Here is a 288,358-nt window from a genome sequence, read left to right as displayed (position 1 = left end):
AAAACAAATGGTGACAAGGCATATGAGCTGCATAAATATTATTTTCATAGGATACAACTGACGAAATAATTTGCCAATATACGTCATATTTTGAATTTTGAAAAAGGAAGTCCAGGAACTTGTGGCAGCGTTGCTGTTTATGTTATACGCTAGAAATGTACAATGTCTTTCATTAACGTCATGGTACATCGACCAGGTGTCTCTATTCTTCATGTACGAAATTGCTGAGGAGGACGAGTTTTCATTATACGTGAAGAAGCAGTGATCAAGAGGCTGTCATTTGCCTCAAAACGTTAAACTTCAAAGGCTGAGTAAAATCTGTTATTACTGAGGACGAAAAGGTGGTCGTTAGGCTTTCTGTTACCTCAGAATGATCAAGTCGAAAGTTTTAAATCATGCTAACCGTTTATCTATGAATTGAAAGCTAAACACAAATGCAGATGTAACTTTTCTTCAGGCAATTAGACTTTATATGCTTATTCTTTTTACTGAAGGATTCGTATCAGGGGAAAACATGTTCTTTCAGCTTTCTTCTGAACCTCAGGACATTTATTTCATCGTTTTGACTCACTACATGTGATATGTGTATTTCTTCTTGAAAAACATCGCCTAAACACAAAGGAATTCTCAAATAATTTAAAGAGAGAATAAAAATAAATATTGAACGCATGTACTGATATTGGCCAGTTACTGAGTCGAATTAATTAAACAAAACCGTGTTGACATTTTAATTCGGATACATTTACATACTTGCAAGTTTTAAAAATAAACATATATATTATCTTTTTATACGCCCCTCCATGTTGTTAAATTTAGCGATTCCGAACTTTAAAAACTAAGCGTCGTAAAGTTTAAAAAAAAATCTTAAATTTTATATTACGTTTTCTTAGTATTGAAATATTTAATATATTGAAATGGAGGGGGGGGACAATTTGTTTGTCTGGTTCTACTACCTGTTAATTTTAAATCGTGGTTATACATGCAACAAATCTGATACTTTATGTCAGTCAGATTTTAGTCATTGATGTTGACAGGTAAAAACAGATTTTGATAAGGTTGGTTATGCTGGCGTAATATTTTGTTATAGTGCATCGATAATTATATGGTAATGGGACCTTGTATAATGATATAGTGTATATATAATTATATGTTAAGGTGACATTATTTGTTATAATAAATAGATTTTTATATATTAAGCTGATACATTTTGCAACAGTGAATAGATCATAATATGTTAAGATGACAGTATTTTGTTACAGTGTATAGATTTTATATGTTAATATGACACCGCATTTTGTTACAGTGTATAGATTATGATATGTTAAGATGACACCGTATTTTGTTACAGTGTATATGTTATACGTTAAGATGACAGTATTTTGTTACAGTGTATAGATTATATGTTAATATGACACCGTATTTTGTTACAGTGTATAGATTATGATATGTTAAAATGACACAGTATTTTGTTACAGTGTATAGATTATGATATGTTAAAATGACACCGTATTTTCTTACAGTCTATAGATTATGATATTTTAAGATGACACCGTATTTTGTTAGTGTATAGATTATGATATGTTAAGATGACAAAGTATCTTTTTACAGTCTATAGATTATGATATGTTAAGATGACACAGTATTTTGTTACAGTGTAAAGATTATGATATGTTAAGATAATACAGTATGTTATTGCAATGCATAGATTATGATATGTTAAGATGACACAGCATGTTGTTCAGTGTATAGATTATGATATGTGACATAGTATATTTAAATATATTGTTATGACAGTGGTCTGAAATCATGTAACAGAAAAGTGAGAAAACCAGCAAGTTTTGTAATATTAAACAAATAATGCAATTCCATAGAATGCAAAGCGAAAATTTAACAAGAATTTACAGAATTGTAAATCAAATCCAAAATAGTAATAAAAAGTGTAGTCTATTCCGAATGAATTACAGCAGTGTACCGAATGAATTTCAGTACTGAATGTACTGATGTGCCAGTAGTCTCAAATGTTTTAATTTGCCAACAGTCTTGCTCATAATGATGTAATCCAAAATGGGTTCTCAATAATTCTAAATAGTTGTTGGCTTGACTTTGCTTGCGAAGATTTAGGAAGGCGGATGTCCACGTCTATTGCACGCGCTCTGGTGGCTGACGAGCCCACTATGTCACAGGCAATGGAGAGCAGAGTTATCCCACGGTAGTTTGAGCAGTCAGAGTTTCCCTTCTCGTTTTTATACAAGGTGATGATGATTGCATCTCGGAGGTCTTTTGGAAGATTCCCTCGCTCCTAGCACCAAACGATGAACTCATGGAGTTTGGTGTGTAATGCTGGGCTTCCACTCTTTCATATCTCTGGTGTGATACCATCTTTTTTCTGCAGCCTTGCCAGTCTTCAGATGTTTGTTTAATGGATTTTGTAGCCTCTTGTAGTGTGGGTGCCTCATCGAGTTCCATCTTTGGTGGCTGTTGTGGGATGCGATCAATAGCTGCCTCCTGGACTGTAGGCTAGTGCTGAAGAGGGTGTGGACGTGCTTTGGATAGATTCCATGTCAATGCGTAGCTCTTGGCCATCTGCACTCCATAGGGGGCTCTGGATATGGAAGGAAGGACCATGCACTGCTTTCAACGCTTCATAGAACCCCTTGTAGTCACCAGTGTCAGCGTACAGCTAGGTTCTTTCTGCAAGTTTTGTCCACCATTCATTTTGTATGTCTAAGAGCCTGCACTGGAGAGAGCTGCAGATAAGTGGAAAGGCTGCTTTCTTCTGTGGACAGGATGGTTGGGCGAGATGGGCTTGGGTCGCTGATCTCTTGGATTTCTTGGTTGTTTTCATCAAACCAGTCTTTGTTTTTCGTAGTTGTGAATCCAATGATTTCTTCTAAGATTTGCAGAATGGCAGCCTTGATGTGATTCCACATCTCTTCCGGAAGTAGATCTGGAGGATAATTAGGTTCTTCAAGTCTAGACTGAAGGCTCTATTGAAATTCTGCCTTGAGGTCTGCACACGAAAGGTTCTTGATCTGGAGCTTCCTTATCGGGGTACCTCCTTGTTGTCTGGGCCTAGGCTTGAGGTGGAAGTCGAGCTTGCATCGGACAAAACGATGATATGTGTGGCACTCTGCACTGGGCATCACTCTGGTATGAAGGACGTCTTTTAAGTCCCTCTGGCGTACTATGATGTAATCAATTAGGTTTCAGTGTTTTGATCTACGATGCATCCAGGTCATTTACAGGATGTCTTTCTGCTGTAATATGGTGCTTGTGATGGTGAGCAGTAATTCTGCGCAAAATTCAAGAAGCAGGCGCCTATTGTTATTGCAGCCACCCACGTTATGTTTCCCAAGAACGGTTTTCCAGGCTTCTGAGTCTCGGCCCACTCCGGCATTGAAATCTCCGAGGATGGTTATTTTGTTGCTCTCTGAGACGCTCTTTAGAAGTCTGCGCATAGCAGCGAAGAATTTATCCTTTTAAGAAGGATCTGCCTGGAGTGTTGGAGCATATACACTGAAGAGTGTGGCGTGTTGTTGGTTCCCTAACGGGAGATCCATGGACATGATGCGGTCGGTGTGACCAGTGGGAAGGTTTGTTAACTTGATGGCGATTGAGTCCTTTGACCATGAAACCGACTCCTGAAAGTCGTTTTTCAGTCTTTGGTTTTCCTGACCAGTAGAGGGTGTATCAAGCATCGAGTTCTCTCGGACTTTCCTCCTCTGAAATGCGGACTTCGCTAAGTGCAGCAATGTCAACACCAAGGCGAGAGAGTTCGTGTGCGATTAAGGCAGAACGTCATTCTGGTCTATTGGTGTCGATTGAGTCTCGCATTGTTCTGATGTTCCAACAAGCCAGCTTTAGTCTTTCCCCCGATGTGAGGCAGGTGTGGAATGCCTTTTTTTCTGTCATGTGTCGACCGCGTGGAACGATGATCGTTGGCTGCGATAGACCAACTACGGGTGTGAAAGGAGACGAGCTTTGGTTAGGCCACCTTTTCTAAGTCCCTCTCCATGCGGAGCAAGCAGTGCTGCCCCAAGATAAAGCTGTTTGATTACTCAGGATGCAGCCGGGTGACGGTATCGTCTCCGGATCAACACCAGACGATCAAAAGCCTGAGTCGCCTGCATGTAGGATTGGGACTGCGGCTTCCAGTGACATCTTTCACCTGCCGTTTTCGCCCCTTGATAGAGTCGAACGTAAACAGTAGACAGTTCCTTCATGCCTGCGTAATGGAGCTTTTAGATGGAGTGCAGTCTGCGTAAACTGTCCCCACCCCTTAAACCTGGGATTCATCTGCCATTGCCCAGCAAACCAGGACGGTGACAGCGAGGTCCACAGGCAGTAGGATTTATATCGGAGTTTCCCACTCCTAGGCAGAAGGCCAACCATGGCTGAAGAGATCTGCCGTCCCTGCTATTTCGAACCATAGTTGGTCAGCCACAGCCGCGAGTCACTAATACATATGGTGCGCCCTGGTCCTGAACACTTGGCCGTTGATCTGTAGAGACCTTCCGCCCTACCCGGTGACTTCCCTGTAGAAGTTCATATGCCTAGTGATGCAGTGTTAACATAACACCCTCAACGTCGTTTGGCTCACCAGCTGAAGCGGTTACCGGGGTATGCCGGGAATAATTCCTTCTTGGAGGCAGACGTGAGAGATTTGTGAGATGGGTGAGGACCAGTGCGTCCGTCCACTCAGAGAATTCAGCTGCCAGACAACAAAGGTACTACCTCTATCCAGAGCTCCCTATACTCCAAAATTCTAAAATAGTAGTTTAATCCTAAATCAATGAGTACTCTGTAATTCCAATGAATAGTTTAAACAAATGAATCCTCTCAAATGACCACAACCAAAATCGATTCAACCAAGACTGATGTTAAGACATGAATTTCTATTTACTTCTCCCATACATTAAAAAAGTGAGACACAATAGTAGAATTGGGGATGGAGATCATTTTCCCATTAAATTCGTAAGAATATCCCTTCTAGAACGTCCCATGGTCAAAAGGCCACATAAACATTTTTTTTTACCTCTGATTAAAAATAATCTTAATATCTAATAAAAAAAATCACATACATGAATCAGCTATGTAATATTTTGCTTATAAAAACGCCATTAGTAAGGTAGGCCAAATTCCTAACCTCACTTTTGGATAAACGTAAATCACGCAATACATGTTTAATATACATATATATTCATGGGCAAAAGCCAACATAAAATAGAAATTAAATATGTATGAGAATACACTTTACCAACAAGATATTTCGGATAATTCCTTCAATAGATCGATTTAAATTCGAAACATTTTTAAGTTTACTTTAAGATAGGTTCTTAATAACGTAGATTTTGCTATAAATTATAATGTAACATGTAAAGACATTGATAAATATCATTCTTATAAAATAAATGTCAGTTTATTATCTGGATGTCTGGAAATTTGACATACAATAGTGCCTGAAGATTTTAGAATCCGGGAAAATATAGAGCTGTTATCGAAGGCAACCAGTAATAAGCAGTCTGGAATAATAACACTCTTATCAATTGACTGTACTTGTTTAAAAAAAGTTGTTTCGCCATAACTATATGCTATAAAAGAAATAATCTGATTCCAGGTGATAAATACAAAATAGAAAGACAGACGTTTTGAAAATTAGCTGTGATTATGTTTAGCTATTCTTCCAACCAGGTTTCCACTTAGCGTTTAAACTTTATCTTATCCGCTGGTACTGAGTGTTAACGTCAGTCTCAAAGCGCCCTGTAAGATTACTATACCAGTCAGTGACAACGTCGATCTCAAAGCGTAAGCTAAGAGTATTGTCCTGATTAACAGCAAAGCTGATTTCAGCAAACGCGACGCTTTAATAGCATATACTAACTGGATAGAAATATTGCTAACTCAAAGACAGTGATGTTACAACTTAAGGCTAATATATTGACCACTAAATTATTTGAATTTTCAAATTTGAGTATTCCCTCTAACTCTGTCAAAATTCACCTAACTGTCAAAAAGTGGTTTGATTCTCACGAAAATATAATCAAAAGCGAAAAGGACCTAAAACATAAAGTTACTAGCAATCATGTTAATCCAAAACATTGCATAACATGCGAAAATCAGGAAAAAAGTAAATTACATGATACAGTATGATGATAAGATAATTGTATGCGTATCTTTCATATGACAAGACAAAAGATCCAAAACAATTTTGGAAAATTATAAAATAAATTTTGTATTACACAAAGTATTCCAATTATACCGCGATTAAAAGTTACATAATGTTTAGTTTGCATTTTTAATTATAACCATTAGATGAATATTTTACTTCCATTCAACTAACGATGACAGTAATACTCACTCCAAAGGGAGTTACAGATAATATCACATCTATTTTTATAAATAGGACACGATGACGTTAAGTCACAGGATATTTCAAGGTCTCAGCCTGTAAAGTGTCGAGTCTTGAATTATATTGAACCTTAAAGTTGAATGTATTGAGCATTAAAATTGTATCATATTTAAGCCAGAAAAGTCCATGTGAAGGGTCACTTCGACCTTTCTTCTTTTTCCCCCATGTCAGTGTTAAAACTTGAAAGGCTAGAATTTGTGACTCAGTGAGATTGAACAGGGCATTGCTACGGTGTCCTGAGAAAGTAAACATTTGAGCTACCTACCATAACTGCTTGATAGGAACCCATGCCAAATTACCATTTTTCAAAGTAAAATTGGTATGCCCCATACTTCACAGAGTCTGTTATCTGAAATCTGAAGCAAGAAATGATTATCTTGGGAAAAATTTAGGAACCGCTGCTAACGATTAGCAAGAGTAAATTAAAGCGTACACTTTGAAAATAATGTGAATTTAAAGTGACTACCTAAGTCTAAACACTTTATTGTTAAAATTCCTGAGAAGAGAAGTTTGACCTCAAGGACACCTAAAATGAATAGTGCTTTCCTCGTTAAACAGGGAAAGTTGACCTGGTGGCAGTCTTGTACGAAAATATAGGGTTTAGAGCTAGGACGCACAATTTCTGAATATGAACAGCATTAAGGTACGAAATTTTAATTTCCCACGTAATTTTCTATTTTTTTTTTTTTTTTTATTGTTTGTTTTATGCAAATGTGTTGATATGACAAGGATTCATATTATGTATCGGTTATTCAATTTCATCGAAATCTGTTAATGCTGGAGTTTTTATGCAATTTATCTCTTTAATTTTACAGTTACTAGTTCATTGATAGTACTGACGATTGCATGCTATCCAAGTTTTCGTATGTGTAAGATTTCATAGGGTTGTATGAAATAATTTCCTTTGTCTGTTATGACGATACTGATTATCGTGAGTTAACGATAATCGCATATTTATATCTGATTTCGTAATGTTTAAATAATCTTCTAAGTTAGGGATTGCTGTGAGCAAGAATTTTGTGAATTTTATGCAATAGTAATCGAATATGTCGTAGCGTAGGTAAAAAGATACGGTAACGTTAGATATACCGCCAACGTGTTAATTATGGCCAGTCGCTGTGAAGCGAGGGTTATGTTCTATCGGATTAGTTCAGAATTTAATCAGTGTGGATAGCTAGTATGCTTCTGAGCAACGTAAATGAGGTAAATTATGTACGTGTAGAAAGTGGTACATATAGAGATTATGGGGTAATTTTGTCCTTTAAGGAACAGCTTTCTGGAGAGAGACATGACAGTCCGAAGACGGAAATCAGAAAAAGGAGTGACATAATTTAGGTTGAATCGGAATTGCCGCTATTATTTTGTTTTGATTAAATTTGTTATTTTTCTTGTCTAATGGGTCTTGTTTTGCATTATTTCCTTCCAATATTCTCGCTCAGTTCTCTGTTGAAATTCTATTTTTTCACTCCCACCGGGTTTTAATGTTGAGGGAGGTCATCCTCTAGATAACGCCAGCCAAATTCAATTAACCATCCCTCTTACTAAGAGGGAACGTTACACAACCAAACAATAGAAGTACCATTATATGTCATTTGAATCTATCGTTGAAGGAAACAATTCTCCAGATAGGAGGAAACTGGTGCATATTCATCCCTTTCTTAATAAAAGCGATTTAGATAAATTTTCATTATAAACATGTGTCTTTACTCAGCTGTTTCGGTACATTTTATGAAGCATGCATTTTTATATACGTGCATAATGATTTTCATGAAACATGTATCAGCCAGGATTCCATGTTACTCCACTGATTCTCGACTATTTATAGTATGTGTAAATCAATGGAATAATGCCATCATTCTTGGACTGTATTTTATGATTGATCAAAAGCTTTATATCCGGTCTGACTTATATTTAAACTTGACCAATATCATGTTTCAAATAATGTGCTAAAATGGACTGAAAACTGTGCAAATGCTGCAATGGTCGATATTCCAGGATATTATATTGACGGGAACTATTATAATTTCTGGTGGACCTGTTATATATATTTAATTTAAATTGTTTGTCTGTTAGTTTTAAACATTTTTTTTTATTTCGTTAGATATTATTGCAATGTAACATTCTTTGCTGGACTTGACCTTGTCCAAAATGGAGTTCATTTCTGTTTGACCTGATTGACTTTTCTAATCCTTTTTTTTATTTCATTTATGCAAGCAACTAAAAATAGCTTCATTGTACTCTATGCGTATGAGCTCATTAACCAAATTATTATTCAGGTAAACAAGAAGTGGTCAATATGATCAGGGTCAGGGTTTATGGAGATTTCCATATGAATTTAATGGGTTATTGTGTTGTAAATAAACAAGGCTCATTAAGATCATTCTAGAATGTTATTTTCCATTAAGCAATGGTTGTTTTTAGAAAATGCTAATGTGACCTGAGGTCAAGCAGAGAACTATATTATCTTACGACTGTAAGGATTTTGTGAGGCGTGCTTTAGCATCTGGCACCTTAGGTTGTATTATGTTGTGACCAGTTGGGCTGAATTTTATTTTCTTCAAATTATTGAATTCAAGTGATTATTTTCTCTAGAAATACAAAAGTGATCTGATAAAAGTCTTGGATAAAGATATTCATTGAAATTTATGCTGAATTCAAACCTGAAATTATTAGGAATTGTCTTTTTAATTCTTGGATTAATTTTGCATTTAAATTCGCAATACTGTAAGTTCGTTTTTCTCATTTTTCACTTTGTATTCTAGGAAAATAATTTTTTTATTGAATTTTACAAAGTTTGTTGTCTTCACTCTTTTCTGTTGCTTATTTTAAGAGCATAGACTCGTAACATACCACAAGGTTCCATTTTTGGTCCGCTCTTGTTTGTAATCTATGTAAATGATATTACCGATGCCATGACTTCTCTCATCCGTCTCTTTGAATATGATTAACATGCTGCATTATGTAGGAATAGGATCCCCAATGCCTCATGTTTTACTGCGCTTTAAAAAGTGTTTATGCCCAAATATGAAATCAGGAAATTACCAAGTTTACGTGATCGAGACTTAACATTTTCCGCACCAGATTGCATCCTAACGTAATCACATTAAAAGCTGATCTTCATTGTGTTCCAACTGCTGAAAACCTTTATGCTTTTGTGGTGGCATAGAAAGCACCCTACAATTCCACATATTATATGCAAAAAATATCACCAATACACGGTATGCTAAATTTAATGATCGGCTGGATCAGAAACAAATGACGTTAAACCTCCAGATCCAAACTCGTTGCACGCTATCCATCTAACCTTTACATGCGGGAGAGAGTGCGTCATTCGAATCTTTAAAATCATCTGTGATGGACTTAATTTAGAGTAACAATTTTAAGGACAATTTGGGAATCGAAAATATATATTGAATAATAAATAAACTAATTTGATAGATAGATAGATAGATAGATAGATAGATAGATAGACAGATAGATAGACAGATAGATCATTCGAATTCATTTGTTTTCATAAGCTTAACTATTTCCTGATATAAAAGTGGTGAAATATCATTGCAGATTCTATTTTTATCTTATTATCCCCAGGTTATTTAACAAACAAACTTGTTGGGGATATTATGATACCCAGTCGCTTTGTCAATCTATCCACCATTAATTTATAAAAAAATAGACATAATTCGGCATAAATGTAGTCATCAGTTTTGCGTTTATCTTTTCATTTTGTATCCAGTTAGGTCGACACATTCTAACATCACAAAGTTTCTTCATTATGAGCATATTGTTTCTTGTGTTCATCAAGACTTAATTCATGGACATTTATTTATGCTTGTTCGAATTTTCAAAAAGAAAACAAATTATTACATGACCATACGAGTCGGGTATTGAAATATAAGTTCTTATTGCATGTCTTCCACATGATTGTCAGATACATTTTCCTATTGCATATTTTCCACATGCTTGTCAGATACATTTTCCTATTGCATGTCTTCCACATGCTTGTCAGATACATTTTCCTATTGCATATCTTCCACATGCTTGTCAGATACAGTTTCCTATTGCATGTCTTCCACATGCTTGTCAGATAAATTTTCCTATTGCATGTCTTCCACATGACTGTCAGATACATTTTCCTATTGCATATCTTCCACATGCTTGTCAAATAAATTTTCCTATTGCATATTTTCCACATGCTTGTCAGATACATTTTCCTATTGCATGTCTTCCACATGCTTGTCAGATACATTTTCCTATTGCATATCTTCCACATGCTTGTCAGATACAGTTTCCTATTGCATGTCTTCCACATGCTTGTCAGATAAATTTTCCTATTGCATGTCTTCCACATGCTTGTCAGATACATTTTCATATTGCATGTCTTCCACATGCTTGACAGATACATTTTCCTATTGCATATCTTCCACATGCTTGTCAGAAACATTTTCCTATTGCATGTCTTCCCACATGCTTGTCGGATACATTTTTCTATTGCATGTCTTCCACATGCTTGTCATACACATTTTCCTATTGCATGTCTTCCACATGCTTGACAGATACATTTTCATATTGTATGTTTTTCCACATGCTTGATATATACATTTCTTGATTATCACATGAATTTTAGCGGAAAATGTGAAAACGTTTCGACAGAGTTTGGTACTTAGTCTAAAATCTGCAAAAACTTGGACACGAATAGACAGATATTTATATTAACTCAGTCTAAAATATGCAAGAACTTGTACACGTTTAGACATATGCTGACATTAACTTAGTTTAAAATATACAAGAACGTGTACTCGTTGAGACAGATGCTGACAGTTAGAAAGAGACAACGCCTAAGTAATGAGACACAATCTTACCAACCGACAATTGTAAATATAATACTGACACGAAAAATAGTTTTAATGTATGCCTCAAAATTTCCTGAGGAATGTTACTGTATACTGATGAATATTTATGAATAACTCATTAGTTTAAACTTTCTTCCTTTACTTTTAATTTCATAGATTTCAGCCACCTCGTGGAGCGTTGATGCATAATCTATCTTAAAATCGTGATGGAATTTAGTCACATTTGGTCTTGCATAATCTATGTTGAAATGGTGATGGAATTTAGTCACATTTGGTCTTACATAATCTATGTTGAAATCGTGATGGAATTTAGTCACATTTGGTCTTGCATAATCTATGTCGAAATCGTGATGGAATTTAGTCACATTTGGTTTTGCATAATCTATGTTGAAATCGTGATGGAATTTAGTCACATTTGGTCTTGCATAATCTATGTTGAAATCGTGATGGAATTTAGTCATATTTGGTCTTGCATAATCTGAAGAAAATGCATCTACCGCATTTGCTTTTCCTTTAATAGTCCATAAAGCAAAGAAACATCAAACTTACTCTAACGTTCTTGAATGCTCTATGTTTTATAACAACTCATTGACATATACACGACAACAATATTGCAAATACGTTAATCCATTTAAAATGAATGAGTATGCAGCAAAGTCTCACAAAAAGCGAAATGAAATTTTCAACATTATGTTTAAAGACTGCACTATTAAGCATAAAAGGCCTTTGTCAATATGTGACATCTCAAATATTTCAAATAAACTGCGTTTATTGCAACTGTCTAACCTCAAAAAGTGCATGAAATTATTTAGCCGGTTTTGCAGACATGCTCTATGTCGTTGTAGGATCGAACATCTTGGAAAGTGCAGCTTTCATCCCTGGCTACATTTTAAATGTTTCCAACAACGTTTGATCTTACAAAGAGCTTTGATTTCGTGGACAGATTATAACCGACTAAATTACCATTCCCAGCAATGGTATCAAAAGCCACATAATATTAACTAACAACTTATTACATTACCCAATTTAAAAAGTGTAAACTGAAAGGCAATCTTAAAATGCTTTCGCCAGCTTCCACACTGCACCATCTGTGCCTCAAACCCTTTCTTCCGTGTTGTTGGTTCTAAGTGAATCTGCACCTCACTTGCGAAAGCGATCGTGTTTTCTATTTTAAAGTTATCTCCTGCATCCCTAGGGAGTCCAATGTCTGCTTTCACTCTGATCTCATGAATCCTTTAATGGGTTGTTGACTTGAAATGGGCGGAAATGAACATATTTAGGTTCCCCTGTAGACGGAGAAATGTTTTTTTTTTTTTATCGTGGGCTGTGTTCATGTAAATACGTAACACGCTGTATCATATATTATAGTTTAAATTTAATATCGTCCACAACCTTGGGACTAGAAATGGCTTTATACACAGAATCTGATTATACTTAAAGCATAAATTTGAAAATTATTTTAGCAACATATACACAGATACGTATTAAAATTCCATTTCTCGAGTAGCAAACCGTTAATAGTTCATATCTAATTGGAGTATCTCTAATCATCATGACGAAATATATAAATATGCCGATGTACATTGTAGAGAATAACTTGAAATCTAAGTCATCATAAGTATTTATTCAGAATAGTATTGTTATAAACCGGAAAATATATCCATGTTATAAATAAATGTATATACATGAAAATATACCAATGTTATAAATAAATGTATATACATACAAATATACCAATCTTATAAATGAATGTATATACATGAAAATATACCAATGGTATAAATAAATGCAAAATTATGATGCATATACATGTTTGATACAAACCGGAATATATACCAATGTTATAAACAAATGCAAACACATCATGAATATAGACAGTAGTGTATGCTGTGCGTAAATTCAAAATGGCATATTATACTGATGATCAAGACAATATTATGCACGTGCATTTGTTTATTGAAAAACTTCAATCAATCCATTGGTATAAATGCTATCATTATACAACAATTTAACCAGTAACTATCCACAAGTATTCAAATTTGCATGTTAAAAGCATTTCTCAGTACAAAAACATTACTTGATGAATACACACGTTATGTTTTTATAAATGTCTGTTTTCTGTATTTTTAGTGTTTAAAGCTGGAGGAAAGTTTATTCTCAATATCCCTGATGTAACAGGAAAGTTTATTCTATATTCACTGACATCACGGGAAAGTTTAGTCTCAATATACTTGATATTACAAGAAAATATATTCTCAATATCCTTGATATAACAGGAAATTTGGAGTCTCTGTATCCTTGACATCACAGGAAACTTTATTGTCTATATTCTTGACATCACATGAAAGTTTAGTCTCTATATCCTTTATGTGACAGGAAACTTAAGTTTCTATATTCATGACATCACAGGAAATTTTCGACTCTATATCATTGATATCACAGGCAAGTTTAGTCTTTATATCCTTGATATCATAGGAAACTTTATTCTCTGTTCATTGATATCACAGGAAAGTTTAGTCTGCATATCACTGATATCGTAGAAAAATTTATTCTCTCTTCATTGATATAACAGGAAACTTTAGTCTCTGTACCCTTGATATGACAGGAAACATTAGTCTCTATATCCTTGATCACATGAAATTTAAGTCTCTATATCGTTGATATAACAGGAAACTTTAATCTCTATATCCTTGACATCACAGGACACTTTAGTCTCTATATCCTTGACATCACAGAAAATTTTAATCTCTATATCCTTGACATCACAGGAAACTTTAGTCTATATATCACTGACATCACAGGAAACTTTAGTCTATATATCCTTGATATGACAGGAAAATGTAGTCTCTATATCATTGCAATCACAGGAAATTTTAGTTTCTATGTCATTGACATCACAGGACACTTTAGTCTCTATATCCTTGACATCACAGGACACTTTAGTCTCTATATCCTTGACATCACAGGAAACTTTAGTCTCTATATCATTGACATCACAGGAAACTTTAGTCTATATATCCTTAATATGACAGGAAAATGTAGTCTCTATATAATTGCAATCACAGGAAATTTTTGTTTCTATATCATTGATATACAGGAAAAGTTAGTCTCTATATCATGGATATCACAGGAAACTTTAGTCTCTGTATCATTGATATCACATGAAACTTTAGTCTCTATTATCACTGATATCACGGGAAACTTTAGTCTCAATGTCGTTGATATGACAGGAAACTTTAGTCTCTATATCACTGAAATCACAGGAAATTTTAGTCTCTATATCACTGATATAACAAGAAATTGTATTCTCTATATCATGGATATCACAGGAAGGTTTAGTCTTAGTATTATTGATATCAAGGGAAATCAAGGCTTAACATCCTTGATATCACGGGAAATTTTAGTCTCTATATCCCATATATCACATGAAAATTAAGGCTCAGTACTTGATATCACAGGACAGTCAAGACTCAATATCTACATATCACACGAGTTTCCACACACACACACACACACACACACACACACACACACACACACATATATATATATATATATATATATATATATATATATATATATATATATATATATATATATATATATATATATATATATATATATATATATATATATATATATATATATATATATATATATATACTTAGATCAGTATTGCCTTCACTAACTGATAATAATACCTCTCTCTCTCATCCGGGGACTTCCCATCATTTTTCAAAACTGCCATTGTAAAGCCTCTGCTGAAGAGAACAACACTAGACCATAACAATTTAAGGAACTACCGCCCAGTTTCTAATCTCCCATTCATATCAAAAATCTTAGAAAAGGTTGTTCTATCCCAGCTTGTATCTCATCTGAATTAAAACAGTCTTTTTAGCAATGTACAATCTGCATATCGCCCTTTCCACAGTACTGAAACGACTCTTCTAACGTAATTATAACATTCTCTCTGCTTTGGATAGCGGAACGATTACAGTCCTCACCCTCCTTGATTTGTCTGCAGCATTTGACACAATAGACCATGATATATTACTTCACCGTCTCCAGCATGTATTTGGCATTCATGATACAGCCTTACTGTGGTTCAAGTCCTACTTGGTCAACAGGATACAAATTGTGTCTGCAAATGGAATACACTCCAGCCCAGTTAATCTATGTTGTGGTGTTCCACAGGGGTCTGTTCTTTGGACCTATTCTCTTCATTCTATACACTCAGCCGCTTTCAAGTGTCATAGATCATCATCCAGTGTCTCACCAATTGTACGCTGATGACACCCAAATATACAAATCTAGCCATCCAACTGACCTGATGCTACCATCCAAGGTGTAGAGAGGTGCATTTCTGATGTGAAATCATGGATGACATGTAACAAACTGCAGATGAATGATGATAAAACTGAGGCCATTCTGATCACAGCACAAAGACTTTCTCATCCTTTACCTCAAACAATAAATATCAGCAACAACAACATTGAATTCACACAATCAGTACGAAACCTAGGTGTTACTCTGGACAGTACTCTCACAATGCACCAACATGTCATGAACATATGCAAGGCTGCATATCTTCAGCTGAGACGCATCAGCTCAATTCGCAAATATCTTTCAGTTGATGCCACTAAAACACTTGTGTGTTCATTAGTACTTTCAAGACTGGACTATTGTAACTCAATTCTGTCTGGTTCATCTTAATATCTACTCCAAAAACTTCAGAAAGTTCAAAACATAGCTGCTCGGATCATACTTAGAGTACCACGATCAGAGCACACCTCCCCTCTGCTCTGTACCCTACAATGGCTATCCATTCGATCCAGAATACATACATACAGGCTATTTCTGAAACCACTTGTTACCGACAGAGTTGATTTCATATTAAAAATGTTCCTTAAAAATTCATTATCCTCCACTTCAAAAACTATGCTCTGTCTCAAAAAATGCATTGGATTTATATTTGGAAGTGCCGTTAACGTCGACCATATCCAAATCGAGAGTTTGCGCAGATAGAAGTAGGGATGGTTTGAAATTTGTAAGGTTAGAAGGGATTTAATTAGTTAGAGCTGAACTGTGATTTTGCAGAGCAATTTTTTTAAGGTCTCGTGGTGGGGAACGATTCACAATTAATTGCTTCCTGACCAACGTTTGAAATCTGGTGAGTATTGATACATAAATGCTAGAATCTGTGATATATGTAAACAAATAGGTCCTATAAACTGTCGATTGCAATTCTCACCAATGAATGCCTTAAAATTTATTTAAAACATTTAATCGCTTGAAGAGAGACAAGAAATGTTTATCTTTATCGTTCTCCTAGTTGACTGATTTGTGGATCAACCAAAATCAATCTCAGAGCAAAGGTTCCTATCACATCGAATTTGAATGGGTTTTCCAATAACAATAGACTAGTCAGTGTGATAATAATGTGTCTTTGTTCAATGATCTGAGACTATGATATGTTAGTCCTCTTGTCCAACCACAACAGATGCATTGTGATCTGTTAGTCCTCTTGTCCAACCACAACAGATGCATTGTAATCTGTTAGTTATCTTGTCCAACCACAACAGATGCATTGTGATCTGTTAGTCCTTTTGTCCAACCACAACAGATGCATTGTAATCTGTTAGTCCTCTTGTCCAACCACAACAGATGCATTGTAATCTGTTAGTTATCTTGTCCAACCACAACAGATGCATTGTGATCTGTTAGTCCTCTTGTCCAACCACAACAGATGCATTGTGATCTGTTAGTCCTCTTGTCCAACCACAACAGATGCATTGTAATCTTTTAGTTATCTTGTCCAACCACAACAGATGCATTGTGATCTGTTAGTCCTCTTGTCCAACCACAACAGATGCATTGTAATCTGTTAGTTATCTTGTCCAACCACAACAGATGCATTGTGATCTGTTAGTCCTCTTGTCCAACCACAGCAGATGCATTGTGATCTGTTAGTTATCTTGTCCAACCACAACAGATGCATTGTGATCTGTTAGTCCTCTTGTCCAACCACAACAGATGCATTGTGATATGTTAGTCCTCTTGTCCAACCACAACAGATGTATTGTGATCTGTTAGTCCTCTTGTCCAACCAGGTTACAATCACATCGAATTTGAATGGGTTTTCCAGTATCAATAGACTAGTCAGTGTGATAATAATGTGTCTTTGTTCAATGATCTGAGACTATGATATGTTAGTCCTCTTGTCCAACCACAGCAGATGCATTGTGATTTGTTAGTCCTCTTGTCCAACCACAACAGATGTATTGAGATATGTTAGTCCTGTTGTCCAACCACAACAGATGCATTGTGATCTGTTAGTCCTCTTGTCCAACCACAACAGATGCATTGAGATATGTTAGTCCTGTTGTCCAACCACAAGAGATGCATTGTGATCTGTTAGTCCTCTTGTCCAACCACAACAGATGCATTGAGATATGTTAGTCTTCTTGTCCAACCACAACAGATGCATTGGCTAATTAACAGAGCAAACTATAGCTTCGAATCTGCCTGAAGAGAAAATGACATTTAAAGACACGGCCCATTATTTTCTATATATCTTAATACCATATAATTATCTGGGCATAAATGATAATTAGATGGAATATTTTCTGCACCACAAGACCACACGAGTGCTGACCGGGAATATCTGTATCAGGAATGTCAATCTTCTTGTTGATACGCTTATAAATACGAAATTATCATCTGGAATATCAATATATTAAGATGATTCGGAACGTACAACTCCTTATTGATAAGCCGGGAAAAGATGAAATTAGTATCATCATTGAATGAACTCTGACATTTTATCTGTTCAAAATATAAATACAGTTTCCAAATCCCGGGAGCTGCCCTAAAAGATTATAATCGGGAAATAGTGCATTACCTTGTTTAGGATCATTTGTAAATACATGTAATGTTTTGAGTAACTATAAACACTATTTTATTCAGAATGACTATTTAAAACTAAGATCAATATCACAAAAAACTGGTTCTATATGCAAGGTTATAAAATATGTGCCTAGTGTTTATACGGGACAGTCATATATTAAACCCTTGATCTATTATTTATAAATATATTGATAATAATTAATAATCGGAACTGTGTATGTGTAATCGTAACATCGTCTCATATCCAAACCGTATTTCATATTTTATTTACTTCAATATCTCTTCCGAAATAATCATTTATTTTAAAAGAGCTTTGCTTTGTTTTTTTCCTAAACATTTATTATGCAATTGTGTATTTGAAGTTATATCAATCAAAGAACTGTTGCCTGATAATGGCACATCCGTTAAATAATATATCGGTTTGCGCACATTAAAGATTTCTCTGTTTGATGTTGATTCATTAAAAGTGAATTCAAAATATCAAAAACGAGCTTGAAATCTGATTAACTTTTTCACATATGTTAATTATAAGGGAATGATCTCCTCGTGTTTTCTTAAAACCGTCTTTTTCTAACAATACTGCAAAAGTAAGATAAATAAGATGAGCTGCAAATAAGTTTGGATTTATGGCACACGTCACACTGCATCGACAATAAGATTGATTTATGACACAATTCATGTCACTCTGCATCAACAATACGTTTGGATTTATGACACAATTCGTGTCACTCTACACCGACAATACGATTGGCTTTATGACACAATTCGTGTCACTCTGCATCGACTATAAGTTTGGATTTATGATACAATTCATGTCACTCTGCATCGACAATAAGATTGGATTTGTGACACAATTCATGTCACTCTGCATCGACAATAAGATTGGATTTATGACACATGTCACTCTACACCGACAATACGACTGGCTTTATGACACAATTCATGTCACTCTGCATCGACTATAAGTTTGGATTTATGATACAATTCATGTCACTCTGTATCAACAATAATATTTGATTTATGGCACAATTCATGTCACTGCATCGACAATAAGATTGGATTATGACGCAATTCATGTCACTCTGCATCGACAATAAGATTGGATTATGACACACTTCATGTCACTATGCATCGACGATAAGTTTGGATTTGTGACACAGTTCATATGACTCTGCATCTACAATAACATTCGTATGCTACTGATTCGTATATTCACCATCCATTGTGAGTTAAATATTAAATAATGGCCACCAATGGAAATAAAAAGTACTCGTATTCAATGCTGAATATTGCGACATGCATCAATGCTCATTTTTAACCATTTTAGTTTGGACTTCCTGATGATTTCATAATTAAAGTATCGGAGTAAATTAAATTAAATCTGCAGGATTATAACGATATTTACGTATATGGTGGCGGCTGGAAATTTAATTCATATAAAGCCATGAACTGTGTCATTGATTTGAGTCTAGGACCAGACGTTGTCCGCATCCTTACATAAATACGAAAGGGTTTACCTAAACTACACTTTTAATGTCGACATACAACCCTCCCATTGTAGCGTGAGGAGAGTATTATTACACGCTTAATGTACGTCAACCCTCCCATTGAAACGTGAGAAGAATATTAGTATACACTTGCTATACGTCAACCCTCCCATTGAAGGGTGAGGACGTTATTATTACACACTGATTGTATGTCAACCCTCCCATTTTAAGGGTGAGGGGAGTATTATTAAACACTTATTGTAAATTCCGTTTAGTTTTCATTTATTGTATGAACAAGATGATGATGTTTTGAAATAGCTTTGAATAAAATGATGCTCTGGATAGTATTCCTATTTGATTACTCTGTATAGATAGTATTCCTATTTGATTACTCTCTTGGATAGTATTCCTATTTGATTACTCTCTATTGATAGTATTCCTATTTGATTACTCTGTGTGGATAGTTTTCCTATTTGACTACTCTGTATGGATAGTATTCCTATTTGATTACTTTGTATGGATAGCATTCCTATTTGATTAATCTGTATGGATACTATTCCTATTTGATTACTCTGTATGGATAGTATTCTTATTTAATTACTCTGTATGGATAGTATTCCTATTTGATTACTCTGTATGGATAGTATTCCTATTTGATTACTCTGTATGGATAGTATTCCTATTTGATTAGTCTGTATGGATAGCATTCCTATTTAATTACTCTGTATGGATAGTATTCCTATTTGATTACTCTCTATGGATAGTATTTATATTTGATTACTCTGTATGGATAGTATTCCTATTTGATTACTCTCTATTGATAGTATTCCTATTTGATTACTCTGTGTGGATAGTTTTCCTATTTGACTACTCTGTATGGATAGTATTCCTATTTGATTACTTTGTATGGATAGCATTCCTATTTGATTAATCTGTATGGATACTATTCCTATTTGATTACTCTGTATGGATAGTATTCTTATTTAATTACTCTGCATGGATAGTATTCCTATTTGATTACTCTGTATGGATAGTATTCCTATTTAATTACTCTGCATGGGTAGTATTCCTATTTGATTACTCTGTATGGATAGTATTCCTATTTGATTAGTCTGTATGGATAGCATTCCTATTTGATTAATCTGTATGGATACTATTCCTATTTGATTACTCTGTATGGATAGTATTCTTATTTAATTACTCTGCATGGATAGTATTCCTATTTGATTACTCTGTATGGATAGTATTCCTATTTGATTACTCTGTATGGATAGTATTCCTATTTAATTACTCTGTATGGATAGTATTCCTATTTGATTACTCTGTATGGATAGTATTCCTATTTGATTAGTCTGTATGGATAGCATTCCTATTTGATTAATCTGTATGGATACTATTCCTATTTGATTACTCTGTATGGATAGTATTCTTATTTAATTACTCTGCATGGATAGTATTCCTATTTGATTACTCTGTATGGATAGTATTCCTATTTGATTACTCTCTATGGATAGTATTCCTATTTGATTACTCTGTGTGGATAGTTTTCCTATTTGACTACTCTGTATGGATAGTATTCCTATTTGATTACTTTGTATGGATAGCATTCCTATTTGATTAATCTGTATGGATACTATTCCTATTTGATTACTCTGTATGGATACTATTCCTATTTGATTACTCTGTATGGATAGTATTCCTATTTGACTACTCTGTATGGATAGTATTCCTATTTGATTAGTCTGTATGGATAGTATTCCTTTTTGATTACTCTGTAACTAATCACGCAACCGTCACATTTACTCTGTAAATAATCACGCAACCGTCACATCTATATAACATATCGTTTTACATCAAAGAACGTAAAAATAATATGTGAACTGAATTTTCCCCAAACGTATAAAATCATGGGTACGCAGATCAAACACGTTTCACAAGAGGGATTAGTGAGTGAAAATATCATAAACCTGAAAGTGTCTAGAACCCTGCCAATTAAGATGTTCTTTGGTTTCCCAATATTATACAATATAATTAATATGCATATCTTCTACTTTTAAAACATATCTTGAACTGCGTTTAATATTGCAAATAAAAAATTCATTATTAATTTTCTCTCTTTTAAAATTATTATTAACTTTGGTCAAATAGGAGATGAGAGTGGATCTTTCTGCATTCTAAAATGTTATGTTTCTCTTTGTCTCTCTTTCCTAATGGTTCATGAAATTGTAGCTTCATTACTTACCATATTTTCATTTTTGTCATCCAGATTTTACTCTTGATCATCCAAACTTGCAACTTTATCACACTGATAGCTACACTATTACATGGCAATAAAATGATGCGTGAAGTTATTTTCCATTAAAGGTATATATATGTCCAATGTCAGCCTGTATAATCAGCTTAAACAGATGTAAAGTGTTTTGCTGCAAACATAAAACAGGAAGAAATTTACCAAGTATCAGAAGAAGGACGCCTTTTATCACGCGGTAGCTGTAATACACCTCGAGGCTTAACACATATACAGGTTCGTGTTAAGTCGAGGTGAAAATGGGAGACGGGCAAATTTCAATCAGCGGCGAAGTGTTTTCGCTGAACAGTTAGTTTACATCATGCGGGCGCCTTTCGGCGGTGACTTGACAAGGTGTGCATGAAATGTTATAGTATTATCAAATTACACGTAAATGAGGGACTTGTGTCACTGTTATTTGGCGGTCCGAGTCAGAGATATAGCTTAACCATGCGGGAAAAGAAGGACTTTTTAAAATTATTCCACTCTGGTTCATGGGTTAATTCTGTTATTGCTAGATATATACCGTTTACACAGATTCTTAAATGGACAGCGCAATTGTAATTGGCTCCAGCAGATAAACTTCCGTGACTTGTGGAATAGAACTTACACAATTTTTAATATATAATGTTTACTTACTGCAAAAATAAATCTAGTTCACACGTAACTCAAAAATATACCTGATTTGTTTTCTTCTGTTTAACAATACACTCTATATCCACATGTAATCCGTGCGTTCATTGTTCAAAAGCCATCGGTATAAGATCTGTAACTAGTTCTTGCAGCGACTTAGAAGACCAATAAGTCATGCTGTCGTTTGCATTCTCGTTGCTCTAATCATTAATGTTTTTATTTTTCCCGTGAGCAAAGGAAGGAATGGACTCTGACCGATGTAATTTCATTTCTGGCATCATTGATTTTATTGTGTCTGCACTGAGTCTTTATGGAGAACTGCTTTGCGTGCTTTCTTTGTTTTTGATAATCAGTTTATTTTAAATTTATGTTGAAGAAGATATTATTTTTCAGTACCATGTCATTAATCATATAATCAAATGCACCATTTCAAGAACTTTGTGCACGGGATCGTGTAGCTTTGAAACATATGTCGAAGAAAAGACGCAATTTTTGTACGCTTAAAAATTAAAACAAAACCAGTACCATCAAAGACGCTGGGAATGTTTCCTCATTCTTTTAAAATTATTCAGAGAAGATAATTTTATTACGTATACATTTATACCCATGCACAATATAGTTGTGTAGCATTGACAAGAAAGGAGTTCCATTGCAGCTAATCAAGATGGTTTGCTTACTGAATCAAATTTTGCCACAAAAACCTACAAAAAATCCTCAGTCGGAATAGAAGATTTAAGGATTGCATTATTGCATCAATTTAGCAGCTGTCAAAATGGTTTACTTCGAAAATACTAGTATTCTCTCTCCATCGTCGCAAACGTGAATTTTCATATACATTTTCACCGCACTTTGTGGTGATGTTAATGTGGTTGCTGGCTCAAGTATCTAGATAAGTGCGGGTCTCGCCACTAACTACTCCGGCTGCCTCAGATGTTTGCCGCAGTGTCGATTTTTAAGACAAGTCCGATTTCCGGGACAGATTACCGTCCATTAAATTAACATTTCCAATCATGGAATACAGGACCGCATAACATTAATTACCAGTCTATTACATTATCGAAACAAAAAACGAGATGAATTCAGGAAGCGATTTAGCCAGCTTCCCGACTGTACCATCTGTGCATCGAATCCTTTTATTCCATGATTTTGGCTCTGTGTGAAGCTGCATTTGCTCTTGCCGAAGCAACCGTACATTGTATTTTATTGAAACAAAGTTATACCCTCTATCCCTTGGGAGTGCTTTCTCTGCTTTAATTCTGATCTCATGAATGTTTAATGGGTTGTACATTTGAAGTTGGCATAAATATTTAGGTTCCAATGTATTTGAATTTTTTCCATCAACGTGTCCAAAGGTAATTCCGTCTTTGAAATGTTTAATTAATTTGTAAAGCCCTTTTGCGCTATCGTGCCCATTTTAGTGGTATTTAAAGATGAAAATAGCTTCACTAATTCATAACAGAATCATCTGATCTGTTCTTATAAGATTTTTTGTTTAACCACTAAGTTAAAATTCAAGAAAATAAAATCTTTAAGATATTTTCTGAAACTTAACGTTAAAAATGTTCTTAAGAAGAAGAAAAAAGATTATAACGACGACGATTAAGATGATAACCAAGAAGAAGAAAAAGAAGAACATGCTGATGATAATGATTATTATAGTCTAACTCATTCCAAAAGCAGCAGAGAGGGTGAACAGACCAAATTACCCGAGCAAAACCCTTGTGTTAGACCAAAAAAATCCGTGCTCGTTCATATAGGTCATACCACGTCTACGATTATTGTTTGTCCCAAACAAGATTGTAGACGAACCCTCTCTGCTGCTATTCATGTTGCAAAAGAAATTTTTACCACCATATCAAGTTTGATGAATATTTCTCAACGCGTTCTCCTCATCTGTTTCATCTTTATTTGTTCTATGTTTCAAGTAATATTCAAGTTCTGATGGTGGTTTTGGATTTATGTTCTTTCTTTTTCTGTAATAGTTCATCAAACTTCTGTATCGATCTCCACCGCAATTTTTACAAATCTGATATAATCCTCTAACGCCGTTGTTACATCCAACACAACTTCGTGAACTAGCATGAGGATTTTTCTTTAAAATATAATTATGTTTTTTACAATATTCTCCACGACACCTTTTGTTGCATTTATCTGTTGTTCCTTGAATTAACCACGCACAGTTGTTCATTATATTAATGATATCTGTTTAATTAAATTTATTAATTTATCCAAATATTTTATCAAGACCCACACGATATCTTGTTCTAGGATCATGTAAATTTATTGTTATAAATCCATGCGGAGTAGCTTGCGCTCGTGAAAAGAAATTTCTGAATTTAATTATATCCATGTCACCGCTGCACCAAGTTTGATGAATATTTCGCAGCGTGTGTGTGTCTACGCCATTAAACACAACTAAAATATTACAATTGTCCCTGATTACTTTTGGCATTTGCGTATATCGTTGAGTAACATAGATAACATCTGTATTTTTATGCCTGCCGCGAGAAAATATCCTGGCTGGATTTGATTGTTTATCCAGCATCACATCATCATACACAACTAAATTATTAATAAATCCGTCTAAAAAATCAACGGACGGTGCTTCATCAATATCTGTTATAAACTCTATAGCATCATTATCTTCGTCCAGTAATCTTGCATTTTCGTTAAAATCTTTTAATACTTCATAACATCGTTGATCATCAACGGATGGTGCTACTAAATATAATTTATCCCATTTCAACCATCTCATTATCAGATTAAGTAATAACTGCGTCTTACCCGATCCAGATGGTCCTATGATAATCATTCTGATGGAATTCGGTAGCGCAGGATGATGCTTAACAGGTTCTCGCTGCCGAGTTGCTGAGAAATCAATTATATCCATATATATTATAACATGACTTTATATTGTTTACGCTGTAGAGTTAAAACTCCGACTACTGATTTAGCTACAGTTATAACAAAAAATAAAAAAATAGCGTATGGTGGAAAATGTTCTGTATGCGGTAGAAAGAAATTTTCGTTTTTACCTAATAAGCGCGGTGGTGATGTTGCTAATTTGATGTCAAAGTTTCCGGGTACTCCATGGGCTAAATACCCAGGAGAAAAACATCTACCAGGATATAGTTATTGCGGTCCTGGTACTCGACTCGATATCAGGCTCGATAATCAGGATCAACCAAAACCAGGCGAGGAACCAGTAAACGCTATTGATCGAGCTTGTCATATTCATGATGTAGCTTATAAAAGTAAAAATCTACAGGATAGGCATATTGCAGATGTGAAATTAATTCACGCGTTAAATTCCATAAAAAATAAAAATATCAGAGAATCATTAGCTAGTTGGTTAGTAAGATCTGCAATGAAAAGTAAATTAGCGTTTGGGGCTGGTAATTAATAATGGAATTAATTTATTATTCACCAAAAGGATATTGGAGAGGCAAAGCGGCAATTGGTAAACTCGCTGATGCAGCAGCGGTTAAACATTCTACTGCTAGCGCGTGGTTATCCAAACAGGCAATATGGCAAATTTATCTACCACCACCGAAACGAATTCAGTACGCGTATTTCGATGTTAGTGTTCCTAATGAAGTTCATCAAGCAGATATTCTGTTTTTACCACATGATACTGTGCGTGGAAAAACGTACAAGTACGCGTAAACTGTAGTTGATGTTGCAAGTAGATATAAAGAGGCAGAGCCGCTATCAACGGAAACATCATCTGAAGTAGCCGATGCGTTTGAACGAATTTATCAACGAGGTGGTGGACCACAAGGTGGTCTGCGATGGCCACAGCTGCTACAGGTTGATCCTGGTAAGGAATTTCTTGGTCCAGTATCATCGTTGATGAAACGACATAATACCAAAATACGACGAGGTCATACTGCAATTCACCGTGATCAGGCAATTCTTGAGCGATTTAATCGAACACTTGCTGAGCGGTTATTTGGATATCAATATGCTAAGGAATTTATTCAAGATAAAAGATCTCGTGAATGGGTTGCAAGATTACCAAGCGTGAGAGCTGCATTAAATAGCGAGATTTACACGAGGAACCAACATGAAACCCATTAGCGCAGTCACAAAAAAAAAATATACCAACACAACGAAAAGGTACTGAAAAACAAAAAATATTGGGTGATGTTACAGTTAGATATTTATATGAACCGGGTGAACTTGAAGGTGGTAGCGCGAGAGCGACTGATCCTATTTGGAGTGTTACCACACACAAAATATCCACCGTGACAAGATCGCCAGGTAGACCTGCTTTCTACAGATTAGATTCGGCTGCTCCTCAACGTGGATTTGTACGTGAGCAACTACAAATAATTCCCACGGATACACAACTACCACCGCGATCACTTAACTAGCACTAGCGCCTCTACGTCGACTACACTCAAGACAGGTCAACATGGTATTTTCTCGTGTATGACCGCGACTATTATCTTTTCTGTCTACGGTAAATTGTCTTGAATCATTACTCGAATACCGCCATAACATTATACAATTGCAACTTGCGCAATGATTATTCTGCTGATGTTTTAACTCAATAATAAATTCAACATCAAGATCAAAGTCGCGTTTATTTTTTTAATCAGATTGTTTGTATCCGATTAATTTTTTCTTAATATATCATCAATGACGTTGAATTTATTAGCGATTTCAGGAATTATAATTCTACGTAATTGAGATATATTTCTCACCCTCGATACCGCTAAATAGACTAAATTTGACCACTCGATGTGATCGTCTACAATCCAGACTCGTGTGTCAGAAATAGTTAATCCCTGAGACGAGTGGATCGTCATCGCGTATCCCAACACCCATGGAGATTTGTGAGCGTGTAATGCATTTTCGACCACACTGATATCAACAGCGACAATATCATTTAATACGAGATTTTGATTCTCAATCTGTCCTGGAATATCAACATTAATATTCTGTTTTCGTGTATCTGATGGTCTGTAACATAACGGTACGGGTAATTCTGAATATTTTTCTTTATGCAGCTGAAATAACTGCTGTTGTAAATCGTCTCTGACTATTTTTCTGCTTGCTACTGTCAAATCGTTGGGTCTCCATAAATTCAAAAAATCACTCATTGAGGTCTCTGAGGTTACTCCACGTATTATTTCACACTGAATTTTGTTTGATTGTAATCTGATTAATTTTTTTTAAATTCCTTTAAATTTGCATCGAGAACTCTATGATCATCGTCTATTTCTTCGTAATAATCGACGAAATTTTTTAACCAATCATGTGGAGATGGTCCAACAAAAGGCGGCGGTTGACCATGATCGCCACACACCACCACAGCGGTATTTTTCGTCAGCAACCAATCAAGAAACATTTTTAATGTATCCAATGACACCGTACATATCTCGTCCCAAATAATTATTTTAGGTATATATTTTTCTCCCATTCGTTCAGGAGTCCATGTATCCCCGCGCCACCGAAAGAAACTATGATACGTGCACGATTGTACTTGCCGTTGTTTCATCTCCCGTGCAAGTCTATGTGTGGGTGTCAGCACGATCATATCTGAATTTCTAAAAACATTAATCGCTCGAGTCGTCTTGCCGCATCCACCAGGTCCATTGAGATATAATGTCTTATATCTAGTTATTGGATCACTCAACGATGGCGCTTTCGACATTTCTGATATTTTATTACACTTACGATAAAAATGTCTCATCGGAACATCTGCTGATTCTGTATAATTGTGTAATATTTCCTTTTTTATTCTCCACGAACTCCATCGTTCATCATTACTTGTAAATTTCATAACAGACTCTAAATATTTACTCGAAATATAAAACGAATCTGTTGCGACTCTGACTGCGGTCTCAGGAAATCTATTAATCATCGATAATAAATTTATGGAAACATAAGCCAACATGGAAGATCTTAGATGAGTATACTGTGGGGAGATATCATTTATGTAACTAACGATCGTACCCAATTTTGTTCCGTCGGATAAATAAACACTTTCTCGATTTACAAATATATTCCTCGCTGTTGTATCAGCAATTATAAAATCGTACTCGGCATCATCTAAAATTAATCGTGTGTGATGTCTTTTATGATCATATGCACCACCCTGAGTAAATTTACCTATAATTTTTCTACCGAGATCTTTTGCGGTTTTGAGTTTAATCTCGAGAATTTTAGGAGCTTCTTTGATAATATCATCTTCGGAAACATCAGGACATTTTTCCTTAAACTCGCTAATAACTTCATCAACACTGATAGAATCTGGCATGTGCAACCAAACTTCGGTCTGCGCGTGATATGATATAATTCCCTCACTAACCACCAACGATGTCAGTATCGCACAATCTAGCATATATCGTAATAAAACTATAGGCGCCGAACGTTTTTCACAAAACTGTCTGCCAAAATAAACATAACAAATCTTGTGAAGATTTTCCTTAAGCTCGAATGATTCAACACAAGCGAATCCAGTCAGATCAAAATCAGGTAATGGTCCATTAATTGCCACTCGCGTCATCTCGTTTGTAGGGTGACCGAATCTTTTAAAGTAAACAGAACAATCTCCGTATCCTAGAAAACTTCCTGGATAACATGCAACCATATCAACCGAAATAACATCGTTGTAATTATACTTGGTATTCCACAATCCGCCATGTCCGTATTCGACGCAACTTGCGCGTACATCCTCGAGTAAATCAAATCGTGTTGGTTTCCATGAATTTCTTTCTCTAGCGAAATGAGCCGCAACAGATGGAACGGTAAAGCAATTAGTTAGTAATTTGTCAGTATTTTCCGTGGAGTGCAAGCACTCTAAAAACTTATCCGCGAGATTTTTCATCTCGTCATGGAGAGATTCTGTTCGATATATTTCACCGTTTGGTCTAACAAACTGATCAAATCCACCTTCCTCATTACTCTTAAATAACCATACCGATACAGGATCGTTTTTACTTATTTCGTTGATAAAATCAAACATATCTGCGGGGTAAAATCTAATAGTTCGATCACGTGGAAATATTGTTACTGCGCTGATCCATGCGTACGCGTTATGATCAATAATATTTATTGAAGCTCCTTTCGATTTATATTTTGATTCGTACAGTACTTCTCCCGTTATTGTCGCTACGATTATTGGAAATTTTAATATTTTTCCTAACTCAGCAACATCTTTTATTGTAGCACCGGTATCCTTAACTGAATCAGCCCACGAGTTTATTTTTTTACGTCTTAAATCAGTTAATCCATTTCCACGCATCGCGTTTGTAAAGTGTTCTATTACTCGCTCGGCTACACAATTTAACCTTGAAAATTTCATGGGTGTCAGTTTATCAACGTTGGGTTTTTTTATTTATCTCATAGATTCCATAAATAACCGCTGTTACAGGATACGCTCTCTCATAATACGGTTTGTCAATACCCGTCAATAGACCCGGTCTGGAATTTTTACTTAATATGGCAATTTTATTATTGCCAAGGACAGGATCATATTTGTCACGGATAATCCAACTACCTGTTTCTGTTAATACAATAAATTTTACTCTGAAGAAATATTTTTGATTGCCCTCATACTCAGCGATGTAGTTAATGATAGTTGCCGCTCGCTTGTCATTCATTGTGGCGTCCTTGACAGTATTGCGTATGATCTTGAACGTTGACCATGTATGAGATGCACCATCCGTGTAAAATTCTTTCTTGGCGTCGTGAATTTTATTGATCAAACTTTTATTTTTCGGATCAACCAAATCTCGTACTGGCAAGTCTGGAGATAATCTGTCGAGGTTGAATTTATATTTAACAGGCCTAGTTTGGGATAATCTCTCAAACTCATTCATATAATTAAAACAAATATTTAAATAAAGAAAATTATATATATACAATGTCTCAATGCAAATGGTTGATGATCGGCTCAGTAAATCGATGCAACAAATCCTGCAGAAAGGAATTTTGTTGGATGCACTTACAAAGTATGCGACGAGGAAGTCTAGGACCAATACCGTGTCTGCGATGTGGTATTGGAGTGCGAGGAAAAACAGAATTATGTGGAAAGTGCGGTGGAAAACGGTTTAGAGAACTTAAAAGATATTATGACAAAAAAATTAATAATAGTGAAAACGCTATAAAATCCGTGGAGGATTATATATCAAGATTTCAGACAAACAATGATTTAAACAAATAATATTATTATAATGGAGCAGAATATATTTGTCCCACATCCTCTCATCAAGAATTACGAATCAGATCGTAATGGCATGATCAGACACTGTAGGTTGAGGAGACCAGTTGGTCATGTCATTAATTCTGGTTATCTAGCGTTCACATATGAGGGAGGAAAGAAAAGCTATCTCTGTCATAGATTTGTGCATGAATGTCATAATGGGATGATCAATGACGGTCTTGTTATTGATCATGTTGACGGGGATCCTCAAAACAATAATTTATCCAACCTTCGTGTTGTCACACAAAGCGTGAACTCTGCACGTGGTAATAGTGGAAGATGTAAAACAATCGGAAAGAGGGCGGTAAATTCCACAAACACAGAAACTGGCGAAGTAATTATATTTCGTTCGATGCATTCAGCTGCGAAATACTTTGATATTCACTCATATTCAGTGCAAAAAGTAGCAGAAAATATAACCAGATCTGCTTTATCCAAAAAATATAAGCAGAAAATCACCTTCCAGTACTGTTAACTATCATCACCACCTCGAATTATATTTATTTTTTTGGGGGGGTCAGAAATTGTCATTATTATACTACTTATTTTTTGACTCACGAAAGGGAGGTAATTTATGGTCTTAATCAGACACAACATCCAAGGTCTGTGATGTCTGGTGGAGCAAGTTGAACACACATAGACACAGACAGGTTATTCTCCTTACTGACCATAATGGTTTGTTTTGTTTTCTTGGGTTTGACAGCATCTTTAACACATAACTGGCTATATTATGCTGAGGAAATGGAAGCTATCTGCCTTTCTCAAGGTCATCATTACATCTAACCTACAGAAAACCGACATGTATATTCCAGCCTAGTGAGTGCAGAATCCAGCGTCTAGTCTGTATCGTGTGGCAATGTACTGACTCATAGGTCCACGATAGTGTTTGGAATTAAAAATCAGTGCATTTTCCTTGTTCAGTGCAGAAATATAATACGAGATTGTATATGTATGTGTGATTATTTATTTATCGAGTAAACTCCCTTTGACCAGTCTAGGAATTAGATGATCTAGACCGGATGTTCTGTCATACATGGCGTGGTATAGTAAATAGGAAATTCCTTAATTTAGCTTTGTTTGGTGAAAATATATCATATAAACGTATTTCTTGAATTCAGAATTGTATTATTCGAAATTAGTTCCTTTTCAATGATTATTAGCTATATATTAACTTCCGAAGCATACGTTTGTAACAAGATTTGGTAGCTCAATCGGTATCGTATTGGACTGTGACGCTCGCGGTCCAGGATCGAATCCCCATGGCTGACAACATGTCGGTGATTTGCGCATAATTGCGATTTTTATAATAATTGGTGGCTCCGCCAGATCCCCCCGCTCAGCAAAACTCAACCACGTATCACCCACGGGCTTGATTATTGTGGGTGGGATTTTCTGAGCGTATATGTTTGTGCCGTCCTTTATTCAATTATTCATTGTATATATTTCATTTCATACTTAATGAACTTGCTAAAAAAACTCGTTTCATAATATATGTTTGTAATGTCCTTCATTCATTGTACATACCCATTTCATCGTACATACCCATTTCATTGTGCATACCCATTTCATTGATACTTAATGAACTTGCTAAAAAACTCGTTTCATAATATATGTTTGTGCCGTCATTCATTCATTGTATATATCCATTTCATTGTATATATCCATTTCATTGTATATATCCATTTCATTGTACATATCCATTTCATTGTACCTCTTCACCAAACACACCCTCTTGGGCCTCTAGACCGTTGTTTGACGGGTTAGGGGCTCTCATAGCGAGGTAGTGTTTCGTGTACCTGTACCTTGAACTCGCTAATGACTCGATAGGGGGTTCAGGGATAATTTTTTTTTTATTTTAAAGATTTACATATTATATAATGAACCATGAAAATATCAAAGACATTATTTCTGCTATTAAAAAACTAGAAGAAAACGGAATTAATATATCTGATGAACTAAATCCTGAAAAAATAATATCTGATTTTGAAACGTTAAAAGAACTTAAAAATGAAAATAAGTATGTTCTATCATCTCAATATAAGTTCATAAAGCGGATTCAGGCAGCTATGTTTCAGTCACTGGCTATGGTGAACGATGATCAAGTAAATGAATTTATTCCTCTTTCTGTTGCAATAGAAAAGATCAGGTCGGAATCATCCAGCGAATATGAAACAAAAAAAAACAAACAATCAGTACCCGCATAAGATACTTAAGAAAAATTATGTCAGCGGGTAACGACTGAGTAGTAGTATAATTTCCCTCACTGTATATCACATCAGAATTAATTTACATAAAAAATAAAATATTTCAGAATAATAATAAAATATTTTTTGGAAAACTGATTGATTTCTATACTTTTAAGTACCAACCACCCCATCAGAATTAGCAAACTGATTGATTTGTATACTTTTAAGTGGCAATCACCCCATCAGAATTAGCACACTAATTAATTTGTATACTTTTGAGTAGCAACCACCCCATCAGATTGATTCATAAAAAAATAAAATATTTCAGAATAATAATAAAAATATTTCAGAATAATAATACAATATTTTTTTTTTGTAGTATGTTTTGGAAAACTGATTAATTTGTATAATTTTCAGTGCCAATTACCCCATCAGAATTAGCAAACTGATTGATTTGTATAATTTTCAGTACCAATTACCCCATCAGAATTAGCACACTGATTGATTTGTGTAATTTTCAGTACCAACCACCCCATCAGATTGTACAAAAATGATTAATTTATCCCATCAATGATTATATTTAATTATTCTGAAATATTATTTTTTTAAGTTGGTCGAGTGTATAATTTAGAATCTGATCTCTCTACAGATGATCTCGGCGGAGTTCATCTAACTGTTCTCGCTTCCGTATTCATCAATAACTAAATTAACGCTAAATTGCTCTGTGTTTTGAAAACACCGTTCTGATGGCGTTTTTCAAGAGTATAAAAAACAATCATGTGCTGGTACATTATATAACATTTACTGGATTAATTAAGATTTCACATACAGATTTATCACAAGCTCTTCTCCACGCATGTCAATTAAGCGATTAAGGTGGTCTGTGAGCTTAAAATTTATTCGTGTTAACATATTATTGTGACACCGCAGATACACAGGATTAGTTGGTTCTTGCACGATTAAACTTCCAGGGGGAACTTGTGGTGTAAATGTATATAAAATATATCCTTGTTGAGCCTGATTTGATTTTCCCAGGTCTATTTGATAGCTGCCATCGACTACATCACAAACCAGATTGACCACAATCGTGCTGGTTATATTAACGATTCCGGGAGAAACGTGCCTGCCGCCGCCATGTCGATCATTATTATGTCTGAGAACAGTTGGAGGTGGTGTTAGTTTTTTCCATGCCTCGAGTATTTTAGGAAAATATTCATCAATGACATCATTGACAGATTTTCTCCGAGCGTCCGGGTCATAATCGGGAAATTTGAACGTCGGTATATCAGATTCCTTGATTTTATATTTATCAATTAAAAACTTTTTTGGAGCAGGAGATGATTTTAAAATTATGTCTGTAATTTTGTTGTGAGTGCGTTCCATAGCTTCTGCGATATAATTCAGAATTTCTATTTGTTTGATAATTTCCCCTCGTGTCTCGTGAGATGTTATATCGAAAAGATACTCAGTGAGACGTTCACGTAGTTTATTTAGTTGATCTTTATGATCAAGATTGGAAACGTCAATAGTTCTTTCAATTTCGTGTTCATGAATATGGCCAGGGGTTTTATCTTCTGGTAAAGCTGAAAATATGTCACCACCATAACCAATTAAATCATCCAAACTATCATCCCAAGTTCGAGGTCCACGCCACCACCACCAAAGATCTCTCATTATAACTTCGTGACGAGAGCTACTTGTTGACGTAAAATCAGATTTTTTCGGTTCTGGTGGTCCTTCATACACCGGGGGAACATCTGGCCAACCTAGTACGGATCTTATCGTGGATTGATAGATATCAACGGCATAATCAGGAGAATGTATCTCAACCGTCGAGGACAGCGTCGGCTCATGAACGTCAATTGATATTTTTGCTTCTTTTCCGGTTATTGATTTTATTCTACGTTGAAATTCCTCATTGATTTGTTCGATCTCATAACTACCAGTGGGTATTCCAACATCTATCCAGTCAGGAGTACTATCTGGTTTGTTCTTGTTAGCAAATACAAGCAAATTATTTGCTGGTGTACCATTAAATGATTTTGATCTGATATTTGGCCAGCTGTAATATACCCGTAATTGAGCTAATGCTATTGTTTTTACTGGAATTGCAGTAGGAAAGTTAATACTAAATTCAGGATTAGTTGAACTTATCGAGATCATCGTTATCTTTGGCGGAGATGTGTTAGTCACGATCTGCTGGAGCAATTCTGTCATTATTAGTATTTATGTCTTTAATACCGATACCTTCGTCGTATATTTTAGTCATCATTGAAAACTCGACATCAGATATAATTCCATCACTGAGACTCGCTGATAACAACGAAGATAACTTCGAGTATGCGACCGTCGCTGTATGTAATCTTATCATGTAATCGGAAAATTTTTCATTCATGCAAGTACATATTTTTTTTTTTGTGATGATATTAAGCACACCTGCAATCGTTGTTGCTGCTGAAATACAAATAGTTACGGCTGCTGGTGCCATCATTGTCACCGCTGATAATATAACACCGGTTCCAGCAATAACAGCGGATACTGAATAAACAATCACATCAACGATAACTAATCGTCGTCGATATTTTAGTACTTTTACTGTATATTGTTCGACTTGATCTTTTAGCGCCGCCTGCCATTCACGCGCTTGATTGTATCTGTATTGTGCACAGTCCATATATTTTTATGCAGTAACCAATTGAGGTGTTTCAGCTACAAATTCCAAACACCACCAGTAAGATGTTGCGGTTAATTTCTTATCATCTGCTTCCAGGATAAAAATTTCTTCGGTTCCGCTATTTAATATAACAGATACAACCCCGGAAAACCTATCCGTTGAATGACGCCATGGATACGTTGTAAATATCTCAAATCGCGCACCACTGAACACAGACAACCTGTACACGCCAGTGACTGTTGCGGTATATTTGATGGTTTTATTTTTCTGCGACCATGTTGCGAATCCCGATGATACAGTGCATACGATGTTTGTGATATGCCCAGGAGTTATTCCGACTGCAATTTTAGTCAAATTGGTTTTATTAACGATATCAGGAATCCCCGCTACGATGTTTTGCTGTGTTTGTTTGATCGTGTCGATGTTCGTCTTGATATCAGAAAGTTTCATGTCAACGGAGTGCGGAATGCCGAAGAATTCTTCTGTGGTTCTTTGATGGTTTCTGCGAAATCTTCCAAAAGCGCCCACGTGAACGTCATGCTCGACCCGCAACGTGGATAATTTACTATCTACGTTGTCGACGTATTTTTTTGTTGCTGCATCTTCGTCGGATGTTGGATCTCTTAAAACTACTATTTTATTTCCGTTCATGCTGAGTTCACCCGTCATTGTGTCACCGGTATTTTTCACGCGATTAGCAACGCTTCTTGCAATTTCATCTCTGATGGTTGTAAATGATACACTTGAATCTCTGATTCTACCACCGTCAGTAAACACAGGAATATTATCTGTAGCTGCACCAAGTACTCGTCGAACTATATCATTCCATCTAATATTGCTCGTTTTTAGTTTACCATATCGATCTTGAAAAATAACGACCTCATCTGGGTCAACTCCAGCCAGGCTCATGATATCAGCAAGTTCATCTTTAGTCGCATACTTCGACAGATCAACATCGCCGGATTTTCTCTTAACGCGGGAAGATCTTCTTCCGTAAATATCAACCATTATATAAGATCCTTCGGATCCAAGATCTATTTAAAACGCTTTACGCGCAACGAATCGGTTGCTTGTATAATCATGCACAACTTTATGTGGCGGTTTGGATGATTTTGATATAGCGTCGAGTACATTAATTACTTCACGGCTGCATATTGGCGGATCTGTCATTGTTTGTGTGGGTATCGTTGAATACCAAACTTGCGCGTGGAGTGGTGCGACATACTTGATAAATTCAGCAGGTGGAGCTAACCAGTATGAATCAAAATAAACGATTCCACGTGGATCAACCGCGTATGATACCCAATGAGTACCGGGTCCTGAAGTCTAGATTAATAATATCTGTTTCGAGTTTGTTTGGTTGTTTTGGTAATTGATCTCGCATAAAAACACCTCTAAAGGCTTTTATTTTTAATCGTTTAGCAGCATCAAGTAAATCAAAATTTGATGCTGGAACATCTAACGTGGAAGCCTTAGACCGCTTCCCCAGCGAGATCCCGGTAATCTTAGACCGCGTCCCTTTTTGTTCCTATATCGTCCACCAGTTGCTTTCTTTAGAGCCATTCCAGCAGCTGTTCCAACAGCACCTAACGCGGCTGCATTTGCTACGGCTGGAGCGGCAGCAGCTATTAACGCTGGAATATCCGCAAGAAGTGGAAATATACCACCCGTTTTAACCATGTCTTTGATGGCGCTCGGAGAAAGACGTAATTGAACTCCAGTTTTTTATTCTAGGGCTTTATTGAAATGTTTAATCTGATTATTTGTGAACGATAATTTGTTTGGACCACCACCCATCTGATCTCGTTTTAGTGATATTTTAGTTCCGCATTTGCTGGTGGTTTTTGATTGAAGCTTTTTGACCTGACTGGGAGTCAGAGTAACATTAACATGACTATACGACATTTTTATATAAATAATATTTTTCAGAATAATTAAAGATTTTCCACTGGTGCATCAACGACTCTCATTCGACCACTACCACCTTCAAGTAACATAGCTTTATCGCTGAGTATGACCGCGATTGCTCTATAATTAGCACCACCTGTATTCAATGTTGCTTTAAGATGTACATCAACGACAGATTGTTTTGATAGATCAAGATGTTCCAGTGAAAAATAATAAATCGGATACAAAGTTCTGAAATCATATTGTGATATTTGCAATCCAGTATCAACATTTTGATCACGTCCCATGAATGACATTAAACGATGATATGCACGTCCTATACGATTCTGTTCATAATTTAGTTGTATATTTTCTGTTGGTTCTTGTTGTCCGTTTATCCGTAAAGAAATATCTGTGATACCTAGTTTATCAAATATCATATGAGAGTGAACTTGTGAGCCTAATCGATTAGTTTCCTGAAACGCAACTACAATATGTCGCGGTGCAGAAACACCCTGTTGTGATGCTATATGCCATGTAAACTGACCGTTAACGTTAGTTTGCATACTATCTGTACTTGTTGTTAACCATGACAATAAGGATTTACCACCAGTATCCATGAAAGAAATTAATTTTTGTTCTACTGCGATCGTTGGAGTCATTACCGGCATCCACAGTGAAAGTTTAGACAATATTACTTTACCAGCATCACCAAGAGGTCTCCACAGAGCATCGTTATCATCACCTTTTCGCACAAGAACAACCGTGTGTCTAGCTCCAAAAATAACCTTTCTAAAATTTCTACAAAATCCAAAAATATGCGATAGTGGAATTGCACATGAAAATCTTCTATTGTCTCCTATCAACATACTTCTACGTGCTGCAAATCCCAAGTTGAAATTTTCGCTAGAACCATGAACCACTGGGGCCACATCAGCATCAGCGTTATTGGCATAATTTCTTGGTCGTCTTATATTATACGGATCGCTTTCAGGGTTATTGGAGTTATCTTTCACAAACATCATTGTAGGACCTGCTGATCTTGTATAATCATCAGAATATCTTGCTAATCCTATTATTGTTGTAGCAACGTCTACATCTTTCTGAATCGATTCAATATTTGTTCCATCGATCATATAAGTGGCGCTATCAAACAACGCTATAATGCCATTGTTGACAAAACCAACTTTTACTGCACCTCCGTAATTAGTATCATCCTTTTTTATAATTGTACCTTCTACCTCAAGAAAAACCTCAGCGGGTAAAAAGTATCTACTTGTATCATGAACTTGTAGTTCAATTCTTCCACGTTGATCTGGTATTCGTGCCTCATAAGAATAAAACTGATAATCACGTACCGATTCATCTTTAAGGACAGGTGCCTCCATATCAAATGCTTCATCGGATTTACGTTTAAACATTTTATTATAATTATTTTCGTCTAACACGAAAACCGTGTTTGGACACTCCACTTCCTGATAACATGCTTGAAATATTATTTCCTGATTCACTGAGTCTTTGATCTATCAAATTTGATGTTATATTTCTTTCTGCCTCTTCAGATAATTCCGCTAGTTTTTGATTTGCAGCCTGATTTATTATTTTACTTACGTCTGCGGGCATAATTTCAGTACTTGCCAGTTTCACTGGTGGTTGTTGTTTTCGTCGCAATAATCGTGCTAGTCTTTCTTTGATTGCCAAAAAACGCCTTACCAGCAACATTGACAATTGCTCCAGGAGCTTTTTCACGAACAATATCAATAGCTTTCATCGATATTTGTTTTGCAACGGGTGCTGCTTTTGGAGCTATCCTTGTGAATAATCCCCGCACAACATCACCAAGTCCATCTCCGTAAGTAGCTCTGTAGATTGGTAATCGTGAGTTCACCGCTCTGACCTGTACAGGTTTACGATGATTATTATGTATGATCATCTTTTTTAATTTACCATTTATTTAACAACTAGTCATCAACAAGTTCATCGATAAGTTCTCGGTAAACTCCGATATCCATGATACCACCTTGAAATAATCGCCGACAAATATCAGCTGCTTCATTAATTATTTCTGGTGAATTATTTCCGGCAAGTTTTCCTCCTATGAGAACTTCTAACCGTGACACGTCATTGAGGATATTATCAGGACAAATAAAATTATTTCCTTCTGATGTATTCAAGAACCCACTTCCTACAGCGCTTGGAGGATCATCGTCAGGATCTCTTTCTTTACCCAGTGAACGTAATTTCTCCTGTTGTTTAGTTTCTATATCTCTAAATATTTCTTCTTCTTGTTTCCATTTTTCTTCTGCATTTTGCTTCATTTCCTTAGCCATCTGCTTCCTTTTCTCTCTAGATGGTTTCAACATCAATTGCTGTTGTTCTATTTGTTGTAAAGGTGGAGGAAGTTTCTGCTGGGCGAGTTGTTCTTGTTGTTTCAGTCTCTCTCTATAAAGTCTTTTTACTTCTTCATTAATAATTTCATATTTTTGACCTCTAGCTTGTTTTTTGTTGTAATATACGCGATATATATATTTAATAAGATTATCATCATTTACTTTTTCATAATGGGGTTTTAAAATACTAGATTTATTAAATATACTATTTAATATTGGTTCGGGTAATTGTTCTTCTTTAGTATTTCTAATTTCTTCAACAACCCCCTTCCTAAATTTTGCAATCAATTCTAAGTTTTTTTCTACTAGTTCGGGTTCAGGTGCATGTTCTTTTTGCACGTCGGCGACTTCAGTACGAAGTTTTCCAATACTTTCAAGTATTTCCTCACCAACAGGTGGAGGTTGAGCCGCAGCTATTTCCCTGGCTATGCCAGGTGGAAGATCTCGTAAAATCTTCTTTGTCTGTTTAGTTCTTCTTGCTATTTTTTCAGTTTGTTCTGCTGTTTGTTTTGATACCGGAAGAAGATCTTCTTTGATGACAGCTGTAACCTTTTCAGTAGCTGCAGTGACGGGTTTAAACAGTTTTTTAGTTTCTTCTTCGTACTCAACTTGTGCTTCTTGCTGCGCTTGTAGATTTTTTCTAAATGAGTCTCTGACAGGAAGACATTTTTTAATTGCTTCTAATCGTTCTCGTGCCATTCTTGCAGTATGAGATTCTGGATATACCATTATTTTTAATATAACAATTTTTAATTGATTTCAGCAGAGAGGGTGTAAATTTAATTAAACAGATATCATTAATAAATGAACAACTGTACGTGGTTAATTCAAGGAACAACAGATAAATGCAACAAAAGGTGTCGTGGAGAATATTGTAAAAAACATAATTATATTTTAAAGAAAAATCCTCATGCTGGTTCACGAAGTTGTGTTGGATGTAACAACGGCGTTAGAGGATTATATCAGATTTGTAAAAATTGCGGTGGAGATCGATACAGAAGTTTGATGAACTATTACAGAAAAAGAAAGAACATAAATCCAAAACCACCATCAGAACTTGAATATTACTTGAAACATAGAACAAATAAAGATGAAACAGATGAGGAGAACGCGTTGAGAAATATTCATCAAACTTGATATGGTGGTAAAAAATTTTTTTGCAACATGAATAGCAGCAGAGAGGGTTCGTCTACAATCTTGTTTGGGACAAACAATAATCGTAGACGTGGTATGACCTATATGAACGAGCACGGATTTTTTTGGTCTAACACAAGGGTTTTGCTCGGGTAATTTGGTCTGTTCACCCTCTCTGCTGCTCCAAATATGTTAGATTAAAATATAGCAGCATAGATCGTTGTTGTGCTCTTAAAATCAATAACAACAAAGAATGAAGACAACAAGCTTTGTAAAATTTAACAAAAAAAAATTTATTTGCCTAGAATACAAAGTGAAAAGTGAGAAACAAGAACTTACGGTATTGCGAATTAAATCCAAATTATAATCCAAGAATTAAAAATACAAGTCCTAGCAATAAAAAGTCCTGAATGAAACTCAGTTCAAGTCTCAAAGAGATTTAAAATTGAAGGCGATCGCGTATCTATTGCGATCTATGAAGTACTGATGTGTCAACAGTCTCTTGTTGAATCACAAAAATGGCATTCCAGGCTTGAATGCTTTATAAATTCCAATGAATGTCTTCATTGAAGAATTTCGTCAGAGCACTTTGGTATTTCCAGAGAAAAGAATCACTTGAATAATTTTGGAAAAAAAATCATCCCAAACTGGACACAACATAATAGAACTTAAAGTGCCAGATGTTAAAGCACGACAAGTAAAATCCCTACAGTCACAAGATAATATAGTTCTCTGCTTGACCCCAGATCACAAATTAGCATTTTCTAAAAACAACCATTACCTAATGGAAAATAACTTACTAGCATGAATTAATGAGCTTTGTTTACTTACAACACAATAACCTGTTAAATGCACTAAGTTACAAGAAGAAAAATTCAGAAAAACACTTACTGTATTGTGAATAACTCCCAAATAAGTCTAACTTTTTTATCACAAGTCCAAAAGTATTAAATGTTCCGAATGAATTTCAATAGTCTTGGATGTCATGATTTTATCAATAGTCTAGAATGTTCTGATGTGCCAAAAGTTTTGAATGTCTTGGCCTATCACAATGATGCAATCCAAAATGTTACTGAATGAGTTCTCAACAATTCTAAAATAAGGTGCTGGTCTAAAGTCAATGAGCACTTAGTAATTCTAGTCGATAATATAAAATAAATAATTTCACTTGAATTATAGCTGAATGTAACTGTAAATGATTCCACAGACTGATCTTAAAACAGGATATCAATAACTTGTTTACCAAACCACTATTTTTACATATTTCACTTTACCTAAGGCGTAATGGAAAGTTCTGGAAAACCAATCATCTCCAATGAAAATTTCGACTAACTCATACACTTGGTCATGCCTTGAACTCAGATTCCAATAAACATCTTGCTTACCTTTTACCATCATTACAAAACACGTGTATGCACGAACTTCATCGACAACGATTTACGGATAAAATATCAAGCACTCAATAAAAATTAAATGTAAATAACAATGTATGTGTTATGTACATTTCACTTAATTTAATTGCTTGTCTGATGCTTTTATTTTTTAATTTTATTATATTACATGCTATAGTAATGTACTATTGTTTATTGGACTTCATTTACTTTTTATAGAATTAAGTTCAGTTCTGTTTAACCTGACTTTGGAACTTTCATTGGTAAACACCTAATAATAGAAACACTATCTAGTTTCTGACCTTGATTCAGAAGCAGTGACAGTTTTGTTAATTATTTTTTTTTCTTCAAATAATTTTGAATTCAAGTGATTCGTTTCCCTGGAAATGCTAGTGCTCTAAATTAATCCTTGGACAGGGGCATTTATCGATATTTATACAGAATTCAAAACTGGAATAATATTTTCTCTGATTCAACAAGAGAATGTTGCCACTGCAACATACAACAGACGTCATCGTCTTCTATTTTGGATTTCATCGAGATTCGAACTCAGTTTCATTTAGGACTTTTTATTACTAGGACTTCTTTTTTTTAATTCTCGGATTACTTTTGGATTTGATTCGTAAAACCGAAAGTTCTTTTTTTCTCATTTTCACTTGACATTCATGGAAAATAAATTATTTGCTAGATTTTACAAAGCTTGTCGTCTTCACTTCTTTCCTGTTACTTTTTGTAAGAGCATAGACTCGTAACAGTATGTAATTGTCTTTCACCAGAAAGGAATGATGGGAGGGAAGCGGTTATTTGCTAATATTACTCCATAATGTAAAAATAGAATACTTCAAATAAATTTAACTAAACTTAAGACTGACTGCTGAGCATCACAGACTGAAGAAGAGAAAAAACAAAGTCATATGATATACTCAAAGAAAATGCTTGACTTGTCGCTAATTAGGTGACCAACAAAAGTAATAGACTGCGACCCCAGCGATCTCTGCAAAACATATTCAATATGCCTCAAAATGTCTGATAGCAGTATCAACAGCTTTGTCTCCAGCCTTACGCGAGCATCCATAACAAGGGTGAGTGTGTACATCGCATAATTTGAGCGCAAATTTATCTTTTTCGATAAGCTGTTTTTCAGACATGAAAATTTTCCAGACATGCAACTATGTTTGTATATATGTTTTTTGTTCTTGTCTCTTCCTGGCCCACCCGAGTTAGAAATTGTAATTTTAAATCTGATGTTTGTCTCTATTTCCGTTTTCAAAAATATGTTCGAAAAAGAATTACCTTCTAGATCATTTTATTCCATAATGCATTTTGTTTAGCACCAACACTCTACTCTTCCAAAGATTTTATTCTGTAATCTTCCCCTGTTCTTGATGCGTGCATTTTAATTTTATTGACATAGCGATTCGAGATATCTTCTGCATAATCATTTTATCTACTATTTCTGACGCTGGATTAAAATATATTTGACCTATTTTGTATTATTCCTATTGTTTGGTTATTTGTGTTCGTGTGTTTTCATTCCAGTATTGTTTGGTTTTTTGTGTTCACGTTTTTTCATTCCAGTAGGTTTTGGAATTTACCTTGTTCGATAATATTTCACAGCCTTCTATTTTGTTTTTTTTTATAAATCCAAATTGTCTTTAATATGTTCTCTCAGAAGATACTCTATTTATTTTACCATTCTCATTAGAGATCTTAGTCTTTGATTAGCTGTGAGTAAACGAGTATTTATTTTGTAACTTGAAAAAAATGCTACACTTTCGTCTGTGAATTAAATACAATTCTCTAAAGTTTTATATGTACCAATGTAAATGCTAAACTTGCATAATTTTTCTTTGTTCCATATTTAAACAAAGAGATTAATTTCTTCTGTTTTCTTTATTCTTTTTCAACATACTCACTACATACTATTTCTCTAGTTCTACATCCTTTCTTTTCTCAGTTTCCAGTTCTGTTTCTTTCTCTTGATTACTTAAACTTCTTATAAAACTTTAGATGGCATGTGCATGTCTTCTAGCTCGTAGATTGGCATACCATTTTAATTATTTTGTGTTCGCTTTTGTGATAAATGGTGCAGATGTTGAACCATATGCCTCAGTATACACTTCTTCAAGATCAGAATCTTTCTTAATGCTCTTTGATCTACTTTTAGCATGCCACCTTCTTCTGAAAATTCTATATAGTGCAATGGCAGTTAATAGCAAAACCGAACGCAGACAAAATCTTATTGCGATTTCCTTGTAACAGTTTTCTAGTCATTATGTACTTTTACCTTATCCAAATAACCAGAATGAATAAATTTGTCGAGTATTGTTGTAGCCCTGACAAGATTGTGGAATCAAACTAGCTGTCTAAGTCTAAACGAACTAATTGTGAATGTCAATGTTCTTGTAGGGCTGCCGATTCCAATATGTCATCTGGTATCATGTCTTTACTAAGGTTACCAATTCGAATATGTCATCTGGCATCATGTCTCTACTAAGGTTACCAATTTGAATATGTCATCTGGTATCATATCTCTACTAAGGTTACCATCTGAATATGTCATCTGGTATCATGTCTCTACTAAGGTTACCAATTTGAATATGTCATCAGGTATCATGTCTCTACTAAGGTTACCAATTTGAATATGTCATCTGGCATCATGTCTCTACTAAGGTTGCCAGTCTGAATAAGTCATCTGGTATCATGTCTCTACTAAGGTTACCAATATGAATATGTCATCTGGTATCATGTCTCTACTAAGATTACCAATCTGAATATGTCATCTGGTAGCATGTCTCTACTAAGGTTACCAGTTTGAATATGTCATCTGGTATCATGTCTCTACTAAGGTTACCAATTTGAATATGTCATCTGGTATCATGTCTCTACTAAGGTTACCAATCTGAATATGTCATCTGGTATCATGTCTCTACTAAGGTTACCAATTTGAATATGTCATCTGGTATCATGTCTCTACTAAGGTTACCAATTTGAAGGCTTGTTTGCAAGTTAGTATTGGTTCCAATCCAATCATTCGATATTATTTTGCTAATGAATTTGCAAAAGTATATGCTAGTCATTCATCCCGACAGTCTAAAAGTATAAACTATCTGTCCATGTAGTTATTAAAAGGCAGCAGGTGCTAGCTGACAGATACATTTGTTGTTGGTCTAATTGTATTGCTTTGTTCCCACCACGATGGGCAATATAGTACTGTAGTTTTGTCGTTGTCTATTACAGTAAGCTGGATTTGACCATTTTTATCCATAGCAAGTTTTGCAATTAGTTTTCTGTTCTTTAACAAATTCCAGCAAAATCTTGTGTAACATCGAAAATCGTAAAAAGATTGGTATTTTCTTCATTTGTTTCATGATAGTTGGCAATCTGGGCATATGTTGTTTTAACTCTGCATCTGCAACTCTACTTCATATCGTACTATTTAGAGATCATCTATGTTAAAAGTGTTTTTCTATTACTGGCCTTGCAATAAATTGAGTATAGTATTTTGGTCCATTGTATAGAACTATCTTTCTAAGTTTAATATACCATCTCTAGAGATTACGTTCCGAAATGCATTATCCAAATATTGAATTTATCTCTCCGTATAGCTGCTCTTTAACAATTATGTTAATTTTCTCTACTGTATAGTATTCTTTTTAAAACAAAAAGACTTTGCTGTTGGTTTTAGATTGCATTATTTTCAAACCTTAGATAGAATTTATTTTACTTGTGTCTCTTACATGGTTAAATATTTTTTAAGGAAAAACAAAAGACCGCATCTAGTAATATTGGTGTTTGTCTGTTTTGTTTTCTTAATCTCTTTAGAAGAAATTTTCAATTTTGCTCCATTCATTAATAATTGAATTAATTTAAATATAACCGTTCTTGGAATGTAGTCTTTGTCTCAAGCTCGTTAAACACTAAGAGAATTTGATCCATATAATTACCACTATTTTATGACAATTAACCATTCTTTAAATTTTTTGGAAAAGCCCATCTTCTGACTCTTGTTTATTAATCCCCGAGAACAATCAGCTCTAAGGAATTTGGTCTACCTGGCCGTCCTTGGAGACATGGTTCGTTCCTTTCTTACGTGTAATTTTCGGAACGTAACTTCAATTGAATCAACTTCGCACTCGGCGGCCGAAATGTTTGGTGCAGGAAGAACCCGGAAAAGTCGTGGGAAGATCCAGTGACCCACGGGATGCTACTAAAATGCTTTCTAATATACCCACACTGACAAGTATAACGTGTGAGTAATTTGTAAAGGCGATCGCCTTATACCACCGTACACCTACCTCATTATAATCAAACGAGATAAAGAGCTATAATTCATCCCAAGCAGGAATGGAACTCCGCCTCGAGTAACAGTTCTAATGACATAGCTCTCGTGCATCGTTTTTCTAATCCCTTGAGCCATGTGCTTATCCCCTGAGAAAGGAATCAACAAAGTCGAAGGAATAGGCTCGAGCTACACGGGAACCCACTCGCTAGGCAGGCGCAAACTAACACCCAGCTAAATGCACAAACTCAAATGTATTTATATTGTAGACATTTAAGATATGAACTTTCCGACAGGCGATTTAACTCTCTTAAGAATGAGCAAATCTTTAGAGTAGGTTATCAATTCCGGGGACTAATGCAGTCAACAATGGCCATTATTGATAAAGGAATAATTGTAGCGTGTTACTTAAATGACGGTGGAAAGCAGTTTAGTAGTATACTATTAATGAATTGAAAACATCGCTGTGTTCTGTTTAATTGGAATGAGCGTACGATGCATTGCTGACCTTTAAAGTACAGTTTAGGTGAAATATTTAAAACGCGTATTTCATCCTACATGTTTCCTTTTTAACTTTATTTCTGACCAGTATGTATTTATATATATAAATTATCTACGTATCTATCTGAATCATGTTAATTAGAATCTGAAAATCATGAGCATCGTAGTCGCCATCAGTTTTTTTGAAAATCTTAGTTGTCTTTATTTTGAGCCTTTTCTTAAGGAAAACAAAATAAAAAGAAAGAAACAAATATTTGCCAGTGTTTTCCTTAAACCAAAAGCACTGCGGCCACATCAAGGTTGGTAAGTTACGTTTTTAAGTGCCAACTATGGCCAAATATTTACAATATTTACATTGATCTTATGTCTTAGAACAGGATGAAATGTGCAGTAATCTCTAGACCGCAATGTGTGGATTATGCTGTCAGATACTGCAAAGTTCAGTGCTGGCTGATGCCATAATTGTCTAATGACAAGGATTCTCAAGATTACCATGTCTGGGTCACACTGTCAACCACTGCTACACCCAGTGTCTGAATCATGTTCTCGAAAGTGATATTATGTCTAAACTCTGTTGAATGTAATTGCGCTGCTGGGTTAAGCCTTTTCTTTCTTATTTCAGCTTGAACACTAATAGCTAGAACAACTACAACGGCTCGCCATAGCAAATCCCAGAGTTTGTTATTACGGGGTATTAGCTCCATATTTTATCGCTTCCTTTATTACAACCGATGTTTATGCCCTGTGGTGGCAGCCATTATTTGTTGATTTCATTTATCATACGCTTGTACTGTTCCTCAGTGATGGTATAGTCGTGTTGCGATTTGTATATGTGGTCTGACATTGTGTTGGGCTTCGTTTTGACGTAGAATGGAAAGTGGCCTATTGGTAAAATTTCCAGCCACACAATTCAGACCACAACTCGGTGTTGTGATCTAGATGATACTCGCAATGGAGGCAGCAGTAATTGTTGACAGTATGACAATTTCCGTCACACCGATGTCAAGTGTAGTGTCAACACCATCAATCGCGTTTGTACCTTTTGTAGAGTGTGCGTCGTTGTTCAGCCTCTGCCTGTAAGGGGGTGTCAGCCTCGCATTCTTTTCAGGAAAAAAGCTCGTGGGTCTTGAGGTTTTGGGTAGGGTGGCATCAAAATTGCTTTATCAGTAGCGCGATATGAAAGTTAATCGATATAGAGGTGCGGAGGTTAGCTCCCATGATGACGCTCGCCGCTAACCTGTCGCTTGGCATAGTGGTAAGACAGCTGTGATGTCAAAGAAGGAAACAAAACTGTCGTGAACATGCCCACTAAAACATTCACCAGTCAAAAATAGCATGCCCTCTGTTCGCAGAATATGCGATTGATTGGGGGTTTTGGACCCATTACTTCGGTGCTGCATAATTCGAATAGAATTATGGGTTTGTTTTACCGGTGAGAAGAATGATAGTGGGGACTGAATACCCGAAAGGAAAGGTTTTTGTCGATGACGTTTCCCTAAATACCTAGTTATCATTGTAGTAACAATCCAGCCTGTGACCCAGACCCCGCCCCAGAAGGCATTACTTTTGAATGTCGTTATGACGAAACAGTTACAATTATGCCTAGTTGCTCACAGATTGGCATAGGATATACTGGAAAACCCTACTGCTAAATGTCCATCTGAATGCATCCTCGTTCCACCCCAATCTGAACCGGTACTTGTCAGCCCCAAAAAGACCCAGATACTCTCGCACTAATAATTTATATTTCTTGTCGATGTGATACACTTTTGGTCCAATAATCCGCACACAGTTTTAGGATTGGGAGGCGGCATCAATGAGTCCTGCTCCTTACCTATCTCTGGCCGCTCCCCGTGGATTTTTATTTGCTTGCTTTATTTTGATTTTACATTGAGCTATGTAGTACAGTGCGAACTCTAATTGCAAACTCCGTAGGTGATTACAGTGGTTGCTCTACTCATGTACGTTGACTTTGAGAACCTTCAATGGATGTTGTCTTCAGCAGAAAACATAGACGCAAAGCTAGTTGCAAATCTTTTGTGTGCGATTTCAGCGGGAACAGCTAATTACTTCAAAGATAAACAAGGTGGTATGCGTTTGAAAGAAGCTTATAATAATAATAATAATAATAATAATAATAATGAGGACTTTGTATTGCGCCTAATCTTTAGAAGCTCTAAGCGCTTTACAACATTAGACAACACCTATATCATAAAAAACATATATAGCGATATATTATAAAAAACAAACACCATGAAATTAGAAAACATAAAAAAAAACATGCTGAAAATATTTAAGGTAGGAAACATTATTAGGTCTTTAAATTTGTTCTTGCAATCGAAATAAGTGAGTTTTAAGAGCACTCTTGAATGGGATCACTGTGTCTTTGTGTCTAAGTTCAGTTGGCAATTCATTCCACGTTGCTGGGCCCTGGTATGCAAAAGAACGCTGTCCATATGACTTTGTTTTCATAGTGGGAATAATGAGTATACGATTGTCAGAAGAGGAGCGTAAGTATCTTGCTGGTGAATACACATGGGCGAGGTCAGATAGGTATGTTGCACTAGAGTCCGTCAGTGAAACGTAGCACAGAGAACAAATTTTGTGTTTCATTCTGGATCGAATGGATAGCCAGTGTAGGGTACAGAGCAGCGGGGAGGTGTGCTCTGATCGTGGTACTCTAAGTAGGATCCGAGCATCTGTGTTTTGAAGTTTTTGAAGTTTTTGGAGTAGATATTGAGATGATCCAGACAGAATTGAGTTAAAATAGTGTCGTCTTGAAAGTTCTAATGAGCACACAAGTGTTTTAGTGGCATCAACTGAAAGATATTTGCGAATGGAGCTGATGCGTCTCAGCTCAAGATATGCAGCCTTGCATATGTTCATGACATGTTTGTGCAATGTGAGAGTACTGTCCAGAGGAACACCTAGGTTTCGTACTGATTGAGTGAACTTAATGTTGGTGTTGCTGATATTTATTGTTTGAGGTAAAGGATGTGAATGAGAAAGTCTTTGTGTTGTAATCAGAATGACCTCAGTTTTATCATCATTCACCTGCAGCTTGTTACATGTCATCTATGATTTCACATCAGAAATGCACCTCTCTACACCTTAGATGGTAGCATCAGCTTCATTTGGGTGGCTCGATTTGTATATTTGGGTGTCATCAGCGTACAATTGGTGAGACACTGGATGATGATCTATGACACCTGAGAGCGGCTGAGTGTATAGAATGAAGAGAACAGGCGGCACAGCCAAAACCCTTTCTGCATCCCGTCCAACCGCTCCAGCTGATATTTGCCCGTTCTTTTGCTCTGCTGCGATCGTTCTTCGGTGTTGTGATGACCGGGGGCTCGGGATGCGTTGTACCACCACCACATGTGATCTCAAGCACAATTGTACTTATGAGAATCAAGACGATCTTGATGCCCTTAGCAGAAAATGAGGGTTGCAATCGCTCGGTGAGTGTTGTGTTATCATTTATAATTTTGATGATGGTCTCCCGAATAGTGGTAAATTGTTTCCGATGTGCCCTTTCGTAAATCGTTGGCGGCCTCTAGTGGAAAAAAAAATTTCATGTCCAGATCTGCAGTGTTATCTTGTGTCACCTGGTGCTCCATTTCGCATTTCCCTCATTCAGCTTCCCGTTGTACAATTATGCGTTCATCTATCTGAACATGTATATGACACGACAGAAAACGATTGTGCGCCGAGGTAAGTTTAAAACATGTTCTCGAGACCCAATATCGCGCGCATGGATGTGGGGGTGAGCTGTCAGATTCCTTCCGCTTCTTTTTAAATGCGGTGCCCTCGGATCCTTACACAGTTCAAAGCTCGATAACCTCTCATTGTGCTCATTTCGACTAATATCACTTTCGAGCTAATGCGGCTTGTTCTAGCAGTAGCTAACCTATTTAACCCTATTGCTTGAAGAAACTGAAAGCTATATCCTTTATTTTAGGTGGGTACTTTTGTATGTTAGAGAGACCCAGAGTATTCTAAACTGTAGTCTATACAAAGGGGCTGGCGAGACAGCAGCACTGGGCAGAGGTCTTAAAATAATGGCAAAAGAGTCTATCAAGGACACGATGTTGTCGTCGATTGATGTTGGTGCCTTTTAGCAATCCTCTTTTGTCTTAGTCATTGGTGTAAGGTGAATGAAATACAAAACGCTCCACGGTTCAGGTAGACTCATCGAAACTGGGAGCAAGAGGCGTAAAGTTGCAAATTAAAAAGACGGTCCTGGCGACAGTTTTGTTTAACATGTACTTAAACATCATCATGGACGCGAAGCTCAGTATATAAAATGGTCAATTCGCATTGGTCATTGATCAACCAACACAAGCGCAACCTGAACTTAGGTGCTATTCGATCATTAATATCTTTCAAACACACTGCACCATGACCGTCGGTCTAGGCGGTTACGGAAAGTGCGTAACTTTTTGGGAACTGCTGGGTTATACGCCTGAACAAGGTGTACGACAGGTGGCAAAACAGAGAAATCAGTATTTCTGGTCAGTGCTGAGGGTTATGGTCTGGATGATTTGCTATGTGTACTCGTTTAAACGTTCGACGACACTACTAGACCATTGAGTCTTTCTTTCTGTGCAGCATTAGGGAATGATTCTTACTAAACTCGACTATGTCAGCCGTCATGCTGGCATTTCTTTTCATCTCATATGTAAGTACGTGAAAAACAAACAAAATCCTTGCCAGTGTTCTTAAATATTCTAAGGATGAACACTGATGGTAACTGTTGCTCTATCGCTGGTACACTTTTGATGAAATAATTCTGGCATAAACGCAAACAGCCTTTATGTATGCAGTGCTTGCAGCTCACACGGTTTATTCACAAGAATGTCCGTCTTTTGTCTCACAGAAAACCGGTGTAACCTTAGTTGTCTATCATATATCACTTTTCCACAGTAAGTATGGCATTGTGTTAGCCGAGAAGTTTTAATTAGTTACTCTTTGTGTTGAATGATTGAATGTCGACCAGCGGAACACCTTCAGGAATGGTTCCAGCTGACCTCCATACAAAGAAAAGCTCGTCAATGAGGGGTAGATAATTAGGTTACCGAAATGGGCTTTAACGTAGCTTAGGTCCATGTTAACATCCCATTAGCCAGACTTTTAGGTAATAGAGACGACTTTTTTCCTTGTCTTCCGTTCAGTCTAATAGGTCTCTCTGCTACTGTTTAAAGTCCAGGCCAAGATTGTTCTCATGTATTCAATGTGTGCCCAATACAGTGTCATGAATTACTAACACGAGAACCAACATTCTACTCGAAAGTTCAAGGAAACTGTGTTGATAATGATTTTACAAGTGGTGCGCGACCGGTTTACCGCGGTATTTTTTTTCCCGAAGAACATACCTGGAGATTCGATACCAGAGAGATCAAGGCCATGTTGTAATTACATTTCAGATGGGTTGTACATGGTTAATTTTCTAAGTCCGGCAGTATGCATTGTTACCATGTATGAATTATCATCCAATGTTCCAAAGAAGCCTTGCATGGGTAATTAAATGGTTCTATAATATGGGGATCAAAATCTCAAAAGTTAAGGTCACGGGTATCAGTTTGAAACCAACATTCAAGCCATGCCTTTATCAACAGACATAATCCAGTTTCACCGATGTAGATGGTGTATCCTTCAGGAGTCAAATCAAAGATTTAAAGGTCAATGTCCCAGAGTGAGCAATTTTTAGCTTCTTACAGGAAGTGTTGAAAACTTTATAAAATGTCTCTGTTTTCTGTTTTCAAAAATGTCTGTTATCAGATTTGGCACATGCATTAAGACATATCCGAAGCCACCTCTGCAATGGTATGGTCCAATGGTCACATGTCATGATCTGTGGATTAGTTTGATCGTGTGTTGATCAGGCCGCTGCGAACTCGTCACAGGCAAGGCAATATATTTTTGCTTATCTTTGGGAGCGGTTATGTGTGCGAGGAGTTCAAATATCGAATAGTCTATGATATCCACCTTAGAAAGATTATTTACCAGGACTCTTACTAGCAACTTAGATTGTCTGTTTAAGAAATTAGTGCAACAACATTACTATATTTAAAGCTATACAAGCCTTGGTCTTCATGATCGTTAACATAACATTAAAAGTTTCCACATATGTGTATTTTTCCCATAGAAAGTTATTAACCTCTTTACGCATTTTTGGGTCCAGAGAAATCACAAGAGCACGGGATGAAGCAAATAAAGTTTGGCACACACTCGACACAATCACAAGGGACATTGTCTGCGTCTTCCTCAAGTTCAAACCTTGTCTGCAACTTGACCAAAATATCATTATCTACGTAAGAAAGGCTGCTAGTTTTAAGGTACACGTTAAATATAATACAACCTATGGTTATATTATATTTTACGTGTACATTAAAACGCTTTTGATTTCGATATTTCAATACCCTATAGCGTGACCATCTTCACTCTTCGACAGAATATAGCTTCGAATACTGAATGGCAAGACGAACTGAAAGTCAAAAATTTTTAAAGGCACAAAGAACATTAAATCATGCAGTAAGGCAAAATATTGCTTGGTAATTTCCTAAAATTACTGTCGAAGTATTGTTTCACGCAATTTTAATACATGGTCAAAATTGGCACTAATTACTGCATATATGACTTGCATGTGAACGATGTCCTTGTGTGTGTGTGTGTGTGAGAGAGAGAGAGAGAGAGATTTTGATATCATAAATTCACATTAAACTGAACTTGGTTTTTCTCAAGGCATAGCATTCCGATAAACTGTCTTTCAAGATATCTGATTATCGCATCTGAAGCTTCAGATGGTCCCTGGAGTGCCTTGACAGTCTAGAAAGCAAGATTAAAACCATTATCCAGCTTCTTTATCTTTTAAACACTTTTCGTACTTAGTCATCAGTTTTTAGATCAGCCTCACTCTCCCTGAGAATGGATGAAATTAGTTTTATTAAATTCAATTTTCCACAGGCAGTGGTCCCATGGGCCAGTTGTTCCTGTGAAAAATTAATAACGGTTCTCCTGCAATAATTTAGACATGGTCGCATGGTCAATGTTAACTTCTATGGCAAATTATTGCATTTGTTAGAAAATTAAACAATGTCAATTTCCATAAGGGTCGATATTTTGCAATTTGTTCAGAAGAAGGTGTCATGCTTGAGAAATTATCCTGAACACTGCTTATGGAAGTCAATTTAGTACTTGCATAATAAAGAATATATTACTCAAGTCAGTTCTTTTCTAAGTCATGTCACTATGTACATTACACTCGCAGTTAGCATGTACAAAGACTCTAATGAAAACTAAGAAAGAAATTATGTTATGACTCAGTCAGTTATTTTATGACTCTATAAAGCTAACCTCCACAAATAACTATAAAAAAAAACAAATATTTTCTATTATATAGGGAAGACAGTTAGGTCGGCTTGTCGTTCAGATGGTTAATTCAAACTATTTTTTACACTCGAATGTAAAATAGGATCCTTACCCCAAAATCGCAAATGTCAATGCATTTGATTGCCTTCATGAAGTCTACTGTTAACAAATCGATTTAAATATATGTGCTTGTTGATTGCCTTTATGAAGATCGCTGTGAAGAAATCGAGTTGAATACATGTACTTGTATATAACTTTGTTCAAGAAACTAGAACTCTATTGAACGTGTCCTCTGATAATTACTCGTTCACTCGTTATGTACAATAGCTCGCATACACTTAACATTTCCTTTGAAAGCACTAACGTCCAGTGTAAGTTCGGGTTTTGATTATTCAGGATTGCTCTACTTCATTCGTGAATAAGGAATATCCTTTGTAAACACTAAAATCCAGAGTAAGTTCGGACTTTGATGATTCGGGACTGCTCTACTGCATTTGTTGATGAGGACTTAATGTATATTCTTCATCTGATCTCTAGAAAATTAATTAGCTTTCAAAGTTCAGCAAAGTTACAATTCAGTCTTGTCACCGATGCTGAATCACAACATACAAGCGACCAATCCCCCCAAGAAAAGTCCTCTCCCAAAATATTCATCCCAAAAGGTCCTCGAATAATAAGTAAGATTAATATTTCCTGCAAAAATCTCCAATTCATCTTGGTTATACGAAAATGTTAGTGTGGAGTTCAATAGAGACTATCATATTTCTTCTGGAGTTTTATGAATATGCTACAACAAATATATATCCAAAACAATTATTAGAATTCGTAGGCAAAAATAAAGTTGAACATATACATGTCTCTGTGTGTAACCCCTTAGTTTAAACAAACATCACTCCATTTAGACTTTCAACATTTCACGTCTGCACTTCAGGGGAAAAGCTAATCTCCTTTACGTCTGCAATTTAGGGGAAATGCCAATCGTCTCTATGTCTGCAAGTTATTATATCACATTTCCTGTGACAATTCTAATCTCCTTCTTGGTTAAAATAATAAAAATTTTAAAAAAGAAGAAGAAATAAGTGCCGCTGATTCAATCTAAATGAAAAGATTTTTGGGAATCGGAAAATATCACACTGAGTGAAAATCATGAAACCAACGAGAAAAGGCCAATCTCGAGGGAAACGGTAATCACGAAAAGTTTGGATCTGCGAACTACTAGTTATGAGCATAGAGTGGGTAAATACCAGTATAATTCTATCTATTATCTATCTATCTATCTATCTATCTATCTATCTATCTATCCTGTTTGACGCAATAACAATATGTCATATGAATGAAAATCTAGACACGGTTCACGCAAATTCAATTCAAGACTAAAACAAAATTCAAAACCATTCTTCAAAAATCATCTAAGGAACTATAAAACACTAATCTTGTTGTCGAGGGACACATTCATTACGGTTTCATGTTACATAAAGTTTCATGCAAGACATCTAGCATATATTGTCTTCTTGGTTTTCCAGCTGAATCTTCAAATCAACCTAATTTTATGAAACAGCCTGCATGAACTCTACATGGACCAACAACCTGCATCTACTCTACATGGACCAACAATCTGCATCTACTCTACATGGACCAAGAACCTGCATCTACTCTACATGGACCAACAACCTGCATCTACTCTACATGGACCAACAACCTGCATCTACTCTACATGCACCAACATCCTGCATCTGTTCTACATGGACCAACAACCTTCATCTACTCTACATGCACCAACAACCTGCATCTACTCTCCATGGACCAACATCCTGCATCTACTCTCCATGGATCAACAACCTGCATCTACTCTACATGGACCAACATCCTGCATCTACTCTAGATGGACCAACAACCTGCATCTACTCTACATGGACCAACAACCTGCATCTACTCTACACGGACCAACAACCTGCATCTACTCTCCATGGACCAACATCCTGCATCTATTCTACATGGACTAACAACCTGCATCTACTCTCCATTGACCAACAACATGCATGCACTATACATTGACCAACAACCTGCATCTACTCTACATGGACCAACAACCTTCATCTTTTCTACGTGGACCAACATCCTGCATCTACTCTACATGGACCAACATTCTGCATCTATTCTACGTGGACCAACAACTTGCATCTATTATACATTAACCAACAACTGCATCTACTCTACATGGACCAACAACCTTCATCTACTCTACGTAGACCAACATCCTGCATCTATTCTACATGGACCAACATCCTGCATCTATTCTACATGGACCAACAACCTGCATCTGCTCTAGATGGACCAACAACCTGCATCTATTATACATGGACCAACAACATGCATCTACTATACATGGACCAACAAACTGCATCTACTCTACATGGACCAACAACCTGCATCTGCTCTAGATGGACCAACAACCTGCATCTACTCTAGATGGACCAACAACCTGCATCTGCTCTACATGGATCAACATCCTGCATCTACTCTACGTGGAACAACATTCAGGATCTATTCTATATGGACCAACATCCTGCATCCATTCTACATGGACCAACAACCTGCATCTACTCTCCATGGACCAACAACCTTCATCTACTCTACATGGACCAACAACCTTCATCTACTCTACACGGACCATCAACCTGCATCTACCCTACATGGACCAAGATCCTGCATCTACTCTACGTGGACCAAATCCTGCATCTACTCTACATGGACCAACAATCTGCATCTACTCTACATGGACAAACATCCTACATCTACTCTACGTGGACCAAATCCTGCATCTACTCTACATGGACCAACAACCTGCATCTATTCTACATGGACCAACAACCTGCATCTATTCTACATGGACCAACATCCTGCATCTACTCTACATGGACCAACAACCTGCATCTATTCTACATGGACCAACATCCTGCATCTATTCTACATGGACCAACAACCTGCATCTACTCTATATGGACCAACAACCTTCATCTACTCTCCATGGACTAGCAGTCTGCATCTACTCTACGTCGACCAACAACATGCATCTACTATACATGGACCAACAGCCTGCATCTACTCTCCATGGACCAACAGCCTGCATCTACTCTACATGGACGAATAACGTGAGGGGAATATTTCGCTGAATTGTTTAATTAGCAATGAAAATTGTTTTGTAAGTATCCCTAAACTATGTTACTCAGCTACCGAGAAACACGTCAAAATGCCATCAAAAACAAAAATAAGGTCCAACGATAAACAAAAGCCAAACGTCCAATGATAAAGGAAAATGTCAAACGATAACTTATATTTAAGTTTAATTGTGTGATTTGGATTTTTAAACTAGCTTTAACAATTTGTCAGTCATATCGTTACGATCTCTGCATTGTGGCATTTTATAATGATGTCTAGCACTGGGGCATTATGCCGCAGACATGTAGCATCATGTCCCGCCTAGTCACAATATTCTGAAACCACGCCAACCATTCTTAACACTAACCTCTTAATGCTGAGCGATTAGCGAGGCAGCTGTAAGTACCAATTTAATAAGTCTTCGGTATGTATGTGCCGGGGTTCGAACCCACGACCTTCCGCATCCGAGCCGGACGCTCTAGCCACTTGGATCACCGGAACGGTACGAAATTCCATATAAGATTAAACTATTCTTTCTTTTCTTCAACATAAGACAGGTCAACTTGGTGAGAGTGAGGCATACTTTATTTGATTTGAAAACTGCACCATTCTTCACACAAACAGGGGTCTGTTCTTGGACCTCTTCTCTTCATTCTGTACACTCTGCCGCTCTATAGTGTCATAGATCATCATCCAGTGTCTCACCAATTGTACGCTGATGACACCCAAATATGCACATCTAGCCACCCAACTGAAGTTGATGCTACCATCCAAGGTGTAGAGAGGTGCATTTCTGATGTGAAATCATAGATGACATGTAACAAACTGCAGATGAATGATGATAAAACTGAGGCCATTCTGATCACAACACAAAGACTTTCCCATTCACATCCTTTACCTCAAACAATAAATATCAGCAACACCAACATTAAATTCAAACAGTCAGTACGAAACATAGGTGTTACTCTGGACAGTACTCTCACATTGCACCAACATGTCATGCACATATGCAAGGCTGCATATCTTGAGCTGAGACGCATCAGCTCCATTCGCAAATATCTTTCAGTTGATGCCACTAAAACACTTGTGTGTTCACTAGTACTTTCAAGACTGGATTATTGTAACTCAATTCTGTCTGGATCATCTCAATATCTACTCCAGAAACTTCAAAAAGTTCAGAACACAGATGCTTGGATCATACTTAGAGTACCACGATCAGAGCACACCTCCCCGCTGCTCTGTACCCTACACTGGCTATCCATTCGATCCAGAATCAAACACAAAATTTGATCTCTGTGCTATGTTTCACTGACGGACTCGAGTCCAACATACCCATCCGACCTCACCAATGTGTACACACCAGTAAGATACTTACGCTCCTCTTCTGACAATCGTATACTCATTATTCCCACTATGAAAACGAAGTCATATGGACAACATTGTTTTGCATACCAGGGCCCAGCAACGTGGAAGGAATTGCCCACTGAACTTAGACACAAAGACACAGTGATCCCATTCAAGAGTGCTCTTAAAACTCACTTATTTCGACTACAAGAACAAACTTAAAGACCCATTAATGTTTCCTACCTTAAATATTTTCAGTATGTTTTTAAGTTTTCTAATTTCATTTTGTTTGCTTTTTGTAATCACATCATTATATATGTTTCTTATGTTATAGGTATTGTCTAATGCTGTAAATCGCTTAGAGCTTCTAAAGAGTAGGCGCTATGCAAAGTCCTCAGTGATATTTCCACACACTTCTTAAACAATTTTCTACACAGTAATCATTCTAGACAATTCTTACACACATTTCAAACCCTAATATTTTCATACAATTCTTACACACATTTCATACAGAGATATTTCCGAGGCGTGGTGTCAAACTATCGCATAGGTGGAATAGCAGAAATAGATTAATGATCTGACGGATGGTCTGGTGTCAAACTGTCACATAGTTGGCATAGCAGCAACAGATTCATGAATTGACTGAAGCCTGGTGTCGAACTGTCCTATAGGTGGACATAGCAGGAATAGATCAATGAATAAATGAACTGACTGAGGCCTGGTTTCAAGCTGTCACATAGGTGTACATATCAGAAATAGATTAATGCATTGACTGGGGCGTGGTATCAAACTGCCACATAGGTGGACATAACAGGAATATATAAATGAATAATTGAATAGACTGAAGCCTGGTGTCAAACTGTCACACAAGTGTACACAGCAGAAATAGATTAATGAATTGACTGAGGCCTGGTGTCAAACTGTCACATAGGTGTACGTAAAAGAAATAGATTAATGAATTGACTGAGGCGTGGGGTCAAAGTGCCATATAGGTGGATATAACAGGAATAAATTAATGAATTGACTTAGGTCTGATGTCAAACTGTCGCATAGGTGGACATAGCAGGAATAGATTCATGAATTGACTGAGGCCTGGTGTCAAACTGCCACATAGGTGGAATTAGCAAGAATAAATTAATGAAGATACCGAGGCCTGATTTCAAACTGTCGAATAGGTCTAAATAACAGGAATAGATTAATGAATTGACTGAGGCCTGGTGACAAACAGTCGCACAGGTGGACATAGAAGGAATAGATTAATGAATTGACTCAGGCCTGGTGTGAAACAAATAAATGCATGTACAAGTTTAATATAAGAAAATGACAATATACAAATCTGTGACAATATGGCTATTTTCTGACATTCTCTAACACTGCCACACTAGGGTTATAGTGTAATTGACAATCTCAATATAGTTATCTTCTAGTCAAATGTATGGAATTAAGTAAGATTATTCTTTATTATTTCTTGCTTTGCACACAGTGAGATAATTGTTACTAAGACGATAAAATGAGTTCCTTTACATAGGAAAGGCTGAACGATCATTGAAATAACATTTTCTGTTCAGATAATAGGTTGCAAAAATATCCTGTTTCAATAATAGGTTGCAAAAGATATCATAATTTGATCTCATCAAACTGACGCCAATTACACGGGTATGATTTATTCTGGTCTCCGTATAGGCGAATCCTCACTGAAGCCTCGTATGCAGACAGTAGATGATGCAAGAACTCATTGGACAGTAAAACCACTTCACTGATGAACTCGGACAACGTGGCTTTTAACCTGCATAGCTTTCCTAATTTACCTGAATGTTGTCACAGCTCTACCGCAATAACAAGCAAAACACATCGTGCATAGAAATAGGTCTATCGTTGCGTTGGAATCCTTGAGGTTGCGTTTTAATTGACAAGGATGACTCTGTTGAAGTAATAATGAGCAAAGAAACAAAAGATCTCGCAGTTAGGAAACAATGTAAACAACTATATATCTGTGGTAATTGTTTGATAGTGTTTGTTTATTTTTTTTTATATTATTATTATTTCTATAATGATTCCAGTTGGCATTTTGCACAACATATGCGATTCGGTACTGTTCATAAAGAGAAAACCTCAGAATCAAATAATGATAAAATGGTTATAAATCATGAATACGTCCAAACTGCATACCTGCTCAAATAATTCGACACAGCTATGCATTAGATATCTGGGGTGAAATCTACTTGCACCCACTATTCTCGTGCGAGTTTGTTTTGATATAGTCAGTAGTTCATAATGCAATGCATTATCAGTTCCGGAATACGTAGAATTCACATAATGTTTTTTTAATGCTGTAATATAATACTTATGGTAATCTTTTATTTATATTAAAATGACAGATAAGTAATAGAAATATATCAAGTGACATATACACATACATGTCGATATTGGTATAAGCTAACCAAATGGCGTCCTGCTCGTTTTCACGTTCTTATCGTTATATGAGGTCACATATCCTTGCTGGGACTCAAGTTTCGATGAATCATATTAGGATTATTCATCTTGTCAGTACAGAAAAATATATATAGCTCCGGACTTTCGTTTGGCTATTATTGTTTGATGGCTAGCAGTTTCAAACTCTTTAAGTTCTGGAAGCAAGTAGTGGCACGAAAGTACAAGTGTAGTCCCCTCATAAAGCAAACTCATTTTGGTTTTAAATCCTAAAGTCATTCAATAGCATCAGATTTAAAGTGTGCTCCACCCAGTAACCCGTAGCTTTTAGCCATATTTATGAATAAGGGACATTAAACCAACTATCTAGTAACCTATGGGTTTTAGCCATAGTTATGAATAAGAGACATAAAAAGCCTCCATCAAGTAATCCATAATTTTAAGCCGTAGTTATGAATAAGCAACAGTTAAGTCTCTATCCAGTAACCCATGACTTTTAACCGTAGTTATGAATAAGAGACAAAATTCCCCCATCGAGTAAATCATGGCTTTTAGCCGTAGTTATGAATAGGTGATATTGAAATCCCCCACCAAGTAACCCAGACATTTAGCCGTAGTCATCAATAAGTGTCATTGAAGCCCACACGCAATAACACATGGCTTTTAGCCGTATTATTAAAAGGTGATATTTAAGTCCCCACCCAGTAACACATGGCTTTTAACCGTAGTTATCAATAGGTGATATTTTAAGCCCCCATCCAGTAATACATGGCTTTTAGCCGTAGTGATTAATGCGTCCTATTGAAGCCCCCCAAGCAATAACACGTGGCGTTTAGCCGTAGTTGTCAATAGGTAGTATTGAAGTCCCCACCCAGTAACATGAGGCTTTTAGCCGTAGTTATCAATAGGTGATATTGTAGCCACCACCCCCTCCACCCCACCCCCCAAACCCATAAAACATGGCTTTTAGACGTAATTATCAATAGGTGATATTGATTCCCCCACCCGGTAACACGTAGCTTTTAACCGTAGTTATGAATACACGTCATTTTAAAAAAGTCAAGTTTTGTATCATGCTGAGTTTTGCGCTTGCGCCACTGCGTCCTTGTCAGTGCATTTGTCATGCAAAGGTCAGCAGAACTAACTGAAAACGACATAAAAATATTGCGAGAAAGAATACAAATATTGGTTACATGCAAAAATATCAGTTCACTAAACAAAATAAAACCGCTTTTAGAATCTGACGTATTTTATCAAACTTAATCTATTACTCTTAATGTATAGTCGTTGTCACATTTGTTATTTGAATACAAAGCAATTTATTGTATCATGATTTTGTGCAATGTATATCACCTTATTAACTATGTATGAACAAAATGCTACCTCCAGTGGATAGTTTATATACCAATATTAAATATCGATCTTTCCTTATGGTTTTAAAGGGCGCGGATATTCGTATCACGTGAACTTACGCTATCACACTACTAAAACATTTCAGAACTCCGTACTGTGTAAACATATTTCGTACACATCTAGTGTAAATGTATTTTATTTGCATACATATTTAAAGTTTGTATTGCATTGCTGTTAAATAATATTTAGTGATCTGGGTACAATATGGTTTCATTCTTGGTATATAATTCTTCCTTTATTCCTGTATATTTTCATCAGATATAGTTCTGTTTCTTTTTTTATTACGATGCTCCCATTTTATACTTTTTTTTCCATAATTATCGACATCATAACTCTAAACAAGGAAATATTTGACTGATTTCATCCAAATGTCACAAAGTAACTATATCGTGTAGTTTCGTTTTATCAACCATTCCAGCTAGAATAAGCAATAATTTTCGTACCTTTGCTTTCGTTAACACGGGTTTTCGTTCAAGCAGGCTTTCGTTCACTAATTCTTTGATGTTTTATGGAAATGTATGTAGGTACCCGAACTGGATGTATAAATAAACAGACAGATGGATGGATCAAATAAAAATGTAATGAATTAAAGAAATAATTACATTAATTGCTAGATCAGTGAATAAAATAAGTTCAGTTCACCAATCAATGTCATGTTTTATTACGAGCTGAAGACTTATTTATCAACGATTTTAGTTCTGCATTATTTTTGCGTTATTGCCATAAGTATTTTACTGCACAGGAAAATAAATATATAAATAAATAAATGAATACTGTCACTGTCATTATTAATCAATTTCAGTGTGTTTTGCCATTTTCAATATAAACGGGGTAAGGGTGAAAACTTTTGTAGAGATAATTTCGCTGTACATTCTGTCGGGGTCAGACTGACACGTAAAAATTAAGTTTGACGTATGGGTTAGACACGCTTTAATTTATTGACTGCGAGGGATGGAATCTCTTTTGTTTGGTTTATGAACTGAATTTGAATTAGGACTAGCTGGACTAGCGGCAAAAGCTAATTAGTGTGCACTGTTAACGCAAAGTCATTAGTTGTAAAAGTTGTAACAAACCAGGGAAAACGTTTCAGACGTTGGGGGTCATTTGAAATTGGTGTCATAAAATAATATTTTTCGGAATAGTTATTAATTAAGGCGGACTAGAGAGGATTACTTTGACTTCTTTGAGAATTATATAAAATTTTGGTGGTTAAAGTAGTAATCCTAATTGGCTAAACTAATTGAGAGTGTTCCCAGACGGAAATCAGGGTTTGAAAATAATCTCCCTCGCGATATTAGGTAGTCCAAGTTTTTCTGACGAAGGGAAAAGTCCGAGTAAAAGTAATTTCTCTCGTTAAACAAATTGTCCAAGGGACTAGGGGGTCTGGACATTCGTGAGACCCGGAGCCAGAGAAGACGCGGCGGGAATCCTCTGACGAAAGCGAGCGAAGGCTCTAGAAGGCAATGTTTGCCTCAATTACATACAGTGAATTCATTGGTGCAAGTTTGTAATTAATGGTTGAATTTATTCGTTTTAAATTCTCATTTCAATTTTTCCTTCAATTCAGTAATAATCGTGTAAGTTATATGATTCATATACTGTAAGAATGTTATTCAATATTTCGTTATATGAATGAGTTCTGATTCAGTTGTTTTGTATGTAATAGAAATCATGAATCGTGAGATTTCATGCATTTCTTCTGAATAAAAGTATGTGAATATGTAAGTTATCTGTCTTAAATGATTTAAATCAGAATATGCTGATGATTGCCTTTTCTATGTCTGAAAATGGATGTCAATGAATCGATAATTTGCAAAGTAGCAAGGAGCGAAGCTCATTAATTCGTGTATAATTAAGTTGTGAATTCTCTTCAACCGATAATTGAGAATCATGTGCTAACTGGCCTAGTTAAGCTGGTGTGTATTACTCTGCGAAATGACCATAGCTAGTTCTGTTGAGTTTCGATAGACGATATCTGACGCAGGAGAGTGAGAATGTTGGAGTTGGAACCTGACACGATTTTTTTAAATTCGTGTATAATTAAACTGTGAATTCTCTTCAACAGAGAATCGAGGAACATATGCCATCTGGCCTAGTTATGCTGGTGTGTACTACTCTGCGAAATGACCATAGCTAGTTCTGTTGCGTTTCGATAGACGATATCTGACGCAGAAGAGTGAAAATATTGGAGGAAATGAAACCTGACACAGTTTTAAGTTGGATACATATTTTTATTTAAAGGTAAAAGCTCCATACCGGTATTGCTCAGTGGGAAAAAAGCACAGTCTGAAACCAAGAGGTTGACGACCGAAGAGGCTAGATAGAGGGAGAATAATGAAACTACAGAAACGCATACCTATCACCAGCAGTGATTTGAAAAGACCGGAAGCACCAGATGACGCGGTCGTGCCGACAATTTGAGCTCGATCAGTCACTCGATTATATGATGAAAATTGTTCTATCAGTATAACAGAACGGCTAATTGAATTTGATTTTGTAACCCTGTTTCTAAGAGAAGTGAATCATTCACATGTCAGGTTCTATTTTGATATTATTCATGTAATTGATTAAATTGTTAGATTTTACGTACGGGCTCTCGTGTTATTCTATCTCTGCTTTGATCTCTGTTATTTCATCGCTTATTTTCATATTTCATGTTGATGTTTACTCGAACCGGGCAATAACACCATGGTCAATCATTTCCTACATAACGATAACAAAAAACCACAAGGAGATGGGGAGATCAAACATCTCCGCCACCTTCTGACAAACGTTACTATACTACCTATATGTGTGCATTACCACAAAATTGAAAAACATGAAGAAAAAAAGAATCTGCAGATAATGATGAAATGCCACGCGATCCCATTATCCATATGCTCCTTTCTCATACGTGTTATCGAATTAATATATTTATAATTAATATATTTATTTGATACTCCTGTCTTTGATACTGATATATAAACAGCATGAACACAAAATACTTTTTCTTCCCAAAGTTAATTTGTTAACAAAATCGCAAACATTAGCCTATATTCCCAAGACGTTTTGAAAAACCGTATTCTAATAAGTGCATGTTTTCGGTTTTAAATACCAGAGGTTAGTAATAATTACGTCCATAATTATATATTATGTTCAAGTTTATGGCGATATATCACCGAAGTAAAAAAAAAATGATGCAATCGAACGTTTCTATAAATTATTCATTTTTTACTATCACTATTGCTCTTTTCGCCAGTTTTAACCTAATCAGAAATCGAATCTAATTCCAGCGATCATCAAAATGTGGTTGTGATGACCTAATAAACGCGGTATTTAACATTCTTTAATTTCATTCGGTCTCCAGAGAAACGACTGATTTGTTTCGTTTTTGTTGTGAAGATTATACAATCCATACACCATACCAACATTTCCAAACCACCGAATTTTTAAGTTTGATAACAACTACAGCTAAATTCAGCATGTAAAATACCTTAATATTAAAATATTTTTATAGCAGTATCTGTCCTTCTTGATGCCACCTGTATTCTGCGTCATACATACGTGTTTCAGTGGAATATTCATGAGATAGTAGTACACTCCCAAGACAGGCGTTAGAACGAATGCATATTGCTTGCGTGATATGTGGCAGTTAACCGTGAACCATGAACCCATATCAATGTGCCTTTTTTTCTACTTTGTGCCAGGTCTTAATATCTCTTCTAATGAAAGGTCAAATAAACAAGTAATTTTTGTCAAGGTTTAGGCTTTAGGTCTTGAAGAAAAGAGTCTGCCCACACGCGCCATCCTCTCAAGTCACGGGTTACAATCCACAACACTCCTTTAAATTGTGTAGCCGCCTTTACTTAGAATTCTTCATTTTTTATGAACGTGCAAATGCCTCTTTAACCAATAACTGAGCGCATAGTTTTTTATTTTACTCTGAGCCAATCAAAATGTCTATATTTTTTACACAAGTCACTTATTGACTGATAAAACGGGCATTTTCACAAATGTGTTACATTCATTGGCAACTTCGAAGTCAATCCTACGGATCATACCTTGAATGTATGTCAATACTTCCTATTCGAACCACTTTGGCTATTTATGAAATAAGGACTGATCGAGATGTTACGAATGATAGAACTATTTTTCTATTCGTAACACCTCGGTCAATCTTCCAGTTAAATCAAGTGAGTCCTAATAAATTAGAGTTTCATTTTTTGGTAGAGAACTTTCCGGCGAAAATGTACGATTTTTCTGTAAAGTACTGTACCGGGGCAGATCTGACTGGTGTTAAATTGTGTTGTTAATGACGTATTTTTATTGTGGTTAAACAGAGAAAGTAGACTTTAAAAAAGAAATATGTGTGTTTATAGATCGCAAAATAAAGTAATATTTCTTATAGGACTTTGTAACTGACGAGCACTGAATATTTTCGTCGAGGTTGCCGCTATTTTATATTTATTAGAAAAATTACTTTTGGTTTAATCTTGTCATTTCTTCTTAGGTTGTAATCAAGTTACTGTGTTGGTTGTAAATAGATTATCACCAACACACATACACACACAGACACAAGTACGCACATGTACACACACACACACAGTAAAAAGAGGAAACCCCCAGGCTTATGTATTTTTTAGCAATACGAAAACCATTTAATCTTAGAATGTGAAGGCATCAACCATACATTTTGATGATGGTCTAATTGTATTTCGAGTCATTTGGATCTCTTGTGCACCGTGTGAAAGTTGCTTTTATTGCGCCCAGACTTAAAGTCCATTCTGTCTACATCTGATGTTATTTTCATCAACTCTCTAACAACAGGCTATGTTGACATCTGCAACCCTTATTTATGTTATTTGTTGCTCTGTTGCTCTCATTTTGTCATCTGTAACCATCATTTATGTCATCTGTAAACTTCATTTTCTTCTCTGTAACCCTCGTTTCTGTCATCTGTAAACCTCATTTCTGTCATCTGTAGCCATCATTTTGTTTCATTTGTCTGAGTTTTTATTCTGTATCTCTCATTTCCTTGATCTGGTACCATCATTTCGTTCTTTTCTACCCTCATTTCTGTCATTTGTAACCCTTATTATGGTATATGTAACCTCAGTTCTGCAGACTGGTGATTCATTTTAGTTTACAAATGAAGGACAAAAGGAAAATAACAAGAAATGTATTGGTTAATATCGTAATTAAAACAATTGAGAAAACATGCAATAATTTAAAATTTCATTATCCACACGTTGTAGTTTTACCTGCAAATTGACAACTAGGTGTTTTTAGTATTGCAGGTTTGCTTAATATGTCATGACAAATGAAGATTTCCATACATTTTCTTTATGACTGATGAACAGAACTGGCATCGTTTTGCCATTTTTAAACAGAGATGATGCCAGGAAAATATCGCTACAAGATGTATCACGATATGTGGAAAACATATGATAGTAATCCAAGCTGGTACAAAAAAAATATTAAATCAACAACTGGCTTGTCATTTAATTAGAGTAAAACCTTCAGCAGTTTAGCAAATCCTTATTATGCCCTTTATTTGACTTCAATAACAGCATACGCGTGGTTTTTGTATAATATCCATGCTACCCGTGCTTGTGAAGCATGCAGCTTTTGGCATTAGTATTTCCCATTACATTCATAAAGTTAAACTTTTCAGCAAAATATCAATTATAACTCAATAATTTTGCAACGAAAACATTGAAAACGATTTAAAGAAATCCCACACCACTAAAATGTTGGGGTACAAAGTCTTCAACTCCAATAAACTAACTTTGTACAAAGTTGCATTGCAGGTAGTTTTATTTCTGTCCTTATTTCTCTCACATTAAAAGTTCAGGCATAGTTTTCTATCATAATAAAATAAAAGCTATCTAAATATCGCCATGTTTGATGAATGTTTGTGTAACCTTTGTCAAAACTTTAAATTGAAAACATCGTTTCTAATTGGTCTCACAATAGATGGATGATGAAGTGATATTCTGCTTTACATATCTGCCATTTTTTTTATATCAAACGCATTATGTGTTTTACTTTCTTGTTTCAAATAAAATCTTCGTATTTACATGTTTGGTCAGGGCACACATTTTACGAGAAAAAGTGCTAACATTTTCATGACGATTTTGACAGTACTTGCTTCATAAACCTTTCGTGAAAAGAAAGATACAGTATCTTCATTCGAAGAATAACACTTTTTCGTGAATAAAACATCTTATTTTCAAAAGCTTTCTTTGTGAAAAAATCAAAATGTTAACGGCACGAACAGCCATTGATAGAAAAGCAATGAAAACTGCAAGAAATTGAAACAAGTTACGACTTTATTATGTGCCAGGTCGGGGAACCTTTTATCATCTGCAGCAATTACGATTCGCCTCGAGTCCTAATATTTATACAGGTTTGCGTGAAGTTCAAATTAAAGGCAGAAAGGGCGGCTTTAATTAATTATCACAGACCTGTTTACAGAAGATAATTAGTTTACATATGCGGGTGCCTTTCAGCAATTACAATAAGTACATGACAATGCCATCGTGTCTGCAAATTATACTAAAGAAGCGGGGCCATTGCCATTGTCATGTAACGGTTCTGTCTCAGTGATATCGCCTACTTACACGGACATTTAACACTTTTGAAAACTCTTGGGACACACTTATGACAGCTTGTGGTAGTCTATATATGAACTAATATGATCTGTTATTATATGTCTGACAGATGCTGACATAAAAATAAAATATTTACAGAAAGCATGCGATAAATCTCCTGAGAGTGCTTACATAAACTAAATATCCCAATATGTTTACGTTACAGAAAAACTAGTTTTGCATTTAACATTATCTAATCTGTCACACTTAAACTCACATGAAGAAAAAAATTTAACACGTGTACTTTAACACTGTTTCATCTTTCATACATACATTTACATGAAATGCACATTCAATACCTCTTGATAATGTTTCGAAAAACAACATCTAGAGGTGCGAACGAACTTCGATATCTCAATATTAGATAATAACGACGAAGAATGTTATCGATAACTGTTTTCCACTTTCCTGCAGTTGGTACAGCTTACCTGATTAACGACCACCTACGCCCAATTGCTTACGATGATACACCGAGCATTTAATTGTACCCATTCCATGGAGAAAAATTACTGCATTTTTTTTTTAAAAAAAACGCTTTTAATACTGGAAAATGTAAAAGCATAAAACACATCTTGAATAGCCTTTAAAGGTTTACAGAAAATTGATATATTTCTAGGCCAATAATGGACTATCATAGCCTATTTAGATCTACAATGGGGCAATAATAGATTATCAAAAGACTATTTACATCTATAATGGGACAACAATATATTAATTATCAAAAGCCTATTTACATCTACAATGGGACAACAATATATTATCAAAAGCCTATTTACATCTACAATGGGACAATATTAGATTATCATAAGCCTATTTAGATCTATAATGGAATAATAATCGACTATCATAGCCTATTTTGTTTTATTAAAAATAAAATTCTCCTTTGACGAAGAGCTTGCTCAGCCCGAAACGTTTTGAATTTGCGCAAAGGGAAGGTTAGATTTTCTCATTTGGGCCAAATTCCCCATCAATATTGTATCCAGTATGGTTCCTTACGTATGCGTTCTGTGTCAGTATAAGGCACGATCCATATAGAATTAAACACTAACTTTACTAATCTGCCCTTGTAATGTGTCACCGTATTCTTTCTGTTCTACTGGCTTACATCTTTAGCTTCGTTCTCTGCAAGCCCTGAGTAGGCGGGACATATTTAACACGTGACTGGAAAGGGTCTATTATTCTGAGTCCTATTTATAAGGACACGGAGTTTGGGTACAAAAGACAGCCGCCATTTTCCACTTCCTTTTGGAAACTATTGCAAAATCCCGATTTACCACTCATTTTGAAGAATCAGTTTGCTAAATTACTGAATAAACTTTGCACATTCATTGATAAAGTGGACTCTTTCAATGAAAACTGTTGTTTAAGTTACATTTCCTTCGACTATTTTGCTCGAACAATGCCTTTTCAAGAGCAAGTCCACCATCCTTACGGAGGCGCCTGATAGAGCTGTTAGTAAATCGACACTTAACCACAATGGATATCTCGTATTTTGTACAGCTATACTCGATTTTTCCATTAATTTGGATGTCTGAGTTTGATAAGCGTTCTTTAAATTAACTTTCACAGAACATGGAATGAAAACCTTTATCAGATTTAATAGCACACTCTATAATATTAATGCCGAGCTATAAAAAATGTGCTAATCAATAAATTATCTCCCTTATTCCACCACTTAGCCATCTGCGTTATGTAACCTTCTTAGTGTACTGTGCTATTGTTGGAAAAGTTATTATGCACTGTATGTTATTTTAAAAATATATTTTGTCTCTAAATATGTCGTCTTCTAACGTTTATTTTAGGCTGATTAATCTTTTAATTTGCATGTAAATGGTGTAGAAGTTAACATATCCAGGTATTAGTTGATTCGAGACTTCAGCATCGTGTGTGTGTGTGTGTGTGTGTGTGTGTGTGTGCGTGTGTGTGTGGTCAAATACGCCGAGTCAATACTTATAGGTTACTGAATTTGTATGGGGAGATATGAACGAGTTTTTCGAATGGAAATACTGCACGACCTTGGGAGTGCAGTATATCCATCCGACAAAACTAGTTCATATTTTCCCATACAAATGCAGTAACCTTTTTATTATACGCTCATTTTTTTAATTCTACCTAATGCTTAATTATATTAACAAAATACACTACAAGAAACAAAGTATCTGAATGTATGCCGTATTCCGAACTAAATACACAAGCGCAAATTCATCATTACGCAACATTATTACTGCGCACATAACTCAGCCCAATTTGAACTTAGTCGCGCGCTGGACATAACTTTCGAAAGTAAATGGCTTGTCTAGTTAAAATTGAAATGTGGAGTGATATTGTGAATGAATGCGCATTGCAACAATTTTTTCATTTGATCTGGAATGAATAGATTTTAGTTGGGTTTTTTTTCGATTCTATTAAATTTCGTGTTTATGGACTGGATTTATATTTGACAATTCCACATGAAATACATCGGATTGAAGAAGCGAGGGAGAAGCATGTTGACATCTGCAAATGTGTTTCCGTTTCTGTCATTGAATGTTTGAAATCATAATGTGGGAAAAATATGAAGTCTTTCAATTGCAATTATCAAAAAGACGTTATGGAATTTAATGCTTATTTCATTTTGAGAGCAATAAGGAGGATTTAATTGAACTTATATTCGAAATTACAGTACAATTTCGAAATGTGTAATCAAGATTGAGAACCAATGACATGGCTCGTATAATTCGGATTTGCAGAACTAAGAAAGTACATTTTGAGGAAGTTCAGGATGTAAAACTGTAAGTATATGTTTTCCCATTCTTATTACTAGCTAAAGAAGACAGTATATGCCTTGTCACTTGTATGTTATTTGTAAGGACCCTTTCTTGCGTCTGTTGTATAGCTAGCTTAAATCCGAAACATTGTATCAAAAACCTTGTCACTTGTATGTTATTTGTAAGGACCCTTTCTTGCGTCTGTTGTATAGCTAGCCTAAATCCGAAACATTGTATCAAAAAAGTTAAGCGGAATGTGCCAATGCAGCTGATATGTGGCAGTCCACGAAACATCTGCTTTACTTCATTCAGAAACAAATTTAAACAATCACAACGTAAAGCGCTTACTATGTGAGTGTACATGATTTGGTTACAAATCAAAAGTGCTAGCGTCTGCGTCCATTGTTTGTTTACAACAGAAAATAGTTCCCTTATGTACGTGAATGCAATATGTGTATTTGCACGCGAGTTCAATATCGGGTAATATTGCACGATTATGACAATGGAGAAAAAAATGAGCATATAATAAAAGTTGTTACGCGAAGTCAGTAAAAGTTGTTACGCCGAGTCAATACAAGTTGTAACGCGAAATTCTTTTCAGTGTCTTATACCAACTCAGAAATATAATATGTTAAATAGTAAACAAGCTTTTCTAAGAATGACAGCCTCTCGAAAAGCCGATAACAATTAACACGAATTCAAGACAAGACCTTTTCTTCTTATTTTTAAATGCCGACTGTTGTAACCTGATGTTGCTAAGCAAAATGCATAATTTGAAACTACCCGCTGTGGCAACCATATTGGATTGAACACTGACACCATTTTCATATGCAACCAAATAGGTATGGTTCTACGTCTTTTGGTGAAAATCCCGTTTGAATATGACTGTCCATTCCGGATGAGTACGATAGCAAGATTTCGAAGCTCGATGTCTTGTTGACCATATTGGACATCAGATTAGCACATTTTCAGTTAGATCCAGCTAAAGAAGTCTTCTTTGTGAAAACCCCATGTCGAAAGGAGGAATAACAAGAGTTTCAAAATGGCTGCCATTGTGGCCATATTGTAGGTGAGATCCACGCTAATTTAAAATTATAACCAACTAGATCTCAAAAGAAGTGATCTGGCGTAAACTTCATGTCTGTATATCATTCTTTCTAAATGAGTACAGAAAACAAGACTGTCAAGAATGCTGTCATAGTGGCCATAATGGATGTCAGATCAGCACCATACTTTTAGGTCCAACTAGACATCACAAGACGTCTGTTGGTGAAAACCCTAGGTCAATATTACCATCCATCTAGGCTGAGTAACCATGATCACTGTAACAACCATACTGAATATTCTTGAATGCTACAATTGTCAAATTAGTGTCTAGCAGGTCCATGTCGATATGACTTTCCGTTTGGGAGTAGCGGTTACAAGATTTTCAAAATAGCTCTCACGGTGGTCATGTTGGATGTCGGATCGTCACCATTTTCATTTAGGACCACCAAGACAGCTTCAAAAGTCTACTCGTAGAAACCAATTATCGTTATGACTTTTCCACTGAAGGAGTAGCGATAAAAAGACATTCAAGATGGCTGATGTAGTGTCCAACGTTTTTATTTAGGACAAGACTAGTAAAGCAAATAAAAATGTTTAAATTTTCAGTGACCTTGATTATATACGTCCAGACCTTGCACATATATATATATATATATATATATATATATATATATATATATATATATATATATATATATATATATATATATATATATATATATATATATATATATGCGTGTGTGTGTGTGTGTGTGACTCGAATAATATCCTTATGAAAAAGAATTGGCTTAGGAAACAATTTGTAATCTATACGAATCTGATTGCCAAATGACAGACTTTGTCCTTCAAAGCAACATGTTAGTCTCAAAGCCACCCTAATCCTAGACCATTGGAATTGCTAAATTTAAAATTGAGCCTATTAAAGGGTGATATTTCGTAAATGAAACTGTAATTCTATTTAATTGTAAAATCAGGCGTTAGAGTTCTACTTTATTTAAACTTAATATTCAATTTCTCTAAAGTTTCGTTAGAATGCCTTTAATCTAATCATGCGTGTAAAACATACCATTCTCACAAATTAGAATACATCATCTAACGGAATTAATTGCTTTAAACCCAAAATATTACGAATAAGGCTTGCCTTATCTTACTGAACCAAAACAATGAGAAAAACACGAAACAATCTTTATACCTTGTGGCAGTTTATAACTAAAACGAGTCAATTAAAGACACGACGGCTTTACTAATTCTTCAATTAATTAAATAGACAAGAAAGATGACGAATAAAACATCGAAATGAAAGGAATATAATGCATGTACTAATGAAATTAATTTAGCTGATATGAAAGAAAAGCAGAAACGTGCGGAGTATAAAAGTCAGTTGTCTTTGTAACTTTGTTTTACATCTAAAACAGAGTGGATAATTACATCTGAATTCTAATGTAGATAATGTGATGCATGCGATAAAAAAACAGATACTGTATCATTTTAAATGAAAAATGTGCACATTCTGTCCTCATACTTGAAAATGAAAATCTAAAGGTGCCGTACATTAAAACATACGTCTTATATGGCTGATAGTTTAAACTTTCCAGCGAAGAACAGAATGTGAAGTTATTAACAACTTTAAAAATACTTCTTCACAGAAACTAGCATTTGACGTAAATTCAAACTTTATTGAAAGAAACAAATCGAACAGTTCACTCTTAATTGCTGAAATGGCCGTAAAAATATTGACAAAGGTGAACAAAGTGGTACCAATAGGCGCACATTTAACTATACACCAGAGAATGCCGTCAGGAAAAGGGAGTATAACTAAGCATTGAGTCGTGATAATACTTCATGTATTCAGCTTTTAAACATAATATTGGAGAACATTATTAAGAAGTACAAGGGAGGTGGTGTTGATGGTTGGAAATAAGAGGACACAGGAAGTGACAATTTAATACAGATCTAAGGCACTGACCATGTTATTAGAGGTTGGGTGGGAGTCCTCCGATCTTCAGAAAGGGATTTTTTTTTCCTTCTTTCCTAGACAAAGTCAAGCATTTTGTATCAAATATAATCGCATCGCGCATCGAAAGATTATCGTTTCAGTCACATACGATCAACATCAATCACATCTTTACAGGATATGGGGCACAAGTGGTTATTATGTCCATTTACTGCCTTAAACAAGATGTTATCAAGTAAACAGTTTGCAAAGTTGTTTCGTGGTCATACATCCATCTTTTAGAATTATAATTATAATTATCACCCTATCGACCGGTGTACTACAAAACTAGGGTTAACATCTACGTAAATTAATAGGGACGTTTGTTTTTTTAAATCAAATATCTGTCTCCCACCTAAACTCCCACCATGACAACTAACGTTATAATGTGACACTGATACATAAGAGAAACGAAAAAAGGATATATCCAAGTGAATAAATTTTAAAATTATGACGTCCATTTTATGTCGATATGGACACTAATGGAATCACTTAACGTTAAAATGATCATAGATAAGAACAGGATGCAGAAATGTTGTCCTAGTATCTGTGCTTTATATAGAAGTTTGTAGAGCACATATTCCCAATTTAGTCAAAAGTCAACAATATTCGGAACTGTAGAAAAAGTATAAAAAGTACTATGATGACTTGAAAATTTAATGACCCCTTCTGCACATGCATGCAGAACAAATCCTCTGTGTCTATGGTTTTCTAATTGACTATGCTAAGTAGTAGGGTTTTTTTTAAAAGTTTTTAAAAACAATTTTGTAAACAAAGATCCAGTTACAAAGTTTTAAAAAGATGCGGGCAAAATGGAATACCGCTTTAATAACCTGCAAATCTAATAATGCTATATGCAAGTGAATGCAAAGTTGCCTAAGAGATTTCAAATATTCATACGATGTTTCCTTTGTATGTCTCATATGGCTTTTGTTTAATAGTGCCAATCAAAACCAAAATGGACCAAATATCAGATCATATCCACATAAAAAAATATTAGTAAACATTTTAAATTTCATGTTTCTCCCTTAAGTGTTTGTTGCTAAAAATATTTGTATAAACATTGCTAAAAATATCTGTCCAAAACGTTGAAGTCCAAAAAGTTAAACGTTGTGTATACAGATTAAAAATTTAAGAACCTAATTTGATCTTGCTACCCACCAAAGGTATCTAAATACTAAATTTGGTCTGGCTTGTTTCAATTTTGTCTCTGACATCTTGCTTACACGATAAACGAAAACAATGCTCATACGTTCAAGGTCAAAATTGTGTAAAAACTAGTAAAATTAGGTCAGGATCCCCAGAACCTGATCGGGCCCTGGAACGCACTCAAAGTATCGAAATATCCGATTGGTCCTACATAGGGTTTCAATTATCTTGCTTGAGAAGGTCAGTATGAACAAGTTTTTTTTTTTTTAAAAAAAAACGTCCATGTCCAAAAAGTAAAACAAAATATGTAAAGTAGATCGAATGGTCTGAAAATGTAACTACTGCATTTAGATATCGATGCAAACGTGCCTACTCATGTTCACTTGTCTACCTCGAGTGTTTGTTGCTCAATTAAGTACTATGTGAAGTTAAATAATGTGCTAACAAAACTAAAAATGTTAAATGACCTGAAATTCTAATCAGGTCGGATATTAATAGATATCAAATGACGATTTCCTAAATCGCGCTTTTGAAACAGAAAATGTCAGTCTTTAGAAGATATGAAGCACATGTGGTTATTGTATCCACTTACTGTCTTGTCACAGTCCAAAGTGGTTATTGTGTCCACTTACTGTCTTGTCACAGTCCAAAGTGGTTATTGTGTCCACTTACTGTCTTGTCACAGTCCAAAAATGAAAAATGTATTTTCAAAAATTGAAAGATACGGTCACATCACGGGACCTAGTAAAGGAATTTAACTATTCAATTTCGTCTGGCTTGGTTTAATTTACATGATATTGCTTAAAAGGTGTGATTTACAAATGGCATAAAACAACGTTTCCTTCACTTTTTGGGGGGCTTGTTTGTCTTTTTGTTTTTTTGTTTGGAGATGGGGTGGGGTACATTCAGTAACTCTGATATCAACAGGATCTCTTTCCTGACAAAAGATGTCAGAACTGCTTTCCGATACCATTTTAATATTGTTCTTTCATTCATCTTTGTATTGCAAAGCAATTTTTGCGGTACGACCAATATCAATCTTATGATAGGTACAGAGTATATGTCACAATACCCCCGAGTGAAGGTTGGTCGTATAACAAGTTTAATATTGACCGTACCACCAAAATAATATGAACATTCAAACCATATTTTTGAAATTAAGCAATAAAATGATATCCAAAAGAAATTATTATATTTACATGCATGGAAACTGTTCTGCGATCAGGTAATCCGTTATTTGCTTAGAGATGGAGATACGCATCTGCATCATACGGAATCAGAATAGGTGACATTTGTATAGTAGGGTTGATTTTGAATACATTTTTGATCAACATTTTTCACTTATATATTAAAAGTAGGTTGCATAGGGATATATTTGTGAGAGATGGAATTCGAATCAATGCTTCGCAAACGTGGTTTGAAGGCGTGATGTTTCACAGTAAACCTGTTATTAAAAAACACGATTGATGTTGACCATATCGGACGGCCGTTCATAAAACTTATAATCTGTCTGAAGACAGCCGTTCATAAAACTTATAATCTGTGTCTGAAGACGGCCGTTCATAAAACATAATCTGTGTCTGAAGACAGCCGTTCATAAAACATAATCTGTGTCTGAAGACAGCCGTTCATAAAACATAATCTGTGTCTGAAGACAGCCGTTCATAAAACATAATCTGTTTGAAGACAGCCGTTCATAAAACATAATCTATGTCTGAAGACAGCCGTTCATAAAACATAATCTGTGTCTGAAGACAGCCGTTCATAAAACATAATCTGTGTCTGAAGACAGCCGTTCATAAAACATAATCTGTTTGAAGACAGCCGTTCATAAAACATAATCTATGTCTGAAGACAGCCGTTCATAAAACATAATCTGTGTCTGAAGACAGCCGTTCATAAAGCTTATAATATATGGCTGTACATGGAGGATATGGACGGATAAGAAGAGTAAAACATATTTTGTTTATAACAAATGGGCGACAGGAAAAAAACAGACCCTCCCTTCCCCCACAGATGAACTGGTTGGTGCCTTATATGTGAAATGTGCAGATAGTTGCAGTACTGGGGGTGAAGGCAAGGTGATTGTTAGTCCCTCTTCTACGTAGACACAGTTCTTGAGTCAGCAAAATTAATAATGAAGAAATATAGGTATCAAACCCATAAGGAATGGGTCAGCTTCATCATCTACCTATCCTATATGTATTGACTTGTCAAAATAGTCAGATCATACCAGTGCATCAAGGATTTATAATTATACATCCTGGAAACCGGTCAATGATAAAAGCTTAATCCAGGCTATATGCATAACGTAATTCTGAGATGGAAACTTGAATTTAAAAGACTGAAATAGCGGACCTTACGGTCGCACGAGTCTTTACCTAACGGGTCTGGGAAATAAGTAAATGAATACCCGTGACAGCAGCAACTTCAAGTTTTCGGTTTTGCTCTTTACTTCTTTATACATGTGTATGTCATATGCCATCGCTAGACCCCCGAGGTAACCAAGTTACGAATTACATTTGCACAAAGTTCAAGACGACACATCTATAAGTCAGAGGGAAACGTTAACTTTAAAAATTTATTGTAAATACAAACGCTTTCATATATTATATTTTGGGATGATAGTATTTAATATATTCCAATATATTTCGTTATTTTTTTTAGGGGTATGTGGGTGGGAGTGGACCAAGAACCAACAAATGTTTATCATCATATCCATCCTTAAAATTAACAGTCTTTGTTTTCTTCTTCATCATAAATTAGACCCTAGCAAGCATTTTCTATTGGCCCATTGATTCGAGAAGAATGAAACATATAATGGAAAATATTAAAGCAATGGCCTTAGCGAGTGGATTTTGACTGCTGAGGATCCAGATGTAACAAATTATGGTTCGAAATCATCCTTGTGTACGTTCTTTCATTATGTTCTTCACTGCGGTAAATTAAACAATTTATGCGTCTTGTGATCAACGGTATCTTGGAGTTGCTGTAAAACAGAGCGTCACATAATCTGAGTTCAGGGTGAGTTCCGATAACTGAGGTATTACTGTATTTTTAATGTGGTCCCCGAGTTTAAAAAGGAGTCTTTCAAGTTTTAACCATCTCGCTCAAGCTTTAACTGGAAATATACAAGTGAAAGAGTTGCTTGTTCTAATTTTCTCGTACATTTAATGACATCTTTTAGCAAGGACTTCACTTGGCAGGTAACTAGAGTATGCCGATGTTTTATATCACATTTCCGGCAGCTTCTGCCAGTCTTTCTACATCGCAGTAGCGTACATTGTGCCGAGAAACCAATTGGGAACTATTTATTTCCTCATTACTGTAAATTGTGTTAATAAACAATTGGGAAATATTTCTTTCCACATTTTTTTGCTGGTAAAAGATCGACTACGTGCATTTCTTACTTTACAATTTTGCTGAATCAAGGAAAATTTTGCGTTAGCTGAAGCTGAAGCTCCGCGTTAGGCGTAAGGAAACCTAGACAGCAGCCAACACTAATGTGCAACTACAAACACATTAACACAGACATATAAAGCATTATCAAAAGAGTTCAAGTTAGGCTCCAAGGCCGTTAAGCAGTAACAAGAGAGATAGTCATGACATTTGTTTACAAATGACCTCTCGGATAAATGCGAATCGCTTCGCACATCTTATTTGCAAATGCATTTTTATATTTTTAGGCTATTCAAAATAAATGTGAGCAGAGTCTTAACGTGCATCATTTCAAGTTAAATTCCAAATTTTGATAAAATCTGGACTAAAATGTTACACGATACTGGAATGTAAAGTTATTACTCATGTCAATTAAAAACCACTGAAATGTACCATCCTACCAAGGTAAGGTTAATCAGCCTTATTGATCACTGCTCCCACTCGTTAATTGGTTATTTCCCTAAAAATGCATTACACGTGCACGAAGAACCGAGAGGTCAATTTACTTAAATATTTTCAAAATACACTCATTAGTCGCAAAAGCACAATCATAAGAAAGACTGCATACACAAAAGAAACAACTATATAGTCCATATTGCTTCGTCCATACTACATGTATTATAAATATTGGAAAGGATAATTCAGTGGCAACTAAACGTCTATAATGCATGCTCTGTGTTTATAACAAAGTGTTGCATACAAGTACTCTGGTGTTTAATGGATTTTTTTATACAGTATACAGTCCTTTAGAAGTCTCATTATGCAAGGAAATAAAAATACAGACTTTGAGAAATCTCTAATATGACAACTCTAGATCAACCTGTAACACAACTCATCCTAGCTAATTATATATCAAGTTAAATATGGCAGAATCTGTAAAAAAGACTGGTGACTCAATGGTCAGCATGCATGACCCCCCCCCCCCATCTAGTTTTTGCATTCAATCATGCACAGACCAGTTATGGCTGCACTGCAAAAGTCTTTCATGTGAAGAGTAACTATTGATCAATCAACCAAAACAGTGTCACATGACCTTGTGTGCACTTTCTCATAAGAGAAGTATTATAGAATAATATTGCATAGAAACATCAAAATCTGTCTTTGTAGATATTATATCAACATTTGTTACAGAATGTTTACTTGTCCAGACAGAACTGCATTTAACATGTAACTTGAAATTTAAAAGAATTAAAGAGAAAAACTCATAAGAAGTTCCATGATTTTTGTTGTTGTTGGAACAACTCATTGCAGTGAATTGACCTCAGTGTGCATTTGCTGTACATAAGCTTTTATTTAAACAACCTACTTTAAAAGTAATGAAATTTAATCCTGACATGCATAACATGTATGCATTTTCTTTGTGTAAACTTTACAGCATCAATTCATCTACAATTTATATGTTACCAACTGTTCATTGGCTGGAAAGAGGTGTGACTGCCAATACCATGGAATTGAAAGGGGTGTGACTGCCAACTCCATGACCTGGAATGGGGTGTGACTGCCAACAACATGACATGGAAAGGGGTGTGACTGCCAATACCATGGAATTGAATGGGGTGTGACTGCCAACACCATGACCTGGAATGGTGTGTGACTGCCAACATCATGACATGGAAAGGGGTGTGACTGCCAACACCATGGCCTGGAAAGGGCATGATTGGCAACACCATGACCTGGAAAGGGGTGTGACTGCCAACACCATGAATGTTCTCTAAGATACAGTATGATACATATTACATCATTACAAATCCTAGTTTCTGTGAATATACACTGATATCTGGTACCAGAAACAGTGAATGGCTGGCCAGTCACTCAAAAGAGCAATTACTCTGGACATTTCAGAAGTGAAAGCAAAAGTAGTTTGTATCATCTGTGTAAGAAAAGAGAAATTAATTAATTTTTAGTAAGTGTATGATTACTACGGAAAGGTTAGGGGAAGATATGTGTAAAAAATCATCAAGGTACATGAATTTTCAAAAGTAACAAGTTAAAATTGTTAAAATCACAGACTATAATATAGAAAAATAAAAATTTAAAAAGCTCTTGTTGTAAGTATAATATATTGCTACCCTGAGCACTAATGTATTCCTGCTCCATTATTGATAACTCACAACCTTTAGTTATTGTGGCAGTCAATTTTCTACAGTTAAAACAAAACAAAATCGGGAAAGAAAGGGTATATACAATACATACAATAAGTTCAATCTTCTTGACACAACAGAATAATACTTACCATACCAGTATCATACCATGATGCAGCCAAAAGCTGAAATTCTTAATTTGTGTTACAATAAGATAAATTCTTTTGCTTAAAGTTTATCTTCTAATATAAAGAAAGGATATTCTAGAAATTGAAATTGCCATTATTTTCCACAAAAGTTGCCAAAATATTGACTTAAATAATAGATGCAGACACATGAAATTTTCCCAGGAAAATCCCTCTAGGCAAGTATGTATGTATGTATGTATGTATGTTGTATGTATGTATGTATGTATGCATGTATGTACACAAATATTTACACACACAAACAACTTTAACTCAAGAGATCATTAAATGAACAAGCAAAAGAATTAAACAGAATAAAATTTACTTCTAAAATAAGTGAAACTAGAAATGTCCTCACAGTATGAATATTAAAATGCCCATTCCTTGAACAACAAGGTCAGATGATGCTCTCTACCATGGAAATAAATACTTGACATTACATCTTACAGTGGAAAAATACTTCTTGTAATTTCTTGTTTTGTGAAAATTTAAATAACTTTGATGTTATGCATAAAAGTTTTGTCTGTTAACTCATTCCAATGAAATGAAATGTTTTGGTAAAGAGTCCTATCATAGTGTAACGATTTAATGTTGATTATAATCAAAACATTTTCTACAAAGATAAAAGCAATTAACATGACTAAGTTCAAAAGGTTTTTAGGTCGATGGCTATCAAAATCTGCCATTAAATAAAAATATCACAGGCTTCACATTAAAATTGCGGCACAACATTTAATCAATAACAATTTGGATGAGCTTCATGACCGTCAAAATTATTAGTCACAGCAATCCACTGCAAGTCAAAAATGGCCACAAGTTTTTAAGCTGGACAGCTGTGTTAGCCTTTTCAGCTGGTCATCTAGGCGAGGGGACCTGATACTCACGCTGACACCCCCACCCCCAAGCCAAGAACTTTGTACCCTTGACCTTGTACTCTAGCTCATCTGCAAATCCACATTATCGATAACGGCACCAGACACACTGTGAGCAGTATCTACAGTCTTTAATTTATTTTTCTTGGAAATACTTCGATTCAAAAGTTTTTGATTTCGGTCAATGTGTTTTTTTTCCCATGGCGACACAGGATCTTCTGTCTCAGAATACGTTATCTGTCCTTTAAGCAGTGGCTGAACTATCAAAGGATCTTCAAAATTTTGAGACTTTTGATTTTGGGTATTGTCTCTGATAATATTTGGATACCTTGATATTTCAGATGAAGTAGCACCTGTTTCAATATACATCCTTACAAGTCCGGCTGACATTCCTTTCTTATGAGCCAATAACTGTAATCTCTCAAGATCACTTTTGTCTCGCCACGATGATGCACTAGAAAATATGGGTTTTGCACTGGAATGAATTAAACCCTCCACACAGAGTTTTACTGCATTTTCTGACATCATTTCTGGTCTACTTGCAGGTATGCTGACATGTCGTTGGTTCCCAAGTCGGGGTTTATCGATGTTATTTTTCATGGTGGGGGATTGTGGGTTGTGCATACTTGAGTATCGCCTCATGTGGTCTGTCTTGGGCAGTGGGTCACTTACATCAAATGACAGAGGTCCAACTATTGTTTTAGATCGACTGATTTGAAGCTGAAATTTGGAAAAGCAAATAATTTTAGTTCTCTTTTAAATGAAAAATATAAATTTACATCTGCCTGCAGGAAGAAAAGAAAGACCAATGATTACACACTTGATTCTTGTTTCAATCAATGACAATTTTCATAGATTACTTTGAAATGTGAATTAAATGCATTAAAATTTATAAAGACTACATTTAAGATATAAATTTAGCAAAACCTTTTTTATAAAGGTCTCATTATAATCTAAAACTTTAAGTTAACTTGCTTGTTCAACTTTTGAAATCTTGATTAATCTTGAAATTATAACATCCTCATTAAAATTAAATTATTTAAACTGGCACTTTGTAATCAAACTGTACAGCAGGAGAGACAGTATTCTTTGAATTTGATGAGTATGCGTTTATTCCCAAAACCTCAAAAAAGACTTCAAAGTAGAAAAATCCAGTGAAAGCCATTCTTATGCAATCAGAACACTGAAAGTACCATGTATAGTTGACTCAAAGAATATAGCAGTTTCCAAAGCTTTAAGGGAAATCCAAAATATGGTGAAAATGAACCACAAAAGATGTAGTATATTTTTTAAAAAGAAGCCATTTGGAGAACTATTTGCATTCTTTTCTAAATTTCTACTGCATTATAATAGTTCAAACTGAATTTGCCTCTCTGAAAACAAATTACCTAGTCAAAATTACTTTAACTGAAAACATGCAGAATTCATTAAATGCATCACAAGCCAGGGTTGTTGTATGAAGCAGGTGAAATTGGCAGAGCGCCAGCCCAGGAGAGAGAGAGAGACAGACAGACAGACAGACAGAGTGTGTGTGTCTGTGTGCCATTTCATGGACAATATTCTTTCATTCTGTAATATACTTAAACAAATATATAGCTTTTTAATTCAAATACCTATGTCTAGTTATTTTTGCATGACTATTAATACATTAAAGAAAAAAGCAGTTTGCAATGGTTTTCTTTCCAGGGGTGGAGACAACAAAGGCAATGCTTGCCAAGGGCAGAATTTTGTTTATCGCAAACAATTGATGGCTCTGTCAAACGTTACAATCAAAGATTCCAGCACAAATATGCTGTACAATGAATGAATATTATTTCACAACATATCTTAGCAGTTGATATAAGATGATGGTTGTAATAAAATAAAAAGGTATATAAAACAGCTAAATTGAAAAGGTAAAAAACTCAAGTCATGATCAAGGTTTAGATTAAACAAATCTATGGTGTAGAATGAAAATAATGCACAAATCAGGATTAAGAATTTTAAAAGTTACATGTATGTAAATAACTATAAACTAATATGGGATCTGCATCCCACTCAAAATAAAAAGAACGAGAAAAAAAGAGAACCAGCCGAATATAGTAAATATGCCCAATTAACTGTTTCATAGATTCCCAAACTCGGAACAGAATAGATTTTATTTTTATCCTGGCTCCAAGTCAGGTACCACTCTAAGAAAGCAAGTTCTCCAGAAAAATAAGAAAATTAACCCCTTAAAATGTTTTAACTTTGACAGAAAACATTTAAAGGCAGCTCAACCATCAGGCAAGCTGAGATGTGAACTGCCAATATTTTTATCTCAGTGGTTTCTACACTCAATTCTTTTAATAATTTTTTTATTATCTACATACTGAAAACATCATTTTCATATTTTAGGCACACAGCTGAAATTTTCAACATATTTGTGGGAAAACAATTTCAGACCTTTTGGTAATTCCTATGGAAACCCATCTAATTAAAAATGTCTGGTTTTCTAGGAAACCAATGCAGCAGTGAGCCTACTCTTGCAAGCATGCCATGATACTGATAGAACGACAGGAAACGTCAAACTGTGTATATATTTTGGCAGAAAATCAGCAGAGGCTGCACCAGTTTGATCTGGATTTTGTTAATTTGTTCCAGTACAGGTATTTCAGTATAGTTTACCTGATCTTAAATGTGTGTTTAAGGTCATAATGGGCTGATTTTCCATTTTAAAGATAATCTGCAGACAAAATGATATGTTCCATTTTTCTGCAATGAATTTTGAAACACCCAGCCAGGAAGAGAAACTGATCATTCTGTCAGACAACTGGCCAAACATGGGAGTACAATACATGCTCAAACAACTAGATTTAAACTAAAATCTGAGATATATTTTCAGAACAGTTCCCAAAAGGTACATCTTGTCTTCGTGTTGTATTTGCCTAGATCCAATAAAAATAGATCTCAAATTAAATATCTGCGATGTAACCATCACTCGCAAGAAATATGTAGCACAACAATTTTAGCATTGGTGACCATAATACTTTAGGAGGCAAGAAATATACATAGGTGTATCAACTTTAGATGTATGGTAATATTACTTGAAATTTATGATTGAATTCAACAAAATATGTAGATAATATGTGATTATCAGTAACTTGAACAAAAAAACTGGACATTGTTCCCCATGTTAAACAAATGTTTTCTGCTAAAGAGAGACAAGCAAGACAAGAACTATGTACATATCATGGTACGAACTTTAGACGCATGATATTACAGGCATACCATAGTTTCACTTGAATGCATCAAATGATGTGGAAGATTACGTCAATGACATTGCTGCAGTGGAAAAGTGACTACTACATTTCACCATGCTTTATGCATGTCAGACAATAAAACACACTCTTGTAAACAGTCCAAGATTATCATTTTCTCAGATGGAACATCATCTCCAAAAATTAACTGACCTTACATGAATTTTTTTTTATCTGAGTGGATGGAATTTGATACACTTGGCAAGAATGCGTTCTACTATCAGTGGATACTGGCAAATTATGCAGTCAGGTCAAAGTTCACAGTTTAGGAGATATGCACATGTCAAGACGTGTATTACATGTTTAAGACATAATACAACCTCACATCTGTGATTTGTTCTATACGAGATATATCACATGTTAATGACACAATACAACCTCAGCTCTGCAATTTGCTCTATATAAGAGATATATCACATGTTAATGACACAATACAACCTCAGCTCTGCAATTTGCTCTATATAAGAGATATATCACATGTTAATGACACAATACAACCTCAGCTCTGCAATTTGCTCTATATAAGAGCTATATCACATGTTAATGACACAATACAACCTCAGCTCTGCAATTTGCTCTATATAAGAGCTATATCACATGTTAATGACATAACAGAACCTCTCCTTTGTGATTTGTTCTATATGAGGAATTTTATATGAGGAATGTATTGCATATTAACAACATAATACAACCTCACATCTGTGATTTGTTCTATATGAGAGATGTATCATATCTTAAAGCAAAAAACTGCTCACCACAGGACAGGTTTGGCTACTCTATCTGCTCTTTCATTATAATTAATACAAATGTGATTAGGCAGCCAACAGTACTTTTTATCAAGTTAACAATTAAATCATGTCTCTGTATGATCAGGAATATTAACAGGATGTTAATTTTAAGGTTTCCATGGATTTTGGTGTAGAAATGGATTCTGAAAATATGATGTGGTTACTTGATTTAAGTATGACTGTAATGTGTGAAGTAAAAATGGAGGCTTTATCCAGTAACCAGTTTGCCTAATAGTATTTCATGAATTACTTGTTTAATATTATTTTATGAATTCCTTTCCCAATATTTTATGAATTCCTTGCCCAATAACGTTTCATGAATTCCTTGACCAATAATATTTCAAGAATTCGTTGCCCAATATTTTATGAATTCCTTGCCTAAGAGTATTTCATGAACTACTTGTTTACTAATATTTTATGAATTCCTTTCCCAATAATATTTTATGAATTCCTTGCCCAGTAATATTTCATGAATTACTCATTTAATAATATTTCATGAATTCCTTGCCTAACAGTATTTCATGAATTACTGTTTAATAATATTTTTTGAATCCCTTGCCCATTAATATTTCATGAATTTCTTACCTAATAATATTTCATGAATTACTCGTTTAATAATATTTTATGAATTCCTTGCCTAATATTATTTCATGAATTCCTTGCCTAATAGTATTTCATGAATTCCTAATATACAGATTTTTGTATTACTATTATATCAGGTCTGGATTTCAATAGCAGAACTTATGACTGGACTTGTCTAGAATCCACCAGTTCTCTTGGCTAAAATTGATGTTGAAATTTCAGATTGGTGATTTCATGATTCAGTCTTTCTCTTTGTACATATGTTTTCATGCAAATATATACACATTCATGCAAATATATACAGACACATGTGTGTTTATAAGAAAAGGAAAATGATACAAGCTGTAAGCATTCATAAATTTTCATCTCTAAGAAACCTAGTACACAACCGTCATCTTCAATATAAACTGTAGTCAATAACCACACTCTGATTTATGACCTGTGTCATACTCTCATTTGAAAAATTATATTTCTTTTTAAGGTACAAAATATGATTGAATATTTTACTTATAGAATAACTCTTTTCACTTTAATATAATCGACATTTTCCTCTATGAAAAAAGACTGCAAAAAAACAGACTGCAAATTGTAGGGTTCTGTAACTGGTTTACCATGATTTACCATGATATAAAGATGAAAAGTTATAACACTGATCAAAAGTTATACCACTGCTGAAAACATTTATCTCTGAGGAAGCAAACATAATTTGTGCTTATATAATCTCTTGGTGATCGTTAAAGCAAAAGAAAGAAAAGTGTGTGTCATTCAGACTTGATTAAATTAACAATTTTATATAGTTCAAATGGATGAGTGTGCTTCATGTAACAACAAAAAAATCAGTAACACTGTCACGGTATCCTGGCATAGCATTTGGTACAAACAGTGGCATTTTAAACATGTCTGGATATACATTCAACAAATGTGAATATGGGCAGAAAAAAGTCACTATCCTTGTATATGATTATCAATTGTATATCTAAATGAATATATACAGTGTATATTATCTAAATGAATATATACAGTGTATATTATCTAGATAAGTATATACAGTGTACATTATTTAAATGAATATATACCATGTATATTATCTAAATGAATATATACAGTGTATATTATCTACAGTAAAGTAATATATGTATATACAGTGTATATAATCTAAATGAATTATAGTGTATATTATAGGTTGCAAAATATCACCAGACATAACCTTAAATATTTCTTACATATTGCAGTGGCTATTATTTTCTTTTTTATTTCTATAACAACTTTAAAGATTAGAATTTCATTAAATGACTTGATAGCAACTTTTTGGACTAGAAATTCTTTAAATGATTTGATAACAATTTTAAGGACTAAAAATTCTTTGGATGACTTGATTACAACTTTATGGACTAAAAATTCTTTAGCTGACTAGATAAAAATTGTATGTGCTAGAAATTCTTTAGATGACTTGATAACATCTTTAAGGACTAAATTTTTTAGGTGACTTGATGGCAACTTTATGGATGAGAATTTTGTAGATGACTTGATAACAACTTTAAGGACTATAAATTCTTCAGATGACTAGATAACAACTTTATGGACTAGAAACTCTTTAGATGACTTGATAACAACTTTATGGACTAAAAATTCTTTAGATGACTGGGTAATAACTTTATGGACTAGATGACTTAATAACAACTTTATGGACCAGAAATTCTTCCTTTAAATCATATCATTAATGGTTTTAGTTTTAACTGTAACAATTGACCAAATAAACATAAAATTAAATGTTTTCCTCCATGCATTCAAAGATATATGAATTTCAAAAACTGATATCAGAAACTATACTGTCAATAAAAGAAACATCATATTTTCATTTTGAAATAAAGTTAAAAAGACTTAACTAAGGTATGGGACACTTTTAATTTCATTAATTGAACACTTATGACTGTTTTCTACCCATGGAAAGAACCTACCCTCTTTTCTTTCATTTTGCTGACCTGTAATAAAAACTCACTATAAGCTTACAAGTTTTCAACATAAATTGTAAATGCATTTCATTAGGTACTAAAAAAAATAGATACTTGACTGGAATATGGAAACATATTTGTATTAAACAATACTCCAAATATAAAAAGGTCGAGTGATCCAAATAAAATGACTACCTTGTAACTCGATGTTCTATCAAGAATAAAAGTGTATTTTTCTACTTTAAAGAAAATACTGTTAATTATTTTAAATGGTTAATGCTAATAAATTATTGTAAAAAATAAATTAGATACGATTTTTTATAATAAGGGGAAGAAAAAGCAGATGCAGGGACATAATTAAAGGAAAAAATATTAGAAAAGATGATTGGATCATATTGCTTTGTCTCAATAGTCTCTGTTCATATCATTTATAAAACTGCTAAACTTTCTTTTACAAGAACATACATAATTCTGAAAATTTCAACCTACTGTAAGTTTCCTGCACTTGAATAATGTTGATTCCAACATTAATCTGGTATAAGCATGATCATTCTGGTATACGTGTAATCTTTCTGGTAAAAGTGTAATCCTTCTGGCATGCATGTAATCTTTCAGGTATAGGTGAAATAATTCTGCTATAGGTATAATCAATTTGTATAGTTGTGATCATTCTCATAATGGTGTAATCATTCTGGTTTTAAGTGTAATCAGTCTAGAATAGGTGTAATTATTTTGATATAAATGTAATCATCAGGGATAATGTAATGAAATTGAACTCCTTTAAAGGGATATTATAATGAAATTGAACTCCTTTAAAGGGATATTGTAATAAAATTGAACCCGTTTAAAAGGAAACTGTAATGACACTGAACTCTTTTAAAGCAATATTATAATGAAACTGAACTCCCTTAAAGGGATATTATAATGAAATTGAACTCCTTTAAAGGAATATTATAATGAAACTGAACTCCTTTAAAGGGATATTATAATGAAACTGAACTCCTTTAAAGGGATATTATAATGAAATTGAACTCCTTTAAAGAGATAGTGTAATGACACTGAACTCTTTTAAAGGAATATTATAATGAAACTGAACTCCTTTAAAGAGCAATTATATTGAAATTGAACTCCTTTAAAGGGATATTGTAATAAAAGTGAACTCCTTTAATAGGGATATCATACTGAAATTGAACTCCTTTAAAACGATAATGTAATGAATCTGAACTCTTTGCAGGGGATATTGTAATGGCACTGAACTCCATTAAAGCAATATTATAACAAAACTTAGCTCTTTTAAAGGGATATTGTAACAAAACTGAACTCTTTGCAGGGGATACTGTAATGACACTGAACTCTTTTAAATGGATATTGTTCATTATCACAACATCATCTTGTACAATTAAATATTTTTTCTAAATCTGCAAGTTTTTTGTATGTGAACTCAAGGTGCAAACTGATGATGATGCTGATTTTACTGGAACAGTGCTTCCCATGCTGCAGTCAAATGTTCCTTACTGGTCATCTTTATATATATTAAATAGGAAACTTTTTAAAATAAAAATTAGCATCAATGTTGGTCTTTACCAAAGTCTTGTCTAGATAATTAAAACAGTATCTGCCTCAGTATGTTAAATAAAGGAATCACAAGAATTAGCTATAGTGCTTTTTTTGCTTCATTTCATGTTATTCTTGTCACCAATACACAACCTAAAGCTACAGTACAGTACCCATCAAACAAAAATGGTTTTTACATGAATAAATCCAAAATGAAATGATTCATCATCCTGATGTTGGTTTCAAATTCCCTATAAATTTATTTGCAATCATCAGTGTAAAAGAAATAACAATCATATTAATTAAGTCCAAGCGATGATAATCCACTTAAATAAGTAAACATGAGTGACTAACTTTTTTTAGGTTGTTATTACCCAATTTTCAATAACCAGGTCTTCTACCATGAGATTGTATTTGACCAATCAGAAATTATGTTGCTTCTGAAAGTTCATATTTGATTGGCTGATACAGTTTTGGAAACCCAGTATCTGACTCAAGCTACAAGTTGTAATGATTTCCAGGACTGGTCTCTGAACAGAATATGAAACTTCTTTTATGTACAATGACAACAAATGAAGAAAGCAATTTAAAATAACTTTTGTTTTAAAAAACACTTGCAAATATCAGGAGCAATTCTACTTCATAAAATAAAATAAGTCTGCAAAGCCTGGCTCTCCCATGATTACAAAAATTATTTAAAATAAGTCAAAATTCTGGTTATCTGCTTCAAGTGTTCATATAAAGAATAAAGGAAACTTGGATTTCTGTGCTATTTCATTAAAATCTCCACTGAGGGAAATGTGCAAAATTTCCTGATTTTTCCAGCCATGTGCCTAGTCCCAGAAATGTTTCATGGATTACTGTATATACTCATATTTATGCAGAGTCCAATTCCAAACTTTGAAGACGTAGATATGTCATCACATAATGTGCTGGCAGATCTAAGTCAATGCACTTTGATGGGAATAATCAGTAGAACAAACAACATAGACCCTGACCTGGCAGAACATTATGTGACTACAAATCATGGTCTATGATATTTGCAGTTAGTGCTGACTAATACATGAGTATATAGAGTAACCTGGGAACCCCACAAAAAAGGATTTTATGGATTTTAGTTTTTTCCATTACTGAGAATCATCTGAATAACAATATGATGTCCAAACCTATGTATTTTACCAATGTATAAATATATATAAAAAAAACAAGAAATTTTATAATTAATGTTTCACAATGTTATTTCTTTTCCAGAATAAAAACTGCCTTATCAAGAAATACCAGTGTCACTATCAGTATACAAAATTATGTATGATCGGTAACCGGTATTTGCTGTACTTTTGACTACCTTGTTAGCATTCAGACCAGCTATAATATTGTTTCAATTTAAATTTTCCCCTATGCTGACATTGCTTATTGAAAACTTGTTATTCAAATATGCCAAGTCTAAAACATGTGATAAAAATCTATAGTGGAAGTTACATCATCTTATTGTCTGCATAACTGCACATGCTGTCATTTCAACAACTGTAAATGTATAATAACTCTGGTGTAAAATATCATTAGTATAATCATTTCAATAAAGTGGGGTGTTAATTAGATGCAGTATGTACAGTTGCACATGGAATATCCTTGAACTCTTTGCTCATCATTAAGGCCTGATACTGTATATGCTCACTTACTAGTTGGGTCCAACTACAAACTGCACAGACCTAGATCTGCTGGTGCATAATGCACTGGCAGATCTGGGTCTGTGCAGTTTTTAGGAGTAATCAGTAGAACGACCAAGATAGACCCAAATCTACAGGTGCATTATGCTAAGGCAGATCAGGATCTTTGTTGTTTGCAGTTTGACTTGGCTTATAAGTGAGTACATATGGTATATGAAACAGTGAGGAAAGATAGTCCTATGGATGTAGATTATGATAACACTTTTGATATTTTGATCAAGGTGCTTTAGGTGAGTTGAGTGGGGATGGGATGATTTTACATAAATTTAAAATAATACCCGAGTTATATGTCTCTAATGTATGAGAAATGGTACATGTGATTGTCTAAGCAAGTATAAAAAAATGCATTTGACTGGGATCAGTGACTGATGCCCTATCTCTAACCTTAAATATCCTCAAATTATAAACATAGATATACTTACTGGGCATGAAAAGATAAATGTGTGCAGTCAAATGGCATTGATGGTTGGGAGACAGAAGGAATAAATATCTGACAACCTGAAAGATTGCATATGCAATATGTGGAGTAAAAACACCAGAATGAACATAGTTATGGAGAGAGAAAAAAATGTGATTACAACAAATGAATGAGCAAATGAATACTGAGAAAGGTGCCTATGTAATATGAACTACACAATCACCATAAAGAAATAAAAGACAGCATATCCACACATAAACTTTAAAAAAAAAAAAGAAGGGTAGCTCACCTTGTGGGTCTGTTTTTTAATTTTCCATTTCATATATAAATGCTGCATGTACATCACAATACTTTTTCTATAATAAGCCTGGGGGTGGGGGAGTTTTTAAGCAGTAAGGGATTGGCATATCAACAGACAAAAATAATTTTGCAAAAGGGGGGGGCTTATTATTAGACAAATATGGTAACCCATCAAAATAAATTTTATATTGACTCTATTACCCATTAAAAGTACCGTATATGCTCACTTATAAGTGTAGTTCAACTGCAAATGACATAAACCCTGATCAGTCATCACATAATGTGCCAGCAGTTTAAGGTCTATGTTGTTTATTCCACTGATTACTCCTCACAAATTGCATAGTCCTAGATCTACTGGTACATTATGTGATGTCAGATCTGGGTCTGTGTGGTTTGCAGCTTGATTCAACTTATAATCAAGTATATAGGGTAGGACTATCAAATGTTAAAATAACTTCATGATGCATCCATTTCCATTTCTGTAAAATTCCTACTTCCATATCTAATTGATATACTCACTCCAAAGTTGGATTCCATTGGCTTAGGAGGGGGAGGTTTGATCTTTGGAGGATGTTTTGGTACCCTAGGACGAGTGCTGACTTTGTCATCATCCCATTCTAAGGCTGAACTCCAATTATCTCGTGCACTTAATGGATCTGTTAATCGACTTGCCACACGAAAATCAAGACCATGATCACTTTTAAATGATAACTGATTGTCGCTATTTCTAGACTTTAACTTGGGTGGACCGCCATCTTGTCGACTAATCTGTCGAGATGAAAATTTATCTTGCGATCTAATAGGCCCATGTAATCTAGCTTCCTCCATTTCTGCAAAATCAACATGTTTTCTAGTTAATGTCGTATTTTCTCTTGGCAGCGTAAAACTATCAGCTGGAGTCCTGCTGAACTGAACAGTCTCTGAAATCGGTGTGTTGAGTGATACCCGTGATTTCTCAGTGTCCTTTGAAAAAAGCTTTCTCTCTGAACGAGGCTTATATTTAATTTCAGGTACGACTGGTTTATAGTTTTCATGTTTTTCAACCTTGTTTTCCATCTCAGGTTCATGAATCTGGCTCTGTACACTACAGGTTATATCCGTTTCTGAACTTGTAGTAAGTGAACAGGTCATTGGGGATGTGGCTGCATCCACAAAGCGTGAATGGGTTGGAATCTGCACTACTAGAATGGGTTTGTTTTCAAAAGATTTGGCACCATTTGTGTTAATAAGAATTGGTTTGTTTTCAAGAGACTGACCATTGGTTCCTGCAAGACTCTTTGTTGAATCATCAAGTAAAACTGTTGGACTAGGTGAATTAACTGAAAACAAAGAATAATACCAATGTAATAACATGTCAATGTAATAATGTGTCAATATAAAAAACTGACATAAAAGCTTAAAGTTATGATTCTATTTGAAAAATGTATCTTTATTATCTTGAGAACTCCATTGCTTAATATTGCAATCTATTGACTTTTCATATTATTTCTGATGTTTTCTTCTTTCTACATTGTTTTTTTCCATCAGAATTATAAATTTCTGCATTCATTCCACAGATTTTCCTTTTCTTTACTAATGCACTTTAGTACGGCAAACAAAGAAACAAATTTAGTTTCAAGCCATTAAATCCAATCAACAAAACATCCATGTCTGTGACATAATTGCAATGTAAGACATATTCAGTTGAGATAATTATTGCAATGTAAGACATATTCAGTTGAGATAATTATTGCAATGTAAGACATATTCAGTTGAGATAATTATTGCAATGTAAGACATATTCAGTTGAGATAATTATTGCAATATTACATTTTGTCTAACAATATATTTTCCAATCTGATATAAAAGGTCATGATATTACATACATATACAGTTCTAAAACAAACCATTTCACTTTTACTTACATTTACAGCAGGCAAAACATAATGCATGAAAATAAAAAAGATTGAAACTTGTTGAAGCTCATAGTTGGTAAGAGTAATGACTCACTATATAAAAATAAATTCATTTTTTATGCTTCCTAGTTATCTTTGGAGGGTGACTGGAAACAAAATACATAGAAGATCTTTCAAACTTTACTGTAATGTCTTACATTCTCTCCTGATGTCTGGCGTTGGTGCATAAAACTCTGCCAGACTCATTTTGGTTTGCTCCCGACTGGTCATGTTAATTTCTTTCTGTGTAACTGACAACTCTACAAATTCAAACTGAACCTCACTCTTTGCTAAAGAATCCGCCTCCTCTTCTATACTGCCGTGTTTCTGAATAAAAAAAATTCATTACTGCTGGTGTTTAGTATAGTTTGTTCAGCTAAGATTGCAAATAATATTGCCATCTGTAGTGCAGTGAATGCGAATGTCTCGAACTGTAGCTAAAATGACCCAATTCATTTCAGGCATAAATTATTTAAATACCATTTATATCAACATAGAGAAAAACCAATCATTCAATACATGTTCAAATAGGGTGTTATGTATACATTGTAATTCCATGACCAATATGGCATCTATTGATGTATTCATAACTCCATGTCCAATAAGAAATGTATCAATCAAGTGGTGGTGGTCTCTATGTTATATCAATCAAGTAGTGTTGGTCTCTATGTTGTATCAATCAAGTGGTGTTGGGCTGATATACCATCTCACTTGTGTCATGTTTCCACTATGTCATATTCTGATATATCATCTCACTCGTGTCATAATGTTTCCACTATGTCATATTCTAATATACCATCTTACTTGTGTCATGACGTTTCTACTTTGACATGTTCTGATATACCATCTCACTTGTGTCATAATGTTTCCACTAGTCCTATTATCATATACCATCTCACTTGTGTCTCACTTACTGCCTTTAAGCCTTTATATTATACAATGTGTATGGCATGTCTCACTTACTACCTTCAAGCCTGGATATTATACAATGTGTATGGCATATCTCACTTACTGCCTTTAAGCCTGGATATTATACAATGTGTATGGCATATCTCACTTACTGCCTTTAAGCCTTTATATTATACAATGCGTTTGTTGTGTCTCACTTAACTGCATTTAAGCCTGGAAAATATGGAATGTGTTTGTTGTGTCTCACTTACCACCTTTAAGCCTGGATATTATGGAATGTGTTTGTTGTGTCTCACTTTCTGCCTTTAAGCCTGGATATTATGGAATGTGTTTGTTGTGTCTCACTTACCGCCTTTAAGCTTGGATATTATACAATGTGTTTGTTGTGTCTCACTTACTGACTTCAAGCCTGGATATTATACAATGTGTATGGCATGTCTCACTTACTGCCTTTAAGCCTTGATATTATACAATGTGTTTGTTGTGTCTCACTTACTGCCTTTAAGCCTTGATATTATACAATGTGTTTGTTGTATCTCACTTATTGCCTTTAAGCCTGGATATTATACAATATGTCTGTCATGTCAATATATTATACAATGTGTATGGCATGTCTCACTTACTGCCTTTAAGCCTGGATATTACAGAATGTATATGGCATGTCTCACTTACTGCCTTTAAATCTACTAGCATTAAGAAAACATTCAAATTTGGGGTCTTCTTTTATTTAAACTCCTAGGAAAAGCTGACAATATCATGTCTGTCCAATAGGCTCATGATTACTTCTTCATAACAAACATGTATTTAAAAATACAGGACCACAAAAGTGTATCCCAAAATGGAATGAACTAGTCATTTGTATTGGTCTTGTTATGCCTCTGTTATTTTTTAGGGATGAACTAGTCATTTGTATTTGTCTTGCAATAATAATAACAATGATGATAATAATAATAATAATAATAATACTAATAATCATAATAAAACTTTTCTATTTAAAGAGGGTAACTCAATTAGTAACAAAGAATCTCTCTCTGAAACCCTCTAAACAAATAACATGCATAAATCTTCAAAACTGATACATTTACAAACCACTGCCACATATATAAATTAATAACAGAATTCAATGTTACTAACCAGTTTTGTTATGACATCTATGACAAAATAATAGCAGAAAAAACAAAAAGCTAACAATGGGACATGATGTCAACATTCATTAAAGAATAATAAATAACAATAAAATAAAACAATTAATAAGAAAATATTTCACATACATTATTAAGCTTCAGATGTCTCTTTGTTTTCTAAGGAATGTACTAGTCATTCCTATTGGCCTTGGTATGTGTCTTTGTTTTCTATGGAATGTACTAGTCGTTCCTATTGGCCTTGGTTTGCCTCTTTGTTTTCTATGGAATGTACTAGTCATTCCTATTGCCCTTGGTATGCATCTTTGTTTTCTAATTAATGTGCCAGACATTCCTACTGGCCTTGGTTTGCCTCTATATTTTCTATGGAAAGTACTAGTTCTTCCTATTGGTGTTTCTGTGCCTGTTTGTTTTCTACAGAATGTACTAGTCATTCCTATTGATCTTAGCATGCCTCAGTATTTTCTAAGAAGAGTACTAGTCATTCCAATTGGCCTTGGTTTGCCTCTGTATTTTCTATGGAATGCATTAGTCATTCCTATTGGCCTTGGTTTGCACCTTTGATGTCTACAGAATGTACTAGTTATTCCTATTGACCTTACTGTGCCTCTTTGTTTTCTATGGAATGTACTAGTTATTTCTATTGATCTTGGTATACCTCTTTGTTTTCTATGGAATGTACTAGTTATTTCTATTGACCTTACTATGCCTCTTTGTTTTCTATGGAATGTACTAGCCATTTCTATTGGCCTTGGTAAGCCTCTTTGTTTTCTATGGAATGTACTAGTCTTTCTTATTGACCCTAGTATGCTTCAGTGTTTTCTATGGAATGTACTAGCCATTCCTATTGGCCTTGGTTTGCCTGTTTTCTTTTGAATGTACTAGTCATTCCTACTGTCTTTGGTGTGCCTCTTTGTTTTCTAAGGAAAGTACTAGCCATTCCTATTGGCCTTGGTTTGCCTCTGTTTTCTTTTGAATGTACTAGTCATTCCTACTGTCTTTGGTGTGCCTCTTTGTTTTCTAAGGAAAGTACTAGCCATTCCTATAGGCCTTGGTTTGCCTCTGTGTTTTCTATGGACTGTACTAGTCATTCCTATTGGCCTTGGTATGACTCTATGTTTTCTATGGAATGTACTTATTCCTATTGACTTTAGTATGACTCAGTGCTATCTATAGAATGTGCTAGTCATTCCTATTGGCCTTGGTATGCCTGTGTTTAATAAAGAATGTACTAGACATTCCTTTTTACACTGCCATAGTCTCTGTGTTTTAACAGCTTGAACATTTCCTTATAAAGGATGCCCAAAAAATAATGCTGATTCAATGTACCATGTTAAGAATTTCCACACTCAAGAGGAAATAATTTCTCCAATTGTTCCTTACTTACTCCATTTCTATTGTGTTGTTCTCCATTCACACTGTTCTGATTGCACTTTAGGAAAACCTCATCTTCTCCTGGATTTTCATCATTTAATTCCTCTTCATCCTCTAATGAAGACTCGCCAGACTCCTCCCCACTCTTCACAAGGTGTGCTGATACAAGGAGAAGAAACTTACAAGATAAATCAAGAGAAAGGGTACAAGCATACTAAAGGACAATGCTAACTAGTTTTTCATTAAAAAAGTAGATATGGTTTAATATGTATAGATTTAGGATGTGTGAAATATTAAATAAGAAAATCAATCATTGTCATTATTGATAATTCCTACCCACCCCATGTGATCTGATCTTGAAATGTCTAATACCAATGTCTTTGTATTGCAAAGACTGGTGAGGCAAAAATGAGCAATAACTTACACAAGATCTGCACAAGGAAAACTGTATGCAAACTATTAAAGTTCATTACTGAGCATCATTCTCATGAGACATAAGGATATTGATATACTTCCCCACAATAAAATATCTTGCTGATCAGATACAAGGATATTGATATATTTCCCTACAATAAAATATCTTGCTGATCAGACATAAGGATATTGATATACTTCCCCACAATAAAATATCTTGCTGATCAGACACAAGGATATTGATGTATTTCCCTACAATAGAATATCTTGCTGATCAGACAAAGGATATTGATATACTTCCCCACAATAGAATATCTTGCTGATCAGACAAAGGATATTGATATATTTCCTCACAATAGAATATCTTGCTGATCAGACATAAGGATATTGACATACTTCCCCACAATAAAATATTTTGCTGATCAGACACAAGGATATTGATATACTTCCCTACAATAAAATATCTTGCTGATCAGCATAAGGATATTGACATACTTCCCTACAATAAAATATCTTGCTGATCAGACATAAGGATATTGATATACTTCCCCACAATAGAATATCTTGCTGATCAGACAAAGGATATTGATATATTTCCTCACAATAGAATATCTTGCTGATCAGACATAAGGATATTGACATACTTCCCTACAATAAAATATCTTGCTGATCAGACACAAGGATATTGATATACTTCCCCACAATAAAATATCTTGCTGATCAGACACAAGGATGTTGATATATTTCCCACAACAGAATATCTTGCTGATCAGACACAAGGATATTGATACACTTCCCCACAATAGAATATCTTGCTGATCAGACACAAGGATATTGATATACTTCCCCACAATAAAATATCTTGCTGATCAGAAATAAGGATATTAATATATTTCCCTGTAATACAATATATGCAGTACAAAATGTAGATACATTACCACTGCTTCTTGTGCATCTTTTAAAATTAAAGAAATTGTCTATCAATAACCAGGAAACTTGATCATCTTTTAAAATTAAAGAAATTGTCTATCAATAACCAGGAAACTTGATCATCGTTTAAAATTAAAGAAATTGTCTATCAATAACCAGGAAAATTGATCATCTTCACAGAAATACTCCACATTTTGAGTCCTCTGTGGCACACAAAACCATGTAGTAATCCATCTGGATTCTTATATTTAGTTTTAATTGTCTCATTTAAAAATATGAACAAACACTTAACTTATATGTGCTCAGTGGCACATTGGACAGCAAAGCATAATGATTCAAAGCATGACAGTTATTATGGCAGCTTGTAAATAAAACTAGAACCCAAGGGATACTAATAATGGCATCAACGCCAGAATGACTGCACAAAATCCTCCTATTTTTGGAAAAGTCAAGTTGAGAAAGATATATGATGTTTATTTCTTTACCAGCAGATTACATGCTCCAGTTAATATGAAAATGTACACGTGGGGGGGTAAGATCAAGAAAGGTGCCATTTACCTGGAGTTCCACTGAAAGCAGCTGCATGCCAGGATCCACAGAAGATGTGTGACACTGATATTCTCCTTCTGCCCTGATTGATACAATATGGCTTGTAAAACTTGTATGATGTGGGTTTGGAAGGAACTATGACATGGCTGTTCTTACCCCACATAAACAAGTCACCATTTTCTGTCAAGGAAAAATAAGTATAGCTAAGCTATTAAGGAATGTATGATACAACACAGCTGCCATGCTGATAACAAAAAATTTATATAATTTTTAGGACAAGGTTTCTGACAAGTCTTTAATGACAAGTGATTTCAAAAGAAGTGTAAATATGTTCACAACAGCAGTTTGATAGATCATAGAGTAATAATAATATTAATATTAATGTTAATAATCATAGAGTAATAATAATATTAATATTAATGTTAATAATATATGTACATTCACTTAAGTCCAGTGTTTGTACTAACTTACATCTAGTTTTAGTGAGACAACACCAATAACTTTCTCTTGAAGAATATGGAACATAAAACAGCAAATAGGCTCAGACAACAACCAGGGACTCTATGTGATGGTCTGACACCTTAAACACAATAAAACCAGCAGCCATTCTTAATTCTGGTGTAAGTCCAGCAACCATTAGCAATGTGGAACAGGAACAGATCCAAGAAATTGCCTTTTAAGATAGAGCCCCAACAGCAGTGCTTTATTTTTTTTCCAATTCATTTTAAGACTAATTGCAATGAATAACCTTCATTAGAAATCTTTATTTTTACCAGCCATTGTTGGTCTTTTTCCTTGCTTGAATATCAATTTATAACTCAGATTTTGCAAATTCCATCTTCTACAAAGTGGTGCATACAGTCCAAATGATTACAAAGCCTGCTTTCCCTGTTTAGCACAAAATTCTACACAAATCAAATGAATTATGTCAATTCCTTATTATTCTTGTAGTTCCAATTATGTACTGTAAATTTCTTATTGTTCACATGGTTCCAATGGATTTCTTGGTTGCTACAAACCATGAATTAAAACACTCAACTAACAATGATCTTCATGCTGAACCAATAGGAAATCAACACCAACCCATGAATCTAAACATCAACATGATTCTTTGCAAAACCACGAAAACCTCTACCCATAAAAACAAATAAATTCACATTATACACCACTCCCTCGATAACTCGTGCCCAGATAACTCACAAACCCACTTATAATGTGGGGTCAGGTGTGGATCCCATTTTAAAATCCAAAAATACTGAGCCCTATTTGTTGAACTTGAAGAAAATTGCAATCAAAATTGGTAATGGAAATTATGAAATATCGCTTGTTTTATCGTCAAAAATGGTAGATAGGACCTGGAAATTTTAATCAACATTATGAAATATCAACTTTAAAAAGAAGTCATAAAATTTTGTTACAATTTCTTTCTTATTACAGTGTAATTAACGATATTCAATGAAATTTTGATCAATGAAAATGCCACTTATGCCTAGTGGAGGCAGTACTTTAATAAATATATACCAATTAAATATTTATTTTTATTAACTGAAATTTGTCTTGCAGTTCTATCTTCTAGTTCTTATTAAGTGTAATCATCATAAGAGCAATGTGTCCTCTTGCAATTTAATGTAAAACGTGTCAGTCTACCATAACAGCTCTGTCTACGAGCGTTTCTCAGAGAATCAAATTAAGTGCCAACTGTGTTTTGATATCTGACTAGCAGAAGCATTTGTTGTATTGTTGCACTAAATAAAAAGTGGGCCTCCTTTTCTAGTATCACATTAATTAAGTACTTTTGAATCAAATGAGGTGGAATTAACAAAAAAGTTAAAAGGCATACAAATCCTACATGCTTAAGAACCACCGGCCCTGGTCGTATGTCGGGTAACTCATTTCAGTCAATCAATTGAACACCGTTATAAATGTTATTGTGTATGTAATATAATTTAACTACCTTAAATTAACCTACTCAATCCTAAGTGATTAAAGATAGCAAGGCAACCAAGCAAAGTGGGTACTTCATAAAATAAAGAGTTTTGTTTCACAGTTACAGAAAATTGTGGGGAAAACAAGTCTGCACCAAGAGATATCCTCAAGGATGATAAGAAGTTTCAATGTTACTTGCAATGAAATCACTGCATCAACAGCTTACTAAATGAACAATTAAAAAATTGAATTTTGACGTAGATGATGGTCTCACAAAATGTTGCAATTTTTTCAATAAAAAGGAATCTTGTTTGGTAGTGTATCAACAGTTAGTCTGGTTTCCTGTCTGGAAGATCCTTTTGTTGGAAAATACTATCATAACTCTCCTGGAACCAGACTAATCAACAAAACAAAAAGCCATGACATAATACACAAATGTGTTTGCACACCATGTTGGTTGTTGAAACCAGCTGGAATCATGTTATCAATCTTTCAGATCATGTTATCAATCTTTCAGATGTTGGACATTTTAAAAATAAATATAATTTATACAGAATAATGAACAACTTCATCAGAAAAAACACTTTATTGACAATTATTCTTGACATGATTGTAAAATGAGGATTCAGTCATTAAACAGCCCAGTCCTCCCCAACCCCGTGGTTCTATAGATGTCTAGCGGATCTTTTTTAAGTCCCTCAGTAACTTGCACCCTCACTTATAGTGTGGTCTATGGTTTTGGACCCCAATGTGAGCGAGTTATCGAGGGAGAGGTGTATCACTGAAGGTATGTTTGTAAACAAGTTTGTTAACAAGTATATAAATATGTCTGTAAGCAAGTTTGCAAACAAGTGTGTAAACAAGTTGTCAGCAAGTCTGCAAACAAAATTTTAAACAAGTCTGTAAACAACTTTGTAAACAAGTTTTGTAACAAGACTGTAAATAAGTCTGTAAACAAGTCTGTAAATAATTTTGTAAGCATGTCTGTAAACAAATCTTATAAACACGATTGTAAACAAGTCTGAAGACAAGTTGGTAAACAAGTCTGTAAACACATCTGTAAACACATTTGTAAAGAAGTCTATATAAAAGATTGCAGGGCCGACAAGAGGGGGGAAAAACTGTGGATATATCCATAGGGGGCCTGGGCCGAACAACACTTTTTAATTTATGAAAAAAGAAAAATTTTGTCTGAATAAGAACTAGGAGAGGCCCATGTGTTTCTTACCCCAGGGCTCTTGATCACTCTCTATGGCCCTGCAAGTTTGTAAACTATTCTATAAACAAGTTTGTGAACAAGTCTGTTTATATCTCAGGCAATCATGCATTTTTATTTTATTTATGTAACATGTTTTGGCCTGAATTGCATCAATGATAATATATGGTCTATAATCACTTATAAGCTGAGTCCAACTGTAAACTGCACAATCTACACATTTTATTAGGAGTAATCATTAGAATAAACATACAGACCCTGATCTGCCAGCACATTAGTAATCATTGGAATAAACATATAGACCCTGATCTGCCAGCACATTAGTAATCACTGGAATAAACATATAGACCCTGATCTGCCAGCACATTAGTAATCATTGGAATAAACATATAGACCCTGATCTGCCAGCACATTAGTAATCATTGGAATAAACATATAGACCCTGATCTGCCAGCACATTAGTAATCATTAGAATAAACATATAGACCCTGATCTGCCAGCACATTAGTAATCATTGGAATAAACATATAGACCCTGATCTGCCAGCACATTAGTAATCATTAGAATAAACATATAGACCCTGATCTGCCAGCACATTAGTAATCATTAGAATAAAGATATAGACCCTGATCTGTCAGCACATTAGTAATCATTAGAATAACCATATATACCCTGATCTGCCAGCACATTAGTAATCATTGGAATAAACATATATACACTGATCTGCCAGCAAATTAGTAATCATTAAATATAGACCCTGATCTGCCAGCACATTAGTAATCATTAGAATAAACATATAGACCCTGATCTGCCAGCACATTATGCAACAGAAGATCAGGGATGATGTTGTTTGCAGTTGGACTCAACAAATTCTGAGAGTATACACAGTAAACTTCATAGTAAGCCAAAAGTATTGTATATTATAATTTGGATATTTTATATTATACTTTGGAATATTTCATATTATACTTGGGAATATTTCATATTATACTTTGGATATTTTTATTATACTTTGGATATTTCATATTATATTCTAGAATATTTTATATTATTCTCTGGAAATATTTCATATTATCCGCTAGAAATATTGACAAGCAATGAACTAGTGATTTCAATACCATTGATTGCTGAGCTGTAGGCCTCCCCACATGCAACCTTAACTGTACAACCAAACAGTCGGCCATCACATATACGTCGTGGCTTTGATAAGAACAGAATTTTCTCTCCATGACCTAACTGACCATCTGGACCATAGCCCCATGTGTACACACTGCCATTAGCTAATAAAAGAAAAACAAAGATAATGTATAATTATTTATCATTTTAAATTCTCCATCTTTGTTCCAGCTATGTATTAAAAACAACAATTGATCTTAGAGAAAATTAATTATTGAAGTTTCCTTTAAGAAACAAAAAAGGAATTGTGGAATTCAAACAACCAAGCTATTCACATAATTTGGTAACTGTAGATGGTGGAGAACTCAAATCATTGTACAGAAACCATTTTTCTTGTTTTACTCAGTGACCTTCACCTTTCATCTTTTAATGCTGAAATTGATGTTTTTTTAACCACAAGTGCAAGCTAAAGTTATTGTGCAGAACAAAAATATTACATAATGGATGGACAGACTGGGTCATGGGATAAATATTACATGACAGATGGACAGACTGGGTCATGGGATAAATATTACATGACATATTGACAGACATGGTCATAAGATAAATATTACATGACATGGACAGACAGCGTCATAGGATAAAAATATTACATGGCAGATGGACAGACTGGGTCATAGGATAAATATTACATCACAGGGACAGACAGGGTCATAGGATAAAAATATTACATGACAGATGGACAGACATGGTCATAGGATAAATATTACATGATATGGACATACAGGGTCATAGGCTAAAAATATTATGTGGCAGATGGACAGACTGGGTCATAGGATAAATATTTACATGATATGGACAGACAGGGTCATAGGATAAAAATATTACATGACAGATGGACAGACTGGGTCATAGGATAGATATACTCCACTAAAATGGCTGATGTATACAAATCATTGAAGCAAGAAAAGTTGGTCAAGAAAAACAAATTTCATACGAAATACTTCTCTGTATAAAGTTCCATGGCGAAGAGATTAAAAATCTCAAAGACAAATAGCTAAGTAGGTAGAAACTTACTCCAAAACTACATCCTAGTTTTTGAACCTTAGATAACTCTAATGCCCTCAACAAAATTATTCCCTGCAATCACTGTTAACAAGAAAGTACATGTACACAACTTTGTAATAAGATGAAAAGAAAAGGTCATATAATATATAAACAAGAACTAATGCCCTAGAGCATGAACCTAAAACTAGTTCCATTGCAAATATTTTAAGACCCTAAAAGCCTACACAAAGTCTAAATGTGATATATTCTGGTGTAAAACACTGATATACCTACAATTAACAATATTCCTACCAAAGACCACCACCCAGAATGATAAATTGATATCAATATGCCAAACAGAGACAACATACCCAGAATGACAAATGAAAGATATATACACATAAATAACAACTTTCCCCAAACCTTTAACCAACTTGGAACAGGAATACTAACTTTGGACTGGGATGTCAACTTTGGACTGGGATGCCAGCTTGGAACAGGGATGCCAGCTTGGGACAGGGATACTACTGGTATGTCAGCTTTGGACTAGGATGCCAGCTTGGGACAGGGATGCCAACTAGGGACAGGTATGTCAACTTGGGGCAGGGATGCTGACACCTATTCTAGGGTGACTAAATATGCAATCCTTATTCTTTGAAAAGCTGAGAAAAACAATGCCTCCTGCAAACAATATTTAACGAATAAAATGCAATATGGACTTTATCTTTTAAAATTATAATCATGTCACTTTTGATTGTATTGTCAAGTAGCCAGTCAAGTAAAATCGCTGCTATATACTTTCACATTAACTTCAAATGTTTGCATGTGTCTGTCTGGGAAATCAATGCTGTGGTAAAATCACCCTCTGATACATGTAGAGACCACATTATTCACTTCTGCAGGACTTTGCACCCACCTGTCAGGGCCATGCTGTGGTTACTGCCCCCTGCTACAGACACCACATTTTTCCTGTGTGTACTCTGCTGCTGTGGAAACAAAACATCCTGGGTTCTGTTGCCACATGCCTTTCCATACCCCCAAGCAAACACTTCACCACAATCTGCATGGAGACATCATATATTAAAATGTATGTTACCATCTTTTAAGTCAATATCAAACTACAGTCTAGTCTAGATAACTGCCAAATATAAAACTGTAAGATAAATCGACTGTTGGATAAAGGGTTTTATTTTATTTATTTATATAATTGTTTTCGATTCACTTTTTCCATTAATAAAGTGTTACTTTAGCATTGTTCATAACAAGGCAATAAGATAAACAAATGCGGACTGTGTGTGACATTGTATTTTATAATAATATTGTGTGGGTAAGCTGGCATCATTATCTTCCTGCCTTGATATTATGGAGATATTCCTGTCTCTTTTTGTTTTCTCCCTTGACTTCTTAACCTAATTTTTCTATTTAAATAATTTAACCAGAATTGTTAATTTCCAATGGCAATGTAAATACAATTCAAAGTCTGAGAATATGAAGATAGTTATTCAGTTGAAGTCAGTGCAGTTAATCATTTATCATATAATGTCATAAATAATTATGATTGATACCCATCTATATTTTTGTTATTTGAAATGTGTCATATTCTGTGTGTCAACACATCAAAACCAAATAGCCTGGATGCCACTGAAATCACACCACTGCCTATTTACATTGTAATAATTAGTACCATACAATGCCTATTTACATTGTAATAATTAGTACCATACAATGTTGCTCACTTGATCATTAACTTCTGGTTGAATAATTTCACTGTTCTGCTTGGAGTTTACTCATAAAATGTAAAAGAATATTCAAACAAGAAGAGAACTGTTCATAAAATTAACAAGAAATTCACATGCAAATGAGACCTTCTATTGATGAGATAAACAAAACTTCCAAATGAGATCTTTTGTTGATGAGACTATATGAAGTAAATATCCAAATGAGATCTCCTATTGATGAGATTATATAAAGTAAATATCCAAATGAGATCTCCTATTGATGAGACTATATGAAGTAAATATCCAAATGAGATCTCCTATTGATGAGACTATATGAAGTAAATATCCAAAGGAGATTTCCTATTGATGAGACTATTTGATGTAAACTACCAATTATATTTACCAGTGACAGCCAGGGTATGGTTTGCACCAGCTGCTATATGCACAATGACATCACTGAAAGCCTCAAGGAAATAGGGCACAACTGCCTCCTCCTGGTTTCCCCTCCCAATCTGACCATGGCAATTGTTTCTGTTGATACAACAGTAATTCATGGCAAGTTATACAATTATATCAACTTCACATAAATAATGCTTTCATACTGCATCTCTTATGGTTTTATGACTGGAAGGGCTAAAATTGGAGGTGTATCATTCAAAGATGACATATTTTCCTAAATTGGGCACCAAATGGATATATATTAAGTCATAAATCATTAGAGTTTCTATTTGTCCAATGCTGATGCCATAAAAAGCACTTTTCAGTCAAACTGACCCTCTAGAAACATGTCGCCCAATATAGTTCACCTGGCTAATACAACATAACAGTGGGCAATTTCACTAAGCAAGTTAACATGACCCTGTGTAAACAATCTCCCAAACTTTATATCATGTCTGGCAAACATTTTTAAAGATAAATGCATAATTAATATGCATAGTTTCTGCCCATAATTAAACTTGCCCATCAGATGCAAAACAATCTATTTAATTTACACAAATCTCACTTATTATACAACCTACTTAAAACAATGACAATACAAGTTTTTTTACCAACTTGAGTAGCTGGCTCTGGCTAATTATCACACTCAATGGAGTTTGATAAAATCCCTATAGTGGTAAAAACATCAGTCAATCGGATGCATAGACCAATATATAAATATGCCAAGAACTTGATCATAATAAAACTCAGTCAATCAGATGCATAAATCCATACATAAATATGCATAGAGCTTGATCACAATAAGACATATCATAATCTTGACAATATAAGCCTCTTTAAGTTTTATTTAAATACAAGTCAGAAACACCATCTCTCATGTGGTCAGAAGCTCAACTAATCAGATGTGAGTCCTGCATTATTATATGTGGATTTTGTCCATAATTGTTTCAATTTAAAATCATGATGATTTGAGCCTATTTACCAAGTTTAATCCAAACTGGATTGAAAAAATTGTCTCAGAAGGGATCAGTCAGTCAGATGCATTAGTATGTGCGGATCTTGCTCATTGTCAAACTCATGCAAGACCTTGATTGTATAAGCCTATATGTCAAGTTTGATCAAAATTAGATTTGAAATTTGGCATCCAGAGTGTTAACATGTTCTGACAATTAACTGTAAAATTGTGTCATAATTATATGCACAATAATCAATCTCATTCATTATCAAGCTTCTCAACGCACTTGATGATATGGGAATAGATTTCAAATCTGATCAAACTTTCAGATTATTTGATGGTATGAGAACATATTTCAGACTTGATCAAACTTTGATCAGAAACATGGTCTCCAAAATGATACCAAACTCAGCCAATCAGAAACAAGACCACCTCATTAATACACCTCATTAATACATGGGAATCTTGCTCATTGTCTAATTCTTTCTGAGAGCTTGATGTAAGTCCACATTCCAAGTTTGATCAAACCTGATTCAGAAACATGGCCTCCCAGAGTGGCACAACAAGCAAATCTTGATGGATGGATGCAGTGTCATGCCATTCAATCACCCAGGTCAACTAAAATTTCACTGTGATGACTATTTTATTCTGAGCACTATTTAAATCTGCATTTTTTATTGTTGTTAATGGTCAGCTGAACCTTATCTTCCCCAAGATGCCACATCTGTGAAGAACTGCAATCCTAATCAGGTGTAAAGTGCAATAAATTAGCTCTCTGGTAACGCATATGTGTGGAATTAATACACATTTGGCATTCAACATGGTCTTAAAAAAGTCTGTTTTCAATGGCTGAAGTAAAAATAAAATAAGCACTGATTAGTTCTGCCATTAATAAATCACCTGTGAAGGGAAGGTGTTATGTGGATTCATAATGAATGTCATGAAAATTTTAATTCAAAATTTATCTTGTCTCAGAAAAGGCAAAGAAACTTGTGTACTGAGTTGTAGCAGATACATTTAAGCGAACTGCAGCAAAAGTCATTGACTATGCTCTCTTGGCACTAACGATCTTAAAAAATGACCAAAATGCAATCAAAGTTTCAGAAGCCATATCCAAGAAAAAGAACAAATCTAATGATTGAAATTTTGTCTCATCAGCAGATTATAGTTATTATTCTGTATAAAGTCACTGACAACAACCAGTATAATGCATTTTTCTGGTTTTGTTGCTGATACAAGTGACCAAAGAACAAAACATCAACAAATGCACAATCTAGCATTAAATTAAAACAATCATCCCCAAAAAGATACAAAATGGGGATGGGGTAATGAAATTTTAAAAAAAGCAGTAAATGAAGGGTGTATATTCAAGATAAATGAGTAAAAAATCTAGAATAAAAAAATTCCTTTCTGGATCAATTAATAAACAACAAAAATAATATTGAACTGTCAATTTGTTGATGTATTAAATAATAATATTTTATATCCAAAAGCTTTTATTGACTTTTTATCCAGTATATCTGATCTGAGACTGTTCCTCTCTGACCCGCAGTGTTCCCTCTCTGACCCTTTGACAAAAATACAGGTGGTCAAACTCACCCTCTGGAAATATATTCTAGCAGAAGCCATGAGCAATGGTGTAAACAATTGCAAAAGCAAACATCATTTCAGTGCAAGAATAAGATGGAAGTTAAAACTTCACATCAAAATGTAGACTTTTTGGTAAACAAAACAAATGTTATTGATACAATGATTACATGTTGATATTGTATGGCTAACCTTCCCAGGATGGAAAATACCCTCAATCATATGATGAGAATTCATCCTCCCATAGGGGTGACTTTCTAGAAGATTCTTATAGCCTACCCAACAAGCCCACTAGTCATCATCTCTTTTAGGGATGAAGACCATTGATGGGACATCGGTACAGGATGGAAGAAGGTAATCTGACAGTAGTAATAGGTCAGTACTGCATCATTAAATTAAGTTCCCCGCACACACAAAAAATACATTTTAATAATATTTTAATTTCAGCACTATGGTTACCTGTTGATATTGCATACCTTAATTGGTCAGCTTGATTGGAGATTGATATTGCCCCCAAAAACTGAAAAAGAAAGCTAGGAAAATACTGACCCTTACAGTAGGAGTGTCCACTACATTTAGCTGTTATTCACTTGAGACACTTTCTGTACTATGACAATGGGTACTAAGAAAAAAATGCTTCGATGTACCAAGGAACAAAGGTAAAAAAAGATGAGAATGTAGTGTGAAAGATGCAGCGTTCTTAACATTCTCCAAATAAAAATGAGTTAGATAGGCCTATGATGTAGCAATGGCATGATGTAGCAATGGTATGATGTAGCAATGGCACAATGTAGCAATGGCATCATGTAGCAATGGCATGAACCACAGGGGCTTTAGTTTTCATTAACGAAAGCTCCCTCTCAGTAAAGGACTGATATGTTCTCTTGATGGTAATGAATCCATCTTGAAACAGTGGAATCTGAAATATTATGTGAAATTAAAGAGGGAAGGATGCTTCCTACCTTTTCTTCTCCCATTCCATTAGAGACTGCCAAATAGAAATATAAAGCCCTATCAAGGCATAAAAGTCTTGATCATCCCCAACACAGAAAGGCTGAGATGTTGTTTTGATAAAACAAGAGAAACTGAGTCATATTTTGCACACTGAACTGCAGAGAGCCATTAAGTTCTGTGGATAGGGCATGAAACTTGTTCTGAAATCTTGTAGACGCCAAGGAGAGCAGGAAAACCATCTTAGATTCTTGACAGAAGCTTCACCAAAAGGTTTGGGTTGTGGGCATCATGTTAAAAAACATAAGACACATGAGAGATTCCATTTAGGCATTGTAAAGTGAGATATTATGTCTGTAGACAAGTGGGAGATCTACACAGCCAGGCAGGAAAGTTAACCTCATAGACAGAAGTAGATACAAGAGGTTTCAACATTGATGGGGAGACAGATCACCTCCTGTTGCCTAGCAAACTCTTGGCTCTTACACATCCTTGAGAAGCTCCTTAACTAAACCTGAATGGGGGAGAAAAAAGAGATCTTTGTGGGAGGCAAACCAGGAGAGTTTCTCCAAACTGAAGAAACTTTTTGTGTCCTCTAAGCCTTAAGTCATGGAATGCAAATTCAGAGAAGGAGATGAAAAACTTTATTAACTGCCCTGTTGAAAGACATAATCTCTTCCTCCTCCACCACCTGGGATGATGTCTGGGAGGAGGAAAGAGAAGATATGAGAGGAGGCACCTCCTAAGCCTGTTCTGAGTCAATCTTATACGAGTCCAAGAGGACTGATAGTACATCATCTTCCTGCATTTGCTCCAGTGAAGATGTGTTCTTTGGCTGGAGTTAAGGGTAACCTTGTCAAGTAGCTCCTCACACAGATCATGAGGATGTCCATGGTATCTGATTCTACACGAGGAACAGAATACTTCCTAGGTCATTTTGGAGAAGAGGGTCTGTCCTCCTAGCTTTGTTCAACTTCCACAATCTGTGAGGATGAAGTTGGATTGTGGGCTGGAGTATGAGACCAAAGGCCAGAAGTGCATGGATGCCTAAAAGGGAAGAACCAGTCAATTCCCTGCATTGAATGGACCCACATCCCATAGGCATTTATTAGGATAATAGGAAATGGGGGATGCCAATTTGTTCCCCTTCCCTAGACTGGTGCCAGAATGCTGACTTTGATGGTAGTGTGGTGAAAGAAGGCTGAGGTCTCAACCTGATACCTTTACTTGTACCAAGGGGACTCTCATGACTGCTATAAGATCTGCAAGCAACCAGAGACTAGAGCCCAGTCATCTACCATTGGCCAGTGACCAGTCTGTTAACGCTGCTTCATATGAAGATACTTCCACAGATTGTAAGGAATTGAATCATTGCTTTACCCTTACTGGGAGGCTTGATCCCAATGCCAGAAATGAGCTTGGGGTGCTGAGATACTGAAAATCTTGAAGAAAAGGATGTCTTTCTTCTTCCTTTGTATGTATGTCTGTGTTAGGCATGGTCCCAGACCTTGTATGACCAGAGTAAATGAAAACGTCATCCATCTGTGCTTGCACAACTGGTACATGTCATGTTGGTGGGGAGCGAATCCCAGGGGTCTTTCTTGTGACCACACTTACCAATGTTTTGTCTGTTAGACATTGCTGTTAAGAAAAACTAAGAACTGTAAATGAAAATGTCAGGAACTCTCAAGAGAACTTAAATCAAACTATGAAAAATGCTTGGACTGAAGGTAAACATACTTACTGGTAAAAATACCCAATTGGCACTGTAAGCTGTAAAGTAAAAGCAGTTTTTCAAAGAGCAGACATTTTCCATCCAATACAATGTCATCAGCAGGAGAAAAGATGATAACCGGGCTTGTGCCAGGTCACAGAGTAGATTCAAGAATCTTCTAGAAAAAGTCACCCTATGGAAGGATGAACTCTCGTTGTATGGATGAGAATAATTTCCATCCCAGAAAGGCTGGCTATGCAACAGCTTCAGGTAACTGTATTGCTGATATTAAAATGACAGATTTCTTCTTCTTCATCTCCTTCTTCACTTTACTTTAACATTTCTTTAGCTGCCTTGAAGAAATGCACACAGTTCTTAGCATGTACAATTTTATAACTTCTACATGGAAAATATTCCTGTTTACTTTAACTTTACATCCAAGTACCAAATGTAATATACCTGTGATTACTGACCCCACACAAGCTATGTACCAAATGTATTATACCTGTGATTACTTACCCCACACAAGCTATGTACCAAATGTAATATACATGTGATTACTTACCCCACACAAGCTATGTACCTAATGTAATATACATGTGATTACTTACCCCACACAAGCTATGTACCTAATGTAATATACCTGTGATTACTGACCCCACACATACTATGTACCAAAATGTAATATACATGTGATTACTTACCCCACACAAGCTATGTACCTAATGTAATATACCTGTGATTACTGACCCCACACAAGTTATGTACCAAATGTAATATACCTGTGATTACTTACCCCACACAAGCTATGTACCAAATGTAATATATGTGTGATTACTTACCCCACACATGCTATGTACCAAAATGTAATATACATGTGATTACTTACCCCACACAAGCTATGTACCAAATGTAATATACCTGTGATTACTTACCCCACACAAGCTATGTACCAAATGTAATATATGTGTGATTACTTACCCCACACAAGCCATGTACCAAATGTAATATACATGTGATTACTTACCCCACACAAGCTATGCACCAAATGTAATATATGTGTGATTACTTACCCCACACAAGCTATGTATCTAATGTAATATACATGTGATTACTTACCCCACACAAGCTACAGCACCATCTTGGAATCGAAACACAGAATGCTTTTCCCCACATGCCACCTGAGCCACAGGTCTGTATGTCAAAGTCTTCAGTAAATGAGGCTGTGTCTGAAATGTACAGCTTTTCAGGTAAAGTATAATTTGCAACAAATATAAATCTTTAATCTTGAATGTACCTCATTTAAGGTATCAGTTTTTAATTATATAAGGCAGGCATGCAAATCCTTTCCTTTGTGAAGAATTCTTTACAAATTGTGAACTGTCAGAAGGTCCTCCTAAGAAAGACATGTGGCTCTGTGATGAAACAATCTTTTATATTCTAAAGCAATTACAAGATCTTCAAGATGGCTGCCATGCTGGGCATATGTGATGTCAGATCAGCGTCATTTTATTATTTTCATTTAAAACCAACTAGACACTATAAGAAGTCTTTTCATGAAAATCACATGTATATATGACTTTCTCTTTAAGAGTAGTGATAACATTTTCAAGATGGACATCAGGAGAATACTTTTAAAGAGAAGAAGAAAAAAAATATATAGATATGCCAATCCACACATGGACGTGTAATGACCAACTAGATTTTCAAGATGTCTACCATATCAACCATATCTTGGAGGTCAATCAGGTACCATTTTCATTCAGAAGCAACTCGGTATCAAAATAAGTCTTTTGATAAAATTTAAAAAAACATGATGATATGACCATACCTTAGAGAAGCAGTGATTTTCAGCACAGCAATAATGGTAGTCATATTGAATGTCTAAGTAGCACCATTTTCATTTAGTACTAACTAGACCATGCAATGAATGTATGGTTTCAAGGATATCGTCCAAATAGTTTGAGATGACCAATGATCACTTGTGCTAATGGACAGACAAACAATGAACAACCAATAAATTCTTCTGCTATATGACTAGTACAGATAAAAGTACATTTTTTGCAATATTCAGTTATAATCAACATACTGTTGGAGTCTTGAGAGTTGATCAAGCTTTTTTTTAGTTTTTTTAATTCTCAGCAGCAGTCATGGTTGAAATTATTAGGATAAGCTAACAAGACTCCCATGCTAAAAATGTATTGCATTATGATTTAATTATGTTTTCCATTTATAACCGTTCCAAAAATGTACTTTTGTATACCTGTCATGTGCAAGTGCTCAGTTCTGATGTTTAACAGATAAATTGCTTCAAACTTCACATTAGCCACAATTTGTGCTTCATTGCAGGTAATTATGACCTTCCCAGTGTATCAAGTCATAATGCATTAATGGAAGGATTGAAAAAAATGGGATAATTACGAGTCATAATGAATGGGAGTGCGGGGACTTACAACAGACTGGAAGATGCATATATACACATTTTTCATATTCTTTACCACATAGTTCTTTTGACAGTTTATAAACTACAGACAGTAAATAGGAATTGGTTCTAACAATTATGATCTGCTATGATTAAAAAGTTCTTTAAATTTAAATAGTGTATTTATTTTGACTTGAATACTATGAACTACTGTCCATGTGGTACCAATTCTTGTGGATTTAATACTACAAAGCCACTAGTAAAGAACTAATGTACTCTGTGGAAACAAAAGGATGTTCCCCAAATCAATCAACTGAAGCAATGACAAAAATAACCTTCTTTGCAAACAAAACCCACAAAAATTTGTACCCACAAAAAGAATTAGTTGCCAAAAAAAGTTTGGTTGAAAACACTAAAGGTGAAGAAATTATTGAAAAGAAAAACTTTTTGATAGTTCTTTCCATAAACAGAAGAATTGTAAATATTAATAAATTAACAGAAAAATTGTGAATATTAAGAAATATTTACCCTAAAACAGGGAACTGTGAGCTAAGTTCCAAGTTAATGACCTATATTTACCCTAAAACAGGGAGCTGTGAGGTAGTCATGTCAACCTGTCAACAAACTATATTTACCCTAAAGCAGAGCTGTGAAGTAGTCATGTCAACCTATCAACAACCAATATTTGCTCTAAAGCAAGGAACTGTGAGGTAGTCATGTCAACATGTCAATGACCTATATTTACCATATTTACCCTAAAACAGGGAACTGTCAGGTAGTCTTGGCAACATGTCAATTACCTATATTTACCCTAAATCAGGGAACAGTGAGGTAGTCATGTCAACATGTCATTGACCTTTATTTACCCTAAAGTAGGGAACTGTGAAATAGAATTATGTTCATGACCTATATTTAACCTAACAGAAGGAATGTGAACTAATCATGTCAACATGTTAATGACCTATATTTACCCTAAAGCAGGGTACTATGAGCTAGTCATGTTAATGACCTCTAAACAAATTGATTGGACTGTGCAAATAAAACAGATGAAAATGTTAGCTTTATTTTAATTGTAAAGGTATCATTGCACTATCATCTACACTATATATGTATGCACCACAAAAAACACAGACGGTACACTTACTAGTAATGGCAATTTAGTATGCAAATATTCCATATTACAAAGCACATACAGACATGTGACACTACAAGCATTTTTATCCTTGTATTACGTTTCATAAGAAACTGATTAATCACTAATAATCAGGTCAATGTACACCATTGTCTGAAATTTTGAATTCTGATATGACAAATGTGGATTGCAGTGACCTACATTTCCTTGTAAAGTATTTTTCTATCTTATGCACCATTCAAAATATGGCTCCTTTCTGACTGAATTTGTTAAAATTTTCTTTATGAAAATTTCCCCCAAATATAAAAATGTTTTAGCTAAATCAAACAACAAAAAGGTAAATAAAATAACAAATGATTTATTTCCAAATCTTAAGAAAGTTTAGAAGGCTTTATCCCTGTAAAATACTTTCCTTATATATAGACAATTTTCTAACCTAAATGTGGCATTTCTATGAAAAAGATGAAGTTGGTGAGAATTAGTAGAGTACACAATGCAGCTAAAAATATTACCTATTAAAGACCGAATCTGTTTGAGAAAAGCCAAATTAATGTACAGGATATCCCATAATAGTGCTCCTGAATATTTACAATCACTATTCCAGTATAGGCTACCTGGTAATACTCCCCACCTGCGATCCATGTCTACCAAACAGTATAAAATTCCCAAACCAAATAAGGAGTTATTTAAAAAAAAGTTTCCAATACTCTGGAACTCTGCTCTGGAACAGTATTCCAGCTGAGATTAGAAATGCCCACTCTATTTCCTTCTTCCAAACCCAATATATCCAGTGGCTTCAGAGATGCAGCTAAAATAAATAAATTCCTTTGTATGAGGGCCTCAAGGTAGATTAGTTCTTAGCTAATTGTGTTACCCTCTTTAAATAAGGTCATTATTATTATTATTATTATTATTATTATTATTATCATTATGGGCAGATTGACCAATAGGCTGACAACACTTTTTTGAGCAATACAATATACCCCTGGAAAAGAATGTTTGACAACAAAACATTAAATGGGAAACATTTATATTTTGAAGTAAAATCATTTAAAGTCTCCAAGTACCTGCTGTTTCTCATTATTAAAATGTACTAGTCATGGACAAGTGAAACTGGATCAATTACAATTATAATATTTCATTTTCAATGTTACAAAACAATACAAAGTGAGTTTATATTCATTTTATTTTATATTCATTTTTTTTTATCCATAAGAAAATGTTTAGTTTGACACTTCATCGATACGAGGCATCTTGGCATAAAATCCACTACAGCATCCTAACCATTATTTACACTGTCTGCAAATCAGGTAACTGGTACTTCCCATTAGTGTGCATTGTACATGGAAGGTTAAGACCTTGGAGCAACTGATAATAACTGCCCATGAAGACCAAATGGCTCTTAATTAATTAATTCCTATTAATTAATGGCTCTTATTTATCATTTAAATAAAGCTGAGATAGTCCTTTGCTTAGTTTTTCAATAAATACTGTATATACTCACTTATAAGTTGAGTCAAACTATAAACAACAAAGATCCTGATCTGCAATTACGTAATGCACCTTCAGATCAGGATCTGTCTTGTTTGTTCTACTGATTACTCCTAACAATTGCACAGACCCAGATCTGCCAGTGCATTATGTGCCAGCAGATATGGGTCTGTGCAGTCTGCAGTTAGACTCCTACAAGTGAGTATATATATGGTAATGGAAACCTGTATTGTCATGATATTGTGGTGACAGGAACTTTGGGAGCATTATTTTGAATCCACTGAAGTCAACTGATGAAATAAACAAAAAGCACAAACAGGCGTTGTATGTAACTCATTATTCATGCTAGTGAGAAGTAATATGAAAGTAGTATGAAAGTAGTATGAAAGTAGTATGAAAGTAATCATCAACATAAGCACCACAAAAATATTAACTGTCACACTGTGAAAGCTCAAACCTCTAAATGTGGTGTCTTCATAATTAAAACCTAGCAAAATTTATTTATAATACAAGTGCTTCCAAATTTGAAGCAGGCTGTAAAGGATACCTAAATTAGAATAGGCTGCAAAAGGGTACCTACATTAGAATAGGCTTCAAGAGTACCTAAATTAGAATAGGCAGCAAAATTAGAATCAACTTGCAAAATGGCACCTAAATTAGAAAAGGCTGAAAGAGGCGGCTAAATTAGAATAGGCAAAAAGGCACCTAAATTAGAATAAATACAGTCCTTGTTATTAATTTTTTATATGAATTATGCTTTTATGTTAAGTCAGTATGGAATAACATCTGTACACTTCATTTCAAACACTGCATATTAAGAAATCAAGAAATGAGAAAACTTAATGTTACAAATATTGCTGAGATTTCTAAAACCAGTTCTAATGGGGCAACAAGTAATGTCTGTGATCAGCTAGTCCCTTTACCTCCAACTACCATTAGTGAGCACAGCCAATTATAAAATTCTTTCTCAAAGTGAACAGTTTCACATAGCAAATTGCTAGGTCAATTGGTAAGGACTGCAAAATGAAACAATCATAACAAAGCACATCTTTGCATCTGAAGTATTGGCTCAAGAGTTTCAGGCAACCAGGGGTCTTTCCCCAGAAAAAAAAAAGACAGTAGAAAATGAATTCAATGGTATCATTAAATGCTAATACTAAGCAAAAACTATTATAAAGAAATGAATCAAAACCAAGTGTTCCTTTTTTCCAGATTATAAACAATAAGATCAAGTTGTGAAAGGCAAAGTGGGTTACTGCAACTTGAGTATCAAATATCTAACTTTAGTACAGCTTTAAGTTACACACAGATGAGTGTGATAAATGAGAAATATTCTAGGCATACATAAAATTCAAGAGCCAATACTATCTACTTACAACATTATGAGCATTTTCATCCGAACTTTCCCAGATAGCTTCAGCCTGTGGCAGTGTGTTGATCATAAAAAAATCATGAAATAATTGAATATCTGCTGCCAGGTCCACAATGACATGATCTCAAAGCACGTACAATAGTATAATTGAGCAGCTTTGCATGTTAGTATCAACATTTTGGGCCAATTAAGTTTTATATCAACATTTTTTGGCTAATTAAGTTTCTTTTCTTATCATCTGATTTGTATGTGCTTTCAAGACCTCTGCCTCTACCACAAATTAAAAATAGTTGTTGATGACGATATCCAGTTAAGAAATGGCATTTTTAACCATATTAACCTAAATAACCAATTATAAATCAAGTCCAAATTGCAAACAGCATAGACCCTGATCTGCCATTGTACATTGCACTGGCAGATTAGGGTGTATGTTATTGATTCTGCTAATTATTACAAAGAAACTGCATAGACTGGATCTGCTACCACATTACGCAAAGGCATATATGGGTCTAAACAGTTTACAGTTGGACTTGACTTATAAGCAGGTACAAATGGTAATTTTTTTCTCTATTTTTTTAAATATAATATATCTATTGTCAGAATTGTGTATCAGAGTGTCCAGCAAGTTCAATGCTAGTCAGAAACAGTCATGGCAAACTAGGTTGAATTACATCCATGCCTGCCCCCCCCCCAATACTTTCTTGGTAATAATTCAGTGTTTTCTTTAAAAAACAAAGATTTTTGGTTGCAGTTCTGGTGTTTTTCTTTTTGTTTGTAAAACTAAGTCAATATGTTTACCTTGTATATATACTGCCATTTGTGATATGTGTGAATCTGTAACACGTGTGAGTGATATTGATGTAAACTCTAGGCAACATATACTGCCATTTGTGATGTGTGAATGAGATAACTACTGTAAACTCTAGGCAACATATACTGCCATTTGTGATGTGTGAATGAGATAATTACCGTAAACTCTAGGCAACATATACTGCCATTTGTGATATGTGTGAATGAGATAATTACTGTAAACTCTAGGTAACTTGTACTGCCATTTGTGATGTGTGAATGAGATAACTACTGTAAACTCTAGGCAACATATACTGCCATTTGTGATATGTGTGAATGAGATAACTACTGTAAACTCTAGGCAACTTGTACTGCCATTTGTGATATGTGTGAATGAGATAATTACTGTAAACTCTAGGCAACATATACTGCCATTTGTGATATGTGTGAATGAGATAATTACTGTAAACTCTAGGTAACTTGTACTGCCATTTGTGATATGTGTGAATGAGATAATTACTGTAAACTCTAGGCAACTTGTACTGCCGTTTGTGATATGTGTGAATGAGAAAATTACCATAAACTCTGAGCAACATCTACTGCCATTTGTGATGCATGTGAATGACATAATTACTGTAAACTCTTGGTAACAAGTACTGCCATCTGTGGTATGTGTGAATAACATAATTACTGTAAACTCTGGGCAACATGTATTGCCATTTGAGATATGTGTGAATGAGATAATTACTGTAAACTCTAGACAATGTATACTGCCATTTGTGATACATGTGAATGAGATAATTACTGTAAACTCTAGGCAACTTGTACTGCCATTTGTGATATGTGTGAATGAGATAATTACTGTAAACTCTAGGCAACATATACTGCCATTTGTTATACATGTGAATGACATAATTACTGTAAACTCTGGGCAACATGTATTGCCATTTGTGATATGTATGATTATATTCCTGTAAACTCTGGGTAACAAGTACTGCCATCTGTGATATGTGTGAATGACATAATTACTGTAAACTCTGGGAAACTTGTACTGCCATTTGTGATATATATGATTATATTACTGTAAACTGGGTAACAAGTACTGCCATTTGTGATATGTGTGAATGACATAATTATTGTGAACTCTCTGCAACTTGTACTGTCATTTGTGATACATGTGATTGACATAATTACTGTAAACTCTTGGTAACAAGTACTGCCATCTGTGATATGTGTGAATGACATAATTACTGTAAACTCTGGGAAACTTGTACTGCCATTTGTGATATGTATGATTATATTATTGTAAACTCTGGGTAACAAGTACTGCCATTTGTGATATGTGTGAATGACATAATTACTGTGAACTCTGGACAACTTCACAAAAAGTGGCAATTATCATGCTAATTAATCTGATGAATGTATTAAGCAAATGAGTAAAGTCAATCAAGTGTCAATCATCACTACAAATTGATCTATGGCCATGACCCAGATTAAAATAAAGTTTCAAAACAAATGACTGGAGCAAGTTCTAATATCGATATTGTTTTATAACATGAAGACAGTCCAAGATAATTTATTTTATGCTAGATCATTAATTACTCAAGCATCCAAGCATTCACTATCAAAATGTTTGGCGAAAACCATATCCAAAAATATTATTTTTCATTATAAATAATCTGCATCTTCATGTTTCTCTTCATCTCTGCCACCATTTTTCATCTTCCAGTATAGTTATCTGGTTTACTGTTATCATAATTCTTTTTACAGACTCAGAACCTATGTTTTATATACCAGTCTTTCATATTAGCACTGATGTGCTTTCTCCCTTTCTAAGTCTAAAAAAGACTTCTGTTCACAATTTTATACTTCCCCCATCCTTGACATTTTAGAACTTCATAATGATAAGTTAGTTAATCCACATGACAATATGGGCACACCCCCAGTTAATCCATGTAACAATATGGGAAGATCTCCAGTTAATCCACATGACAATATGGGAACACCCCCAATTAATCCATGTGACAATATGGGAACACCCCCAATTAATCCATGTGACAATACGGGAACACCTCCAGTTAATCCATGTGATAATATGGGAACACCTCCAATTTGTCCATGTGACAATATGGGAACACCTCCAGTTAATCCATGTGACAATATGGGAACATACCCAGTTAATCCATGTGACAATATGGGAACACACCCAGTTAATCCATGTGACAATATGGAAACACCTCCAGTTAATCCATGCGACAATATGGGCACATCCCCAGTTAATCCATGTGACAATATGGGAACACCTCCAGTTAATCCATGTGATAATATGGGAACACCCCAGTTAATCCATGTGACAATATAGGAACACCTCCAGTTGATCCATGTGACAATATGGGAACACCAGTTAATCCATGTGACAGTATGAGTAAACAAGTTGTACTAATCATCCATTCAATCACCTGTTTTGAGTACAGGTTGTTGTTGTTGTTGTTGGGTTTAACGCCATTTTTCAGCACACGATAGGCTATGCATGGCAGCCAGTATTAATGGTGGAGGAAGAACCCAGGAAAACCTGGGGAAGAACAACCGACCCACGAGAAGCTACTGGCAAGCTTTCTCACATACCCACATTAGCCGAATCCTAGACTCGAACCCATGCAGACAGAGGTGAGATGGCAGTGATCCGTAATGGACAGCACTTTAGACCACTTGGCCACTCGGGTCCCCCTCCTTGAGTACAGGTAAAACATACTATAGTTTAGAATGCATCTTATTTGATTTTAGTCGGCTTAAAAAATGCACCTAATGTCTGGAAATTTTAATCTTATGGAAACATTATTTCAAGTTTTGAAACTACAGTGTACAGGGAATGACAGGTTAGGCTACTGGGTTAATAACATTCATTATGTTTTCTTATAATTTATGCTGCCTGTGCTTTCAAGTCCTGTCTCCACTAAAAATAAAATGCAGTATGTCAACATATCATTAAGAAAAGGTGTACCATAATCTTGAATCCCTACAGATCTAGTTGACATCCTTTATACATAAGAAAAAGATGTCATAAGTTTTGAATCCCTACAGTTCTAGTTGACATCCTTTATACATAAGAAAAAGATGTGCCATGAGCTTTTGAATCTTTAAAGATTTAATTGACATCCTTTCCAATGAAATACAATTTAACAGAGAGAAGCCCTCTACCAATTTTAATTCTGCCAATAGAATGCTGTCAAGACTGTCATGTATAGTACAATTTGAAACTGACACTTAAAAGTAAACCCAAGGAAAAAAAACATTTTTTCCAGTCTTCACACAAGTACATGCACATATCCAGAAACAATAGTCAAAGGGAGGCAACTTAAATGGATTTTGGAAAATTTGGATACTTTTAGCTATTCCTAGAACATATATACGTAGCAGCTTACAAAAACCATTGCTTACAGATAATTTAAAGAGCAGCTGCTCCAATTTACAGAAAAACATTGATTCAAACTAAAGCTACTCCAATGGATTGCCAAAGAAAATCTCCAATTTTTATCATGTCTCTCCCACACCACAGTCCTGACCCAAACACCCTTTCAACTTTCTTCAACATGGTGGTAAGGTTGTTAGCTAAGTTCTAGTCAATATATTTTCTTTCCTCCTGTCATGCCTAATATATAAAATTTGGTCTATAAGAAATTAGTCAAAACTGTCACTGTAATTGCAATGTTTGCATATCTGACGTTCAACTCCTTCCTGTAGACCACCTGAATAGGCTCCAACACCCATGTCACTTGCAGATGGTTATTGCATGGTCAACCTATTTGCCATGTTAGTGAACTTCCACCCAAAAGTTTTGGTGGAGGTGAGAGAGTTTTGGAGAGATGGATGGAGAAGCAGAGGGCATCACAATAACCTCTGGCAAGCAAAGGGATAACAAAACTTTCTTTACAAAAGTAAATTTTGTCATGGATCTTCTATTTCTGCACATTATTCACAATGTGAAAACATGATTATCATGTACATTTATAACTTCTTGACTGACCAATGGAAAATGCCTTTGTGCAATTTCGCAGGTTATTATGGCACTTTACTTTCCTACCCATTTCATGCATGCAAAGCACTTGTTTCATAAAAACAGCCCAAATAACACTCATTTTATTCAAGTCCTTAGAGGACAGATTATATTAAATAATTGAAAGCCCACCATTTGGCATCAAGAACACCAATTTGTCTGCATGAGCACAAGAATACAAGATATGTAAGCCGTTTCCATTTACTAGTAAATTAGACACAGCAAAATCAGTCTGCAAACGTGACCTATGCAAAAATCATGGCCAACACTCTCTAACAGTTACCATATATGAAATCACTAAACCATGTGCTTAGAAGTTGGTATACCTGTGTAAACACCTTCAGCTTAAAAAAGACACCCATTTCACCTGGATATTATTCATACAAATAATTCCAAAACACAAAATTTCACACCTTCAAGAATTTTGTTTATTTTTGTTTTGTTTTTTAAATTTTTAATGCTTTTGAGCGAAAACTGAAACACAATCTCTCCGGAAAAAACATCTCTAGTGAATAGGGACAATAACTCTCTCAAGTTCTACTGGACAAAGGCGAAAATCAAATTTTAAATTTTGCATGTCAATCAAAGGATTATAAATCCAACTGAAATCCACATTCTCTTAAGAGATGAGATGAATAAATAGAAAACATAAGCATTGTTGTTGCTATGGTAACTATGGTTGCTATGACACTTGGTGCATGTTTTGTGCCAATAGAACATTGCATCACCATAAAATGATACAAAAAATATCCTGGCAGCATGACATGTAAAAATAATAACCAAAACATTATATGGATTATCAAAATAAGATACACCATATAATGAAAAGAAAAAGGATAAATAGACATTTTGTATTAATATAAGTGAGCAGAGATATTAAGCTTGACATAATCTAAATGTAGCAATAAAAGACTATGTATTGGCCCATTTTGGTCACTGATGGACTTTATTAAAAACTTTTCAGTAACTACCATACAAAGAGGGTAACTTAAATGGCTTTATGTACAACCTGCTTGTCCTTGTAGTTTTTTTCCCTGAAGTCGTATCCGAGCTGAGCATAAAAGTTGTTCCCAAATGTGAAGACATGACCATTTTTAAGCCAAACCATGGTGTGTCTTCCCCCACAGGACACCCCTGCTATGTCTGGAGCAGTGGTCTGAGTGGAGTATAGTGAGATCTTTTGGGGCTCCCAGTAGGTACTTGTGTCATTGCATCCAAGCCTGAAAGTAAACATAAATCCAGATTCTAACAATTAAGGTATAAAAGATGTCACTGCATACAAAGGTAATGTTCCAAATGTGGAATTATTAACTTCTAAATGCAGTCTAAATACAGTCAGGATAAAGTGTTATGTAGAAAGCCTTTTTGCTTTTATTGTCTCAATACAGTCTTGTTTTTACTGTCCATGCACAATATGGAATAGTTGAAATAGGCATTAAATGCCTGCAAATTGCTTAATGTCTGCAGAAACGAGAAAGGAGTTGTCTCAAAAGATTGAAGCAAACAACCATTCATCAATTTGTGACTCTTTTCTTAACAATGGCAGTGTATTGATTATATTGATAGATTAAAGATTAAATAAATAAATAATCAATGAATAAATGAATTAATCAATTAATAAACAAATCAAACAAAAGACAGATTTAAAAATAAATAGGTCTACAAATAGTAAATAATTCACATGCACAGACTTTCCGAGGCTTTGTGTCTGTGGACAATTAGAACAGTGCATGCAACAATGATTCTGCTTGCAAAAAAGAGCATGCAAATTCCTCCTAGAAAATGCTGAAAACATCCCAAATAACATGAGTGATATTAAAGTGTCAAAAGTAAGTAAACAAATTTTTTTCAGAAAGGACAGACTTGTGCTCAAAGCTTCAAACAACATGACCCCATTATATCTCAAGGAACCATTTCAAGGTAGAAACAAGGCAACACTCCCAATTTAAGATCATTTTGATCTAAACACCTTTCCATTCAAACACAGAATAATTAAATCTTTGAGGAGAGTTTTCAACTCTTGGCCACTAATTTTGAACAGTATCCCAAAGGAAAGCAGAGAAAGTAAAAATACAAATGCATTTAATTATAACTTATTCATTAGATGAAAAGTGGAACCTGTTCAATCTGACAAATACATTTCAACTAAAAGTATAATTCTCAAGCCCTCCACTTTGTTGTCTCACAATTTTTTTTAATGTATATAAACAGTACCTAGTTTGAGCATGTTCATATAAAAAAATATTTAAATTATCAATGCTTTTTACTAATAATATTTAATGTTTGTGAATGCAAACTCTGTATGCAAATATGCATTTAATAAAAGGCAACTAAGATGATTAGTGCCAAGCAAATGATGTGTAACCCTCTTTAACTAAAATCAACATTGTAACTATTATTATTATTATTATTATTATTATTAGTGGTTACATAATTGATCTTTCATGTAGAAGACCATGGCCTGGTCCGTGCCAAGACCCAACCATGATTTTGTTTTATGACAACAACACGAGGGTTGTATGCCAAATCAAGTACAAATCTGTGCTAAAGGACACACCACACCAAATCAGTCCACATCCATTTTGTAGCAAGACCAATATACTAACCACAAATCAAATGAAAGATCAGTGTCAAAGGACATACCACACCAAATCAATCCACATCTATTTTGTCCAATATACTGACACAAATCAAGTGACAGATCTGTGTCAAAGGACATATCACAACAAATCAATCCACGTCCATTTTGTCCAATATGCTAGCCACCGAGCCACTGCAACTTTTTTTGATGGACACAATTGTTCTCACCTAATGTGTCACAAAACTGTCTTTGACAGAAACTTAATTTTTTGTTGCATTTGAAAATTAAATTTAATCCACCAACAAAATATGGCAACATTACTTTGTGTTAAACTGCACCATTCATTAAATGCAAATGACAAGGTGAACAACTGACCAAAGACTTTTATTATTAGAATGAAAGCTGAAGCTACCATTAATTTAAGATTTTGTTAAAAAACAATTACTTTATATAACTAGTATGTATAATCAAAATTTTACATTCTTCATTTATGTATTTATTTATTTATTTATTCATCTATTTTTCATCCTTGTTATCTTTTTTTATTTTTTGTTACTGAAATAATATTTCTATGGATCATTTCCATCTTAAATTCTGATGCCTCTTCTGGCAGAGAAGCCAATTGTGTTATAACTGGTTCACAAAAAGGAATGAAGGAAAGAAAGGAAGAAATGTTCAAGGTAACAAACTACTTGTGTTTACTATTTCTTTACTGCTTATGTCTACCATTAACATAACTGCAGATAATAAGGAAGATTTTAAAGTGGTCTTCAAGTTCACAAACTACTTGGTTTCCATCAACCAATAAATTTATTTCTTTACAGATTTATTTATTTATTTATATTTTTTGTATTTTTTATTAACTTTGTTAATTAATCAATCAATATAATTCTTATCTGAGAAAATGAGTAGGTTTGCTTTAATCACTTAAGGGATATTTTGTTCATATAAAGTCATTTTGAGAAAACACCCTTTCCAGACTGAAGATACATGTAATATGTGCACAACAAGGTCTCTATCTACCATCTGCGGACATCGAGGACAAAATCAGGTAACAATGTAGTTACTGATATCCTGATATCTCATGATTCAAATAAATGATGACCTCATAGAAATTTATTCCACTGAGTGAGTTGGAGTTTTGCAAAAAGAGACAGACAGACGGGGAACCAAGTGACCGAGTAGTCTAAAGTGCTCACCATTACGGATCACTGCAATCTCACCTCTGTCTGTGTGGGTTTGAGTCTCAGGCTCGGCCAGTGTGGATATGTGAGAAAACTTGCCAGTAGCTTCTTGTGGGTCGGTGGTTCTTTCCGGGTTTTACCCAGGTTCCTCCTCCACCATTTATACTGGCCACCATGTATAGCCTATCCTGAGCTGAAAAATGGCATTAAACCCTATAACAACAACAACAACAACAACAACAACAGACAGACAGACACAAGCTGTTTTATGCATTTATCCTCAATATGCATTACTTTAAAATATTCTCATTAGCTAAACCCTTTATCAAAGTGAAAACAGTAATAAAATATTAAAAGGACATTAAAAAAGTATAGCATCCCTTCAGTTTCAGTGATATATATTTCAACTTTAATTATTCACATTATTTGTATCCATAAATTTTCCATTCAGTTTAAAACCCCAAATGGCTCATACACACTGCAAAGCTGTCACCTCTACATTCTACAAGTGAAATAACATCTGCAGTCCTAACAAAGGAGGACCATTTCCCTTTGACAGTAAGTGCCTGCAAAATTCCTGTAACATTCATCACCTGGAATTGTGTATATCATCTAAACTGATGCCAAGTTGTGACTGTCATTGGGCAATTACAAAACTTACAAAAGTAGCATCTGACATAAACATTCCGCTACACATTAAAACAGTTATACCTCATTAAAATAAAACAAAGAAAAATAAAACAAGAGGCTCAAGTGATATCTCTCACCTGGCTCACATAATTTAACTGGTGACCATTTTAGAAAACAGGCCTATTTAGTAAGGTAAGAACACAATCTAGGTAAACTATATCCCAAACTTTACATCATGTTGATTTATATCTATTTTACAATATCCTGATAAAAGTTTATCCTAAAGAAAATTAATATGCATAGTCTCTTGTTCGTGACTGAAATCATCTAAGGTCTTTAGAATATAGACCCAATGACCAAGTTTGATAGAAATTATCCTTTAGATATAGAATGTTTGCAGTCAGATGAATCATATCTCATTAATAAAGCCTATAATTGAATTCTGATGAAAAATCAAATAAAAAATATGGATTCAATAATGGCAACAAGCTCAGCCAATCAGATGCAAATAACTTTATTATTATAATGCATTGATCCCTGTTACCTTTAGATACTCCATGCCAGATCTTCATGATATAAGCCAATTTTAATCCAGATCAGATGGAATTATGACTTCTAGACTGGGAGTAAGCTCAGCCAATCAGATACAAGACCATCTCATTAATATTCATGATTCTTGCTCACTAGCAAAGCTGTCCAAGATTGTAAGGATGCAAATTCTGTCTATCTATGACAAGCACATTACTTTGGGCCAGAGAACAACTAATAAAATTTATGGGGACAGGTGCTTGATAAATTGCTATACTGCAATGATTTCTAATGTCTGTGTTGGGAGAGGAAGTGATTATTAATTAAGCCTTCATTTACTTAGCTGTTAGACAGCTAGAAAGGGGACATTTAACTTCGATTTTATATCAGAACTGTCAGATTTGAAACTTTCCAGGTCTGTTGTTTGGAATTCTATTAGTCATGCTGATCCTAATTTTGGCGAATAGTTATAAAAAGGTAGTAAAAATATTTAACCCTGACTGGTTATGCTAAATAAGGGGCATGTTTCCCACACGAAATTCCTTGGGCTTTAAATATTGCCCCCATCATAAAATCAACTCTGTCTGCATTTTTCCTGCAAGAGTGAAAATACAAGGGACTCTGAGACTGAATTTGGAAGAAATTCTCTTGTAAGACATTTATCATAGGGACCGGATGTCTGGAAAGTTAACAGACACAACTCTGGTGGTATAAGCCAACAAAGCTTGAAGCACGAGGTATTTGTGTCAATTTCATATAATTTGTTAATACCAATATTATGACTTGCATGAATTTATTTGCTTATATTTGCATGAATTTATTTGTTTAAATTCGTAGATCAATTTTCTTGATATGAGTATAAATGTGTTTGAGTTCATCTGAATTCATATAATAATCTTCTTTATATAAAATTGATGAATTGGTTGAAGTTGTCATCTTGTTTATATAGGAATTGGGTATTCTACGATTTCATGCATTACTTTAGTTGATATGAGTTACGAGAATCCATTTGTATTCACCGATCTTAGATGATTTCATGTACGATAATGACTTGAATGTATGTATTCACTGAAAAAAACGTAGTTAACACATGTAATGAATTTCATTCATTCATTTGTGTAATCGAGAGATAAGAATGGAGCTGTTATGTCTTGTGTGCTGTTAATGTAAGTCAGGATCGAATAGCCATTAGAAGTACATTAATCTTACGAAACTATGTTTGTTTATGGTCTGCTATGTTTAGCTGACCAGATAGCCTTGGTATCTGTCTGAATTCTGATAGAATGATATCTGACCATAACGAGAGGTGAGTAATGATCGATTCCCACTAAAATAACCGACAGAAAAGTTAGGTTGCTTCTCTGTTTATTTTAAAAGGGGAAAAAGCTCCACTGACATATACAGTGACATATCCACGTACCTACTGATACAGGTATCTACGTATCTACATGCTTACGTATCCACATACCATCACAAAGTTTGAGGGCCGGAAAGAGGTGACACAGTAGGGAGGTTGGAGGAGAAAAACAAAAGAGTGGAAGGTCACTGAGAGAAACAACTACCGTGATGCTGGAGTGAACCAGAATGCACAGATTATGAAGTTGTACGAGGCAATGACTTCAATTGTTCACTTGATTCTATGATGAACCAATTCTATCATTTAAAAAAATCAGCTACTTATATAAATATATTTGTGTTTGAAATTCAGTGAAAGATTTATTTAAAAAGGAAGTGTATTTTCCTACTGTAATGTGCTATCAAAATTATTAATGTAACTAATTAAATTGTTGTTTTCATATACGGGGGCTTGTGGTTATTCTGTTCTATATATCTGCTTAGATTTCTGTTTATTCCACCTATAAGTTCCACACTTTATATTAATATTTACTTGATCCGGGCAATAACACCAAGGGCGATCATCTCCTAGATAATGAGATCCGAATAAAGCAGACATCTTGTAAGAAGGTACAATCTGACAATTAACCCACCCCCACAAGGTGGGCTACATTGATGATGTAAGCATATATTCCAAGTCTGAATATATTTTATCTCAGATATATAGCCTACAGACTGGTCACAAGCTCAACCAATCAGATCCAAGATTATCTCATTAATACTGATGAATCTTACTCATTATTCAGTCCATCCAAGATCTTGAGGACAAAAACCCACATTTCATGTAAAATCAAAATGTTGCCTCCAGAAGCAGACTTAGCCAATTAGATGCAAGATCATTTAATTAGTATGCATTAATGTTGCTCATCAGTTAATTCATCAAAAATGTTGATGATATCAGCACATATTTCGAGTTAAATCAAACTCAGATCCAAAATTAAACTTCACAAGTACGGCCAATCAGAAGAGAGATCACGTAATAAATGTACATGAAGTTTGCTCATTATCACACTTGTCTAAAACCTTAGTAATATACTACATATACTCACTTATAATTTCAGCCAAAATGCAAACGACAAAAAACATCCTGTTCTGTCATCATGAAATGTTCCAGCAGATCAGGGTTTATGTGGTGTTTGTTCTACCGATTACTTCTAACAAACTTCACAGACCCAGATCTACTAGAGCATAAGGCGATGTCAGATCTGGGTCTGAGATGCTTGCAGTTTGACTCTTCTTATAAAAAAGCATATACAGTAAGCAGATATTCCAAGCTTGATCAAAATCAGATCAGAAATACAGCCTCTAGACTGGTATTAGGCTTAGCTATACAGCCATTACAAAGGGTCTAGACTGGTAACAGGCTTAGCTATACAGCCATTAAAAAGGGTCTAGACTGGTAACAGGCTTAGTTATTCAGCCATTAAAATAGTGTTTAGGCTGGTAATAAACTTTCTAAACTAATGAGCCATTAAAAAAGTGTCTAGATTGGTAACAGGCTTAGCTATTCAGCCATTAAAATGGGTCTAGACTGGTAACAGGCTAAGCTATATAGCCATTAATAAAGTGTCTAGACTGGTAACAGGCTTAGCTAATCAGCCATTAAAAAGTGTATATACTGGTAACAGGCTTAGCTATTCAGGGGGCGCTCACCAGTTATTATGTATTTTTGAGAGAGTGACATATGCAAGGTGAAGTTGTTCACATTTAAAACATGCACAGTGGAGAGACTGTTGGCATACCTCTATCCTACATTAATGTAATGTGGATGATATTTCTTTGGATATTGTACTTTTGGAAACTGTACATGATTTAAGCACACTGCTAACTAAAATGACTGCTCCCTTGTGCTAAAAAATCAGCCTGATTTAGTCTAAAGTACACTATCCATAGCAGCTATTAAAATAGGGACAATGAATTTTGCCAGACTAGACAATACCAGCTTCGGAAAGTGCAATGAATGAACTACCAAATATATCAAATGTAAAAAAAGTTATCAGCTCTTTTTTTATACAATTTACCTCTGAAGTTCAGGAAGTGAAAATGACCAAGTGGAGCTAGCAGTTTTTTGAAAGGTGCACATCTGGAGTAAGGCCAAGTTGTATACTCTATGACCCATATTACACCCATCAATCATACATGAAAATAAAGGGAATTAAAGGTTCTTTGAATTATACCTAAGATACACAAGGTCTTTTTTAAATAGCCAGTATAACCAGTGAGAAAAGCCGGGGAAATTCTTTTTCTTTAAAATTCTAATCCTATGCAAAATACGAAACTGTAGAGCGCCACCTCAGCCATTAAAAAAGGGTGTAGACTGGTAACAGGCTTAGCTATTCAGCCATTAAAAAGTCTAGACTGGTAACAGGATTAGGTATACAACCATTAAAAAAGTGTCTAGACTGGTAACAGTCTTATCTATTCAGCCATTAAAAAGGGTCTATACTGGTAACAGGCTTAGCTAATCAGCAATTAAAAAGTGTCTAGATTGGCAACAGGCTATGCTATACAGCCATTAAAAAAGATCTAGACTGGTAACAACTTTAGCAATTCAGCCATTAATAAAGTGTATCTCAAGACTGTCATGTAGATGCAATTACACATCTTAAGTTAAATGTTAACTGTTGTTTTAAAATTGTATTAAAATAATAGTTTGACCAAGCTCTATTCAATCCTGATTACTGAATGTTCTGAAGCTTAACTTTTATCAAGAAACTTTCAGAAAAAAGATTATTGACTGCTTTGCACTTTTATAATGATGGCCATGCACTAAATTGGGTCAAGAAAAGAGCATGTCAGGTCCAATCATCACAGTCTAGGGTAATGCAATTTCTTTTCAACATGCCTAGCTTTCATTGCGGCATAATTGTGCACAACATTCAGTCTGGTTGTACTGGACAAACCTTTAGGTGGACCTCATCCAAAAATGTCCACATATTTTAACATTGAGTTTTGCAATCAGTGTTTCTCAGGATGTATCTACATAATGACATTTCATTGGAAAACATAGGTATCATGATCCAAATAAAGTGAATAATCACCATTTAGAGGTATATGTGATCACATTCTAAAAACGACACCCATTAATAAAATTAGTACTGAATGTATGCATGACCTGTATGTAAATCATCATTATTATTGAACTGATCCAAGAACTTAACAATATAAGCATACATCCCAAATTTGATCAAAATTAGATAAGAAATATGGTCTCCAGAGATGAATCAAAGTTAACCAAACAGCTGCAAGAGCAACTCTTTAATACAGTATGCATGGTTCAAATACATTCTGGATTTTGATGAAACCCTATTTAAACCAGCTGAGCTATAATTTAAAAAACTGAAAATAACTACATTGGTTGGCCAGCAATGGTGACTACCTGAAGAGTCAGCCCTGCAAAAAGGGTTTACTCACACCACATAATTTACCATATATATTTGCTTAAACATCAAGACTAGCAGCAAACAGCATAAATCCTCATCTGCTGTAGTCTAATGCATCAGTATATCATGGTCTGTGCTGTTTTGTTCTTACTGTACAGACCCATATTTTGATGTCACATTATGTGATGGCAGGTATGGGTCTGTACCATTTGCATTTTAGGACAAAACAGTGATTAAATCATGATGGTGACTGGAAATTATGTTCATTATGCTTTGTATTAATTGAATGGAATACAGTGCAGTCAACACTTCTCAGATCTATGAAGGTTGATGGTACATGTGTTATTAGTATTATAATTCTGTGCTATTGATATCTGATGATTCTGTCTGGTGTATACAGAAGGTCACATTTCTTAATCTAGGCAGTTCACATAAAATGAACATTCAGTTGAACAAACATGGGTCTTATAAGGAAATTATCAAAATAAATAAGCATTAAAATATCAGGTAATCAATATTGAAGTCTGAAATGCATTTTCAGTAACAGTATTTCAGCACTCTTTTTATGAATATTTGCCTTGTTTAATTCTGCAGCAGGTTGATGCGCCCTTTTCACACTTGATTTATATGAAATATTAGAATTTTGCAATAAAATTTGTAAAAAGTTTCTCAGTGTTAAACTGCATGTACCAAAAATATTTATGAGTTTTAATAGATAAACCCTGTACAAAAAAAATTAAAGCTTATACAAATTTATATAAATTATGGAATTCTGATACAACTGTATATACTAACTGCAGCTTAAGTAAAGTTTAACAGTTATCAATACCATCTGATATCTGTAGAATAATTATGAAATTTCAAGAATAATTTCAACAGCAATTTGGAGAAACAAAACCATACATCATAAAAATATTGATTTTATTATGTTAATATTAATATAATGAAGTACAGATATTATTCAACACATTTTTTATTTTCATTGTTGTATCTTTTCCTGACTATATATATATATATATATATATATATATATATATATATATATATATATATATATATATATATATATATATATATATATATATATATATATATATATATATATATATATATATATATATATATATATATATAGAGAGAGAGAGAGAGAGAGAGAGAGAGAGACTTACTGTCCACTGTTACCATTTCCCCAGACTAAGATATCATTGGAGTCTGGAAAAAAAAAATATTAACTATATACTGTATTTCCATATTATATTATTACTGTCCATGAAAGCTGTAGTTTATACAGTGAGGTTTCCTTATAATGAAATACATCCTGTAATGAAATACATCCTGTAATGAAATACATCCTATAATGAAATACATCCTATAATGAAATACATACTATAATTACATCCTATAATGAAATACATCTTATAATGAAATACATACTGTAATGAAATACATCCTGTAATGAAATACATCCTATAATGAAATACATCCTATAATGAAATACATACTATAATTACATCCTATAATGAAATACATCTTATAATGAAATACATACTGTAACGAAATACATCCTATAATGAAATACATCCTATAATGAAATACATGCTACATATAATTTTACTACATGTGATTCATGATATTACAAGAACCATGTCATAATGAAGGGTCCTTCTACTAATTACTCCTATTTGCATACTGCATAAACCCAGATCTTCCAATGCATCATAAGACATAAGATATGGTTCAGTGTAGTTTGAAGTTGGACTTGATTTTCAGGTCTGTATATTAAAGCACAATTACATTGAAGAGTTCCTGGGAACCAGTAGCCCCAAAGAAAACAGATAATTCAATAATGTATGTACCTTATAACTGAAAATGATGATTTTTTTAATTCATTCATGCATGTGGAAAACATGTGCATACATTACTGCATTTTGAACCATTCAGTGCTTGACATGCATCATGTTCACTACAGCTATATGATTAGTTCATAAAAAGTGGGTGGAAATGTATGACAGACACTACCATTACAATTAATATTTATACCTATACCAGTAAAATTAATATTTATACTTAAACCATTACAAATAATATTTCTGCTGGTATCATTACAATTAATATCTATACTTATACCAATACATTTAATATTTATACTTATACCATTACATTTAATATCTATAATTATACCATAACATTTAATATTTATACCATTACAATTAATATTTATACTTATACCATTACAATTAATATTTAATCTTATACCATTACAATTATTATTTATATTTATACCTTTAAAATTAATATTTATACCTTTAAAATTGATATTTATACTGGTGCCATTGCAATTAATATTTATACCATTACAATTAATATTTGTACTGATGCCATTACACTTAATATTTATACTGATACCTTTGCAATTATTATTTATAATGGTGTCATTACAAATAATATTTATACATATCCCATTACAATTAATATTTATACTGATACCATTACACTTAATATTTATACTGATAACATTACACTTAATATTTATACTGATTCCATTGCAATATTTATACTGATTCCATTACAATATTCATACTTATACCATTATAATTAATATTTATACTGATACCATTACACTTAATATTTATACTGATATCATTACACTTAATATTTATACTGATTCCATTACAATATTCATACTTATACCATTATAATTAATATTTATATTGATACCATTACACTTAATGTTCATACTTATACCATTAAAATTAATATTTATATTTATACCATTACAATTAATATTTAAAGTTACACCTTTACAAATAATATTTATACTTTTAGAATGATGTGTTGTACAATATCTTATATACTGTTAATTTTGAAATCCTGAAAGTCTAAAGGTTTTTGTGCTGCATTTAAATTGCCAGAGAGGTGTGAGTGAATTTTTTTTCTTCACTTATCTAAGTTTCTTGACACCTAATATCACCTCTAAATGGCATCTTCTCTAAATTTACTGGTTTGTGGGTCAGCCAAAAGCCACCTCATAACTCAAGTTCCCAAATCAGACTGGCTGCTTTATGAGTTTTCCAATATCCCCAAACCAATCTTTGTAGTATTAATGCGCCTTTGTTCAAATTGATCAAGAAATAAAATCTTTTATTTCTCTTCCCTAAGTCCAGTAATTTCCTTGGCTAACCAACTGAGAAAGCCAATGTTTCAAACATACAGGAAGGAAAAATGGTTTTTCAATAATCTGAATAAACATGCCATTATTTTCTACATCCCCTAATGGATGAGAAGGATATTTGCCACAAAAATTGATATTCAGTTGACAATTTTGTCTCATGTTTGACTGACTTATGGCTGTCCCTACACCACAAGATCTCACTTTGGCTCATCCGGAACATTAATATATGACAGCCAAGGGGAATGTGAATCTCTGTTCAAGATAGTTATTTTATCAAAACCCATTCAGTTCTTGCCATCATGCTACAATTAGTGTGTCTTCCCTCAGTTATGAATAAATACTGATCATTTTGCAGGCTTGCCAGACCAGCAATCACCCTTCACTCGGACGCAAAGATATGCCATTGATGTAGCACCATACAGGAAATCTAAGGGCCAACTCTAATGAAATTTACCATAGCACCAAGAAAATATGAAATCTCAATCACTATAATGTCATATACAATGAAAGCTTGCCCTGTGGTAAAGAAATCAAGCTCTCAAACAACCTTTTTAAGAGCCTTCCAACACTGTCTTAAGTTTTTCAAAACCAGTAATTTTCCACATATCATCAATCCACTGAAATTATACTTTTTATATTTCAATCTTTATACTAAGAACTTCTTTGGAGGGCCTGAACAAGTCGAAGATTTTGCTATACATGCAAATTTTCTATTATTTGTAGTAGTATATTGAAAATCCCCATTTAGTATAATTTTACAATACTGATTTATATTCTGATCAGGACTTTTGCAGCCCTAATCATCATCATTATTCTATCTTTGTACTAAAAACAATTTTACAATCTGCATAAACTATTCAATTTATTGATCAAAAATTACTGATAGAGTTGTAAATCGAAGTTTACAAAAATTCATTGATCCTTACTTTCATTAGATGTCACTGACATATTTTATGTAATTTGTAGAAAGTGGAAACCAGTCCCAATATAAAATATAACTTGTATAAAATGGAAACCAGTCCAACAATAAACTGTGCTATGAATAACATGCATTTTATTATATGCCCATCATTATTTAACTCATGATAAAGGCTTCATTTCTCCAAAGCTGATCTGAAACCTTGTATCACATATGCACCTGGTACAGACTGAGACTGCTCGTTGTCAAGGAAGATATCACCTAACAATGGTCATTTGATGGGACTCATGTAATGGATGGAATCAGAGAAAAAGAAGAATGATGACAGATAACAATGCCCATGTGATGGGACTATGTGTCATGGATGGAATCAAAGTAAAAGAAGAATGGTGTCACCTGACAACAGTCATGTGATGGAACTACATGAAATGGATGGAATCAGAGATCAAGGATCATATCACCTAACAATGGTCATGTGATGGGGCAACTACAGTTAAGCTATATTTTGATCCAGTGTACAATTTGGGCAGATGGAATCAAAGAAAAAGTGCAACAATGTAAAAACCTGTCTTTTATATATGAAATAATTGTTTAGGGTATATAATAAACTTGACACTGGTGCAATAACTTGATCTGAGTGCTTGTTTCACCAGTACAGTAACTATCTGAGAGCTTGTATCATGCCTTGTTTGACAGCAGAAGGACACTGGATCATATTTGAACCTTGGGGTATCACATGATCCAATTCCTTTCCACAGTCAAACCATGTACCAGAATTATACAAGCACTCAGATCACTTTACTGTACCAGTGATACAAGCACTTAGATCAAACTTTTGTACCAGTGATACAATCACCTATATCAAGTTACTGTACCAGTGATACAAGCACCCAGATCAAGTTACTGTACCAGTGATACAAGCACTCAGATCAAGTTACTGCACCAAAGATACAGGCACTCAGATCAAGTTACTGTACCAATGATACAAGCACATAGATCAAATTACTGTACCAGTGATACAAGCACCTAAATCAAGTTACTGTACTCGTGATACAAGCACCCAAATCAAAATACTGTACCAGTGATATAAGCACTCAGATCAAGTTACTGTACCAGTGATACAAGCACTCAGATCAAGTTACTGCACTGATAACCTGTATGTATTCAAGGCATATTTAACAATGGATTTAAACAAATAATATACTTTTCATTTGTCTTATTTCTTTACTCATTTACCTTCTATATGTGATATAAAAATCCTGTTCAAATACTTAATACAATGTCATGTACAATTTCCATTCTGGAATAATATACAATATAAAAAATGCCCAAATGGGTCCTCATGTCAACTATATGGCATTGTCTAGAAAACAAATGCATTACAAAAAAAAACAAGTTGCATCCTGTAACAGAGACAAATGCTCTACTGTCTGAAAAGAATTTCCAGGAATTCAAGATAAGAACATTTGTTCTTTTTAATTTCTGAGTGTTGACACCATCTCTGATTTAAAATTAGCTACTTTGGCAGCCATACTGGCTGAAGCATCAGCACCATTTCCATTTAGTAAAAACTTGACCCCATTAGAAGTCTTTTGGTGAAAACACCATGTTGATATGACCATTCATTCAGGTGAATTAGTGACAAGATTTTCAGTTTGTTTATTGTGTAAGCCATAAGGATCAATTAGATATCATAATTTGTCTTTAGTAAAAACCAATCTTGATATTACTTCCCCTTAGGAGGAGAAGCAAGTGACACGATTTTCAAGATGGCTGCCATGGCGACCATACTGGTTGTTAAATCAGCACATTTTCATTTAGTAACAACTAAACATCATAAAAAGTCTTCTTCTTTGAGAAGTAGCATCAAGATTTTCAAGATGGCCACTGTAGTGACCATGATGGATATTAGATCACCACAATTTTGATCCATGATCAATTAGATACAATATAAAATCTTCTGGTCATATGACTATCCATTCAGGTAGGGCAGTGATAAACAAGATTTTAAAGTAGGTCTATATGGTAGCCATATTGGTTGCCATGGCAGCACCATTTCAGTTGTAACCAACTAGACATTATAAGAAATTGTCAGGTGAACACCCCATGCTGATATGACTTTCTGTTCAAGAGGAACATTAGTAGCAATATTTTCAAGATGGCTGCCATGGAAGCCAGATGAGATTTAAAATCAGCACCATTTTTACTTAGGACCAACAAGACATCATATGGAATCTTTCTGACAAATCCCCATGTTGATATAAACATCCATTCTGGAGAAGTGATAAGATTTTCAAGAATCCACACCACTGTTGCAGCCATATTGGATGCTTGAGCAGAACCATTTCCATTCAGGATCAAAAAGATACCATGAGTCAATATGAAAGAGTAACAAGAACAAGATTTTCAAGATGGCCAGTGTGTTGGCTATATTGTATGTCCAAGCAGCAGAAGTTTCATTTACGATCAACAAGACTTTCGGATGAAGGTGTATTGTAAAGTTTCATTTCAATCCTCCACATAGTTTAGGAGGTGCAGACATAACAAATTTGTACTACTGGAAGGATGGATGACAACAGACCATCTCATAAGTTCTTCTGGTCTCTGATCAGTAGAGTTAAAATATTTTCCAAAGGGGAGATCTCCCTTACACACCCAAAACCTGCAATTCTCAGTAGACATGATCATAGGTTACTTCCCTTGCTTTAAAATGCAAACTGTCAGAGATACCAAGATCAGCCAATCAGATGCAAGATCAGCCAATCAGATTAAAAATAGTCAATATATGAGCTGTTCATTACTGACCCCATCAAAGACCTCAATGATATAAGCCAATACTTGAAGTCCGATCAGAGTCAGATGACAAATGTGGCTTCCAGAGGGGTAACAAACAGCCAAAAGGATATAAGATCACCTAATTAGCATGCATAAATCCTGCTCATTATCAAACTCATCCAATATGCTAATGATATAAGCATATATTCCAAACTTCATCACAACTGGATCATAAATATGTCTTCCTGAATCAGTAGTAACCAGCTCAGTCAGATGCAAGATGGACTCATTAAGATGAATAGCTTTCACACAGTATCGAATTGTGTCCAAGATTTTGAGGACATAAACCCACATTCCAAGTCTAAATAAAATCATATCAGAAATGTGGTCTCCAGGTGGTAACAAGCAATTTTTATCCATGATATTGATGGTATTGTCTGGATTAAGGCTTAACAAAGAGTGAAAAAAATATAAAATTAGACCTGCAAGATTATTCCATAATGTTCATACATTATCAAGTCTCCCATCTGTCAAACAGTCAGATTTAAATATCTAGTCTCCCATCTGTCAAACAGTCAGATTTAAATATCATGAGCTGATCCTCCAGCATTAATCCAAAATTGACAATCACTGATTTCATGTTTGGGTGTTCTTCTTAACATCATTGCTGAACACAAACACAAGATCAGATGAGTCTGGCCTTCAATGAGCCCAAAATAACTTTATTTTTTAAAGGGTCTGTTAAATTTTATTGTGCACTAGTCATGTACTGCCTTGTATAATTTCCTCCTTGTATTCAATATTGCATGAGAAAAAAAAATGATGATGCACTGCAATCACGCTGTATATAAAAAGGTCATGGAGAATTCAAACATTGATAGCGTCATGCCAGCAATTTGAGTTCATTCAGTCACTTGATTATATAATGAAATTTGCTCCAGCAGCTAACTGAATTTTGCATAAATTTTGTAACTATATTTCTAAGAAAAAATGAATCACTCAAATGTCATGTTTGATTTCATTATTTGTTTATGTAATTGAATATATTGCTATATTTTACACATGGAGGCTCTTGTTATCTCTGCTCAGATCTCCATCATTCCATGCATTAGTTTCATATTTTATTTTATTAAATACTTCATCCAGGCAATAATCTCCTAGATAAGACAACCAAAAACCATAAAAAGTGGGGAGATCATTCACACATCTCCACTGCCTCCTGACAACTGTGCTACATAATTTCACCTAACAACAGTTAGCTATATTACCTCAAAAATAGATTTCACCAAATTCGAGGGCATTTCAAGTAAATTTGTATTGTGAAGTTTTATTTGATCAGGTCCCCAAAAGGTCTTGGACGATAACAGTACAAGTTAGACCAGGTCCCCAAAACATCTTGGGGCATAACAGTACAAGTTAGACCAGGTCCCCAAAAAGTCTTGGAATATAAAAATTTGAGCTAGACCAGATCTCCAAAAAGTCTTGGAGGAAGACAGTACAAATCAGACCAGGTCCCCAAAAAGTCTTAGAGGTTAAAAATACAAGTTAGCAGCTGGTACTTGTTTCTTTTTTTCAAAATTAATTTTGGTCTAATCTTCACATATACTGATACACTTCAGCACAAACCAGTTAGTGTGAGAGACTAAAGTAATATCGAAAATACAATCATTTTTTACAAGTCCAGGAATAAGCTTTCATGCCTATTGTCTTGCGCTTTTTGTCTATAGAGTATTGAAACAATTAGCAAAACACACATCATGACCAAACACACATAATGACAAACACATAATGACTTAATATGCATAAGGAAAAAACACACATTTTGACAAATACATAATAATCAAACACACATAATGATAAACACATAATGACCTAACACACATAATAACAAACATGCATAATGACCAAACACACATATGATCAAAACACACATAATGACAAACACATAATGACTTAATATGCATAAGGAAGAACACACATTTTGACAAATACATAATAATCAAACACACATAATGATAAACATAATGACCTAACACACATAATAACAAACATGCATAATGACCAAACACACATATGGTCAAAACACACATAATGACAAACACATAAGGAAAAAACACACATAACGACCAAAAACACATAATGACAAACACATAATGACCAAACATGCATAATGATAAAACACACATATTAACCAAACAAGCTAAGCTGGAAACACCTTGATTGACTGCCAAAGTAACAAATTATAAACTAGACCTAATGACCTTTGAATTTTACTTCGTTAAGGTGTTTTCTTGTGTTTAACAGACAAATGAATCAAAGACTAATTGATATAATGATAATGACAACTCGTATTATCGATGCCTAGTTGCTCAGTCTGTGTTGGCCAAAAACCTTTGATATACTAGATATGTCTAAAAAATACAGGGATTTCAAAATCTCTGATTATATATATATATATATATATATATATATATATATATATATATATATATACACACACGTTTCATAGTAACAAGGCATTGTGTCATAATTCCAGCCCTAATTAACACGTATGATTTTAGGAATTATATGCACATATACAAGGATGAAGAATTTCTGATTTTGAAGCGTATATGTTTTAAAAAATTCATAAAACAACAATGATTTATAAATTAATTCTAAAAGCCAGTATAATGTGCTGCTAAGATATTGCCCCTCTGGAGAGAGTGTGTTATTGTAGCAATTATAAAACCAGAAGTCAAGATTCAAGATGCACGGTTCATTTCTAACATTTGAAACCACGAGTTAAAGGTTTGGCAGGAAAGGTGCTGATATCATTAAATGTTTCATGAAATGGTATCCAAGTCATTAACAGTTCCCTAACTACTTTTTTGCAACTGTATTCAGGTAATTAACAGTTCCACCATCTTTTTGGATGTAATGGTCTCTATGGGAACAACACATTTCCAAGCAATAGTGCAAAGCCAGAAGTCATGCAGAAGATTGAGTCATGCGGTACAGTATCAAAGACCCAAAGCTGTATTAAAAGAATGATGAATACATTTGGTGTCAATGGATTAGTATGTATCAATGGATGGATGGATGGATGAATGGATGAGGTATATGGCACATCAGCACAATACTGGCTATATAGTGACAATTAAAACTTTATGATTATAAAGATAAAGAATTGCACAAAAAAATGCAGACAAAACTTTTGGAAGATAACCCCTTCCAAATCATATATGTGATTCTGTTGGTGGTAGGGCAGAAAATCCATTTAAAGGTCAACTATCATAAATACAATTTTACAGTTTAAATCTAATTCTTCTGAAAATAAAAAGATTTTTTAAACAATATTGATGAAAAAAAGCAGCATTTTTAGTGCTATCCACAGACCAGTAACAACCAGTCTACTTGACTGAAACCAGTCAGAACCAGTCTACATGGGGGTCAAACAATTCCAGCAGTGCATTGACTGGTACAAAGATGGATGCTGTGTATCTGATTAAGAATTATTACACAATGGCTGACATGTGTACATTGCAAGCTGTAATCTGATTACCTTATTGTTCTAATTTGGAGAGTTTATCACCAAAGGCAGGATATTTATTGAGGTGATGTAAGCAATAAAAGGCTCAAATTTGGTTCATGATGGATTGTGAGTCTTAAATTAAAAACCATCTGACCTTCAAGTTCAGTAAAGGTGAGATCAATAAGAGAGATTGACCAAAACTTATTTTGGCAGGAACAAATCCTTGAATTAAAACCTTAATATCTAAAAACAAAATCCAATGTTTGTGTGTATGTTAATAGTAAATTTTTGTCTCCTCTCTATTTTATCTTTGGAAGCATACTGGTCAGCTTACCAGTGGCTGAAAGGATGCCAGTTTGAATCCTACCATTGGATCAGTCCATGTCTGCCAATATGGTATGTCTGTGGGTGAGGTGTTTCAATTCAAATCACCTACCTGTTTTGATGTACCTTAAAAGACTAAACAATCAAGTAGACTCTTTTTCATAAAAATTTATTGTTGATAGTCAACACTGTGTGAGGGAATCTCTGAAGACTAACATGTGTACAAGACCCATAATCCTCAGGGCAAACACTTTCATCCCTCTAAAAATGAAAGGATGGTTTATGTTCCTAAAGTTCTGTGCAAAACTTCATTTAAACAGATTTAGAACTGCTAAACATACATACATACATACATTCATGTATGCATGCATTCATGCATGCGTACGTACGTACATACATATATACATAACTTCCTACCTACTTATCTACCTACCTACCTACCTACATACATACATTCTGCTTTACAGTCATGGGGACGGCATTCAAAACAAATAATGACTACTGCTGTGTTTGATGGAAAAAAATGTTCATATTTCAACTGGTATTGCTTTTCACAGAATATTTGTGGTAATTTCCTTTTCTTGACAAAATCAATTCTCTACATGTGCTGAACTGCCATCAAAAGAAGAACATAATTGAAATTCTTTCAAAATTTTGCAATTTATGAAAGAAACATGATTGCTTTTTTGATGGCTTCTCACAATCTTAACAGCTTTGAGAAATTAAGTTCTTCACATTTTGGATTAAATTGTTTTTATAAATAACAATGGCAACAATTTATGCCAATCTTTTTTTATTGGGAAACTCCATCTAGTTCATCATGATAGAAATGTGGGTAACTACTCTGAATTACAAGCACAACAAGGACATTTCTTCATGTGTCTTGGATAGTCGAATGTTGAATTGTTATTTGTAAACTGTACAATCTTGAAAACTTCCTCCATATGATGAACTTTGACTCTGAAGAACTTCAAAAATAGGTCAATGAATGCATGGACATTGGTAGGAACCTGAAAACTGTTGCCAATAGTGTGCCCTGAACAACAAACAATAGCGGAGTCATAAGAAAGGCAGGGCATATCGTATAAGAACAAGACAGATAGTGACGTAATGGTACTTACAATGAAAGACAGAAAATGAGAACATAGTGTCTAAGCAAATGACTAACCACAAGGGCTTTGCTTTCTGTGTTATTGTTTTCTTAATAGCACTTTTAATAGATCATTGACTGTATCACGCTGAGTAAATGTAATCAAAGTTCCTCTCTCAAGGACACACTGCCGCAAGACTATGTGGGCATCATGTCTAAACATGAAACATACAGTGAAGGTGCATTGTCCATGATCAAGACACTGACTGAGGAATTGGTGCCTCAAAACATGATAGTGAAGTCATGTTGTCTATGCGCTTAACTGAGTGTGAAGACAGAATATATACACGAGACAGAATGATGTTTAGGCACCAGTAATGGAATGTCTAGGCATGTCTAAACATGGTATAAATAAATCTAAGACAAAATGCATGCTTATTATGGAACCTCTAAAAAAAAACTTACAAGGTTAGAAAAAAGATATAATACTGTACATTAATAATACTGCAATTTAAAAAGTAAATGATGATTGGCTATTGGGAGTAATAATTGACAGTAGAAGTCTTTAGTGGGAGAAACAAGTAGACAGTGTCTGAAGGTCCCTCACATATGAAATTTCATTGCTTGGTAGACTTGTATGAACTTGTTTCTTTTATCTAGCTAGAATACAGAAAATGTATGCATTGCGTCAAAGCACAAAACAGACACTGACGACATGGTACAACATGCAAAGTTATGTTACACTGTCAAAGTAACAAACAGAAAATAAAGGCAGCATGTCTATGCAAAAAATAGAGTGGGAATGTCTTGGGTATACAGCATATTGCAGTAACAGCACTGGAAAGACTGCAAGGATATTGTGTCTAAGTACAATACAGGAAACAATCTCTGAGTGGAAGATGGGAAATATGGCATCAAGGAAATAATGGTGTCTCCACATAATACAAACAGTGATTCAGACATCCAATGTCTGTATAAAACTTAAACTTGGTCAACAGAATGCAACAGCTGTCTGTATCCTTTAAAATTGAAACTGATTAAACTGACCAAACACCACTGTTACGCAGATGATGAATCAGCAGATATCTGAAAATTTGCCATTTTGTTGCCATAATTCTCTGGTAAAGGATTCAGCTATAGGGTGTCCATGATGGTGTACCTGTGTAGACACAGTTGTCTCGAATTTTCGACCATAAAAGGTTACATTCACATGTGTCAACAAAATTATCTTTAAAGCAAAACAATTAGATATCATTATCAACAAAACATGCAATTCAGCAGTGAAATTGAATAGTAGTGCTGACAAGAAAGAAGTTGCACCAAACAATCACCCATTACCCCCTCCACAACTGTACTGTAGGTAGATATAGGCTGTACTTTCTCTAATTCTAATATGAAAAATTAACATCTGCAGTAGCGTGAAATATAATTTACATACATTGTTTAAATGACATCCCTTGAGGTCAGAAAGTATTTAAATCATTCAAACATGCTTTATCACACTGAATGATTTATTTGCATACAGTTTTCTATGATTTTTAATTCAGAAAAAGGTAGATCTGCTTTAATTTTAAACAACAAATGCTTTTTTGAAATAAAAGAAATAAAAGCTTGTTAATAAAACTGCATCAAAGCCCATAGAACACAATTACTGCTTGGATCCAATTTTGCATTACAATTTGCAAAAAAAGTAATCAAAGTTCTCTATCAATATATATTTATTTACATATATTTACCTGTCTTTTTATCTCTGTATATATCTTGCATCTATAGAAAACATACCAGTTGAAAGGCAAAATAAATCCAAAAATTAATACATATATTTTATCTTGTTTAGAGAAAGCAATGAGACGTCATTTGCATTCCATGTGAATAATTTAATTTCACCTTTATAAGACCTCTTTTGGAGTACCAGGATATTATCAGTAAAAGTTAAAAAAATGAAGCAGGCAGAATCACTTGTGGGTAAACTAGAATTTTGGTAAGACAAAATAGGATAGACTCTTAGCATGACACTATTAACAAAGAATGATCACATTTTCTTTAAATGTGTCATGATGTGACCCCTGGATACCTGTGGGCCATGTTTCCACCAAGCATTCAGCAGGTATGTCATAGATAAGTTTTGTGAGAGATCTAACCTCCAAACACTTTTGCCAGGATTAAGTTATATGAAACTTCATTTTACCAAGGTCTATTACTGAATGGAATCTTCTTCCTTTGGAGAATAGGAATAACCCATAACTGTATTCCTTTAAGTTATACTTAAGCAGCAGTCTAGAAGCAGTGCCACTTTAACATAAGCAGCAGTCTAGAAAAAGTGCCAGCTTAACACAAGCAGTAATCAAGAAAGAGTGTCAGCTTAACTTCAGCAGTATTCTAGAAGAAGTGCCAGCTTAACATATGCAGTATTCTAGAAGCGACAGCTTAACAATATGCACTATTCTAGAAGTGTCAGCTTAACATATGTGGTATTCTAGAAGTGCCAGCTTAACATATGAAGTGTTCTAGAAGAAGTGCCAGCTTAACATAAGCAGTATTCTAGAAGTGCCAGCTTAACATATTAAGTATTCTAGAAGAATGCCAGCTTAACATATGTGGTATTCTAGAAGTGCCAGCTTAACATATGCAGTATTCTAGAAGTGCCAGATTAACATATGTGGTATTCTAGAAGTGTCAGCTTAACAAATGTGGTATTCTAGAAGTGCCAGCTTAACATATGCAGTATTCTAAAAGTGCCAGATTAACATATGTGGTATTCTAGAAGTGTCAGCTTAACATATGCAGTATTCAAGAAGTGCCAGCTTAACATAAGCAGTATTCAAGAAGTGCCAGCTTAACATATGTGGTATTCTAGAAGAAGTGCCAGCTTAACATATGCAGTATTCAAGAAGTGCCAGCTTAACATAAGCAGTATTCAAGAAGTGCCAGCTTAACATATGCAGTATTCTAGAAGTGTCAGCTTAACAAATGTGGTATTTTAGAAGTGCCAGCTTAACATATGCAGTATTCTCGAAGTGCCAGCTTAACATATGTGGTATTCTAGAAGTGCCAGCTTAACATATGCAGTATTCTAGAAGTGCCAGATTAACATATGCAGTATTCTCGAAGTGCCAGCTTAACATATGTGGTATTCTAGAAGTGCCAGCTTAACATATGCAGTATTCTAGAAGTGTCAGCTTAACAAATGTGGTATTTTAGAAGTGCCAGCTTAACATATGCAGTATTCTCGAAGTGCCAGCTTAACATATGTGGTATTCTAGAAGTGCCAGCTTAACATATGCAGTATTCTAGAAGTGCCAGATTAACATATGTGGTATTCTAGAAGTGCCAGATTAACATAAGCAGTATTCTAGAAGTGTCAGCTTAACATATGTGGTATTCTAGAAGTGCCAGTTTAACATATGCAGTATTCTTGAGGAAGTGTCAGATTAACATATGCAGCATTCTAGAGGTGCCAGCTTAACATAAGCAGTATTCTAGAAGTATCAGCTTAACATATGCAGTATTCTAGAAGTGCCAGCTTAACATATGTGGTATTCTAGAAGTGCCAGCTTAACATATGCAGTATTCTAGAAGTGCCAGATTAACATATGTGGTATTCTAGAAGTGCCAGATTAACATATGCAGCATTCTAGAGGTGCCAGCTTAACATAAGCAGTATTCTAGAAGTATCAGATTAACATATGCAGCATTCTAGAGGTGCCAGCTTAACATAAGCAGTATTCTAGAAGTATCAGCTTAACATATGCAGTATTCTAGAAGTGCCAGCTTAACATATGTGGTATTCTAGAAGTGCCAGCTTAACATATGCAGTATTCTAGAAGTGCCAGATTAACATATGTGGTATTCTAGAAGTGCCAGATTAACATAAGCAGTATTCTAGAAGTGTCAGCTTAACATATGTGGTATTCTAGAAGTGCCAGTTTAACATATGCAGTATTCTTGAGGAAGTGTCAGATTAACATATGCAGCATTCTAGAGGTGCCAGCTTAACATAAGCAGTATTCTAGAAGTATCAGCTTAACATATGCAGTATTGTAGAAAAAGTGCCAGCTTAACATATGCAGTATTCTAGAAGTGCCTGCTTAACATATGTGGTATTCTGGAAGTGCCAGTTTAACATATACAGTATTCTAGAAGTATCAGCTTAACATATGCAGTATTGTAGAAAAAGTGTCAGCTTAACATATGCAGTATTCTAGAAGTGCCTGCTTAACATATGTGGTATTCTGGAAGTGCCAGTTTAACATATACAGTATTCTAGAAGTGCCAGCTTAACATATGCAGTATTCTAGAACAAGTGTCAGCTTAACATATGCAATATTCTAGAAGTGCCAGCTTAACATATGCAGTATTCTAGAAGAAGTGTCAGATTAACATATTCAGTATTCTAGAAGCGTCAGCTTAACATATGTGGTACTCAAGATGAAGTGCCAGCTAAACATAAGCAGTAATCTAAAAAACATGCCTGCTTAATTTAAGCAGGTACTAAAGAAAAACTGCCAGTTTATTATCCCTTATAATGTTTGAGGCTTATGAAGCCATTTTTGTTCAAATATTCCAAACACATTTACATTGGCAAAAGTGTAACAACAAAAACACCTTTATTCTTAACTGAAATTTTTATTGAGATTATTCTTTCATAACAGCTAACTATTTGGCTTGATATTTTAACTTCCATTCAAGAAGTATCTGAATATTTCTTTTTCTAGGACATGTAAAATCTTCTTTAAAAATGCAAGTATATGCCTTAATACATATAAAATGCACAATGTCCATTCTTCCATCCACATGACAGCATGAGCTTTGTCTCTGAATTTAAGTTACTCCTTGAACTCTTCAGTTTAAATCAAATTAGAATATTTTTTTAAACAATATTATTCAGTGCAAGCCATGATCAAATCCTGACAAATCTTGTACAACTTTTGGCATCTGGCATTGATTAAAATCTGTAGTTGACAAATGTCTGCATTCTGATTGACATGCCACAAACTGCTGTTCCAACAGCAATTATTATCTAACTTTTTCCTTTTTTTCACAATAACTATTTCGCCATCATTGATTGACAGTAAAGAAAATGTCATGATACCTTTCTACACAGAGAAAGACTCATTTTAAAATTAGGGACTCTCCACTTTCAATTAAATCTAATACATGTGGTTAGACACTTTGTTTAGTCAAATTATTGGAACTTTCTTGATTATACGTAAAATTTAAAGACAAAGAGTCGACTTTGCCGTAATAAAAATCAGTACCTGCACTTACAGAATCTAGATTAGTTTATTATAAAACTAAATTCAGTTTCAGTCGTAAAGAAATGCTGAAAAAATCTCCATAGACTACGAGTAAATGGAAAATGTTAAAATTTCTAATATAACATTTTAAAAGATTTTAAAAAATAGAATTATGGTTTACAGCTCCAACATGTTAGAGATATAATACTGTCCTACTGGCCTGAAATTCACATGTTTATGTCTAGCGTCACAAATGATTATCGGCAAATATTTTCCCTATCTTGGAAAGTAATTAACACTGATTCAGAAAATCTGAATAAATTTACTGGCAATTATATTTTTTTATTTACACTGTTCAGACAACATAACATTTGATATGGACTTTAATTCCTCTGTACAATATATTGAGAAAGATCCAACTTATTCCAGTCAATGCGGTTACATAGTTGAATGGTTATTAGAGAAGATTATGTTGGAAGTTTTTGCTACTATTGCATTCTGGGATACAGTTGAAGTGCAGTCCTCATTTCTAAAAGCAGGCAATTCATACATGAGCTGCAGAGACAGCAACTCCAGCTATTGGGCCATATGTACCGCATGTAAGACAGAGGGGTGATTAGATGACGACGTGGACGTGGACTGTGACCAGAGATTTACAAGAAATGGACATTACCTGGAGAATGCCTTTGGTCAATTGTCAACACAAAGTAAGCTGGTATGCTGGTGTGACCTGGTGCACAATACTGGTGCCAATAGCTTGATGATTATGATGATGATGATGATGATGAATTCCAAAATTCTGGCATAATGATGCCCATCCTTTACCTTTCAAAAATATGCACTTTCACAGTAAGAGTCTCACTGAATTGTACATACAGAAAACCATATAGTATATATATATATATATATATATATATATATATATATATATATATATATATATATATATATATATATATATATATATATATATATATATATATATATATATATATATATAATCATATTAATACACATATCTGAAGCACATAAAAAATCTCAAAGGTTATTAATAACTGCTTACAATCAAAAGCATTTAATTCCTGTTGCTGTGGTATACATGTAATTTTGAATTACTCTCCCCTTTTGTTTATATGGCAGTATCTTTCACAACTCTTCGTAATTCATGGAGTTCTGGCTAAGACAATAATGAATAAATCTTGCAGAAAACAAATACAAATTATTATTTCCTTTCTATATTATTTCCAAAATAAAAATGCATTATTTTTTTTAAAAAACAAATAAAGGAAATATATCAGACTAATATTTAAACATACCACCCATCTAGATGACAGAACTTTCTTTCACAATGCAGTTAATGTTCATATACTTCTCTCCCGCAAAGTGGAAGTTGACACACATGACAAAAATGGCTTCCACTGTTAGTGGACATTGGCATGGTTCCCACTGTTGTTGAGATTTACATTTCAAAAGGAATGTGTGGGCCTAGTGTATGTTAGATGCATTATTGGCACAATAGCAACTTGTCTTTCCAATTTGTTCTGTATGAAGGATGCCACTCTTAAATAGTGGATTTAACGTTTTTAAGCTTGTCTGTGGAGTTTCATTCCACACGTTTTGCCAGGTATGATGAACATACTCATTTAAATTATTTCTGAAGTCAATATTTGGAACCTTCCATTTGGAATTTGATGATTACAACGTAGCTTTGGCTGCTTTATCTGCCCTTTCCTTGCTCTTGATACCAATTGCAAATAGGTAGCCAACAGGACAAAATACTGGGTACTTTTCCCAGACTGGACAAGCACATTGTGTTTCTGTAGTATTGGGGATATACAGGTTGTTAGATTTAAGATTTTGTTAAGCTTTCAATTTGCAAAAGGAATCCAAAACGATGATGAGATTTGTTTCTGAAAATGTTTCAATGTACTTTAAAGCTACTTGTATGTTCATAATTGCTGCTGTACAAATGCAAGTTTTATCTGGTAACCAGCATGAGATGGTGACATGTAGTGTTGCAATGGCAGCTCCAACTCTGTCTGAGTCTTCAGACCCATCTGTATACAGAAATGTATGGCTGCAATAGAAGTCTCTGACTTCAATGAATCTACTCTGCAAAAGCAGATATGTTGAGGACTTTTGGAATTCAAAAAAGTCCAATATTTTGGGGGAAGTTTTGATAATCAAGGCAGTAATTGGAGAATACAGAATTTTGCAACATTTGAAACACTTATTTCCTGCTGTTTCTAGGTGAAGAAAAATGTGCATGCCAAAAAGGCTGTTGTGGGGTTTAATGCCATTTTTCAGCACAGGACTGTACATGGTGGCCAGTATTAATGGTGGAGGAAGAACCTGGGAAAACCCCAGAAAGAACCACTGACCCACAAGAAGCTACTGGCAAGCTTTCTCACATATCCACATAGGATGAACCCAAGACTCACAGAGAGGTGAGATGGCAGTGATCCATAACGGTGAGCGCTTTAGACCACTAGGCCACTCATGGCTCCCATGCCAAAAGGTAGAACTAAATCTGGTTTCTGAGTTTACATGGTTTGTTATTGGCAATAAATATGATGTCATACATGGAATTATAGAGACGGAAGCAGTTATAACCATGTTTTCATTTTTCTTTAAATGTTTGACATAGCTTATATTACTTTTGCTGATTAATTTTGTATTTTTTTCAAAAGTTTGAACTCTGAGACATAAGGTCTCCATGTTTTCTTCTTGCTTTAAAGCTATGATGAACCTTGGCACTGTACATAAAATACTGATTCAGATTTTCCATTGTTGAATTGCTGTTTAAATGTTTAAGACCTTTTTCACTCCCTGAGTTTTGTTATTCATGATGACGGACAATCCTCCAGTAGCCTTATATCAGTATTTCTTTAAAAACAGCATGGAGAAGTTTATAAGATTAATTCTAGCAGTCTCTTTTTAAAAAGTCTGGTTGAAAGCAGACAGTATTGGATCGTGTTTTTACAGTAGAAGACTAAATTAATCAATATTTTACCTTTAAACCTTCGCAATTCCATTGTATATAGTGCCATACTTATTCATGAAAGTGGTGGAAGTATTACGGGACTTCTGGGAAGTTTCCCTGGCACAATACAGTATCTGTGCTCTCCAGTGTCCATACTCTTTAGACTCCCAAGCTTATATAGACAGCTTGAAAGGATCACCAAAATTATTTGGATGTCAAGTACATTCTATAATCCTCTTTTTTTCTGGTTTAGAGTAATGCATTACCATTGGTGTCAGTGGAATGCTGCTATTTTGTTGGACCAGATTTTACCAGTTTCATGGTAACAAAGTTGGGAATCTTGTTTAGCACACTCATTCTATATCCACTGTAGTGAGTGATTTGCTACTCATTCATGTGGTGCAGGGGTGTCCAAACTTTTTGCAAAGAGGGCCAGATTTGATAAAGTGAAGATGCCCGGGGGCCAATAGTTCCTTCTGATGTTTTTTTTTTTAACCACAAAAGTTACATGGAAATATACACTGTTATAGAACAATAAATAAATAAAAAACAAATAAACAATAAATAAATAAAACAATTTTCATTGTCACGATTATCTTTATTTTTCAAATGGCAATGTAACTAAATATAAGCCACTCAGGCAGATATGAACAACTCTAAAAACACAATTCTGCCTTTCATTCATATCTGGAGAGTCAGATAACATTGAACTGTATGTAATACCTTAAATTTTCTACCATTTTCATGACAGTCTTTGATAAATGTACCTTCAGTAAAAGATTTGCCATGTTTAGCTATTAACATGGCCACTTCGTAACTTGCTTTGGTGACATTTTCCTTTGACTCACAGGCCCGAGTGAAGAATCGCTGTTGTGATGCCAGAGCAGCTTGGAGTTGCTTCACTTTTTCAGCGCGGTCACTCCTTGTTAGCTTGTCGTATGTGTTAGCATGTTTAGTCTGGTAGTGTCTCTTTATGTTGAAATCCTTAAACAAAGCAACCGTCTCGTTACAAATGAGACAAACACAATTGCCTTGATTTTCAGTGAAAAAGTACTGTAATTCCCATCTCTCCTGAAAGCGGTGGCCCTCACTGTCAACTTTCCTATTTTTCTTTTCAGTCGCCATGGCAGAAATGAGCGGAGAAGGGTTTGCGTGCTAGCGGGCCATAAATAATACATTATATGATCGAAGCTGCGGGCCGTATGAAATCTTACCGTGGGCCATGATTGGCTCGGGGGGCTGGACTTTGGACACCTCTGATGTGGTGGTTTTTATTTTGTAACATTAGGTTTCCTAATTGCTATACTGTCATATTCATTAATTATGTTATCTACTTCATTCTCGGCTGTCATTGTTAGCAAAGGTTTTGGTGGCACCAAGAATGTCATTTCATTTGCTTTGATCTACTGGTCATGTAATGTATGTCTGTGTTCAGACAGTTATTGCAGATGGTTTCTTCTGCACTGTAACTATGCTAGTGTAGGATTTACCAGCTGTCTTAAGTGGAGCTGTAGTTTCTACAAATTTCCTGGCCTTGGCAAAAGCTGATGCCTTTCTCCTGTTTCACGTGTTGGATCTCATTCTCCTGTTTCATGTGTTGGAGCTCATTCTCCTGTTTCATGTGTTGGAACTCATTCTCCTGCTTCATGTGTTGGATCTCATTCACCTGTTACATGTGTTAGAACTCATTCTCCTGTTTCATGTGTTGGAACTCATTCTCCTGCTTCATGTGTTGGAACTCATTCACCTGTTACATGTGTTAGAACTCATTCTCCTGTTTCATGTGTTGGAACTCATTCACCTGTTACATGTGTTAGAACTCATTCTCCTGTTTCATGTGTTGCAACTCATTCTCATGTTACATGTGTTGGAACTCATTCTCCTGTTTCATGTGTTGGAACTCATTCACCTGTTACATGTGTTAGAACTCATTCTCCTGTTTCATGTGTTGGAACTCATTCACCTGTTACATGTGTTAGAACTCATTCTCATGTTTCATGTGTTAGAACTCATTCTCCTGCTTCATGTGTTGGAACTCATTCACCTGTTACATGTGTTAGAACTCTTTCTCCTGTTTCATGTGTTGGAAGTCATTCACCTGTTACATGTGTTAGAACTCATTCTCATGTTTTATGTGTTGGAGCTTGTTCTCATGTTTCATGTGTTGGAGCTCATTCACCTGTTACATGTGTTAGAACTCATTCTCATGTTTCATGTGTTGGAGCTTGTTCTCATGTTTCATGTGTTGGAGCTTGTTCTCATATTTCATGTGTTGGAGCTTGTTCTCATGTTTCATGTGTTGGAGCTTGTTCTCGTGTTTCGTGTGTATAGGAACTCATTCTCATGTTTCCACTTAGATCAGTAGACTCTAGAGTAAGGGAAATATTCTGCCTGGTACTTTATTAATCAATTTTCTCTGAGCAGGACGATTCAGTGTGATCCTCCTGCCTACAACTCAGGCTGGTTACTCATGCACACATCTTTGTAGTCATATTTCTGCCAGTTCAAATGCTGCAAAGGAATGAATAGTGCTGACCTTCAAGAACTGGGCTTGGATCAATGTAGACAAAGTGTTGAATGTCAAATATAAAACGTTTGTGGAAATCATCTTAGTGTTAAATTGAATGTACCGGAAGATTCATTTCTCTTGCGATACATTCTGAGAGCTGAGAGTTTTGAGCATCAACGCCTCACTACTGCCATTATCTTCTCTTCTAGACTGAACAACACCTCTTAACAAGTTTAAAGATTTGTGTAGAATACCTTTATGGGTATCTAAACAACGTGCTTTGAGTGATGTAGATCGGTATTCAATGATGAGAAATCTTCACCAATTTCTCATCCAAGTCAATAACTGAATTATTACTGGTCCTTACTAGATCAGTTCTTACACTACTGGTTGAAATTTTGGTTGGTTTTCCTATAACACCAGACTATCATACTGTCACCTGTGCTCTCAACCAACCTCAGAAACCAACAAGGGGACAGGGGACTCAGTGATAGCATTTCTCATGTTGGGACTACACAGGGTGATATACTCGAGCAAAGAAGAAAAGAAGAAACTATACTGAACTGGCATGTGCCACCACCTACAGAATCTATGTTCTTTGTAAGTTGTGTAGAACAAGATGGCTTTAGAAAGTATCCAAATCATTTAAACTAAATTGTTTTAAACATAACCCTGAAACTTGACAGAGTAGATGATTTATGAGACTGACTAGCCAATTGATCAGACTGGGCCTTTCTGACCATTCATCCAGCTTAAACCTGAGACCACAGTAGTGTGCTGCAAATGAGTGGCAACCACTGGTCTCTTCTTATACTCAACTCAACTACAACGACCCTCTCCTCCAATGACATGGGATGTAACCCATGGCAAATGGGCTGCTTCCACTCAGTTGCCTCTTATGACATGCAGCCAGGATGCATATGGTCTATTCTACAACCCTGAGCCCACAGAGGAGTATTTCAGATGGAAACAGAAAATTTGCATTAAAGAACCGCATAATATATTCACCACCCAAACCATGATTTATGTTGCATAATCAAATTCATGGATGATAAATGACTATTCCATTTGTTAATAAACATTAAAAAGAAACAAAATTGTTCTTGCATGAACTAATTATAATGACCTATGGACTAATAACTATTGTTTGCATTTATCACATGCAATTGCTAATTCAGAGTTCAAAGGTCACTGATGCAAGTACCTCATCTTGAATTTCATGAAAGGACCTCTATGCACTCTGGATGACATTTTGTTTCAAGAGGCCATGAAGCCCTCAAGTGGAAACTGGAAATATGACACACACAAAAACTAAACTTGACTGATTATATTAAGCCTAGATCTGTTTGGAATCGGTCTCTATGTTTCAGAAAACAAAGCTACATGTACCGTGGTATTATTGTACTATCAATATCTACTATTCTGTGCCATCCACATTGTTTATTATTTGTTTTGTTGGGTTTAATGGCACTTTTAACACATAATTGACTATTTCATGTCGATGAAATGGCAGTTAAATATGTTATGCAGAGGCAGACAACCTGGCCTGGTCCCCAATTCATATTTATTTGACACATTAGATTTCAATGACTGATTATTGGTGGCCTCGGTAAATCCAAAACAAAAAAATCTGTAACTTTGCTTTATTCCTCTGAAAAGATAGTCTCCAGGTCCTATTTCAGTTAATAATTCCATATACAGGCATGTTAACTCAAATTTCATCCTTTCAGTCTGCATGATGTACAACCCAATATCTTTTGGAATTGACAAGCATTGATTGAGCCGCTTGGAATAATTAAATTTATCATCCATAAATTTCATTGAGAATGTGTTGTCTCATTAATAAAAAATATTTAGGTAAAAACAACCCATGAGGTCCTCAAAAATCTGCTACAGAAATCAGATAACAGACTAATCAAGTTGACAGAATTCTATCTCGGCATTGTTTGGCCTGACTTCATCCAATTTTGTTAAAGCAACTGATCATTCCATGTTCTGACACTTCACTTGCATTATCGACTTGATAAGGCAAGGTCACAACTGTATAATAATACTGTCACTGACCAGCCAACTATGTGTCTCATCCTTAACCACTACATGTCAGTTTTCCTAAAATAGACAATTTTAGCCCTGTGAATAAAGTTATCTTTAAGTTAACAGATAGACAATTTCTATCGAATATGAAATGCATCCATCATAACGGATCAAGTCAGATTCTTAACTAAATCAGGTATAGTAAACTTCCGACAGAATTTGATGACCATGTATTTGATTGGTATCCTCTTGGGTGCTCACTTTACCAACACAGAGAATAAGAGTACACTCTACATTATAACCATTACACTACATGTACGTATGATAGAAACCATATAAACTCTCTTATAAGTCAAGTCCAACTGCAAACAACATAGATCCTGATCTGCTGTAGCATAATGTGCCTGCAGATCAGGGTCTATATTGTTTGTTCTAATGATTACTTTTTACTGACTGCACAGACCTAGATCTGCTGGTGCATTATGCAATGGCATCTGGGTATATGCAGTTTGCAGTCGGACTAGCCTTATATGTGAGTATATATGGTAATGCTTTCAAAGTTCCTAAATATTATGAGATGGTAGAATCTGGGAATTCCTGTAGGGTAACTTCTCATCTCTGGCATTATGTGTAAAGAATTGCAGGAAACGTGCTGTGATTGGATGTTCTTACTGAGACATGGCAATGAATATATAATCCTGAAAGGGTGTCTTCTGCTATTTGCTCAAGGTGCTATGCAAGGAAAGTGAAACATTCAAACAGACAAATCAAAATCATAAATCTCCTTGACCGTGCTTAATAAAAACTTTGCAAGAACTTTCAAAGGCCTGTAGATAATAACCTTATGTGATGATAATTTGTCATAGTTAAGAATAAGTGGACATCAAAGGAATTATTTACAAATCAAAGCACTCTAGCTCTTGTCTGAATATACAGGCACAAAAATGGTGAGATTTCCTGCCTCCATAACTCTTATTTTCACCATAAATAAATAACTCATCTTGAATAAAACTGTTCAAGCCCATAACTAAAACTGACATACAGCCAGAATTTAATTTTTGGGCAATCATGCGATGTCTGTGACTGTTGATCCAATTTTGCATCATTTATTCATCGTTCTAAAGGGCCAGATGTCAATAAAATTTGTCCTGAATTAGAAGAGGTTCTGACATTCTGATGTCAGTCATCTAAGGTAACTAGCAATTGGAGTAATGTTTTATCTACTGTAAAAATCAAAAACATTTCAAATGGTAAATGGAGGACATTTACAATATCATCAGGATACATTTTTGTGGGTGGTACACTGTTTACCTCATGATACAACTTTGTGGATGGTACACTGTTTACCTCATGATACAACTATGTGTGTGGTACATGGTTTACCTCATGATACAACTTTGTGGGTGGTACCTTGTTTACCTCATGATACAACTTTGTGGGTGGTACACTGTTTACCTCATGATACAACTTTGTGGATGGTCACACTGTTTAACTCATGATACAACTTTGTGGATGGTCAGACTGTTTGCCTTGGTGTTATTCCATAATACTATTTTTCATGGTGGATTAAATTTCATTGTTATTCATTACAAATGATAAAAATATTTTAACTATTTTGTGAGAAATTCTGACCTTTTTTAAAGTATCAATAAGCAAAACAAATGATCACTATTAGACCATCTTATATTTTTATGGTATCTTCAATATCAAATTTTAAATTAAATGTATTACACAATTGTGGGATAGGAAATTTTCAACATATTGACCACATGTAATAGTTTAAGGCAAGTTACAAGGCAATATGTAATAGTTCTGGAAAGTTAAATGGCCATATGTAATAACTAAGAAAAGTTACAAGGCCATTAGTAATAGCAAAGGAAAGTTAAAAGGCCATATGTAATAGTGAAGGAAAGTTAAAAGGCCATATGTAATAGTGAAGGAAAGTTACAAAGCAATGTGCAATGCTAATGGAAGGTTACAGGTCCATATGTAATGCTAAAGGAAGGTTCAAGGCATATGTAATACTAAACGAAGGTTACAAGGCCATATGTAATACAAAAGGAAGGTTACAAGGCCATATGTAATACCAAAGGAAGGTTACAAGGCCATATGTAATACCAAAGGAAGGGTACAAGGCCATATGTAATACTAAAGTAAGGTTACAAGGCCATATATAATACTAAAGCAAGGTTACAAGGCATATGTAATACTTAAGGAAGGTTACAAGGCCATATGTAATACTTAAGGAAGGTTACAAGGCCATATGTAATACAAAAGGAAGGTTACAAGGCCATATGTAATACCAAAGGAAGATTACAAGGCATATGTAATATTAAAGGAAGGTTACAGTGCATATGTAATACTAAAGGAAGGTTACAAGGCCATATGTAATGCTAAAGGAAGGTTACAAGGCATATCTAATACTTAAGGAAGGTTACAGTGCATATGTAATACTAAAGGAAGGATACAAGGCAATATGTAATACAAAATGAAGGTTACAAGGCCATATGTAATGCTAAAGGAAGGTTACAAGGCATATGTAATACAAAAGCAAGGTTACAAGGTCATATGTAATACCAAAGGAAGGTTACAAGGCCATACATAATGCTAAAGTAAGGTTACAAGACCATATGTAATACTAAAGTAAGGTTATGAGGCATATGTAATACTAAAGGAAGGTTACAAGGCCATATGTAATACAAAAGCAAGGTTACAAGGCCATATGTAATACCAAAGGATGGTTATGAGGCATATGTAATACTAAATGAAGGTTACAAGGCATATGTAATACTAAAGGAAGGTTACAAGGCATATGTAATACTAAAGAAAGGTTACAAGGCATATGTAATACTAAAGGAAGGTTACAAGGCATATGTAATACTGAAGGAAGGTTACAAGGCATATGTAATACTAAAGGAAGATTACAAGGCCATATGTAATACTAAAGGAAGGTTCAAGGTTTTATTGGAGATTTAGAATAGGCTTAATGCATTATGTAAGACACAATTAATGGAGGCAGAAGCCACGATGACTCAGTGGTTAGTTTGGTGGATAAAAGGGTACAAATCCTACCATCAAATTAGCATGGGTTAACTACCATGGTGTGTTCTTGGGCACAGCACATAACTCCAACTGTCTGGTTACTAAATAACCTACTTGTGTTTCTGTGCCATCAAACCAAACCAAATTATCAAGGTCAAATCCAGAAATATGATTACATGGAATGTGGATTTTCAATGTATTTTTCATCAAAACAAATGGATGAATATTCTGGCAAAACTGGTCTTTATACACAGGTGCCCTCTGTACACATATTCAGCTTTTAAAATTGTTTTTTCAACAAATAGCATGTGCTCAATATAAGGCAGGTTGGGAAAATCCTGATGACTGTTAGGATGGGTTTGACTGTATTTCCAATAACAGATCAATCAGATTAGCTGTAGGTGGAACATAGGTGTAATACTTGAGACATTTGCATCTCAAATTAATTGTAAACATGCAAGAATTAAACTTTGCCAACAAGATCCAAAATTACTGGATAGACAAATGAAAGACGGATATTTGATGAAGTATGTAAGATACAAGTTTGTGTATTTATTGGTATGGACACTTGAAAATAGCAAGGGTGTGGAACAGGGTCCCAGTGCCCTTACAAGTTTCCTTCCTTGTTATGTTTTATACAAGCAAAGAGCCCTCTGCCCCATTCACTGCCATCTCCACCATCTTATCCCCGAAATCCTTGTATCAAAGCATCAATCACTTTTCTCTCTACTGTACTGTATTTCAGAATCTTTAAATAATCTTCAGGAATTTTCCAATTCATTTCCAACAAGCTGACAACTCAAACATTTATATCATTTTGAAGAAAACATATAGTTTCCAATATTCAATCTAAGTATCCCCAAACTTTCTTTTTAAAACTAATTTCCTTTTGTAGCTTTATTTCAAGTTAAAACTCCCATAAATTTTTCAGAAAGAACGTTTATACTTGGTTGGCATCCGTTAGCCTCGAGAGATGATGGAAGTGTGCGCCCATGAGAGATGTCCCGCTTAGTGGTTGTGCAGTGTCTGCTGTGGCTATGTAGCCCAACATGGGAGTGGCAGTCCTTGCTGCACTTGAAGGTTGAGTCTGGTGTGGGTTGGAGCTGATTCTTCTTCCTCTGAGATCACTTTTCATCAGCTAGCAAGGGTAGCTTGTCTTCACAGGTTTTCAGGCCAGTGATGAGAGCATATGGCCAGCTGGACCTGTCTAGAGTAAGCTCTTCCCAGGTGTTGACATCGATGTCAAGGGCTTTCATGTTGTGCTTGCAGACATCCTTGCTGCACCTGAAGGCTGAGTCTGGTGTGGGTTGGAGCTGCTTCTTCTTCCTCTGAGATCACTTTTCATCAGCTAGCAAGCGAGCTTGTCCTCGATGGCTTTCAGACCAGTGATCAGAGCATGTCGCCAGCTAGACCTGTCTAGAGCAAGCTCCTCCCAGATGTTGACATCAATGTCAATGACTTTCATGTCACACTTGCTGACACCCTTGAAGCAGAGATGTGGCCGACTGATTGACCTTTTGCCAGAGACAAGTTTGAAATAAAGAAGGTTTTTGCTTAAATTATACGCTTAAACTTAGATGTATGGTAAAGAAGGAATCTAGGTTAAACACAGCTTAGAGTGGCTTCTTCTGTAGTATTTGATCAATGCCAAATACTGAAATGGTCAACCCACCGATCGACTGTTCTTCCATATTCCAAGATTGGTGACACACTTGGAGTTGTGTGTCCATAAACACTGTTCACACCATGAACATGTATAATATGTGCACAAGTTTTTATCCTCACTTTCGTGCTGTCACAGATTTATGCAAATCATTAGTGGAAAAGTCTGAACTAACCACACATCTTAGATGAAACTGTGACCAACATGTTGGTCCACCATATCCTTGGATTAATATAACTAGCTCAGAATTAAATGTCTGTGTACACCTTTCAATACTATCAATTAAAACAAACTGGATATATGACAAAGGTCTGGTATGGATCATTAAAACTAAGTGTATGTTTTACTCCTGATCACAGGAATCTCTTCAGACTTTCCATAATACTGTAACATTTGCTGGCTTTTTTATTTTTGCCTTTTCCTCACATATACTAATTATAATACCCTTATCTGATAGAGATAAGTAGTGTGTTTGAAAGCTGTTTTATTTATCCTAATACAGACAATATGTAGGAAGAGCTCACAATGACCTTTGGCCCCAAACTACTATCACATATCACGCACACAGATAAAAATCATTACATATACGAGAAAGCTGATAAACTAAAACAATTTCAAGGTGGAATCAATTCTCTGTAAAACTTTCAGATAACCACATAATGTCAATACTGTGGAATAGGAAGGAGTTATTTAAGAACATCATTTTATCTCAAAAATAAATCTTCAAAATATTCAAACATCCCTTGCCTCTTATTGAGCTGATTACTAAAATTAGCACCTGACTCTTTGGTGCAGAATTGTGAGCACATGTTTCAAACACAATCAGGTCTAGAAAATGCCACGGCTCATATCCTTCCCTCAACACATAAGCTGATATCCAGGTTTCATCTATACTGATGGTTTGATCATGAGCACTCACACATTTTAAGTTATTGAATTTTTAATATCATGGTGTTTGCATAGGTTTACTATGGGAACTGAATTAGTACAGTGAATCCTATAGACTGTCACAGCAATACACAGTGACTCCACATATGCAAGTGCAATTTACTTTACTATAAATGCAATCATATAGTTCTATTTGTGGATAACAAGCAAAATTAATACCTTTTGTAAACCACAGTGTTTTTCAGTGGGATATTGAACATGTATTCAGGCATATATGAACTGTTGTCAAGAAAGGGGGAGGGAGAACAGTGTGTAGATTTGACTATGTTGGGGGAGTGTTTTGCACTTTGGTTTATATCTAAGCAATACATATATAAAATGTATACAATTTACCATTTATGGAGTAATTACAGTAAGCAATATGATATTTTCTAGTTGTGTTTTGAAGCATAATGCTTCAGATATGATCACTTAGGTCTCTTCCACCATGCTTAATGGTGATGACCTCTCATGACTTTGCATCCCACTAATGTCTTTCAGTGAATGATTTGAAAGTTCATATTTTGCATTTTAATGGATTTATGTCTACCTTACTTTAATTTTAAATTATATGTCTTCTGGGGGAATTTTAGGTAACTTTTGTCATTTAAATCTCTTTTTTCTTAATAATACATGTACATATAGATGGTCACCTTGACCTTTTACTCATTAATTACATAATATGACAAGGCTGGTAATATATTTCAGCATTTAATTGAAGAGCGGTAAATGGTGATATCAAAAAGGATGATTCTTATTAGACAGCTTTATTTATTTTTTAAATTCTGATTTTCAAAGACAAAGCTCAAATATTTAAATGCTGCCTGAAATGCAACATTGGTCTTTAGGTGAAGATGAACTTGCAATATAACGTAATATTCACTAATGTAATCTTTGACAAGCAGAACTATGCACATTGCTTACTTATATATTGAACTACTATTCCTAGGACTGTCAAGAAAATCAAGGGTGAATATAGGACACACAGTACTGATGATATGGAAAAATGAGAACCAGCCTGGAAATGGGTGAACATAAAATAGAATATATATATATGGGTTTGGCTGACCAGGATTGGTTAATAATGTAAGTTATGTTTTAGGAAAAAGAATCTTTTGAGAGCTTATCCTAGCTGTAAGTGAAACAAATAGAGACATTGTTTTATTAATGTAATTTTAGTCCTTTAACAGCCTTGAGTTTGGAACATTCATTACTAAAATTAGCACCTGATTCTTTGGTGCGGAATTGACAGCACTTGTTTCAAACACATGCAGGTCCAGAAAATGTCACAGCTCATATCCTTTCCTCAACACAAAAGCTGACATCCAGGTTTCATCTATACTGATAAATATGGGTTTGATTATGAGCACTCAAAATTTTAAAGTTATTGAATTTTTAATATCATGGTGTTTACATAGGTTTACTATGGAAACTGAATTAGTACCGTGAGTCCTAAAGTGAACCTAGTCATATGAAATTAGAGAGAGCTGACAAATGTTATGATTAAGGGGAAATAACTGTAAATTTCTATGAACAGGCTCTTTTGAACTTATATCCCTTGTAATATCTTTATCAATAGTCTCGTGAAGTAAATCATTTCAGAAAATCTCTCTTAATCACTTCTGTGTGTATGTGTGTGTGTGTGTGTACATGTGTGTGCATGTGTGGAATGATATCCATGTAAAGGCTGTGACAATATCCATCCATCCATCCATCTATCTACCTATCTTTCTTGCCATTGTGCATGGGTGTGGGATAAATGCCATTTTAGTTAGGAAAACGTTTCCATATACTAGTGTAAGTACTTTTGTGTGGAAGGATGTTACATTGTATGTCACTGTATGATATGCATAAATGTATTTTTATCTTACTGTGTTTAGTGTATTCATAAAGTCTTATCACTTTTGCAACTACTGTAACTATATTGAGGCCTAAATGTGAGAATGGCAAAATGTCAAATGTAATTACTGTCAATATGTTATGGCCAGCATGTGAGAATGGCAAAATGCCAGATGTAATCAATGTCAATATGTTAAGGCCAGCATGTGAGAATGGCAAAATGTCAAATGTAATTACTGTCAATATGTTATGGCCAGCATGTGAGAATGGCAAAATGCCAGATGTAATCAATGTCAATATGTTAAGGCCAGCATGTGAGAATGGCAAAATGTCAAATGTAATTACTGTCAATATGTTATGGCCAGCATGTGAGAATGGCAAAATGCCAGATGTAATCAATGTCAATATGTTAAGGCCAGCATGTGAGAATGGCAAAATGCCAAATGTAATTACTGTCAGTATGTTATGGCCAGCACGTAAGAGTGGCTAATGTCAAAAGTATTTAGTGCCAATATGTTAAGGCCTAGAAGTATGACTGTTTAAACACCAAAAGCTTTACTGTCAATATGTCATATATGTCATACTTTCAGTGGAAAAACAAAAATAGTTTTAAAGGCCAACCAACCACACATACCATGTTATAACTTAAATCTTACAGTTTTGAAAATTAAAAGACAATTGTTTTTGAAAAAGATAGAAATGGGAATTCCTCTATCCACAGATTAGAGAAACCAGTCAGAACCAGTCTATTGGAGACCAGAACTTTTCATCCAGTAGAACAATGAATAGTCAGATTTGAAATTGTCAAACAAAGGCTGACCTGTGTAGTCAACAAGCTGTAAACTGATTACCCAACTGTTGTAATTTGGAGAGTTTAAACCCAAGGGTGGGATGTTTTTGAGGTATTATAAGTATTAGCTGGATCAAGGTATCCATACTGGCTTTTGAGTCTTTGATAAAAAAAACTGGCTGTTGGCAGAGATAAAAAGGAGAGACCAACCAAAGATTCCAGCAGAAGCACTCATGTCTTCTGATTTTTTTAAAAAGGTATATCTAAGTGCAGTTCCTATCTTTTTTTCGACAATTCATGTCAAAATACCAAATTATGTTCTTTCTCCCTGTGCATAAAAGATCAACTGGGTAAGAAACATTGTAAGTTAAGCAATGCCTGGAAATCATTGAGTGCAGGCAATGAGCAAAGGTCCTGACTTTGCATTGTGTGTTAAGTGGATTTTAAGATAGTATATAGATGAAGGAATGATATCAGTAGGTGTATGCAGACACCATTACATAAGAGTAATGATTCTTCTGTAACAAACACACCCACATGCTTGTGGTCTTGTTTGAAACTGGATCAAAATTACATAATTTGATACTTACAGCAACTCTGTTTGAAAATTTTGCAAACAGAAATATTCATTTATCCCTTCCCCTTGGGACAGAAATATTGCAAATATATGTAGGAGTCAGAACTTTAGTGTCATGACTGAGAAAACATATCATAGCAAAAAATTGATTTGACGTTTTGTTTTCATTGCCCTTAAACATGTAAAATTTATGAATGAATGTAAATACAAAATCTACTGGTTTAAAAAGCAAACTACTGATCCAAATTTTGAAATCTACTGATCTGATAACCTGATTTCATTGAAATCTACTGATCTGGCATCCTGTTTGTATTGAAATCTACTGATCTGACATCCTGGATCTTTTGAAGTCTACTGATCTGACATCCTGATTCTGTTGAAATCTACTGATCAAACAATCTGATTCTATTGAAATCTACTGATCGGACATCAAGATTCTATTGAAGTCTACTGATCTGACAACCTGATTCTACTGTAATCTACTAATCTGACATACTGATTCTGTTGAAGTCTAATGATCTGACATCCTGATTCTATTATAATCTAATGATCTGACATCTTGGCTCTGTTTAAGTCTACTGATCTGACATCCTGATTCTATTGTAATCTACTGATCTGACATCCTGGCTCTGTTTAAGTCTACTGATCTGACATCCTGATTCCATTGTAATCTACTGATCTGACATCCTGGCTCTGTTGAAGTCTACTGATCTGACATCCTGGTTCTGTTGAAGTCTACTGATCTGACATCCTGATTCTATTGTAATCTACTGATCTGACATCCTGGCTCTGTTGAAGTCTACTGATCTGACATCCTGATTCTAATGAAATCTACTGATCTGACATCCTGACTGAGAGATTTTATATCATTCACATAAAGGATCAATAGATGAAAGAAACTGTGACCAGTTATGAAATAGATGAATGCAGTACATATAACATTAAACAAAAGTACTAATGTAAGTGTAGTGGCAAGATCACATGGTACAAAACTTGCAGAACATAAAGCATTAGGAACAGAACATGGCTCCATTCTCTCTCTCAGGATCAATAATTTAACCTTGGAAACTTGAGCTTGCGCAAGCCAAAATTGAGCTTGCCCAGGGAGTTGGACAAGTGGATTTTGTAAATTCCTGTGTTTATTCTGAGATGGCATACCCTGATTACTTATGAAATAATAAACCAAATAAATAAATAAATAAATTATTACTATTACTGTCTTTTGCAACTGAGCACATAAAGCTCTCCTAATGTAGAATAAGAGCTTCTAAGTTTAGGGACCCAAGTGACTTGTCTGACTTCTTATAGCCAGTTATTGGCAGGTCTGCTTTCAAATAATGGCATATACTGATGTATATTCATATTTTATGTAAGACTGTTTGTGCTAGCCAATATTCATAGTCCAAGGGATACAATCTCTTCAAGCACAAATCAATTTTTTCAGATTTACCTCCCTTTTCTACCTGCACAAAAGTGCCTTTGTTATGTTTGTAGCAGTCACAGACTTTCCATCTAAACAAAAACTAGGACAACACTAATAAGACTGACCCAGTTACCAACTTCTTTAGAAAATGTAAAGCAAGTACATTAAAGTCAATATCAAGTGTCACAGAGATCTGGCAACTTATTTGAACCTGTCTATGTAGTTTCTTACATTGCCAACATCAGTACTAGATTTGCACACGAAGAGATAAGGTACCTAACTTAGACTGATATACATCAGTACCAGATTTGCATATGTAGAGGTAAGGTAACCTATATTGCTGTACATCAGTTCATGAATTGCAGATGTAGAGATAAGGTAACCTAGATTGCTAAAAAACAGTACCATATTTGTACATGTAGAATCAAGGTTTCCTCAGCTAGATTGCTGTCTCAAACAACAGATTAGGGCATCTGGAAAGTACAGTTTAAGTCAAGAAGTTTTTAAATGGTACTGAGTTGATAAAGATAACATACTATTGATATATAAATGTAAACATGCCATTCCTCTATTCCAAGATGGACTGGATTCAGAATGTAAACAGAGACATTGTCTAAATGCCATAGAAGCCATACTTTGGTAGCCTTTTCTGTTGTTATAACATAATGCAACATAACTTACTTGTAATAGCTATAGTGTGACTGGCTCCACAGCCTACTAGCTTGATTCTCATGTTGTACTGTTGTGAAAACTTGGATACCAGTCCATCAGCAAAAGATACGTCTTTGGTCTGGCCATGACAGTGTTGTCCAAACTCTCCACAACCCCAGCACATGAACCTCCCCTCTTCGCTGTTGTCCAGCTTGTCTTCCTCCACCTCCTCTTCTGCCTGACTAGTAAGGTCACTCATCTCTTCTCGGCTGAAAATGAAAGAGGAAATTCACAGTTATTAGTTTGTAAGGAGATTTAAAATTTCAGGCAGTTCCCATTTTAATCACAACATCTGGCCATATCAGTAAAATATCAAGCATTTCCCATCTTAATTACAACACATGACCTTAACAGTAAAATATCAGGTATTTCTCAATTTAATTGCAACACCTGGCCTGATCAGTAAAATATCAGGCATTTCCTAATTTAATCACATCACCTGGCCTTATCAGTAAAATATCAGGTATTTCTCAATTTAATCGCAACACCTGGTCTTATCAGTAAAATATCAGGCATTTCCTAATTTAATCACATCACTTGGCCTTATCAGTAAAATATCAGGCATTTCCTAATTTAATCACATCATCTGGCCTTATCAGTAAAATATCAGGCATTTCCTAATTTAATCACATCACCTGGCCATATCAGTAAAATATCAGGCATTTCCTAATTTAATCACATCACCTGGCCATATCAGTAAAATATCAAGCATTTCCCATTTTAATGATAACACCTGCCCTTATCTGTAAAATATCAGGCATTTTCTGTTTTAATCACAACATATGGCCTTAAAAGCAATGTATAAGGCAAAACAACTGGCTTTAAAAGTAAAATATCAGGCAGTTCCCATTTAAATCAAAACACCTAGCCTTAAAAGTTTATATATCAGGCAGTTCCTGTTTCACTCAAAACACCTGCAACATTTTACTGAGTGAATAACAACATTACAATAGGCTAGCTGCACATTCTGTACTAAACATCAATTTTCAAACCTACTTGTTGGTAAAGTTCACTTGCCCAGAAAATAACTGTCATTTTTATAAAGAAACTTCAAATAATTTGTTTAAAACATGCAATCTCAAGTAACACTGAGGTTGAACTGCTTTGCAAAAGTTGACATTATTTCGAATAGTAATTCACTTTTTGACATTTAAAAATAATGAAAATTGAAAGGATGAATAAATATATTAGTCCTTCAGTCAGCGACTTGCAAAGACAGGTTGAGTACAAATGACTCTTATAATTGTCCCAGTAACAAGGATAACTGTCAGAGTCTAGTCCTGAGATTAAGGATTGGGACACCTGGATTCAAATCCTGCTGTGGTAATTTCTGTGTCCAATAACAAGGCACTTTAAACTAAATTGCTCTGGCCATTTAGCTAGGAAGGGGGCTGATTTTTGGCTTTGAGATTAACTGGGAAGACACTAGTGTCCAATATGGGGGGAGGTAATGTATTGTTCAATGGCAATCATGTTATTAAAATTAGGGAAATTGGTTTAAATACAAGTCACACAGATTAGCTAGACTAAACCATCAGGATTCATGAAATTCATACTCATGGAGTCACCAACTACCTTCTGGTCAGTTAACAGATCATTATTTTCTTACATTTCTAAACACACTTGAGCTACTAATGATGGGTCCATCACATAGGGCCCTGCAAATGATGGGTCCATCACACAGGGTCCTGCAAATGATGGGTCCATCACACACGGCCCTGCTCTTTGCTGTTTACTTGTCTGGCCCATAAACAACCATTACTCTTCTGAATTATGACATAGAATGATGGAAACCTAACTCACTGAATGTTTCATCAAATAATGGAATGCTTGAAATCTAACTCATTGAATGTCTCATCAAATAATGGAATGCTGGAAATCTAACACATTGAATGTCTCATCAAATAATGGAATGCTGTAAACCTAACTCATTGAATGTCTCATCAAATAATGTAATGCTGGAAACCTAACTCATTGAATGTCTCATCAAATAATGGAATGTTGGAAATCTAACTCACTGAATGTCTCATCAAATAATGGAATGCTGGAAATCTAACTCATTGAATGTCTCATCAAATAATGGAATGCTGGAAACCTAACTCATTGAAGGTCTCATCAACATAATGGTGCAGAATAATTTTTGGCTGAATGTAATTATTCATTAATAAATTAATGCTGCAGAAAGCAATGTTAGGAGAATGGTTGAACAGGGGCCATAACTCTTCTCAATGATAATATGGAATCAACTAAAATTAAACTCACTCAACATAAAGCTTCATGCCAAATTTGGTTGAAATTCAATGAACCTTTTTAAAATTATGCTGCAGAAACCAAAGTATGGAGGGTGGAAATCAAGCTTACTATAGGTCTCATGAATCTGAAAACAATACAATTTTGATTGGAATCCAACAAATTATGCAAAGAGGTTGAGCAATCAGGGGTAAATAACTCTTCTAAATAAGAGTATATCCACATGTAGGACATGTTAAGTCTATGAGAAAATGTTCATATCCAATTGCATCAAAATATTTTTTATGGTTTTTGCATTACATTGAATGCAGGCAACATCCAATGTGAAGATTTGACAATAATTTACATAAGCCTTAAGTCTATCCTAAATGGATCTGACAAGATAAAACAAAAACAAAACATAAAAGGCATATTCAAGTCTTCTGACAATGTACACACCACATTGCATCAGAATATGTTCAATAGTTACAGGGATCTGCTGTAGTAATGGTGTAATAGGATGGAAAAGGGACAATAACTCCACTAAAATTGGATCTAAAAGATACAAACATTTAAAGGCACATCTGCATGTAATATGCATTTCACTTATTGAATGTCATCAACTAATGTGAAAGGGTTACAAAGCTATGCAGGTTACTTGAAGTGTTGTCAGATGGAGAGAGACAGATAGACAGGAAAGGTGGTTCCTAATTTAGGCCCCTAAACAAAGTTCTAATAATGATGAACACAGCACTTTAGTGAGAAATAATTCTGACTTCATAATGAAGAACAAAGCACTTGATTGAGAAAAACCTCTGATTTCATACTGATAAACATAGCACTCGAATGAGAAATAACTCTGGCTTCATACTGATGAACATAAAGCATTTTAGTGAGAACTAATTCTGACTTCATACTGATGAACAAAGCACTTGAATGATGAACACATCACTCAAATGAGAAATAACTGACTTCATAATGATAAACACAGCACTTGAATGAAAAATAACTCTGACTTCATAATGATGAACATAGCACTCGAATGAGGAATAACTCTGACTTCATACTGATGAACACAGCACTCAAATGAAAAATAATTCTGATTTCATACTGATGAACACAGCACTCGAATGAAAAATAACTCTGACTTCATAATGATGAACACAGCACTCGAATGAAAAATAACTCTGACTTCATACTGATGAACACAGCACTCGAATGAAAAATAACTCTGACTTCATACTGATGAACACAGCACTCGAATGAAAAATAACTCTGACTTCATACTGATGAACACAGCACTCGAATGAGAAATAACTGACTTCATAATGATGAACACAGCACTCAAATGAAAAATAATTCTGATTTCATACTGATGAACACAGCACTCGAATGAAAAAAAACTCTGACTTCATAATGATGAACACAGCACTCAAATGAAAAATATCTCTGACTTCATACTGATGAACACAGCACTCGAATGAAAAATAACTCTGACTTCATACTGATGAACACAGCACTCGAATGAAAAATAACTCTGACTTCATACTGATGAACACAGCACTCGAATGAAAAATAACTGACTTCATAATGATGAACACAGCACTCAAATGAAAAATAATTCTGATTTCATACTGATAAACACAGCACTCAAATGAAAAATAACTCTGACTTCATAATGATGAACATAGCATTCAAATGAGGAATAACTCGGACTTCATACTGATGAACACAATACTTGAATGAGAACTATACAACTCGTAAAAAAAAAAGAGGAAGAGGAATTAAACTGGGAAAAAAACAGAAAGCTCCTACAGGTAGCAAATATATCAGCCAAATATTTGTGTTGATTTGTGAAGATAGGAATTTAATAGATTGTCTATTATAATGTATAGCTATTTTATTAGGACATGGAACATAACATATCACAGAATTATGAGAGAATATTACATCATAGTGTATAGATAAATCTATTAGAAAGTAGAATTGAGATGCGTATTTGCATTTATCAGTATGGAGACTAATAATTATGTGAGGTAGCCAGAGTGAATTTGTATGCAGGTGTATTTATGTTTTCTATGTATCATTCTATTATTTGTAAGACACAGGCAATGTGAACATGTACCATTAAAGAATGGTAGATTAATGTGTTGGAATGTAACATTTAGAAAATGTGTGTGTTTTACAAAACTTTATTAAGTAATACTATAGGATGTAGAGCAAGGCATTATGGAATGAGAGACATTAGTGTGTGAGGAGGGCCTGGTAAAGTGTTTGCCATTTGTCTGATGAGAAGTCCGTGAGAGAGCAGGAGTACATGGAGTAGCACAGGAAGGGTGCAGGAAGGAAGGTGATGAGAGAATAGAAGAAGAGAGAAATGAATACAGACAAGTATAAAGGACTACTCATTAGAAGAATAGTCTCTCACATTAGGACATTATCTTTACATGATGGAATAAAGAAGGCATTTGTTAACAGGCCAAATTAATGTATTAATTTACGAGTGTAATGTAATCGGGAGATTTATATCAAGAAATTGCTTGAATAGTTTCATTTATTATCAATATTGATTAAATTGTTAAACATTTTACCTTGAGCTACTCATGTATTTATTCTGTTGGCACTGCAGACTCTGGGGAGTCTCATGAGTCATTCAAAATTTAAATGTTCTCTTTTCTGTCATATTAGCCCTAATAATGTAGAGAGGCTGTGACACTAATAAACACAGCACCTGAATGACAACTATATAACTGACTTCATACTGATGAACACGGTGCCTGAATGACAACTATGTAACTGATTTCATACTGATGAACACGGTACCTGAACGACAACTATGTAACTGACTTCATACTGATGAACACAGTGCCTGAATGACAACTATGTAACTGACTTCATACTGATGAACACAGAACCTGAATGACAACTATGTAACTGACTTCATACTGATGAACACAGCACCTGAATGACAGCTATGTAACTGACTTCATACTGATGAACACAGTGCCTGAATGAGAACTATGTAACTGACTTCATACTGATGAACACAATGCCTGAATGAGAACTATATAACTTCACTTCATACTGATGAACACAGCACCTGAATGAGAACTATATAACTTCATTTCATACTGATGAACGCAGCACCTGAATGAAAACAATATAACTGACTTCGTGCTGATGAACATGGCACCTGAATGAGAACTATATAACTGACTTCATAATGATGAACACAGTGCCTAAATGAGAACTTTATAATGCTCACTTCATAATGATGAACACCTGAATGAGAATTATATAATCTGATTTCATACTGAACATGACACCTGAATGAGAACTTTATAACTTTGATTTCATACTGATGAACACACACCTGAATGAGAACTTAATAACTCTCACTTCATACTGATGAACACCTGAATGATAACTACATGTGTATGACTCTGACTTCATATTGATGAACACAGTACTTGAACAAGAACTTTACACATCTGACTTCATACTGATGAACACACTCCTGAATGAGAACTTAATAACTCTCACTTCATACTGATGAACACAGTACTTGAGTGACAACCATATATAACTGACTTCATACTGATGAACACAGCACCTGAATGTGAACTAACCCTGATTTCATAAAGTTTGAAGAGAAGTGAAATTATAAGATCCATGGACTGCTTCATTCTATTTTCCTGTACTATGATTCATTTTTATTAAATAAGAAAACTTTGTTCACTTATTAGGTCTGCCCCAAGAGCAGATACTTAGCTCAGTTCCAGGTCATAAACCAGAAGAACTTATGGGATGGTCTGTTGTCTCTCATGCATCCATTCATTAGTACTTTATTACTGCTACTCCTCCTAAAGTACTTGGAGGATTGCCTTAAAACTTGACATACACATTCATCCCATGGCTTAGTTGTAAATGATGAAAATGGTTCCACCTGCACGACAGTGGCCATTTTGAAAATATCATTGCTACTTCTTCCAAATATATGGTCGTATCAGCATGAAGTTTTCGCTAAAAGATTTCTTACAATGTTAATCCTAAATGAAAACGATGCTTATCTGGGGGCAAATGAAGAGAAGTGAAATTATAAGATCCATGGACTGCTTCATTCTATTTTCTAGTACTATGATTCAATTTTATTAAATAAGAAAACTGTGTTCACTTATTAACGTGTAGGTTAGTTTAGATACTTTCCCATGAAAGAATTTTATCTCTGAGAAAATATAACTCTGTACAAATGCGGCAACACGAGATACCACAATCTACCATAATCCTCAACAATCTACTACAATCCAATACAATCTACCACAACAGACTAAGAAAATACATCAATTGACCACAATCATCTACAATTAAGCATGAAAATACTGCAATCAACCAGCATATATATACCACAATCCACAAAAATCTTCCAGAGTCTACTGCTATCAAGCATGAAAAGACCACATTAAGCCAGTAGATATTTAATTATTTATGTTTTGATTGTCAACCACAACAATTGACTATGAGAATACTGCAACCTACCACAATCTTCTGCAATCAAGCATGAAAATCCCACAGCTGAACAGTATGTACATGTGCATACATATATATATATATATATATATATATATATATATATATATATATATATATATATATATGCATTTGTCATACCTTGTGTTATATGTCTATCATACTCTGTGTTTGTTCTATTAAATATTTGTATTATACTTATGTGGTACAATACTATCATAATATTATTGCATATAATCTGAATTATATAATTAATTTTAAATAACTTGTAAATGAATGTTTATTAACAATTGTCAGTATATATATTGACTGTAGCGGATTATGGTAGATTGTTGTATTTTCGTATGCAACTGAGGTAGATTAAAGTGGATTATGGTACACTGTAGTGGACTGTGGCATATATACTTGCAGTATTTTCATGCTTAATTGTAGAAGATTGTGGTCAATTGCAGTTTTTTCATAGTAGATTGTAGTAGACTGTGGTAAATTGTAGTAGATGGTGGTAAACTGCAGTAGATTGTGGTAGACTGTGGTAGACTGTGATAGACTGTGGTAGACTGGTAGACTGTGATAGACTGTGGTAGAATGTGGCATTTTCATGTGCATTTGAGGTAGATTATAGTGAATTATGGTACACTGTAGTGGATTGTGGTATATATACTGGTCGATTGTGGTATTTCATGCTTAATTGTAGAAGATTGTGGTCAACTGTAAACTGTAGTAGTCTGTGGTAGATTGTGGTAGGCTGTGGTATACTGGGGTAGATTGTGGTAGGCTGTGTTATACTGGGGTAGATTGTGGTAGATTGTAGTAGGCTGTGGTATACTGGGGTAGATTGTGGTAGATTGTAGTAGATAGTAGTAGACTGGGGTAGATTGTGATAGACTGTGGTTGACTGTAGTAAACTGTAGTAGATTGTAGTAAACTGTGGTAGATTGTGATAAACTCTGGTATACTGGGGTAGATTGTGGTGGATTGTGGTGATTGTAGTAAGTTATAGCAGATTGTAGTAGACTGTGGTAGAGTGTCGTAGATTGTGATAAACTGTGGTATACTGGGGTAGATTGTGGTAGATTGTGGTAGACTGGTAGATTATGGTAGATTGTGGTAAATTACGACACCATACAAATTGTATAGCTTTCAAGCCATTTTTTAAAAGAATTTTACTCTCATATTTGTTTTACAAAGCTGTGCAGTGACATTAAAAAAACAGAGTTGAAAACAACTTTATGAAGTCTTTTTCTTCTTCAAATAGAAGATTCACAAGAAAACTACAGTCCAATCTAAATTTCTGGAAACTTTTCAAAACATTTTGCAGAATTACTATATAAATTTCACATTCTTGAAAGTGTGGAGGGTTAATAGACCTTTTCCATTTATACCATTATGACTCTGATATCAAAAAGAAGAAGTATTTACACAACATTGAAAATGATTTCTAAACATATGCTAGGCATGCATGATTGAAAGCAGATGTATCAACATGTTTAGCACACTGCATTTAACAAGAGTTCATTATTTCCTGGGTTAGAAACTACATTTGAAAAAAACAATTAGCATTTAGTACTTGTGGACAGATAAATCAAGATAGCTGTCTGCATCAGCCTTTTAGTGCTTTCAATTTCTTCACTTCAAAAGCTTGCATATTGTCCAAGTATCACTGGTATGACACATGTTTTCAAAAATTACATTATTTATGGAGGAAGATTCCTATATTTTTTCTACCTGAACAGGAGGGCTCATATTTAACCTCTCAATTCTGTCATCAGTTTAGTTATCAATTCTGTCATCAATCAAATATATATATAAAGTCTTCTTATGATATCTTGTTGGTCTTGAACACCATGATGGTAATCTTGAAAATCTTGTTAGAGCCACTTGTCCGGAAAGGATGGACATATTGATTTCATTACATGATTTATGCTACCTAGTTGTTCTGAAATAACAATCATTGATCTGACCTCCAACATGGCCACAATGGCTGTAGTTGTTCCTATATAAAAATAGCAATGATTTGACCTACAAGTCAGCCTGGTGTCAGAATAATGTGACTGGGTGAGACATGATGCTACATATCTGCAGCCTTTGATGCCCCAGTGGACATAACTATAAACTGCCACACTGCAGACATCGTAGCGATATGACTGAAATTTTGTTAAAGCTACATTAAAAATCCTAATCACGCACACACACTAAAATACTTACATATGGTTATATAGACATGCGGCTTCACTAAAATACTTTTATTTATGATATTTGGTTGGTCCTAAATTAACAGGGTTCCAATCTGACTGCTGTCATTGCCATCATTTTAAGAATATTGTTCTTGGTTTTGTTTTTGTTGTTTTTTGCTGGTTATCATTATCAAAATATGGCTACCATACTAAATACCAAAATTAAAGCTGCCTTTAAAGACAGCTTATAAATCTTTTATGACTACTTTTCCAGAAATTATGGTCAAACTGACACAGAATTTTCACTAAAACACTATAATAATGACTGATCCTGAATGGTGGTCAATGGTCCATATCTGACCTCAGTCTTGATAACCACTTAAGTCATCTAAAATATCTTCTATTTGCTACTTCTCTTATAAATCAAGGCACTGTCATGGAGTTTTCACTACAATACTTTCACAATATTACACTGGTCATGAGTTAAAATGTGCAGATCTGACCACAAAACATGTCCATGTGAACGACTTTGGAAACTAGACCTACTTGATACTGGGGACATGCCAAAGATCCCTGTACTTCAATGAGCATATGAACACAGGGACTCCGACATGTACAAATACATTTTTATCAGACTTTGTGCTTAGTTGTTTTTCAAGTTAAATGTCCTTGCTCAGGTTTTTATCTGCAATGTCTCAAGAGCATGATAAAAAAAACAAGAATTCATGGATTTTATCAAACCCAGTTTGTGGGTATGAATACACCTTGAAGATAACAATTCAATAACTTGTTTTTTTCAAACACAATATATGAATAATGAATGAAAACAAATGAAACTTGTGGATGTATCTTGACAGTATGAATTCAATAAACTGTTGTCCATATTTGTCAAAGATCATGACAGATTTTTGTATTGAACTTATCTTGTAAACATGTCAATTTAGTTATATAAAAAAAGGTTTTGGTTACCAAATCTGGTATCTCAGCAGTAAAAAAAAAACAAAGATGGAAAAAATAGACTTACTGTTGATTCTTTCAAATTCTTGTAGTAGAGCATCTCTGTTGTTTGTTATTTTCCCTATCTTGATCATTTACTCTATTATTAAACTAAACTAGAATTTTTTTAAAAATGCATAAAACCTCCCAAACATGGTTATCTGCAAGTAGACCAGTGTCCTAATATATTTGATGAAAGCAAGAAATTGGATAAATTGGTATTGTGTGGTATTATATAATGGCCCCAAGAAACTTGTACACAAATATTTCAGGCTGCACAAAAGCTGTGTTGTACCTATGAACTGATGTCACTAAGTTGTCTGCATGCTGGACTCACGACCAAAAGGATGCAGGTTCAAATCCTACCTTCAGCTCAACCCAAGTTGAAGGTTCTTTCATTACTCCAACTGTCTCTGTACTAAATAGCCTAATTGTGCTGCTGTGTTGTAAAACATCAGACCAAAAACAAATCCTAATGTTGTCAATATGATGCAACCATATTATATTGATCTAGTTCCTTATTGCTGGAAAGAAAAAAATATGGAAACTACCTCACTAAGATGATTACTACATAATTCAGAACACGTGTGAATGGTATTTATGTGATTTGTCAACACAGAAATGTTCAGATTAAATGTAAAATGCAAAGCAAACATACCACAGCAACAAATAAATCACCAGACAATCAACAATTATAATAATGCCAATGATACTGAAACTCTAACTATAAACAACAGATCATTGCCAAATTTTGATAAACACTGGTTTGTAAGACTTGTCCTTGCTCAATAAACATAGAATAAATGACCTAGCCATAGTTTGTATTAGTTCTCACAAAGTTTCACTTTGTTCAGAAGAATACTTAGGCAAAATCAAACTTGATAGGAAAAAGCACAGTTGTAAAGTCAAGCCACTATAATCTGACAAAGAGGTCAGTATGGGCTATGTAATTTGTTCAATACAACTAAGTGTTAGTTTAGCAAGGCAGTGTCTTCTTTACTGTCTCTACCTAACTGCATATTTGCGAAGATGTATAAAACTGAAAACTGAAATGAAAGCACACAAAAAAAGAAAAAAGAAGAGAAAAGAACATAAAAGCCATATAGAGTCAACGAAAATGAAAATAAAAACAGTGTAAAGACACTGAAGATGTGTGTCTCTTTATATAAAAAAGAAACAGGAAGAGGAAATGAAAATAAACTGTGTATTCATGTTACACATGGGAATGTGAAAGTTTCTGGATAATAAACACTTGAGACATACAGAAAAAATTAAACCAATAATGGTTCATCCAATGATATGTTCCATTATATCTCTGCAAAAACTGTCTCATAATGATCAAAAAATTGAATCTGTTCCATGAATAATAACACAAAAAAATTAAAATGTTTCCAATGTTTTCTTCAGGTAAAAGAATGCCAGATAAAATCAATTTGTCTGCTTAAAAAATTCAAGATGCTATGTTTCAGAAAAAATGTTAAAGCATATTTGCAAAAAATGTTGAAGCATATTTACAAAAAATGTTAAAGCATATTTACATTGGTGGCAGAACAGAATATCTCAAACTTTCAGCAAATTTCCTTTTCCATCCTGTCTTTAAATCCATGTTAGCTATAATATAACAAAACAGCATCCAGAACAACTCAAACAAGATAAATTATGCAGGTAAGCTTTTCACCTGCATGCCTGTCACATCTGCAAGTCACACCTGGCAACATGTGAATAACAGATGAAATCAATTTTTTTTTTACTTTCCATTGGACTAACCTGCAAAGGTTGTCAGTCACACATTAAACATTTTGAATATTAGACTTTTCCATTTGTCTAAACACTCATGTCAATAAAAAAAATTTCAAAGAGCAGATCATTGGCACACATACCACTGCAATAAACTCATGCTAACTAATCAGGCGATTGAAAGTAAAATGTTTATTGAAAGTTTCTCCACTTCAAAATATAGACCACAGAACCATAAAATATTTTACTAGGACCAAATTGTTTTACACTTCTTTCAGTGCCTAAATCTGCTAGCAAATAAGGCATTTTTTTTTAACGTGATCTGATTCAACCGTAACTATTATGTCATGGGATACCTTTTGACAAATACCATACAGACTTGGTAATTGAAATGGTTTTGGCTCTGTGATGTCAAGTGATTCTGACTTAATGATTCTTCAACAAAAGAGAAAGTATATCTAAAGGTATTTACATGTAGTATTGATAACCTAGGTGTATGCATAGCATAAGTGTATGGATAGACTAGGTGTACTGATAGCCCAGTTGTGTGAATAGGCTAGGTATATGGATCTGCTAGGTGTATGGATAGCCCAGGTGTATGAATAGACTAGGTGTATGGACAGCCCAGGCATATGGATAGGCTAGGTGCATGGATAGCACAGGTGTATGGATAGGCTACATGTATGGTTAGTCCAGGTGTATGGATAGACCAAGTGTATGGATAGCCTATGTGTATTGATAGGTTAGGTGTATGAATAGCCCACGTGTACAGATAGCCTAGAGAGCACCTGTATAAAACAGACAATGAAGGCACTGTATGTAAGAGTCACTCAGTGTAATTAAACTTGTACTATGACTCAAAATGACATTTGTCCTGTAGCCACTTCCAACCCTGGAGAATTAAGTCCAGGTTGAAACTGCTAATGGGAGATTGTTCTATCCAGGGAATCCTCCCATAAGGGTGGACAAACCCAGAACATCCTAAGAATGTCAGGACAAGGGAGCCTACACAATGAAGGAGCCAGTGGAGGGCGTACCTATGCAGTGAAGGAGCCAATGGAGGGCGTACCTTAGCAGTGAAGGAGCCACTGGAGGGTATATGTGGTCAGTGAAAAGAAAGAGCTCTTAAGAACTTTAAGAATCATTAATAATAATTTAAAATGGTCTAAAGTTCAGTTATTTGTTTTCATTTTATTATTTTGCAATATTGTTTTTTATTCATCATATCATCTAATTAAATCATGTTAATTTTTGTCTGTATTGTCTCTATGTTCTCCATTAGTAGCATTCCAACCATCTATTTGTCCATGCTGTCACATTTGGAAGAGCATCAGACTCACGATTCAAGGGATGCAGGTTCAATACCAAGCCAGGTCATCATGAGTTGACTAGTTTAGTGTCCTTAGGAAACACACCTGGCTCTCATTTCCTCAATATGGTATAGACAATAATGTGTTGGAAAAAGAAAACAATTAACCAACCAATCTTATGTGTTTGCTTTTTTAAAACAAAGTTCTGTCTCCACATTGTATCTGAAAAATCATCCCCAAAATGAAAACATTATTGGGCGATGATGTACTAAGAGATAGGTCTGACATGTACTAAGAGATAGGTCTGACATGTACTAAGAGATGGGTCTGACATATGTACTAAGAGATGGGTCTGACATATGTACTAAGAGATGGGTCTACATATGTACTGAGATGGGTCTGACATATGTACAAATAGATGGGTCTGACATATGTACTAATAGATGGGTCTGACATATGTACTAATAGATGGGTCTGACATATGTACTAATAGATGGGTCTGACATATGTACTAATAGATGGGTCTGACATATGCACTAAGAGATAGGTCTGACATATGTACTAAGAGATGGGTCTGACATATGTACTAAGAGATGGGTCTGACATATGTACTAAGAGATGGGTCTGACATATGTACTAAGAGATGGGTCTGACATATGTACTAAGAGATGGGTCTGACATATGTACTAAGAGATGGGTCTGACATATGTACTAAGAGATGGGTCTGACATATGTACTAAGAGATGGATCTACATATGTACTAAGAGATGGGTCTGACATATGTACTAAGAGATGGGTCTGACATATGTACTAAGAGATAGGTCTGACATATGTACTAAGAGATGGGTCTGACATATGTACTAAGAGATGGGTCTACATATGTACTGAGATGGGTCTGACATATGACTATACTAAGAGATGGGTCTGACATGTACTAAGAGATGGGTCTGACATGTGTACTAAGAGATGGGTCTGACATGTACTAAGAGATGGGTCTGACATATGTACTAAGAGATGGGTCTGACATATGTACTAAGAGATGGGTCTACATATGTACTGAGATGGGTCTGACATATGACTATACTAAGAGATGGGTCTGACATGTACTAAGAGATGGGTCTGACATGTGTACTAAGAGATGGGTCGGACATATGCACTAAGAGATGGGTCTACATCAAACACTGTCAATACAAAATTTTAGCCAATGCAGAACTTTAGTACATTTAAAAGACTAAAAACTAATTTTTGCTCACAATGTAGTGCATGCTAAAGTTTTGTGATAAAATGAAATATGTGACACAAAGGTCGAGGACAACAGGAATGGATAGTTTTGGAAGTGTTTAACTGGGACTTGATATTGGCAGCTCCTATATCATATTTCCTATGTTAATGAAAATGAAATACCAGTGATTGAGCAGGTGGCTGATGCTAATGACAGATGTATGATCAATAATTTAACTTGAAAATCAATCATAACCTGCAGCTATTAATGTTATTCGGGGTGAAACATCCATGTATGAAGATGTCACATCTTATTTTTTCAGTGTTTGAAAGGTGACAGATGCAAGACCACATTGAAGCATTGGTTCAGAAATGGTAAAAGAAAAACGTTGGAAAGAAATTATTTTTCCTCCCAAAGATGAACTGTTATTATTTAATGTCACTAATATGTTCCAATTAAAGATTAGTTAAAACTGAATGATGATAAAATATTCTGATTTATGGTAAACAAGAATGAAATATAAATTAAAAATTGACAGGATTTTTGGGGAGCTGCACAAAATAAGAAAAATGTCCAAATCTTCCACAGCACACTGCTTCTAATTAGATTACACAAAACACTGCCTCTAACTTGATTACAGAAAACACTGCCTCTAATCCAATTACACAAAACATTGCCTCTAATCTGATTACACAAAACACTGCCTCTAATCCGATTACACAAAACACTGTCTCTAATCTGATTACACAAAACACTGCCTCTAATCCAATTACACAAAACACTGCCTCTAATCCGATTACACAAAACACTGCCTCTAATCTGATTACACAAAACACTGCCTCTAATCCAATTACATAAAACACTGCCTCTAATCTAATTACATAAACACTGCCTCTAATTCGATTACATAAAACACTGCCTCTAATCTGATTACATAAAACACTGCCTCTAATCTGATTACACAAAACACTGCCTCTAATCTGATTACATAAAACATTGCCTCTAATCTGATTATAAAAAACACTGCCTCTAATCCATTAACATAAAGCACAGCTTCTAATCCATTTACATAAAACACTGCTTTTAATCCAATTAATATAAAATACTGCCTCTAATCCATTAACATAAAGCACAGCTTCTAATCCATTTACATAAAACACTGCTTTTAATCCAATTAATATAAAATACCGCCTCTAATCCATTAACATAAAGCACAGCTTCTAATCCATTTACATAAAACACTGCTTTTAATCCATTTACATAAAACACTGCTTTTAATCCATTTAACATAAAATACTGCTTCTAATCCATTTACATAAAACACTGCTTTTAATCCATTTAATATAAAATACTGCTTCTAATCCATTAACATAAAGCACAGCTTCTAATCCATTTACATAAAACACTGCTTTTAATCCAATTAATATAAAATACCGCCTCTAATCCATTAACATAAAGCACAGCTTCTAATCCATTTACATAAAACACTGCTTTTAATCCATTTACATAAAACACTGCTTTTAATCCATTTAACATAAAATACTGCTTCTAATCCATTTACATAAAACACTGCTTTTAATCCATTTAATATAAAATACTGCTTCTAATCCATTTACATAAAACACTGCTTTTAATCCATTTACATAAAACACTGCTTTTAATCCATTTAATATAAAATACTGCTTCTAATCCATTAACATAAAGCACAGCCTCTAATCCATTTACAGAAAACACTGCTTTTAATCCATTTAATATAAAATACTGCTTCTAATCCACTTACATAAAACACTGCTTTTAATCCCATTTACATAAAACACTGCTTTTAATCCATTTAATATAAAATGCTGCCTCTAATCCATTTACATAAAGCACAGCTTCTAATCCATTTACATAAAACAGTGCTTTTAATCCAATTTACATAAAACACTGTCTCGAATCTATTTACATAAAACACCAACTGAGCTACAACTGCAAAAGAAAGATGCACTGATTTACTATGTATTGCACTGGTGGCTGAAGATTTCTAAAAGAGCTTTTGGCAAAATGATACAGAACTAACAAATGCAGCAGCATTTATATCTATGTTATCTATATGGATGCAAAAAAGTATTTTTTTAAAAAACACAGTTACATTAAAAAAACATAGTTACATTGGCGGCAGGACAGGATATCCAAAACTGTCTGGAGATTTTCGTTTTAGTCCTGTATCAAAATTCATGCTGGTGGTGAAAAAACAACAGCCTCCAGAAAAAGTGAACAGAAGACTTGTTCAGGTAAATTATTCACCTGAGCAAAAGTTGTTGCTGTTTGCCAATATAGATACACAACCAAGAAATGTAATAAATGTCCCAATACAATAAAATCACTCTTGCAAAGCCACTTAACTCATATAGCCACTGTATCTACATTCATTAGTATGATTGTTGTGTTTTCCACTTCTTGAACTAAATACTCCCGATTCAGATGGTACAACTACATGTATTGAAGAATCTTTGGAAAGGCAGAGCAAACATCTAATGTCATTCACACATTACCACAGCAACAAACAGCTGCCAACAATCTACTTAACAATCAGAAACTCCAATGCTTTTTTGAAGTTCCCTCTTCAAATGAAAGTCACATACCAGGTATCCATCATAAAGTTCAACAAGGCCACATTGTTTTAGGTTTGTACGAGGGCATACTTGAATTGAAAGGTAAATAATGCATTTGTTTAACAGGGTTTAATTAAACTTTAATTGTTAAATTGAGCAAGTGATGGCAAACACAATATTTCCTTGTTAACTGGTCTGATTTTCCACCCTGGGCTTTAGTGGTTTCAACTTACTGATACACTGAACAAATATTTAAACTTATTCTAAGACTTCCCTTTTCTTCTCTGCAGAGGTACCCAACATTTACTCTTTTTCCTCTTTACAAAGTTGGGATGTTCTTCAAGTTTAACTTTCTCATCAAGAAAAATTAAAAAATGCTTTCGATATACCTTATAACAACAACAGTGGATTTAACTGAGGAATTAAGGAGTTCCACATGCCCCTCCCCTCTTTAAAAATAATACACTTTTCTGTGAAAATCCAAACAATTTGACATTTTTACCAGAATAAACTCATCCTTTTAAAATAACCTGGATCAACCATCTTCTGTTATGAAGCCTGACTTCAGAAATGTAGCTAAATTTTAATCTGCAGCAAAGTTATTTATTTTCACAAATATCCTCTCAAAATTAATCAAGGTCTCCAATCATAGCAGAATAGCAGAAAATGTAGGTTTACATGAAATATTAAATCCAGTACTTGGCTCATAAAGCATTCTGTTGCCTTCAAGTTTGTCATATTTATTTATAATGTGACGAAAATAAGGATGACTTAATTTTCTTTCAAATTGTCAGATTGTTGTTGCATTTAAACTGTCATAATGGTGCTTAATGGTTCCTAAATGGATTTTTAGTTTGAGAGTTAGTTGTTGCTTGCAATATCGATCTTTACAATACTCAACATCAAAGACATATTGATTGCATCATTGCAATTAAATCAGATAAAACATTAAACATAAAATCTTATCTAGTTATGTAAATTAAAAGATTTGGTTTGATGCTTTAGGGCACATCAGCACAAGTAGGTTATTTTGTGCCAAGGCAATTGAAGGAAAGTGCCTTCCCAAGGACACACTACGATAGCTGACCCTAGCTGGTCCGATCATGGGATTCTAAAACATGAACCTTTTCAGTTGGGAGCCTAGCTGGCATGGAAACATCTGAACCACCGTGACTCCTTTAAAAAAAGAAATAAAAACTTTTATAACCATTAAATTGTTTTCACTTGCAGTATAAAGTTAAAAATGACGCCACCTTCAATATCCTAAAGACATGGGGTGATCTAGGGGCATGTTATCAGGATAATTTGACTGTATAACAGGTGCAAACTGTTGTTAGTGCCAGAACACATCATTGTGTCAAACAAAACTTGGGTGAAACATGCAGAGGATCTGTGTTCTTTGCTGCAATATATGGTGGCACGCCACAGTTTCACATTTTGCATAGGGATAGAATTTTAAAGAAAAAGAATTTCTCCGGCTTTCCTCACTGGTTATACTGGCTATTTAAAAAAGACCTTGTATATCTTAGGTATAATTCAAAGAAAACAGGCTCAAAAAAAAAGATGTAAAAGTGTGAGTTTGGAATCGATGAGATTTAATGCTTTAGACTTATCAAAAGTGGGGCAAAATTAAGACAGACAGCAACAAATTTAAAGCAATGCTCAAATTTTTACAACCAAAGGTAACAGTGGGGATACGCTCACTTTTGGGAATGGTAGGCTACTAAAGAAAGCTCATTAGGGACTTTGCAGAAGTAGCAGTACCACTGACCATCATGATGCTGAAGTAACAGTACCACTGATCATCATGATGCCGAAGTAGCAGTACCACTGACCATCATGATGCCGAAGTAGCAGTACCACTGATCATCATGATGCCGAAGTAGCATTACCACTGACCATCATGATGCAGAAGTAGCAGTACCACTGACCATCATGATGCCGAAGTAGCAGTACCACTGATCATCATGATGCAGAAGTAGCAGTACCACTGACCATCATGATGCAGAAGTAGCAGTACCACTGATCATCATGATGCAGAAGTAGCAGTACCACTGACCATCATGATGCAGAAGTAGCAGTACCACTGACCATCATGATGCAGAAGTAACAGTACCACTGATCATCATGATGCAGAAGTAGCAGTTCCACTGACCATCATGATGCCAAAGTAGCAGTACCACTGACCATCATGATGCCAAAGTAACAGTACCACTAACCATCATGATGCCGAAGTAGCATTACCACTGACCATCATGATGCAGAAGTAGCAGTACCAATGGCCATCATGATGCAGAAGTAGCAGTACCACTGACCATCATGATGCTGAAGTAACAGTACCACTGATCATCATGATGCAGAAGTAGCAGTACCACTGACCATCATGATGCCAAAGTAGCAGTACCACTGACCATCATGATGCCAAAGTAACAGTACCACTGACCATCATGATGCCGAAGTAGCATTACCACTGACCATCATGATGCAGAAGTAGCAGTACCAATGACCATCATGATGCAGAAGTAGCAGTACCACCGACCATCATTATGCTGAAGTAACAGTACCGCTGACCATCATGATGCCGAAGTAGCAGTACCACTGACCATCATGATACAGAAGTAGCAGTACCAATGACCATCATGATGCAGAAGTAACAGTACCACTGACCATCATGATGCAAAAGAGACAAACAAGTCAATTGGCATGGACTTGAACATAAGTTTAAGCTGTCTGATCTTTTACCATGTTGAAAGGTACTGTGGTTATTAACACTTCAGTCCTTATGGCACCGATTTCAGCAGTCAATTCATTGAGCAAATGGATACTACTGGTGCTGTGATCAGTGCTGTGCTAAGCCAGACAACTGATGATAAGCAACATGCAGAGGCCTATCCTAGCCAGAAGCTTCTTCTGCAAGAATATGCAGCTTTTGAGAAAGAATGCCTTTCAAGAATTTGGATATTTGATTCACTGAGGAATTACTTGTCAGGGACAATTGATTCATTAAAGAGTTTCTTTTTAGGGATAACATTTGAGGTCATAATTGACCATTGAGGTATCACTTGTCAAGGACAATATTGCAAAAACAATTATGAATACTGGACAGAAAAAACACTATGAATGGTGAAATTTATTGAGTGGTTCCAAGGAAAATAAGAATGAAAATAACTAAGTAATCAGACAGGGGTCATGTTGTGTTTTGTTCTAGATCTGCAATTACTAATTGGAGGAAGGGAAGAGTAACCTTGGACTATGGACTTGTACTTGGAAAAGATATAGTAATGTAAGGTATTGTATTACAATTAAAAATCAAACCGTAAATGAAATACAGACTACATGCTAAACAGCTTTCGTCAAACAATCTTGCATTTGAGGCAGGAAATACAAAACAAATCAATGGCAGATCCAGAAATATCACTGGGGGTGGGGTTGGGGCATAAACAAAGTTGGCAAAGGGTCTGTGGAACAAAACCCTTGGTGCTAGAGTCCAGGCAGTGAAGCCCCCAGAAGCACATATATTTTAGGCATTTCCAAGACATAATTCTAACCATATAGTTGTAAAGGAAACTTACACTAGGAAATGTTTTGACTGCTTCACACTCACTTTTGGGAGTGAGTGGCAGTATGTTCTGGTTATACACCCTCACCCTCACAAAATGTCCAAAGTTGCAAATACTTCAGAGAAAGACTTTGGTGAGGTAAAAATGATCTTCAGTAATCAAACTAATTTATCTTAGTTTTTGCACTGAAGAATAATATTGAAAAGTATATTTACATTGGTAGTAGGACAGAATATCGCAAACCATATGGGTATTTTCCTGTAAGTCCAGTCCTAAAATTCATTTCATTGGTGATAGGACAGAATATCAAAAACCATATGGGTATTTTCCTTGAAGTCCTGTCTTAAAATTCATGTTACTAGTGGCAGGACAGAATATCAAAAACCATATGGGTATTTTCCTTTAAGTCCAGTCTTAAAATTCATTTCATTGGTGGTAGGACAGAATATCACAAACCATATGGATAACTTTTTTGAAGTTCTGTCTTAAAATTCACATCACTTACAAAACAGCATCCTGAGAAATTGCATACACAGTTCATCCAGGTACACTTAATCATCTCTGTACCAGTCATACCTGCTGTCACCCCAACTATAGACCAAAATAATGAATAAATGTCTGTAATAATTAATAATAATTAATAAATGTCTGTAAATTTACATTCATAAGGCAACTCATGTGATTGATGTAAGACTCAAATGTAAAATATTTTAGTTTTCCAGTTGTCTGAATGTTCATCTGAACACAGCTATATAAAAATCTTCAGGTATTAAATCGACTTGTATTGTCATTTCAACATACTCTGTAATGAAAAAAATGCTACAAACGGCTTCTCATCCATTTGAAAGTCCAATGTTTATTTAAACCTTTTCCACTTCAAATACAGACCGCAAATCCATCTAAACTGTCAACAATGCCACCTTGTTTTATATTTGTTGGAGTGCAGAATTCCATATTTGTTTAACAGGGCATGAGCAAATTCTAGTTGATATAATTTTGACAACTGAATGCATGTGCAGCATTTGACTTTTAAAATAATCTCTGCTTCACGAGAGGTTTTGCCAACATGGTATTAAAGTATCTGACTAACTGGAATTTGATATTTCAACCAAACATTTACACTTCCTGTAAAACTCTCTTGACATTTTTCCACAGATTAGTCCTGGCAGTGTGTGTGGGTCTTTTTGGTGGGTTTTTTTTGTTGAGGTGTATAGTACAAGTTGAAATGACTCTTAAGCTTTGTATTTCAGAGAAGTCTCCTGACAGTCAGTTGTAAAGACAAATTTAAGATTTCTATGCTGTCTTTTTAAAAGTAGCATTTACTAATAAATTCATTGTTTCTGATGTTTTATAAATCACTACCCCATAATCTGAACAAGTTTTATCTCTGCAATGAACTTAAATTAATTGATTCTTAAATTCAGGCGAGAATAATTTATAAACCACTGCGTTGTTTGGTGCTTGGTTGTGTATGCAGTTTAAAAACAAAGATACATCAGATATTGTTTGAGCAATGATTGTACACAGAATGCATTGATGACAAGCACAAAAAAAGACTTAATGGGTTCAACACTCATGGATCGACAGATCGGGTAGTCTAGTGGTTAGAGCATTCACCTCAGATGTGGGAGGTCTTGGGTTCAAACCCTCGCCAAGCCATAACAAAGGGTAATAAAAATGGTACTAACAGTTGCGTTGCTAGGCGCTCAGCATTAAGAAGTTAGTGCATAAGACTGGACGGCCTGGTGTCAGGATAATGTGACTTGGTGGGACATCATGCTACATGTCTGCGGCATGATGCCCCAGTGCTAGACATCACTATAAACTGCCAAACTGCAAACATTGTAGTGATATTACTCAACATTTTTTAAAGCTATGTTAAAAATCCAAATTACACCACACACACACACACTCACACACATGGTTCAGTAATAATATGGCTAACACTTACAAGCTGACATCTTTCAACAATAAACTAAGAACAAAGTTCTCAAAAGGCTCAGACACTGGTTCAGATACTCATAATTCCAATGTTTATTTGGCACAAAACTTCAAGAAATTGGTGAAATTTTAACATTTCTGGAGCTACACCATCATCATATTTTTATACTGAAATTCAAAAGTAATATCTTTCTCAAAATGACAAAAAAAAACTAACTTTTTAAACATTATGTTTTAGTGTATGTGAATAGAACATGGAAGCAATGTCCTTTTTATAATGTTAGTTAACTTAACCTATATTTTGTTTATATTAAAAGAGTTTTTCTCCAACATATCCATTCTTTCATCAAACAGTTTTTTTAAACACCTGATACAGCAGCTATTGGTTGAAATTATTCAAAATGCCTGACAGTAGACTTCCTAGAATAGAGTAGCCATATGTATCTAAGTGTAAAATATAGACTTTTGAAATCAAGGAACTACGTATTTGGAGAAGCTTGTTACAATCAAGGTTTTGGAGAAGCTTGTTACAATCAAGGTTTTGGAGATGCTTCTTCCAATCAATGTTTTGGAGAAATTTGCTACAATCAAGATTTTGGAGAAGCTTGTTACAGTCAAGGTTTCTGAGAAGCTTGTTACAATCAAGGTTTCAGAACAGATTGTTACAATCAAGGTGTAGGAAATTAATGAATACTTTTGAAAATTGTTCAAGCAAAGATCTGTTGCTATTGACATATAAACCCTGAATGCAAAAACAAGAAAATTGGAAAAATTAAGAGTTTATAAATTAATTTAGTTTGTATTTGAGAACCATGTTTTTTAAATATTATAGAAAACCCACTGTACAATTTCTAGATATTATAGAAAACCCATTGTACAATTTCTAGATAGTATAGAAAACCCATCGAACCATATCTAGATATTATAGAAAACAATTTGAACCATATCTAGATATTATAGAAAACCCATTAACCATATCCAGATATTATAGAAAACCCACTGAACCATATCTATATATTATAGAAAACTCATTAACCAAATCTAAATATTATAGGAAACCCATTAACCATATTTATATTTTATAGAAAATCCATTAACCATATCCAGATATTATAGAAAACCCAAAGAACCATATCTAAATATTATAGAAAACCCACTGAACCATATCCAGATATTATAGAAAACCCAAAGAACCATATCTAAATATTATAGAAAACCCACTGAACCATATCTAGATATTATAGAAAACCCATTGTACCATATCTAAATATTATAGAAAACCCATTGAACCATATCTTGATATTATTTTTTTTTAAAAACATTGTACCATACCTAGCAATTACAGAATCCCAATGTACCATACCTAGATATTATAGAAAACTCATTAATCATATCTAAATAGTATAGAAAACCTATTAATAATATCTAGATATTATAGAAAACCCACTGAACCATAACTAGTTATTATAAAAAGCTCATTAACCATATCTAAATATTATACAAACCCATTGTACCATATCAAGATATTATATAAAGAAAACATTGTACCATACCTAGCTATTACAGAATCCCAATGTACTATACCTAGATATTATAGAAAACCAATTGTACAATGTACCTCAACTTAGTTTGGAAAATTAATGGCTGTTACCTCAATTTTTGTGTCCATATGGGTAGATGCAATTCTACTTCATACCATGACAGAATAGGTATCATTTGTGAAAGTGATAGAGAAACAAATTACACTTTGAACATCATTGTAGGGTTTTTCAATTGCTTTGTAAAATATATTTACCTAATTAACTTATTGCAAACCCTTCAATGGAGAAATTTTTATCTTCACTGCAAAAAAGAAGTAAATGAATACTGAACATAATATATAATTTGTTTTATTATACACACTTCAAGGTAGAAAGAAACTCCAAAAATCTTGTAATGTACATACATATGAATAATAATTATAAAGCTCTTTGTCAATGCATATATAATTTTATATCTCACTCACATGCGTTTTTTGTTTAATGTTACATGCATTATGTAATTTGGGCCAGCAGCCAACATTACAAAAACTGATAGTGTTATGTTTTTAAAGCGGGGATCAGTGCTAACTATTGAATTTTTTTATCTGGCATGGCCTATTGACTGGCATGGTCTATTATCTGGCATGACCTATTGTGTACTACTCTGTAATTTGCTTCTTTACAATATCTTCTCTTGTGAACTATAATGACCAGTGGGCCAGAATGCATATGTATTAATATGAATTCATATCTATCTGGAAGATTGTTTTACTTCAAACATGTCTGAAACATGTTTCATTTTGATTTGGTTTGGGTTGGTGTTTTACAGCACATCAAATCAGCAACACAAGTGGGTTACATGTTGCATAGTGTTAAGGCTATTGAGTAAGGTGCCTTGTCAAATCCATATCTCTCAGCTACTGAGTAAAGCAAGCTGTTGAATCAGTACCCTTTCTATTGAGTAAATGGAATCTACACCCTCTTGGCCATTGAGTAAAGAGCCTTGTTGAATCTACACCCTCTTGGCCATTGAGTAAAGAGCTTTTTGGAATCTACACCCTCTTGGCCATTGAGTAAAGAGCTTTTTGGAATCTACACCCTCTTGGCTATTGAGTAAAGAGCTTTTTGGAATCTACACCCTCTTGGCTATTGAGTAAAGAGCCTTGTTGAATCTACACCCTCTTGGCCATTGAGTAAAGATCTTTTTGGAATCTACACCCCTCTTGGCCATTGAGTAAAGAGCTTTTTGGAATCTACACCCTCTTGGCTATTGAGTAAAGAGCCTTGTTGAATCTACACCCTCTTGGCCATTGAGTAAAGAGCCTAGCTGAATCTGCACATTTTGGTTACTGAGTAAAGTGCTTTGTCAAATCCACATCTTTCTGCTACTGAGTGAAATGCCTTACCCAATCTGCACCTTTTGTCTGAGTAAAATGCCTTGTCAAATCGACACCCTTTTGGCTGAGTAAAATGCCTTGTTGAATCGACACCCTTTTGGCTGAGTAAAATGCCTTGTCAAATCGACACCCTTTTGGCTGAGTAAAATGCCTTGTCAAATTGACACCCTTTTAGCTGTTAAGTGAAGTCCCCAGTTGAAGCCGCACCCATTTGGCTAATGAGGAAAATGCCATGTTGAATCTGCACCCTTTTGGCTATACGTCCAGCATTCTAACCAATGCACCAATGCAGATTCTTCTTCCATTAGTTGTCTCTTACAACATGCAGGATGGTGCATAGGTCCTATTTTAGTGAACTTAAACAAGGAAATATTATCATTCTAAATGGCCCATAATATCCCACTGAACAGTCAAAGTGCATGATATCTTGTGACTAATTCATCAATAAATCAAAAGGCATTTTTTAAACCATGTTACACATTGCATTGATAAAGGTGTCAGCATTAATATTTCTTTAAACCCGCACTCACTCAAATCATCAAACAAAACAAAACTGGAAAGTTTAATTATTTCTTGCCAGTATTTTAAATATGAACAAATAATATACCCAGTTTGCAATTATTTACTTACAAATAATATTCAGGTAATATGATTTCGTTAACCTTTCTCTATAATTAAATCATTTACTAATGTAAACAGGTCTTGTGCTGAAAGACGTATAAGTGTTATTGTTATATTTAAACTAGTTTGGTCCTTACACATATCCCATTAAATACATTAATTAATTGCTGTACAATCCAAAGCAATTTTAAAATGTATCTGTTTTAAGATTAAATAACCATTATAATCTGATAAAATTATAGACCAATCTAACAGCATGTCATTGAAAACATTGCTTAATGTGATATCCTAATTTAGGTTACAAGGATTCAGATGTGAAAAACTCCAACCTGAGAACAATTATACTGCAATAAAACTAAAAAATTTGAGTTATTATCTTTTATACAATTATTATTTGTAATTGAATTTTACAGTATATGATATCAAAGCCAGGATTATATAGGTGCAACATCTATTTCTGAAAACACGGCAGCCTGATTCCTCAACATCTATTTCTGAAAACATGGCAGCCTGATTCCTCTTCCAGCCAAGTTGTCTACGTGTCAATCTTTATGCTCATGTTGCGGTTACTAGTAAATATGATATTATACTTCATAAGTAGAATAAAAGCAGTAATTAAATTTTGACATTTTAAATTTTTTATAATCCCTAAAGGAACCCAAAGTAGTTCATTTATTACAGCAGTGGATTCTAATCCAAGGGTCACAACTTCAACTCCAGCCGGGGTCAGCTTGGTGTGTTTTTTTAGAAAGGTACTTAGCTCCCATTTCTTCAACATGACATAGTCAATAATACAGTATGTAAAACGTGCCATCAAAACCAACAAATCAAACAATACCACAAATGCAGCAAAACTTCACTAAACCAGACATTTAGTCCAGTTAACAGAGGTGGTCAGTATAAAGAGAAGTAATTAGTATGAGAGGGCATAATTGAAATCAAATGACCTCTTAGGTTAGATAGTGTTAGTGTCCACTAATTAGCAAAGCTACTTTCTTTTAAAAATGGGTTTTCTCTTTGACAATGTGGTGAAATTTCATGAAAACTAAATGCCAGATCCTTATTTTAGACGATCTGAAATTGCACGTTATTCAGTTCATCTCTAGATTTTTTGAAGTTTAGTCACCAAAAACACATGCATGTATTGAAAAAATTTCAAATGAACAATTTTCAGTACATTCTGAATATAATATGAGAAAATTATGTCTAATATACCTGGTTTTATGCAAAAATTGTTTATTTATGCTTTTTAATACATGGGCAACTGAATATGTCAGTAAAATCCTCACAGGTGACTGACTGGGCCCCTAAAAAAGTAATTAACCTACCCCTACCATATTCAGAAAAACAATATATGGTTGGTAAACACCTAGCTGGATGAATAGACTGGTCAGCAGATCATTGGAATTCCTGTTATGCATAGTAGATTCACAGTTACTGCACTAGGTAAAGAGGTCATTAAATAAGTGGCCAGTGTTAAAATGAAAGGTGATCGTTGAAAACAAGCTTTACAGTATAAGCATATGTATATTTTGTCAAACTTGTCCTTTAAACATGTGTGGCCGCTTTGACCAGATATTCTGAGATCGAAGTGGTATTTAATACTAACAGGATTTGAAAGTTGTTGCCTTTTAAGTCCAGTACTCACATTCATGTTTAAAATAGCTCAACAGTAAATACAGTAACAATCAATGTAACTTAGGAGTGCAGCTTTACCAAACTTGCTTAATCAATCAATTAAATTGATTCAATTGTGTACTTATTGCTTATTTTATAAATGTAGGCTAGAAAAAAACTGCTTTTGGAATTCTTACTCTTTGCATTCTTAACTTTATATCAAAATAAATTTGGTTAACACTGCTCTGTAGAATTATTTGTTCAATATACATCTGCAATATAGTTATCTGAAATGTAAAGGTCAGACTCATAGGTCAGCCCGTTTAGATTCCAATCTGGTATAATGTAAACTGGATTTATTTGGTAACTGTTTAAATGGTGAATGAACACCCACTGATTAGTACCAGATAACGTCAAGGAAGTGGCATTTATCAAACATTCAAACTTTATCCAGCATTAGCTGAAGTGGGCACTCTATTTGACATATTGACACAGTACTAGAAAATGTCCACATCCCTATGCACTCCATTTGACACATTGACATATCCTAAAAATGGTCCCACGTCCCTATCAGGTCATTTATTTATTAATTCTTGTATCAAGGCAGTGTGGGAAGTAAAATATTATCTAAATGTGTCTGCCGTTTTTCAAGGTAAAAACTATTTTGGTTCAAATAGATATTAGGTATATAATGTAATCTTTATGGATGCTCACTTCGATCATATATATATATATATATATATATATATATATATATATATATATATATATATATATATATATATATATATATATATATAAATATATATATATATATATATATATATAAAATCATCATTTTTTTGTAGGAAAAAGATATACTTTTATTTCAACATTGTTTCATGAACTAAGCTCCACTTACCATTTGAAATACTGTACCTATACAGAGGTATCAAGACATGTTAAAGAGGAGGTAATATGACATGTTACAGAGTAGGTAGCATGTGTTACAGAGGATGTAACATGACATGTGGCCTCAGTCACTATAACCCAGACTGGTTATCCGACCCCCAAATTCTACTGTATATACTCTTTTGTAAGTCAAGTCCAACTACAAATAAAAAGATTCTCATCTGCCATAGCATATTGCACCTGTTTATCAGGGTCTATGCTGTCTGTTGTACCAATTCATCCTAACAAATGTAACAGACCCAGATCTGCTGGCACATTATGCACTGCCAAATCTGGGTCTTTGCAGTTTGCAGTTGGACTCAACTTATAAGTGTGTATATATGGTAAACATGACAAGCACAAACAAATTCCCAGTACTGAAGAATGGGTCAATCAATAATCAATAAATGATGATTACTTTTTAAACTACTGTAGTTGTAGACTTAAAAATATTATCGTCGAATAATTTATCCACGTATCCATCATTTATATTCAAATGGAATAGAAACACACCAGTATTAAATTATTTATCACCAACTATATAAATTTTTTATCCTAAAAGATGTTAACCACTGAGATGTCAAGAAACATGTAATCAAGAAATAGACTCATGTCAAATCTTTTTGAAAAAGACAAAAAAAATTAAAATCAGCATTCTTAATGGTGCTTCTTTATTCATCTTCATTGAAAACACCAACATTTTACTGCATGTCACTGTCTCTTGTTTTCACATATATTGTGGGGACAAGACAATTTCTGACATCTGATATTGTAAAAATTAAAACAATAATAGAATGTACATAATAAGGATACATTAACCTGATTTAAACATTTTTGTACCAACTGCATGTACAAAGATATACTCCACAAAAAGGTCAAATGAATGACTGTCTATTTCAAACGCCCAAAACAAAACATTATCACTTGTACAGAATGGTTAATATGTACCAGTATATTCCAATTGATCTGGTTGCACCCAAAATAGTACATTTATATTTCAATTGATCTGTTTTGGATAGTGAATTTGCCTCCAAAAGATTACACTTATATTTCAGTTGATCTGTTTTGGATGGTAAATTTGTCCCTAAAATAGTACATTAATATTCTAAATTATGTTTTGGTTAGTGAATTGCCCAAAATATAGTATATGTTTGTTTCAATTTGTCTATTTTGATTAGCGATTTTGCCAAACATATAGAACATGTATACTATTTTCAAATGATCTGTTTAGATTAGTGAATTTATTTGCCAAACAAACAGTACATGTATATTATTTTCAAATGATCTATTTCTATTAGTGATTTTGTCAAACAAAATAGGACATGTATTATAATTCCAAGTTATCTATTCTAGTTAGCAAATTTATCCAAACAATAACTTAAAACAAAACAATCCTAATTTTTAAAATAAAAAAATTCTAGCATGCAAATAGGTTTTTATTGTTACATATATTTAATTTAATTTAAATTTGATTTAATTTAATTGTAAGTTTTAAAAATCTTTTATTTTTAATTTCATTATATGTCAAAATAATGTAGTTCTGTTTACTAGAAACTCGATACTTTTCCAGAAAATAGTTTGACCTTGACTGTTCATTTGTAAACACTTAAACTGACCTAGTTCCCGACCTCAATTCAAAAAACAGTGAGAGAAGTAAACAACTTTTTATTTTTATCTTATTCTTAGAGTAAAATGATTGGTTCTAGTCAAGGTCATACTGCGGACTACATGCTTTTATATGTAAATACTTCTCGAAGGTTCTGGAAAGTTGACCCTCATCTGAGAATTTGTTTTGCATTTTGAGTTACTTTATAATTATTGTTTATAGAGATATCTCTCAGTCAGGCTTCTAAACACTGGGATGTAAAGGTGTTTCTTTTGTTGTGTCAGTTTGGAGTTATTTTAATGTTTATTTGAATTATTTGTATTCAAAAGGATTAATTCATTTTCCTGGAAATATTTGAGTGCTCATACAGAATTCTTGGACAAAGATATTTCATTAATTCAAACACCAGATTATTGTTTGTGAATAACACAGAACTGTAGACATTCCAATGCCACAAAGGATACAGTATACGTCATCACCTTCCATCTTGGATTCATTGTCAGGAATCGAACTTGGATTCATTAGAACATTTCAATATTAAGACTTCTAAAATTTAATTCATGGATTTTTCTTGGATTATTTTTGGAATTTATTCCTAAACCCATAAGGTCTTTTTTCTTTCATTTTTACAGTAGTTTTCCAGGGAAATAAATTATTTGTTAAATTTTTCAAAGCTTGTTGTTTTCACTCTTTCTTGTGTTACTGTTTATTTGAGCCTAAACAAGTAACATAAGACTTAGCTCTTTAGCCTCAGTCAATGAATAGCATATAAATTTTATCATTTCTGATAATGTTATTAAAACTGAAGAATTTTATAATTCTAGAGTCATCCCAAATCAAAATGGCTCATTTTTGAGGAATGAACCTATTTAGAAGAAAGAATGTCCTTAACCCATGTTTTATTGAGACTTCATATTTCATGTTCCAATCAACACGGCAAAATATGGGACTCTTCAAACTGACAAGTTTGTCTAATCAAAACCTTGTAAAGAGAGTTATTGGTGCTACATTACTTGGTGAAGGTGGAATCTCCTAAGCTACCATGAGGCATAGTGATAAATAAAGTGAAGACTCTGACAGTTCATTGGGTAGGATATTGTGATCAAATCTGGGTCATAGTGGGAGAACCAAAAACAACCATAAATATAGACCTTTACAGAAAGACACTACAAAACTCTCATTTTTAAGTTTTTGCATCTTAAAAGTATATTTGACTTTGTCAAAACTTCATTTTTTAAAGGAAAAGGTTTATAGATCTTATAAAAAATATTAAGTAACAATGGATGACAATTTTCTTATGATTCAGGCAAAATGTTTGCTTTCACTTTCCACAAACTGATCCATTTTTATTACTACCATATATACATGATTATAAAACAAGTTCAACTGTAAACTGCAGAAACCCAGATCTGCCATAGCATAATGTGCAGGCTTGTCTTCATTCACCTTTGAACTACCATCCAATCATCTTCACTAGCCAAGGTTCTAATGTGTTAACTCTATCTATACCTTGGTAGATCACTCAGATATTTCGGTGCTTCAGGTCTGTGAATTTCATTCTATGTGGTGGCAGCTGCCTCATCCAATCAAAATCAAGTTGTTCAAATTTAAACACTGTTCCTACAAGATCGAGAAAAGTGAAGCACAAAACTATAATGGACTCATAAATAAGCAATTTTCCACTGCCGACCCATGTTTGTACAAATACATCCAATCCTTCAAATACATATGGAATGGCTTCTCCCTGGTATACAGTTATACTGTCAATGTTAAACTTACAAAGTATCCTTTTGAAGTCAACTGCCTCCACCATTTTGAGCTGATGTACAATGCACCACTGTTACATGCTATTGAGTAGTTGGCCTTACATACTAAGGGAGGCAACTCATGAACTCCAATAGATGACACTAGGACAAAGCTCTGAAATATCTGTATGATCTGCCAAGGTGTAGATAGGGTTAACAAATTGGATGCCAACTAATACATTCAGCCTCCTTTATTAGACAAACAGTCAACAACAAGTATTCTGCAGAACAATTTGACTTGCCTGCTAAAATCACTCTTCTGGTTTACATATGCCAAACACCCAAATGCAAGGGTAGTTGGTCAAGATATTTAGATGGGCAGAATGCTTTTGGAAAGATTTTTTTCAAATGCTGTTTATTACATATTTTATGAAAACAATTATTTCAAGGTTTCTATTTTATCTTCATCCATATCCAATGCCATAACAGCATCATTTGTCCAACACTGAAAGACCTTTACAACAGATTGCTTCTGTCAAAGTTGGTCAAATTCTGCTGAGCTTTTGAGAGAAAGTTGTTTAAAATGATTTTCAGTTCTTTGTAATGGCAATAATGTTTAATGGTGGAATGGTGTCTCTCATTTTTAAGCCCTTTCTGCCAAAAAATGATAAATTCTGTTGTGTAGTGTTTTTTAAGGAGAAGCAGTTGTTTCAAAGTTTCCAATTTTAATGTCAGATTAGTATCAGTTGCAAATATTTTAAAGACATTTACAGAATGATGCTTTTTATCAAATTTGGTTGATTTTTTTAAAGCAGTTGTTTAAAGAAGTCAATGAAAACTTTATATATTTTAACAGCTGCCAAATTTGTCCAATGTTTTTGAGAACAGGTCACTTAATATTTTTTATCTTTATAAACAGTAGCCATATTTGATTGTGTATCTGCATTTTTTTGTATCAATCTAAAAACCTTCATCCTAGGAAGACTTCTGTCAAAAATGGTTGAATTCCAAATAGTGGTTTTAGAGAAGTCATTTAAGGGATTTTCCATTTGTAGCCATGGTGGCCATATTTGAAGCAGATCAAATGCATTTGAACAAAATTGGAAGCCCTTATGTCTGGACGTTATTAGTCAAATTTGGAAAAAGCTGAGTGGGTTTTGAGAAGAAGCAGTTTAAAGATTTCTATTTTTCATAATGGTGGTCATATTGGACAACAGATCATTATAAACTGAATGAATTTGAAAGGTATTGATGTCTGAATGCTTCCTGTAAAATGATGTGCCAACAGGTCTAGCAATTTTTAACAAAAAGTCATCAAAAAAATTGTAAATGGATGATGGATGATGCATGAGGGATGGAGAACCACAAAGTAAGCTCATGTGATCTTACAACCAGCTGAATTAAAAGTCTTGCAAAGTTATAAGAGCAAACCAGAAGGTAACTGTGACTTACCTTTTGACCTTGCCAAGCTTTTATCCTTCAAGATGTATATATAGTACTCGTACTCATCAAGTTTCTTGACAGTATATATAACATTGGGAAAGAAACCCAAGTATATGCAAAAGCTTAGTGCAATCCCTGGTTAATGCACAATAGGCCATTGTGACCTACTTTGTAAAAGTGGTCAAAAATATTCTTCAAGGGGTCAAGAGTAGTCTCCAAATCAACACATCAATTTTCATGACAAGATGGACAACAGTGTCAAAGAGACTAAACTAACTGCAAAAAAGTAGCACTGAAGAGTATACCACTGATGAAAATAGGGATGCCAATGTCATGCTATGACAAAAAGAATGATGCTAAAAAAATCACAAAACAACAATGTAACGAGTATAGTCTTATCTATGTGTCCCTTAAAATTAAAGCTAATCACCAATGTTACCCTTATCTTTGCTCTGTTGGAGTTTAAAGATTACCCATATCCAGGATCCTTATGCAAAGGCAAGTGGGAAAAAAGTTAGGATTAATGTTCTATATCACTGATCCAAAAACTGAAAGCCAGTGTAGTTATAATTTAAGACGTATGCCAACTTCAGAGAGTCTGTGCATTGTAATGTTTGCATGTACATTATTACCATATATACTCAAGTATAAGTTTGATCCAATTGCAAATAACATAGACCTTGTTCTGCCGCTGCATAAAAAGCTAACAGATCAGGATCTACCAGTATGTTGTTTTGTTCCAGTGAACAGTCCTAGCAAAAATGCAAAGACCTAGATATGCAGGTACATTATGGATGACTGCTGTTACATTATTTCATGACTGTTGGTATACTATGTGATGACTGCTGGTACACTATATGATGACTGCTGGTATACTATGTGATGACTACTGGCAAATTATGTGATGACTACTGGCAAATTATGTGATGACTACTGGCACATGATGTGATGACTGCTTGTACACTATGTGGTGACTGCTGGTATACTATGTGGTGACTGCTGGTATACTATGTGATGACTGCTTGTACACTGTGGTGACTGCTGGTATACTATGTGATGACTACTGACAAATTATGTGATGACTACTGGCAAATTATGTGATGACTACTGGTACATGATGTGATGACTGCTTGTACACTATGTGGTGACTGCTGGTACACTATGTGGTGACTGCTGGTATACTATGTGATGACTGCTTGTACACTGTGATGACTGCTTGTACACTATGTGATGACTGCTGGCATCCTATGTGATGACTACTGACAAATTATGTGATCACTACTGGCAAATTATGTGATGACCACTGGCAAATTATGTGATGACTACTGGTACATGATGTGATGACTGCTTGTACACTATGTGATGACTGCTTGTACACTATGTGGTGACTGCTGGTATATTATGTGATGACTACTGACAAATGATGTGATGTCTACTGGTACATGACGTGATGACTGATCTGGACTTTGCACTTAAATCCTATTCTGTGTGAGTGTACAAGGTATTTGGTCTTTTGCAACCTCATGCCATATCCTCTGCATTTTTATTACAAAAAACATCTCAGACATTTCAAATAAAGGAGCAACCAACATTAATTGGAATAAATTTCATTTGTTTTAAGCTTATGTAATGAGTAGACCTAAAAGCAGTTTTAATCTTTCAATCAATACACAGTTTAGATTTTAATCTTTCAATACACAGTTTGGATTTTGATCTTTCAATACACAGTTTGGATTTTAATCTTTCAATACACAGTTTGGATTTTGATCTTTCAATACACAGTTTGGATTTAATCTTTCAATACACAGTTTGGATTGTAATCTCAATCAATACACAGTTTGGATTTTAATATTTCAATACACAGTTTGGATTTTGATCTTTCAATACACAGTTTAGATTTTAATCTTTCAATACACAGTTTGGATTTTAATATTTCAATACACAGTTTGGATTTTAATCTTTCAATACACAGTTTGGATTTTGATCTTTCAATACACAGTTTGGATTTTAATCTTTCAATACACAGTTTGGATTTTAATCTTTCAATACACAGTTTGGATTTTAATCTTTCAATACACAGTTTGGATTTTAATCTTTCAATACACAGTTTGGATTTTGATCTTTCAATACACAGTTTGGATTTTAATCTTTCAATCAATACACAGTTTGGATTTTAATCTTTCAATACACAGTTTGGATTTTAATCTTTCAATCAATACACAGTTTGGATTTTAATCTTTCAATACACAGTTTGGATTTTAATCTTTCAATACACAGTTTGGATTTTGATCTTTCAATACACAGTTTGGATTTTAATCTTTCAATCAATACACAGTTTGGATTTTAATCTTTCAATACACAGTTTGGATTTTAATCTTTCAATCAATACACAGTTTGGATTTTAATCTTTCAATACACAGTTTGGATTTTAATCTTTCAATACACAGTTTGGATTTTGATCTTTCAATACACAGTTTGGATTTTAATCTTTCAATACACAGTTTGGATTTTAATCTTTCAATCAATACACAGTTTGGATTTTAATCTTTCAATACACAGTTTGGATTTTAATCTTTCAATCAATACACAGTTTGAATTTTAATCTCAGTCAATACACAGTTTGGATTTTAATATTTCAATACACAGTTTGGATTTTGATCTTTCAATACACAGTTTGGATTTTAATCTTTCAATACACAGTTTGGATTTTGATCTTTCAATACACAGTTTGGATTTTAATCTTTCAATACACAGTTTGGATTTTGATCTTTCAATACACAGTTTGGATTTAATCTTTCAATACACAGTTTGGATTGTAATCTCAATCAATACACAGTTTGGATTTTAATATTTCAATACACAGTTTGGATTTTGATCTTTCAATACACAGTTTGGATTTTAACCTTTCAATACACAGTTTGGATTTTGATCTTTCAATACACAGTTTGGATTTTAATCTTTCAATACACAGTTTGGATTTTGATCTTTCAATACACAGTTTGGATTTAATCTTTCAATACACAGTTTGGATTGTAATCTCAATCAATACACAGTTTGGATTTTAATATTTCAATACACAGTTTGGATTTTGATCTTTCAATACACAGTTTAGATTTTAATCTTTCAATACACAGTTTGGATTTTAATATTTCAATACACAGTTTGGATTTTAATCTTTCAATACACAGTTTGGATTTTGATCTTTCAATACACAGTTTGGATTTTAATCTTTCAATACACAGTTTGGATTTTAATCTTTCAATACACAGTTTGGATTTTAATCTTTCAATACACAGTTTGGATTTTAATCTTTCAATACACAGTTTGGATTTTGATCTTTCAATACACAGTTTGGATTTTAATCTTTCAATCAATACACAGTTTGGATTTTAATCTTTCAATACACAGTTTGGATTTTAATCTTTCAATCAATACACAGTTTGGATTTTAATCTTTCAATACACAGTTTGGATTTTAATCTTTCAATACACAGTTTGGATTTTAATCTTTCAATCAATACACAGTTTGGATTTTAATCTTTCAATACACAGTTTGGATTTTAATCTTTCAATACACAGTTTGGATTTTGATCTTTCAATACACAGTTTGGATTTTAATCTTTCAATACACAGTTTGGATTTTAATCTTTCAATCAATACACAGTTTGGATTTTAATCTTTCAATACACAGTTTGGATTTTAATCTTTCAATCAATACACAGTTTGAATTTTAATCTCAGTCAATACACAGTTTGGATTTTAATATTTCAATACACAGTTTGGATTTTGATCTTTCAATACACAGTTTGGATTTTAATCTTTCAATACACAGTTTGGATTTTGATCTTTCAATACACAGTTTGGATTTTAATCTTTCAATACACAGTTTGGATTTTGATCTTTCAATACACAGTTTGGATTTAATCTTTCAATACACAGTTTGGATTGTAATCTCAATCAATACACAGTTTGGATTTTAATATTTCAATACACAGTTTGGATTTTGATCTTTCAATGCACAGTTTGGATTTTAATCTTTCAATACACAGTTTGGATTTTGATCTTTCAATACACAGTTTGGATTTTAATCTTTCAATACACAGTTTGGATTTTGATCTTTCAATACACAGTTTGGATTTTGATCTTTCAATACACAGTTTGGATTTTAATCTTTCAATACACTGTTTGGGTTTTAATCTTTCAATACACAGTTTGGATTTTAATCTTTCAATACACAGTTTGGATTTTAATCTTTCAATACACAGTTTGGAGTTTAATCTCAATCAGCATAATGTAATTCCTTCATACAGTTCTTAATTTCAGAACCACAAATTACAAAAACCATCAAAACTAAAACAAATTCAACTAAATTACTTACAAACATACAAATTATTTAACTATAACACTACACATAATTCAATATTTGTAATTTTTATTTCAATGATGCAGCTGACCGGTCTTTAATTTTTTAAGTTACAGGAATTACAAGTATAAGAATGCATTACACAGAAGTATTAAAGCAGCTGAAGGAACATGAAGGTTAAAATGGCAGTGTATGCATGTATTTCTGGTCAGGTTGAATTTTGGCAAGAAATGTGTATTTAGCAAGATCTCCTAAGTGTTAGCGAAATTACAGATTATGAGAGGATGAGTGACTGGTAATTTATATACAGTAACTGTTAAGAAAATAAGTTTAAATATCCATTTGGATGTACATGGTACTAACTGTAAGGATTGGTTGCATAGCCTCTCTTTTCCAATAGGATATAAATGGTACAGTTAGGAATGGTTGCATAGCCTCACATGTTCATTAGGATATATATGGTACTAACTGTTAGGAATTGTTGTATAACTTCACTTATTCATTAGGATATATATGGTACTAACTATAAAGATTGGTTGCATGGCCTCAATCACCCATTAGGATATATATGGTACTAACTGTTAGATTTATTGCATGGCCTCAATCACCCATTGGGATATATATGGTACTAACTGTTAGATTTAGTTGCATGGCGTCAATCACCCATTATGTTATATATGGTACTAACTGTAAGGATTGGTTGCATGGCCTCAATCACCCATTAGGATATATATGGTACTAACTGTTAGATTTGGTTGCATGGCCTAAATCACCCATTAGGATATATATGGTACTAACAGTTAGATTTGGTTACATAGCCTAAATCACCCATTAGGATTCATATGGTACTAACTGTTGGGATTGATTGCATAGCCTCACTTATCTTGATCAAATACCTGAAGGACATGAAAGCATTATACACACATTAGACTTATCAAGATCCACTCTAAGGGGCACTGTGTATTCAATGTGTATTTAATATTAAAAGCCTTGTTAACACAGCACATATCACTGATATCCTACTGCAACCATGCACAAGCACACATTTCAACTGTACTGCTGCTCATTGGATAGTGATTAGTCAATGACAACTATTAAGTCAGCAATTACTTAAGTGGTACCCTTAAATACAAAATTCAGGTAAACTGCATGTCAATACAAGAAATGTAAACGACAAAGACGAACAGCCACTGGTAATGAAAATATATCATAGTCCTTTATGTCCTACATTAATTATACATACATTCAATTCAAGAAAGTAGAATTATGTGCATTATTTCATCAATGCATTTTGTACATTGCACATACATGACCAAAATCAAATGAATGAGTCTTTTCAATTTTCATGGTTAAGATCCAATCATAAATATGTAAATTGTATAGAAACAGACATTTTAAAAAAAGGGAAATATGAGACATGTGAAATCTAAAGCTCCTAATCCAAAATTTCTTCAGTAAATTATGTCAATAAATTAAGTGAAACCAATCTTTTAATTTCTTCAATTTAATGAATTTTCCAAACTAATATTATAATCATGTAATCACTTTTTCACTATACATCATTTAGTCTAGAACAGCAAGTCTGATGACCCCTTTAATTTGTATGCAATGTGTAAAATGACTGATACAATCAATTATAACATTCTTTTAAAACTCAAAGACTTGGCTGAAATAAAACATTCAGTTCAAATGATTTCTGATTATGTTACAAATACAGCAAGTTCTCTATCCTTACCTCTGAATAGATAACTGCATATTATGCCCAGGTGTTGAAACTACATTCAAAACATCCTTTGATGCAATGGGGATATCCATCTACCTGCTGAAGTAACGAAAAGTCAATGACACTTGTGACTTTGATTAATTTCAGCTCGACACCTACATAAGAAGTAAATATGAAGGCAAAGATATTGATCTTTTAAAGGTAGCTAGATTGTATACACCATTCAAATTCAAGCACCACCACATAATTTTCTTCAAACAGAATGATGCATATAATTCCCCAATATGTTTAGAGTTTGAAAATGCACACATCTTTCATTGAATATAATGTGTATTCTAAGGCATTAGGAGTTGGAAAATACAGACAGTTTTCATTTAAATGTACAATGTATGAGCCATTACCTTGTTAGGAATTTAAAACAACAGATATTTTTCATTCCAAATGTACCATGCATGTTCAAGTAACTTGCCAGGAATTTACAAATACAGACATTTTAAATTGAAATTTACCTTGAATGTTCAAGTACCTTGTTAGGAGTTTTAAAATGCAGACATTTTTCATGGAAATGTACCATGCATGATCCACTACCTCTTTTTTTTAGGAATTCATATGTTTTTTATTGAAATGTACCATGTATGATCCACTACCTTGTTAGGAATTCAGATTCAGACAATTTTAATTCAAATGTACCATGTATGATCCACTACCTTGTTAGGAGTTCTGACATTTTTCATTCAAATGTACCATGTATGATCCACTACCTTGTTAGGAGTTCTGACATTTTTCATTCAAATGTACCATGTGTGATCCTCTACTTTGTAAGGAATTCAGACATTTTTCATTGACACGTACCATGTAAGCCCTTTTAAAAACGGCACCCAATAAAATATTTCCACCACGATAAGACTGGGGAGGGTGACAGCCTAATAAACTTGTCAGAAAAAGAGGGGGGCTTATTATTGAATAAATACAGTAAAATTAACAGCAGGTCTGGCAATCTATAATCTCAAAAACTTTTGGGCATGAAACTTGGGCACTAGTCCAAACTCCCAAAATCAGATGAAGTGCTGGATTATCCATTAAGCACACTAAACACTGGCTTGGGGCACCAGCTAAGAACAGGGGCATCAGAAAAAATTCAAATTAATTGTTGATGATAAAACTGAACGACATATATATGACCATTTTGATCTGCATGTACGAGTATTTTGATTTGGAATGATGGCAACACTGGTATTTTCACACCTTTTTAGCTTTTAATATTGTTATTTTTGTTAATTTTACATTGGGTTGGGCAACATAATTTTTTCAGTGCTTTTGGCCCAGGAAGGCCTGAATATGGCATTGATCAGACGTGATGCTTTTAGTGCATCAAGTTCTATGAAATATGGCAATTTAGAAGAATTACTCAAATGGAGACAAATCTGAAAGTTATGTTATTTGAAACTCGTAACAATATAAAATATAGATTGTCTCAGTTTTTGGACAGAACTCTTGAACCTGAGTTTGAGACAAAAAATTCAGCCAGTCACAAATGGTGTTACTTTTGAAAGCTCATTTCAGTTTGGTTGATGGTAGAAAATCAGTCTTAGACTCAGGGCTCAGTGTTTCATGTTCTCCAAGCCCTGTATTGTTCAAACACAATCAACAAGAACAACCTCAAATTCAAAGTCCCAAAACTTTGACAGTTTATAATGTTAGTCAGAAAAAAGCAATAATCACAAAACTTTCAGTTCTTTTCTTAGCATGGTTACCCCTATTAGACTGCCAAAACTGCATTGCAGATGTACCTTTAGCATCATATTTGAATTTAGAGTTTTGAATTTGAACTATAGTTTCTTGCTCCACAAATCCAGGGTCAGGCCTCAGGGGTCTATGCTATTTGTCTTACTGATGATTTCCTGTCAACAATGTACATCCTACATTACCTACACATCATGCAATGAAAGGCTAGGGTCTATGCTATTTGTCTTACTGATAATTTTCAGCCAACAACAAACAATACTTCCAAAACATTTCACTGAGCATATTAGCCATTTCACCATCATGATTAGCGATATATTTAATATTTAATCTCTGGTAATAACGCTCAGGTCTAACTTAGTGCTTTCCTTACACACCAAAATCATTTTAAAAAATTCCAGCTGGATTTGTTGTAGGCTCTGTTGTCAATTAACATTCAGCAGATTCAGAAGAAAAAGATCAGTGGAGTGGTAATAATGTTTGTTGGAATTAAATAACAAAGACTGCTATTATTCAGATCACCTAACAAATTCAGGCAATATGGTAAATTATGGCCGCCATTAATTGCTATCCAAATTGACCTGTATGCATGCCAATCGCCAGATGGTCATCTGAATACAAATGATCAGAATACAACTTATAGAAAGAAAAAAAAACAACAATTTTCCCCACCCCACCACAAAAGCTGACCTTGACTATTCAATGAGCTATAACATTACATGTACTATTTTGGTTTATGTTGGCCTTGCAAACAATTAACCTTTGTTATTGTTCCCTGTATATGTGCGTAATGAAGTTCTGATTTGTAAGGATCAATGTTAGAGGCATTCTAAATATGTGTGACATAAATTTATCAACTGAATGGCAGGATACCTCTTGATTTCAGGACTCCAACAGAAAACAGTAAAAAAAAATAGGTGACTCATCTTTCACTTGCTGGTTATTTTATGTTCTAAGTAACCTTAGGGCATCATGAAAATCAAGGGGACTGAATATCACGTACACAAAGTCACTGTGACAGTGGGTAAAGAGTAATCACATGGCAGGTACATTAAGTCTTTGGCATTTTTATCAAAAGTATTCCTAAATAAAGAAAATTTTGAGCATTATTGGTAAAATTACAAAAGGATTTGATAAACTGATAATTTGGAGTGCAACTATCAATACTTTGTAATAAATGGCACCATGCATTATGCAAAATTAACATATAATTTATGCACACCCCCACCCCAATGATTGACTGAATTTACCCAAGTTCCCAAGTTCAAAAATCGTTATCGATGGGTAGATTGTCATTATGATTATATATTTTCTCAACCATCCTTCAGTTACCATAAATGTTTTTCAAAAAAAACAAAGGAATGAATCCTAAATAACTAACAAATATTATCAGAATGTTATTTAAATAGCAAACATTGAAAAATCAATGTTAACTGTTACCTAGTTATGACCACTCCAGTGGCCTAGTGATTAGAGCATCCATTTCAGATGCAAGCGGTCATGGGTTCGAACCCCATCTGAATCATACCAAAGACTCAGAGAAATGGTACTAATATTTGCCTTGCTAGGCGCTCAGCATTAAGAGGTCAATATTAAGACTGATCAGCCTAGTGTCAGGATACTGCAATGGGGGGTGGGGTAATACATGTCTGCAGCAAGATGCTACAGGGCTAGATACCACATTATAAAAATAAACTGCCACACTGTAGTGATATGAGAGAATTTTTTTAAAAGCCATGTTAAAAATCCAAAATATGTCACACACACATACACCTAGATATGACTAATAATTATTTAGAGCTGGTTAAGTGACCAGAATTAACAAGTTCATGAGGGGTTTCACATAGCACCAATGATGCAAGTCTTTCTCTGACCAGAAATACGATCTAATGAACAAAGATTATGGAAAAACTGGTAAATGTATGAAAACTCCTTCTAGACTGGTTCCATTTGTTTGTATCCAATTGCCTATGTGTCAATGAGATTCAGTAAATGTGACTCAAGTTTCCCATTTGTATGAAAATTACTCATCTTTACCCTGTTTACCCTCGAAGATCTTTTCATGTTTTCTTTACTTAAAAACTAATCCACTACCGGAAAGAAAAATTTACTTTCATACATTCAACTACTGTTGTTTCATTTGAATGCAGATTTTATACCAGAAATGTGAAGGAAATGAAACTGCAAAATCTGTACATTCACCATGACAGTATATTGCAATATTCCTATCTTCAAAATTTGTCTGTAAACCATAAATCAGGTTAGAATCTCTCCTAAAGTGTGATGAACTTGATTTGAACACAGAGTTTACACGAGTGTAAATAGCAGCAATTATTAGTATCCCATTCCTTATTTCATTTGTTCCATTATTTGTTCCTTTTGGGGTCATTTTTCTTCTTTTGGTTATCTGCAATTATGGAACAACACTTTTCTGGGTATAACCTGACAAAATGTCTGGACTTCATCTCATGAGATTACAACTAGGAAAAAGATAGTTTTCTGTGATTCTTTTCCTGTAATATTCAAAATAAAAACAAAAAAGAAAAAAACCTTTGAAAAGTTTGGCAATTCATCATAAGTTATAAATGTTCATTTCCATTAGTGGAGTAATCCATGAATCTAACCAATCAGGCACCAGAAACGAACTGGGTTAATAGAACATAACGACTAAACTTTATAACAGGGCAATTATCTTTTGTCCTTAATTGTAGTAATTGATACAAATTTTAACACTTCTAAAAATGCAGTCAAGACTCTGACCTTCAAAATAACCACATTATTACTGATATGAAATCTAACACTAAATATTTTCATTGGTCTTTTATTATGGCACAAACTAATGAGGTTACTATTAAGATGACAGAAATAAATCCATGAAAAGATCAAAGGAAAATTATATGTCCATACAATATTTGTGATAAAAATTGGAACAGACCCATAATTACGAGCACCTGGAAGGACTTCCTGCATTTTATTAATGTAAATCAACCACTCCTGTGTGTCTCTGGTAAAGGCACTTTACAGTTGCACGACATAACCTATAATGTGTTGATGTACTATTACACACCAATCAATCAATCAAAGCTCACAGAATTTAATTCCTTCACCTGTGCAAAACTATACAGTGTTTAACGTTCCCATGATTTTGAGGATACCAGACATTTAATACAAATGCAAATGTACAACAGACTTAGTGTACCCTTTCCCACGAAGTTCTATTTTGCACAAACAATTACACAACCACAAACATTAACATGGATTCCAAAAATAATCTGTTGATTCAAGGAAATGACTTTTAAGAAAAGAAAGATATTTTTCTTTTTAATTTTTCAAATTTTGTACATATAAATGAGAAATTTATGATTCAAATCTTTGGCAATACTATACCAGCTGATGTGTTCAGCAAAGAAATCTGTATATTAATAACGACCATGAAGAGACTGAGTCAAATTATCAGGTGAAAAACTCCTAATCACCAACTGTGGGTTCGATCCCCAACCGAGTCAAATCAAAGACTTACAAAAATGGTACTGACAGCTGCCTTTGCTTGGCGCTCAGCATTAAGAGGTCAGTGTTAGGACTGGTTGGCCTGGTGTCAGAATAATGTGACTGAGTGGGACAGCATGCTACATGTCTGCAGCATGATGCCCCAGTGCTAGACATCACTATAAACTGCCACATTGCAGACATCATAGCAATATGACTGAAAAATTGTTAAAGCTACATTAAAAATCAAAATCACATCACATCACACCTAATCACCAACCAGTATTATTTTGCATTTACATTCTGGCCAGGAAGCACTTGATGGCTAGTATACACACACACACACACAAAACAAGAGATTATTTTTTCATAAACTGTCAGGCTTCATAATAAAGAGATGAAAAAAATGATTTTAGTTTCTGCATTACACACTGTATTCTAATTAGTGTTTGCATTATACACTACATTCTAATTAGTGTTTTCATTACACACTACATTCAAAGTAGTGTCTGCATTACAAACTACATTCAAATTAGTGTTTGCATACAACAAAACATTCAAATTAGTTTCTACATTACAAACTACATTCAAATTAGTGTCTACATTACAAAATGCATTCAAATTAGTGTTTGCATTACACACTCCATTCAAATTAATGTCTTCCATTATATACTACATTCAAATTAGTGTCTGCATTACACACTACATTCAAATTAGAGTCTTCCATTACACATTACATTCAAATTAGTGTTTGCATTACACACTGCATTCAAATTAGTGTCTGCATTACACACTCCTTTTCAAATTAATGTCTTCCATTACATACTGCATTCAAATTAGTGTCTGCATTACACACTACATTCAAATTAGTGTCTGCATTGCACACTACATTCAAATTAGTGTCTGCATTACACACTACATTTCAATTAGTGTCTGCATTACACACTACATTCAAATTAGTGCCTGCATTACACACTACATTCAAATTAATGTCTGCATTGCACACTATATTCAAATTAGTGTCTGCATTGCACACTACATTTAAATTAGTGTCTGCATTGCACACTACATTCAAATTAGTGTATGCATTACACAGAACATTCAAATTAGTGTTTGGATTACATACAACATTCAAATTAGTGATTGCATTACACACAACATTCAAATTAGTGTCCGCATCACACATTACATTCAAATCAGTGTCTGCATTACACTCTACATTCAAATTAGTGTCTGCATTACACATTACAATCAAATTACAGTCTGCATAACACAGTACCTTCTAATTAGGGTCTGCATTACATTCAGCATTCAAATTAGTGTCTCCATTGCACATTACATTCAAATTTGTATCAGCATTACAGTAACAGTCACATTCATGTCTGCATTACACACTACATTCAAATTAGTGTCTGCATTACACACTACATTCAAATTACAGTCTGCATTACACACTACACTCAAACTTGTATCTGTATTACACACTACATTCAAATTAGTATCTGCATTACACATTACATTCAAAGTTGTATCTGCATTACACACTATACAGAACATGCAGAATCAAGTTAACTCCTTTTTTAATTAATGCACATCTATACTACTACATGTACTGTATTTTATCAAAATAATCTTCCCTGCCTATAAGGTCACTCAGTATGTGGCTATAGTCATGGAAACCAATAAATTGGTCAAGTTTTGTTTTATTATTGCTACCCAATTATAATGTGACTTTACAGCATCAAATACTAAATTTTTGTACTATAATGAACATCCCTCCATACAAGGCTTAACCCTAATGTGGGTCACTGTTAAGACTATCTTAAAAGCATTATAAACACTGCACAATAAACCCCTGGAGGTTGATACAATCTTAAATACAGGTACACTTTTTAAAAAAATGTTTCAGTTTGTACCTATTTTAATATTTATATGCTTTGAACTGCACAAAAAACTTTTGCAAGTGCAAACTACACATATGACTGCACCTGGTTGAAGGCATGTGTTATCCAACTGATTAAGCAATGTTATAATAAAATGTAGAAACATTAAATCAATGATACATCCAAGTATTAAAGGTGAACATGAATTAAAAAAGAACAAAAAACTATATTGCTTAAACTAAAACCTAATAATAATGAATGAAATCATACCAGGATCAATGCAAGGTTTTCAAACATGACGGTACATATGAAACATAATGATGAGATTATTGTAAGAACCTCAAAGAATACAGAATGGTTCTAATGAAGGTCCATAGGTACAATACATTGTATTTCTTCGATGTTTCAGTCTCAGTGTACCATTTATCTACATAATGGCTCAAGCAAGACCTATTGATTTACCAGCTTGCGTAGCATTTATCTACATAATGACTCAAGCAAAATCTATTGATTTACCAGCTTGTGTACCATTTATCTACATAATGACTCACGCAAGACCTATTGATTTACCAACTTGTGTACCATTTATCTACATAATGACTCAAGACCTACTGATTTAACAGCTTGTGTACCATTCATCTAAATAAAACTCAATTAAAGCCTACTGATTCAAATAATAGCTATTGATTGACCAGCCTGTGTACCATTTATCTACATAAATATAATGTCTCAAATAATACCTACTGACTTACCAGCTTGTGTACTATTTATCTACATAATGACTCAAGCAAGACCTATTGATTTACCAACTTGTGTAGCATTTATCTACATAACGACTCAAGCAAGACCTATTGAATTACCAACTTGTGTACCATTTATCTACATAATGACTCGAGCAAGACCTATTGAATTACCAACTTGTGTACCATTTATCTACATAATGACTCAAGCAAGATCTATTGATTTACCAACTTGTGTAGCATTTATCTACATAATGACTCAAGCAAGACCTATTGAATTACCAACTTGTGTAGCATTTATCTACATAATGACTCAAGCCAGACCTATTGATTTACCAACTTGTGTAGCATTTATCTACATAATGACTCAAGCAAGACCTATTGAATTACCAACTTGTGTACCATTTATCTACATAATGACTCAAGCAAGACCTATTGAATTACCAACTTGTGTACCATTTATCTACATAATGACTCAAGACCTACTGATTTAACAGCTTGTGTACCATTCATCTAAATAAAACTCAATTAAAGCCTACTGATTCAAATAATAGCTACTGATTGACCAGCCTGTGTACCATTTATCTACATAAACATAATGTCTCAAATAATACCTACTGACTTACCAGCTTGTGTACTATTTATCTACATAATGACTCAAGCAAGACCTATTGAATTACCAACTTGTGTACCATTTATCTACATAATGACTCAAGCAAGATCTATTGATTTACCAACTTGTGTAGCATTTATCTACATAATGACTCAAGCAAGACCTATTGAATTACCAACTTGTGTACCATTTATCTACATAATGACTCAAGCAAGACCTATTGAATTACCAACTTGTGTACCATTTATCTACATAATGACTCAAGCAAGACCTACTGACTTACCAGCTTGTGTACCATTTATCTACATAATGACTCAAGACCTACTGATTTAACAGCTTGTGTACCATTCATCTAAATAAAACACAATTAAAGCCTACTGATTCAAATAATAGCTACTGATTGACCAGCCTGTGTACCATTTATCTACATAAACATAATGTCTCAAATAATACCTACTGACTTACCAGCTTGTGTACTATTTATCTACATAATGACTCAAGCAAGACCTACTCACTTACCAGCTTGTGTACCATTTATCTACATAATTACTCAAATAATACCTACTGATTATCAATTGCAATGTTGGCTGCATGAATCATGACAGATCTAGATAAATGACATACCTAGGACACACTATACAAATAGTAGTCACAGCATGCAAGCATACAGTTTGATCAATGACTCCCTAGTTTTAACAGTTAAAGTACATTACTAACAAGAATTTTTTTTTTAAATACAGGTCACAGACAAATTTAGTATCATCTGATTTTAGACCACAAAGATGGCATTAACATAGACTGTATTGCAATATGTGAATTACATTTCAATTAAGATTTTGTATTGTGAGGAAAAGAAGATCCATTCTTTCATGTTCTTTGCATAGTGGTTTTGTCCAGGCTGGACAATAAAATTAAAAGCATTATATTTGAAAACAAAACTTTTATCTTTAAATAAAACAGTTATTCTAGATTGATAATTTACATACTCTGGGTGAAATGATACCTTTGTAAAACAATTGATCTGGTCGAAACCAAAGGATCGGAGTGGGAAGACAATGATCACTTAAAGCACTGTTGAGTGACTACTACACACCTTGAAACAGTGTAGAGTGACTATACCTTGAAATAGTGTAGAGTCACTACTACATACCTTGAAACATTGTAGAGTCACTACTACATACCTTGAAACAGTGTTGAGTGACCACTACATACCCTGAAACAGTGCAGAGTGGCTACTACACACCTTGAAACAGTGTTGAGTGACTAATACATACCTTGAAACAGTGTCGAGTGACTACTACATACCTTGAAACAGTCTAGAGTGACTACTACATACCTTGAAATAGTGTAGAGTGACTACTACACACCTTGAAATAGTGTAGAGTGACTACTACACACCTTGAAACATTGTCGAGTGACTACTACATACCTTGAAACAGTGTTGAGTGACTACTACATACCTTGAAACAGTCTAGAGTGACTACTACATACCTTGAAACAGTCTAGAGTGACTACTACATACCTTGAAACATTGTCGAGTGACTACTACATACCTTGAAACAGTGTCGAGTGTCTACTACATACCTTGAAATAGTGTAGAGTGACTACTACATACCTTGAAACAGTGTAGAGTGATTACTACATACCTTGAAACAGTGTAGTGACTAATAAATACCTTGAAACAGTGTAGAGTGACTACTACATACCTTGAAACAGTGAAGAGTGACTACTACATACCTTGAAACAGTGTAGAGTGACTACTACATACCTTGAAACAGGGTAGAGTGACTACTAAATACCTTGAAACAGTGTAGAGTGACTACTACACACCTTGAAACAGTGTCGAGTGACTACTACACACCTTGAAACAGTGTAGCGTGACTACTACATTCCTCGTGGCCTAGTGGTTAGAGTGTCTGCCTCGGAAGCAGGAGGCTGTGGGTTCGAACCCCAGCCGAGTCATCCCAAAGACTTACAAAAATGATACTAACAGCTGCCTCGCTTGGTGCTCAGCATTAATAGGTCAGTGTTAGGACTGGTAAGCCTGGTGTCAGGATAATGTGAGTGGGTGGGACATCATGCTACGTGTCTGTGGCATGATGCCCCAGTGCTAGACATCACTATAAACTGCCACACTGCAGACATTGTAGAGATATGATGAAAAATTGTTAAAGCTATGTTAAAAATCCTAATCACACACACACACACACAAACACACTACATACCTTGAAACAGTGTTGAGTGACTACTACATACATTGTACCTTGAAACAGTGTCGAGTGACTTAGACTACACACCTTAAAACAGCATTGAGTCACTACTATACACCTTAAAATTCTTCAATGACTAACTATGCACCTTAAAAGAGTGTTGGGGGACTACTACACATCTTAAAAATACTTAAAGGATTCTAAATGGACTTTATGTAAACAACATAGACCTGGGCCTTCTGGCATGATAACAAAGACCTGGTCTTCTGGCATGATAACAAAGACCTGGTCTTCTGGCATGATAACAAAGACCTGGCCTTCTGGTATGATAACATAGACCTGGACCTTCTGGCATGATAACAAAGACCTGGCCTTCTGGCATAATAACATAGAGTAGGACCTTCTGGCATGACAACATAGACTTGGACCTTCTGGCATGATAACATAGACTGGGACCTTCTGGCATGACAACATCGACTTGGACCTTCTGGCATGATAACATAGACCTAGGCCTTCTGGCATGATAACATAGACCTGAGCCTTCTGGCATGATATATCTTAGCTTCATATTTTTAGTAGCTGGAAACCCAATATACACAAATTAATATATAACAAGGTATTATCAGTTGTAATTTCATTTCAGGTTTAAAGTCATGTGCTAAAGGAACAACTGTAAATACCTAATTTATCCTAAATGATGTTTTAGCTGTACTATGGTTTAAACAGTACAATACAACAGAGGACCATTGATCTAGCCTTTGAGTAAATTATCAGTTGGTATTATTACCACATTGAGACTTTAATCTAGTGCTTCCTCTGCCCTTTGAAATGATGAGTTTATAATTACATGCTCTAGACAATAAAGTATATCTAAAGGTACATCTAAGTGCCTGTGTACACACTTTGAAGTGCAATAAACAATGCATTTTCCTTTAATGTTCCCTAATGTCACTGCAAACCAAATGCATGCCCACTGTGAACAGCATAGATCCAGGCATGCCATCAGCATGTTACATTTTATTACTTAAGATTACAAGAAAGAAAGATATACCATAATCCAGCAGTATATATAATTGCAAGTAGCTCAACCTTTATACTGGTATATACAACAATTTAAGCAATATATCTATTTACCTGTAAATGGCTGTCTGTTTTATTTTATTGCTTGTTTCAGTTCAGTGATATATATTGTAAATTACATTCATTTCAACAAGATTTATCCTCAAATATATGTGTGAGCCATTTAAACAGAAGGTGAAATGTAATGTCTTAACTTAGCCTTGTAATAAATACAAAGGAATCATTGTTTACACTTGCTTAGTTATTTTCAGTGCGTCCACCCCATGCTGTGATTGACTAGCTGAAAATCTAAATCACATGAAGATCACTCATCAGCATCTAGACAGACCACTCGGCCACTTGGGGCCCCTCTTCATCAGGTAATACTAATTATACATCAGCACCTACCTGAAGAACATATATCATTCTTCATCAGGTTGTTGTTATTGTTGTTGTTGTTGGGTTTAAAACCATTTTCCAGCACAAGATAAGCTATACATGGTGTCCAGTATAAATGGTGGAGGAAGAACCTGGGAAAACCCTGGAAAGAACCACCAACCCACAAGAAGCTACTGGCAAGCTTTCTCACATACCCACAATGGCTGAACTCAAGTCTCGAACCCACGCAATGATCCATAATGGTGAACGCTTTAGACTACTCGGTCAGTCAGTGCCAATCTTCATCAGGTAATACTAATTATACATCAGTACCTTGCTGAATGACATTTGTCACATTTTTAATTATGTAATAATAATTACACATCAACACCAAGCTGAAAAACATGTCACATTCTTCATTAGGTAATACTAATTACACATCAGCACCTAGCTGAAAAACATGTCACATTCATCATTAGGTAATAATAATCACACATCAACACCTAGCTGAAAAACATGTCACATTCTTCTTTAGGTAATACTAATTACACATCAGCACCTAGCTGAAAAACGTGTCACATTCATCATTAGGTAATAATAATTAAACATCAGCACCTAGCTGAAAAACATGTCACATTCTTCATTAGGTAATACTAATTACACATCAACACCTAGCTGAAAAACATGTCACATTCTTCATTAGGTAATACTAATTACACATCAGCACCCAGCTGAAAAACGTGTCACATTCATCATTAGGTAATAATAATTACACATCAACACCTAGCTGAAAAACATGTCACATTCTTCATTAGGTAATACAAATTACACATCAACACCTAGCTGAAAAACATGTCACATTCTTCTTTAGGTAATACTAATTACACATCAGCACCTAGCTGAAAAACGTGTCACATTCATCATTAGGTAATAATAATTAAACATCAGCACCTAGCTGAAAAACATGTCACATTCTTCATTAGGTAATACAAATTACACATCAACACCTAGCTGAAAAACATGTCACATTCTTCATTAGGTAATACTAATTACACATCAGCACCCAGCTGAAAAACGTGTCACATTCATCATTAGGTAATAATAATTACACATCAACACCTAGCTGAAAAACATGTCACATTCTTCTTTAGGTAATACTAATTACACATTAGAACCTAGCTGAAAAACATGTCACATTCTTCATTAGGTAATACTAATTACACATCAGCACCTACCTGAAAAACGTGTCACATTCATCATTAGATAATAATAATTACACATCAACACCTAGCTGAAAAACATGTCACATTCTTCTTTAGGTAATACTAATTACACATTAGAACCTAGCTGAAAAACATGTCACATTCTTCATTAGGTAATACTAATTGGATATCATGCTACACTGATTTCTGGAAGTTAAGAAGAAAAAATATACTGGCTAAAATCATGAGGCAAAACTGTTTGAGGTATTGTTTAATATTTGCAGAAAGGAAGAAAAACCTAGGGTCACCTGAATTTTCTTTATTGTATATAAAGCAATCCATTTTCATCAGCTTTAAATAAATTGTCTGGTTGTTTACTGAATAAATGTACAATTATAAACAAAAATGGGTTAGTTTTCTCACAAGGAGAAATTAATGGTCAATCACTGACAAAATAGGGTGGTCATCTCACAAGGAGAAACTAATAGATAAATCAGTAACAAAATATTGGGTTTTTTCACAAGGCGAAACTAATGGTCAAATCAGTGACAAAATTGGATGAACTTCTACACCATTAAAGCTAGACAAAAGTAATTCAGGGCAAAGATAAATCCAATGGTTGTAGATTGTGCAAACATTTCTGGAATTTTCATCATGATCATGGGGGTGGGGCTTGGGTAAAAAAGGGAGATAGTAGTGATTTTATACCATTGTCATATTAATTTCAAACAGTTCCCAAGTTTTCTTTCACACATCTAAATAGTGACCCATGTAATTAATAACCCAAATGTGAACACACACACAGTGACTCACACATGTCTGGGACCCCGGGTGACGGGACTTTCCTTACCCATAAAAACTTAGCTCCATGATTGTAACAAAGAAATTACTGAGATCACACCCTATAACCAAATGCACACTTATTCAACATGACATGATACATTTTATACATGCAACAGATGTTACTGGCTCAAAACTTTGAAACTACCATGATCCCCACCTAATGACAATAAATATATATACTCAGCATGAAAAGACAAATTTCTACCTGACACTGACCTCTGGATCCATCCCTACCATCAAGCCCTGGCAGGAACTACCTCCTGAATCATTACTTGGCAACTACTGATATCCCCAACTTGTAACCTTATATACACATCATCATAATTATAGACATTTTTTTGCTGATATGGGCATATACGTCTGGTTAATGTCCATAAGCAGACTATTTAGCTGATCCCGGGGAAAGGAATTAGAGCCTCATCCCCCAGGCACTATTTAATTGAGTCGTCAGGTCTTGGGTCAATATGAATGGCTTCACAGACCCTGGTGACCTGAATGTAAGGCTATACTCAAGTGGGGATAGACCCAACACAAACTCGAGTTAAAGGTAACAATTCAGTCTGCATTAGCTGCGCTAGGTGTCAACCAAGCAGTATGTGACACCAGTAGCAATTGGTTGCCACTATGATGTCACGTCGGGACACCTAGGTTTTTATTCACATGTGAAGGGTTAATTAATTGTTCATGAAGAGAGGAAAAAGTGCCTCTCCCTTCAAGTATTTAATATGTGGTATGCACGTTTATTAATTTAATGTCTGCAGTGGCGAGGAAGAAGGTTCAGTCAGGGAGGAGCCTGCTCACTAGGAAGGCACCTTGGTTTATCCAGGGTATAAAATTTTTGACTCCCTTGCCAAAAGGTTAATCATTTGTCATCTTGACATATTTTGGAGGAGTTATATTCTGTGCTGTTCTTTTAAAGATAGTACCGCACAAGTGACCGCTTAGTGATAGTCTGTAGGATTATTTAAACTTTATCTATTGAGTCTGACTTGGGTGAGGTGGTTCTTGGTTTGGGTTCACCCTTCTCTGTATGGTTATTTAAACTTTCCTAGGCTTAATGGTGCTCTGCTTTGTGCAGCTGGGCCTGATGGTCCTTGGGGTTTAGATCACTTCATATATTCTTAATTGTAGGGTCCTAACTAGTTTTGATAGGTATTTGGTTGCTGCATTGAGCAGCCAGGCCTGATGGTCTTTGGGGTTTGGACCACCTTATAGGTATTAATTTTGGGGTTAGAGTAAGTTTTCCTATCTTGATAGACTTTGCCACCTTGTGCAGCAGGGCCTGATGGTCTTGGGCTTTTTAGACCACCTTATATATTCTAGTTTTTGGGGTCTTATCTAGGTGTTCTAATTGTTTTAGTGCCTCGAGGACAGGCTGTGCCTTAGCGCACTTGCATTTGTTGTACTACAGATAATCTGCGGTCACGTTGCGGTAGGAAAATATGTTAGTGTCCTTAATTTCATGTTGTAGGATTGTGGTGCCATAGAAAAATAATTAATTCTTTTTCTTAAAGAAAGAAAAAAAGTAAAATAATGTTAATTATTTTTAAATTTAGATTATGGGTTATTGCAGTTTATTTGTTTCTATATATGTGGGTTTAGGGATGGGCTAAGTACTTGCTAATCTATCTTTATATTTGATTTATTTTCCTAGTTTTTTGGATGAAGCTGAGTACACATACTGAATATGACATTTTTATACAACTGGCACTAGCCTCAGGGCTCATACTTGCTATCACCCAGGGATGCAGATCCTCAGTCATAGCTTGAAAACCATTGAGATCACTATACCCCATATCCATGTATTTACTTACTGGATATGTACACACCCAGTTGAAATTTGCCCCTGAAGAAGTCCTTACCATCAACAAACCTCCCCAATTGACTAAAACTTCAGGGTGGAGGTCAAAATTTGTGTAATGTCCTTGAAAGAAGAGTAAACTCTTAAAAATACATGGAAATTATGTATGAACACAGAATTCTAGTCATTGGTTGGATAATCCTTGACTGTAATGAAATGCAAATATCCATTCTCTTTCCATGCTTATGCATGTGATCCTTTCAATTAAGCCAATCAAGAGATTTTTCAGTATCAATAAATAAAACAATGTTTGATTAAGAGTCAAAGTTACAATACCTGTCAAGGCCAACCACCTCAGTGTGTCCTTGGGAAAGCATTTAGCTCTCACTTCCATTACATGATACAGCCACTAATGTATTCGAAGTGCCATCAAATACCAACCAACCAGGCCAAGTGATTTCAAGTTTTGCTGACTGGTTTTTACTTTTAAGGTGGGGATTTTACTATTAATATGGTCTGTGATTATCAGGGGGCTTATCTCATGTATGAATAAGCAGAAAGACCAATCTTACTTTTAAAATGTAAGTAGATTAAAAACAAATCAAATAAAATCTCAGTAAATTTGTGATCTTAACTGCAATAAACCTCATGAAATTGACCTTTGACCTTTTGAGCGACAATTATGATAGTGGTTGTTCAATATCATCGATATATCAATAAATTGCTGTATTTTCTCTGGCAATACTGTATCAAGATACATAAATAAATTGTTATACTTTCTCTGGCAATATAGTACCAAGATACATCAATAAATTACAGTGATTTCTCCACTGATAGTGTTTAAAGATATATCAATTGCTATATTTTCTGTTAATGGTGTACCAAGATCAATCAATAAATTACAAAATTTTCTCTGGTGATATAGTATGAAGATACATAAAAAAATTGATGTGTTTTCTCAAGCAATATTGTATCAAGATACATCAATAAATTAATGTATTTTCTATAACAATACTGTATCAAGATACATCAATAAACTGCATTTTCTCTGGTGATTCTGTACCAAGATGCATCACTAAATTCCAGTGATTTCTCTGGCAATATACTATCAAGATACATGTACATAAAAAAACTGCAGTCTTTTCTCTGGCAACAGTGTAACAAGATACATTAATAAATTCCAGCATTTTCTTTAGCAATGTTGTTTTCTCTGGAAATAGATTAGCAAGATACATCAATAAACTGTAGTCTTTTCTCTGGAAATAGTGTAGCAAGATACATCAATAAACTGTAGCCTTTTCTCTGCTATAGTACAAGTCACATGGATCATGTATGCACATTTACTCATTTTAAATTTATTATAAACATTTTTTGTTCTTTTAAAATTTAAAACTAATTTTCTTTAACCAAAGTCAATTCAGTCCTGATTATTGAATGCTCTGCACCTTAGCTGTCAACAAGAAACTTCCAGACGAAAATTATCTATTGCTATGGATTTTACAATGGTGGCCATGTGCTAAACTTGGGGGTCAAATTAAGAGTGCATTGAGTGGAATCGTCACAATCAAGGGTAGTATGAAAGTTTATCAATATGTGTAGACATCATAGCATGCAACAATCAACATTCAATCTGGATTGCACTGGATCACACCTTTAGGTTCATTTCGTCTAAAAATGTATAAGTACTTTAACATTGATTTTTCTGTATGTACCTATCGCAGCATCTAATTAATGACCTTCAAAAGGAATATGGATGTATACAAATCAAAATGAAGTAAATACTTGATACTTAAAGGTATGTAGATTCAAATTCTAAAAAATTACACCCATTACTGAAATAGTGTTGAATACCTACATGACCCGTGTGACTTGTACTATAATAGTGTACCAAGATACGTCAATAAATTTTAGTGTTTTCTTGGTAACACTGCATCAAGATACATCAACAAATTGCTGTATTTGCTCTGGCAATATAATATCAAGATACATCAATAAATTGCAGTTTTTTCTCTGGCAAAAGTGTATCATGATACATCAATAAATTATAAATGTTTTCACCGGCAACAGTGTACCAAAATACATAAAAAAATTGCTGTATTTTCTCTTGCAATTAAGCGTACCAAGATACATTAATAAATTGCAGTGTTTTCTCTGGCAACAGTGTACAAAGTTACATCAATAAACTGATGTATTTTCTCTGGCAACACTGTACCAAGATACATTAATAATTGTTGTATTTTCTCTGGCCATAGTTTACCAAGGTAAATCAATATATTGCTGTATTTTCTCTGGTGATAGTGTATCAAAATATGGGTCACTACTGTTGTCATGGGTACAATATGTCAGTAGAGTAAAACATATTGAATGATATGTAGTCTGAAAAGTAACATTTTCTTGTTGTCTTTCTATCTTTTCAAAAAAAAGTAAACAAGGCCACTTAAACCATGTAAAAAACTGTCTCCTTATTCAAAAGTTACACTGGACAACAAATTTTTACAAAAGTCATGTTACTGAAATAAAATTAGTCAATTCTTATCAATTTTTATGTGCTGAACACGAATATGACAGTCAAATTGCAAAATTGGCTCTAGTTTTTTTGTAATCTGCAAGAAATTAATGTTTACATAACGAAATGCATTCCAATAGTAAAAGGTCAACTGTAATAGCCTACCTATAAAAAATCAAGTCATTGACTACATCTTAGATTTCTTCGCCTGTCTCTTGTACAGCTGTTCGGGAGCATCTCTGAGGAGTGTCCAGCAGTGGTCAGCCAGCATTGTAGTGGACCATTTTCCCTGGTATCTTTGTTCCATTGTTGCGATATCTTGATGAAAACGTTCGCCGTGTTCATCACTAACAATACCACAGTTGCTAGGAAAGAAATCCAAATGGGAATGAAGGAAGTGAATCTTTAGAGACATATTGCAGCCAAGTTTCTTATACTTCATCAACATGTCTTCTACTAGTTCCTTATAGTTTTCTGCCCTAACATTTCCGAGGAAGTTTGTAGAAACTAGGCGAAAAGCATTCCATGCTTGTTTCGCGTCACCTTCCAGCAAGTTGTTGAACCGGTCATCTTTGAAAAGCTCTCGAATCTGAGGACCCACAAAAACTCCCTCTTTAATCTTTGCTTCGCTGAGTCAAGGGAATTTTTCATGCAGGTATCGGAATGCTGGCAAAGTCCGGTCAATGGCTTTCACGAAGTTCTTCATCAAACCTAGTTTGATGTGAAGGGGTGGTAGCAAGATTTTCTGAGCCTCAACCAGAGCTGGGTGTTGGATATTCTTCTCTCCAATGGCTACATTCTGCCTGTGAGTCCATTCCTTCCTCATGTAGTGCATTTCCCTTGCTCGGCTATCCCACTCGCATAAGAAACACATGTATTTTGTATATCCTTGCTGCAGTCCCATTAAAAGGGCAACTACCTTCAAATCACCACAGAGGTGCCAGCTGTACTTGTTATACTCAATGGAATTCAGTAGCTGCCTTAAGTTATCGTATGTCTCTTTCATGTGGACAGCATACGCTACTGGAATAGATGGAAGAATGTTTCCATTGTGCAAAAGCACAGCCTTGAGACTCAGTTTCGAAGAGTCCACAAATAGTCTCCATTCTTGTGGGTCATGAGTGATTTTTAAAGCATTCATGAGGCCCTCAATATCGGAACAGAATATCAGATTACTTTCCTTTCTGAAGAAAGGCTCCAATTGCTGGTGGCGCTTTCGATATGCAGTAATTGTGACATCTTCTTCTAGAAGATTCCATTGTTGGAGTCTTGATCCTAGCAATTCTGCCTTGTTCTTTGATAAGTCCAAATCACGAATCAGGTCATTTAGTTCTTCCTGTGTTATTCTGTGTGGGGTTGATGATGCACCACAGTGAAAATCTGGATCACTGCATGCTGATGGACCAGGAGAAGAACAGGTCGACTCACCTTTGTCTTCGTCAGATGAATCAAGAGAATATTCTGCTGGAGGTTCTGGAATAGGAAGTCCCTCACCATGTGGAACTGGTCTCAATGCAGACGGAATGTTTGGGTAGACTATTCTCGACTTCTTTCGCTTCGTTATTCCGCCGGAAAGAGGAGGAACCAAGCAGAAGTAACAGTCATTTAGGTGGTTGCTTGGCTCTCTCCACACCATTGGGACTGCAAACGGCATTGATGACCTTTTGCAATTCAACCACTGTGAAAGCTGTGTTGTACATGTAGCACAGCATATATGCGGAGCCCAAGGCTTGTCTTGGTCACCAACCTTGCATCCGAAGTAAAGATGATATGCCTTCTTCACTTGAGAATTGATACTTTTCTTCTGGTTGGCAAATGTCACTTCCCCACAAATATAGCAAAAATTGTCCGCGGTATTAACACACTTTCGAAGCATTACTGTTCTTTATTGTACGTAAATGGATAAAATAATAAGTTTTATGTAACAGTAGCTTGAACTGTCTCGCACAACGTCTAAAATATTTTAAATGCTGAACCTATCTGATTGGGCTTTATATAGTACACTGCTTACGTCAGCTTCAGCAGCCGCCTGGCATTAGTATAATAGGCCTACACATGTATAGTACACTGCTGACGTCAACTTACTTCAGCAGCCGCATGGCATTAGTATTGCATTGCATCAGAAAATGATGCAATCAACTGTGGATGATGTGAGCATGATGGTATTATGCAATGTTACATCATTATTCCGGATGTTGCTGCAGTCCTACTGGAGAAATTTACACAGTGAAACATAGAAAATGAGGTATATGAATATCTTCAAAACGAGAGCCAATACAAATTTTTCACGGTTATATTCGTGTTCGGCACACCAAAATACTACAGATTAGGGCCTTTTCAAGTCAGTAATGATTTCACTGTTGACCAGTGTTATATCCAGGAAATTTCAGCCTATTATGTGATAACAGCTGGTAATTCTCTAAAGGTCTGATCTATTGTTACGAATAATAATGTATGTATATTTTCAATGTTTCCTGCAAATAGTTTTTCCCTCACCTGGTCACTGTTTGAGTATGTATGCTAAAAATCGTAACTCTTGAAAAAAAAATTTTAAATCATTGTGTGTACCTGAACAGTGTTGCATGACATTAAAAGACAAACAAGAGAAAGAAAAGACAAAATTCACATCAGTTTGTTCCAGAGTTTACAAAACACTGACTTTCTTGTATAATTTTACAGCCGATTGAAGTATGCAACACTGTCATAAAACCTATAATTTTACAGTCTATTGATGTATGTGACACTGTCATAACACACACACTTTTACAGTCTATCGATGTATGTGACACTGTCATAACACCTATAATTTTACAGTCTACTGATGTATGTGACACTGTCATAACACATATACGTTTACAGTCTATTGATGTATGTGACACTGTCATAACACCTATAATTTTACAGTCTACTGATGTATGTGACAATGTCATAACACATATACGTTTACAGTCTATTGATGTATGTGACACTGTCATAACACATATATGTTTACAGTCTATTGATGTATGTGACACTGTCATAACACATACTTTTACAGTCTATTGATGTATGTGACACTGTAATAACACCAATAATTTTACAGCCTATTGATGCATGCAACACTGTCATAACACCTATAATTTTACAGTCTACTGATATATGTGACACTGTCATAACACATATACTTTTACAGTTTACTGAAATATGTGACACTGTCATAACACCTATAATTTAGTCTATTGATGTATGCCACACTGTCATAACATGTATAATTTTAGTCTACTAATATATGTGACATTGTCATAACACCTATAATTTTACAGTCTACTTATGTATGTGACACTGTCATTATGCATATAATTTTACAATCTATTGATGCATGTGACACTGTCATAACACATATAATTTTAGTCTTTCAGTGTATATATATGACACTGTCATAACATGTATTGTCATAACAATTGTATAATTTTACAGTCTACTAACATATGAGACACTCAACAAGCATACAACTTTACAGTTTATTGACATATGTGGCACTGTCATACATATGGTATTGAAGACAATTACTGTGATACATATCGAGAATATCCAAATCTAGATACTAGGGGTATTTCATCTCCTGTATTAAACTTATTTGACAGCTCTGAAAGCAACCAGTTCGTTATGAAGCACATTGTACCCACACACAAAAACCCACAATAAGTTACCTCAAAAGCTACATCTCACCATGTGACCTTAACTTAAAGGCAGTTACAAATACAACCTGTTTCAAAGTTTGACCGATTTTTGCAAGAGCTTTTGTTGCAGGTTTTCATTCACCGCTTGATTATATCCATCAAGGAGTTGGATATCCTTATATCCTTACACATGATGGAAATGATCCAGATGTAAATGAAAAGCAACAAAAATCAGAGCAGCATAAAGATTTGTCAATATGAATGTCTTTATATGATGACCATGTTCCAAGTTTCACAGCAATCATTACAAAAATCTGCAAAACAAATTGCTTTCACAAGATTCTGTCTAACACTGCATTCATCAGCAGGGCATAAAGGCCAAAAACTCTTAACACTCTTGAATGACCACAGTGATGAGTTGTTATCTTTAAATGATAACGTGTACAAAGTTTCCCAGCAAATCCAGTTAGAGCCATGAGACCAGTTGTATTCTCGAAATTTTGTCATACAATACATCAGACTCCAAGGCAAAATGGGCAATAACTCTTACAAACAGAGTGATTTATCTAAATGCATCTCTTAGTTCATTGTCATAGCATTTCAAACATTTCATTGCAATCTGCTGAAATGATAGACTATTTGCGTTCCCATGAATCTGTTGTACATTTTACTCATAAATCATAGTGATTTGACAATACATCTTCTGATGATGACCATAATATCTACCACATTTAATAGTAATCCATCAAAATTCGCTGGACTGGTTGTGCAAATAAGATTGTGTCATGTACCACATTAAGTTTCAAAACAAAAAGGGCAATAACTCTAACAATAATGCAGTAGCAAAAGTGATTTATCTATATGCACATCATCAGATAATGCCCATAATATTTACCAAGTTTCATGGCAATCCATCAAAGACTGCAGGACAAGCTATGTATGCTAAAAAGATATGACTGTGTCATACACTGCATTAAGCTGCAAGACAAAAAGGGCAATAACTCTAACAATAATTGTGGAAGCAAAGTGATTTGCACCTTTAGGCAATGAACACAATACATGTATCTACTAAGTTTCATTGCAATCAATCACAAGAGTCCTTTGATGGGATTAACACTCAACTGGCAGAAAAGAATTTCCAGGAATCACAGACAAGTCCATTTCTTTTTTTTGAAACTGCTGAGTGTTGAAACCATTTCTGATATTCTTGAGAAACTCCAGCATACTAAATTTGGCAACATTACTAATTTCTTATGTATTAGTAAACAGAAAGGCTCGGCTAGCGTGGGTACGTGGGAAAGCCTGCCAGTAGCTTCTCATGGGTCAGTGGTTCTTCCCTGGGTTTTCCAGGATTCTTCCTCCACCAGTTATACTGGCCGCCATGTATGGCCTATCTTGTGCTGAAAAATGGTGTTAAATCCTAGAACAACAACAACAGAATACTGATCTGACTTGCACCATTTTCATTTAGAATGAATTAGATGCCATGAGAATTATTATAGTGAAAACTCCAAGTTACTATGACTATACATTCTGAAGAAATAACCATAATAAAATGTTCATGGTAGCCACAATTTTCATTCAGAACCAAGTAGATATTATAAGAAATCCTTAGTGAAAAACCTCATGTCATTATAGTCATCCATTCTTCATTAGGTAATACTAATTACACATCAGCACCCAGATTTTCAAGATGGCCTCAATTGTAGACATGAGGGTAACCATATTTATTTAGAATCAACCAGAGAACATAAGAAGCCTTTCAGTGATATGACCATATATTCTAGAGATATACAGTGGCCCTACTGGAGACAGAGATCTTGACCCAAACATGTCGGTGCCAAATTGAGACATTCTGTGGCCATTGTGGCCTGCTTTATTACATTTATTGTACGCAAGACAAAAAGAACTCCATAAGGTCATCTACATTATGAAAAAAAGATTAATGAAGCAGAGAGAAATGTGAAACAGGATTCCTATATTTGAAATCTCATTTCCAAAAAATATCCAGGTATAATGTCATGACATTGTTCACTGAATACATGCTTACCAACAAAACACGATATTTATGTTCAAGTTCCATGTTCTATCTTGGTAAGAAATCTTGTAAATAATCTGCTTCCACTTTCACTCTAATTGCATTGTAATTATTACTGACCTATTTTTATTTTAACCACAATATCGTGATATAAAGTAGGCCAGATTTTAATTCCCAAAACAAGTTAATAAGATGGGGGAAGGTGTACAGTGTTTATTATTTGCAGATAAAAGCAAAGAGTATTCGCAAATAATAACCAAATTTTGTATACAAGTCCATACAGACTCAACATTATAAATTATTTACTTCAGTTAATAAATTCACATTTTGATTTTTGCATACATGGCAAGAGTGGATCCAGTGTTTTTCCTAAAATATTTGATTTTGAGATGACTTGGTTCAATATGGTTGAAATATTCAATTTTCTCTCTTTATAACTGAACTGGAGTAGGGAAGTTTAAATGAATAGCCATCACAACTACATCATCATAGATACATAAGATATTGGCACTGCATATGTGACTGAGGAATCCCTACATTTGGCATTGTTTAAAAACAAATTTAAAAAATCTTATTATTATCTCTGACTTCATTGCAATAAGTATCATTTCATCTTTTAAAATGTGAAAAATCATTGATCTGTCTCCTTTATATAACTGCTAATGACAGCTGTCAACTTTAAATCATTTCCCACAGGTGATCTGCTCCCTGACTTGCAATAATCATTTCTAAAAATAAAGTTATCAAGATCAAACTGTTTCCCTTTTAAATGTCAGCCTATCAGATTTAAAATCTTAGATCATTCAAGCAAGACTGTAATTTGTTTCATGGATTCACGATAAAAAATATATTATACTTGCTGTATATACTCACTTATAAGACGAGTCCAATGAAAATCTGCATAGACCCAGATCTATCACATAATTCACTGGCAGGTCTGAGTCTATACGCATCTTGGTAGGAGCAATCTTTATAACAAACAGCACTTTAGGCAACAGCAGATGAGGGTTTATGTTGTTTGCAGTTGGACTCAACTTTATAATAAGCAATTATATATGGTATTACACTGGACTTTATAATAAGCAATTATATATGGTATTACACTGGACTTTATAATAAGCAATTATATATGGTATTACACTGGACTTTATAATAAGCAATTATATATGGTATTACACTGGACTTTATAATAAGCAATTATATATAGTATTACACTGGACTTTATAATAAGCAATTATATATGGTATTACACTGGACTTTATAATAAGCAATTATATATGGTATTACACTGGACTTTATAATAAGCAATTATATATGGTATTACACTGGACTTTATAATAAGCAATTATATATGGTATTACACTGGACTTTATAATAAGCAATTATATATAGTATTACACTGGACTTTATAATAAGCAATTATATATGGTATTACACTGGAAACATGAACAAAATATTAAGTGGACTTTTGAGCTGCTTAACAAAGATTATGTGAAAAGGACTAGACTCTAAATAGAGTTTAAAGATATGATGGATGGATGGACCGACAGACTGTACAGATGGATGGATGGATGGATGGACCATACAGACTGTACAGATCGATGGATGGATGCGTGTAAATTTGAGTGAAATACTATTAATTACCACATAATACACAAATGATTTTCTATTAACATTTACCAAATTGTTTCTTGAAATGCAAACTGTTACCTCAAGTGAGAATTCTTTAATACTGACTTTAACATGATTTGAAATAAATTAAATTTAACTTTATCTCTAGCCTGTTCAAGTTATCATATTTGACTAGTGTTTTAATTACAGACTTCCTTAAGTTCTGATACCTGTAGTCACACAAATGAACATAAATCAAGCAGGTTCACACCCTACACAAATAGACTATTGGGTTTCAAATCACAGATTACAGTGCAACAATTAATTCTGTTGTCAGCAGTTGCTCTTAACATTAAATCTTACTGATTTCAGCTCAATGTAAACAGATGGGATACACAGATCCTCATGTAAACAGATGGAACACATAGCTCCTCATGAAAACAGATAAGATTACACAGTTCCTCAGTGTAAACAGATGGGACACATAGCTTCTCATGTAAACAGATGGGACACATAGGTCCTCAGTGTAAACAGATGGGACACATAGCTCCTCTTGTAAACAGATGGGACACATATGTCCTCAATGTAAACAGATGAGACACATAGCTTCTCATGTAAACAGATGGGACACGTAGGTCCTCAGTGTAAACAGATGGGACACATAGCTCCTCATGAAAACAGATAAGATTACACAGTTCCTCAGTGTAAACAGATGGGACACATAGCTCCTCATTTAAACAGATGGGACACATAGGTCCTCAGTGTAAACAGATGGGACACAGCTCCTCATGTAAACAGATGGAACACATATGTCCTCAGTGTAAACAGATAGGACACATAGCTTCTCATGTAAACAGATGAGATTACATAGTTCCTCAGTGTAAACAGATGGGACACATAGCTCCTCATGTAAACAGATGGAATACATTGGTCCTCAGTGTAAACATATGGGACACATAGCTTCTCAATGTAAATATATGGGACACAGGCCTTCAGTGTAAACAGATGAGACACACGTGTCCTCATCTGTTCATATCTGTACAAATTCTGGTAGGTACTTTGTAAGACTTTTTTTTAGCTGGAATTTAATTTTAAGATCAAAAAGGGGGTGGGGAAGATGTGTATGTCAGGACAAATTAAATCTCATAAAACAGCAGTGATATATCATAACCTTCAAGATGCTCAACCCAGTTATAAATGCCCTTGTTACCTTCACAGAGGTTCTTGTGTTTCATGGCAGGCGCATTCAACATGACCATGCATAGATCTAACAATTTGCTACAAGTATATTCAATGATCTAATGTCTAGAACCGCTTAAACCAATCCCAGTCACACCTACCCTGTAAGTATAAGCACATAGCAAGTATTATTGACAAAAACAAATCCCAGCTGTGCATGCATGTGCCCGTTCTGACTTGCCACTGTAATGTTTAACTGACCTAATCTAATTTTGTCCAACCTTAATCTGATTAAAATCAGATAGCCACTGTCCTGTGTGAAGATCTGACAGTGACCACTTACGGGTGATGTTATGGTGACCTATGTTATTTAACTACAATAAGTCATTTTTTCAGCCAATCAGATGAAGTCCTATACCTAAGCGTTTGGGAGACTAAGAAGTAGGGCTGAAGACCGTCAATGCATGCTGAACAATTTGATTCACTTTCAAATTTCTGATATCTACATTATCGTTGACTAATTCAAAGGTCACCGGAACATGACATCTAAGCATCACATGAAACAAGCCACTAGGTAATGCCTTCCATTATCCAACAATACTGTACATTATAATTTAATGCAAATTTAGTAAATGTGACATATATTACATAATATATTACATAAATTTCTATTAACTACACTATATATTTTGCATTTTTTCCTATTAATTTCCTTGCTCGTTTCATGAAATTTTATTCTTGCAAAATTTTTGTAATTTACATTGTACTGATATTCAAACTCAAGCATCCTCAATGACATTCAATTTATTAAGACAAAATTTGTTTAAAAATAAGTTAATAATAATAACAATAATAATAAAGACTTTATTGAACACATATAACTCAATTTGTTACATAACAGAAAACACACACACACACATGCTTTAGACTCAGACTATAATGATGCAAATTTTGTAGAATAGTTCTGTAGATAATTTCACACTACATTCTTTTTGTGCTCAGTATCACACATACCCATTATGATTGATGTCTTGGCTAGTCTCTCAATAAATTGTTGACTGCTAGGGATAGAATCTGCTTTGCTTGGGGGAATGGAATTTTAATTAGGACCTGCTTGGCTAATAGTTAGGAACAGATGAGAGTGCAATGTTAATAAGGGGTCATAGTGGTAAAATGTCCAGAGTTAATATGTACTGGGGGAAAATCTTAGGAAGTTGTAATCCATCTGAAACAGGTATAATAAAATGATATTTTCCAGAATAGAACCATGTAGTGTAGGATTTCATGCATTTCTTTTGATGTAAATTGTGTGAATATGCAAGTTATCTGTCCTAAATGATTTGTATCATTTATGCTGAGGATTGATTTTTCCCTATTTCTGGAAATGTATGTCAATGAATCACTAATTAGCAAAGTAACATAGTTATGACAAGGAGTGAAGTATGTTAATTTGTGTGTAATTAAGTGTGAATTCTCTTCCATTCAGAATCAAGTAACTTTGTGTGTAGGCTGATAGGTCAGCCGATAAATGCATGGCCTCAGTGGGGCAAAGATAGCATCAGAGAGGGCTAATTATTACATGGTACTCAATTAAGAAAGCAGTAGCCACTAATAAAACATTGATTTATGATAATAGGTTGTTTGTGTAATAGTGCAACTGACCATCGCTAATTCTGTTGAGCTTGATAGATGATATCTTATGAAAATAGTATTAATATTTGTTGATCACAGGAGATGAAAAAAGCCTGACAGTATTTAGGTTGAGTGTTATATTTTTATTTGTATGTAAAACAAGATAGTTCCATATGGACTGTACAGAGTAAAGATAGTGCAGACTGCAACCAAGAGAGAGATAAGTAAAGAGATGGAAATGCTGACTGATTACCATCAGTGATTTGGGAAAACCAGAAGCACCAGGTGATGCGGTCATGCCAGGCAATCTGAGTTCAATTGGTCACGTCATGATATGACGAAAAACTGATTTTATCAGTAATAGAATGGCTAATTGAAAGTCACAATGTTTTGTAATTCTATTTCTGAGAGTTGTGCATCTGTAGATTATGATTTAATTAGTATGGGATGCCCATACTGAAAAGATCAATTTGTAAAGCAGTCATCCAATACTGCTCTTCTCAGTGGAATCAAGAACTATTTACATACAGAAAGTCACATTCTTTTACTACAATGCATATATTTTTCCAATAAAAGAGTATTGTTCATGGGGAAACTGTGCCAAATCTCAGCATAACAGGATTTATAACCTTCAGAAATGGGCAGCAATCATTATTTTAGATGCATCTATTGATTATTCATCAAAAGCATTGTATACAGAACTTATAATAATGGCTCACAGTATATATGAAAGGGCAGATTTTCTCAAGGCAGTCCTTGTATATAAATGTCTATTTGGAGCTGCGCCAGAGTTCAGACTAATTCAGGCCTTTTTCAATGCCTTGCCAGAGTATCTTCAGAATTTTGTCGTGTCTTGTTCAATGCTTTACCAATTGAGATCAACATCATATGGAAACATCTGACTGCCCAATCCAAGAACAGAACAATTTAAGAAATGTTTCCATTACTGTGGTACAGTTCTGTGAAACAAGCTTCCATTGCATGTAAAATCTGCAGAAAATATGAGAGTATTTGAGATATCATGAGTATGTATGTGTTGCTAATGGATTACAGTAGAACTTAGTATTATAATAGTGAAGACATATTAAAATAATAGTAATTACTATTATCTTTTCTATGATGTACCTTTACATTATTTGACTTTCTTCTTTAGAGGTCTGCAAAGGAGAAATAATTCTTGACTAAATGAGTCACCCTCAGTAAATAAACTATTATGATTATTGTTATTTATAACTGTTGTTGTTATTGTTGTTGTTGTTAGTAGTAGTAGTAGTCTCAGTATTATCATTATTCCTCTGGGTCCAGGAATGGACATGTAGGTGGGAAGTTTGTTGTTCTGCCTTGCCTAGCATTGGCTGTCCCAATATTACACATATATGATGTCATATGGAAAATAGAGTGACCACTCCATATGATGCAGTTTGCCTCTCCTTTACAATGATTCAGCCATGACACAGCCTTTCTAGGATGCATTGGACACATTGTTATATCATATTGGGCATGAGTCAACCAAGACACAGCCTTCCTAGGATGCATTGGACACATTGATATATCATATTGGGCATGAGTCAACCAGAATTCAGCCTTCCTAGGATGCATTGGACACATTTTTATATCATATTGGGCATGAGTCAACCAGAATTCAGCCTTCCTAGGATGCATTGGACACATTTTTATATCATATTGGGCATGAGTCAACCAGAATTCAGCCTTCCTAGAATGCATTGGACACATTTTTATATCATACTGAGCATGAGTCAGCCATGACACAGCTTTCCTGAGATGCATCAGACATGTTTATGTGATACTGGGCATGAGTCTGCCGTGACACAGCCTTCCTAGGATGCATCGGACATGTTTATGTGATACTGGGCATGAGTCTGCCGTGACACAGCCTTCCTAGGATGCATCGGACATGTTTATGTGATATTGGGCATGAGTCAGCCATGACACAGCCTTCCTAGGATGCATCGGACACATGTTTATATGATATTGGCCATAAGTCAGCCAAGGTACAGCCTTATTGGAATGTGTCAGACACGGTTTTTTTTTGTATAACATTAGGCACACACAAAAATGTACTCTCATGATGCAAAGGTCTTATGATTTCATCCCTGTTTTTGAAGAAATAGCTAAAACTGAATTGGCTGACATTATCAGAACCATCTTCCTTTGGATGTGTTCCACCCAAGTGAGGAAAACAAAGGAGAATGGCCTTCATTTTTAGGAGATTAAAGCAGGAACTGTTTGACTTTGGTTGAGATTGTAATTTGGTGATCAAAGTGATCCTAGATCAAGCAGTGGTTCCACTGTGCCAGAACTTCCATCTGCATAGGGCACATGTAAAGACAGCCAAGTTATAACATGTCCGCATTGATTAGAGGAGTTGAATGAACTCCCTTGCTGAAATGAATGTCCTGACAGGTTCCTGCCTCAGGTATGAATGATACTGTTGATGCATCTGGGTGGATCAACCAGGTTGGCATGATTTAAAAACCAGGTGAACAAACTGTTGGGATGGGGCAAGATCTGATTTCTCCACAATGACTATCCTCGGAATGAGGTAGAGGAGATTGTTCATACTGTGAACCAAAGCTGAACTTAATGAATCTTTCTGATGTATATTGTCCACGTAAACCACAATCACTGTGGAGGAAATGGAGCAATCTAACATCTTGATGATGGCCTAAAGCCTGAAACTGAAGCTGGAAGGGCACGGTAGCTGAAGCATGATACCATGTGAATAGGTATATGGAAATACATGTCACACATCAAGTTTGATCATGTATTCATCACAAAGACAAATAAATGGACATTGCCACCTCAAATTTGAACTTGAGGACAGTTATAAACTGCTCAAGTCTATGACAGGTTACAATATTCAATTGGTTTCCATAACCAGAAAAAGTCCTGACTAGACACCTGGGTCACATACAAAAATAAGGGCTGGGACTAGACACCTGCATCACATACAAGTAGGGGCTGGGACTAGACACCTGGGGAATCTTCTTTTAAGACTACCTCCATCATTTGGTTTACATTAAAAGCTCTGTCTCCGTCTCTCTGTCGATGATCATCTCTGGTATCCCCCTGACAGGGTCACAAAAAGATAGTGGCTTGCAGAGAGATGATGGGGCAACTCCTCTCCTGTCTGTCTTCTTACATTATCAGTTCATCCTCCAAACAGAAGGTGCGATCCAAAGGGAAGGCAGTGTAGGGTCATTACAGAGAGTGATTTTAAAAAGACTATAACAGTGTGACTCTTTTTATCAAGTCAACAAGAGGGTGTTAGGACATTTGCTCTCATGTGATGAGCTGTTCTATCGACTACCCTGGCAATAAAGCATACCAATTCTCAGACAAGGTCATATCCAGTCTTCTTGGCTAGGCAAGATGCATCAGGTCAAGTAGCGAGAAGTCGATATGATGTTCCCGACTAACTTAGATGTGGTGTTAAACACTTGTCTGTCCATTTTATGACAGAGTGTAGCAAACATGTCGATGGAAGTAATATCCTCGTCTAGGCTAAGTATATCCAAATAATACACATCAAAATTTGGTTTGTACCAGTGTGGTGAGAAAGTTAAAAGCATTAATGACTCACTGAAAAGAAGGCACTCTAATTACCAGGTTTGCAAATGTTTGCAATTTTTGATGATTGTGGTAAAATTCTGAACGATGGATGCTCATCATCTTTATCCACCAAGGCCTTGACCTTGTCAGTAGTACTATACTGACTACTGGTGGATGAGGGCATTATGATGGAGAAAAATTCTGTAAAATATTTCCTTCGACTACTGCCCTAAAACTGAATTCTACCCTTTCCACTGTTGGATAAAAATGTACAGGCATTTTGGTCCATGTCATTCCTCTCATCCAGTGGTTTATGAGAACTTAAAAATAGAAAATGTTGACAGATTTCGGCCAACAGGAAACTGATAGATGATGCGAGGCCACTGCTATAAGCCCATTTGATCTTATGACCTGGACCCTAAAGTCAAAAGTGTAAGTGTGCATGTCACCAAATAACTCATCTGATTATTCATCTTGTTTGTAGCAAATCCAGCAGGGGGGTTGAGGAAATATAAGAAGAAATATTTAAAAAGTGTAATCATAACCTAAGCTTACATTTTCTAATTGGCAACAATGAATTGTCTTAGCTTCAAAATGATTTATACCAAGTATGTCAGGAAGCCTGTTAAGGAGTGTATGAATTAAAAGCAAATAAAAAGACTTTAACCAGTTGTTGATGATGCTGATACTGCCACCACACTGTTGGAAAAGTGTTGTCTTGTTTTCCATTAATGAGGGTTTGATTAAAATGATCTTCAATCATTAACAATGCAGGTGAAGACGAGTGTGGGTCCATACACTTCACTATTACAAGACGATCAGACTAAAGGAACTTCACTGTCATGTTTGTTTGTATCATAACTATCTAAAACACATTGGCTTTTTTAAGTATTTAAATATGGAAATTGGATTTATATTTACAAAGCACATACTGTATCAGTTTTGGTAACAGAAACTGTTCCCCTGAACCACATGAGTTTTTCAAGTGTCTTCAGAATAAAAAATATACATGCAACACTTACCTATATTCAGAACAATTGAAGACCTTTACAAAGTGTGAAGCAACAGAAACCGAACTTCTGTCTCAAGTAGGTTCTTGCATGATATAATTCAAAGTCAAACATTTACAAACTTGCAAATAAGTCAAACATTTACAAACTTGCAAATATTTTCCTTTACATTTGTATTTCCATTTCAGGTGTTGAGTTTCGTCTAGTGTTTACCAATACTTAAATAGAGCTGTAGAACCTACTACGAAAACCCAAGGAAACTTACTGATCCATAATAACTCACCTGTCTATAATACAATGAAACCTTGAATTTCAAAATGCCATCCCAGGTTCATGTATCATAAACTATGCCATTATTTTAAAAAACCTGATAGATAGTACCATGTGACTGAATCCAGTCATAAATAACAAAACTGAATGCTCATACATTACTAATTAGTATTCTTTGAATTTATGCAATAAATGATGAACACTGTCAAAACATGATTTCAAATTTCTAAATTATCTTGCAATGTTATTCATTATCTGACACATCACATTTCATTTTCAATATTGCAAGTGTATAAAATAATTATAAATATATTCCAATATCGCACATGTACAATATCATTATAAATACCTTTCAAGTATTACACATGTATAATATCATTATAAATACATTTCCACTATTATACATGTATAATATCATTATAAAATACATTTCCACTATCATATTTGTATAATATCATTATAAATACATTTTCACTATTATACATGTATAATATCATTATAAATACATTTCCACTATTATACATGTATAATATCATTATAAAATACATTTCCAATATCATACATGTATAATATCATTATAAATACATTTCCACTATTACACATGTATAATATCATTATAAATACATTTTCACTATTATACATGTATAATATCATTATAAATACATTTCCACTATTATACATGTATAATATCATTATAAATACATTTTCACTATTATACATGTATAATATCATTATAAATACATTTTCACTATTATACATGTATAATATCATTATAAATACATTTCCACTATTATACATGTATATCAACATAAATATGTTCCCATATTACACATGTATAATATCTTTATAATTACTAAATGCTCTGGTGGCTTAAGTGGTTAGAGTGTCTGCCTTGGATGTGGGAGGTCAATGGTTCAAACCCCAGCTGAGTCATACTAAAGATTATAAAAATGGTACTAGCAGCTGCCTCGCTAGGTGCTCAGTATTAAGAGATTAAGTGTTAGGACTGGTCGGTCTGGTGTCAGGACAATGGGACTACAGTGTGGGACATGATGCTACATGTCTGCGGCATTCTGCCCCAGTGCTAGACATCACTATAAACTGCCACACTGCAGACATTGTAGCAATAAGATGAAAAAATTGTTTAAGCTATGTTAAAAATCTGAATCTATTACACACAAACACACACACACACACACACACACACACACACACAGAGTGAACTTTAACAACTCCAGATACTGCAGGATGGACTAACTTTTCATCAAGAGTTGATTGCTTGAGTATTCCAAGGTCATAGTGCTGGGTGAGTCAAGTATCCAAATGATTCATGTTTAGAGTTATCGAAGTATGACTGTACTTGAATTTAGTTATTTCATCCAATGAAAATATTTACATGAGATTCATAGAAAATCTTTCATATGTACTCAATTAATATGAAACTCATGAAATTATTTCTATGTTCTGCCATGAATTATATTACTGAAATTACTGTAAAAGTTTCAGAAATTTCAGTCACAATATTGTAAGTACAAATGGAAACTTCTCTGTATCAACAGGATGAAAAATGCATTTAAAAAACAAACAAATGCACAAACCTAGTCATGGCCTTAATGCTGAGCCTACCATCTATATTCCAATTCCATAAAGGGTGGTATGGAACAGTGCTGACATTAATGGAAAGTATACAACTTTAACATTTTGCTTAATGATAGATGGATGAATGGATGGATGAATGGAGAGAAAACATAAGAGCAAAAGTGATCAATTTCTGCCATGGTAGGCTAAAAAAGAAAAACACACACTTTATAGTGTAATGAAATGTCTGAAGAATTTGCATGTCTTGGATACTTTATCATTATGCCGATATAAGGTCTTAATATCAGCCTGTTATATTTCACAATGTCAGCCTGATACAAAGTCACAATATCAGCCTGGTATAAGGTCTTAATGTCAGCCTGTTATAAAGTCACAATGTCAGTCTGATACAAGGTCTTAATGTCAGCCTGTTATAAAGTCACAATGTCAGTCTGATACAAGGTCTTAATGTCAGTCTGTTATAAAGTCACAATGTCACCCTGGTATAAGGTCTTAATGTCAGCCTTATATAAAGTCACAATGTCACCCTGGTATAAGGTCTTAATGTCAGCCTTATATAAAGTTACAATGTCAGTCTAAAACACAGTAACCATGTCAGCCTGATAAAAGGTCACAATGTCAGCCTGATATAAAGTCACAATGTCAGCCTGATACAAGGTCACAATGACACACTGGTACATCTACACAATGTCAGCCTGATTCAAGGTCAGAATGTCAGCCTGATACAAGGTCAGAATATCAGTCTGATACGAGGTCACAATGTCAGCCTGATGTAATGTCACAATGTCAGCCTGATTCAAGGTCAGAATGTCAGCCTGATACAAGGTCAGAATATCAGTCTGATACGAGGTCACAATGTCAGCCTGATGTAATGTCACAATGTCAGCCTGATACAAGGTCACAATGTCAGCCTGATACAAGGTCACAATGTCAGCCTGATTCAACGGCACACTGTCAACCTAATACAAGATCACAATGTCAGCTTGATATAAGGTCACAAAGACAGCCTGATACAAAGTCACAATGTCAGCCTGATTCAAGGTCACAATTTCAGCCTGATATAAGTTCACAATGTCAGCCTGATGTAATGTCACAATGTCAGCCTGATACAAGGTCACAATGTCAGCCTGATTCAAGGTCACAATTTCAGCCTGATATAAGTTCACAATGTCAGCCTGATGTAATGTCACAATGTCAGCCTGATACAAGGTCACAATGTCAGCCTGATTCAAGGTCACAATTTCAGCCTGATATAAGTTCACAATGTCAGCCTGATGTAATGTCACAATGTCAGCCTGATACAAGGTCACAATGTCAGCCTGATACAAGGTCACAATGTCAGCCTGATTCAACGGCACACTGTCAACCTAATACAAGATCACAAAGTCAGCTTGATATAAGGTCACAATGTCAGCCTGATGTAATGTCACAATGTCAGCCTGATACAAGGTCACAATGTCAGCCTGATTCAAGGTCACAATTTCAGCCTGATATAAGTTCACAATGTCAGCCTGATGTAATGTCACAATGTCAGCCTGATACAAGGTCATAATGTCAGCCTGATTCAAGGTCACAATTTCAGCCTGATATAAGTTCACAATGTCAGCCTGATGTAATGTCACAATGTCAGCCTGATACAAGGTCACAATGTCAGCCTGATTCAACGGCACACTGTCAACCTAATACAAGATCACAATGTCAGCTTGATATAAGGTCACAAAGACAGCCTCATGTAATGTCACAATGTCAGCCTGATACAAAGTCACAATGTCAGCCTGATTCAAGGTCACAATTTCAGCCTGATATAAGTTCACAATGTCAGCCTGATGTAATGTCACAATGTCAGCCTGATACAAGGTCACAATATCAGCCTGATTCAAGGTCACAATTTCAGCCTGATATAAGTTCACAATGTCAGCCTGATGTAATGTCACAATGTCAGCCTGATACAAGGTCACAATGTCAGCCTGATACAAGGTCACAATGTCAGCCTGATTCAACGGCACACTGTCAACCTAATACAAGATCACAAAGTCAGCTTGATATAAGGTCACAATGTCGGCCTGATGTAATGTCACAATGTCAGCCTGATACAAGGTCACAATGTCAGCCTGATTCAAGGTCACAATTTCAGCCTGATATAAGTTCACAATGTCAGCCTGATGTAATGTCACAATGTCAGCCTGATACAAAGTCACAATGTCAGCCTGATTCAACAGCACACTGTCATCCTAATACAAGATCACAAAGTCAGCTTGATATAAGGTCACAATGTCAGCCTGATGTAATGTCACAATGTCAGCCTGATACAAGGTCACAATGTCAGCCTGATTCAAGGTCACAATTTTAGCCTGATATAAGGTCACAATGTCAGCCTGATGTAATGTCACAATGTCAGCCTGATTCAAGGTCACAATGTCAGCATGATATAAGGTCACACTGTCAGCCTGATACAAGGTCACAATGTCAGCCTGATACAAGGTCACAATGTCAGCCTTATGTAATATCACAATGTCAGCCTGATACAAGGTCACAATGTCAGCCTGATACAAGGCCACAATGTCAGCCTGATACAAGGTCACAATATTAGCCTGATACAAGGTCACACTGTCAACCTATTACAAGATCACAATATCAGCCTGATATAAGGTCACAATGTCAGCCTGATGTAATGTCACAATGTCAGTCTGAGACAAGGTCACAATGTCAGCCTGATATAAGGTCAAAATGTCAGCCTAATATAAGAGCATAATGTCATTTATGAGGGCATAAAGTGTTATTACATTATACCAGTAAAGTACCTCATTGAAACATTAAACATCAATCTCCTGAATACTCAGTATCTATCATATTTTTGTACATAGCCCACCCACACATACAAGCCACCCACGCACATACCCTCCCATACATATAACCTGCCCACACATATACCAACAAATAAAAAAATCGTGTAAAAAATATTTAGCTTATCCCACTCACGCTTATACCCCACCCAAACCCTAACATAATGTAACATGATATGACCACATACACTTACAGCCACATCACAATGTACACAGAGACGTACAGATGGGTTGTAACTCCTTGGAGTAAAGTTACATCAGCAACCATTCACAGCATATTTATCAAGCTGGAATACTTCAAGAAAAAAGACAACTTCAGTAGCAGCAGTCCGATGATGATGGTGATGATGAATATGATGATGGTGATGATGAATATGATGAAAGATGTAGGAAACAGAGATTTATGAAGCAGTTTTAATAGACATTTTCAGACTAGAGCTTCAATGGATTTCACAGTTATTAATTCCAGCAGCAAGGATGAACTTTCTAAGTAAACATTAGCTAGGTTTCTCTCAATATTTCTGTTAAAATGCCATTGGGTGGGAGACTTTGCATTACAGTAGTGAAGAATATTATGTATGTTTCTTAATAAAATACTGTCAAAATTATATCTGTATAAATTTAAAAATAAACTAATGACAACCAACTGTGTGAAAAATAACTGATATAGCCTGCCCACCAAGATACCCTGCATGCTTTTTTTTTATTTACATAAAATTATGTTTAACCCACAGGATATATGCATGAAAATATGGTACTCAGCATTTCTCTGTCAAATACTTGGTATCCCTCTATCACAGTGCTGTCCAACCTTTTTGACACCATGGGCCACTGAAAAATGTTTTTTCCTGAAGCCGAGGGATGCAGTAGAAAACTGAAAAGCAATGACTATATAGCTGCTCGAACTCTGGTGGGCCATTTAAAATCAGCCCGCAGGCTACATGTGGCCCACAGGCCGCAGGTTGGACAGCACAGCTCTGTCAGTATGTCACCCCGAAATACTCTGCATCTCTCCTGAAAACAGCAGCTCAAAACTTCTCCACATCTCTAATTTGAATTCTCAACACCTCTTTCTTTTTCTCTCAAATACTCATCAATTCTCTTGATTACTCAGCATCTCACTCTTGAATACTTAGCATCTCTATAGAATACTCTTCATCTCTGTCAAATATCATCATCTCCCTCATGAATATTCAGCATCTCTCTTGAATACTTGGCATCTCTCTCTTGAATACACATCATCTTTCTCATTAATATTCAGTAGTTCTCTCTTGAATACTCAGTTTTCAAATACTCAGAATTTAATCTCAGATATCCAGCATCTCTCAAATGCTACCTAATGCTCAGGATCTCTTGAATGACTCATTCAGTCCAAGTGTAAAGCATAGTCTATGCAACAATGTGAAAGTTAATGGAATATATACATGTGTCTGTATGAATCATAAGAATCAACACAATTCTTGCTAATTATATCTAAGGTACAAAGTTAAGTTCACAAAATGTATTCCTGTTGAATGTAAAAGTTGGAAAACATAAAACATACCAAATAAATGTACAAATATAGTCCTATAACTAAAAAGGTAAAAGTGTCCAAATTCCTTGAAAGATATATAATACAAAATGAAGTTATGTATAATAAAAAAAATAAAGATATATATATATATATATATATAGAGAGAGAGAGAGAGAGAGAGAGAGAGAGAGAGAGAGAGAGAGAGAGAGAGAAGTTGAACAAAATTTTAAATCCTAATACAGGCTCAAAATTTGATATGTAAACCATGCACCTTCAAAATGCTAGAGATCTCTCCAGCTGCACACCATCAAAAGGTCTTCCAGGTAAACTCAGTGGCAAACCATTGAAAGGCCTCCCAGCTGAGCTCCAGCTGCACACCATCAAAAGGCTTCCCAGCTGACCTCCAGTGGCATACCATTAAAGACCTCCAAGCTGACCTCCAGCAGTATACCATTAAAAGGCCTCCAAGCTGAGCTTCAGTGGCATACCATGAATGACCTCCAAGCTGAGCTCCAGCTGCACACCATCAAAAGGCCTCCCAGCTGAGCTCCACTGGCATACCATTTAAGGCCTCTAAGATGAGCTTCAGTGGCATACCACTAAAAGGACTCCTAGCTGAGCTCCAGTGGCACATCATCAAAAAGCCTCTCAGCTGAGTTCACATCACAGAACCTCCATCTCACAGGATGAAAGCGGACACACCAAATTTAATCTATCTCATATTTTTGAGTTAACTTTTTTATGTTATACAATCATGAATGGACTTTGTAAACCCTTATTTTAATATCTGAAGATCCAAAGCTAGCTCAAATCATATTCTGCACTTTCTAGTGGTCAAATGAAGAAAACTTCAAAGCGGATTATGGGAGAAATAGAATACTACTCTTTGTTATGACCAGATGAGCTGAAAACTTGTGAGCACAAATAAGCATATATCACTTGAGGAAGACAAATTAAATTTGGTAGAAATATCTGTAACGATTAGATTTTCAGGCCATTTTAGCATTTTTTCCTGTTTCTTTTTTAAAAATTTTGTACTCGGTAGACTTAACAAGCACACTTTTTAGCACAATTTTCTGAAATTGGCATTCATGTTTGTAGACATAATTATGTAGATGACCTAATTCAATTTTTTTCATGTTATTAGAGCAATTTTTCAAACTTTCTCATTTTTAAAAATATTTTTGATCTTTTGCTTTGCTGTGTTTTATGAACAAAGTTCTTTTGGAGCTCAAGATTTCAGCTTCCTGTTCCAACTTCTGGGCAAAAATCAAACTCAAAATTTGTGCACTCCTGAAGCTCTCTGTCTGCTATTTTAATTGACCAAATGGTTTTCATTTTACGAGAAGACTAAATTCCAGACTGTAAAAATCAGGGACCTTATCTATCACATGCTGAACAAAATTTAATGTTTTCCACCTTGCTATCTGTACCATGGTCACACAGTCACATTAAATATCATTGCAGGGAGGACAGGCACAATACTCTGGCTTTCAAAAACATTTCTCTTCTAGTTGTAACCAAGCTTGGCCTAATCTCACCAGGTGAGAAAATCATTCTTCCCTAATATTCAGCTACACATCTTTACAATAAGGCACTTTGTTTAGAGAAATAAACACTATTTGAAAAGAGATTCGAGGTCCCTTTCAGAATACATATGTAAACTGTCGTCTAGCTTGACTTAAAATCTTTGTAAGACTTTGTGGAAATGGCCCTGTGATAAGATCAAGTCTACTTTACACACTACTCAACATTAAGTACCCTACGCTGTATTTTCCAGATTGTCATAAGCATTCTTTGAAACCACTTGCACATTCACGGTATTTATCAATGTAATACAGCACTCTTCACAAAATGCTGTTATTGGGAGTCACACAAGTGGACCACCTTATAGGTAAGGTTGTCTTATATTAAGTTATCTTATATATAATATTTCTATTACATGACAAAATGGGACCATCGCCTGAATTATTACAGGGTAACCTTATAATCAGATACCTTACAGTGAGGGAATGCTGCATATAATATACAACCAACTGTGTATTTAGCATTGACACCAAGATACATTATTTGACATGCTAGCAGGTCAGGATCTATGTAACTCATTTTAAATCATACAAAGAACAAAAACATAGACGTGGCATAGTATGCAACAACTGGCTGATCTGTGTCAGACTGTTCACATCTGGGTATACATCATATAGGAGCTATACAACTTATTGTTATTGACATATGTCAATATCTTCTTAATTAATTATATAGTATTTTTACAGCCAGTACAAAATAGCTTTTTGTTCAAATGCTAGATTTTAAAATGTTTGTCTTGGTCCCTCCCATGTACCCAACTCTACTTACGTCCATCACTGTAAACATAAAGCAATCAGTTTTACACATATTTGTTTTTGACCACTACGAAGTTTCATTTCACACAGAGCTATAATCACATACAAATGACAAGGAGCTGGTATTGTATCAGTAAACAGTCAGGTCAATAACTAGGTGGATTCTGCTTTAAAAGCAGTTCACTATAAGCCTATGCATAATGACAGGGGACCTTTGTACAGTATAATAACAGAGGACCTTTATACAGTATAATAACAGAGGACCTTTGAAATGTATAATAACTGGGGAATTTTGTACAGTGTATAATAACTGGATATCTTCTACAGTATAATGACAGGGGATTTTTGTAGTAGACATTTTGTGATGCTTATGTATGGAAGTTATATATGCCATGGTTTTCAAGACTTTCTGACACACTATAAAAAGCATCAACATACGTTTATTCTTGTTCTTAAATAAAGTTGTAAACATTTCACAATTTGAAAAAGTTGTTGGTCCACAGGAATCACATAGCATAGGACTATTAGATGAAAAAAAAAGTTAGTTAAGGCCTTAACTTTATACCACAGGTCACTTCCTGTACTTTTCCAAAGTTGACAATGTCACATTATTAATCAAATGGATTTAGAATCAGGTCATGCTGGCATCAAGGAATCTTCCAACCCCCATAAATAATGACATATTGGTATCAATGAATCATCCAACCCCCATGAATAATGATATACTGGTATCAATGAACCATCCAACCCCCATAAATAATGACATACTGGTATGAAGGAATCATCCAACCCCCATGAATAATGACATACTGGTATGAAGGAATCATCTAACCCCCATGAATAATGACATGTTGGTATGAAGGAATCATCCAACCCCATTGAATAATGATATACTGGTATCAAGTAATCTTCCACCCCCCATGAATAATGACATACCGGTATCAAGGAATCATCCAACCCCATTGAATAATGATATACTGGTATCAAGTAATCTTCCAACCCCCATGAATAATGATTTACTGGTATCAATGAATCATCCAACCCACATGAATAATGACATACTGGTATCAATGAATCATCCAACCCCCATGAATAATGATATACTGGTATCAAGTAATCTTCCAACCCCCATGAATAATGACTTACTGGTATCAATGAACCATCCAACCCCCATAAATAATGACATAATGGTATGAAGGAATCATCCAGCCCCAATGAATAATGATATACTGGTATCAATCAATCGTCCAACCCCATGAATAATGACATACCGGTATCAAGGAATCATCCAACCCCCATGAATAATGACATTCTGGTATCAAGGAATCATCCAACCCCCATGGATAATGACATACTGGTATGAAGGAATCTACCAACCCCCATAAATAATGATATACTGGTATCAATGAATCATCCAAACCCCATGAATAATGACATTCTGGTATCAAGGAATCATCCAACCCCCATGGATAATGACATACTGGCATGAAGGAATCTACCAACCCCCATAAATAATGATATACTGGTATCAATGAATCATCCAAACCCCATGAATAATGACATTCTGGTATCAAGGAATCATCCAACCCCCATGAATAATGACATACTGGTATCAATGAATCTACCAACCCCCATAAATAATGACATACTGGTATCAATGAATCATCCAACCCCCATGACTAATGACATACTGGTATCAATGAATCATCCAACCCCCATGAATGATGACATACTTGTATCAATGAATCATCCAACCCCCATGAATAATGACATACTGGTATCAATGAATCATCCAACCCCCATGAATAATGACATTCTGGTATCAAGGAATCATCCAACCTCCATAAATGACATACTGGTATCAATGAATCATCCAACCCCCATGAATAATGACATACTGGTATCAAGGAATCATTCAACCTCCATGAATATGGTCACTACATGCTCTGTTACTATAAATGGTTTTCAGTTGGTCAATTTGGGGAAAACCATGTTGCGACTATCTTCAAAACTTGATGGCAAAGGATCTACTAAGTTACAAAGTGGGATGAAGAACTTAAATTCTATCAGTTTATAACTGCAAAATATGCTGAAATAAAGCAGTATGGGAAGGTTTTACCTGGTATGGTACCAAAAGTAATGTTAAGGTTTGATTTTAGACATTTTAAAATATGGACAAAATTAAAGCCATTTCAGTAAAACATGCTTGGGATCCAGGCAGGGACATCGTTGGGGGGAGGGGCTGTAAAATTGCTGTAGCCTATATATGAAAATTAACAAGCCCGTCAAGTTTTGCCCCCCCCCCCCCCCCCGAAAAGAGTTGTACCCTCCCCCCCTCCCCGAAAAGAGTTGAAATAACGACCCTGGATCCAAGGAAGGCACTCTCAATGTGCAATAGTCACCTATAAATGTAATTTATTATTTGTAATCATTTTCATAGGACCTGCATAATTAAAGTACACTGGCATATACTTTTAAAACACTCCTTTAACTTGGTACCATGAATGCACATATTTCTAAAACATTGTCTTAACTTGGTACTATATATGGGATACATTTTCAAAACACTGCCTTGACTGGTTACCACACATGGCATATATTTTTTTAAAACTGCCTTGACTGGGTACCACACATGGTATATATTTTTTTTAAACCTGCCTTGACTGGGTACCACACATGGCATATATTTGTAAAACAATGCCTTGACTGGGTCCCACACATGGCATATATTTTTTTAAAAACTGCCTTGACTGGGTCCCACGCATGGCATATATTTTTAAAACAATGCCTTGACTGAGAAACATGTATGTTTATATGGAACAGCCCTTGCTACAAATATGGTGCATATAAATTTTAAAAGAAAATGTAATTTAATGTCTCCCCCTGTGAAGCAAAATACATGTATTCCAATGGATATATTAATATACAGTGTTCATTCCAGAAATGGAAAGACTGGTGTCCAGTGACCCCTAACAGCCAACAAAAGATGTCATTAAAATAACAGGGGTCACAGACACCTTAGTGGGATCTTGTTTTACTGAAGAAATTCAAATATGTATTATCACAGGCACTCAAGTCAGAGATTTATTAATTTCTGCAATAAATATAAAATATTCCAACATGCTTTGAATTGTTGTCTGCAGAGTCAGACTGTGGCAAGCTTTTCTAAAATGTCCTTGTCACTAATATAACAGTGTCCAGTGTTCAGGAAATGGTTATTTTAGTTTACAGGGAAACTGTGGAAAAACTAGGCTCTACAAGGGGTTCAAACATTCATTACCTGGTAGTCCAGAGCAAAAAAGTTAAATGTTGCACAAATGTTTTCAAAATTATCAATTTTATATTTCCTTGTAGTGTCAAACATTTGATTATCAAATTGTCCCTTTATGTACTTATAGCAGGGTGCCAAAATTAATATAATTCCATAGCTGAGTCTTGGTGATTTCTACAGATAAAATGCCAAGCTAATAAACATGTATATACACTACCCAATATCTGATTATATAATCACACTCGACACTACTTGGGGTAAACCCATAAAGAAACAAGACTTGTGAATGCTTGTCTTTTGTCAACACACTAACATATGGTAGCAGTATCTTCATCTATAACTTGACACCCTGAATGCCTATGATCTATGTCCATTTCACTGTGTTGGCACTGTACGCATGCAATAAGGTTACTTGTATTACCTGAATATACCACAACTATTTCAGTATTACCACTCTATGGCCTTAAGCTAACAGAAAAGAGAGAAAACCAACAAATTTTGTACAATTCAACAAATAGTTTATTTCTGCAGAATGCAAAGTGAAAATTTTAAAAAAGAACTTACAGTATTGTGAATTAAATCCCAGATTGTAAAGAACTTAGAGTATGTGAATTAAATCCCAAATAGTCCTAAATATTTAATCACAAGTTCAAATGTATAAAGTTCCAACTGAATTCCAGTGGTATTCCAAATAAGTTCCAATAATGAATGTGTCAATGTATCTGTAGTCTCAAACATGGTGATGTGCTGATGGCCTTAAGTGTGATGATGTGCTGATATAGTCTTAACTACATAATTATCAATGAGTCCAATACAGTCCTAACTACATAATTATCAATGAGTCCAATACAGTCCTAGCTACATAATTATCAGTGAGTCCAATACAATCCAAGCCACATAATTATCAATGAGTCCAATACAGTCCTAACCACATAATTATCAATGAGGCCAATAGTCCTAGCCACATAATTATCAATGAGTCCAATACAGTCCTAGCTACATAATTATCAATGAGTCCAATACAGTCCTAACCACATAATTATCAATGAGTCCAATACAGTCCTAACCACATAATTATCAATGAGTCCAATAAAGTCCTAACCACATAATTATCAATGAGTCCAATACAGTCCTAACCACATAATTATCAATGAGTCCAGTAAAGTCCTAACCACATAATTATCAATGAGTCCAATACAGTCTTAGCCACATAATTATCAATGAGTCTAAGACAGTCCTAGTCACATAATTATCAATCAGTCCAATACAGTCCTAGTCACATAATTATCAATGAGTCCAGTACAGTCCTAGTTACATAATTATCAATGAGTCCAATACATGTACAGTCCTAAACATATTAAACAGCAACATACACCAGAAAATGATGAAACATAACTAAAAAAATCTAAGTAAATTGGTGTCACTTTTCCAAAGTCACCTGTCTTAGATGAGTCATTGGAAATATATTTAAAAGTCTCTGCAATACATCACCTGGCTCTATGTCATTATCCTGACTTTAAAAAAAAAAGTTTTTACTTAAATTTCTTGTTAAGACAATAATGGCAACATTAAAATAAATTGTTAAAAAAGAATTGTTGACACTTTATTCAAACCAAGCTTTGAATCTGACTGAAAATTACTGCCAGATGTGGCATGCATACACATTCCCAATAATAAATTAAATACAAGCATGTTCAAAAATTAAAAAAACTTGAAATAACTGATGTTGAGAAGTTGACATCATTCTTAAAGTAATTAGATCAAACTGTTTCTTTGGTTTGTACAATGTGCCTTACGCTGATTTTTCTCAAAATGTCTGATTTTCTTTAGGGAGGTGTGATCTCCTCTAAAAGTATGCTTAAAAATGTCAAATGAAAAATCTTTATTATCTTTAATGTTAAGAGATAACTTAAGTTAGTACCTTTAAATGGGTTGTATCACTAGTCCCAACAAGTTGGTAGCATTTACACTGTGTCTACCACTAGTCCCAACAAACTGGTATCTTTTACACTGTTTTACCATTAGTCCTAACGAGCTGACAGCATTTACACTGTTCTATCACTAGCCCAACGGTTACCTAATTAAACACTATTACATGTAGACAAACATAGTTACCATTATACTGAAATTAAACAGACATGGGGATGAAAATTAAATGGCCATTATACATTTATCTCTATAAGTATACTTGCAATGAGATAAAGAAAAATTAACAGTTACTTTACCAGATGATACCATACCTTAACATATGCTATAAATTACAAATTTTATTCAATTTGGACATACAATTGAAAACCAAATTACATGTGCTTACCTTTAATGGTTCTTTACCAGATTTTAGTAATGTTCTAATTAAAGTAGATCCATGTATATCGAGAATTACATTGCAGACAGAACTTTGGGACATCCTAGTATTTTAATACCATCCACGGTGCAGGTTCATTCTTTTCTTGAATGGTTTACCTGTAAATCCACACAGATAAGACATAAAGAGACCCTAATCAAGCATTTTGGTATTGAATGGCTCACACTGGCCCAGTCAATTGGTATATGCATTTATATTATTATCCCATACTGTTAGGGTTTGTTATCAGTCAAGGGTGGGTTAGTCTTTTATACTGTTTAAATTGAGTACAAAAGATTCTAATTTATATTGGAGAAATGATATCTCAGCATTCAAAGCTCAGTAAACAAGCTTTTCAAGTGAGTTATTGAAAAGACTGAAAAGAGTTCAGCATTTGAATATCTTATTTTTTCCGTCAAAAAGATAAAAAAATGCATTCCAGAAAATGAAGTCAAGAAAATAAAATTACTAGTATGGAACTAGATACTGCTGAGCTGAATGCATGATCTCGAAATATACACTGATCAATGCATGATATACACTGATGAATGCATAATCTTGAAATATACACTGATCAATGCATGATATACACTGATGAATGCATGATCTTGAAATATACACTGATGAATGCATGATATACACTGATGAATGCATGATCTTGAAATATACACTGATCAATGCATGATATACACTGATGAACACATGATCTTGAAATATACACTGATGAATACATGGTCTTAAGAGAAACACTGATGAATGCATGGTCTTAAGAGATACACTGATGAATGCATGGTCTTAAGAGATACACTGATGAATGCATGATTCTGAGATATACACTGATCAATGCATCATACTGATAAGCAATGACCAATGCATGATCTGAAGATGTGTACTGATGAATTCATGATCTTGAGACATACACTGATGAATGCACAATCTTGAGATATGCCATGACTGCATGATCTTGAGATATGCACTGATGAATGCATGATTCTGAGATATACACTGATCAATGCATCATACTGATAAGCAATGATCAATGCATGATCTCAAGATGTGTACTGATGAATTCATGATCTTGGGACACACTGATGAATGCACAATCTTGAGATACACACTGATCAATGCAAGAACTTGTGATATACAACGAAAATGCATTATCTTTAGATATACAATGATCAAATTATGCATCGTCTAAGATATATAGTTATCTCTACATTATCTGGATATATACAGTGATCCACGCAAGATCTTGAGGTCTACAGTGACTGGTGCATGACGTTGAGATGTAAAGTGGTCATGAGATATACAGTGATCAATGCATGATCTCTTGGAGATAATGATCTTGATATTCAGTGACTAGTGTATGACCTTGATATACAGTGATTAGTGTTTAACCTTGACATTCACTTGTTAAACTTTAGATATATAGTGATAAATACAAGACATTGAGATTTAAAGAGATCAGCACATGATCTGTGATATACACTGGTCAATTCATTATCTTTAACTACACTGTATACAGTGATAATACATGATCTATTGATTACAACAATCAATGCAGTCATGAAATAGACACTGATCAATGCATGGTCACAAAATATACAGTGATTAATGCATGATCTTAAGATAAACAGTGACCAGTAGTACATGATCCTGAGATATAGATTGATCAATGGATGACCACCCTGAGATATACAGTGAGCAATGCATGGTCTAACAATATACAATGATCAAAGAATAAGATTGAGAAATACAGTGTCCAATGTATGGTATTGAGAAATACAGTGATCAATGCGTGGTTTTGAGCAATACAGTGGCCATTGCATGGTATTGAGCAATACAAAGATCAGTGCATGGTATTGAGCAATAGTGATCAATGCATGGTATTGAGCAGTACAGTGACCAATGCATGGTATTGAGAAATACAGTGATCATGGTATTGACCAATACAGTGATCAATGCATTGTATTGAGCAATACAGTGATCAATGCATGATACTGAGCAATACAGTGATCAATGCATGGTATTGAGAAATACAGTGATCAATGCATGATATTGAGCAATACAGTGATCAATGTGTGGTATTGAGCAATACAGTGATCAATGCATGGTCTTGAGAAATACATTGATCAATGCATGGTATTGAGATATAGTGATTAATGCATGGTATTGAGATATAGGGATTAAATTATGATGCACAAATACAGCAAACACACTCAAAAAGAGATTACATCAGATAAAAAACTGGCCTCCAGACCCATATGTCATATAAATATCAAAAATGTCTTCAACTATCTATCCAGAGAATTATCTTCTGTATGTTTTTCATACCTTGCAAAATGTTGAAACCAGAGTATATTTCTTTCATACATATACACATGATGAATGCCATTATGTACACTGCAAACAGACTGGAATAAATGGGGGATTAATCATGTAAGTATTGTATCCTACACCTAATATTTATCACCAACAGAAAACCCCAGCCCAATAAAGCTCACATCTTGCTTTTTAGTACATCTCATTTTCGTTTCTATTACATTTTCCTTGCAAGAAGTTGTATTGCCACAATGTCTTCTAAGAACAAAATCTGTACAAACCCAGGTAAAAAATACAAAGCTTTTCAATGTGAATAAAAGCATACATTTGTATTATTTCAAATTTCTGGACAACAAGGTCTTTAAAAAGACAACTTAATGGTGTCTTGCTGGACAAATAATTTGCATTTTTATGCAACTTACAGTAAATAGTTCAATATATTTTTCTCATTCTGTGAACTCATTGGTAACTATAGACTCCTTGGTAAGTATAAACTCCTTAGAAAGTATAAACTCCTTGGTAAGTATAAACTTCTTGGTAAGTATAAACTCCTTGGTAACTATAAACTCCTTGGTAAGTATAAACTCCTTGGTAAGTATAAACTCCTTGGTAAGTATAAACTCTTATATGTTAAATCTAATAATTATTTTTATAGGCTTAAATTTAAATGATCATCTTGATCATGATGGTGTTGTAGGTGATTTTGCTGCCGATCATTGTCGCTATTTGATTCTGCTTAAATTTACTTATCTAAATTCTAATTACAAAACATTTCACCAAATTACACACGTTATGAAAATAAAATGGTATTCAGTCAAAGTGTATTGGGCAGTTTTTTTTCAAAGACATAAAGAGTTCTGTTTTAATTTCAGTAAGTGGTATTTTCTTTAAAATTTCACAACATCTTTTTCAAATTATGCTGAAAATTGTTTTTCTATGAATTTTTTGCTGCTTTTCCATGGCTTAAGATTGACTGAATTCATTATTATGGATACCATGTTAGTGAAGCCAGATATAGCAGTGACTTTTAATCTTCAAACCAATTGTTAAGATTCTGGTTCAGGTTTTTAATTTGCATACACTTCCTAAACCCCTTGACCTTGACTCATCATACTTATCATGAATCATTATGAAGCTAAAACAATTCGTTATACAAAGTGCTTACCTGACCTTTGACCTCGGGGTCAAAGTCAAAGCCATTGAAAATATATATGCCAAGGTTTGAGTAAAAGTTCATTTTTTCCACCTGCTTTTATTTCCTAAACCTCTTTATTTATTTTATTCATATTTCAGATCAATAATTATAAAGCTATGGGAATTCGTTCTATTTCACACTCATTCACTTCTTTGATGTTGGGGTCCAGGTTACAGACAATGAATATTTTTATTAATGTTTAGGTTTAACTTTTGTTTCATTTGCTTATATTCCATAAACCCCTTTAATTAATTTTCTTATATTTTGAATTCACCATTTGAAAATGAAACAGTTAATTTTGTGGTGTGCATGCTTGCTGTTAACATCAAAGTCATAAAAATTTGCATAAAGGTCGAAATTTGTTTTTATTCACAAATATTTCTGAAACCCCTTGATGGATTCGTTTCAGCACCATGTTCACCCACCCCTCAGACCTTTTGTTTTGATCATGGACTCAACATGTAGGTTTTGATTTAATAATAATAAAAAAAATAATAATAACAAAGAACAGAAATAAAAAAATTTAAACCAAGTGCTTGAAGATTATGCCAATTAAATCTACATTCCCCCCAATTTTTTTTTTATAGAACCCAGCATTTTTAACTGAAATACTGGATATCATTAATTATTAAAGAGATAATTTAAAAATTAAAAGAAATATATGAATGTAAGAGTATAACATCATACATATGATAATTTGAATTATCATAACTTCTCAAATATTTGATTAAAATCTGCTCCTTTATTTATTTTAAATATTTTCTTACATAAAATTTGGATCTTTCCTCCTCAGGGAAAGAAACTTAAAGTAAGGAAGATACTGGTAATATGCCCCCCCCCACCCCCATTTGTGTTTAATACAGCACTTGTTTTAAGTTTAGAGTAGATTGGGATTGTGGGTAATTTTCATTTCGAAACAGTGATGGCCAGATAACTGGAAACATAATTTTGGGAGGGCCTTACAGTCTGTGTCTTGAATACGACTGGAATTATCTGTGCATCACACATGCAAATTCTGTTTTAAAAATCTTGTTACCCAGTGGAAATGCCAAATTGGTAATATAAGACAAAACAAAAAAAAAAGACTTGAATAACAAGACTACGTACATGTTTAAGCCCTTGTGACACAGTGCCCTTGACCTTTGATCTTTATTTGAACAGGTTTATTTTTATTCTCCATGTGCAAGCAATTTCAGATGGTTTAGCTGAAGATACAAGTAAAACTTAACTAACTACATAGAAATAACATTTTCGATGAAAAAGACCTTGACATATTAACCCAAAAAAACAACCATTTAGCAATTTTGTTCAAAGAAAGCTGTCTTTTCTTAACTGTGACCCTATATTACAGTTTTCAACTGCAAAATCTATGGGTTTTTTCTTGCTTACATCAAAGACACTCACCAAATATGGTACAGGATCATGGTTTATAATTCAAAATGACTTATAGACAATTCGGCCCAAAGACAATTCGGCCCAAGGCAATTTGCCCAACATGGACCGAAAATAAGACAATTCGGCCCAACTTAAAAGACAATTAGGCCCAACTCGAAAGACAATTCAGCCCAACTTTGCGATAGTTATATAAAGATATACGTGCGTGTGCGTGTGTGTGTGTGTGTGTGCAGATCTGTACTATGCACGGAAAACTTTTTAAGATTTGGAGGATGTACACCAATAAGGAAATCAGTGTCAAAAATCTTCTACGAATTTGCGGAAGGATCTACGGACCACGAAGTTGAAGAACTGAGTCGTGTTATTTTCATATCAGGTCTCTGTGTGTGTGTGTGTGTTTCTGAGGGAGAGAGAGGAGAGAGAGAGAGAAATGCCGAGCATATTGTCAGTTTAGTTGCTGCAACATCAACCTCGTACCAGTTAAGCTTATGTTTTATTGTGTGCATGAACTGAAATCTTGACACTGCCAGTCAGTATTGTTTTCATACGTCACATATTAGAATATATTCCCCAAGTCTTGACAATCCTTTACTGAAGATACAGGCAGATTGGAGAAACACATTAAAATTGAAGCTGCATCGATTAAATGCTTCTGACACCCAAATTCACTAATGAGGCACAAATCAATGTCGCTGACACGTTATAACTAAAAGTAGCAAAGGGAGATGTTTTCATATGGTCAGGCGTAGGGCTCTTGCGCGTGCTCACAAAAATATAGGTATTCTGAAATCTGATGTTTCAAACCTGAGATGTAAGATAAACACACAAAATATGAAATTTGAGCGACTATGTAAAATACTATGACTGTTGCCAGAACCTAAGAAATTAACACCAAGTAAAAGAGCTGATGCATAGGTGTACAAATTTATATCTGATCCCAAGAAGACGGAATAGTGTATGACGAAAACTTGTATGCAACGCAGTTTTGTCTGAAACAAAGGCGTCAAAGCAGGCTCTTTCTCTAAAATGACGCCGTGTTCTACATCAGATTATTTATGGGTTGAATATTCAAAATGTCTGATGCCGAAATGGAATTAATTAACAATGCATTTCCTTCACGTTAGTGAAATACATACGTTACCTAAACAGTACACGGCTAAAAATGTTGTTTTCTATCTGTGAGACTGTATATAAGTTAGGCCATTTTAATTGTACAAAAAAGTGTGATGTGATGTGATGTGATTTTTACTTTTAACGTAGCTTTAACAAATTTTCAGTCATATCGCTACGATGTCTGCAATGTGGCAGTTTATAGTGATGTCTAGCACTGGGGCATCATGCCACAGACATGTAGCATGATGTCCCACCCAGTCACATTATCCTGACACCAGGCCAACCAGTCCTAACACTAACCTCTTAATGCTGAACGCCAAGCGAGGCAGCTGTTAGTACCATTTTTTAAGTCTCTGGTATGACTCGGCCGGGGATCGAACCCACAACCTCCCGCATCCGAGGTGGACGCTCTAACCACTAGGCCACCGGAGCGGTCACAAAAAAGTGTACATTTGTTTAAAATATATCCGTGTTTTACACTACGACACATACGTTATATGTTAAAAATAAATACTTGTTAAAACTAGTGTCAGTTGTATTATAAAATTGGGCAGAATTATCTTTCGAGTTGGGCCGAATTGTCTTTTAAGTTGGGCCGAATTGTCTTTTTTTCGGTCCAAGTTTGGCCGAATTGTCTTGGGCCGAATTGTCTTTGGGCCGAATCGTCCAATAGCCTTCAAAATACTGTTCAGAAACTATTTCCATTGTTGGAGCCGCCGTGAATTTGACAGTGGAAGTTTCTTGTACTGATTCATCAAGCTAGTCGTGAAGAGTGGTAAGCATTTTCACTAACAAAAGTTACAGTGCTGAAACCAACTTTCTTCTCTGATTTACTGTGACTTTACCATCTGACTTTTTCCACTAAAGGTATCTTCATGACCCAGGTGGAAAGTCATCCACCAAGCATGTAGGAACATATATACTACAAAGTTATCTTGCCATTAGAACACCACGAAATCAGCCGTCAGAATAACATCTCACTCTAAATATGAAGGATTAGGAAGGTCCTTAATCATCTGAGTTTGCTTCTTAGACATGAAACAGCAGACCAATTTTGGTGAAAGAATACTTAGCTTATATTCCTATCGCATGGCCTCGTATTGTTGCTTACAATTTCCGTGCCCCTGTGATTCCAATCTGACCAACTATTCGTCGACGACAGTGCGGTTTGTCTGTTTTAATTTAAAGCTAATATAAAAAATGGAGTTTTCAATCAGAACTCGGGAAATCTTAAGTTTACGGTGGTCGTTCACTGCACTGGCATATATCTTTGCAATATAGTTTAAATATACAATTTTATCGATAAAAAGATAGGTAAGCCCATGTGGCTTGCTCTAATAGTCGTTGCCCCCCCCCCCCATAAGGGAATCAGCCATAGTCACTAATATATCTCACTATAATACCTTTTTTTGTACCAAGCATGTTCTAGTTCATCTTAAAACAAAACGTCTAAACAAGAATTATCTCGTACTGAGCTTTGAACGTTTCTGCTGCAAAACTATGGCTTCAAGAGTTGTTTCCCTTTCTTGAAGTGTAATAGTTTGCGGCACGTGCGCACATTGCGAACTACAGAGTTAGTCGAAGCAAGCAAAAGAGAGGGTGAACAGACCAAGCAAAAAAGGGGTCTAAATGCGAAATAAGCCTTCCTAAAAAAAGGGATTAAAATGACGTGAATGGCCTTAAAATCAAAATAACTAACTACACTGAGGATTCTTTCCAAGAGGTTAGTTCATTTTATTTTGTTGTTTTTTTCTCTCAGGAAACTCATAAAGATATGCGCGATTATTTTACGAAATTGAACCAACTTGAGGTTGCGCCCTCTCTGCTGCTATTAACCAAATATTTTATCAAGACTCACATGATATCTTGTTCTGGGATCATGTAAATTTATTGTTATAAATCCATGTGGGGTTGACTGTGCTAGTGAAAAGAAGTTTTTAAATTTAATTATATCCATGTCACCGCCACACCAAGTTTGATGAATATTTCGCAACGTATGCGTGTCGACTCCATTAAACACAAGTAAAATATTACAGTTATCTCTGATCACTTTTGGTATTTGTGTGTATCGCTTAGAAACATAAATCACATCAGTGTTTTTATGTCTGCCTCGAGAAAAAATCCTAGCTGGATTTGATTTTTTGTCCAGCATCACATCATCGTATACAATCAAATTATTAATAAATCCGTCTAAATCATCAATACTCGGCGCTTCATCAATATCGGTTATAAATTCAATGACGTTATCACCGCGCTCATCCAACAAACTTGTGTTTTCATTAAAATATTTAAGTAAATCATAGCATCTCTGATCATCAACTGATGGTGCTCCTAAATACAACTTGTCCCACTTTAACCATCTCATTATCAAATTAAGCAGTAACTGTGTTTTACCGGACCCATATGGACCTATTATTATCATTCTGATAGAATTTGGTAGTGCTGGATGATGTTTAACCGGCTCTCGCTTTCGTGTCGCTGAGAAATCAATTATATCCATATTATATAAATAATATGAATTTATATTGCTTGCGCTGCAGAGCTAAAACTCCAACTAATGATCTTACAACAAAAAAATAAAAGAATAACATACGGTAGAAGATGTGTAATATGTAACAGAAAGAAATTTTCGTTGTTACCCAGAATTCAACGTAAAGACGGTGGTGATAGTGCTACATTAATGTCAAAATTCCCAGGAACCCCATGGGCTAAATACCCTGGAGAAAAACATCTACCAGGTTATAATTATTTTGGTCCTGGTACTCGACTTGATATCAGGCTTGACAATCAAGATAAACCAAAAACCAGGTGAATATCCTATAAATGATATTGATAAAGCATGATGTGGCAAGACAGACATATTGCAGATGTGAAGATGATTCATTCGCTAAATTCCATTTTAAAAAAAATATCAGACAATCATTAGCTAATTGGTTGGTAAGATCCGCGATGAAAAATAAACTGGCGTTAGGGGCTGGTAATTAATTAATCAATTATTATAAATGGAATCAATTTATTATAGTCCAAGGGGATAATGGAGAGGAAGAGCAGCAATTAGTAAACTCGCTGATGCAGCAAATGTCACACGTTCTGCCGCCTCAGCATGGTTAGCATGACAGGAAATATGGCAAATTGTACTACCACCACCGAAACGAATTCAGTACGCACATTTCAATGTTAGTGTTCCTAATGAAGTTCATCAAGCATATATTTTGTTTTTACCACACGATACTATCAAAATTGGAAGACGTCAAATAACGTACAAATACGCGTTAACTGTCATTCACGTCGCAAGTAGGTATGAAGAGGCAGAACCATTATCAACTAAAACAGCGACTGAAGATTCTTCTGCGTTTGAACAAATTTATCAACGAGGATCTGGACCACAAGGTGGTCTACGATGGCCACAACTATTGCAGGTTGATCCTGGCAAAGAATTTCAGGGTGCAGTATCGTCGTTGATAAAGCAACATAATGTCAAAATCAGACGAGGACATACTACAATTCATCGTGATCAGGAAATTGTTGAACGATTTAATCGAACACTTGCTGAGCGGTTATTTGGATATCAATACGCGAAGGAAATAATTCAGGATACGAGATCTCTCGAATGGGTTGCAAGATTACCAAGTGTGATAACTGCGTTAAATAAGGAGATTACTCGAACAACCAACATGAAACCTATTAATGCAGTTACAAAATAAAAAACATATACATGTACAACGACGTGATTTTTCAGCGCAGCCAGTATTAGGTAATGCTAATGTAAGATATTTGTATCGACCCGGTGAACTTGAAGGCGGTAAAAAAGAGCTACTTATCCTATTTGGAGTATTACGACGCACAAGATATCTAGTATAACAAGATCTACAGGTAGACCCGCAATCTACAGATTAGATTCATCTGCTCCTCAACGTGGATTTACACGTGAACAATTAAATGTGATTCCTGAAGATACATAATTACCACCGCGATCACTTAACTGGCACCTCTACGCCGATTACATTCAAGACAGGTCAGCAGCACATTTTCGCGTGTATGACCAAGACTACCATCTTGTCTGTCTACTGTGAATTGTCTTGGATTATTACTAGAGTACTGCCACAACATTATGTAATTACAGCTTACATTGTGTACATTATTCTGCTGTTGTTTCAGTGCTATGATAAATTTAACATCAAGATCAAAGTCGCGTTTGTTTTTTCGTCACAGTGTTTATAACTAATTTTTTTTCTTATTATATCACTATCATCGAGGACATCGCCAGTGGTTTCTGTAACGTCTATGACAATTCTCCACAGCTGAGATATTCTTCTGACTCGATACACTTCAAGATAAACTAAATTTGACCATTCGATACGATCATCGACGATCCAAACTCGCGTATCAGAAATAGTTCACCCTTGAGATGAGTGAATTGTCATCGCGTATCCTAGCGTCCATGGATATTTATTTGTTTTTAACGCATCTTCAACATTATTGACATCAACTAAAACAATATCATTTAATACAAAATGTTGTTTCTCGGTCTGTCCTGGTATATCAACGTTAATATTTTGCCGTCGCGTATCTAATAGTCGATAACACAGCGGCACTGGCAAGTCTGAAAACTTTTCTTTATGTAACATACATAACATAATTGTTGTTGAAGTGTATCACGAGCTATCTTTCTACTTGCAACTATCAAATCATCTGGACTCCATGTTTGCAGAAAGTCGTTCATGGAAGTTTCTGAAATTATTTCACGCATTATTTCAGATTGAATTTTATTCGGTGGTAGTCTGATTAACTTTTTAACTTCTCTTAATTCTGCATCAAGCGCTCTATGATCATCAGTTATTATTTCATAATAATCAACAAAATTATTTAGCCAATCATGTGGATTTATGGTCCAACAAAAAGGTGGTGGTTGACCGTGATTGCCCACATATTATCACAGCAGTATTTTTTGTTAATAACCAATCAAGAAATGTTTTTAATGTTTCTAACGACAATGTACAAATTTCATCCCAAACGATAATCTTTGGAATGTATTTCTCTCCCATTCGATCAGGAGTCCATGCGTCACCCTGGTACCGAAAAAAGCTGTGATGGGTACATGATTGCACTCCTCATTGTTTCATTTCTCTTGCGAGTATGTGTGTAGGTGTTAAAACAACCATATCTGAATTCGTCGAACTAATTCCATCGGTCGAGTCGTCTTACCAGAACTTCCCGGTCCGTTTAGATAAACGGTCTTGTGTCTAGATACTGGATCATGCATAGATGCCGCAGACGATAATTCTGACATCTGATTATTTTTATAATAAAAATCTTTAATCGCAACATCTGCGGATTTGGAATAATTATATAACATTTCTTCATTTATTCACCACGAAGCCCATGATGCATCAGTGTTTCTAAAACGAGGCAGTAATTTTGAGTATTTTTTCGATATAAAACGAATCCGTTGCAACTCTAACTGCAGTGTCAGGGAATCTATTTATCATCGATAATAAATTTATAGAAACGTAAAGCGAGCATTGAAGACCTTAAATGAGTGAACTGAGGTACTCGCCATCAGTATAACCAACAATTGTACCTAACTGTGCTCCGTCAGATAAATAAGCATTTTCTCGACTCTCAAATATATCTCTCTTTGTTGCATCGGCGATTATAAAATCATATTCAAGATCATCCATAATTCATCGTGCATAATGTCGTTTATTATCATATGCCCCACCTTTAGTAAACTTGCCAATTATTCTTCTGCCGAGATCTTTTGCGGTTTTATCATCATCACTCTGCTTCCGATATGATATAGTTGTCTCACTTACAATCAACGAATCAGTATTTTACAATCAAGCATATATCATAACACAATATTGGTGCCCAGCGTTTTCCTGAAAAGTGTCTGCCAAACCAAACATAGCAAATAGGATGAAGACCCTTTGCAAACTCGAATGATACAACACGAGCGAATCTGGTTAGATCAAAATCAGGTAGTTGCCCATTTATCGATGCTCTTGTCATCTCGTGTGCGTGGTGTCCAAATCTTGTAAAATATCCAGAACACTCCCCAAGTCCAAGAAAACTTCCTGGATAACTCGCCACCATATCAACGGAAATAACGTCGTTGTAATTATACTTAGTCATCCACAATCCGCCGTGTCCGTATTCATAACAACTTAATTGTACGTCTTCGAAAAGTTCAAATCGTGTTGGCTTCCATGAATTTTTCTCTTTTGCAAAGTGAGCTGCAACTGACGGAACTGTAAAACAATTATTTAGTAATTGCTCGGTATTCCCTGTTGAAAATTTCTGCGCAAGATTTTTCATTTCTTCGTGGAGAGATTCTTTACGATATATTTCGCCGTTGGGTTGTACAAATTGATCGTATTTTTTATCATCTGAACTTTTAAAAAACCATACTGACACAGGATCGTTTTTACTGATTTCATTAATAAAATCAAACATACCTCTCCCAGAGTTTTTTTGGGTGGGTGGGGGTAAAATCTTACAGTTCGATCTCGTGGAAACACTGTGACTGCGCTGGTCCACGCGTAAGCATTATGATCAATGATATTTATCGGAGCTCCCTTCGATTTATATTTCGATTCGTACAATTGTTATTGTTTTTTCTGTTATTGGGAATTTTAGTGTTTTTTTCTAACTCAGCAACATCGTTTATTGTAGCTCCTTTATCCTTGACTGAATCAGCCCATTTTTAAAAAAAATAAAATTTAACGTCGTAGATCCGTCAGATCGTTTCCACGCATCGCATTTGTAGAAAGCTCTTTTACTCGTTCGGTTACACAAATTATTTTTGAAAATTTCATTGGCATCAGATTATCAACACTTGGTTTTTCACTGATCGCATAGATTCCATAAATAACTGCTGTTACAGGATACGCTCGCTCATAATACGGTTTGTCAGTACCAGTCAACATTCCTGGTTTGGAATTTTTACTCAGTATGGCAATTTTTTCTTTATGATGGACAGGATCATATTTGTCACGGATAATCCAATTATCTGTTTCTGTTAGCACAACAAATTTTACTCCGAAAAAATATTTTTGATTGTCAAGGTAGTTAATGATCATTGCCGCTCGTTTGTCGTTCAACGTAGCATCGATGACGCCGTCCTTGACAGAGTCAAGACGTATAATTTTGAATGTTGACCATACGTGAGATGCGCCATCTGTGCGAAATTCTTTCTTGGCGTCGTGAATTTTATTAATCAAACTTTTATTTTTTGGATAAACCAGATCATTTTTTGGCAAGTCAGGAGATATTCTGTCAAGATTAAATTTATCTTTAGAAGGCTTGATCTTGGATAATGTCTCAAATTCTTTCATATTATAAAAAAGACAAATATTTAAATAAAAAATATTATATATACAATGTCTAAAGCAAGTGATAAATGCCGATGGCTGATGATAGGCTCATTGATTTCTTGTAATAAATCTTGTATAAAATAATCCTGCGACTATCATTAGCAAAGCGTTAGTAATGGAAGCTTAAGACCAATACAGTGTCTGTGATATGGTGTTGGAGTTAGAGGAAAAACACAGTTGTGTGCACAATGTGGTGGTAAAAGATACACAGAGCTCAAAAGATATTATGTTAAAAAAAATAATTACAGTGACAGGGCTATAAAGTGTGTAGAGGATTATCTAAGTTCTCAAAGTAATTATTTAGGCAAATTATGATTTAAACAAATGATATTATTATAGAAAATGGAGCAAAATATTGCTAACCCCTCAAACCAAGAGTTTATACGATAAACTACGAAGCATCTCGTGATAGTGTGATTAGACACTGTCAACTAAAAAGACCAGTCGGTTTTGTCATTAATACTGGTTATCTCATGTTTTCAGGCGAAAGGAAGAAAAATTATCTTTGTCATAAATTTATTTTCGAATGTTTCAACGGATTGATCGATGACGGTCTTGTGATCGATCACATCAACGGTATAAAACCGATAATAATGTTTCCAATCTCAGAGCTGTCACACAAAGTAAAAATTGTAGATTTGGAAACAATGGCTGTAATGATAAGAGCGCCAAAGCAGTTGTATCAACAAATTTGGAGACTAGCGAAGAAATAATATTTCGATCGATATACGCAGCTGGAAAATATTTTAATATTAACAGGTTCTCAATACATTCTATCTCGGAAAATATAACCAAATCTACTCTCTCGAAAATATATAAACCAAAAGTCATTTTCTATTATTGTTAGAGATAACTGTCAAGCTAAACTATCTCCGGTAGCATGCCGCTTATACTCATTAACCATATTATTTAATTTCTTTTTCTTTTGTTTATATTCTGCATCGCTAAAATCTGAAGATTTTATAAATTTCAGCCTTATTGAAGCAGATAACTCCGTTGAGGATACGTCTTGCGATAAGAGTTACCTCTTTTTTCTCTGTCAGAAATCAACGGATGACTCGTAAAAAAATATTTTTTTTTGTGGTTAACTCTCTCTTGCAGTGTATTTCTAAGTCAGATGAGAAAAAAATTAATCCATAATATTGTAATATTAATTAGGCAAACCGAACTTATTTGACTCCGCGTTTGTCAAGAGTGGCTTACTGGAAGAGCATCAGTTATTTCCCTTGTACTTCCTGATGTTTTATATCAAGAACTGTTAGCACGGTACGTGTAATCGTTTGTTAAGGGCAAAAAAGATATTTTTGAGAAACAATATCTTTGTTTTATTAAATCCGTCCGGTTTCCTGGTATTTTATTCTGCGATTATAATTAACAAAACAAAACAGCGAGTAACCACACTGTTTCCTGAATTATTTTCAGGTACATATATCATCCAGAAAATAACTATAAGTTTGCAAGTCGGACTTGTTAAGTAGAAATACGTTCATACAGCGTATTTCTTCTGAATTCGTGTGTTCAGAACTAAATTCAAGTTGTACCTTGCGATCCAACTGAGACAAATACGGAAAATATATATTTATAATGATTTCTTCAGTGACATTTATCGTGATGATTTTTCTCTGTTAATAAAGGGTCGGAAAGGTTATATCATGAAGTCTGGCGCAAGACAATTGTCCTGTGACAAAAGTGTGTGATGAAAAGTGGTAAATACACGCCTAACTTTATAATGATTTCTAAAACATATATCTGTCAGATGCTTCCGTAGCTCATTGCTAAAGCATAGAACTGTCATACTCGAGGTCTGGCGATCGAGTCCCATGACTGACAACTGTCGGTGGTTGCGCATATATCGCGATATATATATATATATATATATATATATATATATATATATATATATATATATATATATATATATATATATATATATATATATAATTGGGGGCTCCGCCCAGCCTCGAACCTCAACAAAAAACCCACACCTCCTCACAACGTCAGGAAACGTAGTGAGTGCTCATTTTGCATCACACACGGGTTTTATATGGGAGGTGTGCATAAATCTGTTGAGCGTAAAGAATGGCTCCCGTTTATGCTGTGCTGTCCTTAGAAAAAGTTAATTAAGATTTATGTGTTGTGCGGTCCTTAGAAATAAGTTAATTAAGATTTATCTGTTGTGCCGTCCTTAAAAATAAGTTAATTTAGATTTATGTGTTGTGCAGTCCTTAGAAATAAGTTAATTAAGATTTCTATGTTGTGCTGTCCTTAGAAATAAGTTAATTAAGATGTATGTGTTGTGCAAATATTTCGTGCCCTCTGAACTTTCTAGAATGCCGTGGCAAGCTGGGTTGTATTGTGTAAAATATTTTTTATTTTAAAATGTATCTTTTATAATATATAATGAACTATGAAAATATCAATGATATTATTTCTGCTGTTAAAAAATTAGAAAAAGACGGCATTAATATATCTGATGAACTGAATCCTGAAAAGTTATTCCTGATTTTGAATTACTAGAACGTAAACATGAAGGTTGATACACGCAACCATCTGAATACATGTTCGTAAAAACGAATTCAAACGGCGATGTTTCAGTCGCTAGCTGCAGTAAAAGATAACGAGGTGAGGGAATTCGCCCATCTCTCTACTGCAGTAGAAAAAAATGAGATCAGAATTATCCGGTGAATACGAAGCAAAGAAAACAATTAATACTCGTATGAGACAATGAAGAAAAATTATGTCAGCAAATAACTTCGTTACTGGTAATACGATCCAAAGTAACTTCGTTACTGAGTGCATGTGAAAAATATTGACTGTCGCTGACCACATGTAATCTTTTAGAATTTTTTCGAAATATTTTATTATCATCAGAAATATTTTATTATTCTGAATTATTGTCATCAGAAATAGATTTTGATTATTCTGAATTATTTATTATCAGAAATATTTCATTATTATTCCGAATTATTTGTTATCAGAAATATTTTGTATTATTCTGAATTATTTAATATCAGAAATATTTCATTATTATTCCGAATTATTTATCATCAGAAATATTTTGTCATCATAAGAAATATTATCATCAGAAATATCATCATCAGAAATATTTTAGATTCATCAGAAATATCATCATCAGAAATATTTTATTACTATCAAAAATATTTTATTATTCTGAATTATTTATTATCAGAAATATTGTATTATTATTCTGATTTTTTATTATCAGAAATATCTTATTATTATTCCGAATTATTTATCATCAGAAATATTTTATTATTCTGAAATATTTATTACCAGAAATACTTTATTATTATTCCGAATTATTTATTATCAGAAATATGTTTTATTATTCTGAAATATTTATTATCATAAGTAACATTTTATTATTATTTTGAATTATTTATTATCATAAGAAAATATTTTATTATTATTCTGAATTATTTATTATCAGAAATATTTTGTTATTATTCTGAATTATATATTATAAGAAATATTTTATTGTCATCAGAAATATTATCGTAAGAAATATTTTATTATTATTCCGAATTATCATCATCAGAAATATTTGTTATTTTTTTTGAATATTTCATTTCTGATGTTCACGCTAATCATTAAGATCAAAGATCTACGATCTTACATACAGATTTATAATCAATTCTTCCCCACGCACGTCAATTAAGTGTCCGAAATGAACAGTAAGTTTGAAATGTATTCGTGATAATATATCATCATGACACCGTAGATAAACAGGATTGATTGGTTCTTACACGATCAGATCCCTAGGAGGTTCTTGCGGAGTGAATGTGTATAAAATGTATCCTAGTTGAGCCTGATTTGACTTTCCAAGATCTGTTTGATAGCTGCCATCGATTACATCACAAACAAGATTAACCGCGATCGTTTATGTCATATTGACTATTCCTGGTGAGATATGACGACCGCCTCCGTATGTATCATTATCATGTCTGAGAATACCTGCTGGAGGATTTATTTTTTTCCATGACTTGACAATTTTAGGAAAGTTTTCGTTGATAATATCTTTTGTTCGTCAATTTCAAATCCTGGTATTATAAAAATTGGTAATTCTCTTTCTGTGATCGCGTTGTGTCTTATAAACGTTTGTCCTGTTGTTCTCACACCTGGGTATACAGGATAACGAGGATGTATAAAATCACCAAAGTCAAACATAAACACATTGATCAGTTTATTGATAAACTCGAGATTTTATGCAACTTGGTTTAGATGTTGTATTGACTCAATGATCTGTTGATTTGTATCATCGTTGAAATGTTGTGCGGCATTGGAAAATAAATTTTGTAATTTAATAATTACTCTTTTATATTCGGACTTAATGATGTCGGAATATGACCTAATTTTGTTTTCATCGAAGAAAGTTCCACCTTCTTCGCTTATACCTAAAAAATCGTCGCCCGGTCTTAATAACTTGGGTTGTTCTGTGCCATCAAGACGAGTAGCATAATAAACAACATCTTCGTTCCACGGACGAGTTTTTCGATATCCTGGATATGTTATACATTTATTTTCATTTGTTGTAAAATCATCTAACTTTGGTTCTGGTGCTACCAACCTAGTACGGATCTTATTGAAGATTGATAAAATCAACGACGTAATCTTGCAAATGTATTTCAATTGCAGAAGATAAAGTCGGCTCATAAACGTTAATTAATATTTTTGATTCTCATCCGGTTATTGATTTTATTGTGCGCTGAAATTCATCGTTGATTTGTTCAATCTCATAATGCCAGTGGGTATCCCAAAAACTTGCCAGTCAGATGTTCCATCCCGTTTGTTCTTATCAGCAAATACAAGCGAATTATTTGCTGACATATCCATTAAATGATTTCGATCCGATGTTTGGCCAACTGTATTATACTCTTAATTGTGCCAGTGCGATTTCCTTCACTGGAATCGCAGTTGGAAAGTTGACGTTAAATTCAGGATTAGTCGAACTGACTGAGATCATCGTGGTTTTCAACGGAGATGTGTTCGCCTGACGATGTCATTACTGGATATATTTGTACCTTTAATATCAGCGCCATCGTGATATATTTTAATCATTTCTGAAAACTCAGAATTAGAAATTATTCCATCATTAAGGCTCTTTGATAATAATGATGATAATTCGGAGTATGCTGTTGTCGCCGTGTGTAACTTTATCATATAATCATTTAATTTTTTATTCGTGCAGGTACATATTTTTTTTCTCGCAACGATATTGAGAACACCGGCATTTGTTGTTGTTTCTGAAATACAGATTGTTACAGCTCCTGGTGTCATCATTGTTATTGTTGATAATAACACGCCGGTTCCAGTAACAACTTCGGATGCTGAATACACGATTACGTCGACGATAACTAATCGTCTACGATATTTCTTTATTTTTATTTTGTATTGTTCGACGCTATCTTTTATTTTTGTTTGCCATTCATGTGATTGATTGTACCTGAATTTTTGAACGTCGATTGAGGTCCTCATTATATTTTATACAGTAACCAACTGAGGTGTTTCAGCTACAAATTCTGGACACCACCAGTAAGATGTTGCGGTTAATTTCTTATCAGCTGCTTCCAGAATAAATATGTCTTCGTTTCCTTTATTTAATATGATAGACACAACTCCAGAAAACTTATCTGTTGAATTCCGCCACGGATACGGTGTAAATATCTCGAATTTTACAGCACTGAACACAGACAGCCTGTACACACCAGTAACCTCTGCGGTATGCTTGAGAGTGTTATTTTGCTGTGACCATGTTGAGAATCCAGATGATACTGTGTATACTATGTTAGTAATCTGCTTGTGTGGGATTTTAATCAGATTAACTTTGTTAACGATCTCAGGAATCCCACTTACGATGTCTTCTTGTGGTTTTTTAATCGTATCAATATTTGTTTTAATATCAGAGAGTTTTGCGTCAACGGTCAACGGATCACCCAAAGAATTCATCTGCGTTTTCTAAAATTTCTACGGAGATTTGTAAACGTGAACATCGTACTCGGTCCGCAAATATACCATCTTCGGTGCTGTAATTAACGTCAACGTATTTTGTTTTTGTTGCGGCATCTTCGTCGGATGTTGGATCTCTGAAAACCACTATCTTATTCCTGTTCATGCTCAGTTCGCCCGTCAGATTAACAACTCTTCTTACAATTTCATCTCTGATGGTTGCAAACGATATACTTGAGTCTCTGATTCTACCACCGTCGTTCTTCCATGACTGTTTATAAAAGTAGAACCTGTTCACGGACTCACAAAATATTCAATCTGAATCCTCACTGTTAAAACAATTCAAGATGTCGGAATCGCTCACTTTCGTTTTCGTCCTCGTCTGCAGTTTGTTGATTATCCATTTGACTGAGGACAAGTAAGCGTTAACTGTGTACGTGTTGATATCTTCGTTGAATTCGTCATTACTGTCATCGTAGTTACTGAACTACCACTACCACGCCGTCACCATTTTACTAGTTGATGGCGACGTTGTGGTAGTTTTTATTACGATTGACGTTGTCGACGTCGTTAGTTGCACTAATATTATCTTACAAAATATGTCTCTAATTTTCATCATTATCTCTATAACATTCACAGCCACAGCAAACACATCATCAACAAATGCAGTAGCAACGAACATTAACAATTATTAGAAACTATGGACATTTTAGTAACAAATGCCTCACTTATATTTGCTGTTGGCTTGATATGTCATAATAAAATAGTTAAGTGGGATTTTCGAGAAAAGAAGAAACGATTTCAAAATAATATTTGGTAAATCCTGTTTCTTCTCCATACTCTCATTATTTTATAAAATATAGTTTTAAATTTTCGGGAATATTGATATCCGTCCAGTCATCTGACCGATATCACAAGTCCTTCGAATCTGCTGGGTAGAAATTCATCTAATTTATGTTTTTTTTTTAAATATATCTTTCACACGTGGTACTTATCGTCGCGAGTTCTGCCATCTAATAGTGTGCTGCCCATGATATGTCAATTAAAAATCAGTTATCAACACTCTCTGGTGATAGGTATGAATTAAGGGGTGAGGTATGGTGGTGCGGCTGGTTAGGAATTAGAATATGTAGTAGAAATGCATGGAGACTTATAATTGCAAGTTAGTGCCGTTGCTCTACGTATTTTTTCTTTCTTGATCTTCTATTTTTACTACCATTATTATTATTAGTATTATTATTAAAACGAATTTGGGGTAATTCGTGCCATTGCTGGCACTACTGTATAAGAGGCGAAGATCAGTCGGGACCATGTGGAATACATGAACCATATCAAAGCAATTACAGATCCGTAAGATGCTGAGCCATACGCTACTGAACCCAAAGGTATTCAGTTAAGGCCTTTATTTGTTTGATATGTGTGCGCTTGCAAGCGTTTATCTATCTATCTATCTATCTATCTATCTATCTATCTATCTATCTTTCGGTCTGTCTGTCTGTAAGTCTGTCCGTCCGTCCGTCCGTTCATCCATCCATCCATCCATTCATCCATCCGTCAGTCCGTCCGTCCGGATAGATAGATAGACGTCCGTCCGTCCGTCCGTGACTTTGTATAGTGCCTAGTCTTTAGAAGTGCTAAGCGCTTTTCAACATTAGACAACACATATGAGATAGAAAAACATATAATGTTATGATTACAAAACCAAACACCATGAAATTAGAAAACATTAAAAAACATGCTGAGAATATTTAAGGTAGGAAACATTATTAGGTCTTTAAGTTTGTTCTTGCAGTCGAAATAAGTGACATTTGAGAGTCCTCTTGAATGTGATCACTGTGTCTTTGTGTCTAAGTTCAGTGGGCAATTCATTCCACGTTGCTGGACCCTGGTATGCAAAAGAACGTTGTCCATATGACTTTGTTTTCATACTTGGAATCAGTGTATCCCCGTGGAGGGGGGGGGGGTAAAACTGAGGGTAAAAAAAAAAACTTGGTGTCAGAACTGGGGGTCAAATAAAAAATGTTGGGGTCAAACATGTACTGACAAATGTTCCTCTGACTCGTATTTTATTTAGCTTGAAATAGGATAATGCAACTTGTGTAGCATACTCTCTCTCACTCTCTCTCTCTCTAAACATACAAATAAACCAACATGCACAATTAACAAACAAATGCATTGTCCATTCAAAGAATAATTTTATTACTTAATTTTTCTTTTTATGTCGTACTTTTAACAGTCTCTTTATAATCTTTTTGAAGCAATATTATAGACCAAGACATTACATATAAGCCAATACAAAAAGCCTAATAAATCTTTTTAACCAAATGGCAGTTAATTTACTGCCTGAAATAAAATGTATACTATCATCGGTTTCATTGTACTTTGTCTTAGAACAATTTTATCCAAAAATCAAGGAGGCTAATGATTCATCTTGTTTCCAATAAGTTACACTTGAACTTTAAGATCTCTATTTTATTGCAGCAAAGTCAAAAACCAACAAAATGTATACTGACCCCCTGACTTTTTAATCCAAAACAACGCATTTTTCTCGGCAAGTTTACTGATTTCTTTGTTGTAGAAGAATGTTTTGGGTTATAATGTGTTCTCCAGATATCTTCTGGCGAATGAAGGCAGATTTTTAAAAATTATTAAACCCTGTCGCGAAAGGATTTTTCATTTTTGCAGTCCTTGCAATGATACCATCACAAGTCACATCGGTAATCCTAATGGATGTGCCGTATTCCAGTCAAGGAAATTATTTTCTCCATTTTTCTTTAAAGTTAGATTCACAGTTACTCTTTCGTGTTCTGCTTATTTCACTTCTTTGCTAATGATTCTTAGTGCACGACGTTTTGATCTGGAGGTCACTTTCTAGTGCAACAAGCATTGAGGTTAAACTTAAGGACGACATTTTGCTGAGCTCGATGGAAATCACGCGAGAGCTCACGAAAGTAGGGGAAGATACTTCGTCATAACATTGCCTGCGCTAGTCTGGTTCCTTATTTCGTATTTCGTATTTGCCCTGCGTTGCACTCCGCTTTACGAACAGAGGAGCGCAATGCACGCAGTAAACAAAGCGTGGAAGCAGTAAATGCCTATGCTGGAAGTATACACGATGCCACCCTTGTCCAGTGCATTGGATATTAAATAAATCATGTTCTCATTATGCGAATCCTTTGCGTCAAAAAAAAAATAAATAAAATAAAATAAAAGAAAGAAAGAAAGAAAGAAACACACGGAAAAAATGTGTGCGTCAATTTTCTGCAGTGTGCGTCACTGACGCACAAATGTGCTTAAAGGGAATCACTGCGTGGAATACTGAGTATACGATTGTCAGTTTTGAAAAATGATGGAAATTCCCCAGATGAAAGAGAGGTATTAATAACATCGGTCAGTGAAGGCAATACTAGATCTAAGCACTCAAGCAGCAGTGATGTTGGAATTGGATCAAGCTCACGTGACTTTGGTGCACTCTTCATCATGATTGTACGTACAAAATCCATAGAGACAGGTTCAAATGCTGCTAATGGTTGCCGCTCAAATTATGTATCCCAACTGTATGGTGACGACGAGTCAATTGAAATTGTGGTGTCAAGCTTATCTCTAATGGTTTGTACTTTGTCACGGGAAAAAATTGCAAAAATGTCCGGAAGGTCGACTGGAGAGAAGGTAGTTGGCAGTGGTGTTGATTTGTTCCTTGACATTAGTTTGTTAGTAATCTCGAAGACCTCTTTGCAGCTGGAACTTTCCATGATATTAGTAGTATAGTGGGCTGATTTCTCTGCATGGACTATATTTGTGACATTCTTCTTAACGGATTCATAGATTTGCTTATGAATAATGAGTCTGGTGGAAAGCCAAAACCTCTCAGCTTTACGGCGCTCTCTTTTAGCAGTTCGAAGCTGGTCCCTAACACTGCTATACCATGGAGAACACTTTTGAATTCATACTCTGCACTTGGTAGCTGGGGCGTTTTAAGATATTTAGAAGATAAATTGATATATCATAGGAGTTTATTATAGTTTAAAAAATTGATTGGAGGTTTGCAGAATTTTAACCGCTTTTAGCTCTTACATATCTCTTTAATCTACTCCATGCTTGCTAAATCTATTTTTGTGCATAATATGTTTTGTAGACGTGTCTTGCTTGCAAATTTTGTACAGGAAATGTTGGCAAGCACCATAATGTATTTTTGTTGTTGTTTGTACAGACTTTATTATTGCAGTAGTTTTCAATTTTTTTATTTTTTTTATATAAAAAAAAGATAATAAGAAGAAAGTGGACTGATCAGTCTGACAAATAATTGTAACAATATTCCATGACTGTCATGGTGATATGTATACGTGGGTGGGTGCTATTTGATGATAAACTTATTAGTAGGATATTGTAGCTTTGCTCGTTTCAGATTCTGTAAGGAGAGTTTCAGGTTGTGGAAGGTGATGACGTATAATGTAGCCTTTATAGTATGGATGTTTAATAGGTCTTTTAACTGGACTGTCTTGTTCTTATATTTGACAGTATTTGAACACATCCCGAAAAATATTTTGCCTAATCAGGCCATTTTACAATTAGTCTATGAAAACAGAGTGAAAATTCACAGAACATTAAGTTTGATTTTAAACACATCATGTTCCAAACGTCCACATCTCCCCTGCAGTCGATGTGCCAAACGTACACTTATCAAGCACTCTATATACAACAGTATCAAGAAGAAAAAAGAGAGAAAAAAACTTAAGAAAAAAGTTCAACTACATCAAAAAGCTAAAAGATTATTAGACAGAATAAAGAAGAGTGCAAACTGATGTATCATATTTTATGCAAGACAAATAGTAATGAAAATGACATAAATATTCATGGGGACAGTGATGACGCAAATGATAGACAACGAGATGAATGAGGTGGTTTAAGTCTTATGTTGGTTAACTTTAGATAAACATCTTACATTGCACATTTCCAGGCTGCATATTAATGAACAAGAACAAAACATACTTAGAATTTTTAAGCAAACTGGAAGCTTTCAACAATGATATAAGTATATTCAATCATGGTTTTATGTTACATGTTTAGGCTCTAATAAACAGTAACAAAGAAAGAGTGAAAGCATGAAGCTTTGACAAATTTAACAAATAATTTATTTCCCTGGAAAAACCATGTCAAAATGAAAATATAAGAACATTTAAGAAACAAAATCCAGATATAATCCAAGAATAATCCACGAATTAAATTTTAGAAGTCCTAGTTATAAAATGTTTATTGAATGCAAATTCGAGTCTCGACAAAAAATCCAAGATGGAAGGTGATGCCGTATAATGGAGCCTTTATATTACGGATGTTCTACAGTTCTTTGTTGATTCATAAACGAAATTCTGGTGTTTGAATTTCCCATTAAAATTGAAAGAAATGTTTTTGTCCAAAAATTATGTAAGAGCACTCACATATTTCCAGGAGAAACAATTTTTCTTTTAGAATCCAAATAATTTCAATAAATATTAAAATATAACTAACACTGGTCAATATGAAACACTTTCAGTGTCCAAGGTAAAATCACTAAACCAGAAATATCTCTCTAGATATCACTATTAAATCTAAATGCTGAGCAATTTCGAAAAACCATAATTGCGAAATATAGGCCTTTTATATCTAAAATCACGTACTCCAGTATGACCTTGATAAAAACCAATCATTTTACTCTGAGAATAAAGTAAATATAGAACGTTGTTTACTTGTCTCAGTGATTTCTGAATCAAGGTCGAAAACTGAGTAAAAAATACAAACAGTGTTTATAATATTAGGTGTTTCTGAAAATAGTCAGATCAAACTGAATTTTCTGGAAAATATCAAATTCCTAGTGAACAAAATTACATTGCTTTGACATGAAGTGAAAATAAAAATAAAAAGATTCTAAAACTTACAAACTATTAAATTAATGTCGTGCGCACACCCATTCGGAATAAAAAATAAACCGTTAGCCTATACGGAACAGCTTTCTGAACAGGGTAATTCTACCAGGATAGAGCATGTTAGGCATCCGATGGCTGGCAACAGTAATGGTAAAGGTACTGACTTGAAAACCCCTCCTAGCAAGATACCTACCGTCATTGGGGGTCAGGTAGAAAGACCGAGATCGTTTGGTAAATCAAGTTTAGAAATCGGCTCAGAGGCTTTATGTTGGACATGAGGATGTTGATGACAATGATGAGAATGTTGTATTTGAAGGTGTGGTTAGACGTAGAACAAGGCGCTTTTATGTGGGTGGTATTGGCGTCAAATCTACTGCTGAAGGCCTCAGTAAATTCTTGAATAGAGCCGTTATCCATAAAGTTTATCCACACTAGACGTAATTCTATCGGACAAGCTGATTGTATATAACTGCAACACTGTTGAAAATGATGTAACATGGCCAAAAGGTGTTTGTGTAAGAAGGTGTTATGGGAATCAATCCTTGCGAGACAGGTCTAACAATCGCGATCAGGAGCCATATGAAAGAGCAGGATGCGATATTCCATTACTAGGGTGACATAGTCAACTGTTCATAAATTTGCCATTATGTACTGTCGTAAGTTAATGTGTTTTGTCATCTTTGTCATTTTAGTCCTGGTTTCACAATGCATAAGTATTGATATGCCTATATTGCAAGTTAATATGAATCTTAATATACTGAGCTGGAATGTTAGAGGAATTATGTCCTCTGCTCTTAGCTTTAGTGCAATGCTTGATAAATATAATGTTGACGTAGCTTATATAAGGCTATTACAGCACATACTTCCATTTTGCGATACATTCGTTCTGATTATAAATGCATTGCTATTGCTGAGGATATTTCCTCTAATATCACGTTAATAAAACGTGGTAAAGGAGGAGTTGCAATCTTCTGCAAACCTTCTCTCATGAGATATGCTAACTTCATAGATGACGTTAATAGTGACAGAGTTGTTCGCATATAATTCAAATTTCCAGATATGCCAAATGTTTATATTTTGTGTGCATATATGCCGACCCAATTGTATGGTATAGATTGTTACAAACCGCAAACTGAGTTTATGAAAAATCTGTGTGATCAGTACTCACAGCTGGAGGACGTGTTTGTTTTAGTTATTTCAATGCAGTAGCTGAACCATACACTTTCAGAGATTACAAAGATAGGGTATTTCACGAGTTCTTGCGATATCATAATCTAGTGAGTGCTGGATATTTAATAATATGCACTGTTTCCCGTTATACATTCACCCCAGCAAAAACGATGATTGATCATTTTGTACTGTCGGATGAATGTATAGGTAGATTACGAAGTGTGCACATTATTTCAGATCACGATGAGTACGTGATATCTGACCACCTCCCTATCCTTACTTCCCTTCGTACATTTACCTCTGGGAGAGACTTCAGACAGTATATGAAGAGATATCACATAGCGTGGCATATTAGACGCCGATATCTCGAAAAACAATCAAACTGAGCTGGACCATAGCCTGATAACGTTTGATATAGATACTATTTCGGACAATGTTGATAGATTTTACGAGCACATTGTTAATGCAATACAGCAGTCAAGCGACTTGCGCTTCACAAGTCTAAATTCAGTTATCATGCCAAACCATACTGGTCACATGATCTCAAAGAAGCACATAAACTTCAAAGACAAGCTAGGTATATTTAGCGAAGACCGAGGAGTAGTCAACATAATTCTTACAGAGTGTATAAAGATAAGAAGTGAGACTTTAGAAACCTTCAAAAACTGGCCGTTGAAAAATATATGGTGGAGGTATATGAATAAATCGAAAGCACATGAATGCGATGTAAAACACTTTTGGAAAATGATCAATGTTAAGACAGGGAACAATATAAATTTTTGCCAGGAACTATCAACTGATGGAGTTTGTGTCCGTGATGACGATTCCATCGAAAATGACTTTGCTAGATACTATGAGGACATTCACACGCCAAAATTGTAGCCATAATTTTGATGGAAATATTTATGAATTTACAGAGAGAGAATTAAATCGGAGCCTACAGGACAGAGAAAGCTATATCGAGGCCTTACAGACTAGTATCAGTGTAAACGAAGTAAGAGAAATCATTAAAAGTCTAAAGAAATCAAAAGCATCGGACCATTGCCAAATTTGCAATGAACATTTATTATATGGCAGCGACTGCCTCATCGAGTGTATTACAATTTTATTTACTTAGATGGTTGCAAAAAAGGGTGAGTAATATCACCGTACAAAGGTAACATAAAATCAAAGAATTCCCTTGAAAGTTACAGGCCTGTTACTTTACTGCCTCGTATCTGCAAAACCTTTGAGAAAATTATTCATGAACGTTTTGTAACTTGGCTCAAAGATAATAACTTTAATATACGCAGTTCACAACAAAATGGTTACCAAAAAGGTTTAGAGTGTATAACAGCGAGGTTTTTTGCTGTTACAATCAGTACAACATAATGTAAACATGGGTTCACGTTTTTTTTTTCTTCTGCCTTTCTTGATACAAAAGATTCATTCGAAACAGTGTGACACAATGTATTACTGTCTAAATTATTCATGTTAGGAATTACGAGTAAATCCCTGTTGATATTGTTTAACATGTATACAAATTTTCAGAGTAAAGTTCTTTACAATGGACAATTTTCGGACTGGTTCTCAATTGGCCAAGGAGTGAGACAAGGGGGTGTTTTGTCAACCTTGATGTACAAGGTATTTTTAATGACTTGCTGCTACATTTATAAAATAGTGGATTTGGAGCAAAGATTGGATCCTTAGCTGTGAGAAATCCAACCCTCGTTGATGACATTTCACTTTTGGCTATAAATCCTAGCAATCTACAAAAGCTGATAGATATAGCATACGCCTACAGTAATAAGTGGCGATTCGAACTTAGTGTCACAAAGTCATACATTATCATTTTCGGTCCCCAATACAAGAGTTATGTCAATATGAAATGGTATATTGGCCCGTCATGTTTGCCGGTTACTGATTCGGCATCACACTTGGGTCACCGGATTAACTCAAAGCTGACGTCGCATGACGCAATACTCTATGCATCCTAGAAAGGAACTAAGAAAATCTTTTCACGGTCTGTTTGGTACTGGCATTTAACCGAATGCTTTTAATTATTTGGTTGCTGCAAATGTAATCAAAAAGGTAATGTTTCCTTCAATGTTTTATGGAAGTGAATTATGGTGTAACATTTCAAAAAGTGACCTCTCTTCATTGGATAAAACTCTGAGGCAGTTTGCCAAACATTTACAAGGCTTTCCAACACATACAAGATCAGACACCGCCATGGGAATGCTGGGATGGACATCCGCGCAGTCCGAAATTCATAGAAGTAACTTGATGTTTGTACACAGATTGTGTTTGATGCCTAATAACGTGCATACTAAACGCGTGTTTAACGGTGCGTTATTTCACTTCATTTTGAGCGGATGAATTTCAAGCTACGGGTTAATTTCGAATTTATATTATACGTCAAAGAAGTTTGAATTGTCCGAGTATCTAACTGATTATTTGCAGCATTCCGAAATTCCCGATAAATAAAGTTGGAAAGAAATTGTAAAGTCAAAAATTGCTGGACTTAAAAATAACCTCTGGTGAGTTCGTATGTCTAATGAAGCAGATATTGATAGATTCTCTTCGATACACGAATACGTACGACCTGCCTAAGTGTGGCTGTCGGCCAAAACCAGACAGCACACTAAGGTATTTACATATGTAGCTAAACTATGGGCTGCTGTTCCTCAAACACAAATCGATATGGGTATTAGATGTTTAAATGTTTAGACATGTTTGAGATTTCATTGTTGTGTTGCTTGTCCATATATGTCGAATTTCAGAAACTCTTTCTGGGATTTCCTTTCTGATAAATTTCCCGAGCCTGCACATTACCTTATGTAATGCAGAAAATTTAAGCCGGACCTACAGTATCTTTTAGGTAAAAGGTTACCATTAGGTGTAATCGACAATGAAAACTACTAGCTATTCGCCCTGTATACAGTGTGCAGCTATCTTCTGCACATTAGGTACTGAAACTTGAAACTTATACAGTTGACGAAAACTTTGTTGATTTATATACTGCAATAATTTTGTATTCTAATATTCAATATTTTGTAATTTTTTGGTACTTATTTATTGATTGTATTCAGATGATTTATTGTTATATCATGCAATCTTCTATAGAAGGAAATAAAGATGATAATGGTGATGATACACGTTTGGCAGAGTCGGCATTTTCATGCCTCTATACTACCAGTGTTTGCATACTAATTACGACAATGGTTCTATATTTATTAACATATTGAGGAGAACATGAGCAGCAGAGAGGGTGAACAGACCACTTAAGGGAATGGTCACCCTTGTGTTTAGACCAAAAAAAATAGTGACCCTTCATAGAGGTCAATACCACGTCTACGATTATTGTTTGTCCCAAACAGAATTGTAGACGAGCCCTCTCTGCTGCTATCAATCTTGGGAATCATCATCTGAATCATGGGAATCATTTGTTTTGTTCTTCAAGTAATATTCAAGTTCTGATGGTGGTTTTGGATTTATGTTCTTTCTTTTTCTGTAATAGTTCATCAAACTTCTGTATCGATCTCCACCGCAATTTTTACAAATCTGATATAATCCTCTAACGCCGTTGTTACATCCAACACAACTTCGTGAACCAGCATGAGGATTTTTCTTTAAAATATAATTATGTTTTTTGCAATATTCTCCACGGCATCTTTTGTTGCATTTATCTGTTGTTCCTTGAATTAACCACGCACAGTTGTTCATTATATTAATGATATCTGTTTAATTAAATTTATACCCCTTCTGCTAAATTCAATTAAAAAAATTGTTATATTAAAAATAATGGTATATCCAGAATCTCATACTGCAAGAATAGCACGAGAACGATTAGAAGCAATTAAAAAATTTCTTCCTGTCAGAGATTCATTTAGAAAAAATCTACAAGCGCAGTAAGAAGCACAAGTTGAGTACGAAGAAGAAACTAAAAAACTGTTTAAACCCGTCACTGCAGCTACTGAAAAGGTTACAGCTGTCATCAAAGAAGATCTTCTTCCAGTATCAAAACAAACAGCAGAACAAACTGAAAAAATAGCAAGAAGAACTAAACAGACAAAGAAGATTTTACGAGATCTTCCACCTGGCATAGCCAGGGAAATAGTTGCGGCTCAACCTCCACCTGTTGGTGAGGAAATACTTGAAAGTATTGGAAAACTTCGTACTGAAGTCGCCGACGTGCAAAAAGAACATACACCTCAACCCGAACTAGTAGAAAAAAACGTAGAATTGATTGCAAAATTTAGGAAAGGGGTTGTTGAAGAAATTAGAAATACTAAAGAAGAACAATTACCCGAAGCAATATTAAATATACTATTTAATAAATCTAGTATTTTAAAACCCCACTATGAAAAAGTAAATGATGATAATCTTATTAAATATATATATTGCGTATATTACAACAAAAAACAAGCTAGAGGTCAAAAATATGAAATTATTAATGAAGAAGTAAAAAGACTTTATAGAGAGAGACTGAAACAACTAAAACAAGAACAACTCGCCCAGCAGAAACTTCCTCCACCTTTACAACAAATAGAACAACAGCAATTGATGTTAAAACCATCTAGAGAGAAAAGGAAGCAGATGGCAAAGGAAATGAAGCGAAAAGCAGAAGAAAAATGGAAACAAGAAGAAGAAATATTTAGAGATATAGAAACTAAACAACAGGAGAAATTACGTTCACTGGGTAAAGAAAGAGATCCTGACGATGATCCTCCAAGCGCTGTAGGAAATGGGTTCCTGACTACATCAGAAGGAAATAATTTTATTTGTCCTGATAATATCCTCAATGACGTGTCACGGTTAGAAGTTCTCATAGGAGGAAAACGTGCCGGAAATAATTCACCAGAAATAAGTAATGAAGCAGCTGATATTTGCGATTATTTCAAGGCGGTATCATGGATATCGGAGTTTACCGATAACTTATCGATGAACTTGTTGATGACTAGTTGTTAAATAAATGGTAAATTAAAAAAGATGATCATACATAATAACATTCGTAAACCTGTACAGGTCAGAGCAGTGAACTCACGATTACCAATCTACAGAGCTACTTACGGAGATGGACTTGGTGATGTTGTGCGGGGATTATTCACAAGGATAGCTCCAAAAGCAACACCCGTTGCAAAACAAATATCGATGAAAGCTATCGATATTGTTCGTGAAAAAGCTCCTGGAGCAATTGTCAATGTTGCTGGTAAGGCGTTTTCGGCAATCAGAGA

The 288,358-nt window shown here is 34.7% G+C and overlaps 1 protein-coding gene across 3 annotated transcripts; it reads right to left on the bottom strand.

Moving 5' to 3' along the window:
* Window positions 1–75,030: 75,030 nt before the first annotated feature.
* On the bottom strand, window positions 75,031–256,844 carry LOC149771287 (uncharacterized). 3 transcript variants are annotated; one of them, XM_089948667.1, is made up of 16 exons: window positions 256,675–256,844; window positions 209,369–209,455; window positions 170,073–170,311; window positions 135,743–135,785; window positions 125,882–126,092; window positions 120,034–120,078; window positions 114,732–114,841; window positions 108,371–108,498; window positions 107,166–107,309; window positions 105,205–105,366; window positions 100,954–101,124; window positions 99,065–99,210; window positions 95,785–95,953; window positions 94,212–95,011; window positions 89,700–89,723; window positions 75,031–83,813 (listed from the first exon to the last, which is right to left on the bottom strand). In XM_089948667.1, exons 2-16 carry the CDS (start codon window positions 209,446–209,448, stop codon window positions 83,157–83,159), a joined length of 3,129 nt encoding a protein of 1,042 aa, XP_089804793.1. In that variant the 5' UTR covers window positions 209,449–209,455; window positions 256,675–256,844; the 3' UTR covers window positions 75,031–83,156. The 3 variants fall into 3 exon arrangements, with proteins under 3 accessions (XP_089804793.1, XP_089804794.1, XP_089804795.1); XM_089948668.1 differs by lacking the exon at window positions 209,369–209,455 and having other exon boundaries at window positions 256,675–256,843; XM_089948669.1 differs by lacking the exons at window positions 209,369–209,455; window positions 256,675–256,844 and adding an exon at window positions 242,535–242,675.
* Between the last annotated feature and the right edge of the window lie 31,514 nt (window positions 256,845–288,358).

Source organism: Sinohyriopsis cumingii, unplaced genomic scaffold (assembly GCF_028554795.1).
Source record: "Sinohyriopsis cumingii isolate HCF-2022 unplaced genomic scaffold, ASM2855479v2 utg001994l, whole genome shotgun sequence".
NCBI lineage: Eukaryota > Metazoa > Mollusca > Bivalvia > Unionida > Unionidae > Sinohyriopsis > Sinohyriopsis cumingii.
This window is presented reverse-complemented; position numbering and strand designations above follow the sequence as displayed.

What these genes read in the sequence shown, in the direction of transcription:
- LOC149771287 (XM_089948667.1), bottom strand. Translation starts at nt 209,448, where the DNA reads ATGGATATCCCCATTGCATCAAAGGATGTTTTGAATGTAGTTTCAACA. An exon ending in ATGAAAATGCTCATAATGTT is followed by an intron (nt 114,842 to 120,033) that starts GTAAGTAGATAG and finishes TGTACATTTCAG; the next exon opens with ACACAGCCTCATTTACTGAA. An exon ending in GCCAGACATCAGGAGAGAAT is followed by an intron (nt 95,012 to 95,784) that starts GTAAGACATTAC and finishes CTTTGTTTTCAG; the next exon opens with TTAATTCACCTAGTCCAACA.